Source organism: Salvelinus alpinus, chromosome 24, assembly GCF_045679555.1.
Source record: "Salvelinus alpinus chromosome 24, SLU_Salpinus.1, whole genome shotgun sequence".
Classification (NCBI taxonomy): Eukaryota; Metazoa; Chordata; class Actinopteri; order Salmoniformes; family Salmonidae; genus Salvelinus; species Salvelinus alpinus.
This window is the reverse complement of record NC_092109.1, coordinates 15293938-15582295: the sequence shown is the minus strand read 5'-3', so window position 1 is coordinate 15582295 and position 288358 is coordinate 15293938. Positions and strand designations below refer to the sequence as shown.

Below are 288358 nucleotides of genomic sequence, written 5' to 3'. Positions count from 1 at the left end.
CATTGAAACTTTGATTCGACCAGTGCGTGCCCAGTGGGTAGCTTGATCTCTTTTCTTCTGATAATCTGCTGAACCTATTTTATCATACAACTTGACTCTAAAAATCCTGGCTATAAACGTTTACATGTGAAACTTGTTAAAAGCCCTCTGAGATATCCAAAAAGGCTACTGTATCTGAATACGTTCTCCCCTACTTATAAGTTGTGTTTTAAACGTGCAAATACAGGTACTTCGCTGAGGTTAATCATTATGGACGACGAAATACAGACTCTGCCAACCTCTTTGTCTTCATTATCACTATGGCCAAAGCAGAGTCTGGTAAACATACCATTCGACTGAGAGGACAGAAAATGAGAAGAGAGAGAGAGAGAGCGAGAGAGAGAGAGTGTGAGAGAGAGAGAGCGAAGCGAGAGAGAGAGAGCAAGAGACAGAGAGCAAGAAAGAGTACATAGTGCTGCAGTGCCCACAGACCCCACATCCTGATAGAGTTGTCTTTCAATCATAACCCAGAGCAGCACAGCCTTTTCACCTCTGCTTTTGGTGGATACTCTCTGAGCAGGGTCCTCATCAAGACATCAGCAAAAACAGACAAGACTGGGACTCCACATCCACTGACCCACAGCCCACCTCCCAGGTTAGTGGATAGAGATGGACAGAATGACAGTGCTGTCAACGGCATGTTTCAAAAGGAGTTTTGATGTTTTATTCTCTCTTTCACTCTGTATTGCATATTGTACAATGATTCGATTCCAGTAGTAAAATATGAATCTTAGTTGTGAAGTTGTCTCTCTTTTACTGCCACTATTTCAGTTTCTCTTATATGTGAGGCTTGTGGTTGAAACTACACTGCTTGTCAGAGGTTGCATGTGTTGTACATCGAATGTTTCATCTACTGTGCAACGTTCTGGAAATCCACGTAATGAAAAGATAACGTTTGAGTTACAGCTTTGTTTAGTTTTTGTATACTTAATTTCAAACAGATCTTTCAAATATAGATGTTTTCCCCCCCAAAGTCAGTGGATAGGGCGGGCAAATTGTGTATGGTTCCGTATGGCGGTATTTACACACTAACCGTCAGGCACTTGTACAGATAGGGCTCTACCTGTGCGGAGCATATGCCCCTTTGCCTTTCCAGTTTGCCTTTCCAGTCTCCAAAGTGTCCTTTAGGGTGGTGGAATAATTTCCATCAAAATGATTTTGTCATTGTTGTTCAGAACCCACTGTCCGCAAGTCGTCGTCAAATTCGCCACCTCACCCCGTCCATTGGTTGCGCCAGTTAATCTGCCCTGTATGGAGATCACCAGCGCCCGGTTGCGCCTCTCAGCAAGCGCCCGGTACCCAAATCTGCATGCAGGTCCAGTGCCAGAACTAATCAGTTAGATGGGCATTTGATTTCTTCTTATAGGCGGGACCTTTTTTTTCACAGGACCTGTTATAATAAAGTTTGGGGAAGTTTACAATTTATCCTACCACTTCTACCTATCTGCGTGCTAGTTGTGATCATTTTTTCGTGGAACAATTTCATTTCAATAATAACGTTTAAATTCTAAAAAGTATTGTCATCATACAAATATGAATAAAAACAAAACATCTAAAAGTTACAATTCAACTAATCTAGAGCACAAATACCGCGAGTTAGGAGTTCCAAGATGGTTTAGCAGTCAGACGTCTTTGTCTTCGTCCTGTCGTGTCCCTTGTATATATCTTTTTACATATTTTTCTTCGCATATCTTTTAAAAATATTTTCCTAAACCTCAACTTCTAAATATTCTCCTGCAACCCGCCTCACCCAATGTGGCGTGGATCTGCTTTTCTTCTAAATTATTTCTATTTACTTCGGATCTGGAATCCCTCAACTGAAGCTAGCCAGCTAACTACCTACCAGCTATCAGTTAGCAAACCATTGCTAGCGGTCATCAGCTGACCTTTAGCTCAGAAAGCTCTCGCCAGTTCGAACAACGTGACTCAAACCAGAGCATAACGGACCTATTTCTCTCCATATCCCCGGATTCCTAACGCAAACTCAGAAAATGTTCATCTGGATCTTCGCAACTAGCTAACCGCAATCCCGGGTGACCACTTCTGGCTAGCGTTTCCATCACAGAGCAAGCACCAATTAGCCTGAAACTAGCTCTGCCAGGGCTCCTGTGCTACCACTGAAGCCCACTCCTGGGCTACAATATCCGGACCCCTTCTACTGCCGGTATGGGGCACGGAACCCCGCCGATCCTCTACGACTGGAATACCGACATAATCTGCCCGAGGACTCCAACAGGCCCCTCAGGCACGACGCCAGCTGAACGGCCAATTCTGCTAACCTGCTAGGCCTGCTAGCTACCTAGAGCTACTTGGAACCCTACTAACTCCACGACTGGTCTATCGACGTCACCGCACGAAGAGGCAAAAACAGACTTACCCCCATCGCGACGTTCACCAAAGGCTAACTTGCCTGCCCCGGTCTGCTAACTGCTAGCCCCTGCTAACTGCTTGCTTGCTAACCCGGTCTGCTAACTGCTTGCTTGCCAGCCCCGGTCTGCTAACTGCTAGCTTGTTTAGTCCCGGCCTACTAACTGTTAGCTTGTTAGCATCGGCCTGCTAACTGTCTGAATCGCCGTGTCCCCAGTCAGCCCAACCACTCACTGGACCCATATGTTGACTTGGCTACGCATGCCTCTCTCTAATATCAATATGCCTCATCCATTACTGTCCTGGTTAGTGATTACTGTCTTATTTCACTGTAGAGCCTCTAGCCCTGCTCAATATGCCTTAACCAAGCATGTTGTTCCGCCTCCTACATATGCGATGACATCACCTGGTTTAAACGTCTCTAGAGACTATATCTCTCTCATCATTACTCAATGCCTAGGTTTACCTCCAATGTACTCACATCCTACCTTAGAAACATGCTTCTTTTACTCTCTGTTCCGAACGTGCTAGACGGCCAGTTCGTATAGCATTTAGCCGTACCCTTATCCTACTTCTCCTCTGTTCCTCTGGTGATGTAGAGGTTAATCCAGGTCCTGCAGTGCCTAGTACCACTCCCCAGGTGCTCTCATTTGTTGACTTCTGTAACCGTAAAAGCCTTGGTTTCATGCATGTCAACATTAGAAGCCTACTCCCTAAGTTTGTTTTACTCACTGCTTTAGCACACTCTGCCAACCCGGATGTCTTAGCCGTGTCTGAATTCTGGCTTAGGAAAACCACCAAAACCCTGAAATCTCCATCGTCAACTATAACATTTTCCGCCAAGATAGAACTGCCAAAGGGGGCGGTGTTGCAATATACTGCAAAGATAGCCTGCAGAGTTCTGTATTACTATCCTAGTCTATACCCAAACAATTCGAGCTTCTACTTCTAAAAATTCACCTTTCCAGAAACAAGTCTCTCACTGTTGCCGCTTGCTTTAGACCTCCCTCTGCCCCCAACTGTGGCCTCGATACCATATGTGAATTGATTGCCCCCCATCTATCTTCTGAGCTCGTGCTACTAGGTGACCTAAACTGGGACATGCTTAAAACTTCTCACGAGTCACCATCCCGGATCCGGGAGCACCCTCATCAGTAAAAAAGCTGACTAGCATAGCCTAGCATAGCGCCACAAGTAAATAGTAGCATCTAAATGTCATGAAATCACAAGTCCAAGACACCAGATGAAAGATACACATCTTGTGAATCCAGCCATCATTTCCGATTTTTAAAATGTTTTACAGCGAAAACACAATATGTATTTCTATTAGCTAACCACGATAGCAAAAGACTCAACCGCATATTTTCACAATGTTTTTACCGCATAGGTAGCTATCACAAATTCGACCAAATAAAGATATAAATAGTCACTAACCAAGAAACAACTTCATCAGATGACAGTCTTATAACATATTTATTGTATAGCATATGTTTTGTTCGAAAGATTTGCATATTTCAGGTATAAATCATAGTTTTACATTGCAGCCACCATCACAAATCTCACCAAAGCAGCTAGAATAACTACAGAGACCAACGTGAAATACCTAAATACTCATCATAAAACATTTATGAAAAATACATGGTGTACAGCAAATGAAAGACAAACATCTTGTGAATCCAGCCAATATTTCAGTTTTTTTTTAAGTGTTTTACAGCGAAAACACAATATAGCATTATATTAGCTTACTACAATAGCCTACCACACAACCACATTCATTCAACGCAACGTTAGCGATAGCGAATAAACCAGCAAAAGATATAAATTTTTTCACTAAACTTCACAATCTTCATCAGATGACAGTCCTATAACATCATATTACACAATATATATATATGGTTTGTTTCAAAATGTGCATATTTAGCGGCACAAATCGTGGTTTTACAATGTGAATACGTAGTCAAAATGCAGAAATATTGTCCGGAGAAATCTTGGAGAGGCACCTAATCTAATCAAATAACTAATCATAAACTTTACTAAAAAATACATGTTGGACAGCAAATGAAAGATACACTAGTTCTTAATGCAACCGCTGTGTTAGATTTTTAAAAATAACTTTAGTACGACATACAGCTTACGTTATAGCGAGACAGCGCCCAAAATCAGGGCGGAAAATACGTCTAAACATTTTCGACAGAAATACGAAATAACATCATAAATGGTTCCTACTATTTGATGAGCTTCCATCAGAATCTTGTACAAGGTGTCCTTTGTCCAGAATAATCGTTGTTCGGTTGTAGAATGTCCTCTTCATCTGTCGAATTAGCAAACAAAGCTAGCCATGTGGCGCAGGAGTGTCCAACTCACCATAACGCAAAACAAAGAAAAGGCAGAAAATCGCAATAAACTGATATAAACTGATATAACTCGGTATAAAATAACTACTTTATGATGTTTTTAACACATATATCAAATAAAATCAGAGCCGGATATATCTAACGTCTATAACGAAAGCTTTTCAGAACGCAATCCAGATGTCCTTCTCGCGCCACGCTGAACAATGAAAAGACTGGTCACGTCATTCCAAGTGGTCTTATTCGGCCTCAGATAAAGCTATACACCCCATTCCACCTCTCACTGCCTATTGACATCTAGTGGAAGGCGTATACAGTGCATGTAGACCCATAGATTTCATGCAAATTAATAGGATGGCCCTGGAACAGAGCCCCCGATTTCAGATTTTTCAGTTCCTGACAGGAAGTTTGCTGCAAAATGAGTTCTGTTTTACTCACAGATATAATTCAAACGGTTTTAGAAACTAGAGGGTTTTCTATCCAATAGTAATAATTTTTATTTTTTTATTTTTTTATTTAACCTTTATTTAACCAGGTAGGCAAATTGAGAACACTTTCTCATTTACAATTGCGACCTGGCCAAGATAAAGCAAAGCAGTTCGACACATACAACAACACATAGTTACACATGGAGTAAAACAAACATATAGTCAATAATACAGTGAAAAAAATAAGTCTATATACAATGTGAGCAAGTGAGGTGAGATAAGGGAGGTGAAGGCAAACAAATATATGTATAGATAAATAAAAATATAAAAAGGCCATGGAGGCGAAGTGAATACAACACAGCAAGTAAAATAAAAAATAAAAAACACTGGAATGGTTGGTTTGCAGTGGAAGAAAGCGCAAAGTAGAGACAGAAATAATGGGGTGCAAAGGAGCAAAATAAATAAATAAATAAATAAATACAGTAGGTAAAGAGGTAGTTGTTTGGGCTAAATTATAGATGGGCTATGTACAGGTGCAGTAATCTATGAGCTGCTCTGACAGCTGGTGCTTAAAGCTAGTGAGGGAGATAAGTGTTTCCAGTTTCAGAGATTTTTGTAGTTCGTTCCAGTCATTGGCAGCAGAGAACTAGAAGGAGAGGCGTCCAAAGGAAGAATTGGTTTTGGGGGTGACTAGAGAGATATACCTGCTGGAGCGCGTGCTACAGGTAGGTGCTGCTATGGTGACCAGCGAGCTGAGATAAGGGGGGACTTTACCTAGCAGGGTCTTGTAGATGACCTGGAACCAGTGGGTTTGGCGACGAGTATGAAGCGAGGGCCAGCCAACGAGAGTGTACAGGTCGCAGTGGTGGGTAGTATATGGGGCTTTGGTGACAAAACGGATGGCACTGTGATAGACTGCATCCAATTTATTGAGTAGGGTTTTGGAGGCTATTTTGTAAATGACATCACCGAAGTCGAGGATTGGTAGGATGGTCAGTTTTACAAGGGTATGTTTGGCAGCATGAGTAAAGGATGCTTTGTTGCGGAATAGGAAGCCAATTCTAGATTTGACTTTGGATTGGAGATGTTTGATGTGAGTCTGGAAGGAGAGTTTACAGTCTAACCAGACACCTAGGTATTTGTAGTTGTCCACATATTCTAAGTCAGAGCCGTCCAGAGTAGTGATGTTGGACAGGCGGGCAGGTGCAGGCAGCGATCGGTTGAAGAGCATGCATTTAGTTTTACTTGTATTTAAGAGCAATTGGAGGCCACGGAAGGAGAGTTGTATGGCATTGAAGCTCGCCTGGAGGGTTGTTAACACAGTGTCAAAAGAAGGGCCAGAAGTATACAGAATAGTGTCGTCTGCGTAGAGGTGGATCAGAGAATCACCAGCAGCAAGAGCGACATCATTGATGTATACAGAGAAGAGAGTCGGTCCAAGAATTGAACCCTGTGGCACCCCCATAGAGACTGCCAGAGGCCCGGACAACAGACCCTCCGATTTGACACACTGAACTCGATCAGAGAAGTAGTTGGTGAACCAGGCGAGGCAATCATTAGAGAAACCAAGGCTGTCGAGTCTGCCGATGAGGATGTGGTGATTGACAGAGTCAAAAGCCTTGGCCAGGTCAATGAATACGGCTGCACAGTATTGTTTCCTATCGATGGCGGTTAAGATATCGTTTATGACCTTAAGCGTGGCTGAGGTGCACCCATGACCAGCTCTGAAACCAGATTGCATAGCGGAGAAGGTATGGTGGGATTCGAAATGGTCGGTAATCTGTTTGTTGACTTGGCTTTCGAAGACCTTAGAAAGGCAGGGTAGGATAGATATAGGTCTGTAGCTGTTAGGGTCAAGAGTGTCCCCCCCTTTGAAGAGGGGGATAACCGCAGCTGCTTTCCAATCTTTGGGAATCTCAGACGACACGAAAGAGAGGTTGAAGAGGCTAGTAATAGGGGTGGCCACAATTTCAGCAGATAGTTTTAGAAAGAAAGGGTCCAGATTATCTAGCCCGGCTGATTTGTAAGGGTCCAGATTTTGCAGCTCTTTTAGAACATCAGCTGACTGTATTTGGGAGAAAGAGAAATGGGGAAGGCTTGGGCGAGTAGCAGAGGGGAGGGCAGTGCTGTTGTCCGGGGTAGGGGTAGCCAGGTGGAAAGCATGGCCAGCCGTAGAAAAATGCTTATTGAAATTCTCAATTATAGTGGGTTTGTCGGTGGTGACAGTGTTTCCTATCTTCAGAGCGGTTGGAAGCTGGGAGGAGGTGTTCTTATTCTCCATGGACTTTACGGTGTCCCAGAACTTTTTTGAATTTGTGTTGCAGGAAGCAAATTTCTGCTTGAAAAAGCTAGCCTTGGCTGTTCTAACTGCCTGTGTATATTGGTTTCTGGCTTCCCTGAAAAGTTGCATATCACGGGGGCTGTTCGATGCTAATGCAGAACGCCATAGGATGTTTTTCTGTTGGTTAAGGGCAGTCAGGTCAGGAGAGAACCAAGGGCTATATCTGTTCCTGGTTCTAAATTTCTTGAATGGGGCATGCTTATTCAAGATGGTGAGGAAGGCATTTTTAAAAAATGTCCAGGCATCCTCTACTGACGGGATGAGATCAATATCCTTCCAGGATACCCCGGCCAGGTCGATTAGAAAGGCCTGCTCGCTGAAGTGTTTCAGGGAGCGTTTGACAGTGATGAGTGGAGGTCGTTTGACCGCTGACCCATTACGGATGCAGGCAATGAGGCAGTGATCGCTGAGATCTTGGTTGAAAACAGCAGAGGTGTATTTGGAGGGCAAGTTTGTTAGGATGATATCTATGAGGGTACCCGTGTTTACGGAATTGGGGTGGTACCTGGTAGGTTCATTGATGATTTGTGTGAGATTGAGGGCATCTAGCTTAGATTGTAGGGTGGCTGGGGTGTTGAGCATGTTCAAATTTAGGTCGCCTAGCAGCACGAGCTCTGAAGATAGATGGGGGGCAATCAGTTCACATATAGTGTCCAGAGCACAGCTGGGGGCAGAGGGTGGTCTATAGCAGGCGGCAACGGTGAGAGACTTGTTTTTAGAGAGGTGGATTTTTAAAAGTAGAAGTTCAAATTGTTTGGGAACAGACCTGGATAGTAAAACAGAACTCTGCAGGCAATCTTTGCAGTAGATTGCAACACCGCCCCCTTTGGCCGTTCTATCTTGTCTGAAAATCTTGTAATTGGGGATGAAAATGTCAGAATTTTTGGTGGTCTTTCTAAGCCAGGATTCAGACACGGCTAAAACATCCGGGTTGGCAGAGTGTGCTAAAGCAGTGAACAAAACAAACTTAGGGAGGAGGCTTCTAATGTTAACATACATGAAGCCAAGGCTATTACGGTTACAGAAGTCATCAAAAGAGAGCGCCTGGGGAATAGGAGTGGAGCTAGGTACTGCAGGGCCTGGATTCACCTCTACATCACCAGAGGAACAGAGGAGGAGTAGGATAAGGGTACGGCTAAAAGCTATGAGAATTGGTCGTCTAGAGCTACTAGAGCAGAGAGTAAAAGGAAGTTTCTGGGGGCGATAAAATAGCTTAAAGGAATAATGTACAGACAAAGGTATGGTAGGATGTGAATACAGTGGAGGTAAACCTAGGTATTGAGTGATGATGAGAGAGATATTGTCTCTAGAAACATCATTGAAACCAGGTGATGTCATCGCATATGTGGGTGGTGGAACTGAGAGGTTGGATATGGTATAGTGAGCAGGGCTCGAGTCTCTACAGTGAGATAAGCCAATAAACACTAACCAGAACAACAATGGACAAGGCATATTTACATTAAGGAGAGGCATGCTTAATCGAGTGATCAATAAGGGTCCAGTGAGTAGAGGTTGGTTGGGGTCACGGCGATCCAGACAGTAGGCCGGGTAGAGGCTATCGGTAGCAAGATAGCATAGGATGGAGGTCTAATTGTAGATACCTCGTGCGTTTCCGTCGGTAGGTTAGTGGGGTTCCGTGTGGTAGAGGGGATCAATCCAAATTGGCAAAATAGATATAGTGGCCCAAGAAAAAAAAAATAATAATAATAATTGTCCGATATACTTATTCAGATAGCAGCCGATAAGACAGCTAACGATTAGCGGGCCCCAGATGAGCGTTCAGGTAACGTCGGGACGGGGGTGCCAGTTGGATAACTCCCTCGGGCAGATAACGTCGGCAGTCAGTCGTGAAGGCCCGGTGGGGCTCCGTATCTGCAGCAACAACAAAAAAAACGGGTCCGGATAGGTGACTGTAGCCCAGGAATGGCTGATGGAGCTCCTCAGCTAGCTCCGGAATAAATTACGTTTGCTCCGGGATCGACGTAAGCCAATAGACACACGGTTTGCAGCTAGCTAGCGTGCAAATAAGCTAGCTAGCTAGCTAGCCTGCGGCTGAAATCCGGTGATGAAGTAGAAGGAAAAAAAAAATCCGGTGATGTGGTAGTGAAAAAGCAGTCCTATATGCTCTGGGTTGATATCGCGCTTGCAGACTGGCAGGTATTGGCCCGAGCTGAAGCTGGCTGGTGTCCGAGTTAAGGGTGAAGACCGCAGCAGTGGCTAACTGACTACTAGCTAGTTATCTGGCTAGCTTCTGATTGGGGTTACGGTTCTAAAGTATAAAAGAAATAGCAGATCCGTACCACATTGGGTGAGGCGGAATGTATATTCAGTTCAGAAATTAAAATATATACGAAATGCATACGAAAAAAAAAAGAGGACTATTTACACGGGACAAGACAAACACACGTCCGACTGCTACGCCATCTTGGAAATAATAATATGCATATTGTACGAGCAAGAATTGAGTACGAGGCAGTTTAATTTGGGAACGATTTTTTACAAAGTGAAAACAGCGCCCCCATATTGACAAAAGGTTTTAACACCCCGGCCATCCTACAATCTAAGCTTGATGCCCTCAATCTCACACAAATTATCAATGAACCTACCAGGTACAACTCCAAATCCGTAAACACGGGCACCCTCATAGATGTCATCCTAACTAACTCGCCCTCCAAATACACCTCCAAATACACCTCCTCGCTGTTTTCAATCAAGATCTCAGCGATCACTGCCTCATTGCCTGCCTCCGTAATGGGTCTGCGACCAAACGACCACTGTCAAACGCTCCCTAAAACACTTCTGTGAGCAGGCCTTTATAACCTGGCATGACATTGACCTGGAATGACATTGACCTCATCCCGTCAGTAGAGGATGCCTGGTTATTCTTTAAAAGTGCCTTCCTCACCATCTTAAACAAGCATGCCCCATTCAAGAAATGTAGAACTAGGAACAGATATAGTCCTTGTTTCACTCCAGACCTGTCTGCCCTTGACCAGCACAATAACATCCTGTGGCGTTCTGCATTAGCATCGAATAGCCCCTGTGATACGCAACTTTTCAGGGAAGTTAGGAACAAATATACACAGGCAGTTAGGAAAGCAAAGGCTAGCTTTTTCAAACAGAAATTTGCATCCTGTAGTACTAACTCAAAAAAGGTCTGGGACACTGTAAAGTCCATGGAGGATAAGAGCACCTCCTCCCAGCTGCCCACTGCACTGAGACTAGGTAACACTGTCACCACTGATAAACCCTCCACAACAACCCGCCAAAGCCCCCACCATTTCTCCTTCACCCAAATCCAGATAGCTGATGTTCTGAAAGAGCTGCAAAATCTGGACCGCTACAAATCAGCCGGGCTAGACAATCTGGACCCTCTCTTTCTAAAATTATCTGCCGAAATTGTTGCAACCCCTATTACTAGCCTGTTCAACCTCTCTTTCGTATCGTCTGAGATTCCCAAAGATTGGAAAGCTGCCGCGGTCATCCTCCTCTTCAAAGGGGGTGACACTCTATACCCAAACTGCTACAAACCTATATCTATCCTATCCTGTCTTTCTAAGGTCTTCGAAAGCCAAGTTAACAAACAGATTACCGACCATTTCGAATCCCATCGTACCTTCTCCGCTATGCAATTTGGTTTCAGAGCTGGTCATGGGTGCACCTCAGCCACGCTGAAGGTCCTAAACGACATAATAACCGCCATCGATAAGAGACATTACTGCGCAGCCGTATTCATCTACCTGGCCAAGGCTTTCGACTCTGTCAATCACCACATTCTTATTGGCAGACTCGACAGCCTTGGTTTCTCAAATGATTGCCTCGCCTGGTTCACCAACTACTTCTCTGATAGAGTTCCGTGTGTCAACTCGGAGGGCCTGTTGTCCGGACCTATGGCAGTCTCTATGGGGGTGCCACAGGGTTCAAGCCTCGGGCCGACTCTCTTCTCTGTATACATCAATGATGTTGCTCTTGCTGCTGGTGATTCTCTGATACACCTCTACGCAGACGACACCATTCTGTATACTTCTGGCCCCTCTTTGGACACTGTGTTAACTAACCTCCAGACGAGCTTCAATGCCATACAACTCTCCTTCCGTGGCCTCCAACTGCTCTTAAACGCAAGTAAAACTAAATGCATGCTCTTCAACTGATCACTGCTCGCCCGTCCAGCATCACTACTCTGGACGACTCTGACTTAGAATATGTGGACAACTACAAATACCTAGGTGTCTGGTTAGACCTTCATCCAGACTCACATTAAGCATCTCCAATCCAAAATTAAATCTAGAATCGGCTTCCTATATTGCAACAAAGCATCCTTCACTCATGCTGCCAAACATACCCTCGTAAAACTGACCATCCTACCGATCCTCGACTTTGGTGATGTCATCTATAAAATAGCCTCCAACACTCTACTCAACAAACTGGATGCAGTCTATCACAGTGCCATCCGTTTTGTCACCAACGCCCCATACACTACCCACCATTGCGACCTGTACGCTCTCGTTGGCTGGCCCTCGCTTCATACTCGTCGCCAAACCCACTGGCTGCAGGTTATCTACAAGTCTCTGCTAGGTAAAGCCCCGCCTTATCTCAGCTCACTGGTCACCATAGCAGCACCCACTCATAGCACGCGCTCCAGCAGGTACAGTGGGGAGAACAAGTATTTGATACACTGCCGATTTTGCAGGTTTTCCTACTTACAAAGCATGTAGAGGTCTGTAATTTGTATCATAGGTACACTTCAACTGTGAGAGACGGAATCTAAAACAAAAATCCAGATAATCACATTGTATGATTTTTAAGTAATTCATTTGCATTTTATTGCATGACATAAGTATTTGATACATCAGAGAAGCAGAACTTAATATTTGGTACAGAAACCTTTGTTTGCAATTACAGAGATCATACGTTTCCTGTAGTTCTTGACCAGGTTTGCACACACTGCAGCAGGGATTTTGGCCCACTCCTCCATACAGACCTTCTCCAGATCCTTCAGGTTTCGGGGCTGTCGCTGGGCAATACGGACTTTCAGCTCCCTCCAAAGATTTTCTATTGGGTTCAGGTCTGGAGACTGGCTAGGCCACTCCAGGACCTTGAGATGCTTCTTACGGAGCCACTCCTTAGTTGCCCTGGCTGTGTGTTTTGGGTTGTTGTCATGCTGGAAGACCCAGCCACGACCCATCTTCAATGCTCTTACTGAGGGAAGGAGGTTGTTGGCCAAGATCTCGCGATACATGGCCCCATCCATCCTCCCCTCAATACGGTGCAGTCGTCCTGTCCCCTTTGCAGAAAAGCATCCCCAAAGAATTATGTTTCCACCTCCATGCTTCACGGTTGGGATGGTGTTCTTGGGGTTGTACTCATCCTTCTTCTTCCTCCAAACACGGTGAGTGGAGTTTAGACCAAAAAGCTCAATTTTTGTCTCATCAGACCACATGACCTTCTCCCATTCCTCCTTTGGATCATCCAGATGGTCATTGGCAAACTTCAGACGGGCCTAGACATGCGCTGGCTTGAGCAGGGGGACCTTGCGTGCACTGCAGGATTTTAATCCATGACGGCGTAGTGTGTTACTAATGGTTTTCTTTGAGACTGTGGTCCCAGCTCTCTTCAGGTCATTGACCAGGTCCTGCCGTGTAGTTCTGGGCTGATCCCTCACCTTCCTCATGATCATTGATGCCCCACGAGGTGAGATCTTGCATGGAGCCCCAGACCGAGGGTGATTGACCGTCATCTTGAACTTCTTCCATTTTCTAATAATTGCGCCAACAGTTGTTGACTTCTCACCAAGCTGCTTGCCTATTGTCCTGTAGCCCATCCCAGCCTTGTGCAGGTCTACAATTTTATCCCTGATGTCCTTACACAGCTCTCTGGTCTTGGCCATTGCGGAGATGTTGGAGTCTGTTTGATTGAGTGTGTGGACAGGTGTCTTTTATACAGGTAACGAGTTCAAACAGGTGCAGTTAACACAGGTAATGAGTGGAGAACAGGAGGGCTTCTTAAAGAAAAACTAACAGGTCTGTGAGAGCCGGAATTCTTACTGGTTGGTAGGTGATCAAATACTTATGTCATGCAATAAAATGCAAATTAATTATTATAAAATCATACAATGTTATTTTCTGGATTTTTGTTTTAGATTCCGTCTCTCACAGTTGAAGTGTACCTATGATAAAAATGACAGACCTCTACATGCTTTGTAAGTAGGAAAACCTGCAAAATCGTCAGTGTATCAAATACTTGTTCTCCCCACTGTATGTCTCACTGGTCACCCCCAAAGCCAATTCCTCCTTTGGCTGCCTCTCCTTCCAGTTCTCTGCTGCCAATGACTGGAACGAACTACAAAAATCTCTGAAAGTGGAAACACTTATCTCCCTCACTAGCTTTAAGCACCAGCTGTCAGAGCAGCTCACAGGTTACTGCACCTGTACATAGCCCATCTATAATTTAGCCCAAACAACTACCTCTTCCCCTACTGTATTTATTTATTTATTTTGCTCCTTTGCACCCCGTTATTTCTATTTCTACTTTGCACATTCTTCCACTGCAAATCTACCATTCCAGTGTTTTACTTGCTATATTGTATTTACCTCGCCACCATGGCCTTTTTTGCCTTTACCTCCCTTATCTCACCTCATTTGCTCACATTGTATATAGACTTATTTTTCTACTATATTATTGACTGTATGTTTTGTTTATTCCATGTGTAACTCTGTGTTGTTGTATGTGTCGAATTGCTATGCTTTATCTTGGCCAGGTCGCAGTTGCAAATGAGAACTTGTTCTCAACTAGCCTACCTGGTTAAATAAAGGTGAAATAAAAATAAAAATAAAAACCAGCCTTGCCATATGGACACATTGATAGCCTACACCATGATCCAATGCCAGGTAACCAAATTAGCGCATGGAACTCAGAGATAGCCTATAGACCAATGCAGCAGTAGATCTATAACTTCCATTGTCAACTAAGTAAAATACATAGGCCTCAAGCCTACAAAATAAAAACATTTGAAAATATCCTGATGAAAATTCAGGTTATTTCACTATTGCTAGTGAAGTGCAACATTGCATGAAGTCGGCAGGTTGGCGTGCTCAGGCACGTGCTCACTCAATGTTATTAGTACAGAGAATGCGCACATTCTCATTACTCACATGCAGCACTCCAAACAAAAGACATGGGGGAAAAATTATAAAACTCCTAAATTATGGTTATGAAAAAAAGCAGGTTGTGAACTCTGCAAACATGGGTTGCACTCAGAGAATGAGAATGGTAAATGACTGTAATACATGCATAAACAGAAATGAATGTAACCAAATGAGGGTGATTAATGGTACATTTACTATGCCTACTGGTTACACACTACCAGTCAAAAGTTTTAGAACACCTACTCATTGAAGGGTTTTTCTTTATTTTTACTATTTTCTTCATTACAGAATAATAGTTAAGACAACAAAATACTATGAAATAACACATAGGAATACTTTTCCAACAGTCCACATATGCTGAGAACTTTGGTTGCTTTTCCTTCACTCTGCAGTCCGACTCATCCCAAACCATCTTAATTTGGTTGAGGTTGGGGGATTGTGTAGACCAGGTCATCTGATGCAGCACTGCATCACTCTCCTTCTTGGTCAAATAGTCCTTACACAGCCTGGAGGTGTGTTGGGTCACTGTCCTGTTGAAAACAAATGATAGTACTACTAAGCCCAAACCAGATGGGATGACGTATCGCTGCAGAATGCTGTGGTAGCCATGCTGGTTATGGGTGCCTTGAATTCTAAATAAATCACAGTGTCGCCAGCAAAGTACCCCCAAACCATAACACCTCCACGCTTTACGGTGGGACATACACATGCAGAGATCATCCGTTCACAAAGATATGGCGGTTGGGACCAAAAATGTCAAATTTGGACTCTAGACCAAAGGACACATTTCCACCGGTCTAATGTCCATTGCTCATGTTTCTTGGCCCAGTAATTCGACCATGAAGGCCTGATTCACACAGTCTTGATGTTGAGACGTCTGTTACTTGAACTCTGTGAAGCATTTATTTGGGCTGCAATTTTTGAGGCTGGTATCTCTAATGAACTTATCCTCTGCAGCAGAGGTAACTCTTGGTCTTCCATTCCTGTGGCGGTCCTCATGAGAGCCAGTTTCATCATAGTGCTTTATGTTTTTTGAGACGGCATTTGAATAAACTTTTTAAAGTTCTTGAAATGTTTCATATTGACTGACCTTCATGACTTAAAGTAATGAAGGATTGTAATTTCTATTTTCTTATTTGAGCTGTTCTTGCCATAATATAGACTTGGTCTTTTACCACAAATGAACTTTTAACAAGGAATACCTGTTAATTGAAATGCATTCCAGGTGACTACCTCATGAAGCTGGTTGAGAGAATGCCAAGAGTGTGCAAAGCTGTCATCAAGTCAAAGGGTGGCTATTTGAAGAATCTATTTCTGTAACACTTTTTTGGTTACTACATGAATACATATGTGTTATTTCATAGTTTTGATGTCTTCACTGTTATTCTATAATGTAGAAAATAGTACAAATAAAGAAAAACCCTGACATGAGTAGGTGTTCTAAAATGCTTGACTGGTCGTGTATGTAATAGTTTTAGACAATTTTTTTAAACAATCAAAGGGCAAACAATTCACACAATGAATGTACAAGAATTGCTGGGAGACAGCGAAGCACAGAGAGCTGAGTACATGTATTTTGGAGAGAGATGCCCATATCTTCGCCACACACCCCTCCCCTTCTTTTTGTTTCAACATTTTAAATTATACTCAAGACACATTATCTTCACAGATTTTAGATGCTTTTCACTGGCAGCCTCAACTCAATAATCAGCTAGGCCTATTACGCTGCCCAAATTGCTGGCTTCCCAAATGGGTATAAGAAGCTAATGATCCACTAAGTCAAGCTCTCTGGTAAAGTATTTTGAATGTTTTTATTTAGACAGGAGTAATTAGTTTCATTTGGCAAAACATCAATTTACTTTAGGGTAAGCCAACATCTGAACAGTGCACTCGCCCAACTTTCCTTTCTAATTCGCTAGTGTCTGAAACCAGAGATCTGTATACAATGACCTGATGCACATGTCTCCTCCCTAACAACGCCAGTCATTGTCACAAAGACAGGAATGAAGACGACAAGCCTAGGTCTGCATATTACGCCCACAGAAACCTATTGGACTTATTCGGGACAGATTTTGGCAAGAGTGAACCCTCTCGCGAGCTAAACAGCATCGCTCTGTCTTCTATATGTAGAACATGTATCTGAAGCTGTCTGGCCAGAAACAGTATGACATGACATACTTCTTTTGTCCAGACAGTATCAGATACATGATCAACACATACGGAGACAGAGGGGCGCTGTTTCACTCGCTCAGATTCTTTATCTGAGATTGATGCGTCTCTGTCAGTGCGCATCTCGGTCAAATAAATTATCAATATTTAATTTGGACGGGCAAGGGCTCATGGTTAGGGCCCGCAGGTAGCCTAGTGGTTAGAGCGTTGGGCCAGTAACCGAAAGGTTGCTAGATCAAATCCCTGAGCTGACAAGGTCAAAATCTGTCATTCTGCCCTTGAACAAAGCAGTTAACCCACTATTCCTAGGACATCATTGTGAATAAGAATTTGTTCTTAACTGACTTGCCTAGTTAAATTTGAAATATTGCTGGCCCTGCATGCATGGCTTGAGAGAGTTGGTCGCTGGACGAGTGTGTGTAGCTAGCTACTTAGTTTAAACATCAACAGTATAACACTTGATTTAGCCTACATAATCATCATCAATATTTGGTCTGGTTGCCTGACGCTCAGCAGAGAAAGGCAGAAAGACACAGAGAGGTAAATCACAATCAGTAAAAGAAATCAAGCTAGCTAACTAGCAGATTTACATCAATGACGAGCCGATAGCCTGCCCTCTTTCCCCATTTGTTTTTCATTTTGAGCAACTGCCCCTGAAAGATCTGTGCATGGCCCTGCTAAACCCTAACCTAATCATAACCATAACACTAAATGCAGGGTCATTATTGGTCATTGTCAGAGTCAATACTGTATATTAACAGATGCAGTATATTGACAACTGTGTCATCATGTACAAAACGTGAGTAATGATGATATAATCCATTGTAAATAGCAGGTCTGGTCATACTCATCATCCATTGAGTCATTGACACAAGAAGGCACAAACAAGACAGTTCAGAAGGGGTGTAACCTACATGAGCTAAGTGGATTCTAATGTTTATCAAACGCATCTGTTGAATAACATCCCAGTCCTTGATCTGTGGTCTCGCCAACTCCATTGCTCTCATCAAACCAAACATTGAGCTCAATGTATTATGATAGCAGTGTAATCACTTCCTGTCTCCCTCTGGCCCTGAACACACCCAGTGTCTTTATCACAGGAAGGCAGTGTGACAAAGTGACATTGGGACAACCACAGACTTGGGAGGGATAGACAACCACAATGCAGGAAGCAAAATGTAACACGCAACACAACCAAAAGAAACTCAATCTCCAACTGATCACTCCCATCTTTGACAAAGACTACTCCCAATATGGAAATTGAGACGGTAGAGATGGTGACAAATTAGAAAAAAGTGCATCAAGCTGCTACATGGAGATAGATAGCTAGAGTCATTCAGCCTTTTAGAACCTCCAAATCAACCACTCCCTGTATGTCTAATAATACCATGGGATGGATGGCAGGAGGTGACACAATAAAATGAGAACAAAATGTTTCTTTTGCAAGCAGATAGAGGACCAAGCAATGATGTTCTACTGACAGTATGACTAGAGTGATAAGGCCAGTAAGTGGGCTACTGTGTACAGATTAACTAAATCCTGTGTTCTCTGTTCATTTCCCAACAGTGAAAGAACCCTGATGACCAACAAGGGTTCAGTTCTACTATGGGATCCCCCTCATTCTTCTTCAGGCTCTTCCTCTTCATCATCATCATCTGCCTGGTCCCTCTCCTGTTCTTTCTAAGTGTGTATAGGTGGGGTCTATACTCTGACAGAAGCCACATTGTCACAGGGAACCTCACCATCCTCCTGTGGCATTGGCCCTTCGGCCCATCCTACAGCCTGAAGGGAGACGTGTGCTGGGACAGGTACCGTATCACTGGCTGCCGCCTGGTGGACCAGCGCTCCCTCTACCCCAGCGCTGACCTGGTGGTCTTCCACAACAGAGAGCTGATGACGGGCCAGGAGCGGCTGCCCTTCCACCTCGACCGGACAAGGCACCAGAAGTGGGTCTGGCTCTCCCTGGAGTCCCCTGACAACAATGGAGACCTGAAGCCCTTCAATAACGTGTTCAACTGTACCATGTCCTACCGCCGTGATGCCGATTTCACCATACCATATGGAAAGCTGGTGCCGAGGGACAGAGATACTGGTAATTACAGTAGGACAGAAGACGTCATTCCTAAAAATAAGTCCCCTCTGGCCTGCTGGGCGGTTAGTAACTACAACCCCCGGCAAAAGAGGAGCTTGGTTTACAATAGCCTGAAGGAAAGCGTCGAAGTGAAGGTGTATGGGCAATGGGTTGGGAGAGTACTGGCCCCAAGCAACTTGCTGCCCACCATCTCACGCTGCTACTTCTACCTGGCCTTCGAGAACTCCATCTCCAAGGATTACATTACTGAGAAGCTCTGGCGGAATGCTTACCAGGCAGGGGCGGTGCCTGTGGTTCTGGGGCCGCCTCCAAATGACTACATAGCTGTGGCCCCGCCCAACTCCTTCATCCACATTGAGAACTTTAACTCCACTAAGGAGCTGGGGAACTATCTCAGCCAGCTAGTACTAGACAAGGAGAAATATGCTGGGTACTTTGCGTGGAGGCGTAGCCATCAAGTGAAACTGTACACAGACTGGAGGGAGAGGCTTTGTAGCATCTGCCCCAAGTATCACATCCTGCCTGCTCAGAAGGTGTACCGTGACCTGGAGGCCTGGGCCAAGTGGGGACACCAAGTCCGCTGACAGATCCTTAAAGGCTTTCTGCATCCCAAATGAGCTCCTATTCCAGTGCATTACTTTTGAACAGGTCCCATAAGTACACCACCTTGTAAAAATGTACAGCTTCAGAAGCGTCAGTCATCTATGATCAGTGCTTTTCACATGCATGGACATGTTTCAACGAGTCAGTAAACCACAGAACTTTCCTGTGTGTTATATTCCCACCCTCTGCCAATAACCAGTGTTCCTATTTTCCTTCCCCACTCCCAGCAAAATGACTTGAGAAATGGCTCTTTGACCATTTTAATTGATATCACAGTAAGGTACTTAAACAGCAGAATTGAACCAAAGCAATGTGTTACAGTACCAAAGCATACTCAGTGCAGAAGTTACAGGAAAGGGGAATATACCAATCCAAACATTAACGACACTTGTATAATGCGTGGATATGAGATTGACAATACTTATTGCAAGGCGTTCACTGTAAAGCATAACACCGGCGACGTAAAAACCTTAACTGAGAACCAAAGCACAAAACGTAAATTGTCAACTTGGAGTAATTGTAACTACACAGGAGGTTGGAATGGAAAATAAAGTAAAGTATTTAAATGCATGGTGGAAAATATACAGATAACATCTTTAGGTTTCCCCAGAGAAATAGCCAGTTTCAATAAATTATCAGATAGGCTTTCATTTATAAACATAGGATTGCGTAAAAACATGTCACAAGAGATCGGAGTCAGAAGAGGAAATGACTTTAAATACACATTAAGGCACGAGATTGTGACATGGTCATTTTTAGAAAGATCAAAGCAACTATTATAGGATTGAGGAAGTCAACAGTGACAAACAATTTTAGGTCACTGACGATCACAAGAAACACTGGTTGAGGGGCAGTACTCAGTGCCCCACTCGACAGACATCCTGCCGTTTGTCCACTTGGTGCAACATGAACTACGGTTCCAGTTTTAAAATAATAAAATCACTTAAGTCAGTGTACAACAGATGAAAAAGACATTCATGGGTAACAACACATACCAGAATTCTCAGCAAGACAAGTAAACTGTATTTGTGTCATACTTCCACTATGAAAGTACTCCTTCTGAACAAGACAAAGAATACTTATAGAAACTCTAGATAAGACAACTGTCACCTGAAAATAGCTAGCCACTGGAGGATAAGACGGGACAATGATATTCAAGATAAAGAAATAAAAAATATCAAAAGGTCAGACAACAAAACCACAACTTTGTGCAAAGCCATCTCATACTGGATTCAGAGCCGATGGGCAAACCCTCCCCATCCCTTAAATAGTCATGATGCTGGCTGGGGCGTCGACCGTTGTGCAGATGACTCGCAGCTGAACTGGGTGGGAGGCAAGGCACAACAGATGAAAAGTCAACATGTAGCAGAGACAAGGCAGTGTCAAGATTCCCTGGCCTTAAAGACACCAGGAAGTTCCAGCTTTGAGCCATTTATTTACTGGCCTACAAGCCCCCGCTCACTTGACTTGCTCTCTGTGGTCCAGAGGGACTAGGGTGTGGTAGAACTGCATATGGAGGACAACAGCCTGGGTTGGTGGGGACTGAAGGACTAAAGAGAGGTAGCCATGTTGGGTGGGGAAGGGAAGAGGTGGCCACATGGCCCGGGCTGGTTTGGAGAACTGGAACCTGTTTAGCTTGTCAGGTGACCCACCAGTCCAGGGTGCAGCGCCTGCTTAAAGACATCTGGCCTCTGGAGGGGGGGCATGTAGAAGGTGGGGCCCCCAGGGTGGCTGGAGAGAGAGTACCCCTGCCCAGGCAGGGGGGAGTGAGCCATGTGCGGGGGAGGGGGGCTCTGCTCATAGTACTGTCCTTCACACTCCTCATCGAATGGAAGGGCCAGGCGCTTGCCCTTCTGTCTGCGGTTACAGAACCACACACGCACCACCTGCCAAAATCATAAGTCACATGCTGACCAAAAAGTATTTCCACACCTCTTCTATTAGAAATACAGAACTTAATAGGGTCGGAAGTTAACAGCACTAAGATTCAAACCATGTCAACACAAGCAAGAAGGCATTTCCATAAATGCATGTAAGAGGAACTTAAAAGCCATGCAGGGTTGAGGAAGTAAAAGGCAGTAAGTGATGGCCAGCTGTATGGGACTCACATCTCTCTCCAGACACAGGTCATCAGCAATGTGTGTGATCTCCTGGGTGTTCGGTTTGGGACACTTGACAAAGTAGGACTCCAGAGCCGTGCGCACCGACCCCTCCAGACTGGTCCTCCGCTTCCTCTTCCTGGTGTCCACAAACACCCGCTCGATCTTGTACATCTGGGGACAAACATGAAATTACATTTAGACTGGGACATGGCAGTGTGCTTTGGTCCATTCCAGAGGTGGTAATACTATAGTGCCCCTCAACCTCCCCTATTCAGCTTTTGCATTATTTACATTTAAGTCATTTAGCAGACGCTCTTATCCAGAGCGACTTACAAATTGGAATATTTAATGGTGAACATTGTCTAATAAATATTACCTTGGTTGCTCATGGAAATGTATGCATTTTCTATCCTCAAGATGGCATCCTACACTCCACAAACCTGACGCCTTTCCAGCAGATGGGTTTCTAAACTACAACCAACATATACTCACATCCTGGGGGTTGTCCGAGGTCTCAGCCTCATTCAGCCATCTCCGGAGCAGGGGCTTCAGCTTGCACATGTTCTTGAAACTAAGCTGGAGCGCTTCAAAGCGGCAAATTGTAGTCTGGCTGAACATCTTGCCTAAACAGAGAACAAGTTGTCATCAGTAGTTGAAGTCACTGCGACTACAGTACATTCAGTGAAGGAAATGAATATTGCTTCAACTCATTTGAGGAAACTGTAGTCCAAGTCAATTTAAATGAGACACTCAGCACGTTCAGAGGGCAAAGAATTGCATACACCAACTCAATGGCACAGAAGGGAAATGTTATGTATGGATAGTATTCAACACAGCAGGAAAACTCACCATAAAGGTTGCCTAGGGCCAGGCCTACATCTGCTTGTGTGAAACCCAGAGTAATACGCTTGTGCTTCAGCTCCTTGGCAAACTGTTCCAGCTCCTCAGTTGAAAGGTTCTCCTGTTAGAGGCAAAATTACTAACACATTAGGAAACATTTCACAACGCTCTCTTTGAATGAAAAGACAAGTTGCAGTGTAAACGCATAATAGCACAATGACTATTGGATAACAGTACATAGGCCCGTTTGACTCACCTCCTCTTCCGAGTCACTACACCCGCCGCTGGAGGAACCACTGCTCCGGGTAGAGGTTTGCGCCTGGGGCGCTTGGGCAGTTTGGCTTGCGTTCCCGTTGAAGAACGTGACCCCGGGTAACCCATTACTAGGGGGTGAGGGCGAGAGAGATGGGGACGATGAAGACGATGTTGAGGGTATGGAGTTGAGGTTTTGAGTATTGGTATTCGCAGCCGTGGTGTGGGGAAAACCGGGCCAAAACGACGAGTTCCATGGGGTCGAGTAGTAAACCCCGTGAGCTACAGCAGACGAAGGTGGAGTTGGATAATGTTGAATCTTTTGCCCATACTCGTCATTGACATCCTTCTCGAGCTTTATTTCGGACATCTTGACTTGTTCCCTGGTTTCGGTGTTAGGTTGGCTCAGGTTTGTGGGGTGGTTAGCCGCTGCGACCCCTGCTACTTGGCCGGTGTACTCCGGAGCGGCGATAGGACACCAGTGTTTGGGTTGGCAAAAGTCACCGGCGTGCAAGTCGGGGGCCCTATAGTCACCAGTGCCCGGTGGGAATGGCAAAAAGGTTTGATTGGTTGTTGGAGGCATCCCATTATATGCGGCCTTGTTGTAGAGAAGACTATGATGTTGTAGAACGCCGTGTGGGATCTGGAGCGACGCGCCTCCAAACCCCTCTTGACTCAAGGCCTGGGCGTACATGGCCCGGCTGAAGTCATCAGGCCGGCTGTTGCACTCCGAAGTAGGGCTCTGGGGTCGCTCCGACATTCTCCTTGGTTTGATCTTCTTCGTAAAAGTTCAGGTGATATTCAATGACGCTTGCCGTTTCGAAATAAACCTTTTCAGAAATGCAAGCAGTTTGTTGCCTATGTGCGAGATACCCATCAACTGTAGTCCATTGAATTTCGAGTTTACCACCACATACTTCACCTTCAAACTCTAACGCCCGTCTCACAACAAACACTCCAGCTCCACAGGTTTTTTTTTAATCATCTGGCGCTAGAGGTTGCGATGTTAATTGCCTTGCCTCCCATTGGCCGCGAGAGACAATCACGCACAGCTGATGGTAAATTTGTGAATGAACTTGATTTTTTTTTAAATTCCCCGTGTTAAAATAGTGGGCGTGCTTTCCCATTCGAAACTTTGGAGAAACTTTTTTTTTAAACGACTCAATATAGACTGTTCCTCTTCCTGAGATAAAATGTGAATAATGCAAGCGCCGGTATGCAAAACTCCTGTAAGCAATTAAAGGAAATTATCTTGGAAAAAGTTAGGCTATATGTAGTTCACGGATTCAATGTTGATCCATTTAGTATGTTTACATTACTAATCAGTAGGATATTCAGGAGCTGAAGCTAAAGTATCTGATATGCATGGAGCATTGTGTGGACTTTGTTTAAAAACTTTACCCTAACGAGCTTTCCTTGGTATACTTGCAACCAGATGCATTTAAACAGCAGAATGAAATATTTTGACTATTACTCATTAGAAAGAATGTATAGGTCAAATTGGGATCAAATCAACAATCACATTTCAACAACGTCTTGGGAAACTTGCTGATCATGCTCGATTTTCATGCTTCACTCACATTATATCTATTTTATATTAGAATATCAAGCAATATAGAAAGATTAGTAGGCCTAAATGCATTTTTCTTAGCCTATAACCTAAAAATAAACTGTTATTTGTCACATGCTTCGCAAACAACAGGTGTAGACTAACAGTGAAATGCTTATTTACGGACGTTCCCAACAACGCAGAGAGAAAAACAAAATATAAAAATTATAACAGGAGGAATAAATACACAATGAATAACGATGACAGGATGATAAACAGTAACAGCAGCGTATGTGATGAGTCACAGGAGTTATTGCAAAAACGGTCACTGCAGATAGTCCGGGTAGCTTATTAGCTATTGGTTAACTATTTTACTAGAATCCCATTCGATCAAAATCTCAAAATAGCATAGGCCTATCTATTTTCAATTGTATTTTACATGGTTCTGAAATAAAATGTCAATAAAATCGTTGAAGGAGAATCTATATATATATTTTAATTGGAAATTATAACTGACTCTAAACGCATTTTCTTTGAGCTTTAGGCTTCTACACACAACACACTGGCCTTATGTGACCCTCATGCGTTATATGTCTATCTTTGATATAGACCTAGTGAAGTTAACTGCTAAATCATTCGATTCATGTTTTGTCTAATTGTACAATATCTGGACCATCCTTTTGGCTGAGAGACAAGGCCTATAATGTGATGGCGCAATTACATGGATATCTGAGATAAACTGAGAATGACTTGTGTTTCAGGGGGGGGGGGGGGGGAGTCAGTGAGTCTATAAATTAGAAGCAGTCTTACGACATTTCAAAGTAGACAATTAACTCTAAACGAATGATTCACATAATGGTTGAACTTCGCCCAAGAGTGACAACTTTACGCACAATTTACACACACAAGCCGATTTTTGCCCATAGAAAATCAAGACAACGCAGAGGATATTCATAAAACAACTAAAAGCATCCAGGTGAACTTCTACTATAGCCTTGATTGGTGTATTGAAAATAGTGGAGCGCCATCGCACCGATACAGATGCGCACCCCCAGAGCGAGTCGTTGGTACAGATTGTGGCAGGAAGACGCACCACGGGACCGAGTGGGGGTGTCATTGTGCGACTTGGCCCGGAGGCACCCCGCGGCTTTCAGACCCGGAGTAGCGATGGCGCGACCATTAACTTCTTTACAGACACGAACAATAAGTCGCAGCCCTTTGATTCCGCCCCACACACACCCACCCCCTACCCTGAAACAAACACTCTCCAAGGTTTCGACCAAGCCACAGTCCAGAGAGTGACGTATTTGATGGGGTGGGTGGTTGATGTGACACGAGAGTTATGGCAGTTATGGAATAGCATGTTTTATCATCGTTTTTGTTTCGAATTCTAAGCCACCACCCCACTCAATACTACCGGATGATTGTGTCCCTTCTCTATCCAACCTATCCACCTTCAAACACACTGACCCGGCAGATTGAACCAGGAGAGCGGTGCTCTCTCGTTCTCCCCATCTCGCCCTATTACAAAGCCAGGGAGAGGGGACCTTGGAGGCAACAGGAGCCAGTGAAATGCTTAAAAGACATCAAACCCCAGATACTGGCATTGTCCTGTGCCATGGACTTGGGAGGGAATTGTCATGCTAAACGTTGACACTTAGGGTGAAAGTGGGACGGGGTAAGAGGTACAGTGAGGGGGAGGGAGGGTGATCAGGGATTAGCCAAAAGTCAAAGCTGTAAAGATGGTTAATGGTACTGTACACTTCAACACTCACAGAGACAACTCAGACATATCGAGTCTGCACCATGTCCAAATAAGCTCCCTGTACTACAGTGTATTCTAAATGAAAGTAATGCATTATCAGCCATAAGGAGGTGTAAGGGAGAGTCACACATATCTGTGTGTGTAAACAATGTAGTTCAGACACACAGTCACCACTCACCAATGACCCATCCAGGGTGACTGAGAGTGACAATGGAGTATACCGGTACAGCCTGGTTTCAAATATTTAAACCAATATGCTTTAAGTTCATTGCCATAATACTTTAGTTTGTCTCGAATATTTGTTTATATTGCCATCATCCCCTTCTGACTCCATCAGTGGAGAGATTTCATACATTTTTGTCAGTTAGCAGACAGTCTTTTTTAGAGCAACTAGGGTTAAGTGCCTTGCTCAAGGACACATTGATAGATTTTTCACCTTGGTGATTCAAACCAACGACCTTTCAGTTACTGGCCCAATGTTAACCGCTAGGCTACCTGCCACCCCATACAGATTGGCTTGCCCAGAAACACTTGTTTATTTGTCCTGGGTGTCTGAGAGGTCACTGTGCACCAGGCCATCATAGGGGGATGGTGTATAGGTACTGTATATACACATAACTTCTTATTCAGGCCAGGAGTTTTTCTTGATCAGGAATGACCCTTAGTTTAAGCCTATATACAACAACTAGGCCTTGGAGTTTTCCTGAGCCTTCTGCCTATAGCACCCATAGTAAACCCCCAGTTTTACTCCACAGTCTGCCCACCTCCCCCCTGCCGCCTACCTTCCCCCACAAACAAGACTGATGGCTTTTTGATTTTCTGCCTAACGGCCCTGCCTTTGACACCCACCACCATCCCTCCACCCATCTCAAACTTTCAGCAGTTGACCAATAGCTGTCCCTAACCCAGTCCACGAGGACAATGGGCTTTAACAGCCCTCGGAAGGCAGCTCAATGGGAACAGTTACAAGAGCCCTCATCCCCTCCCCTCCCCACACACAACTGCTTTTACACACACACACACACACACACACACACACACACACACACACACACACACACACACACACACACACACACACACACACACACACACACACACACACACACACACACACACACACACACACACACACACACACACACACACACACACACACACACAGAGAAAAGTTGAGGGGCAGACGGTTGAAGACCAAAGATGACCACAGTCATCCTTGTCCACCAAAGAGAATTGAGAAGTGTCATAGAAAGTGTGATAAAAAATGGTGATGAAAGATGAGAACTAGTGAAACAGTTTTTTATTGGGTGTGGTGTGTGATGTTATACAATACATAAATAGTAAGACAGAGTTGGATGACCGATTCATCCCGCCATGGGGACGCTCAGTTGTCTTATCCCCAGCTCCCAGCCCCTCCCTCTCCAGCCATCCTCCTCTTCATCCTATTTACAATCCTATATACAATCCCACACAGCTTAATTTGGCCTTTTTGTGCGGAGTCCATTTCAGTCCTTTAAAGAGCAACATACTTGAGAGATATAGTAGTATTGTAGATTACTTTATCACTGACCTCAACCCAGAGTCTCTCAGAGCGTTTACACTCACTGACACCCCTATCGGATCACAGCAAACTCAATCTACTTGAACAGAGCAATACTCAATCATGAGGCGTCAAAGCCAAAGGAACTACACAATATTAAGACACGCTATAAATGGAAGGAAAGTATGTGGAAACCTACCAAAAAACAATTAGGCAACAACAAATTCAGTCCCTTTTAGACAACATCCTGGACAAAACATTTCACTGTAATAGTGAAGGTGTAAACTTGGCAGTAGAAAGCCTAAACAGTATATTTTACCTTTCAGCTTCCCTATCAAATCAAAAGATTTCAAGCAGACAACCTAAGAAAATTAAAAACAATGACAAATGGCTTGATGAAGAATGCAAAAACCTAAGAAAGAAATTGAGAAACCTATTCAACCAAAAACATAGAGACCTATGCATTCACTATGGTGAATCACTAAAACAATACAGAAATACACTACGGAAAAAGAAGGAACAGCACGTCAGAAATCAGCTCAATGTAATTACAGATTCCATAGAATCTAACCACTTCTGGGAAATTTGTAACACACTAAACAAACACCACAAAGAGTCATCGCCAGGCTCCCCTGCTACAGCCAGCTCGTCAGGCTTTCATGCCTTCACCGGATCGCCAGGCTCCCCTGCTACAGCCGGCTCGTCAGGCTTTCATGCCTTCACCGGATCGCCAGGCTCCCCTGCTACAGCCGGCTCGTCAGGCTTTCATGCCTTCACCGGATCGCCAGGCTCCCCTGCTACAGCCGGCTCGTCAGGCTTTCATGCCTTCACCGGATCGCCAGGCTCCCCTGCTTCCTCCGGCTCGTCAGGCTCTCATGCCTTCACCGGATCGCCAGGCTCCCCTGCTACAGCAGGCTCGTCAGGCTCTCATGCCTCAGCCGGATCACCAGGCTCCCCTGCCTCAGCCTGTCTGTCAGGTTCCTGCGCACCAGTCGGTGACAGGTTCCCGCACATCAGCAGGGGTGACCGGTCTGCTCCTGATCCCAGCGATCGTCCCTTTGATTGGCGTCCTGCGGCTGGAGTCGAACGCGCCGAGGATACCGTCACGTATGCGCTCTCCGGCGCTCTAGGTCGCCATGCTCCCGCGCCTCAGCCGGACTGACAGGTTTCCCGAGCCTCAGCAGAGGTGACCGGTCCGCTCCTGATCCCCGGGATCGTCATTTCAGTTGGCGTCCTGCGGCAGGAGCCGCACGTCACGGAGGGGGGTACTGTCACGTGTGCTCCCTCTCCGGCCTCTAGGTCACCAGGCTGCTCATTATGCTGCACACCTGTCACCATCATTACGCTCACCTGGACTTTATCACTTCCCTGATTACCTTCCCTATATAAACTCAGCAAAAAAAGAAACGTCCTCTCACTGTCAACTTTGTTTATTTTCAGCAAACCTAGAGACATAAACTGAACAAGTTCCACAGACATGTGATTAACAGAAATTTAATAATGTGTCCCTGAACAAAGGGGGGGGGGGGGTCAAAATCAAAAGTTACAGTCAGTATCTGGTATAGCCACCAGCTGCATTAAGTACTTCAGTGCATCTCCTCCTCATGGACTGCACCAGATTTTCCAGTTCTTGCTGTGAGATGTTACCCCACTCTTCCACCAAGGCACCTGCAAGTTCCCGGACATTTCTGTGGGGAATGGCCCTAGCCCTCACCCTCCGATCCAACAGGTCCCAGACGTGCTCAATGGGATTGAGGTCCGGGCTCTTTGCTGGCCATGGCAGAACACTGACATTCCTGTCTTGCTGGAAATCACGCACACAATGAGCAGTATGGCTGGTGGCATTGTCATGCTGGAGGGTCATGTCAGGATGAGCCTGCAGGATGAGCCTGCAGGAAGGGTACCACATGAGGGAGGAGGACGTCTTCCCTGTAATGACGACAAGTCATGCCTGCAATGACGACAAGCTCAGTCTGATGATGCTGTGACACTCCTCCCCAGACCATGACGGACCCTCCACCTCCAAATCGATCCCGCTCCAGAGTACAGGCCTCGATGTAATGCTCATTCCTTCGACGATAAACGCGAATTGGACCATCACCCTTGGTGAGATAAAACCGTGATTCGTCAGTGAAGAGCACTTTTTTTCCAGTCCTGTCTGGTCCAGTGACAGTAGGTTTGTGCCCGTAGGCGACATTATAACATTATAACATTATAAAATCCATGTACAAAATCCATGTACAAGTGTGTAGTTAAAATTGGCAAAAAACAAACATTTCTTTCCACAGGCAGTGGGGTGAGACACTGATGCAGCTTAAGCCCCACCCTGTTCAACATATATCAACGAATTGGTGAGGGCACTAGAACAGTCTGCAGCTCCCGGCCTCACCCTACTAGAAGTCAAATGTCTACTGTTTGCTGATGAACTGGTGGTTCTGTCTCCAACCAAGGAGGGCCTTCAGCAGAACCTAGATCAGTAAATCTCAGTAAACAAAAATAACGGTGTTACTAAAAAGGTCCAGTTGCCAAATCAAATCAAATTCTATTTGTCGCATACACCATTTCAGGACCATTTCAGTTTGTCTGTGATGTGTACACCGAGGAACTTAAAACTTTCCACCTTCTCCACTACTGTCCCGTCGATGTGGATAGGGGGCTGCTCCCTCTGCTGTTTCCTGAAGTCCACGATCATCTCCTTTGTTTTGTTGACATCGAGTGTGAGGTTATTTTCCTGACACCACACTCCGAGGGCCCTCACCACCTCCCTGTAGGCCGTCTCGTCGTTGTTGGTAATCAAGCCTACCACTGTAGTGTCATCTGCAAACTTGATGATTGAGTTGGAGGCGTGCATGGCCACGCAGTCATGGGTGAACAGGGAGTACACAGGAGAGGGCTGAGAATGCACCCTTGTGGGTGCCCCAGTGTTGAGGATCAGCGGGGTGGAGATGTTGTTACCTACCCTCACCACCTGGGGGCGGCCCGTCAGGAAGTCCAGGACCCAGTTGCACAGGGCTGGGTCGAGACCCAGGGTCTCGAGCTTAATGACGAGTTTGGAGGGTACTATGGTTTTAAATGCTGAGCTGTAGTCGATGAACAGCATTCTCACATAGGTATTCCAGGACCACAAATACAAATTCCATGTAGATACCGTTGCCCTAGAGCACACAAAAAACCATACCTACAGTGGCCTGCGAAAGTATTCACCCCCTTGGCATTTTTCCTATTTTATTGCCTTACAACCTGGAATTAAAATGTATTTTTTGGGGGTTTGTATCATTTGATTTAACAACATGCCTACCACTTTGAAGATGCAAAATATTTTTGTGAAACAAACAAATAAGACAAAAATACAGAAAACTTGAGCGTGCACTTTTCACCCCCCCCAAAGTCAATACTTTGTAGAGCCACCTTTTGCAGCAATTACAGCTACAAGTCTCTTGGGGTATGTCTCTATAAGCTTGGCACATCTAGCCACTGGGATTTTGCCCATTCTTCAAGGCAAAACTGCTCAGGCTCCTTCAAGTTTGAATGGGTTCTGCTGGTGTACAGCAATCTTTAAGTCATACCACAGATTCTCAATTGGATTGAGGTCTGAGCTTTGACTAGGCCATTCCAAAACATTTAAATGTTTCCCCATAAACCACGTGACTGTTGCTTTAAAAGCATGCTTAGGATCATTGTCCTGCTGGAAGGTGAACCTCCGTCTCCGTCTCAAATCTCTGGAAGACTGAAACAGGTTTCCCTCAAGACTTTCCCTGTATTTAGTGTCATCCATCATTCTTTCAATTGTGACCAGTTTCCCAGTCCCTGCAAATGAAAAACATCCCCACAGCATGATGGTGCCACCACCATGCTTCACTATGGGGATGGTGTTCCCGGGGTGATGAGAGGTGTTGGGTTTGCGCCAGACATAGCATTTTCCTTGATGGCCAAAAAGCCCAATTTTAGTCTCATCTGACCAGAGTACCTTCTTCCATATGTTTGGGGAGTCTCCCACATGCCTTTTGGCGAACACCAAACGTGATTGTTATTTTTGTATTTTAAAGTGGCCCTTTGGCCAGATACTCCAATCTCTGCTGTGGAGCTTTGCAGCTCCTTCAGGGTAATCTTTGGTCTCTTTGTTGCCTCTCTGATTAATACCCTCCTTGCCTGATCCGTGAGTTTTGGTGGGCAGCCTTCTTGGCAGGTTTGTTTGTTGTGGTGCCATATTTTAAAAAAAATATATAATAATGGTGCTCCTTGGGACGTTAAACAGTTCAGATATTTTTTTATAACCTAACCCTGATCTGTACTTCTCTACAACTTTGTCCCTGACCTGTTTGAAGAGCTCCTTGGTCTTCATGGTGCCGCTTGCCTGGCGGTGCCCCTTGCTTAGTGGTGTTGCAGACTCGGGGGCCTTTCAGAACAGGTGTTTATGTACTGAGATCATGTGACAAATCATGGGACACTCAGATTGCACACAGGGTGAATACATATGCACGCACCACTTTTCCATTTTTTTATATTTATTTTTTAAACAAGTCATTTTTTTCATTTCCCTTCACCAATTTGGACTATTTTGTGCATGTCCAGTACATGAAATCCAAATAAAAATCAATTTAAATTACAGGTTGTAATGCAACAAAATAGGAAAAACACCAAGGGCGATGAATACTTTTACAAGGCACTGTACCTTGACCTAAACATCAGCACCACAACTTCCACAAAGCTGTGAACGATCTGAGAGACAAGGCAAGAAGGGCTTTCTACGCCATCAAAAGGAACATCAAATTCGACATACCAATTAGGATCTGGCTAAAACGACTTTAATCAGTTATAGAACCCATTGCCCTTTACGGTTGTGAGGTCTGGGGTCCCATGCCAACCAAGAATTCACAAAATGGGACAAACACCAAATTGAGACTCTGCATGCAGAATTCTGCAAAAACATCCTCAGTGTACAACATAAAATGCATGCAGAGCAGAATTAGGACAATACCCGTTAATTATCAAAATCCAGAAAAGAGCTGTTAAATTCATACACAGTGAGTCAGAGAGTTAAATAATAAGACACAGCAGATGAACAAACCATGACTAGCGTACTGAATGTGAAAACAAACCAATACTGCCTGATGACTGAGGCTACTGAGGGCTAAATAAAGGGAAGGTAATCAAGGTGATGATGAAGTCCAGGTGTGTGTAACGATGGGGAGCAGGTGTGCATAATGATGGTTGCCAGGACCGGTGCCATCAAGCGCTGGGGAGGGAAAGGGAGAGGGCGTGACAATTCTACAACCACCTAAAAGGAAGCGATTCCCAGACATTCCATAACAAAGCCATTACATACAGAGAGATTAACCTCGAGGAGAGTCCCCTAAGCTAGCTGGTCCTGGCCGAACACAAACAGACCCCACAGAGCCCCAAGACAGCAACACAATTAGACCCAACCAGATTTTACCAAAAAATAGAGCAAACTGGAATGCTATTTGCCCCTAAACAGAGTACACAGCGGCAGAATACTTGACCTCTATTACTGACTCAAAATGAAGGAAAGCTTTGACTATGTACAGACTCAGTGAGCATGGCCTTGCTATTGAGAGAGGCCACCGTAGGGAGACCTGCCTCTCAAGAGAAGACAGGCTATGTGCACACTGCCCACAAAATGAGGTGGAGCTGCACTTCTTAACCTTCTGCCAAATGTTATTAGAGGCACATTTTTCCCACAGACCCAGAAAGATTTCCAAAACAAATCCAATTCTATTGGGTGAAATACCACAGTGTGCCATAACAGCAGCAAGATGTATGACCTGTTGTCACAAGAAAAGGGCAACCAGTGAAGAACAAACACCATTATCAATACAACCAATATTTATGTTTATGTATGTTCCCTTTTGTACTTGAACTATTTGCACATCGTTACAACACTGTATACAGACATAATATGACATTTGAAATGTCTTTATTCTTTTGGAACTTCTGTGAGTGTAATGTTTACTGTTGTTTATTTCACTTTTGTTTATTATCTATATCACTTGCTTTGGAAATATAAACATATGTTTTCCATGCCAATAAAGCCCCTTGAATTGAAATTGAGAGAGAGAGAGAAGGGAGAGAGAAAGAGATATGAGTGAATGGGTTTAACACTGATATACTTTATGACTTCACACTGTGGAATCTGGTGTGCGTACTCATAACTGCATTACTTTCATCAGAAAGGAAGTTGATCAGCTTACAAGAAACTGGAGAGAAAAAATGTAAATGAATAGAGCTAGATGACTATACGTGTCTGTGTAGTTCATGATGGATATGAACCACAGGTGTAAAAGATTGATGTCATGTCAATCAAAAAAAAAACACTAAAAGCCCCACTATTTCTACTGGGTGAAATACCACAGTTTGTCATAACAGCAGCAAGATTTGTGACCTGTTGTCACAAGAAAAGGGTGAACCAGTGAAGAACAAACACCATTGTACATACAACTCATATTTATGTTTATTTATTTTCCCTTTTGTAATTTACCTATTTGCACATCGTTATAACACGGTACATAGCCATAATATGACCTTTGGAATGCCTCTATTCCTTTGAAACTTTTGTGATTGTAATTTTAATACATTTTTGATTTAGTATCTACAGTATTTCACGTAAACATACGTTTCCCATGCCAATAAAGCCCTTTGAATCGAATTGAGAGAGAAGGGAAATAGAGAGGAGGCAGGGAGGGGGATGACAGAGAGAGGGAGATACAGAAGAGGGAAAGAGAGAGAGTATGGAGGAGAGAGAGAGGTGCACATCATTACAACACTGTATATAGCCATAATGACATTTGAAATGTCTCTATTCCTTTAGAACGTTTGTGAGTGTAAACTTTTTGTTTGTTTCACTTTTGTTTATGATCTATTTCACTTGCTTTGGCAACGTAAATATATGTTCCCATGCCAATAAAGCCCTTTGAATTGAATAGAGAGAGACAGAGAGAGTGAACAAGATAGAGGAGACAGGAGAGGAGTGAGAAAGATAACGAGACAGAGATGCATGCTATGCATGGTCCTTTTGCAAGCTTCACTTGAGGTAAAAACGTTTAATTCAGATGCTAGGCCTGCATGTACAAATATATAAAAGTGAACAGTTTCACTCTTTCTATGCACATTTTGCAACACCAGGGTTGGAACTGACAGGGATAAAAGAGAGAAACAATACTAGATAGTGACATCCACCACCGACCGTCAATCCTATAGACATTCATACAAGTGTGTACATATCAATTTACATGTCTCCTCCAGTTACACATAGGAGGTCGAATCAAAGTTATTATCATATTCATACATGTCGGAATCAAACCACACATGAGAAATCTGGTACTACATTTTCCAATATACTTTCTTAAATCTACAATATTGATTTAACAAGTTAAAATTTGCTCCACCAAATGACAAGAACTTCATCCTAAACCCTGTTTTTGGAAGATACGAATAGACAGACATCACAAATGTGTGACATACATTTTTTTGCATCCATAAAATAGTACTTAAAAGATTATATCACAGTATATCATGACAGTCTCCCCTTGTGTTCCTCTTGCTCCTTAGCCAAATGCCAAGCACATTTCTTGAAAAACCCTTCATGTGTACCAGTGTCTACAGTATAATGCTCTGGGGTTAGCTACTAGCTATGCATGGCTAATAGAGTAAGGGACTGTTATATTATGAATTGATGTGTGTGTGTGTCTGCACATATTTGTGTTCTATGTGCTATATATCTATATATATATGTTAGGTCATTGTACCACAAACAAACAGTGGCTTTGGGAGATAATAACGGACATTACAAAGGCGAGCAATTGAAACACTAATTCTAAGAGAGAGAAACCAAGTGCATTTTCTAACCTCCTACCAAATGTATGACCATATTAGAGAGACATAGTTCCTTCCGATTACACAGACCCAGAAAGAATTTGAAAAGAAATCCAATCTCGATAAAACACCCACATCTATTAGGTGAAATACCAGTGTGCCACCACATCAGTAAGATTTGAGACCTGTTGCCACAAGAAAAGGGCAACAAGTGGAGCACAAACACCATTGTAAATACAACCTATATTTATCTGTTTATTTATTTTCCCTTTCATACTTCAATTACTTGGACATTGTTACAACACTGTGCCAATAATATAACATTTGAAATGTCTATATTCTTTAAAAACTTTTGTGAGTAATGTTTACTGTTCATTTCTGATTGTCTTTTCCTTGTTTATTTCGCTTTTGTTTGTTGTCCATTTCATTTGCTTTGGCAATGTAAACACTTGTTTCCCATAGTAATGTTCTCGTTGTGAGATTAAATTACAAACAAGCTTAAAAGACAAAGGAAAGGTGCAAAGACATTAAACAACAAATTATATTCAAAAGGAACACTGTCTTTTACTGGAAAGTACAGGGGACTAGGACTTTTGTATGATAGAAACACCCTACTAGTGACCAAGTCCTAGGATACAGGAAGGTTGTCTACATCCCAAATAGCACCTGGACCCATAGGGTTCTGGTCAAAAGTAGTGCACTATATAGGGTGCCATTAGAGACATATACAGTGGGGAGAACAAGTATTTGATACACTGCCGATTTTGCAGGTTTTCCTACTTACAAAGCATGTAGAGGTCTGTCATTTTTATCATAGGTACACTTCAACTGTGAGAGACGGAATCTAAAACAAAAATCCAGAAAATCACATTGTATGATTTTTAAGTAATTAATTTGCATTTTATTGCATGACATAAGTATTTGATCACCTACCAACCAGTAAGAATTCCGGCTCTCACAGACCTGTTAGTTTTTCTTTAAGAAGCCCTCCTGTTCTCCACTCATTACCTGTATTAACTGCACCTGTTTGAACTCGTTACCTGTATAAAAGACACCTGTCCACACACTCAATCAAACAGACTCCAACCTCTCCACAATGGCCAAGACCAGAGAGCTGTGTAAGGACATCAGGGATAAATTGTAGACCTGTACAAGGCTGGGATGGGCTACAGGACAATAGCCAAGCAGCTTGGTGAGAAGGCAACAACTGTTGGCACAATTATTAGAAAATGGAAGAAGTTCAAGATGACGGTCAATCACCCTCGGTCTGGGGCTCCATGCAAGATCTCACCTCGTGGGGCATCAATGATCATGAGGAATGTGAGGGATCAGCCCAGAACTACACGGCAGGACCTGGTCAATGGCCTGAAGAGAGCTGGGACCACAGTCTCAAAGAAAACCATTAGTAACACACTACGCCGTCATGGATTAAAATCCTGCAGCGCACGCAAGGTCCCCCTGCTCAAGCCAGCGCATGTCCAGGCCCGTCTGAAGTTTGCCAATGACCATCTGGATGATCCAGAAGAGGAATGGGAGAAGGTCATGTGGTCTGATGAGACAAAAATAGAGCTTTTTGCTCTAAACTCCACTCGCCGTGTTTGGAGGAATAGAAGGATGAGTACAACCCCAAGACCACCATCCCAACCGTGAAGCATGGAGGTGGAAACATCATTCTTTGGGGATGCTTTTCTGCAAAGGGGACAGGACGACTGCACCGTATTGAGGGGAGGATGGATGGGGCCATGTATCGCGAGATCTTGACCAACAACCTCCTTCCCTCAGTAAGAGCATTGAAGATGGGTCGTGGCTGGGTCTTCCAGCATGACAACGACCCGAAACACACAGCCAGGGCAACTAAGGAGTGGCTCCGTAAGAAGCATCTCAAGGTCCTGGAGTGGCCTAGCCAGTCTCCAGACCTGAACCGAATAGAAAATCTTTGGAGGGAGCCGAAAGTCCGTATTGCCCAGCGACAGCCCCGAAACCTGAAGGATCTGGAGAAGGTCTGTATGGAGGAGTGGGCCAAAATCCCTGCTGCAGTGTGTGCAAACCTGGTCAAGAACTACAGGAAACGTATGATCTCTGTAATTGCAAACTAAGGTTTCTGTACCAAATATTCAGTTCTGCTTTTCTGATGTATCAAATACTTATGTCATGCAATAAAATGCAAATGAATTACTTAAAAATCATACAATGTGATTTTCTGGATTTTTGTTTTAGATTCCTTCTCTCACAGTTGAAGTGTACCTATGATAAAAATTACAGACCTCTACATGCTTTGTAAGTAGGAAAACCTGCAAAATTGTCAGTGTATCAAATACTTGTTCTCCCCACTGTATGTTGAGTTTCATACATCTGTCAACCTCCTACCTCTTCATTTCCTCTTATATAAGCCCATCCAGTTCTGAGATCGGAGAGTTCACGTGCTCTTTTTCCAGAGTACAAGAAATGGTGTGTGTGTGTGTGTGTGTGCAGGCATGAAAATCTATGGGGTTCACTTGGGATTCCCTTGGTAGTGTAGGGTAGAGTCGTTAAACAAAGGATTTTTCACTTCCATCTCTCCAGTCTGCAATGAAGCAAATACATTGCTGTTAAAAGCCTAACACAAACAAAGTCATCATCATTGTGAATAGTGTGTATTAAACAAGAATTTGTGTGCATATGTTATGTGTGTGTGTGTGTGTGTCGTAGCAGACCCACCGGTGCCAGTCCAGGGCACTCGTACACAGTGAAGTCTCCGTCCACTTCCTCCTCATCTGATGTGACTTCTGAGTCAGCGACCTTCGGTTCCGATTTATGACTGAGAAACAACAGAATGCACCAGGATGAATGTGTGTTTATTCATATTTGAATGGAACTGAATTGTGGGAGATGTCGAGAGAGAGAGAAAGGGAGAGAGAGACCGAAAGGGACAGGAGGAGGACTAGAGCTCACTTTTCCATGGATAGCATCTGCTGTTTCTGATGCTGGTAGTGGTACATCTGAGCACTCTGGGCCAACTTCTTATCCCCCGACTGAAAAGGGAAGAGGAGAGGCACAAGAAAAAAAGGGTTGAATATTTCCCCAGTATTTTACAAATGTTCCATTCCAAGAATGAATCACTTTTTTTGCACGGGTAAACCGGCAAAACTGGAAGTGTCATTCTCAAGCATATACTGTAAGGCATATACTGTACATATGTCTGGATTTGATTAGAGCTTTGATCGCATGAAAGTTCAAGCCTGACGCAGCCTGATGAGCCCTAATTTAAAGACATTTTATGACCCCAAGCCCAAAAAAGCCCAAATGATTGTGCCATTATCCAATACGATATATAGGCTACCGCACATTACGCACGACAGAAAAACATAAAAGCCCAAAGTAGTAGCTATGCTCTCTTGGATGAATACATTAAACAAGCTCCAGTAGCCTAATCTTTTTCAGTGTGGACTGTAGCCTATTACTGTAATTGTATTGTATTATACTGTATTATATGGACTGGAATTTTGGACCTCCTTCAAACCATGGAATGCAGGTGCAGGATATGCGTCCTACAAAGTTACAATTATAGGCTAGCGAATGAGATTTTAATTTTTAAATAATATAGGGTCTATTTTACAATTTTATAATTAGTAGGCTGACGCATATACAGTAGTCAAAAGTTTGGACACATCTACTCATTCAAGGGTTTTTCTTTATTTTTTACTATTTTCTACATTGTAGAATAATAGTGAAGACATCAAAACTATGAAATAACACATATGGAATCATGTAGTAACCAAAAAAGTATTAAACAAATCAAAATATGTCTTATATTAGAGATTCTTCAAAGAAGCCACCCTTTGCCTTGATGAAAGCTTTGCCCACTCTTGGCATTCTCTCAACCAGCTTCACCTGGAATGATTTTCCAACAGTCTTCCCACATATGCTGAACACTTGTTGGCTGCTTTTCCTTCACTTTGCGGTCCAACTCCTCCCAAACCATCTCAATTTGGTTGAGGTCAGGTGATTGTGGAAGCCAGGTCATCTGATGCAGAACTCCATCACTCTCCTTCTTGGTCAAATAGCCCTTACACAGCCTGGAGGTGTGTTTTGGGTCATTGTCCTGTTGAAAAATAAATGATAGACCCACTAAGCACAAACCAGATGGAATGACGTATCGCTGCAGAATGCTGTGGTAGCCATGCTGGTTAAGTGTCTCTTGAATTCTAAATAAATCACCAGCAACGCACCCCCACACCATCACACCTCCTCCTCCATGCTTCACAGTGGGAACCACACATGCGGAGATCATCCGTTTACTTACTCTGCATCTCACAAAGATACGGTGGTTGGAAACATACATCTCACATTTGGCCTCATCATTTCCACCAGTCTAATGTCCATTGCTCATGTTTCTTGGCCCAAGCAAGTCTCTTCTTATTGGTGTCCTTTAGTAGTGGTTCTTTGCAGCAATTCGACCATGAAGACCTGATTCACGCAGTCTCCTCTGAACGGTTGATGTTGAGATGTGTCTGAACTTGTCCTCTGCAGCAGAGGTAACTCTGGGTCTTCCTTTCCTGTGGCGGTCCTCATGAGAGCCAGTTTTATCATAGCACTTGATGTTTTTTTCGATTGCACTTAAAGAAATTTTCCGGATTGACTGACCTTCATGTCTTAAAGTAATGATGGACTGTCGTTTCTCTTTGCTTATTTGAGCTGTTCTTGCCATAATATGGACTTGGTCTTTTACCAAATAGGGCTATCTTCTGCATACCCACCGCTACCTTGTCACAACACAACTAATTGTCTCAAACACATTAAGAAGGAAATAAAGTCCACAAAATAACTTTTAACAAGGCACACCTATTAATTGAAATGCATTCCAGGTGACTACGTCATGAAGCTGGTTGAGAGAATGCCAAAAAAAAAAGTATTCAGACCCCTTCACCTTTTCCACATTTTGTTACATTACAGCCTTATTCTAAAATGTATTAAATCGTTTTTCCCCCTCATCAATCTAAACACAATACCCCATAATGCAAAGTAAAAACAAGTTTTTAGAAATGTTAGCAAATGTATAAAATAAAATAAACGTAAATATCACATTTACATAAGGACTCAGACCCTTTAATCAGTACTTTGTTGAAGCACCCTTGTCAGCGATTACAGCCTTAAGTCTTCTTGGGTATGACGCTACAAGCTTGGCACACCTGTATTTGGGGAGTTTCTCCCATTTTTCTCTGCAGATCCTCTGAAGCTCTGTCAGGTTGGATGGGGAGTGTTACTGCACAGCTATTTTCAGGTCTCTCCAGAGATGTTCGATTGGGTTTGTCCGGGCTCTGGCTTGGCCACTCAATGACATTCAGAGACTTGTCCCGAAGCCACTCCTGCGTTGTCTTGGCTGTGTGCTTAGGGTCGTTGTCCTGTTGGAAGGTGAACTTTCGCCCCTGAGCGCTCTGGAGCAGGTTTTCATCACAGATCTTTCTGTACTTTGCTCCGTTCATCTTTCCCTCTATCCTGACAAGTCTCCCAGTCCCTGCCGCTGAAAAACATCCCCACAGCATGATGCTGCCACCACTATGCTTCATCGTAGGGATGGTGTCAGGTTTCCTCCAGATGTGACGCTTGGAATTCAGGCCAAAAAGTTCAATCTTGGTTTCATCAGACCAGAGAATCTTGTTTCTCATGGTCTGAGAGTCCTTTAGGTGCCTTTTGGCAAACGCCAAGCCGACTATCATGTGCCTTTTACTTCGCCACTTTACCATAAAATCCTGATTGGTGGAGTGCTGCAGAGATGGTTGTCCTTCTGGAAGGTTCTCCCATCTCCACAAAGGAACTCTGTCAGAGTGACCATCAGGTTCTTGGTCACCTCCCTGACCAAGGCCCTTCTCCCCCGATTGCTCATATTGGCCAGGCAGCCAACTCTAGGAAGAGGCTTGGTGGTTCCATGATGATGATGGAGGCCACTGTGTTCCTGGGGACCTTCAATGCTGCAGAATGTTTTTGGTGCCCTTCCCCAGATCTGTGCCTCGACACAATCCTGTCTCGGAGCTCTACGGACAATTCCTTCGACCTCATGGCTTGGTTTTTGCTCTGACATGCACTGTCAACTGTGGGACCTTATATAGGCAGTTGTGTGACTTTCCAAATCATGTCCAATCAATTGAATGTACCACTGGTGGACTCCAATCAAGTTGTAAAAACATCAAGGATGATCCATGGAAACAGGATGCACCTGAGCTCAATTTTGAGTCTCATAGCAAAGGGTCAATAAAGTATTTCTGTTTTAAATGTTTAATACATTTGCAAAAATGTCTTAAAACCAGTTGTGGAAAATGTGGAAAAGGGGAAGGGGTCTGAAAACTTTCTGAATGCACAGTGTATATATATACTGTATATGTGCGTAAGAGACTAGGCTATTTTAGTAAGATTTCCTTCTATTTCTGTCATCATGTGACTAACACAGGATGTGGCCCATGTGGTTCAGTTAGTAGAGCATGCAATGCCAAGTTTCTGGGTTTAATTGTCGAGGGGGACCAGTACAAACAAAAAAGTATGACACTGTATGCACTCACTACTATCTAAGTCGATCTGGACCCTTACCCTGTAAGGGTAAGGGTCCATGGACACTAAGTCTATGGACAAAGTATGAGAAAATTCCATGCTTTGGTTTAGTTTCCCTGGCACTGTTTCCAAATGCTAACTTTTTAGCATTTGTGGCACAAATCTCATGCAAGCCATGGTAACTATATTAGTATTTTGGATGTATGGTTCCCCATAAAGGACAATGTACTTACTGAAGTCCTGTTGGCTGTTCCATTCCCATGGCTTCCAAATGCAGGGTAATCTATCTTCTGGGCCAGACGGGATTCCTTCTGCAGCCTGTAGGGGGCAACATTATTCTGGGACATTAGAAATGGAGAGACTGGAGAAAGAACAGCATGCAAAATATCCCAAAGCAACTGCATTATGGACTAAGGATTTGTCCCAATGGCAACCTATTCCCTATATAATGCACTTCTTTTGACCAGAGCCTTCTGGGCCCTGGTCAAATGTAGTGCACTATAGGGAATAGGTTGCCCTTTGGGATGCAACCGAACAGTGCTGTGCTTCAATTCATCCTTCATACGTCCCAATGGCACCATATCCCCCATATAGAACAATACTTTTGAGCAAAGCTTTATGGGTCCTGGTCAAATTGAGTACACCATAGGGCTTTGAGATCCACTCGGCATGCAACCTAACAGTGCAGTGCTTCAATTTACTTGAACCTTTATTTAACTAGGAAAGTCTGTTAAGAACAAATTCTTATTTTACAATGAAGGCCTACCCCGGCTAAACCCTCCCCTAACCCGGACGACGCTGGGCCAATTGTGTGCCGTCCTATAGGACCCCCAATCACAGCCGGTTGTGATACAGCCCAGGATCGAACCAGGATCTGTAGTGACGCCTGAGATGCAGTGCCTTAGACTGCAGCGCCGCACGGGAGCCCTTCATCAAATGTTCTGAAAAGGAAATCTAACATGCTCCAACAACAACACAGTAAAACAATGGCGTCTAGCACATCTTAGTTGTCAAATTGAGTAATACCGTTATCATATATATTGTAGTGCATCTGTAACTAGAATGATATTGTCTGATGTCTTACCTGACCCAGAAAAGTGTAGCCAAGATCAGGCCCCCGGCGCCAACAATGACACACACAGAGATCATAACTGCAGAGGTGGACACAAAGAGAGAAAATGATAGAGTGAACGCAAGGTACACAATAAAGGATGAGAAATGATGTGTGAAATTGAATCACTTTCAATCCTTTATAAATAGTTCTGTATATTTGCATCATACTAAGGCGGTTTAGTAGGGCTGGCCTGGGTGCTCCATGCTGCTCTTACATCATAAACGTGTCTCTACTTTCTACTCATGAAGCCACTTACTGACGAGGAGACTGTCCTTGGAGGTGTACGGGACGGCTATGAGGCCATCAGGTCCTCCCGCTCCAACCCTCCCCAGAGCCCCGGTGGCAGGCTGGGGGGTATGAATGGAGGGCTGGGTGGTGTTGGGCTGCCCCGCCGAGGGTTGGACCTGGCTTCTCATTCTGGGAGTCTCTGTCTGAGTCCTAGCTGCCTTGGAGCGGGTGTCTGGGAGAGAAAGAGAGAGATTGAAAGATTAAGAGAAAGAGAGATTAAAGGATTAAGAGCGAGAGAGAGAGAGTGAAAGATACATTAATATTATTGTGGTGTAGATAATGTTTTAGACGTAGCGACACGCATCTATAGAAAAGTGACTGAAACCTCTGAAAGAAAACAATGCATAGAAATGCATAGAGAATGTAAGGCTCACCTGATTGGTTGATCTCAGACACTTCCTGTTTGGCAATGACAGAGTGAAGGAAGTCAATCTCTTCATCTAGATCAGAGAAGGATGTGACTTTACCTGAGGAGAAAGACAGGGGAAGATATAACTGTGAGTCCGTGTGAACATAATACCTTCGTTCAGGATATAAAGAGGTTATATTGTCACATACACTGGATAGGTGCAATGAAATGTGTTGTTTGACACGGTCAGCCATAGTAGTATGGCACCCCTGGAGCAAATTAGGGTTAAGTGCCTTGCTCAAGGGCAGATTTTTCACCTTGCTGGCTCGGGTATTCCAAGCAGCGACCTTTCGGGTACTAGCCCAACACTCTAACCACTAGAATACGTATGCATTGTACTTCTACATTTGGGAGTTGGTAACCATATAAATGAGAACAGAGTGGTGTGTGAAAGAGCATTATTTAGAAGAAACAGGGCACCCTGTGTGTCTGAAGAAATACGCCTGTGTGGTGCTGTGTGACTGCAGGTGTATGAAGCAGACCACGGGAGAGTGAGAGTGTTCGTTTGTTTGTGTGTGCGTGTATGATGGACAGAGAGTGTGCCAGTGTGTGTTTGTTTGGGATGCAGTGAAAAGGAGACAAAGCCAGGGTGTTGTTCCAACAGCTCTGTTGGCCAGACAGTAGGCCACATTCCAGAACTGGGCCACAGTTCTCCCTGGTTACCAGGGTACGTAGTGTGTGTGTGGCCAGGGGATGGAGCACGGCAGGGGGCTTGTGCGATCACCCCGCCCCCCCGACTCGGCCCTGCTCCCTCTCACACACAAGGCCCTAAATCTCACTCAGCTGAGTGCTAATGGTGATGAGAAATGGCTAATCTCACCCACTCCATTGTGGAGCATTTCCATTCAGGATTTACCCCAGTGCTTAGACTTTTCTGTTTCCATCTACGCAGGCCGGCACCCGTGGCTGACTGGGCCATGGCTCCGGCAGACCTGCTCTCACTTGGGGCCAAAGCCAGGCCACTGGTACTTTTCAGCTTCTTTTTACATAACAATGGCTAACTGTGAACTTTAACACCTTCTCAGAAAGCAACTGTTTTGATTATGCAGAGGTTGTTGATTCTGCTCTTCACAAGTCCTCACTGTCAGCCCTAGCTATGGAAAAACAATTTCCCTCGTATAACCTAAGGGTGTAACACTGGTGTTACAGTCAAAACGCAGTAGGTTACTCCAAAAGACCAGGGAATTACGCACTGTTTACATGATGAGCTAAATATGATTGAGATTCAATATTGGAATACTGTAGTGAAACAGCATGAGCCATATCACCGCCTGAGCCACCGTGGTGAATATGCTTAATGTCTGACTGTGTTTGTATTAGCGTGAGCTCTGTCTTATTAATGATGAAGGTGGTGTTGTCCTCTCCAGAAGGGAGGCCATCTGGCGGTGGTAATGTGCGTGATATGACGTGGCAGCACTTTCACTCCGTGCTTTGTTACTTTTTGACCCCCCTCTATCCCTGGACATTTAGTGTGCTCCACAGCAGGTGTCAGTGGGGGCGGATCATGCCATCTGTACTCTGCAGGTGGTGGAGTGCTCCAAGTGTGCCAGTGTACTTGCCAGCAAGAGCGCTATTTCTACCCTTACTTCATTAGCCAACTGCAAAGTTTGACGAAAAGGACAAAATAAGAAAGAAAATGAGAACTTTCCTGAGATATTGTGTTGGTATGAGTACAGGAGTGAGAGGGTACATAATAAGAATCAGTGAGCACGAACCACAGAAAATGGAGCGGATATTTGCACGTTTTTTGTCTGAGTGAGAGTGTCTAGTACATAGAGACAGCAGGAACAAGGAAATGGTGTGTGTGTGTGTCAGTAGATCCTCACACACTGACTAAGCATACACCTCTCCTTGTGTAGGAGAGCAGGTTTTGGCAACAGCTTGATAATTACCCATAACCCCCCAATAGGTGTCCAGTGGGGCAGTAAGTTACTGCAAACAAACATTAAACAAGTAAACAGTGACTCAGACTCACACCCATCTGTGAGGTTCTCTTATTCCACTTACAAGACATTTACAGCACATTTGTAATCTCCCATTCCCCACGCTGGCTACACCAGGACAACACAATCAGTTACCGATAATGTCCCATTACAACATGAAGACACATACTGCCATTTGTATTTCCAGTCAAAGGGGCTGCCCTGCTCTTGTTTGTGAAAGGAAAGGTCTTTAAAGGAACACTGAATGAAAGTATCTACATTGTAGTCATTTAGCAGATGCTCTTATCCAGAGCGACTTACAGGAGCAATTAGGGTTCAAGTGCCTTGCTCAAGGGCACATCAACAGAATTTTCACCTTGTCCCCTCAGGGATTTGAACCAACGACTTTCTTGTTACTGACCCAATACTCTTAACCGGTAGCTTATCTACCGAATAGGTCAATTAAAATGACGGACACTTTTTTCTAATTGTTTACCAGGTTGAATCAGAATAATACCTGGCCTAATAGATGTATTCAGACACACAGGATCAGACAGTATGCAATACTGCATGACTACATTACTGCATGACTACATTACTGCATGACTGCATGACTACATGACTGCATGACTACATGACTGCATGACTGCATGACTGCATGACTGCATGACTACATGACTACATGACTACATTACTGCATGACTACATTACTGCATGACTGCATGACTACATGACTGCATGACTACATTACTATATGACTGCATGACTACATGACTACATGACTGCATGACTACATGACTTCCAATATTACAGTTGATCTCACTGACTTATATTTCTCGGGGGGAGGGGTCATTCTTAGGGTCTACTGCTGCCCTCTTGTGGCAAAGTGAACAATGCACCGGTGAGTATTTTCAACAGGCCCCCCAATATCCTGCACTAGGTAAGACGGTAAAGAACATGCTCTAGACTACATGGCTTCCTCTTGACCACATACGGCAAAGCTTGCTGGCCCAGGTGTGTATTCCGGTCAGAGGTACTTAGTCATCATCCATACTCTTCCATCCTCAACAACACATCTCTCTCTCCATGTTTACACTTGCAGAAGCTACGCAGCACCCTTGACATATGTGTAAAACACAGCATAAAACTACCATTCAAGTGAATTATTCATCCCTCTAACCCGAACACCAAACGGTGAATATTTTGTATTTATTTTTAAGAACACAGACTTAGGTCTGACTATGGAGGGGTCAGTCTGACCACAGCTTTCTGTTGATGACCAAGGTAGAATCACCTACATGGACAAGAAGTGACACAGTCAATAAACATAGTCACACACACACACACACAGTCCCTGGGTACAGCTCTGCTATCAGTACATACTGTGTGTATACATATCTAGTTCCCCTGACTGTTTGTCAGCCTTGTCACCAGACAAAGCCCAGGCTCCAAGGCAAGGAGTGTTTACCTATGGGAGTGTACGCCTTGATGTCAAACACAGGCTTGTCCTACACACAGAGCGCTGTTCACTAACTGTACTCACCTAGCTCCTGGAATTTACCTGCCCTCTCACCTCTGCTCCTCAGGCCATCATGGCGCCCACTGAAAAAACACTGAATAACAGTCCTACTCTTACCTTTCTGATAGTATGCATATTGTGCCTACCCATGACAACTTTACCTACCAACATACAATGCATGGCACCTACACTCACATATCTGTGTGTGTGTGTGTGTGTGTGTGTGTGTGTGTGTGTGTGTGTGTGTGTGTGTGTGTGTGTGTGTGTGTGTGTGTGTGTGTGTGTGTGTGTGTGTGTGTGTGTGTGTGTGTGTGTGTGTGTGTGTGTGTGTGTGGGTGTCTGTGTGCTTGTGAAAAAGAAAACAAGATGAAGTATGCTTACGTATGCGAGTGTGTAAATGTGTAAATGTGTCTGTATTACATGCTGCTGTGGAGTGCCTCTGCTTCCTGTTCTCACCCTGCTGCTCTCTCATGCATAGTCTAAGACATCCGGGCTGCCACATTGAAGCATGTATCAGTTTCTAGTCCTCTAGGTCCCGCATAAGCCCCTCTCTGGTCCCACTGTGTCTGAATGGGTTTCTCTCTCGGTGTACAACACAACGCGCATGGCTACATCTGTACTGGAAGAACCACAAAAGCCTGCCTCAATAGATATGGCCTATGACAGACATAAGAAGATGCCAAAAAATAAGCACAAATATGTTTAGCACGTAGAAGGAGCATAAACGCTAAGGCTTTAAATGGCGATTCAACTGATTTCTGATCTCTCGGATTTGGAGTAAATCTCCATTGAAGTACACCTGATCCTGTACGTGGGCGCTGTGACTGAGGTAGGTTGCCTACACCTACTGGGCCAGTCTGTCCTAGCCGGCACTCACCCTCTCAGGCTCATGTAAGAGGGTTAACCTAGCTCAGTGGTCTGTAGCACTCACCACACACCATACCACAGCACAACCCGACGGCCAAACTGGACCTCACACGACAGACAGAGAGAAAGAGAGAGAGACAGAGAGACAGAGAGAGACATGCAGTACTCTGGGTGATTAAAGGCGGTGGTCATGTGTCTGCCCAGCTAAACATTTGAGGGAGAAAGAACGTTTTTGTAATGTTACCCAATGTTCCTCTAATACCAAGAGTGTACAAGGCAAAGGGTGGCTACCTTGAAGAATCTCAAATATAAAATGTATTTTCATTTGTTTAACACTTGTTTGGTTACTACATGATTCCATATGTGTTATTTCATAGTTTTGATGTCTTCACTATTAAAAAAAAACCTGGAATGAGTGTAGGTGTGTCCAAACGTTTGACTGGTACTGTATATTGTTAAGAATGTGAGAGTAGGCGGACTCCCCTATCGAGTCTAGAACCCAGGCCACCAGCACCAATGATGTATGCCCTAACCACTTTCCCAATAAGGAACATCTCTAGATGAGCTTATTGGACCAGTATAGTTAGGCCCTGTCCAGAATAAACCCAAACCCCTGGTGCCTAGGCACTTGTATAGATCTGAAACAACTTGATAGCTGTAATAGGGTGAACGCACTTTGAAGTCAATCTCAGCTCTGTTAAAAGTACACTCACTACATGTTTTTGTATTGATCACAGTGATTCAAGAGTATCATTTAAAACAGGTTAACATGCCCCACCAACATTAGACAACTAGACAGAAAGACCTTAAATTGCTGAAATAAGTCAATCAAATCAAATGAGGAGAACAGTCCGATTAATCTATACCTGACACAGACATGGTCGTGTGGCAGGAAGATCAGAGTACCGTGAACCAAGAGGTTGTGAGTTCAAATCCCAGGTGAGGAACATGAATAATAACTGCTGTATAAATCAACATGCACAATGTAGTCACCTATATCAAAGTGTGTCAAATACGTAAGTTAAAAGCACTGTGTGAGTGAGTGTCCTTAACCTTGCCAACAGACAAAGAGCTATGAATGGATAAGTGGTTCACCAATCAGGGCCTTTATTGGCTCGGAAACAGTGATGTGTAACAAAACTATTTTTTGGGGGGGGGAACATCAGACAAGGTCCTGACAACTGACACACAGAAATGTTCCTGCTACATTCACATAAAATGTGTCTAGAACGTGAATGTCTTATGTTCTGAGAACATGCCAGCCATGTTCTGTGTAAGTTCTATTTGACATTAAGGGAATGGTCTCTTGGAAACATTCCTTGCGCATCACAGGAACATTCCTGCGAAAACGTTAATGACCTAATGAGACTTAAGGGAACATTCTCTAAAGTTGTGGGAGTGTTTATTGTTAGCTGGGTGTGGACAGCAGGGGGGATTAGAGTAACACAGGATTAGATTATAGCACACAGAGGGAGAAATAAGGACAGATCGATGCAGAGAGTGAAAGAGAGAGGGAGAGAGATCGAGGGAGAGAGGAATAGAGAGCTCGATAGGGAGAAGGAGGGAGAGGGATGATGGGAAGGGCAAAAGAGTAAAGGAAAGAGGGACATCGAATGAGACGAAGATTGAGAGTGAACGCGGTAAGCAAGGAGGGGGCCAGAGAGTGAGGGAGGAGGAGGAGGCAGATTGAGAGTGAACGCGGTAAGCAAGGAGGGGGACAGAGAGTGAGAGAGGAGGAGGAGGCAGATTGAGAGTGAACGCGGTAAGCAAGGAGGGGGACAGAGAGTGAGGGAGGAGGAGGAGGCAGATTGAGAGAACGCGGTAAGCAAGGAGGGTGACAGAGAGCGAGAGAGAAGAAGGAGGAGGAAAAAGAGGAGGAGTGAGGGTTTCCTGTCTTTTTCTCTGCAGCCAATGGTGTACACAGTCTGTGTCACTGTGTGGATCACTATGCCCACTCTTAAAGCACAGGGTTAGTTACTCATGGCTGCAACACGAAGTCACACACACACACACACACTACAGGGCATCCGATTAAACAGCAGCATCTCTGCATCAGCTCATTAACCACTTAGTTTGACTGTGTTTGACCAAAGCCCATAACCCATGTCTGGACGCTCAGAGATCTGTCGCTTGACACAGGCTTGTGCCCCAAATGGCACCCTATTCCCTACATCAAATCAAAGTTTATATGACACGTGCCCCGAATACAACAGGTGTAGACCTTACAGTGAAATGCTTACTTACAGGCGATTACTTAACCAACAGTGCAATTTTTAAAGTAAAAAATTGGTATAACATAGTGCACTACAGAGGGCTGTGGTCAAAAGTAGTGCACTACGTAGGGAAAAGAGTGCAATTTGAAATGTAGACACAACCAGGGCAGGGACGAGTATTGATGTTCACTGCACATAGATAAATACGCTGTGCAGAGCTCTCCTTTAGAAACTTGAATCACTATCTATTGAAGCAGCTTCATCAAATACATTCAATAACTTCTGTCATAAATGAACCACATCCCCTTGAGTATAATGGAGATTGCAGGGCCGTCTGTCTGTGCATAATCTGTGTGTACTGTGTAATGGCCAGACCTACATACCATGGTGACGGCGGCTCTTCCTTGCCACGCACAATCCTTCCTCGTTCTCGTCCAATGGATTGAGACACGGGCCGCAGTAGGATGTGCCAGGTTTGCAGAAGTGCCGCCCCTCGCGGGCACAGTCTATGTGGTCCGGGCACTTCTCCCTAGCTAAATAGAAAGAGAGAGGGGGCATAAAAAGAGACATAGGTTAGACGCCACACTCTATTGCTCACCTCCTCTGACAGCATATACTGAATCCTGGTTCTCATGACTTGTACGGAACGTGTGAGAGACATCATCCCCCAGGTGTCATGACAAAAGAAGCTGCTTGGAGACGACAAGACGACATGTAGTCATGACAACCTACTGAATTAAAGACACACCAGTCAGTGGCAGACTTAATTTGACTATGTACACGGAACAAAAAAAATACAGACCAACATGTCAGGTGTTCCTCCCATGTTCCATGAGCTGAAATAAAAGATCCAAAAAACCTTCTCTCTCTCAAGTTGTGCACAAATTTGTTTACATACCTGTTAGTGAGCATTTCTCCTTTGTCCGGACAATCCATCCACCTGACAGGTGTGGCATATCAAGAAGCTGATTAAACAGCATGATCGTTACACAGGTGCACCTTGTGCTGGGAACATTAAAAGGCCACTCTAAAAGTTCTCACACACAACACAATGCCACAGCTGTCTCAAGTTTTGAGGGAGCGTGCAATTGGCATGCTGACTGCAGGAATGTCCACCAGAGCTGTTGCCAGATAATTTAATGTTAATTTCTTTACCATAAGCCACCTCCAACGTCCTTTTAGAGAATTGGCAGTACGTCCAACCAGCCTGAGAACCCAGAACACGTGTATGGCGTCGTGTGGGCGAGCGGTTTGCTGATGTCAACGTCACAGGAGGCTGCTGAGGGGAGGACGGCTTATAATAATGGCCGGAGCGGAGCAAATGGAATGGCATCAAACACATGGAAACCATGTGTTTGATTTATTTTATACCATTCCACTGATTCCGCTCCAGCCATTACCACGAGCCAGTCCTCCCCAATTAAGGTGCCACCAACCTCCTGTGGTCAACGTTGTGAAAAGAAAGCCGCATGGTGATGGTGGGGTTATGGTATGGGCAAGCATAAGCTACGGACATTGAACACAATTGCATTTTATCGATGGCAATTTGAATGCACAGAGATACTGCGACCAGATCCTGAGACCCATTGTCATGCCATTCATCTGCCGCAATCACCTCGTGTTTCAACATGATACTGCACAGCCGGATGTCGCAAGGATCTGTACCCAATTCCTGGAAGCTGAAAATGTCTCAGTTCTTCCATGGCCTGCGTACTCACCAGACATGTCACCCATTGAGCATGTTTGGGATGCTCTGGATCAACATGTAAGACAGTGTGTTTCAGTTCCCGCCAATATCCAGCAGCTTCGCACAGCCATTGAAGAGGAGTGGGACAACATTCCACAATCAACAGCCTGATCAACCAGATACTGACTGGTTTTCTGATCCACGCCCCAACTTTTCTTTTTTAAAGGTATCTGTGACCAACAGATGCATATCTATATTCCCAGTCATGTGAAATCCATAGATTAGGGCCTGATTCATTTATTTCAATTGACTGATTTCCTTATATAAACTGTAACTTGTTGCATTTATATTTTTGTTCAGTATACAATTTACAGGGATTTCTAATAGCAAAACACTACTTACTGAGCGTGCTGTTGTTTCCATTGCCTCTGCACATTGAAAAAACAGTCTTTCAAACCAGAAGTGTCATCTATGAAAATCAACGGAGGAATATACAACTTCACCTTCAAGGCCTAGATTGTGAAGTTCTGCTGACGTCAGAATTATACAGTATGACAGGTTGAATGACAGCCTGAGTGATTCTCCAATCTGTGACACACACACACACACACACACACACACACACACACACACACACACACACACACACACACACACACACACACACACACACACACACACACACACACACACACACACACACACACACACACACACACACACACACACACACACATACAGAAAGTGGGTCAACAGGTGTTTTTTTTGTTGCAGAGGCACACTAGGCTCTTTTCCGGAGGGATAATGACGATAATAATGATTAACCACACGCCTCTCAGGGTTAAAGAGGCAGAGTTGTACAGAGTGGTACAGTAAGCATGGGCAGGTAGGAGGGCATAGTACAGAAGGAGGGTATTCATAGAAACTCATGCCCCCCTAGGCTGCTGCAGAGCTATAGCATTTGTTGCCATAACGACCTCTATGGCAACCAGAAGCTGTTGCAAAACTACATGGTGGATGGATTATCTTGGTAATGGAGAAATGCTAACTAACAGGGATGTAAATAGCAATGTGCACAACATTTGGGAGAAATAAGCTTTTTGTGAGTATGGAACATTTCTGGGATCTTTTATTTCAGCTCATGAAACCTGTTCAGTATAGGACAGACATAATTACAGGCACTCAACGTGTGGGGGAGACAAGGCTAAAAATGACAAGGAAGTGAATTCAGACAAGTGGAAGAATTTGTTCCTGCATAGTGGTGGAGCCGGGTTAGACTGCAAACAGGTGTGACCAGAGACTGTTTCTCTCTCTGTCGCTCTGCTGCGCATCACTGATAACGTTCCTACTGTACATGCATTTCCTCTCTCTCTCTGTAGGGGATGTGTGTCTGAGTGTCGTCTGAATGGTTGGTGTGTGTGCATGTTGGTGTGTGTGCATGTGCCTGTGTCACAAGACCAATTCAAAACATAGGGCCAGGTACTCATGACAAACAGGTGATAACTTATGGTATCATACAAAAAAGGACCACACACAGATTGTCTATTGTCAATCACACACATTTCCTCACCCTCTTATAGGTTTCTGGCACTCAAAATTATAAAGTCTCTGAAATGTATTCTTTATTGTTTCCATAATGAAAGGTAGACTAGCAATGTTGTCTACCGTGCTCTCACCGATCCTGCCAAATTACTCAGTATCACAATAGCCTTTGGATGCACACGCGCAAGCCTCCTCCATCCTGTCTTTAATTCATATTCTCCTCCTCCCTCCCTCTCTTTGTAATCTGTCGTATTTTGGCCTGTCACGTGCCACTCTCCCTAATGCTCCTCTCCTCTGATCCTTCCACGTCTCATCTACCAAACTCCCTATTGTAGACGATCATGTCTAGGTGGTGTGTATGTGAGATGTCTGTATGTGATAGAATTTGAGTGTACGTAATTGCCCTCGAGGGACAAAGAGAGAGAAAGATAAATATAATCTGTATATCTGCTCATGTGATCGTATTAGTCTGAGTTGGTATGTGATGGTGTGTGTTAGTGTGTGCATGTGAGAGAGTCTGAGTATGTGTTTATGTCAATCTGATTATTAAGTGTGTGTGTGTGTGAAATAATTGGTGTGCCCCAACGCGCCGCCCACTTCCAGCCTGCCTGCCAGCCCTTCTCAGTGTCCTGTCCTGAAGGTGACCATGCTTATGTTACCCAGGACAAGATGGCCTCAAGCACTGCTCCCACATGTGAAGTGGCTTCTGGCTACAGCTCCCCCAGATGTCCTGCCCAATGGAGTCAGCCAGTCTGTCACATTGAAGCCACCTACATGTTGATCCTCATAACTCAATACACTGCAGGAGGCCACGTATCCTGCCCTTTGAAGTCTCTTAATCCCTCCTTCCCTCCATTTAATTCTCTGTTTGTCCACCTCTCTCCATCCATGGTTGATTTCATCAAATTGTGACAGATAATTTGTCTTCTCAGACTATTTGATCAAACAAATCTATAGATCAAGGAAGAGCAAAGAGCCAAGACGACCCAGATAAGGTGTCACACAATAGGACCCAGATCACGGAACAACAATGCAATGAGTCTTCAGACAAGAAACAATTTCCTTAATCAAATGACACACCCATTTCCCTCTACCGCTCCTTATCGCATCTTTCTGTCTGGCTTGATTTGGGTCATTATGGTTAGCAAATCGTAGTTTTACTTAGAATAGATATGGTACCAAATACAGTTGAAGTCGGAAGTTTAGGTTAGGTTGGAGTCATTAAAACTCGTTTTTCAACCACTCCACAAATTTTTTGTTAACAAACTATAGTTTTGGCAAGTCGGTTAGGACATCTACTTTGTGCATGTCACAAAACATTTTTCCAACAATTGTTTACAGACAGATTAATTCACTGTATCACAATTCCAGTGGGTCAGATTCCAGTGACTCTGCCTTTAAAAAGCTTAGAAAATTCCCCAAAATGATGCCATGGCTTTAGAAGCTTCTGATAGGCTAATTGACATCATTTGAGTCAATTGGAGGTGTACCTGTGGATGTATTTCAAGGCCTACCTTCAAACTCAGTGCCTCTTTACTTGACATCATGGGAAAATCAAAAGAAATCAGCCAAGACTGCAGAAAAAAAACAATTTCATCCATGGGAGCAATTTCCAAACACCTGAAGGTACCATGTTCATCTGTACAAACAATAGTACGCAAATATAAACACTATGGGATCACGCATCCTTCATACCGCTCAGGAAGGAGATGCGTTCTGTCTCCTAGAGATGAACGTACTTTGTTGCGAAAAGTGCAAATCAATCCCAGAACAACAGCAAAGGACCTTGTGAAGATGCTGGAGGAAACAGGTACAAAAGTATCTATATCCACAGTAAAATGAGTCCTATATCGACATAATCTGAAAGGCTGCTCAGCAAAACTGCCATAAAACTGCCATAAAAAAGTCAGACTATGGTTTGCAACTGCACATGAAGACAAAGATTGTACTTTTTGGAGAAATGTCCTCTGGTCTGATGAAACAAATATAGAACTGTTTGGCCATAATTACCATCGTTATGTTTGGAGGAAAAAGGGGGAGGCTTGCAAGCCAAAGAACACCATCCCAACTGTGAAGCACGGGGGTGGCAGCATCATGTTGTGGGGGTGCTTTGCTGCAGGAGGGACTATTCACAAAATAGATGGCATCATGAGGAAAGAAAAGTATGTGGATATATTGAAGCAACATCTCAAGACATCAGTCAGGAAGTTAAAGCTTGGTCACAAATGGGTCTTCCAAATGGACAATGACACCAAGCATACTTACAAAGTTGTGGCAAAATGGCTTAAGGACAACAAAGTCAAGGTATTGGAGTGGCCATCACAAAGCCCTGACCTCAATCCCATAGAAAATGTGTGGGAAGAACTGAAAAAGCGTGTGCGAGCAAGGAGGCCTACAAACCTGACTCAGTTACACCAACTTTGTCAGGAGGAATGGGCCAAAATTCACCCAACTTATTGTGGAAAGCTTGTGGAAGGCTACCCAAAACATTTGACTCAAGTTAAACAATTTAAAGGCAATGCTACCAAATATTAATTGAGTGCATGTAAACTTCTGACCCACAGGGAATGTGATGAAAGAAATAAAAGCTGAAATAAATCATTCTCTCTACTATTATTTTGACATTTCACATTCTTAAAATAAAGTGGTGATCCTAACTGACCTAAGACAGGGAATTTTTACTAGGATTAAATACCAGGAATTGTGAAAAACTGAGTTGAAATGTGGCTACGGTGTATGTAAACTTCCGACTTCAACTGTAAATATACAGTGAGCTCCAAAAGTATTGGGACACTGAATTTTTTTTGTTTGTTCTGTCTCTGTACTCCAGAACTTTGGATTGGAAATGATACAATGACTATGGCATTAAAGTGCAGACTAACAGCTTCATTCAATTTGAGGGTATTTGTGCATCTGTAACTTTCTCACTCATCGTTATTCACGATTCATTCAGGAATTCATCCATAATCATGGTAGCATCCATATTAATGTAGAAGTGTTTAGAAACATATTATATTATTATTTTTCAACAAAAGTGACTCCAAAATGACAATACATTATATACCATTCACTTCTATTGGACCCAAAATAACCTGAAACACAACCAAAACAAACAGCAAATGCATCCAACAAGTTTGTAGAGTCACAAGCTTGATGTAGTCATTGCGTGCTAGGAATATGGGACCAAATACTTTACTTTTCACTACTTTAATACACATGTAAATTAATTTGTCCTAAGGCATTTGGTCCCCTAAAATGGGGGACTATGTACAAAAAGTGCTGTAATTACTAAACGGTTCAGCCGATATGGATGAAAATACCCTCAAATTAAAGCTGACAGTCTGCACTTTAACCTCGTTGTCATTGTATAATTTCAAATCCAACGTGCTGGAGTACAGAGCCAAAACAACAACACAGTAGTTATTCAATGTCCCAATTAGAGGTTGACCGATTAATCGGAATGGCCGATTAATTAGGGCCGATTTCAAGTTTTCATAACAATCGGAAAATCGGTAAAAAAAAATATATATATTTTTTTACACCTTTATTTAACTAGGCAAGTCAGTTAAGAACACATTCTTATTTTCAATGATGGCCTAGGAACGAACGGTGGGTTAAGTGCCTTGTTCAGGGGCAGAACAACAGATGTTTACCTTGTCAGCTCAGGGATTCAATCTTGCAACCTTACGGTTAACTAGTCCAACGCTCTAACCACCTGCCTCACGAGGAGCCCGCCTGTTACGCGAATGCAGTAAGAAGCCAAGGTAAGTTGCTAGCTAGCATTAAACTTATCTTATAAAAAACAATCAATCAATCATAATCACTAGTTATAACTACACATGGTTGATGATATTACTAGTTTATCTAGAGTGTCCTGCGTTGCATATAATCGATGCAGTGCGCATTCGCGAAAAAGGACTGTCGTTGCTCCAACATGTACCTAACCATAAACATCAATGCCTTTCTTAAAATCAATACACAGAAGTATATATTTTTAAACCTGCATATTTAGCTAAAAGAAATCCAGGTTAGCAGGCAATATTAACCAGGTGAAATTGTGTCACTTCTCTTGCGTTCATTGCACGCAGAGTCAGGGTATATGCAGGGTAACAGTTTAGGCCGCCTGGCTCATTGCGAACTAATTTGCCAGAATTTTACGTAATTATGACATAACATTGAAGGTTGTGCAATGTAACAGGACTTATTTAGACTTATGGATGCAACCCGTTAGATAAAAAACGGAAAGGTTCCATATTTCACTGAAAGAATAAACGTTTTGTTTTCGAGATGATAGTTTACGGATTCGACCATATTAATGACCTAAGGCTCGTATTTCTGTGTGTTATTATGTTATAATTAAGTCTATGATTTAATAGAGCAGTCTGACTATGCGATGGTGGGCACCAGCAGGCTCGTAAGCATTCATTCAAAACAGCACTTTTGTGCGTTTTGCCAGCAGCTCTCCGCAATGCTTCAAGCATTGCACTGTTTATGACTTCAAGCCTATCAACTCCCGAGATTAGGCTGGTGTAACCGATGTGAAATGGCTAGCTAGTTAGCGGGGTGCGCACTAATAGCGTTTCAAACGTCACTCGCTCTGAGACTTGGAGTAGTTGTTCCCCTTGCTCTGCATGGGTAACGCTGCTTCGAGGGTGGCTGGTTCGAGCCCAGGTAGCGGCGAGGAGAGGGATGGAAGCTATACTGTTACACTGGCAATATTAAAGTGCCTATAAGAACATCCAATAGTCAAAGGTATATGAAATACAAATGGTATAGAGAGAAATAGTCCTATAATTCCTATAATAACTACAACCTAAAACTTCTTACCTGGGAATATTGAAGACTCATGTTAAAAGGAACCACCAGCTTTCATATGTTCTCATGTTCTGAGCAAGGAACTTAAACGTTAGCTTTCTTACATAGCACATATTGCACTTTTACCTTCTTTTCCAACACTGTATTTTTGCATTATTTAAACCAAATTGAACATGTTTCATTATTTATTTGAGGCTAAATTGATTTTATTGATGTATTATATTAAGTTAATTAAAATAAGAGTTCATTCAGTATTGTTGTAATTGTCATTATTACAAATACATTTGTTTATTTATTTAAATCGGCCGATTAATCGGTATCGGCTTTTTTTGGTCCTCCAATAAATCGGTATCGGCGTTGAAAAATCATAATTGGTCGACCTCTAGTCCCAATTCCTATCAGCTCACTGTATCTAAATGAATTGTTGGAATCATATTATCTGTTCTGTCTCTGTACGTTATGTGGTATAAGCATAGTTCACATGCAGCAGTGCAGGCTGTTTTCCCATAATGTAGGAAGTTAATGTTGCACAGACAATTGCAGCCCCAGGGACTGTGATCTTTACACTTAACACATATACACACCCACACACACACCTCCAAGTGCATCTTTCCCAGCTGTGAATTATTCACTGTAATGGAGATAGTGAATTAAGAGATAAGTGCATCATCAGCCCAAGGTACTGCAGCATAAAGCAAATGAAGGAGGATAGTATGAATCACCTAAGGCACTTTATTAAACCTGCGACAGAAGAGCTGGTTGGAAAGAGCACGGTGAGAGCGAGAGAGCGCGAGAGAGAGAGCGAGAACAATTAGGTAATTCGATCAGGTGGGACCAGCGAGGTGTAAATACAGTTATGTAACGCCAGAAACCCGAAAGGTTGCTAGATCGAATCCCCGAGCTGACAAGATAAAAATCTGTCGTTCTGCCCCTGAACAAGGCAGTTAACCCACTGTTCCTAGGCCGTCATTGTGAATAAGAATTTGTTCTTAACTGACTTGCCTAGTTAAATAAAGGTTCAATAAATACAACAGCAACAAAAAAACAATGTACAACATGAAAAATTACTATTCAAGCCATCTGGTGCCTGCCAGGCTGTGCAATCGTAAACAGTTCCAAGAAGGGCAGAGAAGCAAACAGTGCCGTGGCAATCTATTGTACCACAGATGGGGAAAGGCCCTGACGTGGCACTGTTGACTTTTTATTGACTTAATGAGGCACGATCAGAAGTCATGAGAAAAGCTGGAAAATGGCACCTATCCAGAGCGATTTACAAGTAATGCGTTCATCTTAAGGTAGATAGGTGAGACAACATATCATGGTCATTGTAAGCAAATGTTCCATAAAAGCAGCTATCAGCAAAGTCAGAGCTAGTAACAAAAGACAAGTGTGAGTGTTGGTGCAAGAAAAGCAAGGGCGTTAGTTTACATTTTTTGGGCTGTGGGATTATAGCCTGTTTCTAAATTAGGTGGCCTTGAAGTGCCTTGAAAAAGTATTCAGACCCCTTGGATTTCTTCTAATTTTAATTTTGTTACAAAGTGGTTTAAAATGTATTTAGTTGTATAACTAAAATATAGTCTTGCATGAGTATTCAGCTTCCTGAGTCAATACATGTTAGAATCACCTTTGGCAGTGATTACAGCTGTGAGTCTTTCTGGGTAAATCTCTAAGAGCTTTACACACCTGGATTGTGCAACATTGGCCCATTATTCTTTTAAAAAATCTTTAAGATCTGTCAAGATGTTGGGGTTCATGGCTGAACAGCAATTTTCGAAACCTGCCATAGATTTTCAAGCAGATTGTTGTCAAAACTGTAACTTGGCCCCTCAGTCTTCTTGGTAAGCAACTCCAGTGTAGATTTGGCCTTGTGTTTTAGGTGATTGTCCTGCTGAAAGGTGAACTCTTCTTCCAAGGTCTGGTGGAAAGCAGACTGAAGCAGGTTTTCCTGTAGGATTTTGCCTGTGCTTAGCTCAATGAAAAACTCCCCAGTCTTTGCCAATGTCAAGCATACCCACACCATGATGCAGCCACCACCATGCTTGAAAATAAGGAGGCAGTTACTCAGTGTTGTGTCGTTGGATTTGCACCAAACATAAGGCTTTACATTTAGACCAAAAAGTGTATTCCTTCGTTGTGTTTTTTTGCAGTATTACTTTAGTACCTTGTTGAATACAAGATGGATGTTTTGGAAAAATGTTATTCTTTCATTTAGGTCATTATTGTGAGTCACTACAATGTTGTTGATCCATCCTCAGTTCTATCTCAGCCATTCAACTCTGTAGCTGTTATAAAATCACCAATGGCCTCATGGTCACATCCCTGAGCAGTTGAATTCCTGTCCTGCAGCTCAGTTCAGGAGGATTACTATCTTTGATGTGTCTGGGTGGTTTAATACATAATCCACAGCATAATTATTAACTTGACCAGGCTTAAAGAGATATTCAATGTCTGATTTGTTATTGTTACCCATCTACCAATCACTGCCCTTCTTTATGAGGCTTTTGACTGAGGGACCTTACAGATGTTTTATGTATGGGGGACAGAGAAAGGGTTAGTCATTCAAAAATCATGTCAAGCCTTATTATTTCACACAGAGTGAGGCCATGTAACTTATGTGATCTGTTAAGCAAAATGTTACTGCTGAATCATTTAGGCTTGCCTAAACGAAAGGTCCGTCATGATTTTTTTTATTCATCCGTAAAAATATATATGATTTTTCTTCCACATTGACAGAGTATTTTGTGTAGATGGTTGACAAAAAAATGACAATGAAATCAATTTTAATCCCACTTTGTAACACAATAAAATGTGAAGAAATACTTTTGCAAGGCACTGTATATAGTCCAGGACTCTACGGGCCCTGATCAAAAGAAAGTAGTGCACTATACAGGAAACCGGGTCCCATTTCGGATAGATCCCAACTGTAACTGTACTTGTCCGCCCGTGTCCATGGAAACCTTGGAAACCTTGAGCCTTGGGTAAAACACTGGGGTATATCCTGTATGGAAACCTTGGAAACCCTGAGCCTTGGGTAAAACACTGGGGTATATCCTGTATGGAAACCTTGGAAACCTTGAGCCTTGGGTAAAACACTGGGGTATATCCTGTATGGAAACCTTGGAAACCCTGAGCCTTGGGTAAAACACTGGGGTATATCCTGTATGGAAACCTTGGAAACCTTGAGCCTTGGGTAAAACACTGGGGTATATCCTGTATGGAAACCTTGGAAACCTTGAGCCTTGGGTAAAACACTGGGGTATATCCTGTATGGAAACCTTGGAAACCTTGAGCCTTGGGTAAAACACTGGGGTATATCCTGTATGGAAATGCTCCCAAGTCAAGTGGCTGCAGATAGCAGCATCAGTATAGACTGAAGAGACCTTCGCAGTGGATACGACTATGTCTGTCTCAGACAATCTAATGGACGCACATGCACACGTCTGTATAGGAAGTGTCACTGTTAATATTTTATCCAGCAAGGACGGCGCATTTTTGCAGCCCAATTAAAAATTCCCATCTCAAAACAGGAACATACGTAATAGGTGTGAAGCCCATGAGTTATCCAACTACACCAAACAGACAGCAAAGAGTATTATTCATTTAAGCAATAAGGAGGAGGTGTGGTATATGGCCAATATACCATGGCTAAGGGCTGTTCTCTTATGTACGACGCAACGCGGAATGCTTGGACACAGCCCTTAGCCGTAGTATATTAGCCATATACCAAAAATCCACGAGGTGCCTTATTGCTATTATAAACTGGTTACCAACGTAATTAGAGCAATAAAAATAAATGTTTTGCCATACCCATGGTATACGGTCTGATATACCACGGCTGTCAGCCAATCAGCATTAAAGGCTTGAAGCACCCTTATCCCATTCATACCTTGTACTGCAAATAGAACAAAATAGGCCTAACTGTATTAGTTAGAGCTGGCCGTCTACACTCATCATATTAATGGAAGCATGTATCGTGGGATGGGTATCAAACGGCATCAGGGCCCACAGGGTTAAAAGTATAGTGCAACCATAAAGGGAGTGGCTTGCAATTTGAAACGAGTGTGAAAAAGTCCCTATCAAACCAAGCTGTTCCTATTCTCAGGATACAGGTTCAGTCTGGTGATTTAACCATGACCCTGATATAGGTGAACAAATACCTTATCAGCGTTCAACACCATTGCACCCTCCAAGCTCATCACTAAGCTAAAGACCCGGGGACTGAACACCTCCCTCTGCTACTAGATCCTGGACTTCCTGACAGGCCGCCTCCAGGTGGTGAGGGTAGTCAATAACACATCTGCCACGCTGACCCTCAACACGGGGGCCCCTCAGAGGTGCGTGCTTAGTCCCTTCCTGTACTCCCTGTTCACCCACGACTGCGTGGCCGCACACGACTCCAACACCATCATTAAGTTTTGCAGACGACACGGCGGTGGTAGGCCTGATCACCGATGACGATGAGAAAGCCTATAGGGAGGCTATATAGGGGACAACAACCTCTCCCTCAACGTCAGCAAGACAAAGGAGCTGATAGTGGACTTCAGGAAATGGAAGGGCTGTTGTGGAGCAAGTCTGCACCTGTTGTTTACGAAGCATGTGACAGAAAATTTGATTTGATTTATCTTCAGTGAAAAAAGCCTGACAAGAGACTCCGTCGCAATAGCGCTTTCTTGTTAAGTCCTTCAAAAGTGTTGAAGAGGCCCTTGAGGCTCACACTGCACCTTTAGAGTGGAAGCAGTTGCACTCACAGTCACACACAAAACCTCACAACTACACCGAACAAAAATATAAACGCAACATGCAACAATTTCAAAGATTTTACTGAGTTACAGTTCATAAGGAAATAAATAAATTAGGCCCTAATCTATGAATTTCACATGACTGGGAATACAGATATGAATACCTTTTTTTAAAGTAGGGGCGTGGATGAGAAAACCAGTCTGTATCTCGTGTGACCACCATTTGCCTCATGCAGCATGACACATCTCCTTCGCATAGAGTTGATTAGGCTGTTGATTGTGGCCTGTGTATGTTGTTGCTCTCCTCAAAGTTTTTTTTTTTTTTACCCTGTTTTTCCCCAATTTCCTGTGGTATCCAATTGGTAGTTACAGTCTTGTCTCATCGCTGCAACTCCCGTATGGACTTAGGAGAGACAAAAAGGTAGAGAGTCGTGGGTCCTCCGAAACACAACCCAACCAAGCCGCACTACTTCTTGACACAATGCCCACTTACACCAGAAGCCAGCTGCACCAATGTGTCAGAGGAAACACTGTGCATCTGGCGACCGTGTCAGTGTGCACTGTGCCCGGCACGCCACAGGAGTCTCTAGTGCGCGATGGGACAAGGACATCCCTGCCGGCCAAACCCTCCCCTAACCCGGACGACGCTGGGCCAAATTGTGCGCCACCCCATGTGTCTCCCAGTCGTGGCCGGCTGCTACAAATACTGGACTCGAACCCAGAATATCTAGTCGCACAGCTAGCAATGCAGTGCCTTAGACCACTGTGCCACTCGGGAGGCCCGGCTGTGCGAAGTTGCTGGATATTGGCAGGAACTAGAACATGCTTTCATACACGTCGATCCAGAGCACCCCAAACATGCTCAATGAGTGACATGTCTGGTGAGTATGCAGGCCAAAGAACTGGGATATTTTCAGCTTTGAGGAATTGTGTACAGATCCTTGCGTCATGGGGCCGTGCATTATCATGCTGAAACATAAGGTGATGATGGGAGACGAATGGCACGACAATGGGCCTCAGGACTTGTCATGGTATCTCTGTGCATTCAAATTGCCATCGATAAAATTAAATTGTCTTTGTTGTCCGTAGCTTATGCCTGCCCATACCATAACCCCACCGCCACAATGGGACACTCTGTTCACAACATTGAAATCAGAAAACCGATTGTCCATACGACGCCTTACTTGCTGTCTGCCTGGTACAGGGGAAACCCAGATTCATCCATGAAGGGGACACTTCTCCAGCGTGCGAGTGACGATGAGTACGCAGATGAGTTTCTGACTGTTTGAGCAGAAATTCTTCAGTTGTACAAACCCACAGTTTCAGCTGTCCTGGTGACTGGTCTCAGACGATCCCGCAGGTAATGAAGCTGGGTGTGGAGGTCCTGGGCTGGCGTGATTACACGAGGCCTGCGGTTGAGAAGCTGGTTGGACGTACTGCCAAATTCTCGAAAACAACGTTGAAGGTGGCTTATGGTAGAGAAATAAACATTAAATTCTCTGGCAATAGCTCTGTTGGACATTCCTGCAGCCAACATGCCAATTGCACACTCCCTCAAAACTTAAGACATCTGTGGCATTGTGCTGTGTGACAAAACTGCACATTTTAGAGTGGCCTTATATTGTCCCCGGCACAAGGTGCATCTGTGTAATGATACTGGTGTTTGATCATTTTCTTGATATACCACACCTGTCAGGTGGATAGATTGTCTTGGTAATGTAGAAATGCTCACTAACAGGGATGTAAAAAAACATCTGGGATCTTTTATTGAAGCTCATGAAACATGGGACCAACACTTTAAAATGTTGCATTTATATTTTTGTTCAGTATAAGACAGACATAATTACAGTCACTCACTGTGTGGGGGTGACAAGGCAAAAAATGACAAGGAAGTGAATTCAGACAAGTGAAAGAATTTGTTCCTTAATAGTGGATTTGACTGACATGACTTCACAGTTCCACAGTAACGGGTGAAGCCGGGTCAGACTCTTTCTCTGCTGTGCATCACTGATAACTTTCATACTGTACATGTCTTTCCTCCCTATCTCTTGCTCCCCTCTCTCTCTCTCTCTTTTCACACACACAAACAGAAATCCATTTCCATAATGTCTGACACGGCCAGTTATTCCCAATGTCCATTAGGCTAATGACCTGGTTATTAGCTAGGGTGAGAACCAGAACAAATGACAGAAAATGGGACACACAGACACAGCCTGTTCATCTGCACCATGACAGCAGTGACTACCACAAATACAGCTAGCCTTCACTGTCTTTTCATTCTCTCTCTTTATTTACATCTCTCTCTCTCTCAGAGGACAGTGGGATTAGCAGAAACCCTTTCGCACAATATAGACAGCATTGATTCAAGATGCAATGGGTTAAGTCTGGTTAAATATCTCTGGATCAATCGTAGGAATCACATTGCCAGCTACAATTTCACTGAGAGTCTGTGTAAAGATTTCCCTTGGGCTGGCCGGGAGAAACTTGCTTGCCTGGTCTGCTGTGAGGCTTCAGAGTTGCCACGGCAACAAGTCCCTGTGTTGTGTAAAAAAATCTTCCTTTCTTCCTCCTTGCCCCATAGACAGACCAAACAACATTTGTTCAGGAGGAATGCAATAAGGAAAAGGAACCAAGGAAATCAGATCGATAATACCTCCTTTCTGGTTGTTACGTAAGAGATTTCAAAAGTGCAACATTTATTTCAAATGAGAGCAACCCGTCTTCCTCATTTTCTCTTTCTCTGCATCTACGGACATGTAGTACATTTCCTTGTATTATACCTAATCTCGGAAAAAGTAGGACGTTTTTAGCTCACATTTGGCCAGGGTAATAATGAAGAATGAGTTCTAGCTTATAAATGAAACATTACATCATATTAACGCACCCGTAGCTGCAGAATAGTTCTAACCCGCTCTCGGAGGTCTTTATAGGCTTAGTGCCTGCTGCCATGTGGGTTCAAGACCAGGATTTATGTCATTTCACTGCCAGGTTCCTCAATCCAGCTTTATTACTGAATCACACTCTTCTGACCCCTCCTGAGCCTAACTGATCTCAGAGCAGTTAGTAACAGCATTCGGCACTTATGCCGCTTTTCGACTATAACACCAGTGTTAGACTAGAAACAAAAATAGAACTGTTTGGCCATAATGACCATCGTTATATTTGGAGGAAAAAGGGGGAGGCTTGCAAGCCGAAGAACACCATCCCAACCGTGAAGCACAGGAGTGGCAGCATCACGTTGTGGGGATGCTTTGCTGCAGGAGAGACTGGTGCACTTCACAAAATAGATAGCATCATGAGGAGGGATAATTATTTGGATATATTGAAGCAACATCTCAAGACATCAGTCAGGAAGTTAAAGCTTGGTCGCAAAATGGGTCTTCCAAATGGACAATGACCACAAGCATACTTCCAAAGTTGTGGCAAAATGGCTTATGGACAACAAAGTCAAGGTATTGGCCATCACAAAGCCCTGACCTCAAACCTATAGAAAATTTGTGGGCAGAACTGAAAAAGCGGGGCTCTGTGAGGTCTGTTTGTGTTTGTGAACAGAGCCCCAGGACCAGCTTGCTTAAGGGACTCATCTCCAGGTTCATCTCTCTGTATGTTAAGGAAGGTTTGGGAATCGCTTCCTTTAAGGTGGTTGTATAATTTAACGGTTCTTTTCTGTATTTTGATAATTTGCAGGTATCGGCCTAATTCTGCTCTGCATGCATTATTTGGTGTTTTACGATGCACACGGAGGATATTTTTTCCAGAATTCTGCATGCAGAGTCTCAATTTGGTGTTTGTCCCATTTTGTGAATTCTTGGTTGGTGAGCGGACCCCAGACCTCACAACCATAAAAGGGCAATGGGTTCTATAACTGATTCAATTATTTTTAGCCAGATCCTAATTGGTATGTCGAATTTTATGTTCCTTTTGATAGTGTAGAAGGCCCTTCTTGCCTTGTCTCTCAGATCGTTCACAGCTTTGTGGAAGTTCCCTGTGGCGCTGATTTTTAGGCCAAGGAATGTAGTTTTTTTGTGTGCTCAAGGGCAACAGTGTCTAGATGGAATTTGTATTTGTGGTCCTGGTGACTGGACCTTTTTTGGAACACCATTATTTTGGTCTTACTGAGATTTACTGTCAGGGCCCAGGTCTGGCAGAATCTGTGCAGAAGATCTAGGTGCTGCTGTAGGCCCTCCTTGGTTGGTGGCAGAAGCATCAGATCATCAGCAAACAGTAGATATTTGACATCAGATTCTAGTAGGGTGAGGCCGGATGCTGAAGACTGTTCTAGTGCCCGTGCCAATTCGTTGATATATACAGTGGGGAGAACAAGTATTTGATACACTGCCGATTTTGCAGGTTTTCCTACTTACAAAGCATGTAGAGGTCTGTAATTTTTATCATAGGTACACTTCAACTGTGAGAGACGGAATCTAAAACAAAAATCCAGAAAATCACATTGTATGATTTTTAAATAATTAATTTGCATTTTATTGCATGACATAAGTATTTGATCACCTACCAACCAGTAAGAATTCCGGCTCTCACAGACCTGTTAGTTTTTCTTTAAGAAGCCCTCCTGTTCTCCACTCATTACCTGTATTAACTGCACCTGTTTGAACTCGTTACCTGTATAAAAGACACCTGTCCACACACAATCAAACAGATTCCAACCTCTCCACAATGGCCAAGACCAGAGAGCTGTGTAAGGACATCAGGGATAAAATTGTAGACCTGCACAAGGCTGGGATGGGCTACAGGACAATAGGCAAGCAGCTTGGTGAGAAGGAAACAACTGTTGGCGCAATTATTAGAAAATGGAAGAAGTTCAAGATGACGGTTAATCACCCTCGGTCTGGGGCTCCATGCAAGATTTCACCTCGTGGGGCATCAATGATCATGAGGAAGGTGAGGGATCAGCCCAGAACTACACGGCAGGACCTGGTCAATGACCTGAAGAGAGCTGGGACCACAGTCTCAAAGAAAACCATTAGTAACACACTACGCCGTCATGGATTAAAATCCTGCAGCGCACGCAAGGTCCCCCTGCTTAAGCCAGTGCATGTCCAGGCCTGTCTGAAGTTTGCCAATGACCATCTGGATGATCCAGAGGAGGAATGGGAGAAGGTCATGTGGTCTGATGAGACAAAAATAGAGCTTTTTGGTCTAACTCCACTCGCCGTGTTTGGAGGAAGAAGAAGTATGAGTACAACCCCAAGAACACCATCCCAACCGTGAAGCATGGAGGTGGAAACATCATTCTTTGGGGATGCTTTTCTGCAAAGGGGACAGGACGACTGCACCGTATTGAGGGGAGGATGGATGGGGCCATGTATCGCGAGATCTTGGCCAACAACCTCCTTCCCTCAGTAAGAGCATTGAAGATGGGTCGTGGCTGGGTCTTCCAGCATGACAACGACACGAAGCACACAGCCATGGCAACTAAGGAGTGGCTCCGTAAGAAGCATCTCAAGGTCCTGGAGTGGCCTAGCCAGTCTCCAGACCTGAACCCAATAGAAAATCTTTGGAGGGAGCTGAAAGTCCGTATTGCCCAGCGACAGCCCCGAAACCTGAAGGATCTGGAGAAGATCTGTAGGGAGGAGTGGGCCAAAATCCCTGCTGCAGTGTGTGCAAACCTAGTCAAGAACTACAGGAAACGTATGATCTCTGTAATTGCAAACAAAGGTTTCTGTACCAAATATTAAGTTCTGCTTTTCTGATGTATCAAATACTTATGTCATGCAATAAAATGCAAATTAATTACTTAAAAATCATACAATGTGATTTTCTGGATTTTTGTTTTAGATTCCGTCTCTCATAGTTGAAGTGTACCTATGATAATAATTACAGACCTCTACATGCTTTGTAAGTAGGAAAACCTGCAAAATCGGCAGTGTATCAAATACTTGTTCTCCCCACTGTATGTTGAAGAGGGTGGGGCTTAAGCTGCATCCCTGTGGGAAGAAATGTGTGTATTTTGCCTATTTTAACCGCACACTTGTTTGTGTACATGGATTTTATAATGTTGTATGTTTTTCCCCCAACACCACTTTCCATCAATTTGTATAGCAGACCCTCATGCCAAATTGAGTCAAAGGCTTTTTTGAAATCAACAAAGCATGAGAAGACTTTGCTTTGTTTCGGTTTGTTTGTTTGTTTGTCAATTAGGATGTGCAGGGTGAATATGTGGTCTGTCGTACGATAAATTGGTAAAAAGCCAATTTGACATTTGCTCAGTACATTGTTTTCACTGAGGAAATGTACAAGTCTGCTGTTAATGATAATGCAGAGGATTTTCACAAGGTTGCTGTTGACGCATATCCCACGGTAGTTATTGGGGTCAAATATGTCTCCACTTTTGTGGATTGGGATGATCAGTCCTTGGTTCCAAATATTGTGGAAGATGCCAGAGCTAAGGATGATGTTAAAGAGTTTTAGTATTGCCAATTGGAATTTGTTGTCTGTGTATTTTTTCATTTCATTGAGGATACCATCAACACCACAGGCCTTTTTGGGTTGGAGGGTTTTTATTTTATCCTGTAGTTCATTCAAGGTAATTGGAGAATCAAATGGGTTCTGGTAGTCTTTAATAGTTGATTTGTATTTGATCATATATATATTTTTGCTGTTTGTTCTTTGTTATAGAGCCAAAAAGACTGGAGAAGTGGTTAACCCATACATCTCCATTTTGGATAGATAAATCTTTGTGTTGTTGTTTGTTTAGTGTTTTCCAATTTTCCCAGAAGTGGTTAGAGCCTCTCTCTCTCTCCAGTTATTGTAACCTTCCCGGGTCTTACTGATACCTACCATGACACCTACCACCTACTCTTTTTCCATTTACTGTAACAAGCACCAACTGAGTACCGACCAACACCGAACGTCCATTGAGGTTGGAAAGTAGTTGAAATTTCTTCAGTCCACTCTGGCCAAACCAAATCTGAACCAATCATAGACGTCTATATTTCACAAGTTTGGACAGCACACTAAAGAACAGAACAATACAGTAGAGTAAAGAAAAGTACAGTACAGTGCAGAACTGTACAGTAGAGTTCAGTACAGTAGAGCACACTAGAATACAGTACTGTACTCTATGGAACTCCATTCTACTCTACTGTGCTGTACTCTACTGTGCTTTACTGTGCTGTAATGTCCAAACTTGTGAAACATAGACGTCTATGATTTGGTTCAGATTCGGTCTGCTCCGGACCAACCAAATGTGGTCTTGTTTGGAGGTGGATCTCATTAGAATAATAGCCAGTGTGTAGAATACCAGACAAATATGCGAAAGAAGGATATTGCAAATTTCTATATTTGTGTACCTATTCAGGATACATCACCATGAAGAGAATGATATTCATATCCATTATTGTGCATTTATGTATAGTACAGTGCATTTGGAAAGTATTCAGACCCCTTGACTTTTTCCACATTTTGTTACGTTACAGCTTTTTTTTTTTAAATGGATAAATTTAAAAAAATCTCAATCTACACACACTATCCCATAATGACAAAGCAAATACAGGTTTTTAGAATTTATTGCAAATGTATACAAAAAAGATATTTACATAAGTATTCAGACCCTTTACTCAGATCTTTGTTGAAGCACCTTTGGCAGCGATTACAGCCTCGGGTCTTCTAGGGTATGACGCTACAAGCTTGGTACACATGTATTTGGGGTGTTTCTCACATTTTTCTCTGCAGGTTGGATGGGGAGCGTTGCTGCACAGCTATTTTCAACATGATGCTCCCACCACCATGTTTCATTGTAGGGATGGTGGCAGGTTTCCTCCAGAAGTGACGCTTGGCATTCAGGCCAAAGAGTTCAATCTTGGTTTCATCAGACCAGATAATCTTGTTTCTCATGGTCAGAGTCCTTTAGGTGCCTTTTGGAAAACTCCAAGCGGGCTGTCATGTGCCTTTTACTGAGGAGTAGCTTCCGTCTGGCAACTTTACCATAAGGACCTGATTGTGGAGTTTGGAGAACCTTCCAGAAGGACAACCATCTCTGCAGCACTCCACCAGAGGAACTCTGGAGCTCTGACAGAGTGACCATCGGGTTCTTGGTCACCTCCCTGACCAAGGCCTTTCCCCCGATTTTTCAGTTTGGCCAGGTGGCCAGCTCTAGGAAGTCTTGGTGGTTCCAAACTTCTTCCATTTAAGAATGATGGAGGCCACTGTGTTCTTGGGGACCTTCAGTGCTGCAAACATTTTTTGGTACCCTTCCTTGACACAATCCTGTCTCGGAGCTCTACGGCCAATTATTTCGACCTCATGGCATGGCTTTTGCTCTGATATGCACTGTCAACTGTGGGACCTTATATAGACAGGTCTGTGCCTTTACAAATCATGTCCAATCAATTGAATTTACCACAGGTGGACTTCAATCAAGTTGTAGAAACATCAAGGATGATCCATGGAAACAGGATGCACCTGAGCTCAATTTCGAGTCTCATAGCAAAGGGTCTGAATACGAATGTAAATTAGGTATTTCTGTTTTTAATGTTTTATAAATTTGAAAACAAATCTAAAAACATGTTTTCGCTTTGTCTTTATTGGGTATTGTGTGTAGATTAATGAGGAGAATTGTTATATAATTAATTTTCAAATAAATCTAACGTAACAAAAAAGTCAAGGGGTCTGAATACATTCCGAATGCACTGTACATATCAGGAACACATGATGTAATTCCGTTACCGAATGTAAATCAAATCAAAATACAACAGGTGTAGACCTTACAGTGAAATGCTTACTCACAAGTCCTTAACCAACAATGCAGTTCAATAGAGTTAAGAAAATAGTTACTAAATAAATAATGTACTTTTTACTCCATACATTTGACACCCAAAAGTACTCATTACATTTTGAATGCTTAACAGGACAGGAAAATTGTTAAATTCACACACTTATCAAGAGAACATCCTGGTCATCCCTACTGCCTCTGATCTGGCGGACTCACTAAACACAAATTATTAATTTGTAAATTATGTCAGTGTTGGACTGTGCCCCTGTCTATCCTTAATAAACAAAATACAAGAAAATCTAGTTTGCCTAATATGAGCAATTTGAAATGATTTATACTTTTACTTTTGATACTTAATTTACTTTGATACTTATTTTTAAAACCAAATACTTTTAGACTTCTACTCAAGAAGTATTTTACTGAGTGACTTTCACTTGAGTCATTTTCTATGACGGCATCTTTACTTTTACTCAAGTATGACAGTTGGGTACTTTTCCCACCACTGTGTGTATGTGCACTTGCGTGCACATGTTATTTGTGACTTGCAATAACAGTTAAACTGTAATCTCTCCATCTAACACAAGCCAGCCCCCAGGAGAATGATCACTGAATACTATTAGTGACAAGAGTGCCAGAGAGCCACACAAAGGCACTGCCTCTGCAATGACATACCTGACCTTAAAAAACAAAACACGGATGAAAACAGGGAGAATCAGCATAGAAGGAGGAAGTTAAAGAAGGGGCAGAGAGAGGATGGTCCTGACGTACATACCTACACGTACGCTACGGTCACAAGACGCAGGCCTCCTCATTGTTCCTAGAATTTCTAAGTAAACAGCTGAAGGCAGGGCTTTCTCCTATAGAGATCCTTTTTATATGGAAGAGTCTGCCGATCCATGTGAGAGACGCAGACTCGGTCTCAACCTTTAATCCTGACTGAAGGCTCATCTCTTCAGTAGGTCCTATGATTGAGTGTAGTCAGGTCCAGGGGTGCGAAGTTGAACGACAAGGCACTGGAGTGACCACCCTTGCTGTCTCTGCCTGACTCTCCACTCGCCACTGGGCTACACTGTAAAGTCCACAACCTGTTGTATTCGGTGCATGTGACAAATAACATTTGATTTCACTGCCTCTGACCCTATAACAGGGTCGGAGTTACTGGCTTGTAAAAAGAATGGAAGTCATAGGTTAAGTAACCCCATTGTTTCCTGTGTGAAGTCTCAGTTGCACATTTGAAGATCAAGAACTGCTGTTTAAGTGTATCACCATCTTGCTTCTTGGAGGAGTTTTTGGAAACATTTTATGCGCAGTGTGAGCTACTCTAGAAAGTGACGTTGCAGGCTAGCTCAGTGCTGCCCCCTCTCATTGAGTATCTAAGGCACTGCATCTCAGTGTTAGAGGCGTCACTACAGACACCCTGGTTCGAATCCAGGCTGTATCACAACCGGCCGTGATTGGGAGTCCCATAGAGCGGCACACAATTGGCCCAGCGTCGTCCAGGTTTGGCCGGTGTAGGCCTTCATTGCAAATAAGAATTTATTCTTAACCGACTTGCCTAGTTAAACAAAAAAATAAACAATTCTGTGTGTGTTTTGGAAATAATCGGTTCAAGACATACTGGTGAAATAGAAGCAAGTATTGCTACCATGACTGTGTTAATTGACCATGACTGAATATTGACCATGAAGAGCCGCCATACTCCGCTTATGGGGGTTCCTGCTTTCTGAAAACATTGCCTGCAGAACCCTGGTCGGCCTTGAATTTGAAATCCTCAATGAGGGGGAAGTCCTTCTCCCCTGGCCTGAACGTACCGATTCCGCATGTGTTTTTCTACTGCTCATAAAAAAAAGAAGAGATTTTGGTCTTTGCGGTGTTGTACGTTGTGGGTGTGTTATGTTCATTATATTGTACCCTGGCAGTTAATTTAGTTTGTTCCTCGAGTCACCGTAGCAATAACCTAGCCACTCCCACTTTCTCAAAAGTCAGAATTAATCTAAGATAAATCAAGAAATCTGTCATTAATTTGGCCTTTTTTGCAGAGATCTTAGTCACGCGATTTTACATCTAACTAAGATGTTTGGTGCATGAAAAAATGTGCATGAAAATGAGTTGTGTCTCGTGGAATGACGACAAAGACTTTATTGAAGAATCCCTACTGTTGACCAATCACAGACGAAGGCTCATATGCATCGGCTCCGAACTTCGGCTTGCCCCCAAAACATGTTGTGTGTCCGAACTGCCGAAGTCCAAAATGAACAAAAACGTCGTCATAATATATGCACAAACTCTTCCAAACTATTTCGTCTGGGAAGCCTACGGACGCCTTAATGCTCCCGAATCGCTCTCTCTCTCTTAACCTCTGAATGCTCGGCTATGAAAAGCCAACTGACATTAACTCCTGAGGTGTTATAGTGTTCCACCCTCTATAACCACTGTGGTTATTATCTGACCCTGATGGTCATCTATGAATGTTTAAACATCTTGAAGAACAATCTGGCCTAAATGGAACAGCCAGAAGAGGACTGGCCAAACCTCGGAGCCTGGTTCCTCTCTAGGTTTCTTCCTAGGTTCCTGTCTTTCTAGGGAGTTTTTCCTAGCCACTATGGTTCTACATCTGCATTGCTTGCTCTTTGGGTTTTTAGACTGGGTATCTGTATAGCACTTTGTGACAACTGCTGTTGTAAAATGGGCTTTATAAAATACATTTGATTGATTGAGTGGTGTGAGTGGTCAGTGAGATAATGATAATGTGTGTGTGTGTGTGTGTGTGTCCGTCCAGTAAAATGAAGAGATTATGTGTATAAGAGTATCTAGCAGTTGTGTTTCTCATAGGGCCTTAGTGTTGAGAGCTCAGGAGAGATTATCTCTCATAGTCAGTCAGTACCTCTCATTTTTGGCACTAGATATCGTCACGTAGCAGGGGGATAGCCTCGCATACACTACTATTCTAGATGCACTCTGGGATCTTACATATCACACAAATTGCAAAAATTGTATGATATACAAATTGCTATATTTGTAACATTTCACATGAAATGGGTGACATGGTACACAATCGGATGAGGTAGCGCACAAAAAACGAGACCACTTGACTCGTGAGCACCACTTTCAAAACTACTGGTTGAAATTATACGAGAATGAATCTTTAATTCTCTAATTCATCCTTTTCAATCTCATCTCTCTCTTATAAAAGGGTGATTTAAATGAGGTATACATGTTCGAAATGTTCATGGAAATAACATTTGAATTAAAATCACGTAGTGTGTTTGATTAGATTTACCCAATGTGAAGTGTTTTTTCCCAATAACAATCTGCAGTATAGGCTAAAACTCCACATAATGATTTACTTAAATTATAGATTGTTATATGAATGACAACACATGTCAAGCAAAGCTAGACAACGTCCATTTGCTAGGGTATACACTATATTGAGAATGCCCTTTCATGATTCCCTTTCCTTAGTTTGTTGATCACAACTCCTAGTCACGCACTAAGCACAGTGAGCGTTACATAAACACAAGTGACTTAACATATCCAATAAACATATCCATTTCAGTGCCCTTTAGACAATTTTCAACCCAAAATGATCGGCCAAATAATGTTATAGTATATATTATGTTTGCTGTTGTTTTTACATTGAATGCAGGCTGTTTTGAGAATCTGAAGACATTATAATAAGGCATAATTTTATAACTTATATGAGACAGAAAAAAACTATATATTTGTATTTAAAAATAATAATATTTTTAAACAGTTTCACTTGTGCTGTAATAAATCGATATGCTTACCTGGCATACTTGCACTGACAGTGGCGAGAATGACACACAGGAGAACCCCGGGCAGAAGCGAGGCCCGGGGTTGTCGTTCGATTCGCTTCGAAGGCAGCATCCTTGAGAGGACTTCTTTAGGAACCGTGAGCCAGACACCGGGACATAGGGTTGGTCATCATTCACCCTACTCGTTTTCAGTGCGAAGTGTTTTCCGTGACTAATAAATACTACACTTGTGGACAGTCGGGTTCACGGTCTATGAGCCGCTGATTAATCCGTAGCACTGCTAAAGGTCGCGGTGCGCAAATTGAAGCAACGGGAGGCGGGGAATTCTGCAACCGAGAGGAGAGATCAGATGGAGAGGCACGGGTGAACTGCGGCGGTAGGCTACGTAAAATCTTGGTGTCGGCGTCATGACGCGGTTAGAAAACAGGGTTGATGATTTTGCAAAATTGACAGAGCGCAGGCAGGTAGATGAAATCCAGGTGTATTCTGCTGTTGCCTTCAATGTTTGACGAAAAACGGTTTATTACATTGTCTCTGGTTTAACCACTATCAGTCGCACACAAATGGACGTAGGCTTTAACTAATGTTCTACCATCACCGATGTTATCACTGTAGCAAGAGGGGGTGGCAGCAATGTTATCATATTGTTTGCAAGATAAGAAACGCAATGAAAAGTCCATGATTATTATGCAATAGAACGTTTTTATGTAGGTCTAAGCAGCTAGTTTCCACTATCACACTTTTCTGAGAAAATAACATTGTTAACATTTGCCTATTTTCGTGCTATGACAGTGTAAGTACCAGAAAGTGAGCACAGCTTTAGTGCATGTTGGTGTTAGCATCGATGAGGAAGGTGACTTCGTTATCATATGGGTCATAGTTAGAGCACTCCACATCTAGAGTTCCACTGTCAGGGCTGATGCAGCTGAATGGCGTCAGGCCTTCTCCCGTCTGCTGGCAGCAAAAGGGGATAGCTTTATTGCAGCTCGCCATACCGTACATACAGGGCTGGTTTCTAGAACACAGATTTAAAGGTGCTGCGTGGTCAATCTGATTTATGCGTTGGCCGTGCAGTATTTACAGTGATAAGGCCTATGCAGAAGGCAGGGCATTCATACTCCGCAGTTGCGTCACACCATCTACATGGCAACTCCGACCACATTTCGGATCAAGTATAAATTGCCTCTAAACCTAGTCCTGGACTAACAAACAAGCTCAATGGAAATTCTCCATTGATATAGGTTTCCTGTCCATAAATAGTCTTAATCTGTGTCCGGAAAACTGGCCCACATAGTTTCTGTAGCGGTATTGCTCATTGGGTGTGAGAAACATAATCAAAATAACCTCATTCCCATGGCTACATATGACCTCCAAGATGTTACCCCTTTTATCTCAGAGTACTCTTACGATATGGAGTGTGAGTAGTGGTTTACCTCATTACGTGGAGTCCTGTCTGGCTGTTCCTGTGCTCTCTTCTTACCAGAGTTCCTCTAGGAGTGACTGGAACGCTCAGACTGGGCTGAAAACATGTTGGCACTCCAGAGGACCACTGAGAAAACTGAAAAACATGACTGACTGGAGACAATGTGTGCATCTCTCAATAGACTAAAGTGGCTTATTTTCTTCATCGCCTTCCTTCACCTGCACTGATGTGAAAGAGTGGATCGGGAAACTACACTGTGCTTTCAGATCATTGCAGATGAAGGAGAGGAAGTCACTTTAAAATTCACAATTCAGCTGTTTGGACATTGGTCAAATTGAAGGCTCACATCTGATGGGCTGCTTCTTCTTTGAGGTGAGGAGCTTGGAATGACCCAGACTGGGCAGGGAGAATGAGTGGGTCTGGGAGGACATCTTGGATCGTGTGAGAGGGCGCACCCTGCTGATCAGTGTAGGGAGCAGAAGCTGCAATACAGATATTATTACTGATGTATTAGTAAAACCATCACCACTGTGCTAATAGGACAAGCAGTTTACAAGGTTTCAAATATCAGAGGTAAATAAGTGCTTGACTTTGGCAGAAGCTCACCGGAGCGAAGTACCGGCACCTAAAATGTTCTACTGCTTGAGCTCCTGCACCTCTTCTAGAATATTAGCTCTAAAGTATTGTGGAGCTCCTGCACCTAAATATAAACAGTACCGGCACCCAAAATGAGTACTGGCACCTATTTCAGTCCAAGTCAAGCACTGGAGGTAATATAAATATCAAACTTATCCTTTTTGCTCACAGTCATTTGGGTGCGAAATAAAGTTCCATAACAAATCAAGCAATTGTAATATAGGCCTATGTTCCGCCAGGAATGATGAGGATTAAGTAAGTAAGTAATATAGGCCTATTGCTGGTGGTTTGGTAGTAAGGCAAAAATAACACTATTGACATTTTTTTTTAACCTTATGTCCAGTGTCCTTGTGTGAGACCAGGTCAGTATACTGGGCCTGGCTTAAAGCCTGTGCTTTGTCACAACTCTCCCCTGAAAGGAGAGGATTTTTATCAGTCTCCAAACCTCACTATAAAGCAGTGAAACAAGTACTGAAGTAGGGTTGCAAAGGGTCAGAAATTTTCTATGTGAAGTTAAGCCCTGGAATTTGGGGAATTTTGCTTAAATTAAACAAAAAAAAGTTTGCTTATAAACAGTGAACATTTTTTGTGGGATACACATGGCATATTTTGGTTAAACTATCCCCAATTCAATGGAATTGCAACCCTCTGCATGCACAGTGCATTCTTCCATCACATGTACAGCTGATTCTCAAGATCTTGCACACTAATGAGATGCTATTGAGCCCACACTACTACACGCTTTCTGGTAAGTTTTGATTACAATACTGGGTGGGGTGAATATATTTTATGACATACATGATTTTCTGTTAACTAGTAAATAGTAACCTACAGCAAAGTGTGTTTAAATCATTTCTAACTTGTTAACAGTCTCTGCTAGTTAGTTTTTGCTACCATGTGGGGTTTAGCTTGCTTGAGCCTGCTGATTCCATACATGTTTCATTTTAAAACATTTATCTTACAAAGGAGATGTTTAATCTAACTGCTTCACTATTTATCTGTACTTGGAATTGTATTTGGTATTTTTTTACTAATCTTTACAGGAAAATGCCACGGGCACTATCTGTGTGGAGACATTTCACTGCAGCTAATGTAGAAGGAAAAGCTGTGTACATTTGCAAATATGGTACCAAATCATATGTGAAGAATGCAACAAAGATGCAGAATCATCTGGCCAAGTGCATAAAGTTCCCTCAGCGCTCACAACAAGCAACCTCTGACAAAAGTCCCTCTACTTCTATTCGAGGGGAAAATGATGAATCAGACACCTTATTGATAGCAACAGCTCATGGTTTTACTCAATAGAGGAACGTAGTCAAAGAAATGCTGATGAATGTCTTGCTCGAGCTGTGTATGCAACTGGTTCACCTCTGATGCTCACAAGCAATGTGTATTGGAAGAGATTTCTGAATGTTCTTCGCCCAGCATACACCCCTCCAACCAGACATGATTTATCTACTCATTTGCTGGATGCAGAGTTCAACAGAGTTCAAGTGAAGGTCAAGCAAATCATAGAGAAAGCCGAATGTGTTGCAATCATCTCTGATGGGTGGTCGAATGTTTGTGAGCAAGGAATAATTAACTACATCATCATCTCCACCCCTCAACCAGTATTCTACAAGAGCACAGACACAAGGGACAACAGACACACCAGTCTCTACATTGCAGATCAGCTGAAGGCAGTCATCAATGACCTTGGACCACAGCAGTTATTTGCACTGGTGACAGACAATGCTGCAAACATGAAGGCTGCTTGGTCTAAATTGGAGGAGTCCTACCCTCACATCACACCCATTGGCTGTGCTGCTCATGCATTGAATCTGCTCCTCAAGGACATCATGGCACTGAAAACAATGGATACACTCTACAAGAGAGCCAAGGAAATGGTTAGGTATGTGAAGGTTCATCAAGTTATAGCAGCAATCTACCTCACCAAGTTAAATGAGAAGAATAAGAACACCACTTTGAAGCTGCCCAGCAACACCCGTTGGGGTGGTGTTGTCATCATGTTTGACAGTATCCTGGAGGGGAAGGAGTCTCTCCACATGGCCATACCATCAAGAGGATCCTCCTGGATGATGTATTTTGGGAGAGAGTGGTAAGCAGCCTGAAACTCCTGAAACCTATAGCAGTAGCCATTGTACTGATTGAGGGAGACAATGACATCCTGTCTGATGTTCAGACTCTGCTTGCAGATGTAAGAGAAGAAATCCGTACTGCCCTGCCCACTTCACTGTTGCTCCAAGCAAAGGAAACTGCAGTTCTGAAATACATAAAAAAGCGTGAAGACTTCTGCCTGAAGCCAGTACACGCCACAGCGTACATGTTGGACCCCAAGTATGCTGGCAAGAGCATCCTGTCTGGTGCAGAGATCAACAAGGCCTATGTTGTCATCACTATATGGTGTCTCACCACCTTGGCCTGGATGAGGGCAAGGGTCTTGGCAGTCTGGCAAAATACACTTGCAACAAGGGCTTTGGGATGGAGATGCAATATGGCAGTCGTGCCAACATATCTCATCAGCCACCTGGTGGAAGGGACTTTGTGGATCTGATCCCCTGTCGCCTCCATCATCCTCCAAATCCCACCAACATCAGCCGCCTCCGAGCGCAACTGGTCCTTGTTTGGGAGCACACACACCAAAGCACGCAACAGGCTGACCAATACAAGGGTTGAAGAATTGGTGGCCATCCAGGCAAATTTTGAGGCATTTTGAGCCTGACTCAACAAGGTTGGAAAGTGACAGTGAAGATGAGGCCTCAGTCTGATGTTCAAGAGGTGGACATTTAGGAGGTCCAGGGAGATGACATGGAAGCCTGAGAGGAAGACAACCAAAGCTTTAGTTTCTAGACTATAATTTTACAGATGTATGTTGAAAACGTTTTTGGGAGATGCGATGGGAGATTGTTGTTCAGTGAAATCATCCCATGTGAAGGGTCAACTCATTTAATTAAAGTTAGATTTGTAAATAAATCGTTTTTTTTCTTTTTTTCTATTGGAAGGATTTAATCATTTGCAATTGTCTACTTATGATAAGGTAAAATGTTTATGTTTGTTTCCATATGATATGGTAAATATATCCAATGCAAAAAACATCTACAATTAAATGGTATTAATATTCATTTGCATATTTCTATTAATTCCCCCAGATTGTTTCCACCTCTGAATATTCCCCAAAATGTGCAAGCCTATACTGAACTAAATGAAAAATCTACCTGGATCCTGGCTCATTGAGAAGCTACGAAGCACACGGTCTTGTAATTTACTCCTGAAGGCAACATCTATGGTTAGAGTAAACCTTAATCCACACACATGCATCTGTAAAGTCAAAAGTCTGTTTTTGTTCTGTGTAAGGTGAAGTGATACATTGTGTGCATCCCAAATGGCACCCTATATAGTGCACTACGGTTGATGGGCCTTGGTTGAAAGTGGAGCACATAGTGAATAGGGTGTCGGTTGGGGCTCCCAATAGTTCCCTTTGAGCGGATACTGGGCTCCAAATTTGGTCGCTTTCATCCAAAAATCCAAGTCGGAGTATGGTTGAATCCCCACAAACAAAAGGTGGTGGTCGGCATTACCACAAATGACACTTAATGGCCACTGACGTCATCTTGGAATGAATTGTGCGTTGCATCACCAAGACCTCCGTTACAGACATAAAATGATTTAGATTTTATTCTAAAGTTATAGAGCCATTACTAGTTCATAAACCTACCTAGATACCTCTTTATGAAGAAATGTGATCATTGAAAACATCCACATTGTAATATTTTGTTGAGGGAAGTGAGTACACGAATGACTCACAAGAAAAACTAAGATCATTATTCTTAATTTATTGACAAGATCAGGTGCGTCAGCTTTCAAATGATACTTCTCAAAAGACAAAGTACATCATAATCTGGTACTGCTATCAGAAATAATCACTTTGGCACTGAGCTTCAGTTATCCCTATCGGTCAACATTTCCAAAATGTCCATAATAAATACCTAAAAAGACAACTCATTTTTAATGTCCCTTTCCTCTCTGAGTGAACAGTAATGGTCACAGAGGCCATAGATAGAGATGGACTTTGCCTTGAAATAAACTGTTACTGTATATAGGTGGCCGTGGTGGATTAAGACTTCAAGTGAAGTGAGCAGCAACAACGAGATATCTACTACACAAAACATTAACTGTGAAGAAATCATGTACTCTGTCATGACAAAACACTGTTTCTCTATACAAAACATTCCCATGTTTCCACAGGGACAATGGGAATATAACCCACTTTTACACCTTAAAATATATGAAATATAAAACCCATGCAAAAATGATTAAAACACCTGGCAGATCGATATTGAGACTCAGGAATGAATGATACAATAAGCGGATGTGAGTGACTGCATCTGATCATACAAGTAGAAACGTTATGTCTGCTGCTTAACTGTTGTTGGTACACACACACTCATGCCCAGGTAATCTCATAATGCAAAAAGAAAGATGGAGAAAGAGAAAAATACGAACAGTCTGATGTTCTTACCCTCCACACAAAGAATCATACGCACAAAGGCTGTTTGCGATGAGGACACCGAACAGACAAAACACAGACGGTGTGTTTGATGTGCTGTGAGCTGCTTGGGAAGAAGTCCCTGGATGTTTGGTCCCACCATGATGATAGCTCTAGGAGGAAGATGCCGGTGGGCTGAAGTGCATGGCATTATAGGCCGTCTGGTGGCAGTGGTGAAGATAGGCAGAGTACCAACCTAGAGCTGGTAGACTCAGCGTCATGACGTTGCCACGAGCAGCACTACAAAAATGTAGTTAAGTGCAGTGCGAGACTTTCTCCTCACACAGTATCTGCGCATGAGCTGCACTTCATGATGTTACAACGTGGTTTATACGGGACCCAAAACAGCGGAGAAATTGAGCCTCGCGCTTCAATGCTCTTAGTTGTTGCGGAAATCGGACTGATATATTGTGTTAACATAACCGACTGACATTTGAAAAATGCATGACTAAGGTCGATAAAAGGTATTGATTTGGTAGTGTAGTAATGATTGCACACACACACACACGTCTTTTTCACTCTTACATTTCCCTGATGTAGCTACCAGTACAAAATAAATCAAACTGAACTCATCGGTTCACCCAAAATGGCCCCTTATCCTTTTTCTAAAAGCATTCTTGTGAGTGTTAACACATCCTTTTGGTCAGGAGAGCCCATTCCTCACCTATTCATCTTCAAAATAACACTACTAGCCACACTGTAAATTCACTCACACACACACACACCACTGAATTGACAGGACACCAACTTGTTACAGGGAACAGTAAAGCAATCCCCTTGTCAGTGCAGCCGCTCAACACAATCTAGCCTACAATACAGAGACTCAAACACAAGGCCTCAGACAAAGTTGTTCCTATATCACCCCAATATCCCCTCCCACGCTTACCTCAGCTATTTCTCTGAAATGTGCACGTCATCAATTCTCTCTTACAATCATCTGACTAAATCTGTGTCATCTCCACAACACAACTGAGGAGGCTTGAGGCGACAGTAGCACGGTAAGACTAACAAGCTACCTGCCCAATGCCCATCCCTTCCTATACATTAATACATACTGCAGTTCCAATAACTATCAACTGTACGAGACCACCCTCAGGTTTTAGAAAGGGTAGTGAGTGAGTCAGTGGGATTGACTGTCACACTGCTAAGGTCCCCTCTTGAGTCAGTCCCGTCCAGAGCGTGCAGCAGGGCCCTCTCTGGCACAGCAACGTGCCTCTGCACACTGGCCAGGGATCAGTGCTGGGGAGCCCAGGCCCTTGGTCAGTGGGAGGGGGGTTGAGGAACCTAACTGTTCTGAGATCAGGGGTCTGTATTGGGGTCGTTGGGGCTGTGGGAAGGGGGCGATGTAACAGTTTGTCCGTAGGAACATTGCATATGATCGTCTCCAGGTGTTAGGCAGCTGTCTCCTTGCTGTTTGTACTCCTCTTCCTCCAACACTACCTCTCCCTTCTCCAGGACAAACTGCAGGGTGGGGCCTCTGGCCTCTCCCTCCTCCCCGTCTTCCAGCTCCCCCTCTTCCGCCAGGCGGAACTTGATGTTCATCTTCCCCAGGGGCTTCTCTGCTTTGTCTGGAGAGTAGTGATCAGGAGGAAGACGGAGCGAGAACAAGAAATAGAAAGGAAGACAGAGGGAGAGACAGTCAGTGGCAAACATGTCATCTGTTACACCTCAAACATCTAGCACACATTTAAGTTACAAAGTGTTATTTTTCATTGAACCCAAACAACTGATAAGAGTTCAGCATTAAAATGTCAGTTAGGCTTTTGGGCTGTTTCACCTTTCACCTCAATTTAGAACTCTTCCCCCGCATAATTAACCCCTATAGCTTCAGTCCCATAGGCAGGCCACCTCTTTAAAAAAAATATTTTACGCTTGATTTAGACTGCTGGAAACAGAGGGGGAGACAGGCAAGTGGGAGAACAGTATTATAGACGCATTGATTGAACCCTGGTCTTCGGTGGGGAGCAGTATTACTAGACCACGGGCTCTGCACAGGCCCCCTCTCTTACCTGTTGTCTTACCTAGCCGTCTCTCTTTGGGCAGCATCAGTACGTCTACGTTGCTGTGGTCCTCCAGAGCAGAGGTGAGCAGCGCCCCCTCCTGGCTGAATAGAAACACCAGGGGGATGGTGATGTCAGCTGTGGACCCTCCGTCTCCCACCATCTGGAACAGGGGCGTCTCTGCGCTGTTACTCCCCTCCCGGTGGTCTAGGAGGGACGGAGGAGTTATGGAAAATGTTGTTTTTCAGAACACAAGTGGGGAGGGCTTGTGAGTGATATCTACTCAAAGAGGAATGCCATATCGATCAAAGCCCGTTTGTGAACCAACTCTGATCTTAAGAGGTAAAATGCAGAGCTACTGTAAACTCACACTGATAAAGTAGGTGATGGTTCCCCAAAACCAACCATTTGGGATCTTTACTTCAGTAAGTAGTACACTGTAACAATGCAGACCAATATGGCCTTCTAAATCTAGGTTAGGCCCCACTAAGCTATTTTCCTAAGCTCCTATCATAGCAGAGTAACAGGCTGTGTGCTGATATTATGGGCTATGTGTGGGTGTGTTGAGCAATGTTCCCTTTAATTGTTTTCGGCAACGAGAAAATTTCAGGTCTGCTGATTGGGAACTTAAATTCTGTACACACTTTTAAGTTACAGTTTTAAGGGTGTACACACTAAGTTAGTGGCAAAGTAGGCTATTGTGGCTATTTGATCACAATCGAGGCCTACCAGAGTGGTCTACTATCAAAAAACGATTGAAAAAAATGCATCCCATAAAATTGCAATAGCTGTTCTATGATGCAGCCATGTGTGATGTTCTATGTTCAACTTCCGGCGCCGAAAAGAGATGGCCGCCTCGCTTCGCGTTCCTTGGAAAATATGCAGTATTTTGTTTTTTTATGTGTTATTTCTTACATCGGTACCCCAGGTAATCTTAGGTTTCATTACATACAGTCGGGAGGAACTACTGAATATACGATTAACGTCAACTCATCATCGTTCCTACCAGGAATATGACTTTCCCGAAACGGATCCAGTGTTTTGCCTTCCACCCAATACAATGGATCTGATCCCAGCCGGCGACCCTGTGCGACGCCGAAAAAGGGGCAAACGAGGCGGTCTCGTGGTCAGGCTTCGGAGACGGGCACATCGCGCTCCACTCCCTAGCATACTACTCGCCAATGTCCAGTCTCTTGACAATAAGGTTGATGAAATCCGAGCACGGGTAGCATTCCAGAGAGACATCAGGGATTGCAACGTGCTCTGCTTCACGGAAACATGGCTAACTCAAGGGACGCTAACGGAGTCGGTGCAGCCAGCTGGTTTCTTCATGCATCGCGCCGACAGAAACAAACATCTTTCCGGTAAGAAGAGGGGCGGGGGGGTATGCCTTATGATTAACGAGAAGTGGTGTGATCATCATAACAACACACAGGAACTCAAGTCATTCTGTTCACCTGATCTAGAACTCCTCACAATCAAATGTCGACCGCATTATCTACCAAGGGAATTCTCTTCAATCATAATCACAGCCGTATATATTCCCCCCCAAGCAGACACATCGATGGCCCTGAACGAACTTTATCTGACTCTTTGTAAACTGGAAACCACACACCCTGAGGCTGCATTCATCGTAGCTGGGGATTTTAACAAGGCTAATCTAAAAACAAAACTCCCTAAATTCTATCAGCATATCGATTGTGCTACCAGGGCTGGGAAAACCCTAGATCATTGTTATACTAATTTCCGCGACGCATATAAGGCCCTCCCCCGCCCCCCTTTCGGAAAAGCTGACCACGACTCCATTTTGTTGATTCCAGCCTACAAACAGAAACTCAAACAACAAGCTCCCGCGCTCAGGTCTGTTCAACGCTGGTCCGACCAATCTGAATCCACGCTTCAAGACTGCTTCGATCACGCGGATTGGAATATGTTCCGCATCGCGTCCAACAACAATATTGACGAATATGCTGATTCGGTGAGCGAGTTCATTAGGAAGTGCATTGACGATGTCGTACCCACAGCAACGATTAAAACATTCCCAAACCAGAAACCGTGGATTGACGGCAGCATTCGCGTGAAACTGAAAGCGCGAACCACTGCTTTTAACCAGGGCAAGGTGACCGGAAGCATGACCGAATACAAACAGTGTAGCTATTCTCTCCGCAAGGCAATCAAACAGGCTAAGTCCCAGTACAGAGACAAAATCGAGTCGCAATTCAACAGCTCAGACACAAGAGGTATGTGGCAGGGTCTACAGTCAATCACGGATTACAAAAAGAAAACCAGCCCCGTCGCGGACCAGGATGTCTTGCTCCCAGACAGGCTAAACAACTTTTTTGCCCGCTTTGAGGACAATACAGTGCCACTGACACGGCCCCCTACCAAAACCTGCGGGCTCTCCTTCACTGCAGCCGAGGTGAGTAAAACATTTAAACGTGTTAACCCTCGCAAGGCTGCAGGCCCAGACGGCATTCCCAGCCGCGTCCTCAGAGCATGCGCAGACCAGCTGGCTGGTGTGTTTACGGACATATTCAATCAATCCTTATCCCAGTCTGCTGTTCCCACATGCTTCAAGAGGGCCACCATTGTTCCTGTTCCCAAGAAAGCTAAGGTAACTGAGCTAAACGACTACCGCCCCGTAGCACTCACTTCCGTCATCATGAAGTGCTTTGAGAGACTAGTCAAGGACCATATCACCTCCACCCTACCGGACACCCTAGACCCACTCCAATTTGCTTACCGACCCAATAGGTCCACAGACGACGCAATCGCAACCACACTGCACACTGCCCTAACCCATCTGGACAAGAGGAATACCCATGTGAGAATGCTGTTCATCGATTACAGCTCAGCATTTAACACCATAGTACCCTCCAAACTCGTCATCAAGCTCGAGACCCTGGGTCTCGACCCCGCCCTGTGCAACTGGGTCCTGGACTTCCTGACGGGCCGCCCCCAGGTGGTGAGGGTAGGTAACAACATCTCCACCCCGCTGATCCTCAACACTGGGGCCCCACAAGGGTGCGTTCTGAGCCCTCTCCTGTACTCCCTGTTCACCCACGACTGCGTGGCCATGCACGCCTCCAACTCAATCATCAAGTTTGCGGATGACACTACAGTGGTAGGCTTGATTACCAACAACGACGAGACGGCCTACAGGGAGGAGGTGAGGGCCCTCGGAGTGTGGTGTCAGGAAAATAACCTCACACTCAACGTCAACAAAACAAAGGAGATGATTGTGGACTTCAGGAAACAGCAGAGGGAGCACCCCCCTATCCACATCGACGGGTCAGTAGTGGAGAAGGTGGAGAGTTTTAAGTTCCTCGGTGTACACATCACGGACAAACTGAATTGGTCCACCCACACAGACAGCGTCGTGAAGAAGGCGCAGCAGCGCCTCTTCAACCTCAGGAGGCTGAAGAAATTCGGCTTGTCACCAAAAGCACTCACAAACTTCTACAGATGCACAATCGAGAGCATCCTGTCGGGCTGTATCACCGCCTGGTACGGCAACTGCTCCGCCCACAACCGTAAGGCTCTCCAGAGGGTAGTGAGGTCTGCAGAACGCATCACCGGGGGCAAACTACCTGCCCTCCAGGACACCTACACCACCCGATGTCACAGGAAGGCCATAAAGATCATCAAGGACAACAACCACCCAAGCCACTGCCTGTTCACCCCGCTATCATCCAGAAGGCGAGGTCAGTACAGGTGCATCAAAGCAGGGACCGAGAGACTGAAAAACAGCTTCTATCTCAAGGCCATCAGACTGTTAAACAGCCACCACTAACATTTAGCGGCCGCTGCCAACATACTGACTCAACTCCAGCCACTTTAAAAATGGGAATTGATGGAAACTATGTAAAAATGTACCACTAGCCACTTTAAACAATGCCACTTAATATAATGTTTACATACCCTACATTACCCATCTCATATGTATATACTGTACTCTATATCATCTACTGCATCTTGCCATCTTTATGTAATACATGTACCACTAGCCACTTTAAACTATGCCACTTTATGTTTACATACCCTACAGTACTCATCTCATATGTATATACCGTACTCTATACCATCTACTGCATCTGCCATGCCGTTCTGTACCACCACTCATTCATATATCTTTATGTACATATTCTTTATCCCTTTACACTTGTGTGTGTGTGTAAGGTAGTAGTTGTGGAATTGTTAGGTTAGATTACTTGTTGGTTATTACTGCATTGTCGGAACTAGAAGCACAAGCATTTCGCTACACTCGCATTAACATCTGCTAACCATGTGTATGTGACTAATAAAATTTGATTTGATTTGATTTGATGTAGGTCTACATTCCATAAGACTTAAAAAAAAACATTATGCATGGACTTGACATGAATTTTCCTTCAGACAAGTTGTCCACTGAAAATGGTGTATTGTGTGATGCAAGAAACCACTTCAAAGTAAAATGCATTATTATTCCCATACCATTATTATTACAGAGAATCAGATGAAAATGTAGGCTTTGCTACCCTCTGCCTTGTGGCTTATTCAAGCTGGTCTCACTGCACCTTTAAGACATAAAAAAAGCTCTTTAGTCTTTTGCCGAGTTCTTGTCATGTCAGAAACCCGGGACCCCCCCCGAGTTAAAATTAACATAAGTTATTTGCGTAGAGATTCCTATTGGTTGATTCTGATACTTCCCAAGTGGGATACTCGGGTATCATCTTTCTACAATGAGTAAGCAAGTCAGACATTTCAGAGTTAACGACATGACGTGAACACGGCATTTACCGGACTCGCTTTTGAAAGATGGATAGAAAAGTAGGAAGCAACCACTCCCCTATTGCCGACTAGAAACTAGCTATAAATTGGCTAATAACTCACTAACTAGCAAAGAATATCAACAAATGTGCAAACGCGGCTACATGCGGCTCTGTTCTCAAAACAAGCACATCTACTTGTGACAGCTTGTGTCCGTCAATGCAATAGAATCCTCCGACGATGCGCTCTGCCTAAAACCATATTCACAGATTAAGCCTTGCATAGTTAGATTTGTTTTGTTTTGTTGCATCGAAAGGGGCTAATATGTAAATTTGATAACGTAAACTAACGGGTCGAAACTAGTAAAGTTGAGTGAAGTTCAATCTCGTGCTTCTCTGCTGGTGTTTCTTTTACCCGGCAGTCCTGGGGGAGCTGGGTGGTGTTGAGGCGTGAGAGAGAGGGGGACAGGCAGAATGGGGGTGTGTGTGTTCCATTCCCTCACCTATGAAGATGACTCCAATAGCCCCAGCCTCCTGTAGCCTGTGGGCCTTGGCAGCAAACATGCAGTCGCCACGCAGTGCCAGGGCAATGTGCCCGCTCAGCTCCTCAGCATTCTCTATGGGTCCACACGCTGTGTAAGGGGAGGTCTTCACGATGCTGCCCTTCACCTGGGAGAGGAACCGGGTACAGTTGAAGTCAGAAGTTTACATACACATAGGTTGGAGTCATCAACTCATTTTTCAACCACTCCACAAATTTGCAAGTCGGTTAGGACATCTACTTTGTGCATGACACAAGTCATTTTCCCAACAATTATTTACAGACAGATTATTTCACTTATAATTCACTGTATCACAATTCCAGTGGGTCAGAAGTTTACATACAATAAGTTGGCTGTGCCTTTAAAAAGCTTGGAAAATTCCAGAAAATGATGTCATGGCTTTAGAAGCTTCTGATAGGCTAATTGACATAATTTGAGTCAATTGGAGGTGTACCTGTGGATGTATTTCAAGGCCTACCTTCAAACTCAGTGCCTCTTTGCTTGACATGGGAAAATCAAAAGAAATCAGCCAAGACCTCAGAATTTTTTTTTTGACCTCCACAAGTCTGGTTCATGCTTGGGAGCAATTTCCAAACGCCTGAAGGTACCACGTTCATCTGTACAAACAATAGTACGCAAGTATAAACACCATGGGACCACGCAGCCGTCATACTGCTAGGAAGGAGACGTGTTCTGTCTCCTAGAGATGAACGTACTTTGGTGCGAAAAGGAAAATCAATCTCAGAACAACAGCAAAGGACCTTGTGAAGATACTGGAGGAAACAGGTACAAAAGTATCTATATCCACAGTAAAACGAGCCCTATTTCGACATAACCTGAAACCGCTCATCAAGGAAGAAGCCACTGCTCCAAAACCGCCATTAAGAAAGCCAGACTATGGTTTGCAACTGCACATGGGGACAAAGATCATACTTTTTGGAGAAATGTCCTCTGGTCTGATGAAACAAAAATATAACTGTTTGGCCATAATGACCATCGTTATGTTTGGAGGAAAAAGGGGGAGGCTTGCAAGCCGATGAACACCATCCCAACCGTGAAGAACAGGAGTGGCAGCATCACGTTGTGGGGATGCTTTGCTGCAGGAGAGACTGGTGCACTTCACAAAATAGATGGCATCATGAGGCAGGAAAATTATTTGGATATATTGAAGCAACATCTCAAGACATCAGTCAGGAAGTTAAAAGCTTGGTCACAAATGGGTCTTCCAAATGAACAATGACACCAAGCATACTTCCAAAGTTGTGGCAAAATGGCTTAAGGACAACAAAGTCAAGGTATTGGAGTGGCCATCACAAAGCCGTGACCTCAATCCTATAGAAAATTTGTGGGCAGAACTGAAAAAGCGTGTGCGAGCAAGGAGGCCTATAAACCTGACTCAGTTACACCAGCTCTGTCAGGAGGAATGAGCCAAAATTCACCCAACTTATTGTGGGAAACTTGTGGAAGGCTACCCAAAACGTTTGACCCAAGTTAAACAATTTAAAGGCCATGCTACCAAATACTAATTGAGTGTATGTAAACTTCTGACCCACTGGGAATGTGATGAAAGAAATAAAAGCTGAAATAAATAATTCTCTCTACTATTATTCTGACATTTCACATTCTTAAAATAAAGTGGTGATCCTAACTGACCTAGACAGGGAATTTTTACTCGGATTAAATGTCAGGAATGTCGAAAAACTGAGTTTAAAATGTATTTGGCTAAGGTGTATGTATAACTTCCGACTTCAACTGTATGTGAGTGAGTGAGTAAGAGAGGTTCCTGTAAATACTCTGTACAGTATTGAGACAGACATCCAAAGAGCTCCAGAGTCAGTATTTAATTTGGGTCATAAATGTAAGGGGACAAAAAGGTGCATGCTCATCTCTTACAGTATCAATATTTTGAGTGACAAAAAAAATAAAAATAGAAAGCTAACCCCGTGCTCCTGCTTGGTAAGGTCCATTCCAAACTTGGCTGGTCCTGCAGTCAGGACCGTTCTACCCAGAAACGGGGGGGATATGAGCTGAACGAGGAGGGGCTCTACTTCTTCCTCCTCTGTGGTCTGGGTCACCTCTGCCACCAGTTTCACCCTGTAAACACCTTTATGTACCTCCTTAAAATAAGTACATTGGTGTTATTAATTACACAGGGGCATTAATGAGACAGGGCAATGTTTCCCTGCTAAACAATAGCTCGCATCCCAAATGGCACACTATTCCCTACACAGTGCACTACTTTTGATAGGGCTCTGGTCAAAAGTAGTGCACAGGGAATAGGGTGCCATTTGGGACAGAGTCAGACAATAGAGAGCTAGAAATCAAAAAGCTGCCCACGCTTCTTACCCCCCATGTCCCTGTTGCTCCAGCCTCGCTCAGTGGGGTGAGGGAGACGCCCATGCTCCTCAGAAACTCAACAGGCTCCATACTGTGGTCGTGAAGCGGCAGGTCGATGCCCCTGCAAACACACAGACTCATCAGTGACACACAGTGGCTAGGTCAGAGTCACCTAGCAGGGTTAACACAAAGGATGACGGAAGAACAAAATCAGTTTTAATGAATGTGTAGGTCTTCACAGCCACACAACATTTACCACCAGTGCCTTCAGAAAGTATACAGATCCCTTGACTTTTTCCACACTTTGTTACGTTACAGCCTTAATTCTAAAATGTATTTCCCCCCTTAATCTACACACAATACCCCATAAGGACAAAGAAAAAACTATTTTGAAATGTTTGCTAATTTATTAAATAAAAAAACTGAAATATTACTTAAGTATTCAGACCCCAGACCCTTTAGTACTTTGTTGAAGCACATTTGGCAGTGATTACAGCATCAAGTCTTCTTTGGTATGACACTACAAGCTTGGCACACCTGTATTTGGGGAGTTGCTCCCATTTCTCTCTGCAGATCCTCTCAAGCTCTGTCAGGTTGGATGGGGAGCTATTTTCAGGTCTCTCCAGAGATGTTCGTTCGGGTTCAAGTCCGGGCTCTGGCTGGGCCACTCAAGGACATGTCCCGAAGCCACTCCTGCGTTATCTTGGCTGTGTGCTTAGGGTCGTTGTCTGAGGTTCTGAGACAACCTGCTCAGGACCTGACTTTCATCAAGGATCTCTCTGTACTTTGCTCTGTTCATCTTTGCCTTGATCCTGACTAGTTTCCCAGTCCCTGCCGCTGAATCCTCACAGCATGATGCTGCCACCACCATGCTTCACCGTAGGAATGGTGCCAGGTTTCCTCCAGACGTGACGCTTGGCATTCAGGCCAAAGAGTTCAATCTTGGTTTCATCAGACCCGAGAATCTTGTTTCTCATGGTCTGAGAGTCTTTAGGTGCCTTTTGTGCCAGGCTGTCATGTGCCTTTTACTGAGGAGTGGCATCCGTCTGGCCACTCTACCATAAAGGCCTGATTGGTGGAGTGCTGCAGAGATGGTTGTCCTTCTGGAATGTTCTCCCATCTCCACAGAGGAACTCTAGAGCTCTGTCAGAGTGACCATCAGGTTCTTGGTCACCTCCCTGCCCAAGGCCCTTCTCCCCCTGATTGCTCAGTTTGGCCGGGGGGCTCTAGGAAGAGTTTCTTGGTGGTTCCAAACTTCTTCCATTTAAGAATGATGGAGGCCACTGTGTTCTTGGACCTTCAATCTGCAGAAATGTTTTAGTACCTTCCCGCGTTTCTGTGCCTCGACACCATCTTTGGTTTTTGCTCTGATTGCACTGTCAACTGTGGGACTTTATATAGACGGGTGTGTGCCTTTCCAAATCATGTCCAATCAATTGAATTTACCACAGGTGGACTCCAATCAAGTTGTAGAAACATCTCAAGGATGATCAATGGAAACAGGATGCACCTGAGCTCAATTTCGAGTCTCATAGCAAAGGGTCTAAATACTTATGTAAATAAGGAATTTCTGTTTATTTTTAATACATTTGAAACAATTTCTAAAAACCAGTTTTTCCTTGTCATTATGGGATATTGTGTGTAGATTGATGAGGAAATTGTTTTATTTAATCAATTTTAGAATAAGGCTGTAACGTAACAAAAAAGTCAAGGGGTCTGAATACTCTCAATATGAACACTACACGCACACGCACACACAAACCTGACAGGCGAAGCGTGGAAGGCCCGGCCCACCCCAGTCAGGTACTTGTAGCTGTCCCTTATGGTCTTGGCGAAGGAGGGGTTGTTGGGGAAAAGGGTCTGGGTGCTGGGGCAGGTGTAGGTAAACAGGTCTTCCTCCACGGTAGTGGCCGCTTCCTGGAACATATAGACACAAAATGGCCGATAAGTTTCAGCTCTTCTGACCATAACGCAACACAACTGTTGGTAACTGACTCAGCCTCACCGTGTTGTTGCCCCGACAAGGGGGCTGTGAGGTGGACAGGGAGACAGGCAGCAGGTGGGCCTCGGTGGTGAAGATGTAGTCGTCGATGTCGAAGTGAAGCTGGTTCTTCTCAGAGAACAGAAGGTACAGGTACTTAAACATCTCTGCCAGGAAGAACGAGTCCATCCTACGAAGAAAGGGAATGTTTGAAATGACTTGAAATCACACGTATTGCTATGTAATATGAGCTCTCTTGCTCAAAGAGCACCATGGAATCAGTGGATATGACCGGAGGTTTTAACCCATATGATTCGCTGCGATCCCCTACCTGTCCTCGTGGGCCCCTGTGCGGACGTCCTGCACAGCTGCAAACCCACAAGGTACCCTGGCATGGGCGTTGAGTTTTTCCACTATGGACTGGCCCACCCTGAGGTAGTAGGGGTCGCCTGTGGCCTGTGGAAGGGAAAACATGGTCTATCCCATTCTCAACCCCTCTCTCACTATGTTCACTGATGTACACAGAGTATACCATTACTCTACACATTTGGCTTTTCCCAGTGGGAACCCAAACCAAACTGCATTACCTTGTAGAGGTAGTAGGTGCTTTCTGCAAACTCTGGCCTCAGAGGGTGTTGACCCCAGTGAACTCTGAACTCGGTGGTGAAAGCCTGCAACGTTAGGAAAAACACAGTCAAGCAAAGCTAAGAGCAGATATCATCTTGACTCAAATTTCAAATGTCACTTTTCCTTACCTCAGGGAGAAACTTGTGCTGCTTGGTGACTTGGTAGAGCATCTCATGGGTCTCTATGGCTGGCTTTAGGTCTCCTCTCAGAACCTATGGCCAAGGGTTGATAATACAGTCTTTACTATGAACGATTCACTTTCAGAGCGTATACCTGTTCATACAACCCCATTGAAACTGATAGAAAATCAATAAAATAAAATAAATAAACAGTCTTCTGCTGTAGTGGATAGATGTGTGGTCAGGATGATGTCATGATACAAGCAGAGGGTCTCATGAATTCGTGTGTCATTTGCATACAAAAGTAGTGCACTATAATTGGGAATAGGATGCCATTTGGGAGGCGGCCTGCGTCATATTGTTAGAGGCGGAGGGTAACCATGCCAAGTGGTGGCGATGATAGAGGCGGTGTCATGGGACTCACCTGCAGGCCGGGGAAGAAGGCGAGTAGGGAGTCCATCCAGCTGCGGACGCTCACCGTGGGGTTGTGCATGTGAACGTTGAGCAGCAGCGGAGGTTGGCTGATGTACTTCATGATGGCTCTGTAATGCTGTAGGAGACACAGCAGACAGCAGGCGTCGCTAAATACACTCACATTATGTATGATGTGTAGAGTTGATATTGGGGGGGGGGTTAGATCAGTGATGTGACCGAAACCCCATTTACACTTCATGAATCAGTGTTTCCACTAGGAGTTCTCAGCAGCGGTGGTAAAGGGGTGGGAGCGTGGTAGCGTCCGTGGCCAATGACGCGGTTAAGAGTCTCATCTTGGCCGCAGAAACAAAATGTTTCTGTTTAAGCTAATTTCCTGCAATTTTACACATTTCATCATGGGGCTGAGAGAGAAATTGCAGTTTGAAAGCTAATTTCGCCACTGCTAAATGCCTATAGGGGAAACACCGACAATAATATAGACCTTGTGATATCTGATAACTTTCATCTGATCACCATCTGGCCACAGTTCATCTGGACATTTCCATTAGAAATGAACATGCATGCATATGTTATCTGGTTCTGCAATCTGGATGCAGGTAGCATTTAAATGTAAAAATGCTGTCTGACAAATTGGAGTGTTCCCTACAAGCATAGAGCAATACATTGCAATAGATCAGCAGCTAGTGAGAGTAGAGAGATTGGGTCTCACAGTGTTGAACCTCTCCAGGTAAACGTTGTCTCCCAGCAGAACGTAAGCCTTCATCAGGTACTCATAGTATGAGTCAATGCCAGCACCCACACCACTGTCTGGAGATGCAAGGGACACACCGTTAATATAGATTTTGACTGATCTAAATGGGAATAACAACCAGGCGGGGAGACCCATATTCAAAACCAAACCCAGCTAGTAATATTGGAAGTGACTAATGGCTGATATAGAGGAAGTGAGATGATGTGTCATCACATGGTGCGAGGTGATAAAATGTTTGTTCCTCCTGCAACATTTGGACTTTTTAAATGTGAGAGTGGGTGGCCACGTGTGCTGGTGTAGGCGAGTGTGTGTTGTCTGAGCGGCTGAGTGTGTGACAGTGGAGCTCTGGCTCACCCCTGCGGACCCAGTCACCATTGTGGATATTAATGACTGTGCCCACGAGGTCACTTCCTCTCTGTCTCTTCTCCCACAGGACGTCCAGTGCTTTCCTAGCATTCTCCTGTTGGGACACAGAAACACATCTTCATACACACCGGTTCATAAATACAAAACAACACTATTTATTATTACTGGAACTACTAATGTACCTCGAACACGGCCTCCCCAGACAGCCGACTGAGAGCAGCAAACTCTAGAATCATGGTCCCTGCACAGGCTGTACAGGTGTCCGACTCAGTGCCTGTGCGTGACAGAGGATTAAGGACCCCGTACCTCAGGTTTACCTGCAAACAAACAGAAGTAGTAAGTATATTGTATGCATATTATTGTGGCCCCGGCGGCACAGAATAATCAAACGGTGCGACTGCTCAGAGATGCTTGGGAAGATGGGTCACAACGGGGGACCAGTGTGTGTGTGGGTGTTGGAGGGGGGTATCCGAGCTCCATCAGCTAGGACTAGATATTGGCTAATAAAATATTCCCATTCCTGCTCAAGTTGGCAATTTGGCATCCCTTCTTAAACACCCAAACTGTATACGCATTCACACATCAAGTCTTCAGTTGGATTCAGGGATGGAAATTCATACAAACAGCAACAGACACAATCACTGATTTATATTCACTTTGTCTACTTGTCCCATTCTTCAATCTTGTCTGGGATATATTTTAGTTGGCACACCTGTGTGGTGTATCTGGTATACAGTACCGGTCAAAAGTTTGGACACACCTACTCATTCAAGGGTTTTTCTTTATTTTGCTATTTTCTATATTGTAGAATAATAGTGAAGACATCAAAACTATGAAATAACACATATGGAATCATGTAGTAACCAAATAAAGTGTTAAACAAATCAAAATCAATTTTATATTTGAGATTCTTCAAAGTAGCCAACCTTTGCCTTGATGACAGCTTTGTACACTCATGGCATTCTCTCAAACAGCTTTAAAAATATATATTTTATTACTATAAATTAGCACAACAGTTTTCAGCTGTGCTAACATAATTGCAAAAGGGTTTTCTAATGATCAATTAGCCTTTTAAAATGATAAACTTGGATTAGCTAACACAACGTGCCATTGGAACACAGGAGTGATGGTTGCTGATAATGGGCCTCTGTACACCTATATAGATATTCCATTAAAAATCAGCCGTTTCCAGCTACAATAGTCATTTACAACATTAACAATGTCTACACTGTATTTCTGATCAATTTGATGTTATTTTAATGAACCAAAAATGTTTGCTTTTCTTTCAAAAACAAGGACATTTCTATTTGACCCCAAACTTTTGAATGGTAGTGTATATTTTTTCATAACGAGATGCAGTACAACCGAGGCAAAGGCGTTCAAAATGATGTTGGCTCCGGATCTGGTTCTGTACTGTAGGTGGCACCATGCTCTCTTTTTAAAGGAGGACTCCTATCTCTTATATCAGTGGTTCCCAAACTTTTTATATTCCCGTACCCCTTCAAACATTCAACCTCCAGCTGTGTACCCCCTCTAGCACCAGGGTCAGCGCACTCTCAAATGTTGTTTTTTGCCATCATTGTAAGCCTGTCACACACACACACACACACACACACACACACACACACACACACACACACACACACACACACACACACACACACACACACACACACACACACACACACACACACACACACTATACGATACATTTATTAAACATAAAAATGAGTGAGTTTTGTCACAACCCGGCTCGTGGGAAGTGACAAAGAACTCTTATAGGACCAGGGCACAAATAATAATATTATAATAATCAATAATTTTGCTCTTTATTTAACCATCTTACATATAAAACCTTATTTGTTAATTGGAAATTGTGAATAACTCACCACAGGTGAGTTATTTTCCACACACAGTCTGTGCCTGTATTTAGTTTTCATGCTAGTGAGGGCCGAGAATCCACTCTCACATAGGTACGTGGTTGTAAAGGGCATCAGTGTCTTAACGGCAGGATACTCTGGGCTCAGCCCAATCCAGAAATCTGGTAGTGGCTTCTGATTAAATTCAATTTTCACAGAACCACTTGTTGCAATTTCGATGAGGCTTTCTTGTTCCGATATCGGTAAGTGGACTGGAGGCAGAGCATGAAAGGGATAACGAATCCAGTTGTTTGTGTGATCCGTTTCGGGAAAGTACCTGCGTAATTGCGCATCCAACTCACTCAGGTGCTTCGCTATATCACATTTGACATTGTCCGTAAGCTTGAGTTAATTTGCACACAAAAAATATCATACAATGATGGAAAGACCTGTGTGTTGTCCTTGTTAATGCAGACAGAGAAGAGCTCCAACTTCTTAAATCATAGCCTCAATTTTGTCCCGCACATTGAATATAGTTGTGGAGCGTCCCTGTAATCCTAGATTTAGATCATTCAGGCGAGAAAAAATATAACCCAGATAGGACAGCTCGTCATCATGCAAGCGGTCAGACAAGTGAAAATGATGATCAGTAAAGAAAACTAAGCTCGTCTCTCAATTTAAAAAAATGTGTCAATACTTTGCCTCTTGATAACCAGCGCACTTCTGTATGTTGAAAAAGCATTAAATGGTCGCTGCCCATATCATTGCATAGTGCAGAAAATACACGAGAGTTCAGGGGCCTTGCTTTAACAAAGTTAACCATTTTCACTGTAGTGTCCAAAATGTCTTTCAAGCTCCCTTGGCCTCTCTTGTGGATGCTGCAGTGTACTCAAGTGGCGTCGGGAGCAACTGCTTGCACGCGTGTTACTACTCCACTATGTCTCCCTGTCATGGCTTTTGCGCCATCAGTAGATACCAACATGAGCAGCAGCTACATTTGGCTACATACGGACCGTTAAGTGGAATTCCCGCGAGAGAGTAACGGTTAATGTGATTGGATGTTAATTATTTGACTAGGCTACCTGTATTTGACGTTGTATTATTTAGCTGAACACTAGATTGTTTCATTTTATTTTTGGCAGTGAAAACAAGGCTACTCAGTCGACAAAAACTTCACCCAAATGTATAGCCCTGTTGGAAAATATAAATGGACTGTTTGAAAATGTGAAGATTTTTTTTTTTAAAAGAAGAAAAAATAAATAAAAAGTGAATCACATTTTTATTTGGCGTACCCCTGACGGCATTGCCGTACCCTAGTTTGGGAATACCTGTCTTAAAGGACCCATGTGTGACTCCTTGCTGTCCCCAGTCCGCCTGGCCCTGCTGCTATTCCAGTTTCAACTGTTCTGCCTGCGGTTATGGAACCCCTACCTGTCCCAGACCTGCTGTTTTCAATTCTTAATGATCGGCTATGAAAAGCCAACTGACATTTATTCCTGATTATTATTTGACCATGCTTGTCATTTATGAACATTTTGAAAATCTTGGCTCTCTCTAATTCTCTCCTTCTCTCTCTCTTTCTCTCTCTCGGAGGACCTGAGCCCTGGGACCGTGCGTCGGGGCTGCCGGGCGTGATGGCTCCTTGCTGTCCCCAGTCCACCTGGCCTTGCTGCTATTCCAGTTTCAGCTGTTCTGCCTGCGGTTATGGAACCGCCACCTGTCCCGGACCTGCTATTTTCAACTCTTGATGATCGGCTATGAAAAGCCAACTGAAAATTATTCATGATTATTATTTGACCATGCTTGTCACTTATGAACATTTTGAACATCTTGGCATAGTTCTGTTATAATCTCCACCCAGCACAGCCAGAAGAGGACTGGCCACCCCTCATAGCCTGGTTCCTCTCTAGGTTTCTTCCTAGGTTTTGGCCTTTCTAGGGAGTTTTTCCTAGCCACCGTGCTTCTACACCTGCATTGCTTGCTGTTTGGGGTTTTAGGCTGGGTGTCTGTACAGCACTTCGAGATATTAGCTGATGTACGAAGGGCTATATAAAATAAAATAAAATAAACTTGATGTGTACAGGGATGGTCAGCCACCCACTGGGTTGAAAACCCACTTTGGGATGGGGAGAGGTTTTAGCGGGTGGAACATTGGAGGACAATTAGAGGTTTACTTAGTCGCAGCTACAGTATGCTTAACGGTGCAAATATCATGGTACAGCTATATGAACACTCAATTATCAGGGTACTTCTTAAAATGGTAAGTTTATAAACATACACTATATTTACAAAAGTATGTGGATACGCCTTAAAATGTGTGGTTTCGGCTATTTCAGCCACAGCCAGTGTATAAAATCGAGCACACAGCCATGCAATCTCCATAGGTAACATTGCCAGTATAATGGTCTTACTGAAGAGCTCATTGAGTTTTAACGTGGCACCGTCATTGGATGCCACTTTTCCAACAAGCCAGTTCATCAAATTTCTGCCATGCTGGAGCTGCCCCAGTCAACTGTAAGTGCTGTTATTGTGAAGTGGAAACATCTAGGAGCAACAATGGCTCAGCCGCGAAGTGGTAGGCCATACAAACTCACAGAACGTGACCGTTGAGTGCTGAAGCGTGTAAAATTTGTCTGTTCTCGGTTACAACACTCACTACCGAGTTCCGAACTGCCTCTGGAAGCAACGTCAGCACAAGAACTGTTTGTCAGGAGCTTCATGAAATGGGTTTCCATGGCCGGGCAGCCGCACACAAGCCTAAAATCACCATGCGCAATGCCAAGTGTCTTCTGGAGTGGTGTAAAGCGTGGCGCCATTGGACTCTGGAGCAGTGGAAACGCGTTCTCTGGAGTGATGAATCACGCTTCATCATCTGGTAGTCCAATGGACAAATCTGGGTTTGGCGGATGCCAGGAGAAAGCTACCTGCCCCAATGCATAGTGCCAACTATAAAGTTTAGTCGAGGAGGAATAATGGTCCGGGTGTTGTTTTTCATGGTTCGGGCTAGGTCCCTTAGTTCCAGTGAAGGGAAATCTTAACCCTACAGCATACAATGACATTCTAGACGATTCTGTGCTTCCAACTTTGTGGCAAAAGTTTGGGGAAGGCCCTTTTCTGTTTCAGCATGACAATGCCCTCGTGCACAAAGCGAGGTCCATACAGAAATGGATTGTCAAAATCGGTGTGGAAGAACTTGACTGGCCTGCACAGAGCCCTGACCTCACCTCCATCGAACACCTTTGGGATGAATTGGAACGCCGACTGCGAGCCAGACCTAATCGCTCAACATCAGTCCCCGGCCTCACTAATACTCGTGGCTGAATGGAAGCAAGTCGCCGCAGCAATGTTCCAACATCTAGTGGAAAGCCTTCGGGGGCTGTTATGGCAGCAAAGAGGGGACCAACTCCATATTAATGCCCATGATTTTGGAATGAGATGGTCATGTAGTGTATTTGTGGAGAAAAAAAATCACGCTGATTAATTCTTTAGTCATATTCCATATTACCTATTTACTTTATGGGCCTGCCTACACCTATAGACTTGTTTTTTAAATTATATGAGCACTTATGAGCACTTTATTTGGAACGGCAAGCCAGTCAATTAATTGGGCCTATTTCTATAATTAATATGAATTCAGAGGGAAGAAATGATTAAATATTAAAGCATTGGACATCTCACTAAAGGCTTCAGTCATACAAAAACTATACTTGAATACAAACTGGTTCTCTAGCAGATAAGTAAGAATGGCTCACCCCGTGTCCAAGAATGGCCTTTATCCCTTCATTTAGATTAAAATTTTTCATTATCTCCAAAATAGCGCTATTTTTAAAACAAGCAATAGAAAGCTGGTTGCAATTTCAGTTTAATCCACCAGAAAAGACTGAACAAATATTATGGTTAAACTCAAATTTACTAATTGATTTTTATTTTTTAAACGGTATAATCTTTGTAAATTCTATCATAAATAAGACTGGTGGAGTTACGTCACACATGCAGCTAACAAAATTATATGGAAATGTCTGCTCTATCCAAAATTACAACAAATGATTGCAGCATTATGCAAAAATGGAAGAGGTAAGTGGAAATGGGAGAAGGTAAGGAACTTGTCTGTCGGCCCTGCAGACCAAAGTTCATTTAAGGACCAAAACATTTACACCTGCATCATACAGGTTGCAAAATACTTGGGAGATTTTCGATGTACATATTCCATGGCACATGGTCTATGAACTGATACACAAAACGATGCCGGATTCAAAACTTGAGTTTTTTTTATTTAAACTACTATACAAAATTCTTGCAACCATTAAAATGTTATATATATATATATATGGGGGATACAACCATCTCTACCGATTGTGGTTTGAAGAGACAGAATCATTAGATCACTTGTTTTGGTACTGCCCATATGTAGCTTGTTTTTGGTCACAGGTTGGGGAATGGATGATTTACTTGGAGCTAACTCTGCAAATAGCACTGCTGGGTGATTTGAAAAGTCATAGTCAATCAATCAATAATACTCTTAGCAAAGGTGTTTAATCTTTCATTTACTATGAGAAACTATGAGAATAGAAAGGTTCAGAACTTTTGTGAAACATCGCAGCGGAAAAATATATGGCTGCTAGAGACAGATGGGAGGGGTTGAGGTTAGCTGAAGGCTGGGACTAAAAACAAACAAAAGATTACTAAATGTAAAATATACTGTCTGAGAACTGTATGTAGAATGTATAAACTGGAAGTGGAAGGGTAAGTATTGTTGTTTTATTAGCCAATATCTAGTCCTAGGAGGTAGGGTTCGGGGAAAATAATAAAGGACATTATTATTTTTAAACATTTTGTGGCAATGTAATTGTCTGCATCATTTCCAATCCCCAATATATTTTGGGAGGTTAATATATTTATTTAAAATAATATATATTTTGTGGGGTTAATATATTTATTTAAAATAATATCTGCAATATTAAAGCTGATCTACACACAACATTTTTAAAGGGTATATTGTATGCACTACATGAGTATTGTCAGATAATTATACGACTACAACGCTATCTTGAAATCACTTTGAATCTTCTATTCACATTCAGCTGGTCACTCCTTTCAGACCTGAATCGTTTGGTATTTTTCCGACATTGTGGAAAAACAGAGTTCTGATTAACAAGGCTTTGCACCCAGGGGAACGGCGAAAAGCAGACATGTGGAGAGTGAGGTGTGTTACCCTGGGGTAGGGAAGGCCACTGGTGGTGTTAAAGGCAGGGAGCAGTCTGTGGCCCAGCTCCTTGGCCATGTGGAGCAGCTCATCTCTGTACCACTGCATCCTCTCCCCCCGCTGACGGAGCATGTCCGCCATCGTATGCGCCCCCAGCAGGCCCCTGTAGGGACAGCAAGATGATGGTGTGGTGAGCAAGATGATAGTGTGGTAAGCACGTGGCAATGTCCGGACAATTTCCTATTCATCTAAACACTGACAGCACTATATGATAAAGTCGTACAGTTATTAGAACATAATGTCCAATTACACATTTGTACCAGTATCATGCACGATTTTGGAGAACGACGGTGTCGTAGTGAGACAATGCATTGTATAGGTTCGTACCCCAGGACTCGGATGTTGGTCTCAAACACAGACACCACCACATCGTTGTCCAGCCTGACATCCCTCAATGTCCTCCTCACTGCATCCTCAAACTCGTCCAGCTTGTTCAACACCTGGAAACACGGACAAGCAACATTCGTTAATAGGGGAAAAGACTGAAGAAATAGGTGTTTAAATACTTAGACTAAACAAATGATAAACTTGCCTGAAAAAAAACATGAATTATTCCTGTGAATTACTACATTTCAATGATTTTTGCTAGGGTTTCCAGAACCATTAGAAAGGGCTATCCATTTCATCTATACTGCCATTTACTTTGTGTGTGTGGCTCTGAGGGGTTGTCGTGAAAATAGATCCCATTTGCTCATTGATTTCTCTATAGACATTTGTGGTACTACAGCTGACTACAATTATAGCCATACAGACAGGATCAGATACTCACCACCAGAGTATCCAGGGTGTCAATCAGAGTGAGGGAGAACCTAGGAGAAAACAAGGTTATATTTGTTAGGGTACACCACAGCAAAAATGTTTGCAACAAAACCTTGAAAACTGTAGTTTCTTATTGGACAAGTTCAGATAGTCCCGCCCTGTTTCAGCCCGTCTTCTTCCATTTGGTGCTTAATGAATATGACCCAGGTCAGGAGGATGAACTTATGCGCACACACACACACACACACACACACACACACACACACACACACACACACACACACACACACACACACACACACACACACACACACACACACACACACACACACACACACACACTCGATCCTGCTCCATGTCAGCTTCACCATAGTCATCATCTATTGTGTTTCCAGCCTAAGTGTTACACACAAGGTCTTAAGGAAGAACCAGAGGGGCTTCGGATAGGTCACGTCAAACAGAGTATAACAGGCTTTCCCACATCAAGTCCAAATGCATTTCCTTTTCCCATGAGCGTTACATATTGAGAAACGTGCGGCTGTACTCACTTCCCCAGAGAGTCGTCGATGTCTCCCCTGTTGGGCTCCAGACCACGCACCCTCCCCCTGCAGCTCAGGGGCATCAGCTCGTCCGCTGGGTACGCATATTTCTGTGGCAGAATCAGGGAACAGGTGCAGTCAGGGTACGGTACACATACTAATTAGGAAGAACATTTGTTTAAATACTTTTGAACTTAGAAGTATAGGCCCGAGTGGATGGCACACAGTCATGTCAGAGAGCTGTTTGAGCAATAATACAATATCAACAAAACAGTTAACAGAAACATGCCCTGGCCAGCTACATGGTCAGTAACAGAGACAACCATAGCTATGGCCTGAAACATCCAATTTTGCCCAATGTAGTTGAAAGTGACAATAATAATGCAAAATGGCATACATCTGATGTATTATTATAAATGATGTGGTCAGACTTACCATATAGCTACCATAGGCATGATCGAACATCTCAACGATCTGGTCCCTGTAACAGAAAGAAATATACTAGATCAACATAACCAAGTCATTTCTAACAGACAAGATGACGGATAGGTAAAGTGCTGGTGTGTTCAACGATTTAGTCCCTTCGTCTTCACAGCACAGACCTCGCCACTCAGTAAAAGGTGGGCATTGCGCAATGCTGGAGAGTGATCACACACGGTTGTTATCTCACCTGATTTTGCTCTTTTCTTCAGGTAACATGGCCTGACCTTCCTGGCCATTGGCCCAGCTAAGAAGGCCTGTAAGGAGTAGGGCTCTCAGCATCATGGCAATGCCAGGAGAACCCTGTGGCCAGCAAAACAGCTTTGCACCCATTTAATCTTTGACACGTATGTACACAAGTGGGTGTTCCTGTGCTCTCAATGACGTCCCTGAAAAATCATATCATCAATGCATTTCTTCTCCCGGGAACCTGCATGGGGTGGCCTCATGGACAAGCACAAGAGTTCAGACTTGACAACTGGTTGTCTCCACTACAGTTGATGGGCTTAGCTGTCAAACTAGCCAATTGACAACAACAATCAGGTTCCTTGCATGTTACCCCTGGCAGGATCAATAATTAGCGAGCCTAACAAGAGAACCACCGGGTACGTTAGAGATTGTTGAGAACTTTGCCACAATAGACATCTGTAGGTGTAGCTAGCTTGTAAGCTATCTAGCTATGTCCATATACTTTGAATCACACACGAAGCTCCTCTTCTGTTCACTAGCGTGATTTCCCAGTCTATAATCAGGCGTATACTCAAAATGACAGGAAGGAACTCCATCAGCTTAGCTGGCTAGTTAGCTAATTTAGCTAGCTAATTAACAAAGAGGAGCCATTGGTGATGTCTGCTTCGTATTGCAACACAACCCTCCTCTTCCGTGTCAGTCCCAGTTACACGGACAACGTCTGTCTCCCGACCCAAAGGGGGTTTTCAACCAAACCGTCGATGAAACCCCAGGGAGAAACCAAATCAGACGGTGCTCAGCTTCTTTGGTGGCTACTTACTTAGCTAGCAGTCTACTACACACAACAACAAGCTTTGAGGATACCTCTTGATGCTATTGGTCGAGGCGGCAGAGGTAAAAGGAAGACATTGGCCGTGTTCGAGAGGATCAGACCCGTCAAGTATGACTCACTGATCTACAAATAATAATGAGTAGTTATTTATGATACAATGTTCTTTGTGGATCAGTCAGTCGGCAGTCGCCTGCAATGTCGAACAAGCCCAATTTACGTCGTTTGTATCATGATGGAGCGTATCACGATAAGAATATTGACGTCAAATGTTGCTGGTTTTCAAAGTTACATTGTTATCAGTTATGGGCATAATATTGAGTTACAATGTAGGCATACTTTTTTACCTTGAATATTTTTAGTAGCTAGATCAACCGGAGAAGCATGGTAATTTTAAAACAACACTTTGCAATATGCCTATCCTTTCGTATGCATTATTAGACTATGGATTATGCCTAAATGTAGATTTAGCTATCACATTCGAATGTAAGTGGATATACTGAGATTGTATCCTTGTTTTATGGCGGTCCGCAAACAAATGTTATAGGTGCATGCCACCGCCTACTATTCTGTAGTATGAATTCATTAAACTTTGTGAATGCAGTGAAATCTCGTAAACCCAAGTACTTCTCTGCAACCACAACATCTATCCTCTGTCATTTGCGTTCCATTTCTGTGTTAGAATTGCTGGCCATGAACGCCCAAAAAAACTATCTTACAAAAAAGCCCATGTTATTCCTATCACTCTCTACTGGCCTCGACCTACTCACGATCCTTCAACCTGCCCCCTGGACTCATCTTCCTCTATTATCTTCCCTGCCTCAGCATATGACACCTTCTGCACTACTCTGATCCTGGCAACCTCAACCTGCCTTTCTCTCACTGGGCATCTCTGATCTCCAGCACCATGGGGACCCCTACAGTTTACACACACAACTTTTTCCACCGACACTACACATCTAGGAATCTCCCTCCTACCCATTGCTGCGGATTGCGTCTATCTGCGTTGCAAATTAATGATGTGCACAAGACTACATCTACCATCTACCCTTGCGACATTTTATAACGTCATGTGGTGCCGCGGCCTCATTGTCACACTGTGCAGGACAGAAGCATGTTTATGGTAGCCTGCTGCCCTGCGGTCAGAAACGAGAAGAAGTGGAATGCAACTAAATCCCGTCAAAACAACGTCTCTAGTTCGCTCTCGTCGGTGATGGGGAGTGAAAGGGCCTGAGGAGACCCCCCCAAATCTCTTATTTGTCTGCTCAAGTTGATCAATCATGTCTGTAAGTAGTTTCTTCGCATAGTGTTATTGCATTTGTTGTTTTGGTGATACAACACAATCATATGTAGGTAATACTTTTGCAGAGCATTACACCATTTAACTGTTTTGCATGACAGAGAGAGAGAGAGAGAGCGCGAACGAACATGTTGTAGGCTACTGTAATGTGAGTGCTGCTGGCGCTCTTGATACTTTATCATATTTTTTACTTATTTTTTAAACCTTTTTAACTAGGCAAGTCAGTTAAGAACAAATTCTTATTTTCAATGACGGCCTAGGAACAGTGGGTTAACTGCCTTGTTCAGGGGCAGAACGACAGATTTTTACCTTGTCAGCTTGGGGATTCGGTCTTGCAACCTTTCGTTCACTAGTATATGGAAAGTGACCAGCTATGTTATGTAAGAGGTTGAATGCTTTGAGCCATACATAGACCAAATGCCTAATTGGATGTCCACAATTTATCTTGTGTCACTACATTATTCAAATCTGAAAATGGATCATGGGCTATATCTTTCCATAAATCACATTCTTATCGGCAGACTCAATAGCCTTGGTTTCACAAATGACTGCCTCGCCTGCCTCACCAACTACTTCTCAGATAGAGTTCAGTGTGTCAAATCGGAGGGCCTGTTGTCCGGACCTCTGGCAGTCTCTATGGGGGTGCCACAGGGTTCAATTCTCGGGCCGACTCTTTTCTCAGTATATATCAATGATGTCGCTTTTGCTGCTGGTGATTCTCTGATCCACATCTACGCAGATGACACCATTCTGTATACATCTGGCCCTTCCTTGGACACTGTGTTAACAAACCTCCAAATGAGCTTCAATGCCATACAACACTCCATCCGTGGCCTCCAACTGCTCTTAAATGCTAGTAAAACTAAATGCATGCTCTTCATCCGATCGCTCCCCGAACCCGCCCGTCTAGCATCACTACTCTGGACAGTTCTGACTTAGAATATGTGGACAACTACAAATACCTAGGTATTTGGTTAGACTGTAAACTCTCCTTCCAGACTCACATTAAGCATCTCCAATCCCAAAAAATGTATCTAGAATCGGCTTCCTATTTCGCAACAAAGCCTCCTTCACTCTGCTGCCAATGACTGGAACGAATTGCAAAAATCACTGAAGCTGGAGACTTATATCTCCCTCACTAACTTTAAGCGTCCGCTATCAGAGCAGCTTACCGATCACTACAGCTGTACACAGCCCATCTGTAAATAGCCCATCCAACCAACTTCCGACCTCATCCCCATATTTGTTTTTGTTTTTCTGCTCTTTTGCACACCAGTATTTCTACTTGCACATCCTCATCTGCACATCTATTACTCCAGTGTTAATTTTCTAAATTGTAATTACTTCGCCACTATGGCCTATTTATTGCCTTACCTCCTTACTCCCTTTGCACACACTGTATACAGATTTTTCTATTGTGTTATTGACTGTACGTTTGTTTATCCCATGTGTAACTCTGTGTTGTTTTTGTCGCACTGCCTTGCTTTTACTTGGCCAGGTCGCAGTTGTAAATGACAACTTGTTCTCAAACGGTGTACCTGGTTAAATAAAGGTAAAATAAATAAAATAAACAGGCAAAGGCTCCTGCTGAGAATTTCATGAAGAAAAAAGTGTATGTATGCACATATCTCACTGACCTCGTTTTCCTTCACTGGCCTTGAGACACTGCATCCAGTTTAGGAAACAGTAGGCTCTCTTGACAATCAAATTGGCTGATAAGCTCACATGCGACAGCATGGCTGTCTTTCCATAGTACTGCTATTGTATGTCAGTACAAGCAGAATCTGTGCTCTAAAATGGTGGTCATTGTCTTTAATTGCCACAATCTACTTGGTCTATTGGTTTTGGTTTGAAGACCAGAGAGCAATTTGTCTTGGAATGCAAAACCTGTTGTGGTTGTTTCCTCTGGAAAGACTAACTTACAATATGTCCTCCAGGGAAAACTTGACGAGTTTCTGCGAGTTTATAGGAGATGTGCAAATATATTATTGAAGGGGTTAGCCAACCCATAACCTACCGAGTATCTGGTTGTTGCTGCCTCTTATCAGGTGAAATTAAGTATACATTTTTTAAATAATTATGTTATTCTGTAGCCTGTAAGTCCATACTATTGTGCTATTTTGTAACCTTTAAGTGAAAATGAATACTTACAGGAATTTGTGTAGGTGGTAGGGAGAGGAAAAGGATATATATTGAGAACTCATATATACACATTTTCATTCTTATCTTTTTATGGAAGATGTTGGATTATTTGCCAGAAACTATAAAAAACAATTGTCCAAAATAAAATAAAGGAAAACATAAAAATTGAACTGTAAAAAAGAGTAATGAGCTGAGTATAATTGAATTATATAATTTGCTTATCGTAACATGTTAAATCTTTTAGAAGAACTTAACGTCATTGTTGCTTTGTGCTATGTATTTTATATTTGTTGTTGGTGGTGATTGTGTATGTTTTAAGTATATGTGGTTTGTTGGTGGTGGTGATTGTGTATGTTTTAAGTATATGTGGTTTGTTGTTGTTGGTGACTAATATATTGAAAATAACTAACTGAAAGGAATGCAAAACGTGATGTAGGTAGAGGGACAGATAAGGAGACGTTTTGAGATTCTACAGCTTGCTTTAGTGTGTCTGTATATTTGTTTGTTTCTGAAATACATTGACTTTTTAAAAACATTTTAGTAATTTAACAGACGCCCTTATCCAGAGCATTCATCTTAAGATATTTAAGTGACACAACCACATATCACAGTCGTAGTATATCAATCAATTCTAAAGTTATAATCCAAGGAGATTTCCACATAACTTTTGCATTTGGTATACTTCCCCAAGATGCAAGGGGAGAAGGAGTTTGATTTCGTCTTACTACAGATCTACAGCTGACTGCTTACACGTGATATAGTAGAGTACATCCAATTGAATTCAATCACTTCTTTGATTTAAACGAAACCTTTCATTCATATTTGCTTTTTGTAGAAGTGCAAAACATTCAAGAGATAACGGTGCTCAAAGTTGACCTATTTTGCATACCTTGAGACATCCATGACAATATAAACATTTGAGATTGATATAATTTAAAAGCTTACAAACAGGGTTGTCAATTTAAAAAAAATCTTAAACTACAATTATCTAGAAACATGTAATTTCAGATTTTTTTCACCTATGCATATGTTGTAGCTTAGACTTATTTTAGATGATCTGAGGTGTTTGTATCGCGCTCGCCATTGGTTGAGACAACTCTTATACAGGGTGGGTGCCATGTTGTGGCTAATAAATGTACTAAAATGGGATTACAATTTAAATTCCAACTTTTAAATGGTACCACAGAGATTTTTTATTTTAAATGTATTTAACCAGGTAGGCCAGTTGAACAAGTTGTCATTTCCAACTGCGACCTGGCCAAGATAAAGCAAGGCAGTGCGACAAAAACAACACAGAGTTACACATGGGATAAACAAACATACAGTCAATACCACAATAGAAAAATCTGTATATAGTTTGTGCAAATGAAGTAAGGAGGTAAGGCAATAAATAGGCCATAGTGGCGAAGTAATTACAATTTAGCAAATTAACACTGGAGTGATAGATGTGCAGGTGAGGATGTGCAAATAGAAATACTGGTGTGCAAAAGAGCAGAAAAACAAATATGGGGATGAGGTAGGTAGTTGGTTGGATGGGCTATTTACAGATGGGTTGTGTACAGCTGCAGCGATCGGTAAGCTGCTCTGACAGCTGACGGTTAAAGTTAGTGAGGGAGATATGTCTCCAACTTCAGCATTTTTTTGTTTTGCAATTCGTCCCAGTCATTGGCAGCAGAGAACTGGAAGGAAAGGCAGCCAAAGGAAGTGTTGGCTTTGGGGATGACCAATTGGATATACCTGCTGGAGCGTGTGCTACGGGTGGGTGTTGCTATGGTGACCAGTGAGCTGAGATAAGGCAGAGCTTTACCTAGCAGAGACTTATAGATGACCTGGAGCCAGTGTATTTGGCCAGTCCACCCACCGTCGAATGTCTATTCTATTATAAAAATGTCTATGATTTCAATAGGTTTCCTATGGAAGATTGATTGTTTAATTTTAAAACAATGGATATTGCCACTCAAGTGAACATTCTGTGATGTGTGGACCTCTAACCATCTTTATGGTACCATTTTAAAGTTGATGTTTAAATTTTATTGACACCTACTCATTCCAGGGTTTTTCTTTTTGTACTATTTTCTACATTTGTAGATAGTGAAGACATCGTAACTATAAAATAACACATAAGGAATCCAGTAGTAACCAAAAAAGTGTGATTTATTTAGAATTCAAGGCACACTTAACCAGCATGGCTACCACAGCATTCTGCAGCGATACACCATCCCATCTGGTTTGGGCTTAGTCCCACTATCATTTGTTTTTCAACAGGACAGTGACCCAACAGACCTCCAGGCTGTGTAAGAGCTATTTGACCAAGAACGAGAGTGATGGAGTGCTGCATCAGATGACCTGACCTCCACAATCACCCGACCTGAACCCAATTGAGATGGTTTGGGATGAGTTGGACTGCAGAGTGAAGGAAAAGCAGACACGTGCTCAGCATATGTGGGTACTCCTTCAAGACTATTGGAAAAGCCTTCCTCATGAAGCTGGTTGAGAGAATGCCATGAGTGTGCAAAGCTGTCAAAGGCAAAGGGTGGCTACTTTGAATAATCTCAAATACTTTTTTTTGGTTACTACATGATTCCATATGTGTTATTTCATAGTTTTGATGTCTTCACTATTATTCTACAATGTAGAAAATAGTTTAAAAAAAAGAAACCTTGACTGAGTAGGTGTGTTCAAACTTTTGACTGGTACTGTTTATAAACATGAGAGTTTACGTGTTTTGATGTTAAGGTTAAGCTTTTTTTTAAGGAAATGATTAAACATTTTGACAACCCTGTTTGCAAGCTTTCAAATGATATCAAACTCAACCATTAAATGTTTTAAGTGATGAAGACATGCATGTCTCATGGTAGGGTGGGGTATGCAAAATATGTCAACTTTGAGCACCTCTATCCTGAATGTTTTGGCTTTCCAAAAAGTCACTTTCTGACCACTACCACCGTGGGCAAACATTTCTGGAAGGTTTCGTTCAAATCAAAAGGGGTGCAAAGAGGGGGGGGGGGGTTGGCTCATTATCTACCTGACCAAGCTTTATATATTATATTTCACATACGTGGATGTCCATGTAACCAGGATTTCCTGCACAGGTCCCAAATCTGGTCCGCTTCCTTGCAGTATACTGCTGTTTACTTGTGCATATTCTTTGTTGTATTACAATTGCTCTTTTCTCATCCAGATGACCTTTGAGGCAGGGAGCAGCGTGATGCTGCTGTTTCACTTCTGGGATGTGCAAGGACCTGCAGGTAGGCTAACACTGACAGACCTGTGCCCTCAGGAGAATCTAAATGATATATTTTAGAACCCGTTTGTCTGGTTGACTCCATTTATATTTTTTCAAGTACAGTTCAGCCCCACCATTCTGCATAGTGTGTTTCAGGTAACAAATGCACTTGTTGCTTATGTAGACCTGTTTCAATAGGGCCCCTAGTGACGCATGCACTGGTTTCTTACACTCATTAAGTAACTGCTGTTGTCTCTACAGTACTATGAGTATAGCAGACACTGTGGTGTCACCACTGAGTTCCAGACGGACACAGTTGGGGCCACTGTTGATGACCATCATTGCTGTCAACCGCGATAAGCTCTGTGGCCAATGTGTTTGCAGGGATGGTGCTGTCGGTGTTCATGGTCCTCCTGTTGACCGTGTTCTACGAGCTGCTGAAGGTGTGGAGGATCTGGCTGGGGAAGCGCCCCTCCCCCTTCCACTCCTCAGACTGCCGGGGAAGCAGCACTGCATTAGCCAGTAGCCTGTCGGAGTCCTCTCTGGCCCCCATGGAACAGACTGCCCCCACTCGCTCCCCCACGAACAGGTAGGATTCACACAGGAGCAGCCCTGCCCATATCGTTGTCTGTGATTACCACGTTCCAGGGACGCTGGCTTTCATCCACCAGGTCCCCAAATTGGCCAGAGTGCAAGCACCTGGTTTCACAGGCCTACATGATCAATTATAAGAAAGCCGAGTAGGTCATTAGAGACGAGAACATGAACTGGTGCACCTGTATATAATTACTCCAGAGAGACTACTGCAATAACACTGTTCTCTCTGTCTCATTTCACCCAGATGGCTTCTCCGTGGGATCCAGACAGCCCTGCACATCCTGCAGGTAACCCTTGGCTACATGCTGATGTTGTGCGTCATGTCCTACAACATCTGGATCTTCCTGGGGGTCATCTTGGGCTCTGTCCTGGGATACTTCTTAGGGTTCCCTCTACTGGGTCAAATCTGATCAAACAGAATAATCCTTTTCCTGGACTATAGATCTATAGGCACTAGTTATCCTGTTGGACAAAGATGTGCTCTGAAGAACATATCACAGCGTCTTTCATTCTGACCCTGTTGCACACTCAATGTGCGATAGCTCTCCCTGTGACTGTCGCTTTTCAAGTTACCTGAAGTGGTAGGTGGTTCTTCCCTACTTATCTTAAAGCAGAGGTGTGCGAAGTAAAAAGCAAGATGGAGACTTCCATAGAGCACACCCATGGTACATTTAAGATATGTCTCAGGAAGTGAATGCTTTGTGTTACCCTGTATGACCTACTGTACCTAACTATCTTGCATATCCACTGACATATGTTTGAGAATGGCCCTTGAGAAGAGCTCGAGTTCAACCTGTGGCCTCATTCTAGCATCTAACTCCAAGGTCAGGCTACTTGCAGAGGGAACTGAGATTATGCATTTCGTCAGCACTAGTCACAAGACATTTTCTGGAATTGCCACTGACAGCACAGAAGCATGTGATTGAGTGTTGTAACTGTCAGGCTCATTGGGTAACAGTGTTTTAATTACTCTTAGGTACATAGAGAACTGAATGTGGCTCTTGTTAATCATTTGTGAGATAGTATACCCCAACCTTTTAGTGCCTTTGTCCTAAATACATTTCAGAGGCATATTTCCTGTTGAATTATACGGTAACCTAATCATGGATGAACGCAAAGCTTCTTCTTCAAATCCTATTGATCTACAGTAAACTGTGAAAGTAGAACTGTGAAAGTAGATAATGGCCTGCTTTTAATCTGAAACACTTAGAAGGGTGCGTCAATGGACTTTATATGAACATGTGCTTACTACTGTTGTATTTTATTGATAGTAATAAAACAAACACCACTAACCTTTTAACATTTCATTTGATTAAAAAAATACATGATGATTTGATTGGCTTAAACACAGTTTACCATTTTAGTCTAGATAGAGAAATAGAAAAATCAAATCAATATAAGTATAGTCTGTCATGCATAGCAAAATACAATTCAATAAAAAGCTCTTGCGTAGGGCTTTACACAAAATGAAGACTATGGCCGAGGATAGTGCATTGGGCACCATACACACAGTATTTGTCATAAATAGAGGAAGGAAACAGAAGGACTCCATCTTAAAGGAATAGTTCAGAGTGAACTATCCTTTTAAGTCAGAGATACATGGACCTATTTTCCCCAAGACTACAAACTCAGCCTGGTTAAGAACAAATATATACAGTGGCCATAAACATAGCATGGATAGAAAAATCAGCATAAATCAAATTTCCCTAATTTTGACGAGTGGGGAAAATAAACAAATATAGACTTGGTTTATTCCCTTGGTGTGGCCAGAGGAGACTGTGGACAAAGAGTAAGGTGTGATGGGTCTGCACTCAAAAAGATATTGCATATAGCCAACTTCATTTCTCAATGTTTTTAGACTGACAGAGGCCTCTTCATGACAAGATACATAGCGTGCTGTCAACCATCTACACAACACTCCCACAGAGATTCTGATGCGTCGCTGAGCAAGTCCCTTTAGTAATAACTGTAAGCGTGCTCGTGGCACTGTGGCTGACGCAGGACCTCTAGCATCTATAATAAGACTAGTGACTGCTACCAGTTGAGCAGCTCCCCTCACACTAAATAAGGGTTAGACTAACACAGGCAGAAAAGTAGGAAGTAAGAAAGTGCCTCGCAATGCTGATGTCATGCACTGTGAAAAGATACCAGGAGGCTGCTTTTGAAAATGAAAAATAAAACGGTTAAAAACAAGGCTTAACAAACTTATTTCAAGACAAAATCACTCTGGCTGATTTTATACACTAGTGTGCCAAGTCATTGTTAAAACATGTTAAAAAGCAGAGCTCCCAAGCCCTGAATGCAACGATAGCTGAATCTCTATAATGATATGTTTTCGACATTGCCCATTACAGTAAGATGTCATGACAAAGAGGTAAAACAGAGCCGTTTGTGTCAAAAGCCAGCTTACAGTGCCTCCTAGTGCTCAGTAAGAGGTCATGCAGTGACCAGTGAGTGTGTACCCATGCACCATAAAGTGTTACGTCTATCCTGCCATGCATCTCTGTGAACATATCCTGAAGGCCCTTACACATGGGCATCTGTAGTGTAAAGAGTAACTTTTTCAACCTCATATTCATCATCTCCAGAATCATACCAGTGTCTACATGTGAAAACGCTGTGTTCCTATGATCTGTGGGTACACACACATATATATATATTTTTAAATGCTTCTCTGTGGCACCACAGCGTAAGATTCAAAGTCAGAAAAAGGATTTTCAAAACCTGCAATAGGTTTTCTAGCCCAAGGGAGGGTATTTTCTTGCTCCCCACGTCACTGCCAACCTCAGTGGTTTTTTCCTTGAACTTTTTATTTGAAACTTTTGATGATATCATCAGGTAGAAATGCGCCATTTTCACATACGGTATGTTGACACTGGTATTGTGCTGGAGATAATGAAAATGAGGTAAAAAAATAAATGAAATATTCTCCCTTGTTTTCCCATTCAAATCTCATATAAAATGTTGGTTTCAGAGTCCTCCCCGGTCTCAGAGTCGTCGTGAAGTGCAGCGTTTCCCTGCTCCACAATCACCACCACCTCACCTGGGTCGGTTAGAGAGTCCTGTTTTCAGAGCATCCTTCATTGGCTGAGCTTCGCCCTCATCCAAGGCCTCATTGGTCAGTGACTGGAAGCCGCTGTCATCGTGGTGCCGGGGGCTGGAGTCGGCCAATGGTGGGGCCAGCTCAGCGTCAGAGTCTACGGCACACTCCGTTATCCTGTCTTCGTCCTCTTCCTGTACCGCCATCTCTATTTCCTGTATGGCGTTCTCGATAGCCTCATCTTCTCCCTCGATGGATGAATCGCCCTCAATGGCTGCCTCCACCTCGTCCTGCCTCTCCTCCTGTAAGTCTCCGACCTCTTCCTGTATCATTATCGCCATTTCCTGTAAGGCGTTCTCGATGGCCGCCTCGCCCTCCTCTACCTTGCCCTCAATAGCTGCCTCCCCTTTTTCCTGAAGCTCCCCCTCAGCTTTCTGGTCTGGACCTCTTTCTATCAGCTGCTCGCTCACTTCCTGTGGGGCACTTCTCCACTGCAGTGACTTCCTGTGCACCTCCTCCACCACGGTGGTGATTAGCGTCACCTCCTCTTCGCCCTCTAGCGTCAGCATCCCCGGCTCTGTCTCATTGGTGAGAACAGCCAAGTCCTCCTCTGAGGCCGGGACTACCATCTCCACCACCGGGTTGATGAGGTAACGGATCTCCTGCACGTTGTCTGGGGAATTAGGCTCTAGTTCCGTGGGGGTCTTTGGCTGTGGTTCCATGGAGGTCGCTCCCACCTCCTCCATCTCCTCGGGGATGAAATCCACCCCCTCCTCCATCTCCCCCTCCTCGGGGATGAAATCCACCCCCTCCTCCATCTCCCCCTCCTCGGGGATGAAATCCACCCCCGGTACCTCCAAGCACGACTCGTAGGGCAGCGGGCTCATCCCGTCCAGCTTGATCATGGAGACCACTTGCCTGCGCCGCCATTTAGACCGGCCACATCCTTCCGGGGACTCGTCAGGCTCCTCATCCCCGCCACCGAACTGGGCGGCCCAGTCTACCGAGGGGCTCTCCCCCAGCAGGTGGAGGTTGGGGTCGCTGTTGGTCAGGATCATGCTGTCTCTGTACAGGTTGTGTCTCTTCTGGACTGCCGCCTCTTTCACAGCTGTAGGCAAACAGAGATTTACGTCAGCGCCAAATTCACAAATCGCCTCAGATTAGCACTGCTGAATCTGCTGATCTAGGATCAGGTCCTCCCTGTCTATATAATCATAAGTGTGCTCTAAAAAAACAAAACTGAGCCTAGATTAGCAATCCTACCCGGAGATGCTTTACGAATAGTCTAGCCTATGCCGGGCCAGTGTCTCCAATGCCCACCACTCACCCATCTTGATGTCCTTGGTGACAGACTGCAGAACCACCTCCTCAAACATGTTCTCCACCAGGATGAACCGGGAGAAGTCCTCAAAGATCATCTCCTGGAAGGGAGGGAAGTCCTGAGAGGGAGGAGAGGAGATGTTACAGACTAATGCACTAGACATGGGCAACGTCCCAAGTGGCACCCCAGTCCCTATATAGTGCACTACTTTTGACCAGAGCCTAAATAGATTATAGAGTTCCGTATGAGACGGAATCATAGAGTAAAGGGGTGGCTCGAGTCAGAGGTATCTGTGTCTTCGGGAGACTAGGATAGCTGGAATAAGAGACTATAACCAGTGAGCCTCACCGGATGGCAGGAGGGGGCCAGCTGCTTCAGCATGTAGGGGATGATGATCTGTAGCAGGGCCTCTCTGAAGAACTTCTTACGCACCGTGCTACTGTCATAGTCATATTTCTGACAGGGACAGACAGAGGGACGCAGACATTAGACTCTGATGGCAAGGGCTGCCAAAAATTCCCAGGGTTTCCGGCCTACCGATTGGAGTATTCCGGGAATCAGGAGGGAATAAGCAGGAAATCTGGAATCCTCCAACCAGAATTTTGGGAAAACCTTTTGCAACTGTATTAATGGCCAATCTATTCTTAATCCTTCAATCAAATCAGTCATTCTCCTTTATCCTTATCCACCCTCAGTCTAACTAACTAACCTTCAGCACTCTGTCCTGACAGCATTGGATGGTCTTACACAGGTTCTCTCCTCTCTGGTCCTTTTCCTCCAGACTCTGGTGCAGCAGGTGTTCAAACGTGTACACAGCATTGTCCATTTGCTTTTACACAGAGGAGAGAGGACATTAGTGATACATTGGGGGAAAAGACAGATTGTCAACGATCTCATTCGGTGGTTCCATTTTATGCTACAAGAGTTCCTATGGTGTTCAATGAAATACCCTCTCTCGCCACCAGATGGGACCACTACAATCTGTCACAAAGTGCAGTAAGAACAATAACTACAGTGTTGGTAGTCTTGTGTGGCAGATTCATACCCACCAGGTAGTGGGATTTGTGGGTTAAGATCTCACCTCTCTCATGAGGATCTGAGCCCTCTGGACGAACACGGAGGGGCTGGACACATCAAATCTCTGCTGCAGCCCTTCCAGACTCAGCTGCTCCACCTTCTCATAGCAGCTCTGCATCTTCACCGGGTGGAACGCCAGCATAGAGATCTTCTCCATGTGCTGAGAGAGGGGAGATGGGAGAGAGGAGAGAGAGAGGAGGGTGAGAAAAAGGGAGAGATAGGGAGGGCAGAGAGAGCGAGAGAAGAGAGGGGAAAGAGACAGACCGATATGAGGACATGGCAACACCGAGCACTTCAACAGATCCAAGACAGAGCTACAGTACATTTTATGGAACAGTCACAGAGGTCACCAAGGACAGTAAGCGTGAACTTCAAGTCATCCGGTGGTCCACTCACCTCTCCCAGTTTGTCCTTGCCCCCTCCGTTGAGCGTGTTCTTGCTGACCTCCACCAGCTCTCTGAAGAAGACGTCTCGGACCTCGGAGAAGCCTCTGCTGGTGGGCTCCATCAAGGCTTCCAGGATGGAGCTGACGTAGGGCTGGACGCTGCGCCGAAGGAGCTGCTCTGCCCTGGGCAACACCAGAGCTACGGAGGGGGGGGGGGGGTACGGTTAGTCCCCATGGTCAGTAGACACCCACACTTCAAGACCACAGTAATACCAAGCATTACCCAGAGACATCCGACTGAAAAGTCGGGAGAAAAGGAACCAAAATATCATTAGCCGTCAAACCTGTGACTGAAATGGAGAAATAATGCACTACTAACCTGGCTGCTACTGTAGGCCTAACAATGTCCAACTAACAAAGTCATGAACAGTTGTCAGTCATTTCCACACAAAACATGTGAGTATTGTAATCAGGTCCCGATCAACTGTTCTGGCACAGGAGGCAACCATGACAAAGTGAAGGTGGAACAGACAGACTGCTATGCCAAACATAGGTAAGCATTGCCACACCTCTGGTAAGAACTACATCAGTCAATCAATCACATGTATTTATAAAACCCTTTTTTACATCAGCAGATGTCACAATGTGCTTATATACAAACCCAGCCTAAAACTACAAAGAGTAAGCAATGCAGATGTAGAAGCATGGTGGCTAGGAAAAACTCCCTAGAAAGGCAGGAACCTAGAGAGGAACCAGGCTCTGAGGGGTGGCCAGTCCTCTTCTGGCTGTGCCGGGTGGAGATAAGAGAACATGGCCATTAACATCAGATTGATGTTCAAATGTTCATAGATGACCATCAGGGTCAAATAATAATCACAGTGGTTATAGAGGGTGCAACAGGTCAGCACCTCAGGAGTAAATGTCAGTTGGCTTTTCAGAGCCAAGCACTCCGAGGTCGAGACAGCAGGCGCAGTAAAAATGTGCGTAACAAGTCACATAAGTGGCATGGACTCACTCTGCGAGCAATAAAAGTGTTTAACATGATCTGTGAATGACTACCTCATCTCTGTACCCCACACATACCAATTTCTGTAAGGTTCCTCAGTCAAGCAGTGAATTTCAAACACAGATTTAACCGCAAAGACCAGGGAGATTTTCCAATGCCTCTCAAAGGCACCTATTGGTAGATGGGTAAAAAAAAAAGCAGATATTGAATATGTCTTTGAGCATGGCGAAGTTATTAAATACACTTTGGACAGTGTATCAATACACCCAGTCACTACAAAGATACAGGCGTCCTTCCTAACTCAGTTGGTGAATTTAAACCAGTTACAAAGTTGAATGGCTGTAGAAAACTGAGTATGGATTACCAACATAGTAGCTACTCCACAATACTAACCTAAATGACAGAATGAAAAGGAAGTCTGTGCAGAATAAAGATATTCCAAGACATGCATCCTGTTTGTCCAAGGCACTAAAATTGTGGCAAAGCAATTCACTTTGTCCTGAAAACAATGTGTATGTTTGGGGAAAATACAATACATTACTGAGTAACCCTTTCCATATTTTCAAGCATAGTGGTGGCTGCATCATGTTATGGTATTAGGCTAGGCGGTATACCATATATACCGCATACCAGGTTATTTGGAAAAAGCCACGGAATAGTTTCAATACCGTCTAAACAATTTCTTTAATACTTTTGAATATTTGTAGCTACTTTAAGTAAATACCTGCAGTCAACTTGTGCAAAATCTTTGGAAATAAAGAACATTGCATTCTTAATTTCACCTGTCAAATTATTAAAGCTTACTGTAGTCCCCAGTCACGTGGTGTTTGTTTACAAGCACACCCTTTTTTGGTGGAAAATTTGCCTATGCCCTCGTAGGCCCACCCATGGCTGCATCCATAGATTAGGGCCTAATGAATTTATTTCAATTGCCTAAATTTCCTTATATGAATTGTAATCGCCGCATTTATATTTTTGTCCAGTATATACACTACCGGTCTAAAGTCTTAGAAAACCCTTGAATGAGTAGGTGTTTCTTATTTTTTTTTACGATTTTCTACATTGTAGAAATTCCACAAATGAACTTAAGGCACACCTGTTAATTGAAATGCATTCCAGGTGACTACCTCATGAAGCTGGTTGAGAGAATGCCAAGAGTGTGCAAAGCTGTCATCAAGGCAAAGGCTGAGGCTGGCTCCTTTGAAGAATCTAAAATATATTTTGATTTGTTTAACACTTTTTTGGTTACTACATGATTCCATATGTTACTTCATAGTTTTGATGTCTTTACTATTATTATTATACAATGTAGAAAATAGTAAAAAGAAAGAAAAACCCTTGAATGAGTAGGTGTCCAAATTTGACTGGTACTGCATGTATGGGATGTATAGACATTATGGACAGTAAGTGGATAGAATGTAGTATATCTGAATAATATGTAGGATAGAATAGTATATGTACAGCAATAGTTAAATAGGATGGCCTTGACTAGAATACAGTATACATATTAAATGGAAAAACAGTATGTAAACATTATTAAAGTGACCAGTGTGCCATGATTAAAGTGACCAGTGTGCCATGATTAAAGTGACCAGTGTTCCATGATTAAAGTGACCAGTGTGCCATGATTAAAGTGACCAGTGTTCCATGTCTATGTGCATAGGGCAGCAGCCTCTAAGGTGCAGGGTTAAGTAAGCGGGTGGTAGCCGGCTAGTGACAGTGACTAAGTTCAGGACAGGGTACTGGATGGAGGCCGGCTAGTGATGGCTATTTAACAGTCTGATGGCCTTGAGATGAAAGCTGTTTTTCAGTCTCTCTGTCCCAGCTTTGATGCACCTGTACTAACCTCGCCTTCTGGATGATCGCGAGGTGAACAGGCCGTGGCTCGGGTAGTTGATGATCTTCAGACCGCACCACACTCTGGAGAGCCCTGCGGTTGTGGACGATGCAGTTGCCATACCAGGCGGTGATACAGCCCGACAGGATGCTCTCAATGGTGCATGTGTAAAAGTTTGTCTTAGGGGCCAAGCCAAATGTATTCATGTGTACTCCGTGTGTGCGTGCTCCCTTAGCGGTCTCCTGAAGTCCACAATCACTTATTTTTGTTGACGTTGAGGGAAGAGGTTATTTTTCTGGCAGCACTCCGCCAGGGCCCTACCCTGCTCCCTGTAGGCTGTTGTGTCTTCTGCAAACTTGATGATTGAGTTGGAGGTGTGCTTGGCCACGCAGTCATGGGTGAACAGGGATTACGGGAGGGCGCTGAGCATGCACCCTTGTGGGGCCCCTGTGTTGAGGATCAGCATAGTGGAGGTGTTGTTTCTTACCTTCACCACCTGGGGGGGCGGCCCGTCAGGAAGTCCAGGACCCAGTTGCACAGGGCGGGATTCAGACCTAGGGCCCTGAGCTTAATGACGAGCTTGGAGGGTACTTTATTTAACTAGGGAAGTCAGTTAAGAACAAATTCTTATTTACAATGACGGCCTACACCAGCCAAACCCGGACAACGCTGGGCCAATTGTGCGCCGCCCTATGGGACTCACAATCATGGCCGGTTGTGATACAGCCTGGATTCGAACCAGGGTGTCTGCAGTGACGCCTCTAGAGATGCAGTGCCTTAGACCGCTGCTCCACTCGGGAGCCTAATGAACAGCATACATAGGTATTCCTCTTGTCCAGACGGGATAGGGCAGTGTACAGTACGATGGCATCATTATTGGTGCGGTATGCAAATTGAAGTGGGTCTAGGGTGTCAGGTAAGGTGGAGGTGATATGATCCTTAACTAACCTCAGTGGACCTCAGTTCATCTTTCAATCACCCACGTGGGTATATGCTCCTAAAAACCAATGAGGAGATGGGAGAGGCAGGATTTGCAGCGTGTCAAGCGTCACAAATGGAACCAAGTTCTATTTTAGTGCCTGGCTACACAGACGCACGCGAAAAGTGTGGTTGCAATGATTGAATAACATGTGTACATTCATTTTGCGACGTGATCGGTGAGGTCAGCATGAAATGGGTATGTTTGGGAGTTTCAGGATAAAAATAGAAAATGGAATTGAGCTAAGCAGGAACCTGGTTAAATCTGCTTTCCACCAGACACTGGGAGGTGAATTCACCTTTCAGCAGGACAATAACCTAAAACAAGGCAAAATCTACACTACAGTTGCTTACCAAGAAGACAGTGAATGTTCCTGAGTGGCCGAGTTACAGTTTTGACTTAAATCTACTTAATCTATAGCAAGACCTGAAAATTGTTTTCTAGCAATGATCAACAACCAATTTGACAGATCTTGAAGAATATTGAAAATAATAAATGGGCAAATGTTGCACAATCCAGTATGGAAAGCTCTTAGAGACTTACCCAGAAAGACTCAGCTGTAATTGCTGCCAAAGATGCTTCTACAAAGTATTGACTCAGGGGTTGAATACTTATGTAAATGAGATACGTCTATTTCATTTTCAATAAAAATGTGCAACATGTTCTAAAAACATGTTTATACTTTGTCATTATGGGGTACTATAAGTAGATGGGTGAGAAAAACAATCTCCTTAATCAATTTTGAATTCTGTCTACCAACAAAATGTGGAATAAGTCAAGGGACATTAATACTTTTTGAAGGGACTGTATGCTGTATATGACCAGTTACTGTAGTGTAACTAAATACAAAACCTAATAAAAACAGTAAATGGACTAAAATAGTCCTGATCATTCCATACACACACACACTAATAAACAGGACCTGTGAGCCCTGGCCTCCAGTGACATCCAAGGAATGCAGTCCTTCAACACTGTCTCCATGGGAAACAAAACATAAGAGAAAATGTTAGAGCAGGAAGGCAGACGAGGCAGAGAGATGAGCGTAAGGGGTGAGCGAGCGATGAGCGTAAGGGGTGAGCGAGCGATGAGCGTAAGGGGTGAGCGAGCGATGAGCGTAAGGGGTGAGCGAGCGATGAGCGTAAGGGGTGAGCGAGCGATGAGCGTAAGGGGTGAGCGAGCGATGAGCGTAAGGGGTGAGCGAGCGATGAGCGTAAGGGGTGAGCGATGAGCGTAAGGGGTGAGCGATGAGCGTAAGGGGTGAGCGATGAGCGTAAGGGGTGAGCGATGAGCGTAAGGGGTGAGCGATGAGCGTAAGGGGTGAGCGATGAGCGTAAGGGGTGAGCGATGAGCGTAAGGGGTGAGAAGGAGAGAGGGAGAAGACCCTTCTATCCCAAATGGCACTTTATTCCCTACATAGTGCACTGCTTTTGACAATCCCTATGTAGGGAATAGGTGCCATTGGGGACGTATTGAATGACTGGTCTAACTGCTTTACCTGTGCCAATAAATCCTTTAGCTCTGCACTCAACAAACCACAAACACTAGAAATGACAAAACGTTGCTAACAATGGCCCCTCTTGAGGAGCATTACAGCATTGCTAATTTTACAGCGTAAACACTTAGGTAATTCCCTTGACTATACACTTGCTTGGACTGAAAAAGTGCCATCGTTGAGACAACGCACTGTGATTAAGTCGACACACTGCATCAGAACCCATGTGTGTGAAAAGTGTAAGGAGTGTTTCCTGTGGGTGCTGCTGTGTCACAACACGAGGTGAGAGGGTGTCAGGATAAAAAAAGAAATTAAAAGCGTGTGCATGTGTGCGCGCACGGACGCGCCGCTCACCGCGGATCTTGCCGCTGACGTGTTCCTTGGAGGTGATAATCTGGTCCATGTCTGTGCGTAGCGCGGCGTCTAGACGGAGCGTCTCTACCTCACAGGCCTGGACGAGAGCCTGGTATTGGGCCTGGGTCTGAGACAACACCTGCTTATACACCGCCTCAGAGATCTGGAGGGGGACAGGGAGAGCGAGAGAGAGAGAGAATGGGTTGAATACACCGCCTCAGAGATCTGGAGGGGGACAGAGAGAGAAAGGGTTGTCCCAGATGCCACCCTATTCCACTACCTTTGACCAGGGTACATAATGCACGTGTAGGCTGGTCAAAAGTAGTGCACTATGTAGGGAATAGGGTGCCATTTGGGACGCACCCGCAATCAGATCAGGAATGTTGGGCCAGGAGTTTTCCGGACTATGTGACCTGAACAGGAAAAACTGAGTGTGCTCAGGGAAAACTCTGGGGCCTGGGAACGAACACAGTGCAGCACGTCGGTAGAACGACTCACCAGCATCCAGTCCCTCTGTCTCTGTTGCATCTTCCCCTTCAGACGAGGACCAATCAGATTCCTCAGCTCTGGGTAGAGGGTCTCCATCACTAGGTTGGCTAGGATCTAAAACACACACTGCATTAATCACTTACACAATCTTTAAAGTGTGTGTATAGGATGTGCCTGTATGACTAACCAAGAGAAGTAACTAGTGGTTGGCAGAACTTGGCACCTAGTAAAAGCATATGAGACTTTGATGTTGGAGTTCGGTGTTTCCACAACAGAGAAAATGACAAGGTGTTGTGTCAGTCTTAATATTTGTGGCATTTCAAACAGAACGGTAACAAACACACAACTGGCAACCTGTAGAGCGCAGGAACCACTTCAGAGTCATCTACATGAATGTGTTGACTGGTGTGTTTGCACAAGACTATGCAGGTTCAGTACGAGTCCATGGGTGCATCCCAAATGGCACCCTATTCCCTACACAGTGCACTACTTTGACCAGGGCTCACAGTAACATGTGGCTCCTCTACACAACATAATAATCGCTAAATGTATGAGTGAGGAGCTGTTCACAATACAATATTTATTGTGGGTCTCTTACTCTTCCTGGGGTCCAGCAAAATTGAGGCAGTTCTACAATTTTAAAAACATTAGAATACATTTCACAACACATTAAGTGTGTCCTCAGGCCACTATTCTACTACCACACATCTACAGTGCATTCAGAAAGTACTCAAGACCTGGACTTTTTCTACATTTTATTACATTGCAGGCTTATTATTAAAATGTTTTTTTAAAAACCCATCATTCTGGGCTCCCGAGTGGCGCAGAGGTTTAAGGCACTGCATCATAGTGCTAGAGGTGTCACTACAGACCCTGGTTCGATCCCGGGCTGTATCACAACCGGCCGTGATCGGGAGTCCCATAGGGCGGCGCACAATTGGCCCAGCATCGTCCGGGCCAATCATTGTAAATAAGAAATTGTTCTTAACTGACTTGCCTAGTTAAATAAAATACATTTTAAAAATCTACACACAATACCCCATAATGACAAAGTGAAAACAGGTTTTTAGAAATGTTTGCAAATATATTACAAATAAAAAAATAAAATACAAATGTACAAGTATTCAGACCCTTTGCTATGAGACTCGAAATTGAGCTCAGGTGCATCCGGTTTCCAGTGATCATCCTTGAGATGTTTCTACAACTTGATTGGAGTTCACCTGTGGTAAATTCAATTGATTGGACATGATTTGGAAAAGCACAGACCTGTCTATATAAGGTCCCACAGTTGACAGTGCCTGTCAGAGCAAAAACCAAGCCATGAGGTTGAAGGAATTGTCCATAGAGCACCGAGAGAGGATTGTGTCGAGGCACAGATCTGGGGAAGGGTACAAAACATTTCTGCAGCATTGAAGGTCCCCAAGAACACAGTGGCCTCCATCATTCTTAAATGGAAGAAGTTTGGAACCACCAAGACTCTTCCTAGAGCTGGCCGCCCGGTCAAACTGAGCAATCGGGGGAGAAGGGCCTTGGTCAGAGAGGTGACCAAGAACCCGAAGGTTACTCTGACAGAGCTCCAGAGTTCCCCTGTGGAGATGGGAGAACCTTCCAGAAGGACAACCAGCAATCAGCAATCCTGCAGCAATCCACCAATCAGGGCTTTATGGTAGAGTGGCCAGATGGAAGCCCACTTGGAGTTTCCCAAAAGGCACCTAAAGGACTCTGACCATAAGAAACATAATTCTCTGGTCTGATGAAAGGGAGATTGAACTCTTTGGCCTGAATGCCGTCTGGAGGAAACCTGGCACCATCCCTACGGTGAAGCGTGGTGGCAGTATCATGCTGGAGGGAATGTTTTTCAGTGGCAGGGACTGGGGGACTAGTCAGGATAGATGAACGGAGTGCAGTACAGAGAGATCCTTCCAACAGGACAACGACTCTAAGCACACAGCCAAGACAGGTGTGCCTAAGCAAACTTCCCAAATACAGGTGTGCCAAGCTTGTAGTGTCATACCGAAGACAAAGCTGTAATTGCTGCCAAAGGTTCTTCGACGAAGTACTGAGTAAAGGGTCTGAATACTTGTGTAAATGTGATATATTGTTTTATTAGTAATAAATTTGCTCAAAATTCTAAAAACCTGTTTTTGCTTTGTCGTTATGGGGTATTGTGTGTAGATGAGAAATAATACATTTTAGAATAAGGCTGCAATGTAAAAATGTGGCAAAAGTCAATGGTCTGAATACTTTCCAAATGCACTGTATAACAGAAATCTGTGTGTGCATGCTATAGTGCTATGCTATAGGGTTAACCTTACAGAAACCTTAAGGTCAGTGTCTGAGACAGGATGCAGTTTGACCACTATGTAACTAATATGTGTCATTAATTCAATTGATTCATTCTGCATTAAATAATTAAGTCATGTAATATCATATGTATTCATATACAGCAGCATGGTATTTTACACCCTAATCTCTCACCCAGAACATCATGAGACTATTTTCTCCCTAACATGCAGTAAAATACTCACACTGCAAACAGATAAATCTGCTGGGATTGGGTTTGTCAGAGGGCCAGTTCTCCATTTCCCTTTGCTCATTAGTGGTTCTGCGTTTTAAGGTGCTTACAGGCACACACACAGCCTGCTTTTTACCTGCAGCGCATCCACCTCACTAGACTTACAGAAAACATTTAAAAGGCACTCAAACACTGAACACACACCTCAGTCCACCCCTCCAACCCAACCCATCATACAGTCACACACTTGAATAGCTAACTTTTTATTTAACTAGGCAAGTCAGTTAAGAACAAATTCTTATTTACAATGACGGCCTACCGGGAAACAGTGGGTTAGCTGCCTTGTTCAGGGGCAGAACGACAGATTTTTACCTTGTCAGCTTGGCGATTCGATCCAGCCACCTTTCGGTTACCGAAGCTCATTGGCTGAAACTCGAATTGCTAGGGGGCTGGCCCGCGTGGGGGAAAAATGGCGCCACACAGCTACCAGAAAACAGTCGCTGTAAAACTAGGGATTTCGTGGCTAATTGAGGTAAGACACTAATTCTGCTCATACACTATGCATGTATAAACTACACAGACACATCCAGCCCAAAGCAGGAGGTTTACTAGTCGCCAAAGTTCAGGACCATGTCTTTAAAGCCCAATTATACCAGGCCTGGTTGTCCCAGTTGAATTACAGCCACAATTAGAACTGATCGTAGGGTGTGGCGTTACACAATAAGGACAGATGGTTGTTTACTCATGGGCCACAGCTACGGGCAGAGCAGAGGGATGAAGGTCCAGTCCTCAGGGGTAAATCACAGAAAAATGAGTTCCCCTCATTGTGTTTCAGAAAACCCCTGGCTTTGTTACACAATACAAACAAAGACAGTGTACGTCATCTTTTGGATCGTGTTCTTGTTTGATATAAGAAATTATATTAGATACTACTAGACAGTACTGTACTAGTAGTACACCTCACCCATCTAGTTGCTCTCGGTTCTTGGTCAGAATCACATAGAAAGAAAACATATTCCAGCATACATTTCACTGGTAAACAACTATAGTTTATGCGCCAACATGCAGTACCAAGTTTGTACATTGCAGGTTTTATCTTTATTTTGACTATTTTCTACATTGTATAATAATAGTGAAGACATAAAAACTATGAACCAACACATATGGAATCATGTAGTAACCAAATAAAGTGTTAAATCTTATTTTTTGTATTTGAGATTCTTCAAAGTAGCCACCCTTTGCCTTGACTGCTTTGCCCACTCTTGCCATTTTTAATAACATTTTGGGGGGGATTTGTTTAACACTTTTTTTGTTACTACATGATTCCATAGTTGATGTCTTCACTATTATTCTACAATGTAGAAAATAGTCAAAATAAAGAAAAACCCTTGAATGAGTAGGTGTGTCCAAACGTTTGACTGGTACTGTATATGCGGGAGGGGGTTGTCACAGGTGTAGGCCAAATGTATCCTGAACACTAAGAAAAACAAGCAAGCAGCCCCCACCCTGCAGCACAAACACTGGCCCTATGGCCCCTTTATCCTGTGTTGCGTGTTTAGACACACTGGGGGGCGATTGAAACTAGCCGGAGGGAGACAGGAAAAGTGGTTACTGCCCCTACCCAGGACCCAGCCCATGCACACACTCTGGCACACAACACACACTCTGTGCTCAATAACCCTTCATTTACCTCCAATAAGACTCAACTGGGATTCATTCATTAGGAACTGAAATGGAAAAAAGGTTTTACTACCATGTAGCCTAATGAATACAACCCTACACTAAACAGTCAAACATGTCACCAGACAGCTAATAATCATTCGAAACACTGTCGGTTCATTCACATGGGGAAAACCAAATCTATGGATAACACACACACACAAGTCCGACTTCCAGTGAAATCATAAGAGAAACTGAAAACAAACAAGTTTGACATGATAGTTCTGAGGAAGTGGTTTAACGTGTAAATATGCATGCCCCACCCAACCCAGCTCTTAAGAGGGCAACAGGGATACAGCATTACAGTCTTTATCCATCTACATGTGTAGTAGCCCTGGCTTGCCTTGGCTGCAGAATATAAAACCATAACTCAAGTTTTAATACGATTTAATATGCTTGGACCAGGGCTCGACTTGGCCCACTCTGCTTTCGACATACTTGAATAATTGTCTCAATGCAGTCCAGACAACAGATTGGAGCTGAACACAGCGGCTAGCTACATGACATGTAGAATCCCCCCCCCCCGTCTCTAGATGTTCATAGAAGCCTACTGTGTGGTTGGTGAGGTACATGCTTTCGGGTGCCTGTGATGCTCTGGGCAAACCCTACGTAGACAACAAAGGCTAGAAACACACTATTACTCCCATGACAGCTGTTATTAAATAGGGCCATGATATTGACATGGTAATTCTAGGGTGCCCATCTGAAATGGCACACTATACCCTATATAGTGCACTACTTTTGACCAGGGTCCACATAGGGTGCACTATATAGGGAATAGGGTGCCATTTCAGATGCGGGCCTCCTGTCTCATGCCCAACACTGTGATCCCTTCAAAGTTTGTCTCTCATACTAGGCAAGTCCGATCACTTCAGGACTTCAGAGTAACAGTGTGTCCCCCAAAATGGCACCCCATTCCATCTACAGTGCAATACCTTTGACCAGGGCCCATAGGAATTAGGTGCACCCAGAGTGCTGTGATTCAGGGCATGGCACCACTTCGGTTACGTTTACACAGGCAGCTCAACTCTGATCTTTATTCCACTAATTGGTATTTTGACCAAGCACATCAGATACTTTTCAGAACCGGTCTGATTGATCAAAAAAACAATTATTGAAAAATATATCAGAATTGGGCTGCCTGTGTAAACAAAGCCTTAGTCCCTACTGCTACCATTATACCAAGCAGAAACACCATTACCAGTCCCACAAAACAGATCAAGGCCTACAGAGAGAGGAAAGAGAGCTCTGAAAAGCCATCTTTTCCTGTGTTGATGAGAATTGGGAGGACAATGAGTGAAATGGAGCTAGTGAGAAAGAACACAGACTATTTGAAAGGAAGACCACCCAGGCAGGGCCACACCTGAGCCTGAGTAGGGGACTGTTCCTACCCAAGCAGGGGTAAGAAACAGATAGAGGGGGAATTTGAAAGAGTCTCTTTCAGAGGAGACCCCACCCAGAGAAGCAGGGGTCTGTTCAAACTGGTATTACAGTATTACTTATTTCCCCCAGCACAAGGTGCACCTGTGTAGTGATCATGCTATTTAATCAGCTTCTTGATATGCCACACCTGTCAGGTGGATGGATTATCTTGGCAAATGACAAATGCTCACTAACAGGGATGTAAACACATTTGTGCACAACATTTGGGAGAAATAGCTTTTTGTGAATATGGAACATTTCTGGGATCTTTTATTTCAGCTCATAAAACCAACACTTTACATTTTTATTCAGTGTTTAACATTAATGTGTGGAAAATTACTAAATTGCTTACACAGTTAACACACAGCACTGACACACACACACTTACCCCACCAGACATGCCACCAACTTGTTACAGTCCCCAAATCCAGAATGAATTGAAGGAAACACAGTATTATATAGAGCCATGATAGCCATGATTGCATGCAACATCTCGTATTGCTCAGGTAACCAGATTATTTTCTTCAGTATTGAGTCAGTACCGAACCTTTGAGTAGTTCTGTCCTTGAGCTGTTCTAGTTTAATGTTCTGTATGATGTCATGTTTCACGTGGACCCCAAGAAGAGAAGCTGCTGCTTATCGCAACAGCTAATGGGGATCCTAATAAAATACCAAATACCCAAGGGGTGAACCAGATCTGGGAGAGATACCGTCAAGCATCCGTAGATCTCTTCGCACGAAAACACGCACTACCCGCTATTCTTCACGCAAGCTGGAGACAACTCCGGTTGAATTTGCTGGCACACGCTTGGCAGAGGGTGTTGCGTTATACCTTTACTCCCCTCAGCCCCAATCTAGCCAGAGTGAGGGAAGAAGGCTCATCCCTCAACTTGGTAGCCCCTCGATGGCCAGGCAAGCTCTGCATAGCGGAGCTCATTTTCCTGCTGTACGTCGAGCCCTGGCAACTGCCATTACGCAGGGATCTGCTGACCCAAGCAAATTTTACAACCTTACCCAGACACCATGGCCCTCTGGGCCTGGCCCGTGAGAGATTAAATCTGGATGCGACAGGCCTGCCCTCTCAGAGTCATTGAGACTATCCAGAGGGCTCCTTCTACACGCCCTCTGTATGGAATCAAGTGGTGCATTTCTGAGAAGTGGTGTGACCAGAAACACATCATTCCTGACCAATGCTTTGTATTTTTATACTTTTTTGAACGGAGGTAACGCTTTCTCCACTGATAAGGTCTATCTAGCCGCCTTCTCGGCCTGTCACATAGGCTTCGACAATAACACGGTGGGGAAACACCACTTGTTAATGCGTTTCATAAAAAAATTATAAAAAAATAAAATAAAAATTGACCCTTTAACTAGGCAAGTCAGTTAAGAACAAATTTTTATTTACAATGATGGCCTACCCCAGCCAAACCCGGACGACGCTGGGCCAATTGTGTGCCGCCCTATGGGACTCCCAATCACAGCTTGATGTGATATAGCCTGGATTTGAACCAGGGGACTGTAGTGACGTCTCTTGCACTGAGATGCAGTGCCTTAGACCGCTGTACTACTCGAGAGCCATGGAGGGGGCGCGTCGCGTACGGCCAGTTCCCAAGCCTTTAGTCCAGTCATGGGATTTGTCTGTTGTGCTCGAGGCCATTTCACAGCAGCCTTTTGCGCTGCTGGAAAGCGTGGAGATGACATATCCCTGCTTTAAGACTGCTTTATTGGTCGACCTTATGACCGCAAAGTGAGAGATTCATGCCTACAGTTGGCACAGGGCTTTTCCAAGGTTACCTTATTGCCCAACCCTGCCTTTATGCCTAAAGGTCAGCGGCAATTACAATTCTCGCCTTGGACCTTGTGGCTTTCCATCCGCCGCCTTTCCCTTCTACAGAAGAGTGACTCCACCGTTTTTGTCCAGTATGAGCGGATAGAACGAGATCTTTGCACAAGAGCGACCAACTCTGTCATGGGTGCCTCCCTGCAAGGGCATAACCCGACAACGGTTATCACATTGGATGGTAGAAGCTATTATATTGGCCTATAATAGTAAAGCGTTCCAGTCTCCGGAAGGCCTCACTCCACCAGAGAGAGGTATGGCTACTTATTGGGCACTGTTCAATTCTCCTGCAAGGAGATGCCCTTGCGATGCAGCTTGTTGGACATTCCCTCATACTTTTAGGAGGTTCTACCAGCTAGACGTCATTGCACATTCTTTGGTGCATACGGTCCTTAGTGTCGGGGCCTCTGAGGGTTGATATGTTGCAGTTACCGGGCTTCGGAGAGCAAGTTGCAACACGGGAGTTGGCCATATCCCTCATTTGAGATATTGAAACTAATAATGGAAAGATGACTTTAGGTTACTTGTGTAACCCTGATATGAGTGAGATCTCACCGTATTCCCCTACTCACAAGAGTGTGAGGACGTTCGGCATGTTCGAGAATGACCAGAAGGCGGGTGAGTGGCTCTTTAGTTTGAGAGGAGAGGCTCAACTCATTTGCCACTCGACCTGTACGTCTCCGACAGATGTGTGTGATTGGTTCTTTGAGCTTATAAGATTCTTGTGAATCCCTCATGTGAGATACAGTATCTAACTCATATCAGAGAACTGATGTTATGCAAGTAACCTTACGTTTTCTCAGGAGGAGAGTTCAATTCCTCCTTCCATCTGTACTCTCAGAGAAACAGTCAACAAATCCTCAGTAGACAGCCAGACCTCAAATACACACCAGCTGCCTGACTCACATCCATCATGGACACTTACCACTCAAGAGGTTTAGCTAAGGCCGTGACTCAACACACCTGCTGTAAGTACTGTATGGTGTTAGCATCACCTATTCACAATACATTTAGTTAACCTTGTTTAATTTGAATGTAACTAAGTCCTCAAGGAGGTAGAGCCAGCTCCATAGTGTTCCTCTCACCTGTGGTGGCCCTCCACACATCATGTCCCAGGTGCCGTAGTGTCCCTGAGCCTGCCTGTGGAGCCGCACAGCATCCGTGAAGGCAGGGGTCTGCACCCTGCATTCTTCTGACAGACCTGGAGGGAGCAGGCAAGAGCACACAGTTACGATAGGCTGGAGCTTCTGTGGTGGAAGTGATTGTGACGTTTGAAATGTTTCAGTATGAACACTGAGGTCGAGTCTCAAATGGTACCCTATTCCCTATATAGTGCACTGTTTTTGACCAGGTCCCATAAGGCTCTGGTCATAAGTGCACTATATACGGAATATGATGCCATTTGGGAAGGCCCTGAGAGATACAGTTTGTTTGGAAGACACAAAACAGGCGTATCAACTGTACTGAGTGACCAGCTATCAAACTATTCAGGTAATAGAACAATTTGAAAAATCTATTTGCTCAAGGAAATTGCTAGAACATTATCAACGACCTCTTGGCCCTTCATAAACCAGCCATGTTCCACCACAGCGGCTATTCGTTAATAATAGTAACTTGACCGTGGGACAACAGGAATCACAGCCCTCGTCAGGCAGCGGAGTCATGCCCAAAACAGGAAGTGACAGAGGCGGTGTAGTTACTATGGTAACGGCCCCTCCCAGTAGCAGCAGGGACAATGGTAGGCAGCTGAAGAGGAGTCAGCACACACATGTTCATAGGGCTATTTCACTTTCAGGAAGTCAGCACTCATGTGGGTTTGCATATGTGGTGAAAATACACCAGCCTTCAAGGTCAGGGTATTCTGAAATAAGTCTGAAATCTGTTTCTCTCAAGGTCACTGTATTGAAACACTGTCTAGTAGGTAGTGTGTTAAGAGGTATGGACATTAATTGAATAGCAAGCAAGCAGATGTGCCTGCCAGATGGCTGGATAGGACAGAGCTCCACAGCATGCATACAAAGAACACACAATGTGCCAACATGTGCATACAAATCACTATGCCAGGTAAACAGAATGGTGAGGAGCCATTGATTGCGCCAACGTACAGATGCGACCTAACGACTACAACCCTCCACAGAATCAGTAAAGGACAGCACTCAGCTTAGTCGAAGTCAAGCAACCTACTGAGAAAATACTATGTAGGAGACCCCTGCTAAATATAAATGTTTGGGGGAAAATACTCTTACATAACAGAATCGCATGTCACTTCATGACTCCACAAGAGTTAAGCGTACAGGAAAGACCCACTTGAGTGTGTCTGTGATGTAGTCTAGTCATGTGGAAATGTGTGCGCGTGCTCATGTGTCTATCCTGCATGCCTCGGCTGTGGGTTTGACAAAGAGAGGAAATTAAATGGAGAAGGTTGGGGGAGGGTTAGACAGACAGGAAGCCCTCCCTCTACCCCCATGCCAACTCTGGGCTGATGGGTGAGGGTGAAATGGGGCTAGTCTGTCTTGGCATTCATGAGAACACAGACATACAGGTCAGCTGGCCATGGCTGTATCCAAAATGGCACCCTATTCCATATATATATATATATATAGTGTACTTCCCTATATGACGTGATCTTCCTGTCTGGGTTGGCGCCCGCCCTTGGTTTGTGCCGTGGCGGAGATCTTTGTGGGCTATACTCGGCCTTGTCTCAGAATTGTAAGTTGGTGGTTGAAGATATCCCTCTAGTGGTGCGGGGGCTGTGCTTTGGCAAAGTGGGTGGGGTTATATCCTTCCTGTTTGGCCCTGACCGGGGGTATCATCGGATGGGGCCACAGTGTCTCCTGACCCCTCCTGTCTCAGCCTCCAGTATTTATGCTGCAGTAGTTTATGTGTCGGGGGGCTAGGGTCAGTTTGTTATATCTGGAATACTTCTCCTGTCTTATCTGGTGTCCTGTGTGAATTTAAGTATGCTCTCTAATTCTCTCTTTCTCTCGGAGGACCTGAGCCCTAGGACCATGCGTCAGGACTACCGGGCATGATGACTCCTCCCCAGTCCACCTGGCCGTGCTGCTGCTCCAGTTTCAACTGTTCTGCCTGCGGCTATGGAACCCTGACCTGTCCACCGGACGTGCTACCTGTCCCAGACCTGCTGTTTTCAACTCTCTAGAGACCGCAGGAGCGGTAGAGATACTCTTAATGATCGGCTATGAAAAGCCAACTGACATTTACTCCTGAGGTGCTGACTTGCTACACCCTCGATAACTATTGTGATTATTATTATTTGACCATGCTGGTCATTTATGAACATTTGAACATCTTGGCCATGTTCTGTTATAATCTCCACCCGACACAGCCAGAAGAGGACTGGCCACCCCTCATAGCCTGGTTTCTTCCTAGGTTTTGGCCTTTAAGAAGTTTTTCCTAGCCACCGTGCTTCTACACCTGCATTGCTTGCTGTTTGGGGTTTTAGGCTGGGTTTCTGTACAGCACTTCAAGATATTAGCTGATGTACGAAGGGCTATATAAATAAATTTGATTTGAAATTTGATTTTGTGCACTCAAAAGTAGTGTCACCAGGGAAAAATGTGTCACCAGGGACGGACCCCTTTTAAAACAGGATTGCCCTTCATAAAAATAACAATCTCTGTTATTTCGGTGTGAACATTTACTAAACTACATGTAAACTCTAAAACTAAAAGCATTGTAAACTCAGCAAAAAAAGAGACATCTTTTTCAGGACTCTGTCACAAATCTTCATTGTAAAGGGTTTAAACACCGTTTCCCACAATTAATGAACATGCACCTGTGGAACTGTCTTTAAGACACTGACAGCTTACAGACGGTAGGCAATTAAGGTCACAGTTATGAAAATTTAGGACACTAAAAAGAGGCCTTTCTACTGACTCTGAAAAACACCAAAAGAAAGATGCCCAGGGTCCCTGCTCATCTGCGTGAACGTGCCTTATGCATGCTGCAAGGAGGCATGAGGACTGCAGATGTGGCCAGGGCAATAAATTGCAATGTCCATACTGTGAGACGCCTAAGGCAGCACTACAGGGAGACAGGACAGACAGCTGATCGTCCTCATAGTGGCAGACCACGTGTAACACCTGCACAGGATCGGTACATGCAAACATCACACCTGCGGGACAGGTACAGTACGGCAACAACAGCTTCTGAGTTACACCAGGAACGCAGAATCCCTCCATCTGTGCTCAGACTGTCCGCAATAGGCTGAGAGAGAGAGGCTGGACTGGAGGGCTTGTAGGCTTGTTGTAAGGCAGGTCCTCACCAGACATCACCAGCAACAACGTCACCTATGGGCACAACCCCACCGTCGGTGGACCAGACAGGACTGGCAAAAAGTGCTCTTCACTGACGAGTCGCGGTTTTGTCTCACCTTGGTGATGGCCAGATTTGCGTTTATTGTCGAAGGAATGAGCGTTACACTGAGGCCTGTACTTTGGAGCGGGATCGATTTGGAGGGTCCGTCATGGTCTGGGGCAGTGTGTCACAGCATCATCGAACTGAGCTTGTTGTCATTGCAGGCAATCTCAACACTGTGCGTTACAGGGAAGACATCCTCCTCCCTCATGTGGTACCCTTCCTGCAGGTTCATCCTGACATGACCCTCCAGCATGACAATGCCACCAGCCATACTGCTCGTTCTGCATGTGATTTCCTGCAAGACAGGAATGTCAGTGATCTGCCATGGCCAACGAAGAGCCTGGATCTCAATCCCATTGAGCACATCTGGGACCTGTTGGATCGGAGGGTGAGGGCTAGGGCCATATTCCCCAGAAATATCCGGGAACTTGCAGGTGCCTTGGTGGAAGAGTGGGGTAACATCTCACAGCAAGAACTGGCAAATCTGGTGCAGTCGATGAGGAGATGCACTGCAGTACTTAATGCAGCTGGTGGCCACACCAGCTACTGACTAACTTTTGATTTTGACCCCCCGCTTTGTTCAGGGACACATAATTCCATTTGTTAGTCACATGTCTGTGGAACTTGTTCAGTTTGTCTCAGTTGTTGAATCTTATGTTCATACAAATATTTACAGATGTTAAGTTTGCTGAAAATAAACACAGTTGACAGTGAGAGGACATTTATATACCCCCCTTTGCCTCCAGAACAGCCCAAATTCTTCAGGGCGTGGAAACGTTGTTCAATCGGTATAAAAAGGACCTAACTGGACCTCATTTTTCGTGAACAGGGTGGTGTACCTATTAAACTGGCCACTAAGTATATCTCAACACAAATGAACTCCCACACATGGGAAGCATATCTTAGGCAATACCCTGGAAAAGGGAATAATGTTTAATTCACAAAAAGGCTTGTTGGAAACCTTTACTTATACCAAGATAAGGGAACAGATTGCATCCAGAGTAGCAGCAGACATGAGAAAGTGTGTGTTTTGTAAAAATAGAACATGTGGTAGCATTTACCAATGTCTCTTTATTTGAGGCATTTCCGTCTCCCTCTCTGCACTACTGTGGTTGGCGTGACTCCCGAGTCCTACCACAGCCAGATCCCAGTTCCCAGGCCTTCACATCCAGCCTGTCTCTCTCTGTGTGTATGCACAATTGTAAACAGACCCCACCATGGCAGAAATATGGCCCACTCAGTCTGCTCAAGGTTAAAGCTGTGAAGTGGTGGTGTGGTGATCAGGCCAGGAGGGCTATACTACAACACTAGATATTTTCTGGATTTTATCAAGTTAGCCAGTGTCAGCTAGCGTCACATTCCAGCTCAGGCTTTATCCATGATATGAAGGGGGATATTGATCCTGTACCTGTCGCTCAATCAAGCCGGGCTCGTAACTGTGGGCATGTTGCTTGTCGAACACCGAACTCTTCATTGAGACAACGCTGAAACAGCAATTCATGGGGGAGTCAGTGGGGTACTGTGTGTATGTGTTAGTGATGAAAAAAAATAACACATCGATATACACACCGTTCAAAACTTTGGGGTCACTTAGACATTTTGTTTTTTGAAAGAAAAGCACATTTTGTCCATTAAAATAACATCACATTGATCAGAAATACAGTGTAGACATTGTTAATGTTGTAAATGACTATTGTAGCTGGAAACAGCTGATTTTTAATGGAATATCTACATAGGCATCCAGAGGCCCATTATCAGCAACCATCACTCCTGTGTTCCAATGGCACGTTGTGTTAGCTAATCCAAGTTTATCATTTTAAACGGCTAATTGATCATTAGAAAACCCTTTTGCAATTATGTTAGCACAGCTGAAAACTGTTGTTCTGATTAAAGAATCAATAAAACTGGCTTTCTTTAGACTAGTTGAGTATCTGGAGCGTCAGTATTTGTGGGTTTGATTATAGGAGCAAAATGTCCAGAAACAAAGAACTTTCTTCTGAAACTCGTCAGTCTATTCTTGTTCTGAGAAATGAAGGATATTCCTTGCGAGAAATTGCCAAGAAACTGAATCTCGTACAATGCTGTGTACAACTCCCTTCACAGAACAGCTCAAACTGGCTTTAATCAGAATAGAAAAAGGAGTGGGAGGCCCCGGTGCACAACTGAGCAAGAGGACAAGTATATTAGAGTGTCTAGTTTGAGAAACAGACGCCTCACAAGTCCTCAACTGGCAGCTTCATTAAATAGTACCCGCAAAACACCAGTCTCAACGTCAACAGCGAAGAGGCAACAGAAATGCAAAGAAAAGCCATCTCAGACTGGCCAATAAAAATCGAATATTAAGATGGGCAAAACAGACACTGGACAGAGTAGCTGCCTAGAAGTCCAGCATCCCTGAGTCACCTCTTCACTGTTGACGTGGAGACTGGTGTTTTGTGGATACTATTTTATGAAACTGCCAATGGGCCTCTGTTTTAATGGAATATCTGCATAGGTGTACAATCTGCCGTTTCCAGCTACAATAGTCATTTACAACATTAACAATGTCTACACTGTATTTCTGATCTATTTTAAATGGACAACATTTTTTGCTTTTCTTAAAAAAAAACTGACATCTAAGCGACCCCAAACTATTGAACGGTTGTATAAATGTATGTATCAATGCATGTGTATTAGTGCAGTCGGAAAGTATTCAGACCTTCCCTTTTTCCACATTTTATTACGTTACAGGCTTATTTCAACAACAAAAAAATCCCCCTCAATCTACACCCAATACCCTTTAAATGACAATGCGAAAACAGGTTATACATTTTTGCAAATGTATTACAAATAAAAAAACTGATGTCAAAGCTAGCAGTATTCAGACCCTTTGCTATGAGTCTCGAAATTAAGCTCAAGTGCATCCTGTTTCCATTGATCATCCCTGAGATGTTTCTACAACTTGAGTGGAGTCCACCTTCGGTAAATTCAATTGATTGGACATGATTTGGAAAGGCACACACACACCTGTCTATATAATGTCCCACAGCTGACAGTGCAATCAGATCAAAAACCAAGCAGTTAGGTCAAAAGAAATGTCCGTAGAGCTCCTAGACAGGATTGTGTCGAGGCACAGAAACGGGGAAAGGTACCAAAACATTTCTGCAGATTGAAGGTCCAAGAACAGAGGTCTCCATCATTCGTAACCTCTCTGGTACAAGTCCCACCTCGACAACAGGGCACTAAATTCAAAATAAAAATTCCTCAAACAGACAAGAATTATCCACCATTTTAAAGATAAACTTCTTGTAAATCCAACCAGTGTCCGATTTCAAAAAGGCTTTACTGCGAAAGCACACCATGCGATTATGTTAGGTCAGCACCTAGTCACAGAAAACCATACAGCCATTTTTCCAGCCAAAGAGTGTCACAAAAGTCAGAAATAGCATCAAAATGAATCACTTAATTGTATTCAGATGACACTCATAGGACTTCATGTTACACAATACATGTATGTTTTGTTCGATAAAGTTCATACTTATATCCAAACATCTGTTTACATTGGCGCGTTATGGTCAGAAATGCATTGTCTCAAACAAACATCCGGTGAAAGTGCAGAGAGCCACATCAAATTACAGAAATACTCATCATAAACGATACAAGTGTTAAAAATACAACTTCTCCTTAATGCAACCGCTGTGTCCGATTTCAAAAAAGGCTTTACTGCGAAAGCACACCATGCGATTATGTTAGGTCTGCACCTAGCCACAGAAACCCATACAGCCATTTTCCAGCCAAGGAGAGTGTCGCAAAAGTCAGAAATAGCATTAAAATTATTCACTTACCTTTGATGATCTTCATCTGGTGGCACTCCCAGGTCTCCATGTTAGACAATAAATGTTTGTTTTGTTCGATAATGTCCCTCTTTATGACCAAAAACCTCCTTTTTGTTTGCGCGTTTTGTCCAGTAATCCAAATGCTTACACACTACTTTAGTGTTTTCTATCCAAATCTACTAATTATATGCACATCCTATCTTCTGGGCCTGAGTAGCAGGCAGTTTAATTTGGGCACGCTTTTCATCCAAAATTGCAAATGCTGCCCCCTACCCTAGTGACGTTAAATGGAAGAAGTTTGGAACCACCAAGAAACTCTAGCTTGAGCCGGCCGCCCGGTCAAACTGAGCAATCTGGGGGGGGGCTTGTTTAGGGAGGTGACCAGGAACCTGATGGTCACTCTCCAGAGTTCCTCTGTGGAGATGGGAGAACTTTCCAGAAGGACAACCATCTCTGCAGCACTCCACCAAGCAGGCCTTTATGATACAGAGGCCAGACGGAAGCCACTCCATAAAAAGGCACGACAGCTCGCTTGAAGTTCGCCAAAAAGGCACCTAAAAAGTACTCAGACCATGAGAAACAAGATTCTCTGGTCTGATGAAACCAAGATTAAACTCTTTGGCCTGAATGCCAAGCTGCACATCTGGAGGAAACCTGGCACCATCCCTAAGGTAAAGCAGGTTGGTGGCAGCATCATGCTGTTGGGATGTTTTTCAGTGGCAGGTACTGGCAGACTAGTCAGGATCGAGGGAAAGCAAAAGTACAGAGAAATACTTGATGAAAACCTGCTCCAGAATGCTCAGGAACCTTGGAAGGTGAACCACAGCCAAGACAATGCAGGAGAGGCTTCGGGACAAGTCTCTGAATGTCCTTGAGTGTCACAGCCAGAGCCCGGACTGGAACCCGATTGAACATCTCCGGAGAGACCTGAAAATAGCTGTGCAGCAACGCTCTCCATCCATCCTGACAGAGCTTGAGAGGATCTGCAGAGAAGAATGGGAGAAACTCCCAAAATGCAGATGTGCCAAGCTTGTAGCGTCATACCCAAGAAGACTCGAGACTGAAGCACCTTTTGGCAGTGATTTACAGAGTCCTGAATAAATACTTATGAATACTTAAGTAAATGTATTATGTTTATTTTTAATACATTTGCTTTGTTAATAGGGGGTATTGTGTGTAGACGATTAATGCCCATGATCCTCTCAAGCTCAGTCATGGGCATTAATATAGAGTTGGTCCTCTCTTTGCTGCTATAACAGCCTCCACTCTTCAGGGAAGGCTTTTCAACATTGCTGCGTGGACTTGCTTCCATTCAACCACAAGAGCATTAGCGAGGTCGAGCACTGATGTTGGGCGATTAGGCCTGGCTCTCAGTTGGCGTTCCAATTTATCCCAAAGGTGTTTGATGGGGTTCAGGTAAGGGCTGTGTGCAGGCCAGGCAAGTTCTTTCACACCGATCTCGACAAACCATTTCTGTATGGACCTCGCTTTGTACACAGGGGTATTGTCATGCTTAAACAGGAAAGGGTCTTCCCTAAACTGATGCCACAAAGTTGGAAGCACAGATTTGTCATGAATGTATACTGTAGTGTTAAGATTTCCCTTCACTGGAACGAAGGGGCCTAACCCAAACCACAAAAAAAAAATTGGTCCGTCAGATTGCCAGATGGTGAAGTGTGATTCATCACTCCAGAGAAATCGTTTCCACTGCTCCAGTGTCCAATGGCGGTGAGCAGCAAAGGAGCGACCAACTCCATATTAATGCTCATGATTTTGGAATGAGATGTTTGACGAGCAGGTGTCCACATACTTTAGGTCATGTAGTGTACTTCCCTAAACCTTTAGGTGTATGGGTAATGAAGATGTCATCAAGTGATAATACCATCACCTGCCACAGGTGAAACCACAGGAACAAGTGGTTGTCATGGACACCAGGTATAACAGCCAAGAACAGCAACAGTGACAACTGCCTGTGACTACTCTATAACTCTACGAAAGGGAAAAATAGAGAACTCAGCCATTTTCTTCAAATTCACACCATGGCACCCTATTCCCTATATAGTGCACTACTTTTGAAAAAGCAGAGCACTATAAATAAGGGAATAGGGTGCCATTTCAGATGAAGCCTTAGAAGTCAGTCCTACACCAGCAAACAATCCATCCTCTGAATGTGATGCAAATCACTTTTATTGGACTGCACTTTATGATAACCAATTCCCCTGCGAGCCCAGAATATGCAGCAAGCCACACAATGTGTTTGTATCTGTGGTTAGAGACTTATGAGGGAAGACTGAATGGCGTTTCTGTACTGGTCAGACTATATCGCCTTGCAGCATCTTCACTGTGTAAATGCTCTGGTTAGCACTTAACCACTATTCAAAGCAGTTCTTTGAGCGCAGGTATTATGCTCCCTGCAACTTATCTTTAGTGATATTCTAAGTAACAAGAGGCACTATACACTGAACCATACAGTCCTAGAAAGAAAGAGTGAAATACTAAAGGAGAATTCTGACCAACACAATTCCTCTAACGTCTACTTCCAGTTCTGCTAACTACTACTTCTCAAATACAGTTGAGCACACCTGCAGGAAATGACATGCATGACAACATGCACATGACTCATGTTATGTTGCCCTTCTAGTTACGTACATGAGTACTGTCCTAAATGTGTTATATTTACTCACATGCACGGATGCATAGAAACAGACACACCCCATCTAAACACGGAGGGCCTATAAGAGGAGTGAAACCTCACCTAGTACACTACAGACCCAAGAGAAAGGGGCTGAGGACAAACCGAATAGGCCAATAATTTTTATATTTTATTTTTTTAAACACACCATCCCAGCATTTCCCCTTCAATTCAATTACTATCAGTTGTAACTATTTCCAGCTCAGCGTTCTTAACAGCCATGAGCAGAAGAGAAGACAGTTAAACTGCTAATGAGCACTGTCACTGCTCCTTCACTGCAGTGGAAGGAAGCGCACAGCAGGAATGTTGTGTCTTTAGAGGAGTGACTGGAGGGCTAGCAGGCCTGGACAGGTAGGGACTGTACCATGGCTCTGCTTGGCTCCAGAGAGGGGTGAAGATTCTGGAGCTTTTTCATGTTTGTAAAGAAAGTTGAAGACACTAGTCAATGTGCAGCTGGGTGTGTTAAGCCCACCCAATGTGGTGTGTACGTGTTACTCATAAATAGACTATAAATAGGCAAATGATGGGTCTGAGAGAGAAATGTGCTTGTACTTCTGGTAACGATACACTGCATGGCTCTAATACAACCAACTTAGAGAATGCTTTACATCAAATCAGCGGAATAAATATGAGAAGACCTCTTCAAAGGAGTTAGTCTAAAATGGACACAAACATTGTCAGAACCATTGTGTGTGTGTGTGTGTGTGTGTGTGTGTGTGTGCGAGCGTGCTTTGATCCCAAGTAAACACGGGTCAGACCCTCCCAGGAGGTGGGTTGTTAATGGTCCAGACTCAAGAGTGTGTTTATTTAAAAAGGGCATTATGAGAAGGTGCTGAGGTAAAATCTGAGGACCATCAGTTGATGATAACAGTGCAGTGATCACCATGTTATTGTTTAGCTGCTTCGGCCACCTGTGGAACCAAACATGTCTGTTCATGTGATTTCATCGGCGTGCTCTACTTCACTCAATTAATAATCACTGTTATTGTTTCACCTTTCTGTGAAAGTGACTAAACCAGCCCCGTGCGTGCGTCCGCCATCGTGCGCATGTTGAGTTTGTCTATCCTCACCAGACGCAAATCAGGACACACAAGTTGAAATATCAAAACAAACTCAACCAAATATATTAATTTGGAGAAAGGTCAAAACAAGAAAACATTCACGAACATTTAGCTAGCTAGCTGTTGCGAGCTAAATTTGTCCTGGGATAAACATTGCTGTTATTTTACCTGAAATGCACAAGGTCCTCTACTAGAAACTAACTAACTAGCTTTCCCCTTTTTATCTGTGGATTAATTGTCGGAGTAATCTCTCCTTGTTCAGTCTTCTTCGGACTTCATATGGTGGTTGACAACCAACTTTAAAGGTGCATTACTGCCACCAACTGGACTGGAGTCTGGACCTCAGTTCATCATTCAAATCTCCCACGCCCCGAAGCTACCCTTGAGCCAGGCCGATCTCCCGGCCTGCTCAGTGGACCCTATGATCACTCGGCTACACAGCTGATGCCTCCCGGACTCTTCACTAACACGACTAGAAGAAACTACGTCACCGGATTCCTGCCGTAAGCTCTGGACCTTTGCACAGGACACACCGAAGTGGCTATAGTGGCTAACGCCCTTGTCCCGAAGCTAGCACCAGTTAGCCTCGAGCCAGGCGCATCTCCCGGCTAGCAAACAAAATTACTCCAGCTACAATACCGCTTTTGCTAATTTGGCCTGGACCCTTTGTCGACAAGGAGCCCCGCCGATCCATCACGACTGGTCTGCCGATGTAATTCCGTCTGATGTCCGGTTGAGGGCACGTCGGTAACACCCTTGTCCCAGAGCAAGCACCAGTTAGCCTCGAGCCAGGCGCATCTCCCAGCTAGGGTAGTAACAACTACATTACGGCTGCCCCGTTTCATCTATTGCTGTTCACTGAACCCTATGATCACTTGGCTACATAGCTGATGCCTGCTGGACTGTTCATTAATCACGGTACTCCATTTTGTTAATCTGTCGGTCCCCAGCCTCGAACTCAGGCCCTGTGTGTAGTTAACTTACCCTCTCTGCCCATTCATCGCCATTTTACCTGTTGTCTTAGCTGATTAGCTGTGGTCTTAGCTAGCTCTCCCAATCAACACCTGTGATTGCTTTATGCCTCGCTTGGTCTCTCTCTAATGTCAATATGCCTTGTATACTGTTGTTTAGGGTAGTTATCATTGTTTTATTTTACTGCGGCGCCCCTAGTCCCACTCAATATGCCTTAAATAGCTCTTTTGTCCCACCCACACACGCGGTGACCTCACCTAGCATAACTAGTGCCTCTAGATGCAACCTCTTATCGTCAGTCAATGCCTAGGTTTACCTCCACTGTACCTGCACCCTACCAAACCCTGTCTGTACATTATGCACTGAATCTATCCTACCACGCCCAGAAATCTGCTCCTTTTATTCTCTGTTTCCAACGCACTAGACGACCAGTTCTGATAGCCTTTAGCTGTACCCTCATCCTACTCCTCTGTTCCTCGGGTGATGTAGAGGTTAACCCAGGCCCTGTGTGTCCCCAGGTACTCATTTGTTGACTTCTGTAACCGTAAAAGCCTTGGTTTCATGCATGTTAACATCAGAAGCCTCCTCCCTAAGTTTGTTTTACTCACTGCTTTAGCACACTCCCCCAACCCTGATGTCCTTGCTGTGTTTGAATCCTGGCTTAGGAAGGCCATCAACAATTCTGAAACGAATCCCCAAATACAACATTTTCCGTCAAGATAGAACTGCCAAAGGGGGAGGAGTTGCAATCTACTGCAGAGATAGAACTTTGCAGGCTGTCATACATTCCAGGTCTATGCCCAAACAGTTCGAGCTTCTAATTTAAAAAAATTAAACCCTCAGCTCCCAGCTGTGCCCTGGACACCATATGTGAATTGATTGCCCCCCATCTATCGTCAGAGTTCGTTCTATTAGGTGACCTAAACTGGGATATGCTTAACACCCAGGCCGTCCTACAATTTAAGCTAGATGCCCTAAATCTCACCAGGTGGGTTCCTAATCCCTAAATCCGTAAACATGGGCACCCTCATATTATCCTGACCAACTTGCCCTCCAAATACACCTCTGCTGTTTTCAATCAGGATCTCTGATCACTGCCTCATTGCCTGCATCCGTTACGGGTCCGCGGTCAAACAACCACCCCTCATCACTGTCAAACGCTCCCTAAAAAACACTTGAGCAAGCAGGCCTTTCTAATCGACCTGGCCTGAGTATCCTGGAAGGATATTGACCTCATCCCGTCAGTACAGGATGTCTGGTTGTTCTTTAAAAGTAATTTCCTCACCATCTTAAATAAGCATGCCCCTTTCAAAAAAAATTAACACTAAGAACAGATATAGCCCTTGGTTCACTCCAGACCTGACCGCCCTCGACCAGCACAAAAACATCCTCTGCAACTTTTCAGGGAAGTCAGGAACCAATACACACAGTCACTTAGGAAAGCAAAGGCTAGCTTTTTCAAACAAATTTACATCCTGTAGCTCTAACTCCAAAAAGTTTTGGGACACTAAAGTCCATGGAGAATAAAAGCATCTCCTCCCAGCTGCCCACTGCACTGGGGCTAAGAAACACAGTCACCACTGATAAATCCTCGATAAATTTAGAATTTCAATAAGCAATCTCTACGGCTGGCCATGCTTTCCTCCTGGCTACCCCAATCCCGGCCAACAGCTCTGCACTCACAGCAGCTACTTGCCCAAGCCTCCCCAGTTTCTCCTTCACCCAAATGTCTGATGTTCTAAAAGAGCTGCAAAACCTGGACCCATACAAATCAGCTGGGCTAGACAATCTGGACCCTCTCTAAAAGTATCTGCCGCCATTGTTGCAACCCCTATTACTAGTCTGTTCAACCTCTTTCGTATCGTCCGAGATTCCCAAAGATTGGAAAGCCCCCTCTTCAAAAGGGGTGACACTCTAGACCCAAACTGTTACAGACCTATATCCATCCTGCCCTGCCTTTCTAAAAAGTCTTCAAAAGCCAAGTTAAACAGATCACTGACCATTTCGAATTCCACCGTACCTTCTCAGGTGTGCAATCCGGTTTCCGAGCATCACTACTCTGGACGGTTCTGATTTAGGTATTTGTAGTTGTCCACATATTCTAGGTGTCTGGCTAGACTGTAAACTCTCCTTCCAGACTCATTAAGCATCTCCAGTCAAAAATGTTATCTAAAAATCGGCTTCCTATTAAGCAACAAAGCCTCCTTCACTCACGCTGCCAAACATACCCTCGTTAAACTGACTATCCTACCGATCCTCAACTTCGGCGATGTCATTTACAAAACAGCCTCAAACACTCTACTCAGACTGCATCCAGTTTGCTATCACAGTGCCATCCATTTTGTCACCAAAGCCCCATATATCCCCCACCACTGAGACCTGTATGCTCTCGTCGGCTGGCCCTCGCTACATATTCGTCACCAAACCCACTGGCTCCAGGTCATCTATAAGTCTTTGCAAGGTAAAGTTCCGCCTTATCTCAGCTCACTGGTCACCATAGCAACACTCTCCCGTAGCACGCGCTCCAGCAGGTATATCTCACTGGTCATCCCCAAAGCCAATACCTGCTTTGGCCGCCTTTCCTTCCAGTTCTCTGCTGCCAATGACTGGAACAAATCGCTGAAGTTGTAGACATATCTCCCTCACTAACTTTAAGCATCAGCTATCTGAGCAGTTTACCGATCGCTGCAGCTATACACAGCCCATCTGTAAATAGCCCATCCAACGACCTACATCATCCCCATTTTGTTTTTATTTACTTTTTTTGCACACCAGTATTTCTACTTGCACATCATCTGCACATCTATCACTCGTGTTAATTTGCTAAATTGTAATTACTTGCTACTATGGCCTATTTATTGCCTTACCTCCTTACTCTATTTGCACACACTGTATATAGATATTTCGTTTGTGTTATTGACTGTACGTTTGTTTATCCCATGTGTAACTGTTGTTGTTTTTGTTGCACTGCTTTGCTTTATCTTGGCCAGGTCGCAGTTGTAAATGATTATTTAACCAGGTAGGCCAGTTGAAAACAAGTAAAGGTGAAATAATTTATATTTATTTATATTTTAAACGTGGGTATATGCTCATAAAGACCAATGAGGAGATGGGAGACACAGGACTTGTAGCGTGTCAAGTGTTTAAAATAGAACCAAGTTCTATTTTAACACCTGACTACGCAGACACTCATTGACGTTTGTATGAAATGATTGCAAAAAATAAATGTACACTTTATTCAACGCTCACGCTCGCAATGCGGCTGGTGTGGTCAGCATGTAATTCAATTTCTCACGTCTCCATGGTTTTGTCTCAAATGGACCCCTATTGCCTATAGAGAGCACTATGTAGGGAATAGGGTGCCATTTGGTAGGCATCCCATATTGACTACATTCCTGTTCAGGCTCTACGTCTTCATCACGGCAAACTCACTCAGTAATTCTGATGTCACAAAGGACAATCAACCGACTAGAGTTATTTTGACATGGAATGTCAGAATTTTTAAAAACGGAACAATGGTAAGAATACAACTCCTGTCAAAGCAAGACCGATGCACGTCTTTTTGTAGCTTATTTTAGCACTTCATGGAACACACTGCCTTAAAATTGACTTTTTTATTTTAAGCTAGTGCTGCTAGCTGTGGCTTAACATTATCGCTACCGATGGCGATCCAATGGATATCAATGGCCATTGACTGTCCAATGCTACTGCTGTGACATGTTCACTAACCAAAACGGGACAGAGTGGAAGTGCCATTGGTGTGACTGCGTGATATCGGGTGGCTACAGAAGGACGTTTGCCGGCTATCCGATGAGCTGAATAAGAGCCTTATTGATGAGTTCACCAATGTAGCTATAGCCCAGGCTAAAAATAGCTCTGCACTGAACATCTCACCCAGGGTGGTGGAGAGTTGGGCGAAGTTGATTGTTCAAATCCACCACAGAGACTGGGCCGAGATGGTTACACGAAAGGGCACAAGCGAGCCGCGACTTGGAGGATCCATTCCACCTGGCAAACAGATTTGCGCCGCTGGAAGTGGATTATCTGACCCCAGGAGCCCACTCTGGTCCTGGAGACCCCGATGCCAGGCAAGTGCTCGTCAACATCAGTCCCTCTATGTCCACTTTCAGCTGGCAGCCAGAATGTGTCCTCTGTCCCAAACAGGGGACCACCTCACCGCTGGGTTTCCACGACATCGGAGCACCGAATCAACGGAGGCTCTCGTCACCCCCCTTTCTCCCACGGCGCTCCTCGCTGCACCGTGCAGCCCCTCCATTGTTGGGGGAAACCACTGTGGAACAGGATAAATTATACAAACTGATTGTAAAAAGCGCTGGACTACCTTAAATGAAATTCTAGGCTATAAAGCTAACTCGGCTCCATCCTTCATAAGAGCAGATCGCAATGAAAACCCTTTGATATTGCCAACCACTTGAATTGCTTTTTTGTTGACAAGATTAGCGAACTTCGTCTTCATATTCATGCATATCGGACAAAATAATGAAAGGCAAGCACTGTAGTTGAGTTCGGCAATTTGGGTGTGGAAGAGGTGAAAAAATCTGATGGTCAATTCCTGAGGTCGGTACTGGAATACATTGCAACTCCTGTTTCCAACATCTTGAATTTAAGCCTAGAAGACGGTATATGCCCTCAGGCCTGGAGAAAGGCAATGGTCATTCCACTGCCAAAAAATAACAAAGCACCCTTTAAATAGTTCAAACAGCTGACTATAAATCGGCCTGTTACCGATACATAGAAAACTTCAATTAAAAAAGACAAAATACATGTTATTTTACATTAAACAAATTGGCAAAGGACTTTCATCAAGGTTATAGGGAAGGACACAACATTCTCGGTACTTACACAAATGACTGATGATTGGCTGAAATTGATAAGAGGCTTGTGGGAGCTGTTTTGCTAAGACTTCAGTGCAGCTTTTGATACCATTGATCATAACCTATTGCTGAGAAAAAACAACTAGATGTTACGGATTTACATCCTCTGCTTTATCATAGATTGAGAGTTACATACAGTGCCTTTGGAAAGTATTCAGACCCCTTGACTTTAACCACATTTTGTTACGTCACATCCTTATTCTAAAATGTGTTTTTTTTTTTTAAATAGCCCCCCCCCCCTCAATCTACACACAATACCCCATAATGACAAAGTAAAAACCAGTTTAGACATTTTTGCTATTTCATAAAAAATCTACTGAAAACGAATCTACATAAGTATTCAGACCCTTTACTCATTGCTGTTAAATGTGCTTTAAAAAAGTACTTACAGCCTCGAGTCTTCTTGGGAATGACACCACAAGCTTGGCACACCTGTATTTGGGGCGTTTCTCCTTTCTTCTCTGCAGATCTTCTCAAGCTCTGTCAGGTTGGATGGGGAGCATTGCCGCACAGCTATTTTCAGGTCTCTCCAGAGATGCTCGATCAGGTTTCGTCAGACCAGAGAATCTTGTTTCTTATGGTCTGAGAGTCTTTAGGTGCCTTTTGTTAAACTCCAAGCGGGCTTTCGTCTGGCTACTCTACCATAAAGGCCTGATTGGTGGAGTGCTGCAGAGATAGTTGTCCTTCTGGAAGGTTCTCCTACCTCCACAGAGGAATTCTAGAGCTCTGACAGAGTGACCATCAGGTTCCTGGTCACCTCCCTGACCAAGGCCCTACTGGCCCTTGTTGCACCTGGACTTGTGGTCATGTGCAGCAAAGGAGGATGTAGGCAAATTGCAGTTGCTCCAGAACAGAGTAGCACATACTGCACTTAGATGTACACGGAGCACGAATCTCAATGGCATGCATGTCAATCTCTCCTAGCTCAGAAGTTGAGAGATTAACTGCGTCACTATTGGTCTTTGTGTGAGGTGTCGAAGGTACTGGTCAAACAGCTAGCACACAGTTCGGACACTCATGAGTACCACACAAGACATGCAACCAGAGGTCTCTTCACAGTCCCCAGGTCCAAAACAGAGGCTGGGAAACACACAGTATTAAATAGAGCCATGACTACATGGAACTCTGCCACTCAAGCTAGCAATAAAAAAATGATTAAAAAATAAATAATTAAAACAAACACACCTTACAGCAGAACGGGGACGAGAGACCTTTTTATTAGGGCTGTCAAAGTTAAACATTTTTTTGACGCCATTAACACATTGTTAGTTTGATCCTCTGAACCATCCATAGTTCAAATTCAAGCCCATGCAGCTGATGTGCTAGTTTGACAACCACTTTACTGGCTAGCCACTTGTATGACTGAATGATGGGGAATGGTAGTAAGGGGCTTTTAATATGCCAAATTCAATTTGAATCCCTCCCAGGTGGCTCTCTGGATAAAACTCTAATTTGCATATACCGCAAGGCTGAATTTGTTTATCACCGAAATGCATCGAGTCCTCATTATCATTTACAAGCAAAACACACCGTTGATGCTGGCAATACAAGTAACGTTACCAGTAACAATGGAGGACATCTTCAGCAGGCTCAGCTAGAAGAGTGTGAGCGCAGGAGACCGAAGGACAAGTCGACGAGCAGCAAGCTAACACAAGCAATAGCACTGGACTTCGGTGAGTAACCACAACTACCCTGGGGTTACTGCGCACCATAAAAATCAGTGAAAAACAGCATTCACACGCGCACAGAAGAGATGCACTATGCTGAAACGCGCACCGAGCAGGTCATGGATGTAGCAAAGCAGTTGAACATTGAAAACAAAGTTACCACACTTTGCACAGACCGTGCACAGAACATGACCGCAGCTGAGAGACATCTGCCTTTTGAACACCTGCCCTGCGCAGTCTCCAAAGGTCCATCAGTGTCCCTACAGAACAGCAGGTTCGACAATGCCCTTGCTAGCCAAACGCTGAAAAATTGTTGGCCATTTCAAAACACAGCTCACCAAAAAAGGTGCAGAGCTAGGACATTAGCAAGTTGCAAATGGCCAAAAGGAGTCACTCGCACAAGATGTCAAAACAAGATGGATTTCCACTCTGGAAATGGTAAGCTTGTCCACAGAAAACAACCACAGAGATGCTCTGGCCCAACAGAAAACATCATGCCAAACACAGCTCAACTGGAGAAACTGCAGAGGCTGTGGGCACTACTGGGCCCTGCAGGTAATCTGCTCTCACACCATTAGTGTTATAATACAAGTGTGTGAGTGAGAGAGTAGTGTGTAAATTGTGTGTGTGTGTGTCTGAGTATAACAAGTCTCTCATAATTGACTGAAGTGATTTTGAATGATCTTCCACTGCAGGTACTTGACTGAACTTGCTCAGTGGTTTTGCCTGCTTTGTGCCATCTCCTTCAGGTGATGGAAAGCTCTGATGACCTGCCTATGTGGTAAGATTCAAGCTGAAGTTCAAAAAAAATTTATTGGACACATACACATGGTTAGCAGATGTTAATGCGAGTGTAGCGAAATGCTTGTGCTTCTAGTTCCGACAGTGCAGTAATATCTAACAATTCCCCAACACACAAATCTAAAAAAGGGGTGAATGAGAATATGTACATTAAAAAAAAGGAAGTCCTCTCACTGTCAACTCCGTTTATTTTCAGCAAACTTAACATGTGTAAATATTTATATGAACATAACAAGATTTAACAACTGAGACATAATCTGAACAAGTTCCACAGACATGTGACTAACATAAATGGAATAATGTGTCCCTGAACAAAGGGTGGGACAAAATCAAAAGTCAGTCAGTATCTGGTGTGGCCACCAGCTGCATTAAGTACTGCAGTGCATCTCCTCCTCGTGGACTGCACCAGATTTGCCAGTTCTTGCTGTGAAATGTTACCACACTCCTCCACCAAGGCACCTGCAAGTTCCCGGACATTTCTGGGGGGAAATGGTCCTAGCCCTCAGCCTTCGATCCAACAGGTCCCAGATGTGCTCAATGGGATTGAGATCCGGGCTCTTTGCTAGCCATGGAAGAACACTGCATTCCTGCCTTGCAGGAAATCACACCCAGAACGGGCAGTATGGCTGGTGGCATTGTCATGCTGGAGGGTCATGTCAGAATGACCCTGCAGGAATGGTACCACATGAGAGAGGATGTCTTCCCTGTAATGCACAGCGTTGAGATTGTCATTGCAGGCAACAAGCTCAGTCCGATGATGCTGTGACACACCGCCCCAGACCATGACGAACCCTCCACCTCCAAATTGAGTAATGTAAGATATGTAAACATTATTAAATAGACATTGTTTAAAGTGACTAGTGATCCATTTATTAAAGTGGCCAGTGATTGGGTTTCAATGTAGGCAGCAGCCTCAGAGTTAGTGACTGCTGTTTAGGAGTCTGATGGCCTTGAGATTGAAAAACAGCTTGTGTCTCTCCGTCCCTGCTTTGATGCACCTGGACTGACCTCGCCTTCAGGATGGTAGCGGTGTGAACAGGCAGTGGTTTGTGGTTTGTTGTCCTTGATCTTTTGGGCCTTCCTGTGACATCGGGTGCTGTAGGTGTCATGGAGGGCAGGTAGTTTGGTGGTGTGTTGGACAGACCACACCACCCTCTGGAGAGCCTTGCAGTTGAGGGCGGTGCAGTTGCCGTACCAGGCTGTGATACAGCCCGACAGGATGCTCTCGATTGAGCATCTGTAAAAGTTTGTCAGGGTTTTGGGTGACAAGACAAATTGTCAGCCTCCTGAGGTTGAAGAGGCCCTGTTGCGCCTTCTTCACCACACTGTATGTGTGGATGAACCATTTTAGTTTGTCTGGGATGTGTACACCGAGGAAACTATAAACTTTCCACCTTCTCCACTGCGGTCCCACCGATGTGGATAGGGGGGTGCTCCCTCTGCTGTTTCCTGAAGTCCACAATCATCTCCTTTGTTTTGTTGACGTTGAGTGAGAGGTTGTTTTCCTGACACCACACTCCAAGTGCCCTCACCTCCTCCCTGCAGGCTGTCTTGTCATTGTTGGTAATCAAGCCCACTACTTGTCATCTGCAAACTTGATGATTGAGTTGGAGGCGTGCATGGCCACACAGACGTGGGTGAACAGGGAGTACAGCAAGGGGCTGAGCACACACTCTTGTGGGGCCCCAGTGTTGAGGGTCAGCGAAGTAGAGATGTTTCCTACCTTCACCACCTGGGGGTGGCCTGTCAGAAAGTTCAGGACCCAATTGCACAGGGCGGGGTTGAGACCCAGGGCCTCCAGCTTGATGAGCACTATGGTGTTGAATGCTGAGCTGTAGTCAATGAACAGCATTCTTACATAGTTATTCCTCTTGTCCAGATGGGATAAGGCAGTGTGCAATGTGATGGTGATTGCGTCATCTGTGGACCTGTTGAGGCGGTATGCAAACTGAAGTGGGTCTAGGGTGGCCGGTAAGGTGGAGGTGATATGATCCTTGACTAGCCTCTCAAAAGCACTTCATGATGACAGAAGTGAGTGTTACAGGGCGGTAGTCATTTAGTTCAGTTGTCTTTGCCTTCTTGGGTACAGGAACAATGGTAACCATCTTCAAGCATGTGGGGACAACAGACTTGGATAGGGAGCGATTGAATATGTCCGTAAACACACCAGCCAGCTGGTCTGCGCATGCTCTGAGGACGTGGTTTGAGATGCTATCTGGGCCAGCAGCCTTGCGAGGGTTGACACATTTAAATGTTTTACTCCCGTCAGCCACTGATGAGGTGGGGGGGTGCGCAGTCCTTGTTAGCGAGCCGCGACGGTGGCACTGTATTATCCTCAAAGCGGGCAAAGGTGTTTAGTTTGTCTGGAAGAGTGATGTCGGTGTCTGACGTGGCTGGTTCTTTTTGTTGTCCATTATTTCCTGTAGATCCTGCCACATACGCCTTATGTCTGAGCCGTTGAAATGCAACTCCACCTTGTCCCTGTACCGGCATTTTGCTTGTTTGATTGCCTTGGAGGGAATAACTACACTGTTTATATATTCAGCCATATTTCCAGGCCTCTTTTCATGATTAAATGCAGTGGTTCACGCTTTCAGTTTTGCACGAATGCCGCCATCCATCCACGGTTTCTGGTTAGGGTAGGTTTTAGTCACAGTGGGTACAACATCTCCAAAGCACTTCTTTATAAACTTATTCACAGAGTCAGCGTATAGGTCGTTGTTCTGAGGCTGGCCGGAACATATTCCAGTCCTCGTGATCAAAACAATCTTGAAGCGTGGCTTCCGATTGGTCAGACCAGATGCCTATAAGACGGTAGGAGCAAGATGGCGTCGTGGTCGGATTTGCCGAAGGGAAGGCGAGAGGGCTTTGTATGCATCGCGGAAGTTAGAGTAGCAGTGGTCGAGAGTATTACCCCTGCGCATGGTGCAATCAATATGCTGATAGAATGTAGGTAGCCTTGTTCTCAAATTTGCTTTGGTAAAATCCCCAGCTACAATAAATGCAGCCTCAGGATATATGGTTTCCAGTTTACATTGAGTCCAGTAAAGTTCCTTGAGGGCCGTACTGGTGTCTGCTTGAGGAGGATTGTACACAACTGACGAGAATTATCTTGGTAGGTAAAATGGCCGACATTTGATTGTAAGTAATTCTAGGTCAGTTGAGCAGAAGAACTTGAGTTCCTGTACGCTGTTATGATTACACCATGAGTTGTTAGTCAAAGCATACACCCCCACCCTTCCTCTTCCCAGAGAGGGGTTTATCTCGGTCAGCGCGATGCATGGAGAAGCCCGGTGGCTGAACCAATTCTGACAACATATCCCGTTATTAATAAACAAATTAGGCACATTTGGGCAGTCTTGATACAACATAAATGCAATGGTTAATTGGATCAGTCTAACTTTGCACATACACTACTGCCGTCTAGTGGCCAAAATCTAAATTGTACCTTGGCTGGAATGATACATTATGGCCTCTTGCATTTCAAACATAGTACAATTTGTTTTTTCTTTGTATCATCTTTTACCAGATCTAATGTGTTATATTCTCCTACATTCCTTTCACATTTCCACAAACTTCAAAGTGTTTCCTTTCAAATGGTAACAAGAACATGCATATCCGTGCTTCAGGGCCTGAGCTACAGGCAGTTAGATTTGGGTATGTCATTTTAGGCAAAAATTGAAAAAGAAAAAGGGGCCAATCCTTAAGGACCTGAAGTGCTTTCCCAGACCTGAGAGGGGTGAGGTGTGGGCTTTGGTTAGCAACTTGCTGAAGAGAGGCCTGCACAGCAACCTGATAAAGCAACCTGTCAGAGCCACCAAAGAAAGCCGCCCTCTTGTTGAGTTCTTCTGAGTCTGATGAAGAGGAGTCCATTGAGAAAATGTGTGTTACAAAGCAGAGCCCAGCATCAACATGGAGGACTGTCCACTACATTGGTGGTCACAGCATGCAGGGGCACACACACCAGGCTGGCCTGCATTGCACAAATCTACCTGGCAACGCCTGCCTGAGAGGTTGTTTTCACTCTCTGGGCATATCATACAGAAGAAAAGAGCAGCTTCATTATCTGAAAATGACAACAGGCTTGTTTGTCTTAGCAACTGGCTCAGTGAAAAGAAATGAGAATGACTGATGTCTATGGTCATAGGCTTATGTGTGGAATTCATGACATTGTTGGACAGGTTTATGCCCTTTGTTCTTTGTATCCATAGAGACAGTTATTTTTTTTCTTATAGCCAACCCTCCAATTAGTAATTGGTAGAACAATTATTTGGAATGGATGAAACTTTAACTGTGTGTGTGTGTGTGTGTGAACTTCAAGAAAATGTATGAGTAGCCCTACTGTGTGCATTAGTAACTTACAGGACTTTTGTATTGCTTGTTGTTTATGGTGAATATGCCATTAAAAACATGCTTATAACTCAATACATAAAGATTTGTCCATAAAAATAAGTTACTTAGCACCATATTCATCGCAATTATTTTAATTGTTTGACAGCCCTCTTTTATATATTCTGTATAGTATTATGCATTTCATTGTATTCTGTGATGTATATTATGTATTACATTTGTTGTATTTTGTTCCCTGCAGCAGCTAAATTGGGGATCCTAATGAAATACTAAACAAATATAAAAGTCTCTTTATATACTCCGCAAGGTAGGGGAATACACAAACACACTCCACATTTACTACTGTCATTGTGGGGAGGGGAGTTTCACCTCATCCAACACCAATGTTTACTGTGTAGCACCCTGCACTCACCACACCAGGCTGTATTCATCTGGTGTGTGTGTGCCAGTACAGATCAAATGGCTGATTGGTTAATGGAGCCTCCTGTCTGGGCGGTTTACTTGTAGATGCATCGAGCTAGAGAAAAAAAGATAGGTTCCTGCACTATGGCTGGTTCTGGATAAAGAATTAGGCCACACCCTGCCACTCACATGCCCTCCAGGACTCAGAGTAGAGGAACACCACTCCAGACTATCATATCCAAGTCATAACTTTTAAAAAACATTCCTGCCTGGCTGCATTTCACTCTCACTGATAGACCAGCTCATTGAGATGGTATGCAAACACTCACATAGCGACACATACACACCCTGGTCTGTGTTGTGAACAATGGCAGAAGAGCAATAATTGGCCAGGGTGGAGCTGAGGGAGAGTCTCTGTGTTGTTCCCTACCTGTCATCCCCTTCCTGTCATCCAGAACCACCAAATGGCTGTGTGTGTACACACTGTGTGTGTTAACTGTGTCATGTTCACACAGCTCCTCACCATTGTTGCTGTGCCTGACACAGTCCTGGAGCACAGCGTGCCACTTCGTCTGCTCCTTCTCTGTCAGCACACAGAAGTAGTGGTGGCGGGCGTACGGGTGCCACAGGATCAGGGGGAACTGGGTGGCACCCTTGACAAACGGACCGCTGCCCACCTTAGCCTTTACACCTGAAAACACACACATTTATAGTGTTCATAGCTTCTTCATCAGGGTTGTATTCACTAGTCACTAAATGGAAGAAAACAGACTGATTGCTAAACTTTTGCTACAGTGTGCCCTAGGGCTCTATTCAAAAATCGGTATCACGGAAGTTCAGAGTTACAGCACGATTGAAATTCAAAGGCAATGTCCCCGCATTAGCCGAGAACGCATTTAGGGAAACGTAACGCTTTAGCAAACCAGATTGAATAGAGCCCCTAATGAATACGGCCCAGCGAGCCACTGAGGACTTGATCTCACATTGGATGAAGTCCTGGTTCAACGACAATCCAACAGTGTTTCTCATGATCGGCCGTTTATTATACACAATCAGCGGCCGTTACCAAATCGTCTCTCTCACCTGGCAGGCTGGTGTTGACCAGATCCAGGTACTCTTCCATGGAGGTCAGAGCTTTGTATCCGGCACAATTGATGGTTCCTTTAGGGTGCAAGCCCCTCTCGTGAGCCTATCAGAGAGCACGGAGTGAGAAGGGGGAAGTTAAGGAGAGGGTGAAAGAAAAATGAAAAAGTACAAGCCGTTCAGAACCATCAGCCCACAGCTAAAGTTGTGACCCAAATGATTCAGACTAGCTGACATTGAAGTTTGGTTATGAAGGTAAACGTAAAACAAGCAGAAAATATATATAGTTTCAGTTTTTCCGACTGCCCTCACCACTTTGTTCTCGTAGAAGCTAACGTCGTATGTGTCGGCCACGAAGACAAAGCGGTTTCTCCATTTCTTGTTCCCCTCCAAGTACTGGAACAGACTCCCAGAGAAGATAGAGTGGTCTTCTAGAGGATTCTACCACAACACAACAGACACAGTTAGCGATAGGGCTATAGGGCTTTCGGTCAAAAGCAGTGCACTATATAGGGACTAGGGTGCTATTTGAGAGTCATCCATACAGTAATGTCAGGCCTAATTCTATTTTACACGCTGGAGGCGATTGAGACCGGAGGGCTAAAGTGAGAGCACACAAGTTTCGGATAGTGTTTACACAACCACACTTCGTTTTTACATTTCCTGTTGTAGATCAAATACTGGAACTCAAACAGCTTAATGCCAGCAGAGGAAGGCCAGAAATAAGGGGATGGAGAGAAGCTGGAGAAGAGAGGTTGTGTGTGCTTGGAAGGTGCTGACTGGCAGTGCTCTGTAAAATGTGGTGCCTGTGTGTTATTCAGAAATATTTTTTGGAGTGTAAATAAAATGGTGTGTTTCGGTGTGTGTGACTACCCGGGGCATCACTCAGGTAGTGAGGAGAAGAGACGAGGGAAACATTCTTAGCACCATCCCCTTTTGTTCGTGTGAATTCTGCTCCACTTTCCCTCCAGTGACTCGATGGCGGAGACTAACACAGAACTCCCCAAGCACTGAAGTGGAGATGGCTACAGTAAGCGTTTCCTATCTGTGTCCATCGCTTTTGACTGTCGAGTTTAAACACACACGGCCTTGCACTCAGAGATAAAACCTTGAGACTCAGAGGAGGATAGTGAGGAAGAGATAAAAAAAGGGGGGATAAAGAGGTAAGAAGGTTGAGAAGGAGATAGTTGCAGATGGTGTGGGAATACAGTGAGAGAGAGGAACTGAATAAAATGAAGAGAGCTGGAGCGAGAAAAGAGAGAATGGGGGGGGTGGCAACCCCCCCCCGGCAAAACAGAGGGGGGAACGTGTGCAACAGACAGTCGTCCCCAGGCCGGCCTGGCCGCTTGCCTTGCGGTGCAGGAGCTGTGACTGGGGCCCTCCTCCCCCCTCGATCTCAAAGCGGACACTGTTAAAGAGGGCCACAGCATACTGCTCCTTGTACACATGGCCAAACTCCTCCATCACCTGTCTGGCACGAGCTGTGGGAAGAAAGACAGAATATACAGTTGGAGTCTAACACAGTCACAGGATAGACAGCACAATTGAAGAGCACAAACACAACTGGCAACAGACCGTAAACACAGCTGGCAACACCGATAGAATAAATTCATGAGAAGGAAATATCCTGCCTGTTTGGCCCTGTCCGGGGGTATCGTCGGACGGGGCCAGTGTCTCCTTGACCCCTCCTGTCTCAGCCTCCAGTATTTGTGCTGCAGTAGTTTGTATCGGGGGGCTAGGGTCAGTCTGTTGTATCTGGACTATTTCTCCTGTCTTATCCGGTGTCCTGTGTCAATTTAAGTATGCTCTCTAATTCTATTGCTCTCTCTCGGAGGACCTGAGCCCTAGGACCATGCCTCAGGACTACCTGGCCTGATGACTCCTTGCTGTCCCCAGTCCACCTGGCCGTGATGCTGCTACAGTTTCAACTGTTCTGCCTGCGGCTATGGAACCCTGACCTGTTCACCGGACGTGCTACCTGTCCCAGACCTGCTGTTTTCAACTCTCTAGAGACCGCAGGAGCAGTAGAGATACTCTGAATGATCGGCTATGAAAAGGCAACTGACCTGTTGCACCTTCGACAACCATTGACCCTGCTGGTCATCTATGAACATCTTGGCTATGTTCTGTTATAATCTCCACCCGGCACAGCCAGAAGAGGACTGGCCACCCCTCATAGCCTGGTTCCCCTCTAGGTTTATTCATAGGTTCTGGCCTCTAGGGAGTTTTTCCTAGCCACCGTGCTTCTACACCTGCATTGCTTGCTGTTTGGGGTTTTAGGCTGGGTTTCTGTACAGCACTTTGTGACATCAGCTGATGTAAGAAGGGCTTTATAAATACATTTGATTTATAACCCATTATGTAAATCGGAAATGACAACAGGTTACCCAAACGTCACAGTCAAAACATTAACACAGTCAACAGTCACAGAAAAACAGCCACAGAGACAGCGAGAGCACAGCTAGGCCAGTCCCAGAAACAGTCTCAGCTGGCAGCAGAGCCAGAAAAGCGTGACACGTCAGTAATGTGACTCGGTAGATCAGAGGATTTAGCTAAGAGCTTGGTGTAGAAGAGAAGCCGTTAGTATGAGACTACCGAGGCGGGCATTGAGGACAGGCGTGTGGAGGGCTATAAGGTGACTTAACTAGGCTTGGACTCAGACAGGAAAAGCAGAGAGGCTGGAAGAGAGGGCATTAACCCTCCAGTATCTTTACCACCTTTCTATCTGCCTTATATGAAAAGGTCCAAGCAGTAAAATAAAAATTGCTCACCATGTCTTTATAAGGAAAGTTAGCAAGTCAGGAGCTACATCAGATTTCACTGAGAAAACACTACATAATGGTGGTACAATAACTTCATTCTCAATTGGAACAGATATTGAAGATTACTTTTGCATACCTTTTGTTACAGTCAAGGCGCATAAGAGCCTAGAATAGGATTGTGCCAAATGTATTGTATTTGTAGCAGACGACAGACACCCTATCTGGAGTAAGGTTGCAAAACTCCAGTTATTTCCGCCCAAATTCTCATAAAACCTGGACATTTAAAAGCTACCAGAATTTTACAACCCTAATACGGACAATAAGCATCATGATGTTGAATGGTAACATACCATGGTCTAACCAGAGTCATTCTTGAAAGGACTTCCTCAACAACAACAAAATTGCTCACAGTCCATTTAGGCTTGGCTTGTGGTGGTTCAGTGTTCTCAGCCCAACGTGACACCAGTCTATGAGATGTTTATGGCAAAGGCGCCACAGGAAAGAGAAAGGAGCCTTTGCGTAGGAGGGCAGGAAGGAAAGACCTGACAACAAGATAAGAACCAGTGGAATAGCCAAGGAGGGAACAGAGACAAGTAATCAGGGTTTATCCTGTAAACTCAAACACACATTTAGTCACTTTCTGAAATGCACTGTATAAAAAACATGAGGGATCTAAACAGAATAGATACTGAAAAAGTTTAACAGATGTTTCATGCTGGTCTAGGGTTGCAAAATTCAGCGAACTCTCAAAACTCCCAGAAATTCTGGTTGAACGATTCCCAGATTTCTGGCTTATACCCTTCAGATTCCAGGAATCTTCCAACCTGGAAAGTTAGTGAAATTTTGCAAACATAAAATCTAGACAGTTCCATCAACATAATCAATTCTTGCTGGTCTAACAGAGGATTTACATTTCGCGTTTTAGTCATTTAGTAGACGCTCTTATCCAGAGCAACTTATAGGAGCAATTAGGGTTAAGTGAGTTGTTCAGAGGCACAGACCTATTTTTCACCTCGTCGGCTCTGGGAATTCAAACCAGCGACCTTTCGGTTACTGGCCCAACACACTTATCCACTAGGCTACCTGACGCCCCTATGATAGCCTCGGTGCGTCTTCATTCAAGAGAGTCTCCAATCAGGTACTTTGGAAAGCTGCAATATTATATGGCTAGCAGAGACATGGCTGGATGACTATCTAAGTAGGACTCAGTGGTTTCCTCCATGCAACGGCACGATCGGACAAAGGAGGGCTCGGGCAAGTCCAAAGGGGGAGGGGTGTGTCTTCATAAACAACCAGCGCAATGCTTCCAGTGTGAAGGAAATGTCAAACTTTTGCTCGTCTGATATAGAACACCTCATGGTGTGCTGCATACACTTATCTACAAAGAGAGTTCTCATCCGTAATCATCAGGGCTGTATACATCTCTCCACAAGGCTACACCACTTTTGCACTGAACAAACTGTATAAACAAGAAATCACTCACCCAGCGGCAGCGTTTCTGGTGGGTGTTGACTAATGCGGGGAGACTTAAAACCGTTCTACCTCACTTTTACCAAACACGTGTTCTGCGCCACTAGGGGCGCTAAAACTAGACCACATATAAGGCCCTCCCTCATGCTCCCTGTGGGAAATCTGACCATGACCCTTTCTCCTGCTTACAAACAAAAGCTCAAAAGAGTAAGTACCAGTGGCCCGCGCAATACGGAAATGGTCCGATGAAGCAGACTCAATGCTAAAAGACTTTTGCTAGCACAGACTGGGATATGTTCCGGGATTCATCCGATAACATTGAGGAGTTTACCACATCAGTCACGGGCTTCATCATATGTGCATATATGATGTCTCCAGAGTAACTATACGAACGTATCCGAACTAAAAACCAGAGCAACCACTTACAAGAAACAGGACACATACAAGAAAGCCTGCTACGACGAGACATTGCACATGCAAAAGGACAATATAGCAGTAAGGTGGAATCCTATAACACCGGCTCATATGCTCATCGTATGTGGCTGGGCTTGCAGACGACAACTGATTACAAAGGGAAACCCAGACATGAGATACCCAGCGATGCCTTTTATTCTCACTGAGGAATATAGAGTCTTGCATGAAAGCACTTGTTGTTCCGGGTGACTGTGTGAGCTCGGTCTGAACAATGTGAGTACAACTTTTAAAACAGTTTAACACTCACAAGGCCGCCGGGCCAGAGGGAATACCAGGGTGCATTCTCAAAGCTTGTGCTGACCAGCTGGCAAGTGTCTTCATGGACATTTTCAATCTCTGTGTCCCAGTATGTTTCAAGCTGACCACCATTGTCCCTGTTCCCAATTCCAAAATAACCTGCCTAAATTACTAGCGCCATGTAGCACTCACATATGTAATTATGAAGTGCTTGTCCTCTCCCAGCTGGACAAGAGGGGAAATAACTATGTGAGAATGATGTTCAGACTACAGTTCAGCGTTCAACACCATAGTGCCCTCCAAGCTCATCAAGCTGGGGAACCGGCGACTGAACACCTTGCTCTGCAACTAGATCCTGGACTTCCTGACGGGACGGCCCCAGGTGGTGAGGGTAGGCAACAATATTTCCGCCACACTGACCGTCAACATGGGGGCCCCTCACGTAGGCTTGGGTGGTATACTGAAGTTGAATAAAATGTGAATATTTGTAGCTACTTAAGTAAATACCAACTTGTACAATACGCTAGGAGATAAAGCAGATTGCGTTCTTAATTTCACCGGTCACATTATGAAGCTTAACAGTAGTCCCCATTCACGTTGTTTTGTTTACAAGCACACAACGACGAGAGACCGGAAGCCTTGTAAGTCACACTCACTGTTGTGCAGCATGCGCCAGAAGATTTAGTTACACTATGGAATTCCAAACGTTATTTTTTTTTTTTTTTTTACGTTTGCCAGCTAGATAGCTTAACTATTAAGATAACCGTATAAAATGTGCTAAATGCTCTGCAGATGTGCATTTGGTTTGCTAACTTAGTAGCTAGTTACCTAGCTAGCTAAGTGGTTAGCTTCTCTTGGTAACAGCAGAGAATCCCCTACTGGATCAAGCACCTTGCTGTCTAATATTGTATTTGTGGGTGCAGCAAACTGTGCAGCATTTTATAACTTTATGAGCTGGGATGTCTGTCCTGCAAATAGTTTATGTCAAATACTGCACTCGTTAGCATTTACTATAGCAATTTACATGTACTTGTTAGCATTGCTAACCTGATTAGAGAGGTTCTGTGGAGTTTGGGATGGCACAAGGTCAATATCAAGATATGCAAAACGCAGCATCATGATGCATTATGAAAGTTTCTGTATTTTGAAACTTACACATCTTGAAAACTTGAATGATGACATTCAAAACATTTTGGGAATATCTCAACAATGGACTAATGAAACAAATACCAAAAGATAGTTTGTGTGGAGTTTTCCTTTAAGTTTGCTGATGTCATGATGGTGGTAGGCCTAATCACTGATGGCGATGAGACCGCCTACAGGGAGGAGGTCAGAGACTTGGCAGTGTGGTGCCATGACAACAACCTCTCCCTCAACGTCAGTAAGAACAAGGAGCTGATCGTGCAATACAGGAGAAATAGGGGAGAGCACGCCCCCATCCGCAGGGGGGGCTGTAGTGGAGCGGGTCGAGAGCTTCAAGTTCCTTGGAGTCACATCACTAAGGTCTTAACGTGGTCCACACACATCCGCAGTCATGGAAAGGGCACGACAGCGCCTCTTTCCCCTCAAGAGGCTGAAAAGATTTGGCATGGGCCCTCAGATCCTCAAAAAGTTCTACAGCTACACCATTGAGAGCATCACCGCTTGGTATGGCAAATGCACCACCATCGACCACAAAGCGCAACAGAGGGTGTTGCGGACAGCCCAGTACATTACTGGGGCCGAGCTCCCTGCCATCCTGGACCTCTAGATCAGGCGTCAGAGGAAGGCCCAAAAAATTACCAAAGACTCCCATCACCCAAGCCATAGACTGTCCAACCAGCTACCGTCCGGCAAACAATACTGGAGCATCGGCTCTCGGACCATCAGGCTCCAAGACAGCTTCTACCCCCAAGCCATAAAACTGATAAATAGCCATAAGATTTATCCAGGTAACCATTAGTTAACTATCTTGCACTGACTCTATGCATACACACAGTACCAGTCAAAAGTTGACCCACCTACTCATGCAAGTTTTTCCTTTTTTCTACATTGTAGAAGAATAGTTAAGACATTAACACTATGAACACATGGAACCATGTAATCAAAAGTGTAAAACACATTTTTTAATAATTTAGATTCAAAGTAGCCACTTTTGCCTTGATGACAACTTTGCACACTCTTGGCATTCTCTCAAACACCTTCACATGGAATGCTTCTCCAACAGCTGCTTTCCTTCACTCTGCAGTCCAACTCATCCCAAACCATCTCCATTGGGTTGAGGTCAGGTCATGTCATCTGATGCAGCACTGCATCACTCTCCTTCTTGGTCAAATAGCTCTTACACAGCCTGGAGGTGTGTTAGGTCATTGTCCTGTTGAAAAATAAATGATAGTGGGACTAAGCCCACTGGGGCGACAGGTAGCCTAGTGGTTAGAGCGTTGGGCCAGTAACTTAAAAGTTGCTCAATCGAATCACTGAGCTGACAAGGTAAAGATCTGTCGTTCTGCCCCTGAACAAGGCAGTTAACCCACTGTTCCCAGGTAGGCCTTCATTGTAAAGAGTTTGTTCTTAACTGACTTGCCTAGTTAAATAAAAGCTTAAATAAAAAATCTAAATGAATTTTTATTTTATTATGAAAAAGCTCTTATTTGAGCTGTTCTTGCCATAATATGGACTTGGCCTTTTACCAAATAGAGCTATATTCTGCATACCACCCCTACCTTGTCACAACACAACTGAATGGCTCAAATGCATTAAGGAAATAGATTCCACAAATTAACTTAACGCACACCCGTTAATTGAAATGCATTCCATTCCAACACCTCATGAAGCTGGTTGAGAGAATGCCAAGCGTGTGCAAAGTGGGCATCAAGCCAAAGGGCGGCTACTTTGAATACATTTTTATTTGATTAACACTTTTTGGTTACTACATGACTCCATGTGTTATTTAATAGTTTATATGTCTTCACTATTATTTAAAATGTAGAAAATAGTACAAATGAAACAAAACTCTTGAATGAGTAGGTGTTCAAACTTTTGACTGGTACTGTACACACACACACACCACGCATACCGACAAAAAACACGCACATGCTTCTGCTACTCTGTTCTTTATTTTACTCTTATTATCTATCCTGATGCCTAGTCACTTTGCCTTGCCTTCATGTACACATCTACCTCAAACACACACACAATAGTAAGTGAACACCCCTTCAAATTAGTAGATTCGGCTATTTCACCCACAGGATGGCACCGAAGAACCTGGCTGACGTTTTGCATTCTCCCAACCAAAGTGTGCATTTCCTTTTTTTGGTGTGTTTCGTGTAACATTTTATTTAAATTGTTTTACTTATTGTCTACATTCCAACTAGTCAGTAGGTCAAATTTATGCCCTGGTAGAGCTGCCACGATCAAATGCAAGTGCTGTTACTGTAAAGTGGAAACGTCTAGAAGTAACAACGGCTCAGTCGCGAAGTTGTAGGCCCACGTAAGCTCACAGAACGGGACCGCCGAGTGCTGAATGGGCAGCACGTAAAAATCATCTGTCCTTGGTTGCAACACTCACTAACGTTAGCACAAGAATGGATCGTCTGGAATTTCATGAAATGGGTTTCCATGGCCGAGCAGCCGAACACAAGCTAAAGATTACTATGCACAATGCCAAGCGATGGCTGGAGTGGTGTAAAGCTTGCCTCCATTGGACTCCGGAGCAGTGGAAACGCATTCTCTGGAGTGATGAATCACGCTTCCCCATCTGGCAGTCCGACGGACGAATCTGAGTTTGGCGGATGCCAGGGGAATGCTACATGCCCAAATGCATAGTGCCAACTGTAAAGCTTGGTGGAGGCGGAATAATGGTCTAGGGCTATTTTTCATGGTTTGGGCTAGGTGACTTAATTCCTGTTTAAGCGTAATAATGCCCTGTGCACAAAAGCAAGGTCTATACAGAAATGGTTTGTCGAGATCGGTGTGGAAGAACTTGACTGGTCTGCACAGAGCCCTGACCTCAACCCCATCAAACACCATGACAGCATGATCATTACATATGTGCACCTTGTGCTGGTGACAAAAGGCCACTAAAATGTGCAGTTGTCACAACACAATGCCACAGATGTCTCAAGTTGAGGGAGCATGCAATTGGCATGCTGACTGCAGGAATGTCCACAAGAGCTGTTGCCAGAGAAGTTAATGTTAATTTCTCCACCATAAGCCACCACCAATGTTGTTTTAGAGAATGTAGTAAGTAGTACGTCCAACTGGCCTCACAAATGCAGACCACGTATGGTGTTGTGTGGGCAATCGGTTTGCTGATGTCAACGTTGTGAACAGAGTGCCCTATGATGGTGGTAGGGTTATGGTATGGGCAGGCATAAGCTACGGACAACGAACACAATTGCATTTTAAATTGATGGCAATTTGAATGCAATTCATCCGCCGCCGCCACCACCACCTCACATTTCAGCATAATGCCCCAGCTCTTCCTAAAAGTCGAGTCATACGTCCTCCAAAACATGACCCCTTCATGTGAAATCCATTGATTAGGGCCTAATTAATTCATTTAAAATTGACTGATTTCCTCATATGAACTATAACAGTAAAATCTTTTAAATTGTTGCGTTTATATTTTGTTTAGTATATTTCATTCACGTACTGCACTTCCGACAGGCTGGGTTAGTGTGCCAAAGCCACTCTCACAAGGAGTAAGGTCAAATTACACACTTCCCCACTGGAATGAAGGCATGTCTTGACGGACAGTCTGCAGCAGACTAAACTGATGGAGATTTGATTACACTCAAGGCCTAAGTTATGAAACTGTGTGCCCTGTCATCTAGTCCAATTCAAACCTGGCTTTGATTGTATCAGATCAAAGGAGCCGTCTGGGGCTTAGATGGACAGCACCCCCACCTACCTCCAGCATACTGGTCTGCAGAGCCCTGACCTCAACCCCATCAAACACCATGACAGCATGGGGGTAGTGTACTTCTCATATGTATATATATGAGAGCGAGAAGTACAGTAGTCAGAATGCATTGAACAGTAGCCTCCCTGTTTCTGTTGGTTGCAGACTGTTGAACTCTTTACAGATGGAAAACTAGACTGACTGAAACACTCCTGCAGCTTGAATGGTATGTACTGTCACTGGGTAGGTCTACTGTATTGTATGCATTAGGGGATGAGGGAGTGATGGACTAGGGTCAAGCAGTTCACTGACAACTGATTAACACACGTCTAGGAGTAGGAAAGAAAACAGAAGTGTGTGTGTGTGTGTGTTGGTGAGAATATACCTTGACAGCAAATGTGGAGACATCCCCCAGTACAGCTAACTATTCCAAACAGTATACTCCCCATGGACAAGAGCTGACTAACCACTCCTCCCACCCACACAGGACTGTCACCTTTAGCAGTTGGTTGGGTCGTGTTTGTGAAATAGACAAAAGATATAAAATGAAACAGAGATATGAATTAAAAGGCATGTAGAAAGAAAGCCATATAGACAGAATGGGGGGGGGGGGTTACTTCCCATTCTACTGTGTGAGAACCAGACTGACTTTCTGTTCATTAATACCAAGGCATGTTCCTACCTGCTTTTTCTTTTGTACTTACTTTCCTTCTGAAGCTTTGGACATCTTTAGAAGCTACAGCTACTGTCTGGTTTCTGCCCTCGCTCTTTACCAGACTAAAATACAGTCAGGCTTATCAGTGGAGGAAGGGTTCAGTATTATATCAACTGGCTAGGCTTGATTTTGTTAGTATTAGGTAGTGTGTATATTACTATGAACAGTGACGTACTATACTCTTGCAGTAGTAGGGAAATAATTGGCCTACTCTAGCCCGGTTTATACCTGGTGCTAACTAGCATCCTTTGTCCTGATCTTGTCCACGTTGTTAGACGTGGAGATCATTAAAAGATGCATTATAATGTGATTGTGATCCGTTCTTCCAGACCACCTCTGGAGGTAGTCAGAGACCTATTGTATCTGGATATCGATCAAGTGTAAAACGATCTGGATGGTTAAACCATTTAAATTCATCATTATACCCGCCTCTAACATCATTGACAGGAAGCACCAATGACTTATGGCATTAATAATTGTCTTAAAACAAATAAATTCATGTTAGTTTGAAATAATATATCATATGTATATACAGGGAGGTACCTGGAAATCTGGTCACAATGCAGACAAAGTGGACGGATAAGAGACATTTTAATACCATGATCAGATAGTGATTTGATCATATTGATCAGATCAAAAAACCTACATGTTACTGCAAGGTGTAAACGAGGCTCCTTTTGCTTGTGATGACATTCTGATAGCCTCGCTAGAAGTTGCTTGCCGTTGCGACAGATCTGACTGAAGTAGTAGTGTGAACAGCACACTTTCACGTTCTCAAGAAGCAGCAGTGTTAGAGTTGATACCTCATGTTACCGGGAAGTACTCCCCTAGGAGAGGTTCCATCCCACATGGAACACTATTTCCTATATAGGGCACTACTTTTGACCAGAGCCCTATGGGTCCTGGTCAAAAGTAGTGAACTGGAGAATAGGGTGCCAATTGGGATTAATCCATTCCATGTGGAGCGACCACAGATATCTGTAAATCTGCCTATTCTCTGGATGACAAGTCTTATAGAAGGCACAAACACTCATGGTGGAGAGAATCAATTGTAATCAGGAATGAGGGTGAGTCTGGGGGGAAAGTGGCATACATTGTTTCCAGCCACAACCAGACACATCCTGGATTCTGAGGTCAGAACCCCAGACTGAGTGGTTAGCTATGGAAAATACAAGATTGGAGTAGCCTGATCAGACCTCACTTCACCCAAGCAAATGTATATCAACAGGGTTGAATTGTGGACTGGTTCAGTGAATCACAAGTAGCCCAAATAGGCCTACCCTCATTCCAGCTCTCACCCCTGTTTATCTTTCAGAAGGACACATTTCAACATGAGAAGTTAGCAGACCAATGCTCAAGTAATAGTATATAACTTCTACAAGAGGGAGTGCATTCCTCAAACCTAAATAGTTCAGTCCATGTGCCAGTTTAGCCTACTCTGCTCCCTAAATTGACATAAGAATAATCTGTGGGAGTGAGAGGCTGGGCAATACATGCTTTAAATAGACTTCTTTCTGGATGGGCCAAACTAGTGTACTAACATTATGATCAAGCCGCCTGTCATTGGGAAAGCAGTTATTATCTCTGAGAAATTAGGACTTTCACTTTGGGCTTGCTTCAAGCAGGGGGAGGGAGACTGACTGTTCGAAATGTACTTCAGCTGAGGGTTATGCGAGGCAATTTGACATTCTGTAACATTCTGTAATTTATTGAAACAATGTAGCCTAACTTTCGAGGGACGCTGACTGTCGAGTACGTTTCCTGTGAGTGTGGAAGGACGTATCGTTTTTAATCAATTGTCTTGTACCCCTCTTCACATTTTACGCAAATTAGGCAGCAACTCAAGAGGGAAATAAGTGGGAAATTCAATTTTATTTCCACGAGTTCAGTTGTCATGAGAAGGGAGAGCTTACCTGTAATCATCTCTCGCTTCCCCTCGTCCAGGTGAGTGGAAATAACATCCCCCATGGCTACACCCCCTTGGTGAACTAACAACAATCCCCGACGAAAGCGACCCCAAGAGAAGGGGCAAGAGAGCCGCGTTGGCCAATATCAAGGCCAATATCTGAAACTAGGTGATGAAGAAAAACACTAGCCTACTGCGTAACACTTTGCACTTCCCCGAAACGACCCCACATTCAATGTTTAAAAGCAAGTTGGTCGCTTATCCTCCAGAAAACCTGGGTCGACAGAAAGTTGTGGAAGAGCGTTTCGTGTTGTACCTCGTCTGGATTAAATGTAAAATTAGAGTGTGCTCGTTCATTCTGACAAGACACACCCTCTGAAATGTATAATTGTTCAACGTGTTCAGCCTACATTCATGGGTGTGGCTTTCAAATTAATCTTCTGGGCCCAGTTTTGTTTTTATTATCTGGATTTCGTCTATCGGATCAGATTAAATGCATAGAAAAGTAATGAATAGAACGGATGAATCATTGTCTTGATTAATTATATTTCTATGCATTTAATCCGATGAGTTCAGATTTCCTACAATCGGATAGTATTACATTTTAGAATTGGGTTTTTCAAAACTGAAATTAGATTCTGATCCTCCGGATAGGTATTTGGATTTAGTAATCCAATCTGATTTCAAATCAAGATTAAATGCTGTTTTTGCGTTTTTCAAATGTGATAAGTATAGTTTTGGTGCCGAAAATCAGGATTATTTTATTCCACTGGAAAGGTGGATTTAGAAAGGTGAAAGGCTCTACAACCAATAACTGTCAATGTAATTAAGGTGACAAGGCATAGAGAACTTTCTTACATCTGAAAACTAAAGGTTAATTATGTTAAATTGACCGCAGTATAGGCATGTGGTCAGTTGTTATATTGAGAAGTGTTAAATAAATGTGTGTACTTACTTATAAATTATATGCAGGCTCTATTACTTTTAATCTAGGTACCTTTATTCATGTAGTTTCGTAATTTCATTTTCCCTATGACAGTACCCTAACCTGTCCAGTAGATGGCAAGGTGCAGCCCTGTTCAAAGCACTGAAAATCTGGATTCTGTGATATTGATATGATACAATATAATATTGTTTACACAGGCAACCCAATTCTGATATTTTTTCCACTAATTGGTATTTTGACCAATCACATAAGCTCTTTTTAAGACTTAATATGATTGGTCAAAAGAGCAATTAGTGGAAAAATATCAAAATTGTGTAAACACAACCATATTGTGATATCTTTATCAGAATTATCCTCTCCGATTCTTTGCTCAAAAACTGTCTCAAAGGCAGACAGATCGATCTGATCATGAATTGCAAAAAAAAAGGCTGTGTTTCGACAGACAGCCCAATTTGAATATTTTTTTTCACTAAATGGTCTTTTGACCAATCAGATCAGCTCTGAAAACGATCTGATGTGAACAGATCTGATGTGATTGGTCAAAAGACAAATTAGTGGGGAAAATACCAGAATTGGGCTGCTTGTCTAAACACAGCCAAAAAGGATTACAGAATCTGGATCATTCTGATTTTGTGTGGTGTTCATAGAATAACCTTTTCTTATTTACAGAAATTATATCTGGCCCAAATTTCAACTTCATTATTGAAGTAAGGAAATGTTGCTTTTAGCTTTGGAAAAAAATGTAGGCTAATAATCGTTTTTTAACACTAGTCTAGGATAGACTACAGCCATCTATCATGTTTGATGATGACATGTCATTCTGTTAAATTCGTGTCAATTGTTTGACTTCTGTTTTGGTAAGAAAGTCATCTTTGACACTGACAGTTAACAATGCCATTTTTAGGAAGAGGATGATGAGTGAAAGAGATGGGGATGAGACTGGCCAAAAGAGGTGCACTGCGCCCCCGTGTGGAACGTCGACATTGGCAAACGTTAAAAGGACCAGCACGGACGATTTTCATCCAGTTTTGGCTGAAGAATTTTGGCAAATTCTAAAAAAGGTACAGCCAATTAAAACGCGTCAGTGATTCGTATAGGTTACACAACATATTTGCACTAGAAATGTATTCGACTATTCAAAAGTTAATATGGGCCTATCAATAAAACACATACAGGTGCAAATTGCAAATTAAAATAGAGTTGTGTTTTTTTCACATTAAGAGAAAAAACGAAAAAAATATGAACTACTTAATGAATGAAAAAGTAAATATGTAAAACATTATAAACCGTATAATAATGAAATTGGCAAATGTATAAATTAATTGGCTAATGTAGCCACTGATGTGCGGGCGGAGGGATACGGAGTGACGTCTCTATTCGAAGCTCTGCAGTCAGCTGCGATGTGAGGCATGCACATTCGGTCGAGCAGAGAAACGAGAGGAATACTGCAAGGGAGGAAGAGGGAGTCAAAGGGAGAGAATACGGTCAAACACACAATAGCATCATGGCACCCATAGGACTCAAGGCGGTGGTCGGTGAAAGTAAGAATACCTTATTATATTTATACATCCCTTTTGACTATTTGATATGGAATAAACATCAATGGAAACGCATCGATGGGATGCACTGTGCATTTGTCTCGGATGGGGTGGTGAATGTGTGGGTGCGTGTTTTTCCCCAGGATGCGGCAGGTTGTTGTGCGCTGATTTACCATTGTGCAACCGTGGTTATCAGCATGCGTCAGGGACCTATACCTGTGTCATTTGTCCCAGAGCTCCAGCGATGCTGATGCGTATTAATATAAACTGCACATGGTTATTCTTCGCGCGCTGCGGCCAATGAGCAATGATAAAATCGAACTCTGCATGAGAAGGTCGAGAAAGACAGATACACCCATAATATACTTCCAATCGGAAATTAAAATACAAACTGTGCGTCATTGGGGTGACATTAGGACACATCGTCTAAAATCATAGGCTGTTCCAGGCCCATGACTTTTATTTAGGCACAATGTTAACCGCACAATGGAACGTTGTTGGCCTATAACAATTATATAGATGGATTGTAAATGAATATTCTCCATCCAGGAGCGCTGCGTCTACGGGATTCCGCTGTTTCAGCAATGCCTCACCCCTATGATGGATCACCAGTAGCCTACAACACGCTGCGTAGAACGTCATCTTTCAGGTTGAACGGTTCAAACAAGAAAATGTAGGTTGAACAGTCTGATGATAGTCTTGGTCTGCAGTATTAGATGGATAATGGCGGAGGGTGTGTTCTGTCCTCTGTATGGAGCACATAAACCCGGAGATAAATCCGCAGTCGGTATGGTAACACCTTTTAGAAATCGGGTTTTACTGTGCTTTCATCCGCATATACAGGAGGCAATGCGCATAGACCCACTTGGCCCACGATGAAGTCTACAAGCATATTTTATGCAGCATGAGTAGCAGTTGTAAAACAGCATCGGTGTATGGTTTAAAAATAACCATCGGTGGTTGTTTTTAGACGGACCTGCTACTAGGCCTATTGCCCAATCCCCTGAGGTTGAGGTCCGTGGATGTTGTAGGCCATGTAGGGGCTTTTGGACATCTCTCTCTAACTGTTCAAACGAAATAGCAGTAGGCTATTCAGTAGCATCACAAATCACTGGGAAATGGGTGCGCAGCTTAAACATATACCAGATTTATGACGGGGTGAGGCATTTTCCTCGTCCTGAAGGCTCACTAAATATCGGTCATCATATTGTAAGATAAAACATGTTCTTCTCGGATAATGGCAAGTATGCAGCTACCCCCTTGTCGATAACTCCGTTGCTGTTGATTGCACATTTATCTCCAGAGGTTATGGATGTATAGGCCTAGGCATAGCCTAGCCGTCAGACCAGTGATAAACGAAGCTTTGGAATACCCATGTCCAGTGGGGGTTCTAGCTTGTATGGCTCCCTGGGCGAGCCCCCCCCCCCACCCCCAACAAAATAGCACCATTCCGCACTTACTGTTTTTTTTATTCAGACATTTGGAACAACACAAATTATAATCATAACATTTAAAACTATATAAATATATGCAAAAAGAAGTAACAAAGACAAATAGAAACAAATGTGTGTTGATTTGGCACTCGAGCATCAATACGTTACCCATCCCCCAACACTGTCAACCAGGAGTCAAGACTAAACCAATTCACCTTGGAGGTTTGCAGACTGGTTTTATATTATAAACGATTTCGCACAAACCAGAAAAAAATGCCACATTATGTCTGTGAAACTATATATTCACAGTATTATGAATGAATTGTGGATTATTTGGTAGCATTTCGCAGTGTGACTGATTTTACTAATTGCATTAGTTCTGTACAAAGTTAGAGGTGCACTATGTGATAGATTCCCCCAGCTCCCCCTACCTCGGGCTTCCAGTGGGGAGACCTGAGGTCAACTTATCCCCGCCCCATCTCGTACTTCTGTGTGGGAGACCTTCCCAGGCAGTAGCCTGCCTAGCTCACAAACTAGAATCAGGGCACCACCCACTCCGACAAGGTTAATTGACCCATAGTCCCACACGGTGACATGATATCATTGACGTGACGTGCAAATGAGCGATAGAAAACCGATTGCGCAAATGTCACCATTCCCAAAAAATGTGTGCAGACGCCCCGTGCCGTCCACGGCAAGATGACATCCTGGGCGGCTGCCCATGTCACCTATACCTAAATCCACTGCCCATGACACTGATGAACAAGGTATACAAATCGATTACTTCAGTAATGGTAGCGCAATTAGATATGCAAATATTATAAAATAAATTAACCCGACAGCTTGATTCTCAAGAGATCAGGTTAGCCTACGCATTCCAAATATGCAAGTAGGTGTGTATGACCATTACAACCCAAAAGGCCTACCTTGGTTTGGAGTGTGACTATAGTGAGGACAGCTGAGTCATACGTTTTCAATTTATAGTCGTTTTTAAATTGATGTCATAAAGCTGTAATATGTATAGTATGAATGATATCAGCTCAGTAGTAGATCTGGGTAATTTGGCTGCGGATTAGACCTCACCAAAACAAAATCCTTTGTAACATTCCATGAGCTAATGACAGTTATGCAATATGGCTTGTTTAAATACAGTACGTTAAACAATAATACACTGGCACATTATGGCACGCCGTTTGGGTCTTTGCGTGTCAAAAAGATACACGTCAAATAACACTATTTGACGCACTTGGCTTGCAAAAACGTAAAAAGCGGTCTCATGTTTTCAAGGTTCAACATGACTTAGTCGTTTGTTGGTGACGAATGAGAAGTTTTTCATATAGTGATTGGCCAACATTTGCATATACATTTACATTTAAGTCATTTAGCAGACGCTCTTATCCAGAGCGACTTACAAATTACATATTGTTATTTGACGCGTCACATAGTGTTATTTGATGTGTATCTTTTTGATGCAAATATCCCCAAATGAATGTAATTGGTTCAGAGTTTGTTTTGATATTTTAACCTGCGTGTCGTGATCGCGTTTGGTGTGGAGGGACAAAACAAATTTATGCACGATGGCGCACGCGCGCAGCCGGTTTGGGACAAGAGGGATGTCACACATCCTGTACACACATCATTCAGTTCTCACCCCAGTTATGAGGCTGTATTAATAAAGAGACCGATTTCTTATTTACATGTTGGAAATATGTTGCCTAAAACATGCATTTTAATATTATCACAATGGCGCGGAATTATATGAGAGCCTTTCTGTCAGACTGCGTCTACAGGGTAAGATGTGAGTATTGTATAGTGAGCCTGACACAGCAGAGGAGGGAACAGGGAGTAGGCTAGTCTGTGATCATGACTGTTCATCTAGTGACACGTGCCAGGGAGAGGAACAGCAGACAAACTGGGCCAAGAGTCTGCATCTTACCCGATGATTCATGGTGTTTCTCCTGCTTTGTTATTCCTGCTGCTTGATTGTATATTTTTAAATCACACAACGTTTTTTTATTGTTTGAATCGCCATGACAGTTCTTCATTCAACTTATTTGACTGGAATCAGTCTTGATTTACAAGATATTAATTCCAGAAGCCAAGGAAATGATGTGTGTGTGTGTGTCAGCAAACCACTTTCATTCCATTTCATTCAAACATTCCATGAAATTAACATTTGAAAGCAAAGGGGATTCACGACACATGGCCTAGTAAAAGTATCGCTATTAGACCTTTAAAAGGCACTTATATGAGTAATAAAGTATGTACCTGTTGGTAAAGTGTTGTCCTAGTTTCTTTTCATCTATTTCTGACATCTAGTTCATAAGTCCAGTGAATTCTCTAATGTTTTTCGCACACTAGATTGCCCCTTGCCAGACCAATTTTCTTAATTGCACTAATGGCAACCTCTCAGGATTTGGTATCTAATCAAATTAACAGTTTGATGTCATAAGCAGTATTTCACCAGTATAAAATACATTGATGGTTCATAAAAACATTGCTAAATATGTCTAACACTTTACCTAAAGTGACAAGTATAATGACTTACTACTTGTTGTAGTGACTCGTGGTCTACAGTGAGAAATAGCTCAAGAGCACCCCACATCCCCATTGGAACTATGACTCCTGCTAAGATCTTGTTGGGCAATCCTTCCAAATCTCCAACAGAACGTAAAGAAGCCTTGGTTTTCCGAGGCTTGCTAAGCTGTTATTTCAAAGTGAATCAGAAGGACAGATAGGTGACTAGGCAGGGAGAGGAGAGGGATGGAAGGAGGCTGGAAAGGAAGAGAGACACCTCTCCCTGTAGGACTTCAGTGTTGACCAGACTGCAGTATAGTGAGAGAGAGGCAGTTACTGAACATTTCATTAGCCCACCCCCAGCCCAAGCACTCACCAGCTGCACAGCCCAACACCAGGACACACACATGACCGTGCACGCAAACTTCTCCACTGACCTTGGGAGAGATACTCAGCCTACCTCACACACACTCACCTGAGCTCATTGTGTGACGCAGTGTCTGCAGCCTGCCACTGTAAACACACACAGACAGACCCAACATTTAATCTGTATTCTAATGGCTGACTACACAAGGACTAGCCCACTTGAATGCTAGATTAGAATAGTAATGATTATGAGAATTAATGAGCAGTCATAAAATGCCATTCTCCCTGATTAAGAAGCAGTGCTGCACTCTTGGCATTCTCTCAACCAGCTTCACCTGGAATGACTTTTCCAGCAGTCTTGAAGGAGTTCACACATATGCTGAGCACTTGTTGGCTGCTTTCCCTTCACTCTGCGGTCCAACTCATCTTAAATCATAGCGATGGTTTTTGCAACTGCACTTGAAGAAACTTTAAAAGTTTCCGAATTGACTGACCTTCATGTCTTAAAGTAATGATGGACTGTCTTTTCTCATTGCTTATTTGAGCTGTTCTTGCCATAATATGGACTTGGTCTTTTACCAAATAGGGCTATCTTCTGTATACCAACTCTACCTTGTCACAACACAACTGATTGGCTCAAACGCATTAAGAAGGAAAGAAATTACACAAATGATATTTTAGCAAGGCACACCTGTTAATTGAAATGCATTCCAGGTGACTACCTCATGAAGCTGGTTGAGAGAATGTGCAAAGCTGTCATCAAGGCAAAGGGTGGCTACTTTGAAAAATCTCAAATATAAAATATATTTTGATTTGTTTAAAACTTTTTTTGGTTAATACATGATTCCATATGTGTTACTTTATAGTTTTGATGTCTTCACTATTATTCTACAATGTATAAAATTGTATAAAATAAAGAAAAACCCTTGAATGAGTAGGTGTGTCCAAACTTTTGACCGGTACTGAATATATGTATGTTTTTTTACACACATTTTCTCCTCTCCTTTGCTCCTGACTACATGTGTTGCTATATCAATCAATCAAATTAATTTATAAAGCCCTTCTTACATCAGCTGATGTCACAAAGTACTGTACAGAAACCCAGCCTAAAACTCCAAACAAACTGCACCTATGTGTACAGAAATACACATGGGTGCATTCATTCTATAGAAATAGAATGAATAGAACGGCCACCCCCATTCAAGTCAATGATGGCATAATGGGTGGGCTGGCAGCCATTGCAAGTGTACACATAGGTGCAGTATATTTTATATTTTGACCCTAGGAGCAAATCAGGAAGCAAAAGTAGGAAGATTAGGCATACCTACCATCAATATGTTCTGTGATTTGTTGATTCAACTCAACTGACATAACAAAAAATACATTCCATAATCCCAGTCAGTACTGGATAGAACTTCAAGGCACCCTCCGCTTGTGTGGAAAACAACCGGTGTTTATCTAGGTTAACCCATTGTCTCACAGCAAAAACGTCACCTTTTTCAAACGCAATTTTCTTGTTGTCTGCTTGTTTTAGTCAATTACAAAACAACATTTAAGTAAATACAACATGTCTAAACATGACTTTTCAACATTGCCTGCTACCGAGCGTTCTCACTACTTAGAAAAACATCATATTTTAGGGCTTCCCTCATGCCCCTTTTCATGATAGTGCTACTTGAGTGAGTGATTGCTAGCTAGCTACCGACCAGAACTTTAAGCTAGCCACGACCAACAACACAAGCAACCGAACTATACAGCAGAGGTGTGGACTCGAGTCACATGACTTGGACTCGAGTCAGACTCGAGTCACAAATATAATGACTTGCAACTCGACTTTGACTTTAACACCAATGACTCGTGACTTGAGCCTTATGACTCGACCTGACTTGATACCCTCTCCAAGCCCAAATATTAAAAATGATGCTATTTTAAAAAGTGTGCTGCGCATCAACTCTTCATTTAACAGATTACATTTTGAATCGGACCGGAGCCAATCAAATTGTGCCAGCTGAGAAAAAGTTGTGCGTGGCAGTGCAGATGAACATCGGCGGGTGAATTCAGATGGAGCCCTTGGAAAGATGATACCCCCCCAAAAAATGTGGATACAAAGACGACGCTGTATCAACAAAAAACAGATTGCAACGTGCAAAACATGCAGGAAGAAAATTACAGACGGAGGCGCAACAATTTCCAACTTTGTTCGACATTTGAAGCTGCACAAAGAACAGAAAGAGCGGTAAGTCGTGGCTAATATAGCCAACAGCTATATATTTTATTACTTTACTAGTGTAGCATGTAGGCTAACGTAATGTTAAATCAATGAGCCTCCACACAGTCAGTCCGTGTGGGAACGTGATCATTGCAACCAAGATTGAGCTACAACTGGCTAGGCAGTTGGACACCTACACCACCCGATGTCACAGGAAGGCCATAAAGATCATCAAGGACAACAACAACCCGAGCCACTGCCTGTTCACCCCGCTATCATCCAGAAGGCGAGGTCAGTACAGGTGCATCAAAGCTGGGACCAAGAGACTGAAAAACAGATTAAATCTCAGGGCCATCAGACTGTTAAACAGCCACCACTAACATTTAGTGGCTGCTGCCAACATACTGACTCAACTCCAGCCACTTTAATAATGTAAAAATGTATGTAAAAAATGTATCACTAGCCACTTTAAACAATGCCACTTTTATATGTTTACATACCCTACATTACTCATCTCATATGTATATACTGTACTCGATACCATCTACTGCATCTTGCCTATGCCGTTCTGTACCATCACTCATTCATATATTTTTATGTACATATTCTTTAATTCCATTACACTGTGTGTATAAGGTAGTTGTTGTGGAATTGTTAGGTTAGATTACTCGTTGGTTATTACTGCATTGTCAGAACTAGAAGCACAAGCATTTCGCTACACTCGCATTAACATCTGCTAACCATGTGTATGTGACAAATAACATTTGATTTGATTTGGTAGCCTAAATCCTGCCTGATGTTACTGCTGTTCCTAAAACCATTGACATATGTTAGCCTACTGTAACCACACAGTGTGTGTGTGTGTGTTAAGGCTGGGCGATTGTGTACAAGCCTACATCGCCCGATTGCGCTCCATAGCCATCCTCGATAGTCGATCACTATGGGGGGGGGGAGGTGTCTTTCTCATGGCTACCCATGTATTTCCATAGAAATATAAAGTTTATTTGGAAATAAATAGATATTTTTAAAAGCATTCATGATTTGAGTAAATGTAAAATACTATCTATTACTCTTGTTAAAAATATGAAATGGTATTACATTTGGTGAGAGCACATTGTGACTTGTTTAGGACTCGAAACTCAAAGTTTAGAACTTGAGACTTGACTTGGGACTTGAGTGCTAAGACTTGAGACTTACTTGTGACTTGTAAAACAATGACTTGGTCCCACCTCTGGTATACAGCTACAAGTAGTGAGTGGAGTTACAAACGGACTATACTAAACAAGTTAAATGTATTACCTGTGATGAAATTTTTTCCACACATAGCTACGTGTAGCCTCCTTGGACACCGGGTCCCCACATTTCCCACGCCGAATAGCCTGAAGCCACAGGACTCTTCTCGCAGGCTCTATTTTCCTACGTGGGAGCATTGCTAACCATAGGTCAGGATTTTTGACCTGGTTACATGTGCATTGAACAACACAGCAGATTTTCGGCACGTTTTGTTATTTCTGTGACGACAAAGTTGGCTCTTACTCTGGGGGTTAATGGAAAATAATCGTTGTTTTCCCCAATTTGTGGGCGTGGTCGAGGGGAATTCCTTATTATTACATGAATATCGACTCGGAGTATTACATGAGCCACATCAGTTAACATAAATTGAATGAACATTCTACATTACCATGGACATTATTTTATCACAATACCAGACAGCCATTGTGAGTATACCCATGAGTTTACCAGCCAGGGTTAGAAGTTCCAAGCCCGTTCTATTCATTCTATTTCTATTCATTCTATTTCGATGTGTGCTGCTGCTGCATTGTGGGGGGCGTTGCCTAGGCAACCACCGACTTGTTTGCTAGTTTCTTGTTTCAGCAAGGAGGAGCAAAGGTTAATCACATTAAGGGTCCATGTTACCACAGAAACTAACTCAACTGTATGAATGCCTGGCCGTCAGCTGTTTGTAAAAAAAAAAAAAATCTAATAATAATAACACTTATGACAGTTATTTTATTTCCATGATGGTCTACATCCATAACTGTTGGTTACACGGTTATACGGTAATTGTGCCAGCCCCAGTTGCATGCCTTTAAAATAAATGTCTAATGCCAACATTTATATGTTTTTCATGCCAATTGCATAATACATTATACCAGCTATCATTACATAACACTGTGTTGTAGGAAAATGGAAAATAGATGGAATATAACACCCAGACACACCAAGAGATTGTGGCAGAAAAATACTTCTCAGGTTACCTCAACATACTAAGAATAAGATACTTTCGTGAGGGATTATTCAGGGTCTTTATCTTGTCTGCGCTTGTTAGAATTAAACCTCTCTATATATTATTTTTCCTCTCACAGTGCCTTGCCCCTTTCCCACTGGTCGTGGCTACAGCAAAGGGTCACACTCACATCCATCCATTTCCTGCTCTGAGAGTCAGCATGACCTACAGTCAGACTCTGACAACACAACCTTTGACCCCAGCTGAGATGTGGACGGGAGTTGTTTCTGCTTGCTTGTTATTCCTGTTCAGTTCTCCTGAGATGTCTCTTAGCTGATCTGGGATCTGTTTGTGTTGTCAGAGTCTGGCTGCAGGTCATGCCCACTCGCTCAGAGCAGGAAATGGATGGATGTGAGTGTGACCCTTTGCTGTAGCCACGACCAGTGGGAAAGGGGCAAGGCATTGTGCAAGTTTGCGTAACGGCAGACTGGGCTCACAGAGCTGACTGACTCGTGGGTGTCTGTAAACGGCAAAGTCTGTGGAAGGGCACTCTGAGACACTCTACTCCTTCTGTTACTGACGATCACGCCAAGGAGAGCAGTAGTCAATATTTATATCTCTAATCGATTTTCCTCTGTTTTTTAAATATTTGTTTTGTATACATGTTATAACTGTGTTTAGTATGCTTAATGAAATATGACCAGGGCATAATTTAACCAAATAATTTAACCAAATGTGTCTATTCTCTTCTTGTATTTTCAAGAGCCATCCAAAATGTCAGCCAGGACCAAACCAGTCGAGTTGCTAATTGTTTTGACTGAGACAATTATGAGTGAATGTGGCTCCTGCTGTGTGCCCTCCAGGACTAGAAGCATAGGTACTCCATGGTCCAGAAGATGAGAGGGAAAATAATATGAGAGGGGCTGTTTCCTGCTTAAAATGGCCGCCTGACTCTTTAAGAGCAGGGGTGTTACATTCCCTGGGACGGATGCTGAGATCTAGAGAAAATGGATCATGTAATCGTAGTCGCCGACCCCCAAGGCAGAACCGGAAGGTAAAGGGTTAAATTCACAGTCTTGAGTAGCTAGGGCTAGGCATTGTTTGTTGGGGTCAAGGTTGAGGATTCTTCAGGAGTGGAAGACATAATACACAACCATTACATAACCAATACACATCAATGACACAACAAACAGCCAGCCAGCCTCTCAATGAGACTAATTGTTCCGGTGTGGATAAAAGGCTGACAAACCCTGTGCTAAGCATACTCATACTTAATGATAATGTTTGATACCAAAGCATATTGAAGTGGAAAGGATAATGGTCTCTGATATCCTGTTGAATGACTCCTGCTGGAGCCTAGCATTGTGGTATGGGTTGATGTTAATCCTAGCCTAGCATTGTGGTATGGGTTGATGTTAATGCTAGCCTAGCATTGAGGTATGGGTTGATGTTAATGCTAATGTTGATGCTAAAGCTAGGCTGCTAAAGCGACAGCTGTTCATTAGGCTGTGATCTTAGAACACCGCCTCCCTGTGAGGTGAATGGTTGGGGAACATCTGCATATGTCTCAGCCGTTCCAATTCTCTCTGCTGTACTCTGGATGACAAAGTCAGCATCAGGTGAAGGTGACGTGTCCACCTAATTTGAACATATGAGACGTGATGTTTAATATATCTATAAGATTAATTTAGTATTTACAGTGACACATGGCTCAGGACAGCTATGCCTGATTCACCTACAGTTGAAAGAGCTCTGGGTCTAACCCATCCCAGAGCTTACACTGGTCTGGTCAGAGCCACAGACTGACACAAACACTTGACGTGCATACTGTATTACTCTAGTCAACTATTTATGTTTAGTAGCATATGCCAGACTGACCAAATCAAATAACATTTTATTGGTCACATACACATATTTAGCAGATGTTATTGCGGGTGTAGCGAAATGCTTGTGTTCCTAGCTCCAACAGTGCAGTAGTATCTAACAATTCACAACAATACACACACATCTCAAAGTAAAAGAATGGAATTAAGAAATATATAAATATTAGGACGAGCAATGTCGTAGTGGCATTGAATAGACTACAGTATATGCAGTGCATTCGGAAAGTATTCAGACCCTTTGACTTTTCCACATTTTGTTACGTGACAGCCTTATTCTAAGTGCTGTGGGGATGTTTTTCCGCGGCAGGGACTGGGATACTAGTCAGGATCGAGGGAAAGACAAACGGAGCAAAGTACAGAGAGATCCTTGATGAAAACCTGATCCAGAATGCTCAGGACCTCAGACTGGGGCGAAGGTTCACCTTCCAACAGGACAACGACATTAAGAACACAGCCATGACAATACAGGAGTGGCTTCGGGACAAGTCTCTGAATGTCCTTGAGCGGCCCAGCCAGAGCCAGGCCTTGAACCCGATCGAACATCTCTGGAGAGACCTGAAAATAGCTTTGCAGCGACTCTCCCCATCCAACCTGACAGAGCTTGAGAGGATCTGCAGAGAAAAATGGGAGAAACTCCCAAATTACATGTTTGCCAAGCTTGTATCGTCATAGCCAAGAAGACTCGAGGCTGTAATCCCTGCCAAAGGGGCTTCGCAAAGTACTGAGTAAAGGGTCTGAATACATATGTAAATGTTAGATTTCAGTTTTTTAGTTTTTAATACATTTGCAAAGATTTCAAAAAAACAGTTTTTGCTATGTCATTATGGGGTATTGTGTGTAGATTGATGAGGGGGAAAAACTATTTATTCAATTTTAGAATAAGGCTATAACGTACATTTTTTGGGAAAAAGTCAAGGGGTCTGAATACTTTCCGAATGCACTGTACATATGAAATGAGTAAAACAGTATGTAAACATTATTAAAGTGACCACTGTTCCATTATTAAAGTGACCAGTGATTCCATATCTATGTACATAGGGCAGCAGCCTCTAATGTACAGGGTTGAGTAACTGGGTGGTAGCCGGGTAGTGACAGTGACTAAGTTCAGGGCAGGGTACTGGGTAGAGGCCAGTTTAAGTCTAAATGCATTGATATAGAAGCTGTTTTTCAGTCTCTCGGTCCCACCTTTGATGTACCTGTACTGACCTCGCCTTCTGGATGTTAGCGGGGTGAACAGGCCGTGGCTCGGATGGTTGGTGCCCTTGATGATCTTTTTGGCTTTCTTGTGACATCGGGTGCTGTAGGTGTCCTGGAGGGCAGGCAGTGTACCCCCGGCGATGCGTTGGGCAGACCGCACAACCCTCTGAAGAGCCCTGTGGTTGAGGGCGGTGCAGTTACTGTACCAGGTGGTGATACAGCCCGACAGGATGCTCCCAATGGTGCATATGCAAAAGTTTGTGAGGTCTTAGAGGCCAATTTCTTCTGCCTCCTGAGGTTGAAGAGGCGCTGTTGTGCTTTCTTCACACTGTCTGTGTGGGTGGACCATTTCAGATTGTCAGGGATTTGTACCCAGAGGAACTTGAAGCTTTTCACGTTCTCCACTGTGGTCCCATCGATGTGAATGGGGGCGTGCTCCCTCTGATGTCTCCTTAAGTCTACGATCAGCTCCTTTATTTTGTTGACGTTGAGGGAGAAGTTATTTTCCTGGCACCACTCCACCAGGGCCCTCACCTCCTCCCTGTAGGCTGTCTCGTCATTGTTAATAATCAGGCCTACTACTGTTGTGTTGTCTGCAAACTTGATGATTGAGTTGGAGGCGTGCGTGGCCACGCAGTCATGGGTGAACAGGGATTACGGGAGGGCGCTGAGCATGCACCCTTCTGGGGCCCCTGTGTTGAGGATCAGCATAGTGGAGGTGTTGTTTCTTACCTTCACCACCTGGGGGGGGCGGCCCGTCAGGAAGTCCAGGACCCAGTTGCACAGGGCAGGGTTCAGACCCAGGGCCCCGAGCTTAATGATGAGCTTGGAGGGTACTATGTTGTTGAAGGCGGAGCTGTAGTCAATGAACAGCATACTGTACATAGGTATTCCTCTTGTCCAGCTGGGATAGGGCAGTGTGCTGTGCGATGGTGATTGCATCGTCTGTGGATCTATTGGGGCAGAAAGCAAATTTCAGTGGATCTAGGGTGTCAGGTAAGGTAGAGGTGATATGATCCTTAACTAGCCTCTCAAAGCACTTTGTGTTGACAGAAGTGAGTGCTACAGGGCGATAGTCATTTAGTTCAGTTACCTTTGCTTTCTTGGGTACAGGAACAATGGTGGACATCTTGAAGCAAGTAGGGACAGCAGACTGGGATAGGGAGAGATTGAATATGTCCGTAAACACTCCAGCCAGCTGGTCTGCGCATGCTCTGAGGACACAGCTAGGGATGCAGTCTGGGCCGGCAGCCTTGCGAGGGTTAACACGCTTAAATGTCTTACTTACGCTGGCCACGGAGAACGATAGCTCACAGTCCTTGGAGACTCCTGTCTGTGACTGTGTGAGGCTGTTAGCCTCTACTCTGCTGGTTAGCCTCTCTACTCTACTCTGCTCTACTCTGTGTTTGTTAAACTAAAGTGACTGTCCAGTGAAAATCTCACTTTTAAAAGTTAATATTCTGTTAACTCTTAACACCTGACACCTGAAACCCCACCTCTTTAAGGAATACCTAGGATAGGATAAAGTAATCCTTCTAACCCCCCCCCCCCTTAAAAGAGTTAGATGCACTATTGTAAAGTGGTTGTTCCACTGGATATCATAAGGTGAATGCACCAATTTGTAAGTCGCTCTGGATAAGAGCGTCTGCTAAATGACTTAAATGTAAATGTAAACTCATACATCATACCCAAATAATGTTGTTGACTCATCCTATACTAGTATTTGTGGCCAAAGCATAAATTGGAGAAAAAACAGATAAAAAACCCAACTTCAAACTTGTATCTCAAACAGACCGTTTCAAAAATCTGAAGGATGAGCCGGCCAATTAGCTGTTTACTCGCATGAATATTTTGAATGACTGCTGTACGCCCACACCATTCTGTTGTTGGGGTACGCCATCACCATTCCAACACAGAAAACCTGCTTTTATCATACTTAATTAAAACATATTGTAATCAATTACACTCAATTACATATTTCATAGAAATCTGGAAACACTGGACAGTTGCTTTAAGTTTCCTTCCCTCCTCTCAGACTGCCTGCTATGTGACTGTACTGTTATGCCACACAGGGGGGTCAAGGGAGAGCCAGAACAATCCCAGAACAGCATCCTGTCTGCTGAAATGGTTTCCTGTGGCATAGCCTAGAAAGAGCTGGAAATAGACAAGAGCTGAATAAGCGATTCACTCTCAGCTATTCCCCACAAAGACTACAACTAAATGAGCATGTCTATTCCAAGGTTGTCCTCTTTCCCTATGGAGCTCAGATAAGTTTCCTCTTTCTCAGATCATCTACATCATGGTCACATCAGGGCAGCTACGTCTAGAGTGCTGCTTTCCTGTACCTAACCCCCTGGCTTTGAGTGGTCTGTGCTTAAAGGGATAGTCCACCTAAATGGCCCTGTGCATAGACTGCTTACAGGGTAAGAAAACAAATGTCATTTTGTAATTTAACCATGAGGTTAATGTTGTCTACACAAATGACTATTGGCAGCATTTACCTAACAAATCCACTTCATTCTCTGAAAGGCCCTGCAGTCTCCACACAGCCCATTCACACACACATCCTTTTTAATCTGTGATAATCCGTCTGTATCTCTGTGTACACCTAGATGTTGGGCACTGCTGATCCAAAGGGCTTAGCAGTTTAATACCGTTTTATATGGTGATACTGCAAAACATTAAAGAGAGTCATCCTAAATGGATTTCTCCCAATACTGCAGCCAGATGGCCAACAACAGTGATCGGGCTAATAGTGGCATCGCCACACAAACATGGCCGCCTGCCTTGGCCTGATCCACAGACAACCTATGGGATTAGTCCATTCGTACTGCAGCAGAGGAGAACTGGAGCCAATGGCAGTCAACCAAAAATAATTGATTTGTTGTTTTCGTTCAGAGAATCAATTGCATCTGGCAAGAATTCGTCTTCTCTGCGTATTGGATAATACATTTGATTCTTTAGTTCTGTTATGGAAGCCATTCTGGAATGTAACTGCATAAGAAGGCATCATCTGTGTTTCAAGATGCATTTGACTCATGTGTAGCAGCAGCCCTCCATTTTGCTAGCTACAGTGTAAGCACAGGAGCCTGCTGAGGGGCGGACAGCTCATAATAATGGCTGGAACGTAGCAAATTGAATGGCATCTGTGACAGTATTGCGTTTAGAGGTAGGTGAAGGAGTCAGGCGCAGGAGAGCAGAGATGTCCGAGATGCGTAATTTTAAATGGGCAAGTCCACCAAATACAGGTAAGGCACACACAAAAATAAAACGCCCTCAACAACAGAGAAACCCGTTACTCACGAAAGGAGGAACAAACAAAGCTCCTAAATGTATACACACTCAGTATAAACGCGTGAAACAAAAATGGGCACAACCTAACGAGCAACATCACAATAAATAATCCCGCACAACCCTAGGCAGGCAACATAGTAAATTATACACACAGAAATTAAGGCAAATGAAACCAGGTGTGAAAGAACCAAAGACAAAACAAACAGAAAAGGATGGAAGCATATTGGAAGCATATTTTAGAAGCATATTTTTGGAAGCATATTTTAGTGTCCGCGTGCTCTGTGGTTGATAGAGGGGCGGCAGGTAGCCTAGTGGTTAACTGACTTACCTAGTAAAAAAAAAAAAAATAGAAGCATATTTCAGTGTGCTCTGATGTTGATAGAAGCATATTTTAGTGTTAATGTGCTCTGTGGTTGATCTGGAAGTGAATACTTGTGTAGATCCTCCATAGCGGAATAACTCTTCTTCAGCCTTGTTCCCAGAGGCATGATTATAAGTGTGAGAGAGTCCTCATTTGTGTCCTGTGCTCGACTGTCACTCATCACTATATGGAAACAATCGGATTCCTGTCAATGAATCAAATCAGAGAAAATTACTGTATATTATTAACCAGTACTGTACGCTCAAATCTTCATGTGAGTGGTTTTGACATTGAAAATGACTCAAAGAAAAGCATATCAACTGACATTGGAAGGTTGCACACGGTGAAGAAGCATGTGAAGTGAAGAATGTTCTGAGCTGTTCGTCTCCTCTCTTCTCCTTCACAGAGATTATGAACGATGTCATCAAGAAGGTGAAGAAGAAGGGAGAATGGAAGGTGAGAGGCCCATTAGTATTACTACTTGTCTTTGTTATACTGCAGTTTAACCTTTTTTCTATTCTGTTAATCAGTATTTCTCAGGCTTTGTTGACCGAAAACACTTGACAGAGTTCATTCCCACGATGGAAAGATAAAAGTGAAATTGTTCAGTGAAACATAGAGCCTTTGGTCTAATTGTGACCATTTTGTTGTGTATTCTCGTAAATATTACCTGGAGTTATTATTTGGTGTCACCAGGCACCTAGAAAGATATTCACCCAGATAATACATTGAATGGCAAAATGATATTTGTGACGTCCGGCTGTTGTTACATTGTATCGTTATTTGAGCAACATACATCACAAGCAAAGAGGATAGATTGTATGATTTCACCTCACCTGTGAGAGTGAAGAGGAAATTCAGCAACTTTTTGAGGAGAGTGGAAGTTGATAAAATCCCTCTTTATTGTTAAAAGTAAAACCTACAGGTCCATACTTGAGAACATTGAGAAAAAGTTTAACTTTAAACTTTTTCTAGTCTCAAAATCCACACCAGACAATTAAAATTGTCAACGTAGTTGCACATGATAGACCGTTACGTTAGTTTTTCCCATCAGATAACCCAGCACACTCAGGTCTTGCTAACAAGACCAGCTGGACATATTTTGCATCAGCCAATTACAACTGTTGATGTAGTTAGTTTTTGAACACAGTCATGAAAGTGTCCTTAACAGGCACAAAAACAGCATGAATAGCTCACAGTGTAGCAAGCCTGGCTCCTGGTAATTTTCACAGTTTGTGGCAACTTCGAATCCCAGGTGAGATATAGTTTTTTCCTTTGAAGTATAGAATTACATTTATTGTGATTAGTGTGTTGCGAAGGGAAGTGCACCAAGATTACAAATATGTCACCCACCGCCTGGATTTGGTCCTATGTAGAAAAATTTGAAATGGTGTTTTTTACATTGGACAAAAGTAGAGAGCTAGGAAATGGTATATAATACACTGCAGTTGAGGAACAATGGGAAAGTAATTCTGCTTTGAAGTTGATAAACTTGTAACCCCACTTTTGAGAAAATGGCCCGTGAATGTTTTGGTACACTTACCGGAGAGCTCTTCCTTGTCTAAACCATTCAGTATTGTTCACATCCTCTTAAGCCATAGCCCCACCCATCTCTTTAAGGATTCACATGTGAGGCCATGTGCTAAACAGAGTGAATAAGGTAGTGTAGTAAACAACCAAAGCTTTCAGGACTAAAAGTGGTGAAAGTAGTAGAAAAAAGTAGTAGTAAAAATACACTTTATCTAGTCCTTGGCCTATATCCTAATCTGACTTTGTTGCAGGTCATGTTGTTCTTCACATTACTGTCTCTGGTAAACACATACTATAAGTTTATTGGTCACATGCACAGGATACAGGATGTGTAAACGGTACAGTGAAATGGTTACTTGCATAATGGAGTCTTTTGTTTAGACATGTAGCTAGCTAAACAATTAACCATAATCCTAACTCATGATACTATGCATGCACCATGCATGAATCTGCAGGTAGCTAAAACTAACCAACTAGGTTCAATGTTAGCTAGCTAGCTAACATTAGGTTATAACTAGCAATGCAAATGGCTTTCTGAGATATAAAACATTTATATTACTACACAGATCATTCACATAACGTTAGCTAGTGAGCCAGCCAGCTAATGTTAGCTAGCTAACAGTATGCTTTAACTTGCAATGAAAACAACTTTCTGACAAAATTAGAAATGTATAATATCTGAAAATGCTTATCCGTATACATGGATGAACGCTTCTCCCTCTGTCACAGATGCCATGGTTGCCCTTAGTTGATCCGGAGTAATCCGGAGACAGGTGTTTTATACAACAGCCTCCTGTGTTCTCTTTTCAACTCCCTCTGTGTTTCATCTCTCTGCTTCCAATGGGTGTTCCAGGGAATTCAAAACTCAGTCAACTTCTTCCGTGACAACAACACTGTTGATCACCATTTTTTTATGAGGACAGTGATGGGGAAGACTCTAAATCAGGGATTTCTTCATCATCTGATTAGTTTTCAGAGTCAGAGAGAGTCAGCATTAGACCATCGCTATTAACCTCAGCGCTATTAACCTCAGCGCTATTAACCTCAGCGCTATTAACCTCAGCGCTATTAACCTCAGCGCTATTAACTTCAGTGCAGCAATGCAACACTTTTTCACTTCTTCATGATATCTTTCAAAAAAAGCTGCGGTAGAAAGGATTATCCACATATTCTGACCAGCTCATGTTATAGACAGAAACATGCTACATGTTATCATCCATTATCTCAGCCAATCATGGCTAGCGGGAAGGTTCCTGTATTTTTCCATGGCTAAAGCAACTAGACTCCTAATTTAACAATTTTTGTATTTAAAGATTTGTATTTAAAGATGGCATACAAGTTTGTTATTAAGGCACATGAATGTTCACATGTTCCAGAAGTCATTTCTGTCAAAATGTATTTTGATTAAAAACAATATTTATATATTTTTTAAAACGTTCACGTTCCTCTCCCATGAAGTAGTGACATGCGACATACGCCTAGCTTCTTGAAACGGGATACATATATTTAATGAGGAGCTTCTTGGAGTCTCTTGGGTAGTGTAGTGCTGCCGGAGCGCACCAGAGCGACACCACTTTTCAGAATGGTGGTCGTCTAATAAAGTTCAGATCAAAGCTGAATCAATGTCTCGCAATATATTTGAATGATTCATTAGTATTCGACACAGGCCTAGCATACTGACTATAATATCATATTAAAAGGTTGCTGTTAGACCAAAAACACCACTTAATTTCTTATTTAGGCGACACTCACATATACAACATTTGATATGCATTATTATAATAATCCCCTCACGTATGCGTTATTTGAATTCAGCATAGACGACCAGGAGTGAACATTATTTTTTTCCTTAATAAAAAAGCTTGATGCGAAGGTACCTTGAACCCATGATTACTGTACCCTGAACATTCACTGTTAACCACCATAGTGGTATACACCACATGACAGCTATTTGACAAGACCATAGGGCTCTTCGACTTACACTACCATTCAAAGGTTTGGGGTCACTTAGAAATGTCCTTGTTTTTGAAAGAAAAGCACTTTTTTTTTGTCCATTTAAAATAACAAAAAAATATATGACTACTTCTGATCAAATTGATCAGAAATACAGTAGACATTGTTAATGTTGTATAATGACTAGGAAAGGGCTTCTGGATAGCTACATCAAAAGTAGTCATATAGGCTATCTAAATTAATTTAAATCAATCTCTTTTTCTGGTGCTCCTCAATACTGTGTGATGCTGTCACGGTGGACTAGGTTGGCGAAAGAACCAGACGCAGAGAGAGAGAGAGCCGCTTGGGAAAAAATATTCCTTATATTTATTCTTAAGGAAAAACTGAATAAGCCCGAACATCCAGGGCGTAAAGAGCAACACTTGCCAAACACCCAAAATACACACACGTAACAAAAACAATCCCGCACAAAACAAGGGCGGGTCAAACTCCTAATTATAGGGAAGCTCATTACGAAACAAAAAACAGGTGCAACTAATAAGACAAAACAAACAGACAAACGAAAAAGGGATCGGTGGCGGCTAGTAGGACGGTGACGACGACCGCCGAGCACCGCCCGAACAGGCAGGGGAGTCAACTTCGGCGGAAGTCGTGACAGATGCTCCTGACATTTTTAAGTTGGGTGCACTGCACCAGTGCTACCAATGAAACATTTGAATATGATTAGAGTCCTAACCTTGTTTTCCAAAACCTCTGTCTTACTCCTTCCTCTATCTCACTCTCCCTGGTTTCTCATTGTTTTCTCTTCGCGGTCTCAGGCGTTGATTGTGGACCAGCTGAGCATGAGGATGCTATCCTCCTGCTGCAAGATGACAGACATCATGTCAGAGGGCATCACCAGTAAGCACTCTGCTCTATTTAAACCTCATCAGCCTCTATTGTTATACTGTATGTGTGACCGGTGTAGATTGCCTCTGCGTTGTGTTTTGATTGGCTTACATACGACCAAAAGATCAGGGTTGGTGTAGGTCTTTTATTCTCTGGAAAAACGTCCATGAACAAATGCCGTGCTGCCCTAATACGCCAAACTCCTCTCTTACACATGGGTACAGTAAACAGGGCATATAACAATAAGCTCATGAATGACATAACAATGTAAGACAAATGCAATTTACATTATGAAAGAGAAATGTACTGTATAGCCTACAGGCCTAGACTAGCCAACTTTCTCAATAACAGCCAGGCATTTACGTACAGTACAGTACAGTACATGACATGCACTTGCAAACTAACAGTTAAATATCGTCAACATAACTTGACAAACAAAAACACATGACATACCTGATAATGACAGGAAAAACTTCCATGAACAAATACTTAGCTGCCCTAATACACCAAACTTCTCTGCAAAGTACAAATTAACATGAATATCCCAATATATTGGGGGGAGACCATTATAATGTAAGTGACTCATTATAAGTGTTGTAACATATATGATTGATTATGATTTCATGGGGAAATGTTTCAGTAACCCAAGGGGGGGGGGGGGGGGGGGCAGAAGGAGAGTGAAGTGTGCAACATAAAAAAGGGCACTTACAACAACAAAAGGAATGTACACTAGTATCAGGCATGGGAACTATTCAGGTATTGTGTAATTATACATGAAATTTAACACTTGTTACATATGCACTGTAGCTACCATTTGGCTAAAATGACTAAGTCATCAGCTAACATGATATAACCACCTCTCTCTCTCTCTCTACCTCTCTATCTCCCCCCTAGTTGTGGAGGACATAAACAAGCGGCGAGAGCCTCTTCCCACCCTGGAGGCCATTTACCTGATTACCCCCACGGACAAGGTACACACACACACCATCATCTCCCTCTCACAGTCTATATTTAGAACACTGTCTCTGGCAGCTTTCTGTTCTCACTGTACACAGAGACCATATGCCACCATTCTGTATAAGATGTTATCCAAACCTAGGGTTGTTGACTCAGCCTACGCAAACCACACAATACTCACGTGTGTCTGTGGACAGGATCTCTAGCTGACTGCACTCTACCTTCCGTCCTTCTACCACTTTTACTCTCTACCTCTCCCATCCTTATTCAAACACGTACAGTACATGCAGGCACACGCTGACAGGCACACGCTGACAGGCACACGCTGACAGGCACACGCTGACAGACACACGCTGACAGACACACACACACACACACGACAGACGTCTTACTCTCTTGTGTCCTTCTCTCTCCAGTCTGTGCAGACCCTAATTGGAGACTTCAAAGACCCCCATTCAGCCAAATACAAAGCAGCCCACGTCTTCTTCACTGACTGTGAGTAGCTCCCCGGAGGAGCCTTTCCACTACACCTCAAGCGCTCCGCGGATTCACTACACAGCTCAATGGACATGAGTGCAACCTCAGCCATTCATTCTTGGTGGAGAGGGCTGTGACGTTGGTAAAAGGACTTCATGGAAGGAATAATGTGCAATGAAATAACTTTTTTTTCACTGTTCATTTCATTACAAAACCAGAGTTGATCTAGGCACCCAAAATAGAGCTCATCATTTTCAGCATCATCATCCTTTGACACAAGGGTTCTTAATATACCAGCCCATGTTTCAATATGCTTTTATCCAAAGTGTCTTAGTGTGTGCATATATTTTCATACGTGTGGACCCAGCAGGAATCAAACCCACAATCCTGATGTTGTAAGTGCCGTGCTCTACCAACTGAGCCACGCAGAACCACCACTCACACTACCATCAACCTCTCCCTGTTTCAGCCTGCCCAGACCCACTTTTCAACGAGGTAGTGAAGAGCCGTGCCTCCAAATCCATCAAGACCCTGACCGAGATCAACATCGCCTTCCTGCCCTACGAATCGCAGGTACCAAACGGAGGGAGAGAAAGAGAAGGAGAGAGGCAGGGAGATATAGAGATGGAGGGAGATTGAGCGATACATGAAGAGCCAGAGGGAGAGATCCAGAGATAGAGGGATCCTAGAATAGCCAGAGAGTTATGTACATATCAGTTTACTGCCACTATGCATATTGCCTTCTTCTAATGACCTGTTCTTTTAAGCTGCTTATTATTATTGATATTGATTATTGTACTACAATGTTGAGGGAGCTAGCACGTAAATATTTCACTGCACCTTTTATAGCTTTTGTAAACTGAGTATGTAACAAATACAATTTTGTTTGGTTTGATTTGAGATCGATTGAGATGGAGAACGGTAGGATGGAGAGAGAAATGTTCAAGTCCGGTTTCAGGTCCGGGCTCTAGCTGGGCCACTCAAGGACATTCAGAGACTTGTCCCGAAGCCACTCCTGCGTTGTCTTGGCTGTGTGCTTACGGTCGTTGTGCTGTTGGAAGGTGAACCTTCGTACCAGTCTGAGGTCCTGAGCGCTCTGGAGCAGGTCAAGGATCTCTCTGTACTTTGATCCATTCATCTTTCCCTCAAACCTGACTAGTCTCCCAGTCCCTGCCACTGAAAAACAACCCCATTGTATGATGCTACCAACACCATGCTTCACCGTAGGGATGGTGCCAGATGTGACGCTACCTTGGTTTCATCAGACCGGAGAATCTTGTTTCTCATGGTCTGAGAGTCCTTTAGGTGCCTTTTGGCAAACTCCAAGCGGGCTGTCATGTGCCTTTCTTGCTGATGAGTGGCTTCCGTCTAGCCACTCTACCATAAAGGCCTAATTAGTGGAGTGCTGCAGAGATGGTTGTCCTTCTGGAAGGTTCTCCCATCTCCACAGAGGAACTCTGGAGCTCTGTCACAGTGACCATCTGGTTCTTGGTCACCTCCCTGACCAAGGCCCTTCTCCCCTGATTGCTCAGTTTGGCCGGGCGGCCAGCTCTAGGAAGAGTCTTTGTGGTTCCAAACTTCTTCCATTTAAGAATGATGGAGACCACTATGTTCTTGGAGATCTTCAATGCTGCAGAAATGTTTTGTTACCCTTCCCCAGATCTGTGCCTCGACACAATCCTGTCTCGGAGCTCTACAGACAATTCCTTCAACCTCATTGGTTGGACTTTTGCTCTGACATGCACTGTCAACTGTGGGACCTTATATAGACAGGTGTGTGCCTTTCCAAATCATGTCCAATCAATTGAATTTACCACAGATGGACTCCAAGTTGTAGAAACATCTCAAGGATGATCAGAAACAGGATTAGCTAAATTTCGAGTCTCAGCAAAGAATATTTATGCAAATAATTTATTTTATATATATATATACTGTATATATCTATATATATACTGTATATATACATTTGCAAACATTTGTTTTTAAATCGCTTTGTCATTATGGGGTATTGTGTGTAGATTGATGAGAATTTGTATTTATTTAATCAATTTTAGAATAAGGCTGTAACGTTACAAAATATGGGAAAAGTCAAGGGGTCTGCATACTTTCCGAATGCCCTGTACATTACCAATAAATACGCCATAAAAACACAACAAGGACACACAGACACTAAAAGCAGTAGACGAGAGAGGAATGGCAGAGGAGATAGACTGAGAGCGAGAGTGAATGTGAAAAAGGCTGTGGGTAGCAGAGCACTACAGCAAAGACAAAGGCAGGAAGGAAAGGCCACAGTCACGTCACTGTCCCATCATACACACATACAGGAAGGAAAGGCCACAGTCACGTCACTGTCCCATCATACACACATACAGGAAGGAAAGGCCACGGGCACGTCACTGTCCCATCATACACACATACAGGAAGGAAAGGCCACAGTCACGTCACTGTCCCATCATACACACATACAGGAAGGAAAGGCCACAGTCACGTCACTGTCCCATCATACACACATACAGGAAGGAAAGGCCACAGTCACGTCACTGTCCCATCATACACACATACAGGAAGGAAAGGCCACAGTCACGTCACTGTCCCATCATACACACATACAGGAAGGAAAGGCCACGGTCACGTCACTGTCCCATCATACACACATACAGGAAGGAAAGGCCACAGTCACGTCACTGTCCCATCATACACACATACAGGAAGGAAAGGCCACAGTCACGTCACTGTCCCATCATACACACATACAGGAAGGAAAGGAGGCCTGGCTATTGTATGTGCATAACAGGAAACCTAGATAGAACATACTATGCTACTGTGCCCAGCGCTATGCTCTGATACTATTGAATGATAATTTCTAGAATATAGGGTGCAAACTGCCGTGTGTCCTTCAGTTCACTATCACCATCCGGAGAGCATGTGCCTTACCACAAAATAATGAACCAAATATAGCTGTAATGTTATGCTAACATATTTGTTATGTATGCTGTACAATTACAGTTTAACATTTTAGTAGACACTCTTATATAGAGCAACTTACAGTACATTTTCGTACTGGTCCCCTGTGGGAATCGAACCCACAACCCTGGCGATGCAAACGCCATGCACAACCAACTGAACCACACGGGTATGACGTACAGTTAAAGTATTACCGAACATATATACTGTGGGATCTCTCTCATAAAACTGGGTCCTTTCAAGGTTTCTTCCTTCTGTGTAGGGGGGATTTGATTTGCCGCTGTTAGCTCTGCTTACAAATAACATTTGATTGATGAAATGTGTGTGTGTGTGTGTGTGTGTGTGTGTGTGTGTGTGTGTGTGTGTGTGTGTGTGTGTGTGTGTGTGTGTGTGTGTGTGTGTGTGTGTGTGTGTGTGTGTGTGTGTGTGTGTGTGTAGGTGTACTCTCTGGACAACCCGGATGCCTTCCAAAGTTTCTACAGTCCCCATAAGACCCAGCTTAAGAACCCAGTGATGGAGAGGCTGGCAGACCAGCTTGCCACCCTGTGTGCCACCCTGAAGGAGTACCCTGCTGTCAGATACCGAGGGTGAGCCACAGGGGGCGCATCTCAGATAATGGGGACATTAGAAACAGCAATATTACTGTGTCCCAAATGGCAGTCTGTTCCCTATGTAAGAACTACTGGGAACGGGTCAGAAGTAATAAAGGGACTATGTTACCATTTGGGAGGCAACCTCTCATTGACAGGGGGTCAGGGCTAATATGTTCAGTAAATGGGATAGAAACATATTGTTAAATCCCATCCTCTCTCTCGCTCCCTGACTCTCTCTCTCAGGGAGTACAAAGACAATGCCACCCTGGCCCAGCTGTTGCAGGACAAACTGGACGCCTACAAGGCAGATGACCCCACCATGGGAGAGGTGAGGGAGGGATGGAACAAGGGAAGGATGAGGGAGCGAGTGTTTATTAGATTAGAGGTAGAAGGAAATATTTTAGCAGTGAACATATGAGAACATAGAAGATATTACCGTGTGCTACTTTAACAAACAACCAGCAAGCTACAAAAGATCACACCTCACTGTAGCACTTTGCAATTGTCTTTCAATGGAAGGGTGTTATAAATTAAATGTATTACTATGATTTATATTTCTGTATACATATTTTATGTAGGAGCTATCAGGACACAGAGTAAATCTGCACCTCTCTCCTCTACCCCTCTATCTCTCCATCCTTCTATCTCTGCAGGGTCCCGATAAGGCTCGTTCTCAGCTGATCATCCTGGACAGGGCTTTTGACCCCGTCTCCCCCGTCCTGCATGAGCTCACCTTCCAGGCCATGGGCTACGACCTGCTGCCCATCGAAAACGACGTCTACAGGTACGTCTGGGTGCATTTGTGTGTGTGTGTGTGTGTGTGTGTGTGTGTGTGTGCGTGCGTGTGTGTATGTGCGTGTTCCCCTATGTGTGTGTGTGTCTCGGCATTCACATCCCTCCCTTCAGCAGTCTCCAAGGAAAGAGACAGGCTGAGGCCTACTAGCTGCTAAGGTTTAGGTGTAACTACTGTAAATAGAAGAAAATAATCCGTTCAGGGAGGGCAGCTGTTGCGCCCACAGAATCTTTCACTACAAGGTAATCATCTGTGGTGTTTTAGATCGCTAGAGACTTCGATCAGAGTACCTTTCCCAAACACACTTACATTCAGGGCTCAGGCATCTGTGCCAGGTTCGAAGAATGGCTTTGCAGTTTAGCCTGGATTCCGTTTGGTCTTGTGTTTAAATACTTGGCTGTGAATTCTATGTGCTGGAGTTTCTATATAGTGTAGTGTAGAAAAGTAACACAATGTTGTTGCTGGCTGCTGATGTTGATTACAGTAAATATATGAGTGCTTTTGCCTGTTTGGACCCAATTTATCTTTGCCTCTCCCCCTGTCTCCGTCTAGCTTCCTGTCTCCGTCTAGCTTCCTGTCTCCGTCTATCTACCTGTCTAATTATTTCCCCCTGTCTATCTGTCTGACTGTCCATTCACGTGTCTGTCTGTATCAGATATGATTCCCCTGGGATGGGAGACACTTCTCAGAAGGAGGTCCTGCTGCACGAGGACGATGACCTGTGGGTGGGGCTCAGACACAAACATATCGCTGAGGTGTCCACGTAAGTCACACACCCGTTTCTCTCTCTCTCTCTCTCTCTCTCTTTCTCTCTCTCTCTCTCTCGTCCATATCACTGCCACTGTTTGAAAAAATAAAGCCATAACAAAGTCAAGCTCTCCTACTTACTAGTTCTCTTCTGCTAACTCTATCTATCTTCTCTAACTGCCATCAGGGAGGTGACACGCCAACTGAAGGACTTCTCTGCTAGCAAGAGGATGAACACTGCTGGAGAGAAGGTACGGAGGGATGGATGCTTTCAGAAAGCCTCCCTGTCTGGTAATACTCTTTGTCAGTACGTTCCTACGGCTGAGTGGAGAGAGAACGTGACCATGTTGTGTGTTCCAACAGACCACCATGAGGGACCTCTCTCAGATGCTGAAGAAGATGCCCCAGTACCAGAAGGAGCTGAGCAAGGTTAGTGTCTGTGTTAGTGTGCGTGTTAGTGTGTGTCTGTGTGTGCACATGACGTGTGTGTACTGACCCTGTCTCACTGTGTGTCTCAGTACTCCACTCACCTGCAGCTGGCTGAGGACTGCATGAAGCACTACCAGGGCACAGTGGACAAGTTGTGTCGTGTGGAGCAGGTAACAGGAAGGGGGAGGAAGGGATGGAGGGGAGATGAGGGATGGAAGTGATGGCAGGGAAGAGGTGGGAGGGGATGGAGAGAGGAGGCATAGCAAGGAACAGAGAGGATGAAGAAGAGGCTCATTCTAGGGCACTATAGTCCAATGCGTCACTGTTTGGCTCAGCATTAAGGAGATAGATTGGGGGTACGACCCTGCGATAGACTAGCGTCCTGTCCAAGGGATGTACTTGTACATCAAGCTGCCTCACGCTACAGAAACACGCTATTGGGAACGGGAAAGGGGATATCTAGTCAGTCGCACAACTGAATGCATTCAACCGAAATTTGCCTTCCGCGTTTCACCCAACACAATCTACCATTCCGACTCGCAAGCTTACTTACTTACTTGTACAGTATAGTGCACTACACTGCATACTGGAAGTATTCAGACCCCTTTACTTTTTCCACATTTTTGTAACATTACAGCCTTATTCTAAAATGTGTTATCGTTTTTTCCCTCATAAATCTACACACAACACTCTATAATGACGAAGCAAAAACAGGTTTATAGACATTTTTGCTAATGCATTAAAAATAAGAAACTGAAATATCACATTTACATAAGTATTCAGACCCTTTACTCAGTACTTTCTTGAAGCACCTTTGGCAGCGATTACAGCCTCGAGTCTTCTTGGGTATAACACTACAAGCTTGGCACAGCTGTATTTGGGGAGTTTCTCCTATTCTTCTCTGCAGATCCTCTCAAGCTCTGTCAGGTTGGATGGGGAGCGTCGCTGCACAGCTATTTTTAGGTCTCTCCAGAGATGTTCGATCGGGTTCAAGTCCGGGCTCTGGCTGGGCCACTCAAGGATATTCAGAGATTTGTCCCAAAGCCACTACTGCGTTGTCTTGGCTGTGTGCTTAGGGTTGTTGTCCTTTTGGAAGTTGAACCTTCGCCCTAGTTTGAGGTCCTGAGCACTCTGGAGCAGGTTTTCATCAAGGATCTCTCTGTACTTTGCTCCATTCATCTTTCCCTCGATCCTGACTAGTCTCCCAATTCATGCAGCTGAAAAACATCCTCACAGCATGATGCTGCCACCACCATGCTTCACCGTAGGGATGGTGCCAGGTTTCCTCCAGACATGATGCTTGGCATTCAGGCCAAAGAGTTCAATCTTGGTTTCATCAGACCAGAGAATCTTGTTTCTAATGGTCGGAGAGTCTTTAGGTGCCTCTTGGCAAACTCCAAGTGGGCTGTCTTGTGCCTTTTACTGAGGAGTAGCTTCCGTCTGGCCACTCTACCATAAAGGCCTGATTGGTGGAGTGCTGCAGAGATGGTTTTCCTTCTGGAAGGTTCTCCCATCTCCACAGAGGAACTCTGGAGCTCTGTCAGAGTGACCATCAGGTTCTTGGTCATCTCCCTGACCAAGGCCCTTCTCCCCTAATTGCTCAGTTTGGCCAGGCAGCCAGCTCTAGGAAGAGTCTTGGTGGTTCCAATCTTCTTCCATTTAAGAATGATGGAGGAGACTGTTCTTGGGGACCTTCAATGCTGCAGAAATGTTTTGTACCCTTCCCCAGATCTGTGCATCGACACAATCCTGTCTCGGAGCTCTACGGACAATTCTTTCGACCTCATGGCTTGGTTTTTGCTCTGACATGTACTGTCAACTGTGGGACCTTATATAGACAGGTGTGTGCCTTTCCAAATCATGTCCAATCAATCGAATTTACCTCAGGTGGACTCCAATCAAGTTGTAGAAACATCTCAAAGGTGATCAAAGGAAACAGGATGCACCTGAGCTCAATTTTGAGTCTCATAGAAAAAGGTCTGAATACTTATGTAAATAAGGTATTTCAGTTTTTATTTGTAATAAATTTGCAAAAATGTCAAAAAAACTGTTTGCTTTGTCATTATGGGGTATTGTGTGTAGATTGATGAGGGAAAAATGTAACATTTTAGAATAAGGCTGTAACGTAACAAAATGTGGAAAAAGTCAAGGGGTCTGAGTACTTTCCGAATGCATTGTATGTAAGGAATAGGTTGCTATTTGGGATGTATCGCTAATCTCCTGTCTGTGTGGTATGTAGGACTTGGCCATGGGTACAGACGCTGAAGGGGAGAAGATCAAGGACCCCATGAGGGCCATCGTGCCCATCCTGCTGGACGCCAACGTCACCACCCACGACAAGATCCGCATCATCCTCCTCTACATCTTCCTCAAGAACGGTGAAACTGAAAGATGCTCGACTTTTAACCCTAACATTTACCCTAACCCAAGCTTCATATCCACATCCCAGTTCAACCCTAACCTAAACCACAACCATAATCCTAATGCTAGCTTCATGTCCACATCCCAATTCAACCCTAACCTAAACCACAACCTTAATCCTAATGCTAGCTTCATATCCACATCCCAGTTCAACCCTAACCTAAACCACAACCTTAATCCTAATGCTAGCTTCATATCCACATCCCAGTTCAACCCTAACCTAAACCACAACCTTAATCCTAATGCTAGCGTCATATCCACATCCCAGTTCAACCCTAACCTAAACCACAACCTTAATCCTAATGCTAGCTTCATATCCACATCCCAATTCAACCCTAACCTAAACCACAACCATAATCCTAATGCTAGCTTCATATCCACATCCCAGTTCAACCCTAACCTAAACCACAACCATAATCCTAATGCTAGCTTCATGTCCACATCCCAATTCAACCCTAGCCTCAACCATAAACCTAACCCTAACCTTAACGCTAGCTTCATATTCACATCCCAGTTCAACCCTAACCCTAGCCTCAACCACAACCCTAACCCTAGCTTCATGTTCCCGTCCTGCCTTAACCATAACTAACCCTAGCTTCATAACCACATCTTGGTTCAACCCTAACTCTAGCCTCAAACACAACCCTAACTCTAAGAGCTGATCTAGGAACAGTTTTTCCTGTTTATTCCTAAAGCCTATTTTTTTCCCTATTTACAAGCTGTGCAAAATGGAAGTAGTTGCGTAGCAATATGCAAATGTGTGCAGAGACGCAATTTGTAACTCATCCAACTATGCAGTATCACCATTTTATGTAGCTAATTGCTTTCTTGCATTGTGCACGTACGTAGTGTATAAATTAGGCTTAAAGTTAACCTATAAGAGCTTAACAACCTGTGGGGTGCTGTTGGGTAGGCATCACAGAGGAGAACCTGAACAAGCTCATCCAGCATGCCCAGATCCCTCCCGAGGACAGTGAGATCATCACCAACATGGCCCACCTGGGTGTGCCCATCATCACAGACGTGAGTCAGCACTCCTACTTCCTGTTGTTGGCCACTTTGTGTCTGGCCAGCCTCCTCTTCTGTCCCTCCTGCAGCTGCAGTCAAGGACACAGATGTACCGCCACCTTTTCAACACCTGTTACACACTCTCTCTCTCTCTCACTCTCTCTCTCTCTCTCTCTCTCTCTCTCTCTCTCTCTCTCTCTCTCTCTCCACTCTCCTCTCTCCTCTCTCCTCTCTCTCTCTTTCTCTCTCTCTCTCTCTCTCCTCTCTCCTCTCTCCTCTCTCCTCTCTCCTCTCTCCTCTCTCCTCTCTCCTCTCTCTCTCTCTCTCTCTCTCTCTCTCTCTCTCTCTCCTCTCTCCTCTCTCCTCTCTCCTCTCTCTCTCTCTCTCTCTCTCTCTCTCTCTCTCTCTCTCTCTCTCTCCTCTCTCCTCTCTCCTCTCTCTCTCTCTCTCTCTCTCTCTCTCTCTCTCTCTCTCTCTCTCTCTCTCTCTCTCTCTCCTCTCTCCTCTCTCCTCTCTCTCTTCTCTCTCTCTCTCTCTCTCTCTCTCTCTCTCCCCTCTCTCTCTCTCTCTCTGTCCCTCGTTCTCTTCTACGCTCCTACCATATTATTCCTTTCATATGGGTCTCAATTAAACACTTCAATCAGACTGATATTTGCAGTAATTTAACTCTCCCCCTTTGTTATTTTTCACCCCATGTTCCTCCTCCCTCTAGTCCACCCTCCGCAGGGGGAAGAAGCTGGACAGGAAGGAACGTGTGAGTGAGCAGACCTATCAGCTGTCACGCTGGACACCACTGGTCAAGGACATCATGGAGGTCAGTTACTAGACATACACATAGTCTCTGTCTCGTGTGTGTGTGTGTGTGTGTGTGTGTGTGTGTGTGTGTGTGTGTGTGTGTGTGTGTGTGTGTGTGTGTGTGTGTGTGTGTGTGTGTGTGTGTGTGTGTGTGTGTGTGTGTGTGTGTGTGTGTGTGTGTGTGTGTGTTTTTTAGGCCATCCCAGTTGTCTGTGTTTTATATTTGCTGACCATGCTCTTGTTCTGCCTTTCTTCTTGTCATCCCTGCAGGATGTGATTGAAGATAAGCTGGACACCAAGCACTACCCTTACATATCTACCCGCTCCTCTGCCTCCTTCAGCAGCACTGCAGTCAGGTACACACACACACACACACACACACACACACACACACACACACACACACACACACACACACACACACACACACACACACACACACACACACAGGAATGTATTGCAGTGTAGTAGCGCTACTGAGATGACAAAGCAAGGAGGGTCATAGATCAATAGTTATTTGGGCTCTGAGGGAGAGGGGAGATGAATACTCTGATTGGCTGTAAAAGAGTGAAGGGCAGAACTAAGCAGTGACAAACAGGAGAAAAGACAACCAGAGGGCTGTGTATTCAGTCAAACATACAGTACTGCAACAGAGGGCTCTGGTCAAAAGTATTGGACAATATAGGGAATAGGGTGCCATTTGGGACAAAGCCAAGGCATCTAACCCTCATACTACTACCACAGTGGTAGGTGTGCGTGCACTGGGGAATGATGAGAGAGTGCTGACACATTGACCCCTGCATATCCCCCCCCCCCCCACTAGACCTTCATTGTGTGTGTATTGATTTGACATGGGATCTGTGCTGCTGAGAATGGGAGCCACTTCCACCACCAACCACCATTCATTCCCCAGCCCCAATGTTATTGACTCATTGGGAAATAAGCACATTTCACTAGACGCCTTGCACAGCCATGACGCAGCCAAACACACATTCACACACACTGGTCACATTCCAGACCGACTACATTGGAGACATTACATTGGTCAGCCCATGATTGCATGCCACATCATTAACTGCGCAGTGGAGCATCAGATTGCTGTATCATATGATGTGGTTTGCTGATATGTTATATAGCTAGTTGTCTCCACATGGAGAAAGATCCTTTCTCTCTGTCCATTACTCTGCCCAGTACAGCAGTGGTGAAATAGTGAAGAAGAGTAACACTGTGATATGTCACCCTTGTGATTGTGCTTCTCCCTCCCTGGCAGTGCCCGGTATGGCCAATGGCACAAGAATAAGACCCCAGGCGAGTACCGCACCGGGCCGCGCGTCATGGTCTTCATCATCGGAGGCGCGTCCTTCAGCGAGATGCGCTCTGCCTACGAGGTCACGCAGGCCAACGGGAAGTGGGAGGCCATCATTGGTGAGTCTGACACCGGGGGGCGCCACTGAGCGCAGGCCGAGGTGGTAGGGAGGCACTCCCCCATAGGGAGTGTGACAGAACAGTCCTAAGAGAAAATACACTTACATAGACTGATCTTACTGGTACATTAACACACAGTTGCCTTTCATTTATGCAAGAATGCAGACTCATTTCGAATGGACATATAACCCCTCCCTCTGGGCACTTGTTGTAGGTCTGAACAGTCTGAATAGGTAATATGTCCACCATGCCCTCTGATAGGCTAGGTGGAATGGCTTATACCTACCCAATTCTTTTCAGGGTCTACACAAAGTGCCTAGGGATGGGGGACTAGGACATAGATTGGGAAATGGGTGTACTTCTCTAACTGACTGACTCTCGTACACTGGCTAATTCTGTTATTGGTCTCTATTAGGGCTGTTGTGGTGACCTAATTACCACCACACCGGCGGTCACAAGTCATGAAGGCAGTCAAATTCCACGTGATCGTTTAGTCACGGTAATTAGGCTTCTCCATGCTCTGATGCTGCTGCTGGTCATTAGTAGCCTACCAAACGTACTAACTACCTGGTACTCAGCACTCTATTGTCCCTCTAATCACTCTGGTATCAATGCAAATGTAATCGAAAATCTAATCAAACACTTCATGAGAGCCCATGAGCTCATGTTGCGCAACATTTCTATAGGCTATGCAGTTGCATGAGAAAACAGAGTGATGGTCTCTACTAAAAAGAGGAGGATCTCATCAGCTTTCTATAGGTTAGGCCTACTATATTTATTTCTCAACTTTCCTAATGTTAAGCACATTGCTTATATTTACAGCAGGAGTATAGCCTGCCTAGCTGGCTTGAAAATGAACCACGGGAAAAGTGTCCTCCATTCGCTATTTATGTATTTTTCCCCGCTGCCCCTGTTTCGATACATATTTCACACATATACAAAATAATAAAGACAAGATTAAATCAAGAATAGTCTGATGGGGGACAACATTACCCTATCACTTGTGAATTATATATTATCTCTTGTGAATGATGCCCAGCACTTTTTCAAATCATAGTCACACACCTCATGTAGCCTAGCCCATAGGCCTATATGTTTTGATAAGGTTTGTATCACAAATAAAGTGGCCAAATAACTTCTTAAAATTAAGCACATTAATCCTCTTTACAAGGGGAGTAGAACCTAACTGGCATACATAAGCAGCATGTGAGTTTCATGTTTGGGGAAGATAATTTTCACCATTAAACTGCACCTTTATAATAAAAGCATTACATGCATAATCGCATTTGCGGTCATTTTTGATAATGGTGTTTTCCGTTAATGGAACATTTGCACTTTTAGCCTACTAATGTGCGCATTGCTGCGCTTATAATGTGAAGAATTAGACTAATAGTAAAAAATACAAAATATTTATGCTAGTGGTTGTATTAATTTGGGATCTATTGCATCCCACAACTGTCCCAGACTGTTTGGAATATGTATTTCTCGCACAGAATACAATAGGTCAACTTTTGTACTATGGGGGATAGTAGATTGACATAGGCTAGTGTTTTTGCTGTTCGTTAGACCTATTCATCTTGTTGGCTGACAAAGTAAATGTGGACAGTTCTTCCAATATCTTCAATATGCACCTCGGAATTGGATAAGGACCCGCGCAATAGCGTCCCGGATGTGTCTGTCTTCACTTGTAGCCTGTGAGAAAGACCCGATCATGTGATGGAGAGCCATGTGAGTGAGAGGTGATTCGGGGCGTGCAGCACTCAGGGAGAAAGGCATAACGGCTACTGGCCGCAAAAGGCATGTATTTTTTTAGGGTGCATTACGGCCAAACAAAGGGGATGCCGCTGTAAAATTCTAGGCATTATCGAGTGCTTGTCAAATTGTGAATGAGAGACTGATGAAGTGTGTACAGCCTGCTCAAAAAATAAAGCAGAGCTCATGCGTTTCAAGTTACTTTTTTCAAATCATCATTAGAGTCACATCATGCATCCTTACAATGTATTACAAATGTAAACATATAGCCCAACGTTTGTAGAACAACTACAAAGTTACATTAATAACTGTAAATTAAGCATATAGAATACCTATTTCTTTGTTAACCACTCCACACAGAATAGCTGCATATATGCGCACTCCCTCAAATCGTTTGGAGAAAAGATCCTTTCTATTTTATTCAGCTTTGTTCAATTGTATTCTTCATACTATAAAATAATGCCACGGAATTCTAAGCAAATCTTGTCTGCTTAATGAACTAGTGTAGCCCGCATCCAATTGTCATAGCCAGATCAGGACCTAACATAAGGACAACTCGAGTATGATATTCTGTTCTTCTGAAATAAACTACATTTTCTTCATATCATTCTTCTTTAGACCTGTCTATAATAAATAATGGATTTATTGTGAAGGTGTAGGCTATATTACATGGATTTATTAGACTTTTTAAAACGCAGATGTTCCAAAGGTCTGCATCAGTGGCTTGTAGGCTAGATGTGGTAGCCAGGAGATGCTAAATGTGTTTGTTAATTAACGGTCAATTACCGTGAGACCGACAGTTATTTGCTTGACAATCAACGGCTGACGAAATTTCGTGACCGCCACAGCCCTAGTCTCCATTCATTGTGGTCAGCAGGACACAAATGCCAACGTGTCTGCCATCATCAGTGCCAATGCAACTGTATTCTATTCCCACTATGTTGACCACAGGTGAATAAAGAAGGACGAAGGAGAGAATTCATCCAGATAATCTTTCTCTCATTTGAGCGCCGACCGCACTCAACCTCATTAAAACTCTGGCTTATCCACACAACAACATATTTGACCTCAATTAGCTTCCTTACTCCCATATACAGTGGCTTGCGAAAGTATTCACCCCCCTTGGCATTTTTCCTATTTTATTGCCTTACAACCTGGAATTAAAATGGATTTTTGGGGGGTTTGTATCATTTGATTTACACAACATGCCTACCACTTTGAAGATGCAAAAAACGTTGTTGTGAAACAAACAAGAAATAAGACATAAAAACTGAAACTTGAGCATGCGTAACTATTCACCCCCCGAAAGTCAATACTTTGTAGAGACACCTTTTGCAGCAATACAGCTGCAAGTCTCTTGGGGTATGTCTCTATAAGCTTGGCACATCTAGCCACTGGGATTTTTGCCCATTCTTCAAGGCAAAACTTCTCCAGCTCCTTCAAGTTGAATGGGTTCTGCTGGTGTACTGCTAACTTTAAGTCGTACCACAGATTCTCAATTGGATTGAGGTCTGGGCTTTGACTAGGCCAAACCAAGACATTTAAATGTTTCCCCTTAAACCACTCAAGTGTTGCTTTAGCAGTATGCTTAGGGTCATTGTCTTGTTGAAAGGTGAACCTCCGTACCAGTCTCAAATCTCTGGAAGACTGAAACAGGTTTCCCTCAAGAATTTCCCTGTATTTGGCGCCATCCATCATTCCTTCAATTCCGACCAGTTTCCCAGTCCCTGCCGATGAAAATCATCCCCACAGCATGATGCTGCCACCACCATGCTTCACTGTCGGGATGGTGTTCTCGGGGTGATGAGAGGTATTGGGTTTGCGCCAGACATAGCGTTTTCCTTGATGGCCAAAAAGCTCAATTTTTGTCTCATCTGACCAGAGTACTTTCTTCTATATGTTTGGGGAGTCTCCCACATGCCTTTTGGCGAACACCAAATGTGTTTTCTTATTTTTTTTCTTTAAGCAATGGCTCTTTCTGGCCACTCTTCCGTAAAGCCCAGCTCTGTGGAGTGTACGGCTTAAAGTGGTCCTATGGACAGATACTCCAATCTCCGCTGTGGAGCTCTGCAGCTCCTTCACTGTTATCTTTGGTCTCTTTGTTGCCTCTCTGATTAATGCCCTCCTTGCCTGTTCCGTGAGCTTTGGTGAGCGGCCCTCTCTTGGCAGGTTTGTTGTGGTGCCATATTCTTTCCATTTTTTAATAATGGATTTAATGGTGCTCCGTGGGATGTTCAAAGTTTCTGATATTTTTTTTATAACCCAACCCTGATCTGTACTTCTGCACAACTTTGTCCCTGACCTGTTTGGAGAGCTCCTTGGTCTTCATGGTGCCACTTGCTTGGTGGTGCCCCTTGCTTAGTGATGTTGCAGACCCTGGGGCCTTTCAGAACAGGTGTATATATACAGTGGGGAGAACAAGTATTTGATACACTGCCGATTTTGCAGGTTTTCCTACTTACAAAGCATGTAGAGGTCTGTCATTTTTATCATAGGTACACTTCAACTGTTAGAGACGGAATCTAAAGCAAAAATCCAGAAAATCACATTGTATGATATTTAAGTAATTCATTTGCATTTTATTGCATGACATAAGTATTTGATACATCAGAAAAGCAGAACTTAATATTTGGTACAGAAACCTTTGTTTGCAATTACAGAGATCATATGTTTCCTGTAGTTCTTGACCAGGTTTGCACACACTGCAGCAGGGATTTTGGCCCACTCCTCCATACAGAACTTCTCTAGATCCTTCAGGTTTCGGGGCTGTCACTGGGCAATACGGACTTTCAGCTCCCTCCAAAGATTTTCTATTGGGTTCAGGTCTGGAGACTGGCTAGGCCACTCCAGGACCTTGAGATGCTTCTTACGGAGCCACTCCTTAGTTGCCCTGGCTGTGTGTTTCGGGTTGTTGTCATGCTGGAAGACCCAGCCACGACCCATCTTCAATGCTCTTACTGAGCGAAGGAGGTTGTTGGCCAAGATCTCGCGATACATGGCCCCATCCATCCTCCCCTCAATACGGTGCAGTCGTCCTGTCCCCTTTGCAGAAAAGCATCCCCAAAGAATGATGTTTCCACCTCCATGCTTCACGGTTGGGATGGTGTTCTTGGGGTTGTACTCATCCTTCTTCTTCCTCCAAACATGGCGAGTGGAGTTTAGACCAAAAAGCTCTATTTTTGTCTCATCAGACCACATGACCTTCTCCCATTCCTCCTCTGGATCATCCAGATGGTCATTGGAAAACTTCAGACGGGCCTGGACATGCGCTGGCTTGAGCAGGGGGACCTTGCGTGCGCTGCAGGATTTTAATCCATGACGGCGTAGTGTGTTACTAATGGTTTTCTTTGAGACTGTGGTCCCAGCTCTCTTCAGGTCATTGACCAGGTCCTGCCGTGTAGTTCTGGGCTGATCCCTCAACTTCCTCATGATCATCGATGCCCCACGAGGTAAGATCTTGCATGGAGCCCCAGACCGAGGGTGATTGACCGTCATCTTGAACTTCTTCCATTTTCTAATAATTGCGCTAACAGTTGTTGCCTTCTCACCAAGCTGCTTGCCTATTGTCCTGTAGCCCATCCCAGCCTTGTGCAGGTCTACAATTTTATCCCTGATGTCCTTACACAGCTCTATGGTCTTGCCCATTGTGGAGAGGTTGGAGTCTGTTTGATTGAGTGTGTGGACAGGTGTCTTTTATACAGGTAACGAGTTCAAACAGGTGCAGTTAATACAGGTAATGAGTGGAGAACAGGAGGGCTTCTTAAAGAAAAACTAACAGGTCTGTGAGAGCTGGAATTCTTACTGGTTGGTAGATGATCAAATACTTATGTCATGCAATAAAATGCAAATTAATTACTTAAAAATCATACAATGTGATTTTCTGGATTTTTGTTTTAGATTCCGTCTCTCACAGTTGAAGTGTACCTATGATAAAAATGACAGACCTCTACATGCTTTGTAAGTAGGAAAACCTGCAAAATCTGCAGTGTATCAAATACTTGTTCTCCCCACTGTATATATATATACTGAAATCATGTGACACTTAGATTGCACACATGTGGACTTTATTTAACTAATTATGTGACTTCTGAAGGTAATTGGTTGCACCAGATCTTATTTAGGAGCTTCATAGCAAAGGGGGTGAATACATATGCACGCACCACTTTACCACTTTTCTGAATTTGAATTTTTATTATTTTTTTCATTTCACTTCACCAATTTGGACTATTTTGTGTATACCCATTACATGAAATCCAAATAAAAACACATTTAAATTACAGGTTGTAATGCAACAAAATAGGAAAAACGCCAAGGGGGATGAATACTTTAGCAAGGCACTGTACACACACCACGAATCCCTTATGTCATGACCCTAGTTTGCCTGTTGAGGCAATCAACACTCATTCTGTTAGTGCTAGACTTACTTAAGGATCTAGCTACTTAGCTGGAGGAAAACGCTATGTTTCTGATGAACACTTCTCTAAGATACCCCTTGTGATATGTGTAAACCCCTTTTGGGTGACATGTGTTCCCTGTTTATTGAATGTTGTCTCTGGTCAGCCAGTTCTTGTCATAAGGGAGTGTGTCTTCTCTGTTATTTTTTGCTGTGCTATGCTTTTGGATTCAGTCCTGTTCTGTCTAAAACACTGTTGTCTTTGAATTGCAGCTACGCCCTGTCTTTTTCTGTGCGTCTGGGTTTCGTGTCCGTGTGTTTGCGTGTGGGCGCGTGTATGACTATTCACAGTATGTGGGTAGTGCTGTGCAGTGGTGTGTTTAACCCCTTTTTGTCGAGATGGCAGAGAAAGTGGCAGAAAAGAGAACGTGGCATGGGGGGCGTGGCATGTGATGAGAATTGAGCGTGAAGCGCCCTCTGTTCCTCCACAGGTTCCACCCACACCATCACCCCCATCAAATTCTTAACGGACCTGCAGCACCCTGACTTCCGAGAGTCCACTAGGGTGTCCTTTGAGGAGCCAGACGCAGGCTCAGACGAGTGAGACAGACAGAGAGAGGGAGGGAGGGAGAAATCACACTCTGACAAAGTAAAGGCAGCCGCGCAAAGAAGCCCTTTCTGAACGCCCACAGCACAAGGGCTTTCTTTCCCTCCGTACTCCTCTTACTACATTCACTACTGCTTGAACTCCGCCCCACCCTCAGGGATGGCCGTCTGGCCCCTGGCTCACTGCATGGCCCAGTCACCTCAGGCTCCACCTCTTGCAGGCCAACACCCAATCACAGCGTAAGACAGTGTGATTGGTGACCCCCACAGCCAATAGTGATTGGCCTTGTCATGCTGACAGATAGAATGGGCATGTGTTGCAGTATCTATCTGTTGGGCCTTCAGGATGTGCAGCCTATGTGGGCTGGCCATGCTACAGGCGTCCTGACCCCATCCCTGCTGCCCTCCTCCACCCCCACATCATCTCAACTGGGTGGATTAAATCGCCCCTCTCAGACTGTTTCGTAACCTGTTTCCCAGAATTGATCATTTTTTGGCGCAGATTTAATCTACCCCCGAGAATCATCTTTATTCCTTTATTATTACTATTATTACTAATTATTTTTGTAAATAACACCTCCAAGACAATCACCTTGATTTAATGTTTTTTTTTCAGGATAGGTCCTTGAGTTGATGTTGGCTTTCAAGGAAGGATTGTCATTTTTTTTCGTAGATGTATTTTTTGCTCCCAATCTTTCAACTTCCTCCACCTCTCCTCCAACTCACGCTCTCTCGGTCCACCAGACATCACATGCATGCTTACATGGCCCAGGAGTCATCTGCAGAGAACACTAATGTTGGTCTCCACACCATTCGGTCAAAGAATAAACTTCAGCTCCCTACTGCTATTTCTGCTCGCTCGGACACAGTGCTTCACTGCAGACACTGACACTGGGAATGTAGCGATGTTCACTCGATATGCTTTAGCGCCTAGAAAAGATGCGACACATCATAAAAAGCCTTCACGATTTCCCCCTCACTTTGTTCGCCATATAGCTCCATATTTTCCCTTTTGCGACACCATATGTGGCCCATACAGCATGGTCAACCAATAGTAGAGCAATATGGGTTTTGGTACACAGAGACAGGATTCTAAAAGCACATAGTCTAGGAAATTTTTCAAACACCAATATTAGCAATTACCGCATCACTGCCTATTTTGGGGATTTTGCAAGTAAGGTGGCGATATTCTGCACAATTTGTTAAATTGCCACCTGAGTGAGTTTCCCTGAACACAGCATTAAAGGGCATCCATCTCATTCTTGCTTATCTGCTAAAGCCATATCTTTTTCAAACAACTTTTGGTTTTATGGTTTTGGTATTTTTTTTGTAAGTATCAATCACCACGTGCAGTATGGAGGCTTTACCATATACTGCCGTATTCAACCCGTCCTGAACGAAATGTCCATTGTTAATTTACTCAGACTGTTTGTTTCTGTTTTTTGGTGTTTGGATATAATCCTACCCATGTAGTGGGTGTTGGGGAGCAACGTGGCTCACTGTGTTTCTGGCCAGAGCCCTGCAAAGCTGTGTGTTTCAGATGCTGAGAGACAGGAGAGAACCAGGCGCCAGTCCAAAGTTGGTCTGTGACTAGTGCTCACCTACACCCCACTCCACCCTCCCTTACACCCAAGATGCCTGCATCACTATGGTGACCCAACTTAAGATGGACTCGCCTCTTCCTCTCCCGTCTCTGCCTGTACCTATTGATGATGGGATAAACCAGCCCTCCTAATTGGCTGTCAATATCACATCTAGAAAGGCCTAACTGGTATGAGCAATCAGATTTACTGAGCTTTAAATGAATTGTACCTAGCACAGATAAACCTAAGCGTCTTCCTTGGTGAGCCAAAATGATAGAAACATTCAGCTTTGCTTCAGAAACAAACAGATGAAGAATAACAACAATACTAATCCAACTGCTTAGTAGGTGTGGGGAGTAAATCAAAACTTTGGTCCAGCGGTTCGCTTTATGAATGAAAGCCTTGGTTTGTCCAAGATGGCGGGTAAGCCATCAACACATTCAACGACTTGGTGACAAACTATATGGAGAAAGGTTTGGTTTACTCCAATCGAATACCTCCTGAGTTATACTGTGTCCAAAATGTGTCTTCAGCTATGAAAAAGTCAGCTCATTCATATTTTGGTGGTGCTGTTATGTTTAGCTTTTAATTTCACATTTTATTTACAAGCATAGGCACAATAACTTCCCTGATGTCATCCAATCAGAGAATGGCTGGACAGAAATCTGCTTTTGTCTTTACCTGATTTTACATATTGCTATTAGACTGTTTGCATGCACTGCGATAAAAGCTTCTTAGATCACATGCACACGCTTACACCTGATTTGCTGCTCCCTCCTATAGCTGTGGTCACAGGGTTCCTACCACCAGTGCTTTGCAGCTGGCTCAGAAGCCAGCTCTGTGATGTCAGTACATCACTGTCCAATCACAAGCGATCCAATTGCATGTGACATACAATTTTGTGAATTGTTGGCAGGCACTAGATCACAAGTCACCAATCTTCCTTGATTTTAAAAACGCGCGAATAGCCCACACATCGTATTATAACCAATAATGATAACCAATACATTCTTTAAATACTGGCTATTGACTATGATTTCAAGTTTTTTGGTTGTACTTATGTTTATCTTATTTCCCCCCCCCAAAATTCTCAAGAATAGTGCTTCCAGCAAAGCATTCATAGCCAAGAGCTGAAAACACATTTTCCTAGCGAGCTAATGTTTTGGCAACTCTAATACCATGCTCTGTCTGTGTGTGTCCTCTGCTGCGTATCTGTCCACCTCTCTAGGATCGACCCACGTCTTCACCCCCACCGCCCTCCTGGAACAGCTCAAGACCATGAACAAACCAGACGAGGAACCGGCGAGCTAAAATCGCCCAGCCCCATCCATCTCCTTCCAGTCTTCTCACCTTAACCTCCCCCCAGGCACCTTCCCCAGATCCTACCTTCATTCTGTATGTATCTTGCTTGGGCAAAAAAAATTACTACAAACAAAAATAATGACAGCGTTAATGAACAAAATAAATGTTTAAACAGATCTAAATCATGTTACAAGTATTCTCATATTTTACAATGAATGCAAATAACGGAAAGTATTTAAAATAAAATAAAGTTTAAATATCAACTAAGGCCATTTGAAACTGAAAGTACCAAATGTAATATCGTATGCTATGAAACCTGCTAGAAAGTGTAACAGATAGAGGTTTTCTCTGTTTGTTCCCCTCAGTTTATCTTGGTGTGATTTTTATTGATAGTGGGTAGAGGAGGGATGCCTTACTATAGTTGGTTGGCACTAGGTTAAGTTAATGCAGTAAAATCATATCACTCAACATGCAACATAACTCATCCCTGTCCTATCAGGGGGTAGAATCCTAGCTGGTCAAGATGTTTGTATCAGTAGCATGCCTGAACATTGTCCGTACTGTTACTGTATATCCTTTAGTGTGGCAATACCGTAACCAAGCAACTCGAGAAATCATTCAATCACAGTTCTGTCTTGTGAGTAAGACAGTGACAAAACAGCTAGACTGACCCAAGGTCTGAGGATAGAGAGAAACGGGGCTGTGTAAATAGCTACAGAATGCTAGAAGCATCCCTCCTCCAGCCATAAGACTGTATTTACTCGCCACATCCTTTTCCTTTTTCTCTGGAGAGATTTTACGTTTTAGTGTCAAAAAGGCCATTGCTTGCAGATGTTTACAGAATAATCATGAAGGGCCGCTTGTATTTCAGTATTGTATCCTGTCACATTATACACTGAGTGCACAAAACATTAGGAACACCTTCCTAATTTTGAGTTGCACCCCTTTTGCCCTCAGAACCGATTCAATTTGTCAGGGCATGGACTCTACAAGGTATTCGAATGCGTTCCACAGGGATGCTGGTCCATGTTGACTCCAATGCTTCCCACAGTTGTGTCAAGTTGGCTGGATGCTCTTGGACCATTCTTGATACACACAGGAAACAGTTGAGCTGAAAAAATACCTGCAGCGTTGCAGTTCTTGACACTCAAACCGGTGTACCTGGCACCTATTACCATACCCGGTTCAAAAGCACTTAAATCTTCTGTCTTGCCCATTCACCCTCTGAATGGCACACATACACAATCCATGTCTCAAGCATTAAAAATCCTTCTTTAACCTGTCTCCTCCCCTTCATCTACACTGATCTGAAGTGGAAATAACAGGTGACATCAATAAGGGATCATAGCTTTCACCTGGATTCACCGGTCATGGAAAAGTGCAGGTGTTCCTAATGTTTTGTACACTCAGTGTAAGTCATCATTGGTTAGTATCAAAATGTTTAACCGGGTCATGCACTGAGTAGTGTGTTGTGTATATGGCATACGTTGATGTTTTTAGTGTCTCACTGTTGACTGGTGATGTTTCTGACAGTGAAGTAGTAAAAGATTTCCTTTAAAAAAAAATGCGAATGTGAAGCCACGTGTGTCTGTGTTGTTTTATCTGTAGTTGTAGTGGTGAACTGGGAAAATAACTAATACCTATATTTTGTTTGTCTGTCCGTTAGTTTTTCTCTGCTGGTGCAATGTTAACTCTTCCAACGGCGAATGGCTTTGCAAAGAAAATGTAACACCAATATTTCAACGTTTTATATCTATTTTTTATTTCTCTTGCCTGGCCAAACAGGTTGTATATTGCACTATGCGTTTTCTGTGATGCAAACGCTTAATTTAATTTGAATTGTTTCCTATTATCAGTTGCTGTTGTATAGGGTCTCTGTCTATTCAATTCGTGTATATCAAAGTTATTTATCAGAGAAACAAATCTTTAAAAATGTAAGTCTGTCCTAAACCTGTTTAACTCATTGGGATTCTATGTTTGCGAGTGTTGAAGCACAAACAAAACTATACTTCATGTGTACCAATGTACCAAGGCTGTCTAATAAATTGGCTTCCATTACAAGGAGAAAGACTCAGCACGTTCCTACTGTAGCTACATTGTACGGTACTCTGTTGCAATTCTGCTGTTCTTCACTGTAGTGCATCTGCTGTATCTGTGAGTTAACCCTCTCATTTTCAGGCTCACAGTTCACATTGTGCAGTAAGACCCTGAAGACCTCTGGCCCAATACACACCCAGGTTGTACGACTGATCTACAGCACATTTTACATGATGGCTGTGATACAAATGTATACATCCATTGTGTAGTGTCTCTACAATGCTTGTGTTATTATTTTTGTGCAGAGAAACGCTGCGTGGTATCAAAATGGTTGTACAACTTCAGTGTGTACAGACGGGCCTCTGACAGTGACCGTCAGGTGACTTATCCATACTGTACCTGCAGTTCATGGCCAAAAGTAACAATCTGGTTATAACCGACATCAGCCTTACTTAATAACAACTATTAGTTGTTTCACCATCTACATTTATTTGGCTTCAAAGCAAAAATTAAAATATTTTGCTGCAAAATATTAGTTAAAAAAAAATCATTTGATAATAAATCATAGTACAAAAGACGTCAGGATCTGTTTTTGTTTTTTAAAATCTGCATTTAAATCTGCATTTCCTAAAATCCTAGAAATGTGTATTTCTAAAGTTTGTGTTCAACACAAACTCTAAGACATCTATAAAAATACGACCAGCACGACCAATTACTAACATTATTAACTCATTATTACACAAATGATGAAGGATAAAATTGAAACAAACCATTTAGAACAGGGATCATCAACTTGATTCAGCCGTGGGATGATTTCTTTTTTGTTGAGCGAACGGTCAGGGGGCCGGAACATAATTCCAAATCATTTGTAGACTGCAAACTGAAACGGATATGTTTGACTAAAACATAATTTCAAATGAAACCACCTGCAGGCCGCCAGCTGGAGAACCCTGATTTAGAATCAATAAATTAGGGTAAAATGTGTGAATGGTTCATCTCATCTGAAGATCCATAGCAGCAATTTAATTTCTTTGTCTCACATCCATTGTACAAATGTAACAAAACAAATGTCCAAAACTAATTCCAGGTTTCATAGCAAACTAAACATGTGCAGATGTCCGTTATTTCGAAACGTAAATCATTAATATGCAGATTCTAGTGCATTTTTATGAGTAAGAGATGAACTGCTGCTGTTGTCCACTTAAGCTGCCAGATCCCACAACGGTTGTTCTATATGATACCTGAGATTGCAACATAGCCACTCCACCTTGCATCTAAAGCTATAACCTGTACTGTATAAAGTAACCTGTAGTAACCTGTAGTAACCTGTATAAAGTACAGTTCGTAGACCCTACTTTCCTATCAGTGCTGAGCCACTGGGTGATGATCAAATACTGATGTCAAGGGTCTGTAGTTCCTCACTCCCTGCAACCAAGAAACCTGCAGCATAAGGACTGGCTTGAGGCCCTAGTATCTGTACCCAGGCACTTGCTTCATGTTACCCCAAACCCCAAACTGTTATACTAAAGATTAAGTGCACAGTACAATAACTTCACATTTAGAGATGTCCATGTCAGTACAGAGTGGCTGGTCCAAAGACTTGTCAGGGTCAAATTCACTAGACACCAAACCGAAACGGGTAGGGAGTACCAGTACCTGAACTTCTCCAATAAGAAACGCTTGTTCTCCTTTTAAGTTGCAAAACATTTTGCTACGGTGTACACTAATGAATACAACCCCGGTGTGTGTGTCTGGTCTGGTCCATCAGTACATGCAGGACTGTGACAGCGCCTCCTGGTGGTGCAGTCCGGTGGCGATGGTGCGGGCCATGCGTCGGGAGGCCTCCCTCATCCCCCTGGCCGCCTCGATAGCATGGTTCAGAGAGCTGCTCAGAGAGCGCTGGTCAGCAGACAGGGAACGGCCGGCTCCACCTCTGACCTGCTCATGATGACCCCTAACCCCAGTGGCCACACCCCCACCCAGAGACACGTAGATGGGCTGGGGGTGGGATGGAGCTACATTCATCACAGGGCTGGAGTAGTACCTGCAGGGAACAAGCCAGGTAAATATAACAACAACAGGCCTTCTAACTACACTTACTACTCCTCTTAAAGCTGCAATATGTCCCTTTTGGGCGACCTGACCAAAATCACATAGATATGTGCTTTAAAGATCTGTCATCGAAAGCAAGTCGAAGACGTGGTAGATCTGTTCTATGTGCACTATTTCTATGCTTCCCGCTCTTACGTTTTGTTTTTGCGTCTTTTACTTTCGGTTTTGTACACCAGCTTCAAACAGCTGAAGATACAATATTTTGGGTTATGGAAAATATATTCCACAGCGGTTTAGATGGTACAATGATTCTCTACACTATACATAAACTGAAATTAGGCGAACTATTAGAATTTTAGCAGCCAGGAAATGGCGGAGCGATTTCTGCATATTGCACCTTTGTGATTAATTCGAAAATAATTAGATGATTTATGTCAAATGTAACCACCTACATCTTCAAGTCAGGATTTTGGCCAAAAGATGAACTCCTGCACCATGTGTGCTGTGTTTTACATCATATCATACCGGCTGTATTTCTGTATTTTGAAAGTTCTATATCTTGAAAACTTGATTGCTGACATTCAAAACATTTTGGGACGATATCAACAATCGACTAATGAAACAAATACCAAAAGATCGTGTGTCTCAGCACAGAGAAATTTCATTAGGGTTGGCAACAGATGGGGTTGTAGCGAAATGACCTAATGGCCACTTCATGTCCAGACAGAGAGAGAGAGCAGGGCACTCACAGAACTGGCGGGCACACTGGCACACACTGGACCAGTGGCACACTGCCCAGCACAGGAGGGGGTGGCGCTGCAAAGAACACGCCTCTCACATCTCCATGGGGGGAGCTCATTGGCCAGCTGCCTCTGTGGGCGGGACCTGAGTCGCTCTCTGTCCGTCGGTCTGCGAATAAAAAAAATCAGCACACGTTTGTTGTCAATTAAAATGGCAAAGCAATACAGCACAACATAAAACAGGAAGTAGATGGTAACTTGGACGTGTCTGTTGCTCACCGTGTTTCGTGCTCCGGTACGTCTGAGACCTTCCACACGTAGGACAGTGACGAGAATGAAGACCAGTGTGACTGTGGATAGGCTCAGTGTCACCACCACCCCCATCTGGTCCCGTCAGTCAGAAGAAAAGAGAAAGAAGAATAAAGACTTAGCAGAAAGGAGTGGAGACGGCACAGGATTGACTGTCACTGTGACACACAAACCACCATTACACCACAGACTGTGGATGTGTCCCAAATCGCACCCGTTTCCCTATGTAGTGTACTACTTTTGACCAGACCCCAATGCGTAGTACACTATTGTGAATAGGATGCCATTTGGGACATAGCCTGAGAGAGAAGCTCTTACGTGTAGAGTGTCCATGGCTGTGTGTCTGTGGGGAACATTGTGGACACACAGGGGCCTGCCTCCCTCTACAGTCAGGTTTATCACCACCATCTCCACCTACAGACATACTGACATGCTGCCCTGCAATCACAATACAGATAAATCACGATTAATCGCAAAATCAGAAATTGCTGAAATTGAGCTGTAATTCAATATTTTGTATACAGAAAGCATTACAAGGATATTGAAGTCTTGATTTTTTCCAAAGTAGCGGTAAGAAAAAAAGCAGGTAAATGGATAAAGCACACTTTCTTTAAGCTCAACGTCAACACGGTTTTACATGGTATTGTTGTTTTTAGCTGTATAGATGATGTATTTGGGATGTTTTCAGTGTATTTTGAACGCTTTCAGACAATGCGATAAATTACAATTAAAAAATGTGTACTAATATTACCAAAAATGTACAGAGTTAACTGATTAACTCGGACAGCCCTAAAATACTATATTTTACATTTATATCAGAGTTAACTAATCAAATCTGACAGCCCTAAAATACTATATTTTACGTTTATATCAGCGTGTAGCATACTGTATATAAAACAGAAGTCTTTCTTACTTGTGTGGGCTCCGCTGTTCCTGACGGTCTCTGCTCTACCACGGCTGCCTCCCCACGTTGCAGGGGACACTGGGATACGCCTGGAGAACCGAAGTCTGGGTGTGGACTGGAAATGCTCCGACTCTGTCGCTGGAGGATAAAACAAACTAAATCCCCCCAAAATCTGATAGCTTATACTTAGGGTGCCCAGAAAACATAGCATTCTAGTAAATAAAGAATGAAAGCTATTGTATTGTGAAGTGGATTTTGAAGTGTATGTACAGTGGGTTTCATAAGTACTCACCCCCGTTGGATTTCTTCACATTTTATTGTGCTACAAAGTGGGATCAAAATGTATTTTAATTGTCTTTTTTTTGTCAAAGATCTACAAACAAAAAAAAGAACATTTCTTTAAAATGTATGTCAAATGAAACACTAATATATTAGATATATACTACATTGAGTATACCAAAAACTAGGTACACCATCCTAATATGGAATTGGTCTAAGGGCTTTGCACACATGGATTGCGCAATATTTGTCCATAATTCTTTTCAAAATTCAAAGCTCTGTCAAGATGTTGGTGGTCATGGCTAGAAAGCCATTTAAGTCTTGCCATAGATTTTCAAGCACATTTAAGTCAAAACTGTAACAGTTTCTTTTTATCCTGAAAAACTCCCCAGTCTTTGCCGATGGAAAGCATACCCATACCATGATGCAGCCACCACCATGCTTGAAAATGAAGAGGCAGTTACGATGTGTTGTGTTGGATTCGCCCCAAACACAAGGCTTTGCATTTAGGCCAAAACATTTATGCCTTTGCCATGTCTTCTTGCGGTATAATTTTTGTGCCTTGTTGCATACAAGATGCATGTTTTGAAATATGTTTATTTGCATTCTTCTTTTCACTCCCACTGTCATTTAGGTCAATTTTGCAGAGTAACTACAATGTTGTTGATCCATCCTTCGTTTTCTCCCATCACGTCCATTCAACTCTGTAGTTGTTTTAAAATCACCAATGGCCTAATGGTGACATCGCTGAGCAGTTTCCTTCCTGTCCTGCAGCTCAGTTCAAAAGGAGGACTGTATTATTATTAACTTGACCAGGCTTAAAGACATATTCAATGTCTGATTTTTTATTGTTACCCATCTACCAATCACTGCCTTTCTTTATGAGGCCTTCGAAAAGTTCCCCTGGTCTTTGTAGTTTTATCTGTGCTTGAAATTCTATACTTGACTGAGGGACCTTACAGATGTTGTATTTTTATGGAGGTCAGAGGAAGGGGTTGTCATAAAAATAAAAAATCATGTAAATCCCTATTATTTCACACAGACTGAGTCCATGTAACTTCTTATGTGATGTGTTGAGCCAAATTTTACTCCTGAACTAATTTAGGCATACCTGAAAGGGGTGAATACTTAAGCAACAACTATATTTTAGTTATTTCATTGTTTGTAATTTGTAAACATTTACAGTATTTTATTTTCACTTTCACTGAGTATTTTGTGTAGATCAATGGCAAAAGAAAATCTCAATTGAATCAATTTCAATCCCACTTTGTAATGCAACAAAATCCAAGAGGGGGGTGAATAATTATGATACCCACTGTATGTACTGTGTAATGCAGCATACATGAGGCTCAAATCAAATGTTATTTGTCACATGCGCCAAATACAACAGGTGTAGACTTTACTGTGAATTGCGTACTTACGAGCCCTTTCCCAACAATGCAGTTAAAACGTTTAAAAAATGAATAATTGCAAATTAGAAAAAAAAGTAAATAGTAACACAAAATAACGAGGCTATATACTAAGAGTACCGTTACCGAGTCAATGTGCGAGGTAGTTGAGGTAATATGTACATGTAGGTTGGGGTAGAAGTACTACCCAATCAGGATAGATAATAAACAGAGTTGCAGCAGCGTATGTGAAGAGTGTGTTTATGTGTGAGCGTATGTAGTGTGTGTGTGTGTGTGTGTTGGAGTTTCAGTGTGGTATGTGTGAGTGTGTGGGTAGAGTCCAGTGAAAGAAAGTCAGTGAAAAATAAAAAGGGGTCGATGTAAATATTCCTGCCAGCCATTTGATTAACTGTTCAGCAGTCACATGGCTTGGGGGTAGAAGATGTTCATGAGTCTTTTGGTCCCAGACTTGGCACACCGCTTGCTATGCAGTAGCAGAGAGAACAGTCTATGACTTGGGTGGCTGGAGTCTTTGACAATTTTTAGGGCCTTCAAGTTTCAAGTTTTAACATCACACACACAAGTACAGTGAAATGCCTTTCATGCAAACTCAAAACCCTACAACGCAATAATTAATAACAATGTATTACTAAAAAAACAACAAGAGAAATAAGAAGAAATATGAAGAACACAATAAGTAAGTAAGTAAGTTGGTTAGCATACTATATACAGGGTCAGTTCAATACCGTATTTACAATGTGCATGGATACTGGAGTGATGGAGGTAGATATGACTAGGCAACAGAATATAAGATAAACAGAGTAGCAGCAGCTTGTATGTGAGTGTGTGTGTGTGTGTGTGTGTGTGTGTGTGCGTGCGTGCGTGCGTGCGTGTGTGTGAGAGCATAAAAATTTAATAAAAGGCAAATAAAGATACAAGGTTAACTCAGATAGTCTGTGTAGCTATTTTGTTAACTATTTATGAGTCTTATTGCTTGGGGATAGAAGCTGTTCAAGAGCCTGCTGGTGTCAGACTTAATGCACCGGTAACGCTTGCCGTGCGGAAGCAGAGATAATAGTCTATGGCTTGGGTGGTTAGAGTCTAATGATTTTACGGGCCTTCCTTCCACACCGCCTGATATACATGTCCTGGATAGCAGGGAGATCAGCCCCAGTGATGTACTGGCCTACCTAGAGTTACCAGCCTCAGAAAGCAGCCCAAATAAGTGCTTCAGAGTTCAAGTAACAGACACATCTCAACAACAACTGTTCAGAGGAGACTGCGTGAATCAGGCCTTCATGGTCGAATTGCTGCAAAGAAATCGCTACTAAAGGACACCAATAATAAGAAGAGACTTGCCAAGAAACACGAGCAATGGACATAAAGAAAATAAAGAAAACCCCTTGAATGAGTAGGTGTTCAAGAAACACGAGCAATGGACATAAAGAAAATAAAGAAAACCCCTTGAATGAGTAGGTGTTCTAAAACTTTTGACCGGTAGTGTAATTTAGCTCGTCTGGTAGGCTCGTGTCACTGGGCAGCTCACGGCTGTGCTTCCCTTTGTAGTCTGTAATAGTTTGCAAGCCCTGCCACATCCGATGAGCGTCGGAGACGGTGTAGTACGATTCAATTTTAGTCTTGTTGATCAGTCCTGTTGATTCAATCTTAGTTATGGTCAGATTTGCCTAACAGAGGGCGAGGGAGAGCTTTGTATGAGTCCCTGTGTGTGGAGTAAAGGTAACCAAAGTTTTTTCACCTCTAGTTGCACAGGTGACATGCTGGTAGAAATATAGTCAAACGGATTCCAGTTTTCCTGCATTAAAATCACCGGCCACTAGGTGCACCGCCTCTGGGTGGGCATTTTGTTGTTTGCTTATGGCCCTATAGTGCAGTCTTAGTGCCAGCATTGGTTTGTGGTGGTAAATAGACAGCTACGAAAAATATAGATGGAAACTCTCTTGGTAAATGGTATGGTCTACAGCTTATCATGAGGTATTCTAACTCCTGCAAGCAGAACATGGAGACTTCCTTAATATCAGAGATTATGCACCAGCTGTTGTTAACAAAGAGAAACACACCCCCTCCCCTGAGCTTTCCCGACGCTGCCGTTCTGTCCTGCCGATGTAGAGAAAAAACAGCTAGATTCATATTTTCCATGTCCTTGTTCAGCCACGACTAGGTGAAACATAGGGTATTACAGTTCTTCAGATCACGTTGATAGGATAGTCTCGAACGGAGCTCGTCCAGTTTATTCTCCAGTGATTGCGCGATCGACAATTGAACGGAAGGCAGAGGCGGTTTATCCACTCTCCAACGTAGTCTTGTCAGGAATCCCGCACGACGGCCTCTATAGCACCGCCTCCTCCTTCTCTGAGTGTCGGAGATTTGGGCCTGGCCCAGGATAATCAAAATGTCCTTCGGTAACGACTCACTTAAGCAGAAGTCCTCATCACTCGAGAATAGTGATAGCTGTTCTGATGGCCAGAAGCTCATTTTGGTCAAAGGAAACAATGGCGAAAACATTATGTACAACATATTTCCAACTTTTGACCAGGGTCCATAAGGGCTCTGTTCAAAAGTAGTGCATTATTTAGGGAATAGGGTTCCATTTGGGACGCAACGTTTATGTATGCTGCAACAAAAAAACTCTGCATTACAGTCAGCCCATAACTCACTGATGTCCAGTTCAGGTCTCTGTCTGGGTACAGAGGCTGATCTTCTAGCATTCAACCTGGGAGACCTCTCCTCCACCTGCTGCTCCTCACCCCACCTCCTCTCCTCCCTGCTCTCCTCTCTACCACCATCCCTCCTTCGCTGAGCAGACCTGAGAGAGTAGAGAAATCAAAAGGAACATTACAAATCAGAAACGCTGAAAGAAAGACAACGAGACCCTATTCCCTATATAGTGCACTACTTTTGACCAGAGCCCTATGGGCCAGTAAAAATGTCAATAAACCTGTTTCAACAGTAACAAAAGTCTGATGAGATGTCCCTTAAAAAAGGCCAACCTGGTACAAGGTGTTGAGCTGAGAGGGTGTGTGTGGCCATCCTGGGCTGAGGGGGGAGCTCTAACAGGACTGGGAGGGTTGGTCTGTCTCAGACTGCCCTCTAGTCGCTCCTTTAGTCTGCCCACCTCCGCCTGCAGGGACTGGATGGCCTCACTGAGGGACAGACACAGAAACACACAAACATGCACGCACGCACACACACAAACACGCGAGAATGAGTACAGAGAGAAGTGTTGACATTTTCTACCTCAATGTTATAGAGTAGACACTGCCATTTCAACTCCATTGGTAACTGTACTGTTACTTTTTCCAAATATTGTAGTTAGTAATATTGTAGTAATATCACGTCTGTTATAGGTGTTAAAACGTACAATTGACCCAGCCAATCAAATCGATTTGACATTCCAAACCATACACAATCTTTTTCTAAACTCATTCCTATAATGTGAGTCAATAAATAGGGCCCACTCATGCAGTGTCACACCATGCAAAAGTCAACACTGGGTACAGTATGTACCTCCTGAGTCGCCACATTTACCAGCTTCCATGTCTGTAATGAAATCAAATCATACAGACATACAGAATGTAAAAATAACTCAGGTTGACTGGCATTTCAGTTGATGTATCAGACTCTCCCTGACCCAGGGAGACGTACACATTAGACACACACTGACACCTGCCAATAAAACGCTGTAGGATCCAGAGATAGATTTTTACATATTAATATTAATAAAGATATGGCTCTGGAAGGATCCAATACCAGAACATCACTTCCCAGATAAAACATAGACACCAGCCAGTCAACACCCTCAGCATAAAAGGAAATCAAATATCAAACGTCTAATAATCCCCCCTCCTAGATTCTACTGGGAGTTGCCAGAAAAAAATGCCTTTGAGCTGAGCTGGTATTTTTGCTGCAGTGAAGCAGCCCTCTTCTCCTCCCAGCCAATACTTTCCAAAGAGACTCATAAATCTGTGCTTGTTTGTGTTACTATCGCCATGGGAGCAATTGTGTAGAGAGAGACTCACTTGCGGTTGGTCAGCTGACCAGAGCTCAGGGCTCGGAGGGGATCGCCATGGTGATAGGGTGCAGTGGGGGAGGGGCTTGGCTGGTAGCGATGCTGGGTCGTTCGGGTGGAACGGTCACTACGTCCCTCATCCTCCCCTGACGCAGAGTGGACTTAGGATAGAAGGAGAAATTAAAGAGGAGAGAGGGGTTTAAAACAGAAGGCAGGGGAGAGGTGGAGGATTAAATTAACTGACACGGGCAAAGAAACAGCCAAACAGCTAATAGCTGCCTCCCTGCTTCCTCTCAGGAGGGTACATGTTTCTGTCACAGAGTAGACTGTGTACCAGGGTTTTAGGTATGAAAATGTGCCGCTGGACATTTCACCAGCAGCATTGAGAAATTTACCAGACCCATATGCATTGGGTGCATAACCGGATTAGGGCGCCCACCCACGGTGTTCAGAATGACCGAACTCACATTTCGATTATGGTAATTCATCTTCACAGAACATGCAAGTGGAGGATGCAACGCCGTGTGTCCTTACCGCTCACATGGAAGATGTTAGAATACCTGTCCACATTTACTTTTCCTCAGCCAACAAGACGAGTAACGAACAGCTAAATCACTAGCCTTCGCAGGCGGAGCGTGAGTTTAAAGTTTGGGGGAGTACATTTTCACCATAAAAAATATAATAAAGCATTCCATGCGTCATCACATTTGCAGACTCATGTAAAATGGCCTACTATTCGTAATGTGATGAGTAGATTGGATAGTCATAATTCAAGCTAATAATATAACTCAATCACTTCGTAAGAAAAGACTGTTGAAGGCATGGCTGAGGGCGTATAGCGTACAGGCCTGGGCTACAGGCTATATCAGATACGTTTTTCTTTCTTTGAACGGGAAAAATACATTTCATGCCATTCTACTACACTCTATATGACTGAAGACATTAGTATAATATTGTTCATGCTGCAGTGGGCTAAATCAGGGTCCCACAGTGTTTCTTGGTAGTCTTAAACAAATCTACTTTGAAACAAAAGTATACACCTCACACACATGGTTATGGGCTTAAAAAAACAGAAGACTCCTGTACCATGTCAGATATAGAGTTGAAATGTATTACATTTAGAGTTTGAATCCCAATATTAGACTTTATATTCATCACAGAAGACTGAAATATAACAAAACGAATTATGAAATTATGAAAAATATGAATAACATTCCACCCATGAGGCCACTAGTTAATTTGACTGCAGGAAAGGGCTACTAAGATAAATCACAGGGTATCCCACTGTGCTGACACTGACAAACAGATCAATGAAAACGACCTTGTCCATATAATAGGCTAACGAGTCTAATTAGGCTATATACTGTAATTTTGGCAATTTAATTCAATTTACTTAGGGAAAGCTTAGCTTCCCCTAGTCTTATGGACGCGTCGTCTGTGAGCTTATGTCAATCTCTATCCCCCATAGTAGAAAAATGTACCTATTCTGTAGGTCAGCTTGTCGGGAAAGAAATAGCCCAAACAGACTCTGGTACAGATCTCCAAATTCATGCAACCAGTAGGTCTACGCTACATAAAATATATAAAAAAAGTTAAAAAGCACTGAATCTGAGGCAGCAGATCAGAACGTTTAGCTTAAAATGTTGATAAACTATTATTTCAAAACATTAGCGCAGAGATGCGCACAGGGCAGTAGATGACGCGCAAATCTGCGTTTGGCTACCAGACAATGAAAGGAAGTTGAAAACCAATAGAACATGAGAGAAATAGGCTACTGCTTTCAATGGCAAATGGAAGTCTTTATAAAATAGACTACTGGTTTCAATGGCAAATGGAAGTCTTTATAAAATAGACTACTGGTTTCAATGGCAAATGGAAGTCTTTATAAAATAGACTACTGGTTTCAATGGCATATGGAAGTCTTTATAAAACAATAGACTATTTAGACCAGTAGACCAATAGACTATTTTCAAAATGCTAATGAAGCCTACCTTCCGTTGCCTGTGCATTTGAATGGCGAATGGGAAGCGCGCTTCAATTAGCAGTTGAAAAACAAATAGCTATTTTTAATCATGGCCAAAAAACTATTTTTAACACACGATTGCATTTAGAATTGTTGTGCAATGATTGGGCTTATAAAAGCACTGTCTGACAGATTTTCAGCTCAAAGGCTCTGTATCTGTATGCGTGTGATAAATAAGATACATAAGATACATAACGAATATACACACGGGCCAATTTAATTGCACTAAATTATGCAAATTAACCCATAGACCGATAAGTATGACTGGTCAAAATGTATTTCCATCAACTGGTATTTCCATCCATGAATAGACTAAAAAGCATTATTCGCAATGGGATTTTTTTTCTTCTCCCGGAAAATCGGCAGGTGCAAATGTCAATTATTGGCTTTTCTATTTTTTTAACTGCCAAAAACCTAACCTAAATAAGACGGTTATAGACAGAACAGCATGGACTCACTGTGGTCACTGTCTGGTCCAAACTCACTGGTCCCACTGCCAGCCCAGGGCTGGGGGGTCCTGCTGGCCCTGTGCTGGGGGGAACTGGAGGCTGAGGTGCCCCTCCTTTCCTCCCCTCTGGTTCTCCCTGAAGACCCCCGTACCTGCCTTGGGGTGCTCAGACGAGAGCCTCCACTGTGCTCCAGCAAGGTTGGCCTCTGTGGTCTGTGTGAGGGGGTGCAGGGAGAGGGGAGAGGCTGCCCTGACACGGGGGCTGTGTGGTGAGGCTTCCCTGAGCTCTGCTCCTCAGGGACTGACAGGCTAAGGCAAAGGAAAGTAAAACAAAGACAGGAACACACACTGATAAGATTACAAGGGAACCCATGACCTGTCAGTCTTGGGCAAACAGCAATAGGAACAAAACAGGGGAAGGTTAAGATCTGTCGGCAACTAGCCAGGGACACTGTGAGGGCACAGTGACGGAGCTGTGTGTAGGTGTGTCAGTAGTGTGTGTGTGTGTGTGTGTGTGTGTGTGTGTGTGTGTGTGTGTGTGTGTGTGTGTGTGTATGTGTGAGTGTTTGTGTGAGACACTGGGGAATGTGTTGTCATGTTCTGTGAGATTGACAGCCGAGTCACTGAGGGTAGAGGAAGAGGGAAGGAGGGGGAGATGGCACCAGTAGCTCACCTCACTATGGCCCTCTGGTGGAGAGGACTAGGTGCTGCAGGAGTCAGACGACTGCTTTCAGAGCCAACAAAACCACTGTCAGTCTCTGGTGAGATGATCCCATCCTGGTCAACACAGTGGGTTTGACAGACAAATTACTCTTTCAGGCTCAGTAGAAATTGCTGAATTGTGGAGATAAATGTGTAACTTAATTATCATTCATTTATTATAACAAATAAAAAAGATATAACTGACCTGGGACGGCACTCTCCTGGTCCCAGGCTGCAGTTTGGAGCCTCGCCTCTCTGAGGCAGCACTGTCCTCCAGACTGGTCAGACTGCTGCCATGAGACTTCCTGACCTCTGACCTCTTGCTGTCATTGGCCAGCAGATCAGGAAATGCAGTGGACTGGCTGAGGTCCTTTGGGGAAGGAGGAACTGATTTGCTGGTCCTTGGTCTCGCCGTTGGAAAGAATGTAGCGTCCTGCTGACCTTGCATTGGCCGTCTGAAAACACATAATATAATTTAGAGTAATATAAATGTTATCCAGTGTTCGTATTCATTAGTACACAGTGCATACTGTAGCAAAACCTTCTGCAACGAAAACAAGGGCTTCTTATTGGATAAGTTCAGGTAGCCACTCCCCATTTCTGTTTTGCTTCCTAGTGAATACAAGCCTGGTGCAGAGTTCAGGCTCACCTCTGAGCGAGACTTGTGTGGCCCTTCTCCCTCCCTGTCCTTGGGTGTGGTCCCTCTCTTGTCCCCTCACTACCTGAATGTGTGGCTTCTTCTCCTGCATCAGAAGAGTCATGGTCTCCCTCTGTCAGATCCAGGTCTAGCAGTCTGGGCAGCTCCCTGAAACTCTGGTAGCTGGAAGGGGCATTTGTAAGCAAACTGATATTTACATGACTGTTAATTGACCAATACCATGATTATGTTTAGAACAAAAGAACAGCCTGCCTTTCATTGGCTGATTTTGAATACTTCTGTTCTACAACGTCATGTAATACAGACTAGACCTTCTTTAAAAGGATAGTTCATCCAAATTACATAATGACATATTTCCTTACACTGTAAGCAGTCTAAAAATGATCCCTGATATTAGAATGTTTTGTATTTCATGTCCAAATCAAAGTGTTTAAAATCGATTGAGACTTACTGGTCCATCAGCATGCTGAAGTCTCTTTCTACGCATTTGTGTTTGTGACGTAAGGGATGGAGGAGCAGGGACGGCATCCCTCCCTCCTCTCCCTCGCTCTCTCCGCTGGCCGAGCTAACCTCCACCCCCACCCCAGACTCCCCTGGCAGAGGTAACACTGGGCTCTGGAGAGAGAAAGAGCGAGAGAGTGAGAGATGTTAACAATCTTGGAAATGCAGGCCTTTATTCTATGGGATGAATAGTGACTAGTCTACTGTAGTGTCTTCAGCAGCTGTGTTGTCACGGTACCTCAGGGAGTGGCATGGGCTCGCTGCCCCCTGCAGACATGGAGTAGGGGGTGGGGTGAGGAGGTGGAGTGGGAGGGGCTTCTGAGGTGGGCCGGTCCTGTTCAGTCTGCTCCACCTGTTCCTTGAGCTCCTCCACACGCATCCCACACTGGAATATACGGCCCTCCAACTCCCTATCACACACGCACAAACACACACAACCAAACACACACTTGATGTCCACCATATTTGTATTTCCTAATGTCCACTTCATCTAACAGTTTAAACACAGTGTTGTAGATAATCTTGCAGTGTTGTCTTACCTGCCGGGGTCAAAGGGGCCCAGCTCGGCCCCTCTCTGCAGTAGAAGTCTGTGTTCGTCTCGTGCTGCTAGATAACCTCTTTCCAGAGAATCCTGCCCCTGCAGCAGCTGGGACAAACCCTGCAGGGACACAACATCACATCATTACTCAAACAACATGGTGGCCAGTGAGCACTGGGAGACACTCCTCTTTACAATATATGCAAGACTCATATTAGATAAATATCAGAACAATACCTTCATCTGCTCAAACGGTTTAAGTTTCCCTCTCCTCAGGAGCTCTTCAAATGTTTGCACCTGCTGGAGGAACCTCTCAGCCTGCTTTGAGAGAGCCCTGGTCAGCTGCTCTCCAACTCCAGGGCCCAGGCTTCTGGGGGATGAGGAGGCCGCTGAGGAGGGACAGACAGAGGAGACTCCACTATGTCCTGTAGTGCGGAGAGAAAATAGGTTTTTAGTAAAAGACAATAGAAATGTGTAAAGAAATGTTGAATGAGAGGCAGAATCAATGTCAATGGAGTGTAAGAACGTATTGAAACAAAGCAATGGCTGTGTCCCAAATGTTACCCCATTCCCATAAGGCTCTGGTCAAAAGTAATGCACTATAAAGGGATTGGGGTGTCATTTGGGAAGCATATATAAGATAGCTGTTAGTACCTTGGTGGGCAGCCTGTCCATTTAGGTAAACAGAGCCTGAGCTGAGCTCCGCCCTCTGTGCGTGGGGAAAAGTTAGGGTCATGACCTTTGACCCTTCATGGAGTACACCTGATTGGACAGCGTGACTGGGCTTGGGAGGGTCGGAGTAGAGGCTCACCTGGAGATAGAGACAACAGGGAAAAACAGGAGTTAAAATTACAAATTTTATAAATGATAAGAGTTTCAAATCATTTTTTTATTGTTACATGCTTTGTAAACAACAGGTGTAGACTAACAGTGAAATGCTTATTTACGGGCCCTTCCTAACAATGCAGAGAGAAAGAAAGACAAAAAAAGAACACAATGAGTAACAATAACTTGGCTATATACACAGGGTACCAGTACAGAGTCACTGTGAAGGGCTACAAGGTAATTTAGGTATTGGCAGCTTGATTAAATAGTACCTGCAAAACACCAGTCTCAATGTCAACAGTGAAGAGGCGACTCCGGGATGCTGGCAGAGTTGCAAAGAAAAAGCCATATCTCAGACTAGCCAATAAAAAGAAAAGATGGGCAAAAGAACACAAACACTGGACAGAGGAACTCCCGATGTCGCCTCTTCACTGTTGACTTTGAGACTAGTGTTTTGCGTGTACTATTTAATGAATCTGCCAGTTGAGGACTTGTGAGTCGTCTGTTTCTCAAACTAGACACTCTAAGGTACTTGTCCTCTTGCTCAGTTGTGCACCGGGGCCTCCCACTCCTCTTTCTATTCTGGTTAGAGCCAGTTTGCGCTGTTCTGTGAAGGGAATAGTACACAGCGTTGTACGAGATCTGCAGAGATCTGCAGGACCCCCTGAACAAGAATAGACTGATGAGTTTCAGAAGAAAATTCTTTGTTTGTTTCTGGCCATTTTGAGCCTGTAATCGAACACACAAATGGTGATGCTCCAGATACTCAACTAGTCTAAAGAAGGCCAATTTTATTTCTTCTTTAAATCAGCAAAACATTTTTCAGCTGTGCTAACATAATTGCAAAAGGGTTCTAATGATCAATTAGCCTTTTAAAATGATAAACTTGGATTAGCTAACACAACGTGCCATTGGAACACAGGAGTGATGGTTGCTGATAATGGGCCTCTGTACGCCTATGTAGATATTCCATAAAAAATCAGCTGTTTCCAGCTACAATAGTCATTTACAACATTAACAATGTCTACACTGTATTTCTGATCAATTTCACATTATTTTAAATGGTCAAAAAAAAAAAAATCTTTCAAAAACAAGGACATTTCTAAGTGGCCCCAAACGTTTGAACGGTAGTGTACATATAGGTAGGGATAAAGCGACAAGGCAACAGGATAGATAATAAACAGTAACAGCAGTATATGTGATGAGTAATATTCCCTCCAAGCTGCGCACGTTTGCGGGCGTGCAGTACAGGTTAAAACAAGTTCAAATCAAGCCCTGCATGTTTTGTTCAAAAGTCTCATGGAATGTAGGCCTACATTGAACACACCTGCTACTGTAGGCTGAATGATAGAACAGCTATTTCCATGTTAAAAATGTTGTGGGATGCATTTTCTCCATTGTTTTTGATGGTAGGCCACTCTGGTAGGCCCACATGATGATCAAATAGCCACAGTAGTCTACATGGCCACTGTTAAAACTAACTTAAAGCAGGTACAGCCTCAGTGTTCACAGGAAACGCGCGCTGGAAGTTGCACAGAATTTCCACAACGTTCAGGTTATCTTAGAGGAGAGATGCTTCGCAATACAGGAAAGTCTGAGGTATATGGGGTGGCTCTACCGTCTATGTGTGTTTAATGTATACGTATGCATCACATCCTCCATTTTGTGGTGAGGTTTCTATTTCAACCCCTCTCGGCTCTACCTCGGTCTCAGGATGATAGAACTGATATCGGGAAGCATAGAAATAGAGCACATAGAACTGATCTACCGCTTCTTAGACTTGCTTTCAATGACAATGACAGATCTATAACACACATGTATCTGTGCATATCGCAGCTTTAATTGTACAGGCAAACCTAGAAGCAGGTATTGGACTGTGCTTGACAAAGGATTGAATTGGCCCTCCCAGCACATCTACACTGTTATGTCTCCAGAGGGAGGAGGAGAGAGACAGATGGTAGTGTGTGTAAGAAGAGGTGGAGGAGGGAGGGGGGTAAGCTAGATTTTAATTAGTATTAAGAGTAGACTGTGGTGCAGATGGAATAGAAGACAGCAGATAGGAATACCTACCTCTCTGTAAATTGCCTTTTAAAATCAACGACTAGGCTATAACCAACAATTACGAGACAAGGTACCGTGAACGGCCAAGAGTATGACAACAAACTGTCACTACCCTGTCCATCTGGAGATGACACCCCTACAGGGCTCGGACATCAATGATGACATTTCCTGTTTTCCTCCACTGCATCATGAGGGCCAAAAACAATGCACGCGATTGTCCTAATGTGAACCGCAGGGTCATATGACTGTACCCCACATGACAGGATGGGTCTATTAAGTGTGTGTCTAGTATTGGTGGTCAGAGAGCAATTAAGAACTATCAAGCAAATGGCCAAAAGCTAAGTGGGGTAGTTAACCCTCTTACCAAATAGGACACTGGGATACACAAGCAGCACTGAAAGATGTTCTAGTCAGATTGCAGTAACACAAGTTGTGTCTTATTCTTTAGCTGTTTACTACTCTGTCTACAACTCCCTTTCCATAACACACTTTGAGAGTCTAATTCCATCATTTGAATCACAATCTCACTGTGGCTCTTGAGAGGTGATGAGAAAAGTCCGACAGCCACAGAGGCTGGTGTTTTTCCTCAGTAGGTAGTGTATTATACATGCGGGGCGCCCTCTGAAACAAGTAGTGTCCCGGATTGCACCCTATATCCTATATAGTGCACTACTTTTGACCAGAAGCCTATGGGCCCATGTCAAAAGTAGGGCACTACCTAGGGAATAGAGTGCTATTTGGGAGGCAAACACAGGCTATGATCATACAGGTCACCTGAGGGGCCCTCTCCAGCATCTGCTTTGTGTTTGTTGTCTTTCATGTGGCCTGCATGTATTCAGATGCAGAGCAGAGAGGACTAAATAGAACCACACCATCTGCCAGAGACACCAAATACATTTGATATATTGTGATCTCAAAGCCAGAACTGATCCCAAATCAGAGTTTACACTCTTAGACGCTTGATAAATACAGCCCCTGGCCCTTGAAGAGAAGTCTCGGTCTATAGCCAATTACTCAACAGAAGTTGAGTAGCACATACAGCTATCGAGATGACACACTTGTGTGCTGACACAATGTTAAACACACACATACACACACACAGGTACACAAAGCATTAGGAACACCTTCCTAATATTCATTTGCACCCCCTTTTGCCCTCAGAACATCCTCAGTTCGTTGGGGAATGGACTCTACAAGGTGTTGAAAGCGTTCCACAGGGATGTTGGCCCATGTTGACTCCAATGCTTCTCACAGTTGTGTCAAGTTGGCTGGATGTCCATTGGATGGTGGAACATTCTTGATACAGACGGGAAACTGTTGAGCTTGAAAAACCCAGCAGCTTTGCAGTTCTTGAAACAAACCGGTACGCCTGGCACCTAACACCATACCCCATTCAAAGGCACTTACATTTTTTGTCTTGCCCATTCACCCTCTGAATGGCACACATACACAATCCATGTCTCAGTTGTCTCAAGGCATAAAACTCCTTATTTAACCGGTCTCCTCCCCTTCATCTACACTGATTTAACTTTTGTTTATGTGACAAAACAAGCAAGTATGGTCTAGAGAATCATTGTACCATCTACAACCGCTGTGAAATAAATGTTCTATGACCAAAAATATTGTATCTTCAGCTGTTTGAAGCTGGTGTTCAAAACTGAAAGGACGCCCCCATAAAACGGATCTACCACTTCTTAGACTTGCTTTCAATGACAATGACAGATGTATAAGTCACATTTTAGAGTGAATTCGCTCGGGTCGCCCGAAAAGTGACATATTGCAGCTTTAACAGGTGACGTCAACAGGGATCATAGCCTTCACCTGGATTCACCTGGTCAGTCTGCCATGGAAAAGAGCAGGTGTTCCTAATGTTTTGCACACTCAGTGGACAGACCATATAGACTACCTTGGCTTCCAGACGCATCCGATCAATAGTGTTCTCTGCCTCAGCATACTTGGTCAGCAGCCTGTTGTAGTCCTCCTAGAGAAAAGAGGGGGAAGGAGAGGGGGAGGGAGGAGAAGAGTGAACACTGTGAGCTGGACAGGAAGTAGAGAAGCACTACCCAGAGATAGTCAATGAGAGAATCATTCAGTGAATTTGTAAGTGAATTGGTGTCAGTGTGTCAGACACTTGAAAAGTCTGAGTATGCCAGAACGCTAAGGAATCAGAGTTAGTCTGAGTGTGTGCCCGTGGTGTGCTCCTAATCTCTGTGTATGTACCTGCAGCTGCTGTACCAGAGTGCTGGCCTGTTGTGGGCATCTGAAATCCTCTGGCACCATAGAGTTTAGGGGCCTGTGGGGCCCGTTGGGCGGCGAGGGGGATTGGGGCCCGTCTGTACTGCTCAGCAGCACCTCTCTCACTATGTCAGCAGGGGACTTGAACACCAGGGGGGGCTCCACTGACAGAGACCTCTTTCTGGGGGAGCCTTTGCTCTTGGGGGGGGTGTAGCCGCTCTTAGGGAAGTGGACCCTGGGCTCTACCTTGGAGAAGTCTGGGGTGGGGTAGGTCAGTGGGCCTCTTCGGCCCTCGTCCATGTCAGGGTCCTGACTCCTGGGTTGGGGTTTGGGGGGGCTCTCCCTGAGGGTCTGCTGGCTCCAGTCCTTGGTGCTGCTGTGAAGGGGGGACTGTGAGGGTACATGCCAGGATTTCTGAGAGGAACAAACCATGGCTTGTGGGATGTCAGATAAGCTCTGTCTTATCTTTCTCGGATAGGGGTGTTGCCGATGGTTAACGCCTGCCTCATCCTGTGGGCTCTCTGCACCCCTTTCTTTTCTCTCACTGAGTTGGTAAGATATCCCACAGTCAGGAGAGATAGCTGCTGGGTAAGGGGACGTCCTAGGCTTGAGATCCTCCCCCCCTGACTCAAGCGCCCAATGAGGCCTGGGGGCGTTGCTCATCCGGCTGCTGCGGGATTCCGGAAGGCTCTCTGTGAAGGTGGGATCCTCCGGGAACGTCTCAGCTTCAATCCCTGGAGCATAGGCCAACTCCTCAGAGGAGAAGTGGAGGAGGTGAGGAAAGGTAGAACTCCTGGGAGGGGAGGGGAGAGACTGGGGGGATGAACAGAGCAGGTCGGGAGGGAAAATTAGGTTTCCAGACACACTCTCTCCCAACCGTCCCCCCCCTCTGTTGTCACTCTCTGAGAGTTCACTAGTCTCCTCTATTTGTAGGTCGGCCCTATAACTGCCTATGGCACGGACCTCTCTCTCCTCCTTCTCCCACTCTTCTCCTCTGACACTAAGGCCCTGATCCCAGCCAGACCCAGCCTCGGCTATGACAGGATATGCCATCATGTCAGTGTGTGCGTGTGGCTCGCTGTCCACCTCCTCCTCTCCATCCTCCTCTACCTCCTTCTCGTCCTCCGTCATGTCCAGCTGTCTGTCTCTCTCTGGGAGATGCTCCATCCGGTGCCTGTCGACCACGCAGCTCTGCTCCTCTTCAACCTTCTGCTGCTCCTCTTCCTCACTCCAGATCTCCACACTGTCCTTGTCTTCCAGGAGATCGTCATCTATCAGAGAAAGAGAGGGGCATGGGAGAAGAGTCAGTTCAGATGCATCCATCTCAGCGGTAACCGTGTTCATAAACTAGGTTATTTAATTAAATTTCAATACAACATAGCATGGTCACCCCTGCTTGCAGGCCTTAGGCAGCTTAGGCCTTTGATGCTTTTGGCTCGGTTGAAATGTGATATTTTGCTAAAGAAGTTATTACATTGCCAGTCCCAAATGGCACCCTATTCCCTACATGGCGCATTACTTTTGACCAGAGCCTTACTGGTCATTGTTAGCAATAACATTGTTGTGACATTGTTAGTACTGTATGTGTGACTCACAGAGTGACAGCGCGTGCCTGTCCTCTCCAGGTGGCTCAGAGTCCTGCAGCTCACTCAGGTTATAACTCAGCTCCTCCAGAGGGTTTACCAGCCCCAGCCCACCTGCCCTACTGGGGGACAGGGACCCCTCCAAGGCTCCAGAGTACCGGGGTGGATTCTCCTCTCCCTCCTCTTCTCCTCCCAGACCCACATCCTCCAAGGCCTCGTCCAGTCCTATGATCCCGTTCTCATCCATCTGGGTGTGGAAGCCCTCCTCCTCTTCTGCTTTCCTGTCCCAACCTTCCTCATCCTCCTCTTCCTCTTCCCCCCAGTCCACCTCTGAGCCTATGGAGCTGAAGGGAGAGGGGCGTTGAGGAGCGGGGGTCCAGAACAAAATTCCTGCCCTTGTGCGTTGCCCTCTGGTCTCCATCCTCTCTCAGATCTGACCTCTGACCTCTAGCCAGGTCTGGTGTCGCCCAGTATCCTGATTGGCTGCTCCTCTGAAGACCACCTCCAAAGCCATGGCTTAGAATCTAGCCTACTGGCTGAAGGCCTATGTCCGTCTTATGGAAAGCTTTGTCACTTGGGACACTTGATACCCTGAAACCAAACGCAGCAACAATACAGGAATAGTGAGAGAAATAACTTTGCGCAGTTCTGATACAACACAATTCAAATGCAAGCTCACATATTCACGGACACACACATTCACTTCAACATCTGGCGATTGGGAAAAGCCAAATGCAGCTCTCTACCGCATCCCTACCTCTCTGTAAGATGTGACTTCACCACAGCGCAAACTGCACGCCATCTTTCAGGCAGTCTTTCATATGATGCAGAACACAGATCACAGCGCTAATGAACTGTGATTAAAGAGCAAGGAATGAACAGTCTGTCTCCATCCTCATACACAGCTGCTCCCTACTGTTAACATGGAAGCATCTAAACCAATCAGCAGATAACCATGTGTCGCTCCTTCAGTATGCCCATACAATGTGATTTTCTGGATTTTTGTTTTAGATTCCGTCTCTCATAGTTGAAGTGTACCTATGATAAAAATTACAGACCTCTACATGCTTTGTAAGTAGGAAAACCTGCAAAATCGGCAGTGTATCAAATACTTGTTCTCCCCACTGTATATATATATATAAAAAAATTGTTGCTTCATTCATAGACAGATTACAAAAAGGGGGAGACAAATTGCATGAATGAATTCCTAAATGTACAGTACTCTTAGAAGAAACACATATCCTCGTGATGCAGTATCAGTTAGGCTATGCATATTAGATCACGAGGTTCACATTTTGTAGCTCAGTTTTGAAAAATTGCACATAGCTTATTTAGGCTAACAATGGGACAACATATGGGCTTTTATCAAAAACAGGGAACATCAAGATCAACTATTTCTGGATGTCATGGAATATGGGTGTGTAAAGTCTCTTCAGTCCTACTATAGAGCTCTGGGGTTGCTGTTAACTGTCCCCATAGTAACCGACAACACCAACACGAAGAACAACAGGCCTCAATGCTGCACTTCTCACCCCCACCTTCAGCCAAATAACATTCAGAGCATTGGCTCATGGACAAGGCAACAGGCAGGGAGAGAAGACAAATGAGAGACGTTTCTGGGGGTTCGCTGGGGAAGCTGACAAAGCCTTATCTGTACAAGAGACACTTGTTACCTCCTCACCATACTACAGTACTCTTTCATGCACTTCAAAGCACCTCACAAAGGCACACGGAAATTCTACTTGTAAATGTGTTGTAGGAGGAACCATGGAACACAAAAAAAAAAAAAAAACGGGAAAACAAATCAGTTTTACAAGGCACACAGAACCGGAAAGTGAAGCAGCAAGCTTAGACTTGCTCGTTACGAAAAGTGGCCACCGTGCATCTTGGTCCTCAACAATATGCCAGATTACCAAAAGCAGATTATTTGGAGAGTGCTGCTTCTAATCTGACACACGAACCCATCAGCAGTGTGTTCTAACATACACACACCAACTCATCTTTGTTGTGGAGGAAACAAGCAGGACTCTCACTATATGTGGAACAAGCAGCAGGCTCATGGCCCCTCTGTCCTCCTTTCATACGCAAATGTATGGAGAGTCTCTCTCCGCGGAGAGGAGGCAGCTGGCCTGACGCACAACCTATCTAAACTGAGACAACAGGGAGAACACAAGCTCTTCAGGCAGACAAACAATTTAAGGGCATTTTTCACAGCTAATTTCAGCTCCGGGACTTGGTTCATCTGTGAACATCAAACTTATTTTGATGTAGCCTAGATAGAATGCATTCAACATAAACAATTTAGGCAGTCGATCTTAAAATAGGCCGATGAATTGAAAGCGAAGATCGCATCTTTGATACATTCAGATTATGCACATCTTCACCCGTCATTACAGCCATATCACAGCCATATCACAGCCATTCGGTGGATTGTGAAGCATCAAGAATGGACTCACCTGTTGCTTAAATCCAAGCGGCGTGTGCATACAGTCCATGAGGCACTCCGAGGTTGGTTATGTGGTCAGGCTGGGTTATTAAACCCCGAGGGGCTCACCAACAGCTCACAGCCAGTCAGCCAGTCAGACGGACAGACAGACAGCCAGACAGGGCTGATCTGTTGAGCACACCCAGTAGTAGTCCTGCATCTCCAGAGAGCCCCACTGACAGCTAGGCTAATCCCCGGGGTGCCTGTGGAGCTCTCTCTCTCTTGAGTCTGGGATAACGAGAGCTGCTAGGCTAATTAGCGCACCTGCCAGGCTCTCCTCTCGCAGCCTCCCAGCCCTCCCTCCCAGAGCTGTCAGGACAGACGTCAACAGAGCCAAAAGCAACGTGTTTCAGTTTTGTTAAGGCTGAGGACCAGAGCATTCTGCCCATTCAGAGAATCTATTTGAAGCTTCCGGACACCCACGCTGAGAGAGTCCAGTCCTGTGAAGGTTGGCTAAGATGGCCTACTAACTAACTAAGCAACGTAGGCTAATCTTCTTACAAGGCGAGGGGAGAGATAAGGACATGCAGACAGACACAGAGCTAGGAGAATAACAAACCAACCTGGGCCTAGTGCTGTGAATAGCCTTACGCTCACAGTTATAACTGAGCCAAACCAAAGTCAGGGGACCACGGAAGAGTTGCAAAATTCCAAAGTCTCCCAACTGCCTACTTACAAGACTTTCCATCCTGACAACACGCTATACCAGTTAGCCTACATCTAGTGAGTGGAAGACAAGTCCCACAACGGACTGCGAGTATGGGGAAAATGACAGGGTTTCAGGGGTTCCTTGGGTCCATGATGGGGTAAAGCATCAACACAGAGACAGCCCAAAAACCCATCAGACGTTTAACTTGATCTTAAGTTATACCTGTGTAGTAGGCTAGTAGCATTAGTAATACATAGTAATTACAGTATACATTTTTATGAATAGCTTTGTATGTGCATAGCAATGGAGTTGAGTTTTATTTTGTCATTACTTAAGTGTACTAACACACACACGCGCGCGCACACACACACACAGTACTTTAGTACTTTTGAGTACTTTATATCAATGACTGAATCCACTTTGTGACTTTGTTCAAGAATGCTCATTATTTGTGACATGCGAGAACACTACAAATTTACAAATTCTAAACTTACCTTGTGTTTATATCATCCAAGGCAGTTGAAGCAGAAAATCAGAGAGACATCGAGATTGCAGCATTGGCAGACTTCAAAGTAGCAGGCCTTGGTTGCCTTGAGAACCGCGTACAAACTACAAGAAGACCCATCCCAATGTCACCAAGCGATGCATTGCAAACCACGACTTCACTCAATGCCACCCACTTTACCTGAGTAAACAAAACAAACGGAACTATAGCTAGGTTCAGTTTCAATTCAGCCATCGGAGATACTATAGCAAAGAGTATACAGTACATTAAAAAAGTGGGTTATAGTTAGGTAGCTAGCTAGCTTAGCTAGCATCTACTCTGCACTTTCTAGGGATTGAACACACTCTCCAATGTTGTGTTGGCGCGATCCAAGTATTTTGATCTACCTAATCAGTATTCGAATTCCCATCACTTAAACTAAAGGTCATAAATGTGATGAACTGGTTGATAATACCTGTGCAAATGAACTGGTTGATAATACCTGTGATCGTGGGCATTAGCGTCAATCCATCAGGAAAAAGCGAGAGAGTATCGTTGGCTAATAATTCCATTCTCGGAGCGTGGCACTGATTTTGCTGGCGGAAAAGTTATTAAGAAACCAAACTGACACCAAAAGCTAAGTAGCGATTGGTTCGCTGCATCGCTTGGGGGAAGGACTTGGCTTGGACTGACGTTTCCAAAAAATACACTGATATAAACATTGACAGTACATTAATATGAAAATGTAGACAGAATCAAATAAATGCACGTCCAGTGTGTCAGAGATCAACTCTATAGCCTCCCGAATAATTATCAGAATGTAATAAGACTCGACTGATCAAGGGGGAGATAAAACATATTTAGTATAAATTTCATCCACATGAGGGCAGCATTTTCTTAGATTTAAACTCGACTTTAATGCCATCAATTATTGTTCCTCTAGATAGCGCTGTTAGACGATTTACAGCAGAACCTTCATGCATGTATGATTCTACATTTGTGTGAGAACTGTATCTGCAGTTATTTTCCACATGAACGAAAACGCCCATTATTCCCACATATGTTGTAGCGAATTTGGGGGATTTGAACTCCGGTCCAACGACTGTCAAGCTAACACCTTAATATCTGATCCTATATCAGCACTACAACTGAGACGCTTTATGATTATTGGCCCAAGTCTCCCCTATCCATGTGATCTAATATGCAAAACTGATCCTAGATCAGCACTCGGAGTAACAGACAGACAAGCAGACAGATAGAGAATGAATCATAACATAAAGGTTGCAAAAATCCCAGTAACTTTGCCAAAGTTCCCAGCTCTTCCAGAGATCCTGGTTGGAGGATTCCTGATTTCCTGCTTGCTTATTCGCTGATTCTGGGAATTTTCCAACCAGGATTTCTGGAAAACCTGAAAATGTTGGGAAAGCTACGGGAATTTTGCAACCCTAATAAGGTATTCATGAATATGTATGATTCCTGTAACATCACGTGTTTGTGTATTGTCTGACCATATGGAACATTAGTAGCCTTGAATGTGAGTGTGTATGCCAGTATTTCTAATATTTCTATGTCATTGTTGTATTGTCATAAACTCACACAGCACTGCCTAAGCACAAAGGCTTAGCAATAAAAAGACACAAACAGCCAGGCAGTTATTGTGCAGGTATCTTTACTGGAAAATTAAACACACTTTCTGTATAAATAGCATGGCTGTGTACAACACTTCTCCTTAAACTGTACAAGAGGCAGGCAAATAGACAGACTGATAGAGGCAAATAAAGGCGAAAAGGAGGCAATTCAAGAGCTTTACAGGGTAGAAAGCAATACGAACGCTAAAATAAACATTTGCAGTCAATGGGGAGGTACGAGTGAGACAGGGAAAAAACAGTAGTGATTATCAATATATTCCATTGAGTAGTGCAGGTTTATGTGTTTAAGCTATGAGCAGAGGGGGGAGATAAATCAGAATGACCAGTCTACTTTTGCATCCAAAATGGCACCCTATTCCCTATATAGTGCGCTATTTTTGACCAGCACCTTATGGGCCCCAAATGATATGCCTATAATCACATTTCTGCGGTGTAGTTATGTTACTAACAGTGTTTAGGACATTACAGGACAAGGAGGATATCTGTTTCAAGAGTCCCTGTGTGTGGATTCATGCCTGTGTGTGTGTGTGTGTGTGTGTGTGTGTGTGTGTGTGTGTGTGTGTGTGTGTGTGTGTGTGTGTGTGTGTGTGTGTGTGTGTGTGTGTGTGTGTGTATTTGCCTTTTCCTTCCACCTGCATCAGGTCAACCTATCTTTCTCTCTCGCCCTCTCTCTCTCTCTTTGTCTCTCTTCCTTGCGCTGCATCCTCTTCCCATCTCCAGCGCAACAAAGTAGAAACAACTTTAGACACGGCACACCCTCCTCCCTCTGAAGGGTCTGTGTCATGAGCACGTTGTAAAGACTAGGCTCAGGGAACAAAGCCATCATCTCTGAAGCTGTGTGATTCCTCCCAGATAGCAGTGTTTAATAGTGACTGCCTTGTGGACAGAAGTAGGACATACTCCCACACACACGCTGAATGATAAGCATTTGAGGTAGCATTGCCGGGGAAAAAGGAGAGTCTTCTCATGATTGTGTCTGATATCCTGAGTATGAATACAGAATAACATTGCATCCCAAATGGCAGATGCTTTGCAGATGATATAGCCAAATACAGACAGAAGCACGAACTATATTCACAAATAAATGTATTCTCAAATATTTTATTTTCTCCGTTACGCTGTGTGGACAGAACTGACATGCATGATTGTTGATGACACTCCAGTGTTTACATGAAGGGAATTAAATAGTCTATAATGCGCACCACAGCAGCGCCCAACTCAGACAGCGGTGTGTAGTCTACTGTAGCTGCTGGCAAAGTAATTCAAAGCCTCTACTTTATCACTCAGGATGTAACTTTCCAGTGCTAGTATTTTTGCCATGTAATGTTGTTATTCAAACCAAATCAGACAACCCCATTGTAAAACAGTTGACCTATTTACCTAGTCAGCTTCTTGTTGTGTGTTCTGTGTTCTGACAAGCAGTCAATGCACAACAATTCTTCATGCAATAGCCCGAAAACAATTTTGAAAGCAGTCTTGGCAAACTGTATTTTGAAAGCAGTTTTGGCCTTTGTTAAAAAAAATGATACATTGCTACCATGTTTATTTCTCTACTCCTTCAATTGCTCATGTGGCATGTTTTACAAATGCAGTTTCAAGCATGGTTCAGGCACAGCTGCTCAACAAAGCTCTTAAAGGGCCAATGTCTTCTTAAAGGGGCAATAGAAACAAACAAAACATTTACAAATAATAATACAAAATAATAATTAATAATAACATTCAGGATGTTGTGTACAATGGGGTAAATGCAGATGGACAAACCCCATACTTCAGCCTATGTACATGTTACAGTCACTATGCTTCATCAGTAATGATGCTTATTGCTAACAGCACGTCTGACAATATAGGTAGAACATTCATAGGTTATATGCGTGGTCCAATATGTTAAAATAATTTGAACATAATTTTTTACCAATATATTATTGGACCTATTTCTGGAGGTGGAAATTACATTTTAGATGGTGTCAGCATAATTTTATTTTCATTCATTTTAGAGTAGAATGTCCTTTTAAAAAGTCAACAGAACTGAGCTTCTCAGTCCTTCTACATAAACATTCTCCAGGGGAGGACCCCCGGAAACCCTTAGCAAGGAGACTGGATTTTGTCAAACTCGCAGTTTAATACATATAGAAAATGATCCTCTTTCCCTAAAAGCACGATGGTCACTACTTTTTTACATGAAAGGGGAGGTTAATTTGGCCTCAGAAAATCGATCTGAGATCCACTTAAGTTTCAGTCATGAGATATAATTTGGGGGGGCTATAGGAATAGGGTGCCATTTGGGATGCAGAGTTTGGGATACAACGTATGAAATAACGGAAAACCTCTATCATCTGAAGGGGGTCAAAAAAGCACTTGTACGTAAGTAGACATCAAGAGAAGCCTGACTTACACTTGATGGCTATTGTTGGTACAAAGGATCTAGGCCTACAATACCACAAATCAGCCAAATGTCCTTTGTTGCATTTGCTGTTTTAAGGTGATTCTAGTTTTAATGGTGCGTACCAATGTCGCCAAACTGACACTTTGCTGTGAATTCCCCGAGGGCAATTTGCTCCTCGCAACAAATACTGATGTGCTTAGATGACAGATAACTAGAGCACCACTAGAAACAAATAAGAACAGGCTGCACTCAGTGCAGACCTGCTATGAGAAGGAATGGGCTAACCAATGACTAAATTAACTCACTCTCTCTCTCTCTGTTTCTCTGTCTCTCATCCATATTCTTATATCAAACAATATGAAATATCTCTCAAATAAATCTAGATTATATCTGTAAAATATAGTGTATGTCTACGGTGGCGACTAAGGTGATTTATTAGTTGTAAGGGTGAGTCACTAGAAGGTTTGATAACGTGTCATAAATCAGGTTAGTGTGTCAAACTTCAGCAACCAGCAGTCCTCCTCCATCAGTATTTTGTCTCACACTCTCACACAGTCTATCTCACCTCACTCACTCTTCCTTATTAGATGTGACCTCTTTTTCTTCTGTTTGTGCCCCTCTGTCCATTTGCTTCACTTACCCCACCTCTCTCCCCCTCCCTCACTCAACCCCTCTGTCCCACTCCCTTGCACTAGTGATGTGCAGTTCGCGAACGATTCACTTTTTTTGAACAACTCTTTTTACTGACTCGAGACTCATTAATCTTTTTTTCTGAGTGACTCATTCATTTTAGTCATTGATTGAACTGCTAGTCGCAATGAGTCCTACTCCCTACAGTAGGATTAAAGGGGAATTTCACCCTGTATCTGAAACGGCATATAGTCATTACTATATAAACACAATCATGTTTTTATCATAAACATCACAATTAGAACTAGCACATGTATTTTTCCACTTGTAGAATCGGGAAGTTACAGCTCCTTGTCTATTCGTCGGCTCATATTGAAACTCAAAAGTCCGGCATTCATAGCGATTGCTGATACCGCCCACAAACTAGAACAACGGCGTTGTTTACTTCGAACTACCAATAAAAAGTAATCTCACAACTTCTCTACGCAAGATTATTATTATTATTATTTTTTTCTCTGTTTGTCATCATGCCCGTGTGGTGTTCTGTGCCTGGTTGTGCTAATTACAAACAAGCGCAAAAATTTGTTATCGTTCCCCATTCTACCTACCAGAGATTAACACCAATTCTTACAGTGATTTGCGGCTATAGAGTGGTTCAGTAACCAAAGATTATCAAAGGGATATTCACGCAGAACTGATGGGGAATCTATTTCGACAACAGCTGAGAAGTGATGCAATACCATAGATTTTATTATTATTTTTAAACAAAATTTAAGATTCTGAGTTAGAGGTAACCTAACATTAGCTATCCTGCTAGCCTAACTGGGTAAGTTAGCTAGCTAGCTAACATAACAGTCCTGTATTGGACTCTGAAAGCCATCAGCTAAATCATATAGCTATATTTTGGTATACGCACTGTCAATCAATTTCGCCTATGCCATGGTAGTCACTGCTAGACTGGTAGCTACCTTCAGCAGAGTCAACATGTTTGTTTGTTCGTTCTATCTCTGACTGACGTTAGCTAATGTAAGCTAGCTAATGTTACCAAATAAAGAGTATCTCTATTTGGTAGCCATCTATTCCACCCTTGTCTGGAAAATACTCAGTTTCCAAAAATAGAATTGTTGATGTAGCTAACTCACTCTATGTTTGTGTGTTAGTAGCAATGATGAATGTGTATAAATAGTCTATAGTTGGTTAGGTGGTTCTCAGCCAGTCTCAGTTGGCTAGCAATCTTTCTGCCATTTTTTTTTGACGCTAGTTACTTAACAGCAAGCTGACAATATTGGAATGTTAACATAAGGTATGCTTAGCTAGCCAGTCCAATAGAGATCAATACAATTAGTGGGGTGGTTAAATTGTGTATTGTTTTGTATTTTGTTGTAGGTGGTACAGAATCTGATTCCACCAAAATTAGCTTCTAACCCCTAGCTCTGCAAAAGGTGAAGGTAAATTGGCCAAAATATTTACAAGCTGACGGCTAAGATAGCTACATTTACAGTAAGCATGGTATAAACATGAATTGGGTAGTGTTTGTTTTGGTTTGTGTTTGTGCTATGAGATTATAGGTGGTTGAGGTAGCCTGAGTACCACAGAGTACCTTCCAGACCATGTAATCAATTTAGTCTACCCCGCTTCTCTTTTAACCTTTTATTTTTGTAAAACTCAGGTTGTCTGGAGTCATTCCCCTGCTGAAAAATACCCCAAAGCGGGAGCATTTTGGGTACACAAGCATGACGGAGCGAACACACCTTGTGGTTATGAAGCACGAGAAGATTGTGGGACAGAAACTAGCAAGGGACACTGAAAGGTATAAAATCAAGACAACAACAGTGATGACACAACCACCTCATTCTTCTCTCTGCAAACTCTCAAAACACAATACAAGACATGTCTACAAAATTCCCCTGCAAAGGGCTACTATGGACAAGAATGATTTGTCAAAGTCAATGGGCTGGGGGAGGTTTACAAACAGAACTTTGAGAAGAGGACGTTTTTTTTGGGTTGTGCAGGGTTATGCTTAGACAGTAAATGTATCGTTATGTTTGAGAGCTATTGAGGTGCCATTTCTCCTCAATCTCCCATACACAACAATTCATATTGTGTAACAACTGAATTCCAAAGACTTTTCACACCTTCTTTCGCCACCCAGTCCATTGACTTTGTTGACTGATCTTTCCCCTCAAAACCAGCTCCAACGTCCCCTCATTGTTCCTAAACAATGCTCTAGCCAGTCCCATTTGGTTGATACCTTTACCCATAATGGTGTTTTGCCCTACGTCCCTTCCACAAAAAAGTGTAAAATGCTAAGACCACAACCATGTCTTTCCAGGAGACGTGCAGTACCCGCAAATCTTCTGCAAGAGGCCCAAAGAGTTGGTGGTTAAAAAGCCCTATACCACTTTTGGCAGAGTCTTATCCAGCTGGCCATCCACCGCAGACAGGACAAGCCCATTGCCATAAGTACAAAGCTTACTGAACCCGGACAATTTACACAGGCAGCCCAATACTGATATTTTTTTCACAATCAGATCAGTTCTGAAAAAGATCGGATGTGATTAAGACCAATTAGTGGAAAAATAACAGAATTGGGTTGCCTGTGTAAAAGCAGCCAGTGTGGCTCAGCATAAGATAATGTAGAACAGGGATCTCCAGTCCTGTTCCTGGAGAGCTACAGTGCATTCGGAAAGTGTTCAGATCCCTTGACTTTTTCCACATTTTGTTACGTTACAGCCATATTCTAAAACAGATTAAATTGTTTTTTTTCTACACACAATGCCCCATAATGACAAAGCAAAAACAGTAGTAAAAAAAATTCTGCAAATTTCTTAAAAATAAAACACGTTAATATTTAATTTACATAAGTGTTCAGACCCTTTACTCAGTACTTTGTTGAATCACCTTTGGCAGCGATTACAGCCTCGAGTCTTCTTGGGTATGACGCTACAAGCTTGGCACACCTGTATTTGGGGAGTTTCTCCCATTCTTCACTGCAGATCATCTCAAGCTCTGTCAGGTTGGATGGGGAGTGTCGCTGCACAGATATTTTCAGGTCTCTCCAGAGATGTTAGATCAGGGTTCAAGACTGGGTTCTAGTGGTGCCACTCAAGGACATTCAGAATCTTGTCCCGAAGCCACTCCTGCGTTGTCTTGGCTGTGTGCTTAGGATCGTTGTCCTTTTGGAAGGTGAATCTTCACCCCAGTCTTAAGTCCTGAGCGCTCTGGAGCAGGTTTTCATCAAGGATCTCTCTGTACTTTCTCCGTTCATCTTTCCCTTGATCCTGACTAGTCTCCCAGTCCCTGACGCTGAAACACATCCCCACAGCATGATGCCGCCACCACCATGTTTCACCGTAGGGATGGTGCCAGGTTTCCTCCAGACGTGATGCTTGGCATTCAGGCCAAATAATTTAATCTTGGTTTCATCAAACCAGAGAAATTGTTTCTCACTCTGGAGCTCTTTCAGAGTGACAATTGGGTTCTTGGTAACCTCCCTGACCAATGCAATTCTCCCCCGATTGCTTAGTTTGGCCGGGCGTCCAGCTCTAGGAAGAGTCTTGGTGGTTCCAAAATTCTTCCATTTAAGAATGATGAAGGCCACTGTATTCTTGGGGACCCTTAATACTGCAGAAAATGTTTGGTACCCTTGCCTCGACACAATCCTGTCTCGGAGCTCTAGGGACAATTTCTTTGACCATGGTTTTTTCTCTGACATGCGCTGTCAACTGTGGGACCTTATATAGACAGGTGTGTGCCTTTCCAAATCATCTTCAATCAATTGAATTTACCACAGGTGAACTCCAATCAAGTTGTAGAAACATCTCAACGATGATCAATGGAAACAGGATGCACCTGAGCTCAATTTTGAGTCTCATAGCAAAGGGTCTGAATACTTACGGAAATAAAATATTTCTGTTTTTTATTTGTAATACATTTGCAAAAAAATAAGCTTTTGCTTTGTCTTTATGTGGTATTGTGTGTAGATTGATGATGGGAAAAAACAATTAAATTCATTTCAGAATAAACCTGTAACGTAACAAAGTGTGTAAAAAGTCAAGGGGTCTGAATACTTTCCAAATGTACAGTACCCTCCTTTAGGTTTTCACTCCAAACCCAGTTGTCACTAACCTGGTTCAGATTATCAACCAGCTAATTATTAGAATCAGGAATCTATCAATCATCAACATTTGTCTGCCCTTATGGATTCACAGACGATATTAATATAAGCTGTCCAGGGCTCTGTGGTGTCAAACAGATGCTAGACATTCAGATATCCAAAGAATGTTTGTTTATTTGTCAAAATCTAAAATAGAGGAGATTGTACACTATTTAATGCTAACTTAAGAGAACAACAATGTTATATGGTAAAAGTAACATACAAAAAAAATTGTATGAAAAGTGTAGTACAGATCAATGTGTCAGAGTGTTTCTCAGGTGTAGAGACACACAAGTGCCGAGAACTGTAGATACAGATTGTTCCACCAGATAATGTGATTTACCCAAAGATTTTTGCCGACATCTTGTCTATTTCAAGTCTTCTCTCACAGAGCTCTATGTCATGGCGGCGCACATCGTTTGATTACTTGATGGAGCAAAAAAAAGTATTTATTTTAATAACGGAGCATTTTCTAAATTCAAACTGACCCCCTGCAACTGGTCACAAACATTTTGAGAGACTCCTGTTTCCCCGAATCGGGGACAAAGACGGCACCGCTAAGGTTGATTTCTCTGTGCTACACCAAACACTACCTGTCCTGTAAGTCCCAGTAATGGATACCAAACATCTTTGGTTAAATCACTGGTGTTATCTGGTGTAACAATCTGTAGCTAAGAGAACTGGTGAGCAGCAGATGATGGGAGAGGTGGTCATGATAAAATGACCATTCCAAAGAAACACAGTAAGATCTGGGAATGCTTGTAAAACTGTGGGAGGAGTGTTGTCATGATCAAACTGCCATTCAGCTCCTCGTGAGTCATCTTCTTGAAATCCAGCATAATGTCTAATCGCTCGAGAGGGATACAGTTCACAGGATACAGTTCTGCTATAAATGACACACGCAGGCAAATTAATTCTGTTTCTGTATCTAGAATCCACTCCAGGAAGTTGTGCAGGCACCAAACGGTATTGTCTTTAAGACAGAAAAATTATAATTATACTCTATTGAACAGTTTGAGCAACAGTTGAACCGTGCCAGCATAACATCAACATTAGGGTAGACTAGTTGAACATGCATACATGTGCACATGCAGAGAGATTACATTTACATCATGATCTAGCCTAATAGAAAGAAATATGGCATAACCCTCAACCATTTTACAGTGACCAGACTGTACAAATGTGCCTAGGTAGGTAGGCAGACAGTATCTACCTACAGCCATGTCTATCAAGCATGCTGTGGGAAATATTTTTATAGTAAAACCAGCTTCAGTTTGAGAGATTTACAACAGTAAATTGTTGTATTATTGTTTCTCCTCACTGTTTGCTAGTAAACGTATGTAGCTAGCTGGCTGGAAATGCATTACTTGTTATTTATATCTGTTGGGAATCCTATCTTGCGTCATGCCTATAATTCTGTGAGATTGAAATGCATCCAAGGTCATAATCATAACCAATTTCAACCTTCGTCAATTACGGTACGCACTGTAGCTAGCTAGTCAAATTATCTCAAGTTGCTGATGTTACACGTTTGCTAACAAGTTAAAAATGTGAGGCGTGGCGCATAACAAGTTAGCAGGCGCTAACCTTTGCTGGTCAACCTAGCTTTAACATTGTAGCTTGCTGTTTAGTAGCTGGCCACATCTACGACATATCTATCGAGATACAAAAGATCTCTGATTGTAAAACCACTTCTATTTTTAGTCATATACAGTGGGGCAAAAACGTATTTAGTCAGCCACCAATTGTGCAAGTTCTCCCACTTAAAAAGATGAGAGAGGCCTGTAATTTTCATCATAGGTACACTTCAACTATGACAGACAAAAAATCCAGAAAATCACATTGTAGGATTTTTAATTAATTTATTTGCAAATTATGGTGGAAAATAAGTATTTGGTCAATAACAAAAGTTTATCTCAATACTTTGTTATATACCATTTGTTGGCAATGACAGAGGTCAAACGTTTTCTGTAAGTCTTCACAAGGTTTTCACACACTGTTGCTGGTATTTTGGCCCATTCCTCCATGCAGATCTCCTCTAGAGCAGTGATGTTTTGGGGCTGTTGCTGGGCAACATGGACTTTCAACTCCCTCCAAAGATTTTCTATGGGGTTGAGATCTGGAGACTGGCTAGGCCACTCCAGGACCTTGAAATGCTTCTTACGAAGCCACTCCTTCGTTGCCCGGGCGGTGTGTTTGGGATCATTGTCATGCTGAAAAACCCAGCCACGTTTCATCTTCAATGCCCTTGCTGATGGAAGGAGGTTTTCACTCAAAATCTCACGATACATGGCCCCATTCATCCTTTCCTTTACACGGATCAGTCGTCCTGGTCCCTTTGCAGAAAAACAGCCCCAAAGTATGATGTTTCCACCCCCATGCTTCACAGTAGGTATGGTGTTCTTTGGATGCAACTCAGCATTCTTTGTCCTCCAAACACAACGAGTTGAGTTTTTACCAAAAAGTTATATTTTGGTTTCATCTGACATTCTCCCAATCTTCTTCTGGATCATCCAAATGCTCTCTAGCAAACTTCAGACGGGCCTGGACATGAACTGGCTTAAGCAGGGGGACACGTCTGGCACTGCAGGATTTGAGTCCCTGGCGGCGTAGTGTGTTACTGATGGTAGGCTTTGTTACTTTGGTCCCAGCTCTCTGCAGGTCATTCACTAGGTCCCCCCGTGTGGTTCGTGGATTTTTGCTCACCGTTCTTGTGATCATTTTGACCCCACGGGGTGAGATCTTGCGTGGAGCCCCAGATCGAGGGAGATTATCAGTGGTCTTGTATGTCTTCCATTTCCTAATAATTGCTCCCACAGTTGATTTCTTCAACCCAAACTGCTTACCTATTGCAGATTCAGTCTTCCCAGCCTGGTGCAGGTCTACATTTTTGTTTCTGGTGTCCTTTGACAGCTCTTTGGTCTTGGCCATAGTGGAGTTTGGAGTGTGACTGTTTGAGGTTGTGGACAGGTGTCTTTTATACTGATAACAAGTTCAAGCAGGTGCCATTAATACAGGTAACGAGTGGAGGACAGAGGAGCCTCTTAAAGAAGAAGTTACAGGTCTGTGAGAGCCAGAAATCTTGCTTGTTTGTAGGTGACCAAATACTTATTTTCCACCATAATTTGCAAATAAATTCATTAAAAATCCTACAATGTGATTTTCTGGATTTTTTTTCTCATTTTGTCTGTCATAGTTGAAGTGTACCTATGATGAAAATTACAGGCCTCTCTCATCTTTTTAAGTGGGAGAACTTGCACAATTGGTGGCTGACTAAATACTTTATTGCCCCACTGTATATGGCTATCGGTAGTTGTTTAGCTAGCTTACTTAGCTAGTTAGTGAGACAGTTAGCTTACTACATAGCTAGCTAAGTTAGCAAAGAGAAAAATAATTAGATTTCCCCCCACTGTAATACAGTAGTATGTTTGCCAGAAATACACAATATGGGTTTCAGTAGATTAACTAAAGTTAGCTAGCTAGCTAGGTGGCTTTCTGGAAAAATAACTTACTTAGCTAGGCACTATATTTGTCATCTGCCCTCTTGGTGCTGGCATCGGCTGTAGCTGGACTTCTAACATTAGCTAAATCCAACTCTTTATTTAGAATCCTCTTCACTATATTCCGGTTGAAACATGTATGGTTGAATGTCACCATGTAGGTAAAAGATGCTCCATCGTCAAATTCATGTTGAAATGTGACTGCTTGTATATTTAGAAATGAATCTGCCGATAGGAATATCGCTGAAAGACTTCTTGTTTTTTTATTGAAAAAGGACAACCCCCCCCCCCCCCCCCCCCCCCCCAATACACCGGAAGTCTTCATTGGTTGTATCATTCAGCGTGTGAATCCCTGACCTGCCTTCCTCCAGGGCAATTACATCTCACTGTCCTCGAAATGCCGCAGACATAATGAAAACAAGCCCAGATTCCCCCCAGGGTGAAATTCCCCTTTAATACACGCTCCTCCGGCTCAGCGTCTCTGGCTCCAGAGACGTGCTCCGACCCCCAACTCTCTGTCATGTGCGTAGGGAAATAGATCAAGCGTATAGAGAAGAAGAAAAACATATTTAGAACTGATAATTGATTGCAATAATGAATGCAATTAATTGATTATTGAATGTTAGGATGGACACAGATTTGTAGAACCAAAACATACACAGCCTCTGCTCAACAAACTCGGACTCGAGAACAAATCGTTGGGGGGGGGGCTGCAGTTCACGAATGACATTGTGCTTATCACCCTCACGGCAGTCATTTAAGAGTCCTTCACAATCTAGACCGGTTGCGGCCACAACCACACCTCATTTCAAATGTATGAAGAAATAGGCTAATCTTATTTGTATGCCTAATCTACATTGTTTATAGCACACGTTTACATGTCTCAGTCACAAATGACAGCTCCAATAAGCCCGCTATGGTGAACGAGATGTGAACAAGAGACTTGTCGAATTATGACTCTTTCGATTTTTCAGTTAATCGCTCGGTGTTAGAGGGTCCTGTGTGCTCTGGGCATTACTGACTCAAATTAACGAAATGAGTCGAACAATTTGTTCTTTTGACTGAACGAGTTGAAAAAAATCTTAGTCAATAAAAGAGACAAACTTCCCATCACTACCTTGCACACCCCCTTTCCCTATCTCTCTCTCAGAGAGGAAAAAAAATAATCCTATTGTTCCTCCTTCCTCTCTTCTTTCTGATTGGCATGACTCCCTCCTCATTCCCGTATGTATGTATGTGGGTGTGTGTGTTTGTGTGTGTATGTGAGAGAGAGTGTGTGTGCGTGTGAGAGAGTATGTGTGTGCGTGTGAGAGAGTGTGTGTGTGTGTGTGTGGTAAGACGGCATGCCTGCGTGTGTGTGCTGGTCCACGTGTGTGTTCTGGGAGTGTGTCTCAGAGAGAGCTTCTGTAGCAGTTCCTTTTCCCCAATGCCTCATTACCACTTCTTAGGCATAGTAATTACTAGGTGACACAGGTCCCAGCAAGCCCTCTGCGCAAACACAAACACTAGCGTTGCCAGAGAGGGCAATTAAATCACAATCATCTCCATTACTCTTCACTTGAGGACATGTTTGCAGAAAAGCGGAGCGATTAAGGGACTTAACAGTTACACTTTGAAGTATTCTATTTTTTTAAGCATATAAGATTAGGTTTTTATAATTCATAGATTATCTTTATATATATTTTTTTGTTGTATGTACATTTGTTCATTTGTACATATACAAAAACAAAATGGCATTGGAAAATGGTGTTTCCCCCTGCCTCTTCCTCTCTGCTGGAAGGAAAGCGAGCCTGCGTCCCACCCTGTTCCATATTTGGTGCACTACTTTTGACCAGGGCCCATAGGGTTCTGGTCAAAGGTAGCGCACTATATCGGAATAGGGTGCCATTTGGGACACAGCCCGTGCCTCTAACGTGTGCGGTTGTCTCTCAGACCGACATGGATTAGTAGACACCGACCGCAGACTGACCACTGTAGGAGCACATCTTCAGCTAGAGCTCTAGTGCCGATGGCCTCACTGTCCAAGTGTCCAATTGAGATCCACAGAATGTAGCCACTAGCCAACACAGAAAGAGTGACAGCACATGAGATATAGATACACACAGGCAAGAGAAGGGACTGCTACAGGGAGTATCCCACAAACCAAGGTCACAAGGACGGTGGAAGTCCATGATCCATGGGAGAAATCTCGGTAACACTTTACTTGACACCCAGCGCCATAACATGTTATGACACGGTCATTACCATGTCATAATATGTCATAACACTGTCATGACACATATATTTAGACCTGTGTTGACATATATTGCGTTATTCTATGGCTGGTTATGACAGCTACATAAGAGTGTCAAAACTCACATAACCTACCACACAAGGCAAAACATTCCATTACACCATAGCCTACGTGTCAACAGTATGTTTATATTGTAAACTCAGCAAAAGAAGAAACATCCCTTTTTCAGAACAGTGTCTTTCAAAACTAATTCGTAAAAATCCAAATAACTTCACAGATCTTCATTGTAAAGGGTTTAAACACTTTTTCCCATATTTGTTCAATGAACCATAAACAATGAATGAACATGCACCTGGGGAACGGTCGTGAAGACACTAACAGCTTACAGACGGTAGGCAATTAAGGTCACAGTTATGAAAACTTAGGACACTAAAGAGGCCTTTCTACTGACTCTGAAAAACACAAAAATAAAGATGCCCAGGGTCCCTGCTCATCTGTGTGAACGTGCCTTAGGCATGCTGCAAGGAGGCATGAGGACTGCAGATGTGGCCAGGGCAATACATTTCAATGTCCGTACTGTGAGACGCCTAAGACAGCGCTACAGGGAGACAGGACAGCCAGCTGATCATCCTCGCAGTGGCAGACCACGGGTAACAACACCTTCACAGGACCGGTACATCCGAACATCACACCTGCGGGACAGGTACAGGATGGCAACAACAACTGCTGAGTTACACCATGAACGCACACTTCCTCCATCAGTGCTCAGACTGTCCGCAATAGAATGAGAGAGGCTGGACTGAGGGCTTGTAGGCCTGTTGTAAGGCAGGTCCTCACCAGATATCACCGGCAACAACGTCGCCTATGGGCACAAACCCACCGTCACTGGTCCAGACAGGACTGGCAAAAAGTGCTCTTCACTGACGAGTCGCGGTTTTGTCTCACCAGGGGTGATGGTCGGATTTGCGTTTATCATCGAAGGAATGAGTGTTACACTGAGGCCTGTACTCTGGAGTGGGATCGATTTGGAGGTGGAGGGTCCGTCATGGTCTGAGGCGGTGTGTAAAAGCATCATCGGACTGAGCTTGTTGTCATTGCAGGCAATCTCAACGCTGTGTGTTACAGGGAAGATATCTTCCTCCCTCATGTGGTACCCTTCCTGTAGGCTCATCCTGACATGACCCTCCAGCATGGCCACCAGCCATACTGCTCGTTCTGTATGTGATTTTCTGCAAGACAGGAATGTAAGTGTTCTGCCATGGCCAGCGAAGAGCCCGGATCTCAATCCCATTGAGCACGTCTGGGACCTGTTGGATCGGAGGGTGAGGGCTAAGGCCATTCCCCCCCAGAAATGTCTGGGAACTTGCAGGTGCCTTGGTGGAAGAGTGGGGTAACATCTCACAGCAAGAACTGGCAAATCTGGTGCAGTTGATGAGGAGGAGATGCACTGCAGTACTTAATGCAGCTGGTGGCCACACCAGATACTGACTGTTACTTTTGATTTTGACCCCCCCCTTTGTTCAGGGACACATTATTCCATTTCTGTTAGTCACATGTCTGTGGAACTTGTTCAGTTTATGTCTCAGTTGTTGAATCTTGTTATGTTCATACAAATATTTACACATGTTAAGTTTGCTGAAAATAAACGCAGTTGACAGTGAGAGGACGTTTATTTTTTTGCTGAGTTTATATATTTTGTTTTTAAATGATCATTGTTATTGCAAACATGTTGATGTCAGACATGCACCTACCCCAATGCTCTGTTGCTGATGAATGGGATGAATGAAGGAGCAGGACAAGACACCCTCTTTTTGACTGATGACTGATATAAGGGCATGTACGTGATAGGCCTATCTGGCTTATATGATTATGATGGTCGTAATGCTTCTTGACAGTGTCATAAAGTGTATTTTCTTAGTTCAAGTAAAGTGACACAGGATGGTCATAATGCTTCTTGACAGTGCCATAAAGTTACTTTAAAACAAAGGATTTAAGAAACACACTTTCAAACGAAAGGAAACTTATGGGCAGGGAAAAAACTAAATTGAATAAATGTGGGTTTTGGCACTCTTATAACCAGCCATAAAATAACACAATATATATCACAACATGTGTAACTGTATGGGTCATGACAGTGTTATGACCATATTATGACAGGTTATGACACGTTATGTCAGCTGTTATGACATATGACATGGTTATGAATGTGTCATGAAACTGGCTGTCAAGTAAAGTGTTACCGAAATCTCATGGGTGCAACTCAACTTAGAGTGCAACTGTATCCATGTCTAGTTGTGTGGGCTAAAGCTTGAATTAAACTGGAGGATACTAAGGTGGAGGGACCAAGGGTAGTTGGTAGATGAACCCATGTAAAATACAGTATGTAGGCCTATACCACTTTGCCCCAACAGCCCCCCTCTCCTCTCTACCTCTGCCGTGCCTATACCTCATCCCTTCTTTCTCCATGACAAGTCTCTCTCTACCTCCTCTACTTCCTCCTATAGCGCCACGTTGAACTCAGTGACCAGGAAGTCCACGTGGTCCCTCTCGTTGGTCTTGAAGGCCTCTGCGATGAGGCGTGCGGCGTCCCTGTGCTCCCGGCCCCTCAGGGAAATCCCGTTCACCTCCAGGATCACCTGACCCACCCGCAGCTGCCCGCAGTTATGCGCCGAACCGCCCCTCTGAGAGAAAGAAAGAGATTGGGGGAGGAGAGAGAGAGCGAGAGAGAGGAAGACCAACAAAATGAGTGATAAAGAGAGCACAAACAGATGTCAAATGCTCGTTGGCGATTGGTCACCATTACAACTGCTAACGAACCAGGAGGCAAAAGGACCTTTGTGATCTCATCTCTCACCACAGTTCCAGTCCCTTAAATCTCATGCATTATCAGCATGATTATCACTATACGTTCTGTTATTTAGAGCATTATTGGTTCTCTTTTTTTACTGAGCCGGCCACAATTACCCCCGGCCACTGGAGCGACATGGAGATGGCTGTGATAGGGACTGCAGCAGCAGCAGCTCAGGGTGCGTGGTATGGAGTGATAGTGGCCGCAGCGGCGCCTTCACTCTACAGGGCTACTGGCCTGGAACGTTCACCACATCGTGGACTGCGCTGACCTGGGAGACTGAAGCTACAAGAGGAAAACTAACGTTACTACTAAAATACTATTGTAGTGCTGTACAGGGCCCGGGGAGCACCAGACGGACCTAGATATGATTCCCAAATGTATCATCCTGAATGAAACAAACGTCTTCGGTGTTGTGAACGGGGGTGAACACTCTATATGTGTATATGTGTGAGTAAGCAATCGTTCAGGAATGTTGCTAGGGTATGATGTTAGCCCTGTTTACAGTGATTGATAAGGCTTGTAGCTCTGAGTCCGGGACAAAGTGTGTGTCCCAAGGATGTGCTTTGGTCAAAGGTAGTGCACTACATAGGAAACAAGGAGCCATTCGGGACGCATAGTTCTATAGGTGATTTCGAGCCAATTAACGCCCAGTCCCATATTAACCTCGCTGATAATGGCATGGGTTCTTCACTGGAGCTACAGTGGAATGGGAGAGGTTATGATTGGACCATCCGACCCCCCCCCCCCCCCCCCCCAACTAATATCGATGCTGATGAGGCCGTGTCCCCGGTGACTGATTGTGGACACTGTGATGTCATAGTAGGGGAGCGTGGCAGCGCCACGTTGATATGAAAATCAGCCTGGTTGGCGAGCACGCTCGGATACTTTGTGCCGAATCCCAACTCCTAAGATAGTGAAAAGCGGGGAAAAAAGCACATAAATAAAGAGAAAGGAGGATGAGACAAAAGAGAGGAGAGCACGTCCATATATCATGGCTCATGCATTTTGTCTGTGCATTTCCATTACAGCCGTTGATGAGGAGAGCTACGGTCCTGGAATTAAAACCCACTCATGCCTGTCTGTCGCTAGCCCGCCTCTCTCTCTCTCTCTTCCTCCCCTATCTCCTCTTCTCTGCACCCTTTCTCAGTCCGCGTCCCCTTTATTATTAACACAGTATAACATATTCTCTTCTGTCTCTGTATATCTCTCACCCCTCCCTCTCTCCCCCTCCCTCTCTTGCTCTCTTTGATTTTGAATATGCTGATTTCCCAGCAAGAGCCTTTGTCGCTCTCCTCGCAATCAGTGGCTCTTTTATTTTTCATTAGCCTTTCACGCCGGTCTCACCAAAGCATCTTTCGAGCTGGGGCTTTCAGTGGTTCACTGAACTCCAGAGAACAGCACAGCTCCCTCCCCAGCCCTCCTCTCTCCTCAGTCTTTATGCTAATAAATAGAGGCACAGACAAATCAGAGCAGAACAGAGCTACAGCCAGACTCACTGTTATTACCCTCAGCTTCTTATAGCTGTGGCCTTCAGCCAAGGTGGCAACACTTTTATTCCACATAATGGTCAGTGCTCTCAGTGGATGTACTCTTTCAGGTAAAGGGAGAGAACATGCTCAACTTGTATCTTCTTGCGTAAACAAGTGAAAGGGTGCTTGGAACAAGTCAAAAACATTTTTGATGTACTCTTAGAGTAGTCCATTCATGTCAAGCACCTGGCAAGGGTAAAAGGCGAAAGGGTGATTCCAACGCCAGCGTAGCCCGATAACATTTGGGGTATCTCAGATTGTTCTGGCCACTTTCACGTATAAACTTAATTGGGAGGGAGGATGTTTGATCTGCTTTTGATATTCGTACCACTTTTTTATTTATCATGATGAAAGTGGCCATTTTAGTCCCTTACCTCCTGTAAGTCCCTATGATCCGAGAACTGTACATGATACAGATAACATCTTGGTGACATTATACTGTTCTAACATATGTAGTATGTCTAGATTCAGAAATAAAAATGTTCACATTAATTTATTCAACATGAAATATATTAATAGTAACATCTCAAGAGTACAATTTTGGATTTTTGGATTTTTAAGACATTATTAGGAACAATATACGTACTCTACAAGTACATCACATTTCCAGAGAGGCTGGAAAGTTCTGATCCATTTTATGAGCACCACCATATTTGAGAGCACATAAGAAGTATAATGTCACCAAGATGTTGTCTGTTTCATGTACAGTTCACAGATCATAGGGTCAAACAGAAGGTATGCATAGGTCTAAAAAGCGCCTAAAATGGCCACTTTCATCATAAAAAAAAGAATGTGTGAAACAAATGTACAAAGCAGATCAAAACATCCTTCCTCCCAATGAAGTTTCTATGTCAGAATTGCCAGAACAATCCGAGATACCTAAAATATCTTCGGGCCATCTTGAACTAGCCCCCAACAGACATCTTACCTTACCTTATGTTCGACCCTGTTGCTATGGCTACTGCAATATTTGAAGCTAAACCCCTCCCTCTTTGCAGCAGTTTCTCGCTAGCATACCAACACAGAACGTGCCATATGTGGAGCGGAAGGTAGCCTAGTGGTTCGAGAGGTTAGAGCATTGGGTCAGTAACCGAAAGGTGGCTAGTTTGAATCCCAGAGCCGACAAGTTGAAACATCTGTCGATGTGCCCTTGAGCAAGGCACTTAACCCTGATTGCTCCAGGATTGCCATTGAATGGCAGACCCTGGCTGTGACCCCACTCTCTGAGGGTGACACATTTGTGTTCTAAAGGATATAAACCTATAAAAGCTCTCAGTTTGAGTTCTCTACTTCCAGCATGTAAACGCAGACTGATCTCACAGAGGCTGTGCTGCGTAGCCATTTCGAAGAGGAGGCGGCACGGACCAATGAGAGCTCAGAGTCGCAGAACAGTACCATGGTTGGATCATTTCTGACAGGTGCAGGGGATTGCCTGGCAAACTGTCATTTCGGAGATGACTTGAGATGGAGGGATTTTAGGCTGTTTGACACCCACCTGTATGGTGACGATGCGTGGCAGGGGCTGGCGAGTGTTGGCACCCCCTTCGATGGCGATGCCGAGGGTGCTGGCACTCTTTGCCACCCTCACTAGTGTGGAGGTGGGCTCCAAGAGACCCGGCTGCAAAAAGACAGAGAGAGAGGGTGGATAACATAACTCAGCTTTTTTACTCAAATATTCACCTTGGAGAGCCTGGTCTGCCTGGTCTGACCATGTACACTTTTCTTTTGCACCTTTGTTACCTATTGGTCCACCCATTCAGTTTGGAACGAATCAACAATTTCCCTTCCACCTAACCACCAATCAGCAATAAGCATAAAGGGACAGGCAGGGGACACGAGAGACCTCTACTGCAGTATGAGATGTGATTGAATGGATGAGAAATCATTGAAAGGACACAGAAATGAATCAATGAGCAAAGAAAGAAAAACAATGTGCACAAAGAGAGAAGAAATCACAGTTAGGATTGAGAACGAGCTCCAAGACAAAGGGAGCAGTGACAGAAGACAACTCGGCTCTATTTCTCCTCTTGTCATCCCTCACTTTCGGCTCCCCCCCATCCATCATCCATCCATCCATTCATCCACCCATCCATCCATTCAACCCTCCATCCATCTCCCTCTTTTCTCTCTCTGTGTCTTCTCTCTTCCCGCTGGTGTGTCCTCCTCACCGGTTTGGTGGGGGTGTCCCCTCCTGCCCCCTGGGGATGTCGTGGGGGGCGTATGCGGGCGGGACGGGGACTGCTTTCCTTGCTGAAACGCCCTGACTCGCCAATGTCCACGCCGCTGTCCTCGCTCAGCGTCTGTCCACTGTCTGACAGCTGGGACAGGTTGGCACCTGGGGGGTGGGGGGATGGGTGCAGGAGGTTAGAGACTGGCACAGGGACACACTCAGGTAGAAACACATACACCCATGAGTACACATAGACATGCACTTCCTCTTATTTGTGTAACCAATCCTTTGCGTCCAAATCAGCTCTCATGGTTTTCGGAGTCCAACTTCCAACCTCCTCCCTTCAGTAATCCTGGCTGTCCCCCATGCCTCTTACCTCGTGCCTGGGGCAGTGACCGCACCTCGTTGACATCAGACTCTGCATTGGGCCTATGGACCTCCACCATGACAAAGTGCTGTTTGTTGGAGCCAGGGGAGGACTTGTCCTGGCTGTGGGGAAGTGGAGGCGGTGCGGATGGGGCAGTGAGCGGCGGCGGAGGGGGTGGAGATGGAGAGGGGGCGGCAGGCTTGGTGGTCCTAGTAGGGGACTGGACTCGGGGGAAGGGGCCTATAGGGTGCTTGTTGACCATGGAGAGCTGGGCAGTTGTCATCTCCTTCTTAGGGGGGGCAGAGGGGTCCTTCTTCGGGGGGACTGAGGGATCCTTTTTGGGGGGGACCTTGGGTGAGGAGGGGGGTCCTTGCTCCCCCCTCTGGTCAATGTGGGGGTTACGGGAGGGGGCGGTGAAGTAGAGCCCAGAATGGGAGGATTCGGAGGAGGGAAGCTTTTTGACCTGGTCCCGTCTGCTGGGGCGTCTCTGCACCCCTGGAGGGGGTGGAGGTTTGAAGGTGGGGGGAGATTCGGACGTGGAGTGCACCTCATCCTAAGGTAAGAGGAGAACAAATAAATCACATTCCCCTCATCCCACAAAACACTCATATACCATAGCACATCTCATCATTCCACACACACACACACACACACACACACACACACACACACACACACACACACACACACACACACACACACACACACACACACACACACACACACACAACACCAACTGTCACGCCACAACTGAATTAGTCAGGCCAGGACTCAGTTATGGTCTTTGTGTAACCTCAGGCTACACCTTCCCAGTCCGCGGCAACAAGCTCTCCCCTCCAACCAAAACCAACGGTGAAATGAACAACGAAAACAGCAACATGAGTGGCCAGAGAATGAATGAAGTGATTGGTAAAAAAAAATGATAAGAGAAAGCAATCAGAACTAACACAAATATGTTCTGGCTGAATGGAGTTCAAGTGTTTTTAAGACTCTTCAAGTCTCTGCTTTCTGTGTCCCACATTACATCGCCTTGGAACCAACACAACCTCCCATCAACATCGGTTACCGTTGCTCTGGTAACCGTGGTAGGTGATTATAGCTTTTACCTCAGGTGTCAAACAGAGAACTAGTTCCTCCTTAGTAAGGAGGGAGGAGAAAGAGGAGGAAGAAGAGGAGGAACAGGAAGAAGGTGTGAACTAATATCTGTCTGTAAACAGACTCTTCCACAAGAAAGAAAGGGATGAAGGGTATATATATACACATATAATGTTGTTTAATATATATATATACAGTTCTAGTCAAAAGTTTGGACACTACCTACCCATTCCACGGTTTTTCTTTATTTTTACTATTTTCTACATTGGAGAAGAATAGTGAAGAAATCAGAACTATGACATAACACATATGGAATCATGTAGTAACCAAAAAAGTGTTAAACAAATCAAAATGTATTTTATATTTGAGATTCTCCAAAGTAGCCACCCTTTGCCTTGATGACAGCTTTGCACTCTTGGCATTCTCTCTACCAGCTTCATGAGGTAGTCACCTGGATTTAATTTCAATTAACAGGTGTGCCTTGTTAAAAGTTAATTTGTGGAATTTCTTTCCTTCGTAATGCATTTGAGCCAATCGGTTGTGTTGTGACAATGTAGGGGTGGTATACAGAAGATAGCCCTATTTGGTAAAAGACCGAGTCCATCATTACTTTAAGACATGAAGTCAGTCACTCTGGAATAGTTCAACAACTTTGAAAGTTTCTCCAAGTGCAGTTGCAAAAACCATCGAGCGCTATGAGGAAACTGGCTCTCATGAGGACCGCCACAGGAAAGGAAGACCCAGAGTTACCTCTACTGCAGAGGATAAGTTCATTAGAATTACCAGCCTCAGAAATTGCAGCCCAAATAAATGCTTCACAGAGTTCAGGTAACAGACACATCTCAACATCAACTGTTCAGAGGAGGCTGCATGAATCAGGTATTCGTGATCGAATTGCTGCAAAGAAATCACTACTAAAGGACACCAATAATAAGAAGAGACTTGCTTGGGCCAAGAAACATGAGCAATAGACATTAGACAGGTGGAAATCTGTCCTTTGGTCTGATAAATCCAGATTTGAGATTTTTGGTTCCAACCACTGTGTCTTTGTGAGACGCAGAGTAGGTGAACGGATGATCTCCGCATGTGTGGTTCCCACCGTGAAGCATGGAGGAGGAGGTGTAATGGTGTGGGGGTGCTTTGCTGGTGACACTGTCTGTGATTTATTTAGAATTCAAGGCATACTTATCCAGCATGGCTACCACAGCATTCTGCAGAGATACGCCATCACATTTGGTTTGTGCTTAGTGGGACTATCATTTGTTTTTCAACAGGACAATGACCAAACACACCTCCAGCCTGTGTAAGGGCCATTTGACCAAGGGGAGTGATGGAGTGCTGCAACAGATGACCTGACCTTCACAATCACCCGACCTCAACCCAATTCAGATGGTTTGGGATGAGTTGGATCGCAGAGTGAAGGAATAGCCACCAACAAGTGCTCAGCATATGTGGGAACTCCTTCAAGACTGTTGGAAAAGCATTCCAGGTGAATCTGGTTGAGAGAATGCCAAGAGTGTGCAAAACTGACATCAAGGCAAAGGGTGGCTACTTTGAAGAATCTAAAATCTAAAATATATTTTGATTTCTTTAACACCCATATGTGTTATTTCATAGTTCTGATGTCTTCCCTATTATTCTACAATGTAGAAAATAGTCAATATAAAGAAAAACCCTTGAATGAGTAGGTGTGTCCAAACTTTTGACTGGTACTGTATGTATACTGTCACTCCCTGACCTTAGAGATCCTTTTTATGTCTCTATTTTGTTTTGGTCAGGGTGTGATTTGGGTGGGCATTCTATGTTCTGTAATTCTAGGTTTTGTATTTCTTTGTTTCTGGCTGAGTGTGGTTCCCAATCAGAGACAGCTGTCTATCATTGTCTCTGATTGGGGATCATACTTAGGCTGCCCTTTTCCCTCTTTCTGTGTGGGATCTTATTCTTTGTTTGTGTGCAGGGAGTTTGTACATCGAAGCTGTTCGGTCGTTGTATTCTTTATTGTTTTGTCCTGTTTTAGTTTCACTTCGTGATTAAATTATGTGGAACTCTAAGAACGCTGCGCCTTGGTCTCTTCCTTCCGACGGCACCCGTTACATATACTGTATATATATAAAACTGCATATCTGTTGTTTCCTCTCCCTCACTCAGCCTTGTTGTTTTTTGCCCTAACCCTCCATCCCTCCCTCCATCTTCTGCTCTGTCCATCTTAATGAGGTTGTGGGTCTGGGTCTTACTGCAAGGCTCACCAGAGATATGTCAGGCAGCGCATCCAGACTCTCCTGAGTATCCCCCCCATTACTCTCCACCGTACTGTCATTCTGAGAGAGAGAGGGGAAAAGAGAAAGAGGGGGGGGGGCATGAGGGGATAGAGAGAAGAGAGAGCGGAGGGGAGAGAGAGAGAAGAAAGACAGGGAGAGAGCAAGAGAGGAGGGAGAACGAGGGAGAGTACGTGAACAGATGACAAACACAGCTGCTTGTTTATCCCAAAGCAAATGTTGATCCAAATTGCATTTCGTAGGAGTTGTTCCATCTCTCCGTGGGAGGAAAAATAACTCAATATCATTCTAAATCTACCTTCCAATCTCAAAGTTTGGGAGGTAGATATAGAACAAACACACACCTCTTTACCTCTATATCGCACCTTCAAATCTCTAAGCTTGGAACGCAATACCACAGGTGGGTATTCAGCACAGACACACGGCACACAACAAAAAGTGCAAACACACGAATTGAAACCAAAGATATCTGCATGATGTTGTTCACTGTTAGTGAGTTCAGAGCAGCAGTGCCCTTCATTAAACTCTTCCTGTACCAAAACAAAACCCTACCAATTCAGCCTAATTATACACTCACTATTGCCACGGGGAGTACTTACCTCCATCTATCTTGCACATGTGCATGGTGAGAGGAAGCTGTTTATTTATATGTGTTCGTGTGTGACAGAGAGAGAGAGAGAGAGAGTGTGTGTGTGTATGTGAGTGCACACGCATTTGATCAGCTGTCAGTGTGTGTGTGTGTATGTGATTGGGTTTGTGACTGTACACCTCATTTTGTGTCTAGTTGATAAATCCAATGTTTGTGATCCCCCAGACTCACTAATCTCTACAAAACAGTAGCAGCAGCATTCAACTGTGACTCAAGCATAAACAACTATAAGCTGGGCCACAGTCCAGACCACACACATGCACACGCACACACACAAACAAACACATATACACATGCACACACACGAACACACACACATATACACACACAGGTCTGGAGGTCTGGCCTTGTCCATGGTGTACTATGGTAAGACAGCTGCAGCTTATCGCAACTGTCCAGAGTGTATTGAGTCTGTGTGTCTGTGTGTGTGCGCATATGCCTGTGTGTGTGTTTGCACATGCCTTGGTGTGTGTGTGTGTGTGTGTGTGTGTGTGTGTGTGTGTGTGTGTGTGTGTGTGTGTGTGTGTGTGTGTGTGTGTGTGTGTGTGTGTGTGTGTGTGTGTGTGTGTGTGTGTGTGTGTGTGTGTGTGTGTGTACGTGAATGCCTGTGTGTGTGTTTGAGTGTGTGTGTGTTTGAGTGTGACATAGCTAGCTGGTTAATAGTGTTCTCTGGTTTGCGCCCCAGAAGGAGACATCAATAGTGGACAGGCCAGCAGCAGCTTAGTCTGACTGTCTGTAATTACTCCTGCAGAAACAATGTGTGTGTATGCACTGCGAATAGGGAAACACATACACACACATGCATGCAAGCACACACCAGCATGCATGCTCATGTATGCCGAACGCACGCACACTCACATGCGCACATACGCAGACACACACAGTCTTGTTTTACTAACCTTGTGGGGGACACACAATTCAAAATTATATTGTCCCTAACCCCAAAACCTAACCCTACACCTACACCTAACCCTAACTCCTAACCCTAACTCCTAAAACTAATTATAACCTTAACCCTAAACTCCCTAGAAATAGCCTTTTTCATGGTGGGGACCGGCAAAACGTCCCCACAAGTATATGTCCACACACATACAACACACACAGGGATACACAGAAATGTTCAAAGGACAGTCACATCAACAGAAAAAGTTATATCCATTGTCTTTATGCAACCTGACAAATGAATACAGACTAAAGCACTCCAAACTGTATTCACTTCAAAATTAGAGGCAGAGAATCACTGCAAATCGATGTAAAATAAGAGAATTGGCAACAACTCCTACCTCCATCATATCTATCAACCACAGCAGTCTTTCCTGGGGGTTTGAAAAGGGAGGGGGGAGTCGGGGTTAAACGGAGGAAGTTTCTAGATAAATATGTCTCTTTCATCTCTAGTGAAGGGTTTAGGCCAGGGTTTTAAAAATACGTGGAATTTTCATTGTTGGACATAAAAGACTGTAAAAACACCAGAAAACCAGCTCCAAGTGATTTAAATTTAAGAAATCTGTTCCCAAGTATTCCCACGCATAATAGAGAGACGTGATATTATACAAAGGTAAGCAAGGTTTGAAATAATTATATTTCAGTCAATTTGCAGTCTACAAATTATTTGTAATTATGTTCTGGCCCCCTGTCCATCCGTTCCAGAAAGAAATCGTCCCACGGCTGGATCTAGTTAATGATCCCTGGTTTAAGCCCTTTCCAACTCAGCAGGGGTACAGTGCTCTCATCCCTGATTATGTCCCAAATGGCACCCTATTCCATATTTAGTGCATTACTTTTTAAGGGGCCTGGTCAAAAGTAGTGTACTATATAGGGAATAGAGTGACATTTGGGACACAGCACCTCTGTCCTGCAGAAACCCTTGTCCTTGCCCCATGCACTTCAAGTGCGATATGTCATCCTAACAGCTCTATCCTCTACAACCCATCAAACAGGGACACCTTCAAATCGGTCTGCTTCGAGACAAAAGTGACACCTAAAAATGAGGAGTGACTCAGACTCTCACAGACATACAGACAGACGGATGGACAGACGGCCAGACGGACACGGCAGCCTGACAGACAGACAAACATAGCCAGCCAGAGACAGAGCCAGACAGACAGTTTGAGTCCACTGCGGCCCAGCCTTCCTACCCGTGCTGAGCTGAGGGTGGTGGAGGTCATGTAGCTGGCTGACGAGGAGGCCAGGGTATCTGGGTAGGAAACCATGGAGAGGGAGTCAGGGTGGAGGGCGGCCGCACTGGCACCCCCCTGCCGGGCCTTCAAAGCCTGGATCTCGCGGCGCAGCACCATCCCATCGAAACGCTCCAGATCCTGGGGTGTCACCAGGCCACGCACCTCTGATAGCAGGGAGAACTAAAAGGAGGTTTGGGGGGGGGGGGGGGACAGGGTTCTAGAGTTATAGGGAGCTATAACATGCATCAGGAGACCATGAGGAATGCAGACCAACAAAACAACACTGTTTAAAGCACTTTACCAATTGTGAATTCAATACATTTGATAAATCATTGTTTTATATGAGGTGCAGGGCAAGGGCATTGACAGAAAGACAAGTGGCTTTCTAATATACTGAGAAAAACAGATGTCTGAGCAACCACAAAAGCCTTAACATAAATCACGGAAAGTCTCACAAAACTTGCCATTCAAGAGATGGATGTACAGAGAAAAGGCAAGCAATCACCATAAGCACTACGAGTGAGGGAACACAAGAACCCAACACACGATGCACCTCACAACAACGGACACACGCATGCACACACACACGAACACACGCAAAACACACCGGAATTTGTCTTTCTCTGTTACTTGCACACATGTATGCACACACAATTCTAAGTCTCTCTCTCTTGCGCTCTCGCGCTCTTTCTCTCAAACACAAACACGCACACTCACGCACACACACACATACAAACAAAAGATACCCACCCACACACCCACCCACACACACCCACCCCACGCTGTCTCTCCACAATCACTCCTCACCTTGGCGTGTGTGTTGAGCAATTCAAACAGGGCCATGACCAGTTGCTCCACCTCTATGTGTCCGTCTCGGTACTCCTCCACGTAGTAGCCCATGGTCTGCCTCTCTGTCTCCGTCAGCAGGTGGCGGGCCTGTTCCTCCAGCATGGCTCTGCTCTGGTTCACCAGGCTGGACAGGGTCACCTGGGAGCCCGCCACACCCTTATAGAACACCGGCTGGAAGGGCAGGGGGGAGAGGAGGATGGAGTGAGGAGGAGGGTTGGAAAAGGGACAAGGTGAGGGAGAAAGTGTGTGTGTGTGTGTGTATGTGGGTGAGAAGTAGGAAGGTGACACAGGCGAGACCCAGAGGTGAGGGGGGAGGTGTGTGTCAGGCAGGAAATGAGAAATGAGAAACAAAGGGACAGAAAAAGAACAAAGAGAGAGAAACCATGTACATGCATTTGTCATTGCTCATCATCCATCCATCCATCCCACCCACAGCTGGCGTGGAGGGGCCCGAATTCATACATACACACACACTCTCTCTCTCTCTCCTCGCTCTTCCTTGTCCTGTCTTTCTCCCTCTCTTCCTATCTCTCTTTCTCTCGCTCTCTGTATCTCCTCACAAGCAGCTTTTCTTTAATTAACTCCTTAATCAAAGACATCACTTCAAAGTCACCAGCCGCAAGGCTATGTGTAAGAGAGAGAAAGAGAAAAAAAGATGGGGAGAGGGAGAGGAGAGAAGAGAGAGAAGAGAGTGAAAGAGGAAAGAGAGAGAGAGAGATATGGGGAGAGAGAGTGAGAGAGAGAGAGAGGATAGGGAGGGAAGGAAGGAGAGAGGGGAAACTCACCCTCCTCCCCCACCTGCCCCAGACTCCTCATCCCAAACTCTTAACCACTCTCATTCGTCTGTGTTAGCCACCAGGTCTGGAGGAGTGAGGTGTTGCAGCCTTTGCCAAATATAAGTCCCTACCCCAAGGTGAAGCCACACTTAGGCAGTATCCTAATTAACTCTATGCTTACAACAAGCATTTACCTGAAGAATCCTATTGAAAAGTGCACATTGGTTGTGTCCCAAATGGCACCCTGATCCCCATAGAGCCCTGGTCAAAAGTAGTGCACTATGTAGGGAATATGGTGCCATTTGGGACACAGCCTGAGAGTATAGTTCAAACCTACAAGGTGTAAGAACAATAAATCCCTTAATGACAACTTATTTGATGGTTGTTAGGACATGTATGATGCCAACGATAATAATTAAAGAGATTAGCCTCTGAGACCCAGTTCTAACCTGTATCCCATGTTAAACTAAGACTCACAGGCTGACTACACCGTTTGCGTCACGTGCGCGAGCGTTGCAAAATACATTTAAAAATCTATATTATTCAATTATTGCACCCACGCCAACGAGCGTCTGTGTTGCCAAGGGCTAAAATAGAAGTCAGTTCTATTTGTGACGCAGATCGCGCTGCAAGTCCTGCCTCTCCCATCTCCTCATTGGTTTATAAAAGCAGGTACTGTGGCGGAAGAATCAGAATTAGTTGGGTAACATAGATAATTAAGATGTCTTATCTGCATAATATGCTTATGTGATATACTTGTTATTAGAATGTATCCCTTCGGACTCTGGTGTTGGCAGTTGCACTTCTTCCCTCAGCTGGGGCTCAGTCACCTGGGGCCCAGAGAGGGGAGAGGTCAGGCTTGTCTTTCACATGTCCCTGGTGCTATGCAGAATATCAGAAAGGGAAGAGGACAGGAGGGAACATTGTCTTCATATGTGAATGCGTCTACCTATTCTTAAACCATGTGAAGGGATGGCATAATTAATGGGGAACCAATTACTTGTCTCCACAATGTCTGTGCGCCAGTCACTCCCTCCATTGGCATTGGGGGATGTGTGTGGTAGTGTCTGAAACCATTGTATGTCATCTCTGATGGTGCACTTATCCTGGGTTAGTGTATGACCTAGAGGCTCACTCCCCTCAGTGAGCTTGTCAAGGCGTGTGGTTAAGAAGGGGTTTTACATGAGATGGGTGTATCTGGAGTTGACAATTGATTTATGCCATTGGATGAGTTGGTGTTTTTGTGCTATGAAGTACCAGGAACGGGATTGGAACCTCGTCTTAGGGACCAAACTGAACGATAATTTATAGCGAATGCTATCTGGCTACGGGATACTCCTTTCTCATTTAAAAAGTCTCCCCTTGTGACTCGTTCCAAACATCTGTGGTTTGTTATGTAGACTAGTGGGTGGATCTTTGCTATGAAAGATCTCAGTAACCTTTATGTTGCCGCTCTCAACGGATCATCAGAAACGGTGATTCGTCGACAAGCCATTGCTATTGCAAAGCTCTCACTATTAAAGATTTAGTTTAAGTATAACTCTGACTTGTGTGATAAGTTTGTCTCTCCTCATTTGATAGTAAAGAAATTAACCACCACAGTACCCACGTGCCATCTCCTCATTGGTTATACGAACGTGGGTGACTGAAAGACGAACGAGGTCGGTGACGGTAATGCACCTAATTTATGAAAGTTGCCAATCGCAATATAAAGTCCAGAGAAGAAAAAGCCTGGAAGGAGGAGAGATGACTAGAAACGATTCGGTTGACCGTTTTATTATGTGGATTAATTGTCGGAGTAGAGGACCTTGTGCATTTCAGGTAGAATACCAACTCAATGTTTATATCCCAGGACAAATTAGCTAGCAACAGCAAGCTAACTAAATAGGACAAATTAGCTAGCAAGTGCAAGCTAGCTAGCCAAATTGCCATAAATGTAATAAATGTAATTGGTTCAGAGTTTGTTTTGATATTTTAACCTGCGTGTCGTTATCGCGTTTAGTGTGAGGGGACAAAAAAAATGTATGCACGATGGCGCACGATGGTGCACGCGCGCAGCCGGTTTGGGTTCCGTATCAGATCTAACCTGTATCCAATGTTAAACTAAGATTCAGATCTAACCTGTATCCCATGTTAAACTAAGATTCAGATCTAACCTGTATCCCATGTTAAACTAAGACTCAGTTCTAACCTGTATCCCATGTTAAACTAAGATTCAGATCTAACCTGTATCCCATGTTAAACTAAGATTCAGATCTAACCTGTATCCCATGTTAAACTAAGACTCAGTTCTAACCTGTATCCCATGTTAAACTAAGATTCAGATCTAACCTGTATCCCATGTTAAACTAAGACTCAGATCTAACCTGTATCCCATGTTAAACTAAGATTCAGATCTAACCTGTATCCCATGTTAAACTAAGATTCAGATCTAACCTGTATCCCATGTTAAACTAAGACTCAGTTCTAACCTGTATCCCATGTTAAACTAAGATTCAGATCTAACCTGTATCCCATGTTAAACTAAGACTCAGTTCTAACCTGTATCCCATGTTAAACTAAGATTCAGATCTAACCTGTATCCCATGTTAAACTAAGACTCAGATCTAACCTGTATCCCATGTTAAACTAAGATTCAGATCTAACCTGTATCCCATGTTAAACTAAGACTCAGATCTAACCTGTATCCCATGTTAAACTAAGACTCAGATCTAACTGTAGCCCATGTTAAACTAAGACCCATTAATAAATAATTAATCAAATACTACAATGGCCAGTGTGCTGCTGGATTCTGTCTGCATGCCAAATGGCACCCTATTCCCTATGTAGTGCACTACTTTTGACCAGGGCCCACAGAGCTCTGGTCAAATCTTGTGCACTATGTTGGAAATAGGGTGCCATTAGGGACACACACGGGGTCTTTGCCAATTCTCCATTCTGCCAGACAAGATGACTGCTCACTTTACCAAAGGCATCAACTACAAGCACCACTGACACCATTCCAATGACTACCCAGAGAGAGGGATAGGACCAAAACAAGACAAGACGAGATGGAGACCAGACAGGTCCAATTCACACCACTGCACTGTCTAGCACTCTGTTGTAGATCAATGTTGTAGATCAATGTAGATCAATGCACTTTGATAGTAGGATCAAAGTGCTTATATTAAACTTCATGACACTGCTACCAGGGCCGTAAATACATATGAGAACACCCAGGTCCAGACCTCAACTATTTTAAATGTGGGGACTCAGTTGGGGTCTTAACTTCCTCTTGAGGGCTAGAATAGTAGAATACACATGGTTGCAATTTCGAAAGTTAGTTGTGCATCAGCGGTTTTCCTCTTGTTATATGTCACCCACTCAATTAGCCCATGGCAGTAGATTTTTAGATACAGTTGAAGTTTACATACACTCGTTTTTTTAACCAGTCCCCAAATTTCTTGTTAACAAACTATAGTTTTGGCAAGTCGGTTAGGACATCTACTTTGTGCATGACACAAGTCATTTTTCCAACAATTGTTTATAGACAGATTATTTCACTTGTAATTCACTGTATCACAATTCCAGTGGGTCAGAAGTTTAAATACATTAAGTTGACTGGGCCTGTAAACAGCTTGGAAAATTCCAGAAAATGATGTCATGGCTTTAGAAGCTTCTTATAGGCTGATTGACATCATTTGAGTCAATTGGAGGTGTACCTGTGAATGTATTTCAAGGCCTACCTTCAAACTCAGTGCCACTTTGCTTGACATCATGGGAAAATCAAAAGAAATCAGCCAAGACCTCAGAAAAAAGAATTGTAGACCCCCACAAGTCTGCTTCATCCTTGGGAGCAATTTCCAAACACCTGAAGGTACCACGTTCATCTTTACAAACAATAGTACGCAAGTATAAACACCATGGGACCACGCAGCCGTCATACCGCTCAGGAAGGAGACGCGTTCTGTCTCCTAGAGATGAACGTACTTTGGTGCGAAAAGTGCAAATCAATCCCAGAACAACAGCAAAGGACCTTGTGAAGATGCTGGAGGAAACAGGTACAAACGTATCTATATCCACTGTGAAACGAGTCCTATATCGACATAACCTGAAAGGCCGCTCAGCAAGGAAGAATCACTGCTCCAAAACCGCCATAAAAAAGCCAGACTACAGTTTAAACTGCACATGGGGACAAAGATCGTACTTTCTGGAGAAATGTCCTCTGGTCTGATGAAACAAAAATAGAACTGTTTGGCCAAAATGATCATTGTTATGTTTGGAGGAAAAAGGGGGAGGCTTGCAAGCCGAAGAACACAATCCCAACCGTGAAGCACGGGGGTGGCAGCATCATGTTGTGGGGGTGCTTTGCTGCAGGAGGGACTGGTGCACTTCACAAAATAGATGGAATCATGAGGCAGGACAATTATTTGGATATATTGAAGCAACAGCTCAAGACATCAGTGAGGAAGTTAATGCTTGGTCGCAAATGGGTCTTCCAAATAGACAATGACCCCAAGCATACTTACAAAGTTGTGGCAAAATGGCTTAAGGACAACAAAGTCAAGGTATTGGAGTGGCCATCACAAAGCCCTGACCTCAATCCCATAGAACATTTGTGGGCAGAACTGAAAAAGCGTGTGCGAGCAAGGAGGCATACAAACCTGACTCAGTTACACGAGCTCTGTCAGGAGGAATGGGCCAAAATTTACCCAACTTATTGTGGGAAGCTTGTGGAAGGCTACCCGAAACATTTGACCCAAGTTAAACAATTTAAAGGCCATGCTACCAAATACTAATTGAGTGTATGTAAACTTCTGACCCACTGGGAATGTGAAGAAATAAATAAAAGCTGAAATAAATCATTCACTCTACTATTATTCTGACATTTCACATTCTTAATATAAAGTGGTGATCCTAACTGACCTAAGACAGGGTATTTCTCCTCGGATGAAATGTCAGGAATTGTGAAAAACTGAGTTTAAATGTATTTGGCTGAGGTGTATGTAAACTTCCGACTTCAACTGTAGTTAGCTTGCTAGACTAACTAGACTAATTTATCTAAACTTGTAGTAATCATAGTGAATTACCGACCGGGCACGGAGGGTACATGCCCATGGGCCCTGACCTCTAGGGGTGTCCCATAGATTTTTATATCATATTAACACGACATCTCATGGAACAAATTGTAGAATTACAGGAAATTAGCTTAAAAACTGCAACAAATGATCCCCAGCCCATGGCAAAAAGTGTGTTTTTATCGTACTTTTTCTGCAAACAGATCCTACTGTACGTATTAAATTATAGATTTGAATCCCAGTGCTGAGTTAATGTGAGTTAATTTGTAGCGGCTAATTGTATAGCTAATAGGCTAGATGTTTGTTGATCGACTGAGGTGAATGGAGCTACAGCAATCAAATGTGATAATGGTTGGGGTAGTTTTTGCTGTATTCCAAATATAATTTTTTTGTTTTTAAATTGTAAAGAAATGTAGTAAATGAGCTTCAACTTTCTTAAAATGTCTTGGATGGGGGGGTTACGGCCCTGACTGCTACTAAAAGTACTGGATGGGGGAAAGCAACATACTTGGCAGATCAGTGAGAACTAAGAAATGGACATGAACTAGGACGTGGGAAGGGTGTTTAGTCTATTTCCCTGCCTGTCCTAGCCTCCCAGTATGTGTAACGGATGTGAAATGGCTAGCTAGTTAGCGGGTACGCGCTAGTAGCGTTTCAATCAGTTACGTCACTTGCTCTGAAACCTAGATGTAGTGTTGCCCCTTGCTCTGCAAGGGCCGCGGCTTTTGTGGAGCGATGGGTAACGACGCTTCGTGGGTGACTGTTGTTGGTGTGTGCAGAGGGTCCCTGGTTCGCGCCCGTGTCGGGGCGAGGGGACGGTCTAAAGTTATACTGTTACATTGATGCTGTTGACCCGGATGACTGGTTGCTGCGGAAAAGGAGGAGGTTGAAAGGGGAGTGAGTGTAACGGATGTGAAATGGCTAGCTAGTTAGCGGGTACGCGCTAGTAGCGTTTCAATCAGTTACGTCACTTGCTCTGAAACCTAGATGTAGTGGTGCCCCTTGCTCTGCAAGGGCCGCGGCTTTTGTGGAGCGATGGGTAACGACGCTTCGTGGGTGTCAGTTGTTGATGTGTGCAGAGGGTCCCTGGTTCGCGCCCGGGTATGGGCGAGGGGACGGTTTAAAGTTATACTGTTACATATGGACTGTACCAGGACACACCGATGCTGCCTGACACCACTCAGCACAGTCCCTAGTGACAATGACAACTCTCTCTGTTTCCTCACGCTCAGTGTTTTTGGAGAAATTAGAACATTATCTTTCACAGGGGGAGGAACACATCCAAGGCTGCAGCTCAGGGATTTATAACGACAGAGGAAGAGGAGGAGGAAGAGGTGAGGAGAGTTTTCACCGGGGTAAGAACACATCCAAGGCTGCAGCTCAGGGATTTATAATGACAGAGGAAGAGGAGGAGGAAGAGGTGAGGAGAGTTTTCACCGGGGTAAGAACACATCCAAGGCTGCAGCTCAGGGATTTATAATGACAGAGGAAGAGGAGGAGGAAGAGGTGAGGAGAGTTTTCACCGGGGTAAGAACACATCCAAGGCTGCAGCTCAGGGATTTATAACGACAGAGGAAGAGGAGGAGGAAGAGGTGAGGAGAGTTTTCACCGGGGTAAGAAAAATGTCCACGCAAAGGGAGGACAAATCGATTTCACATGATGTGGGACAGATTAGGTGTGACCTTGGAAGGCATACCTCCAGGTATTAAACCCTATCCCTACAGAGAGTGGGACCCAGCAGACACGTATGTAATGGAATGGTATCAGGCCCAGGGACACATTCTCTAGTCTAGAATCCTCAAACCATGCTATACATTTCTACCTCTTCCAATTTCACCACATGTCGAAAACAAGCCCAAACAGTTGATTTACAGTAAAAAAAATAAAAAAAAATGAAATGTTCTTGTGGCTGAGCGTCTAAAGCTAGGCAGTTATCACATTCACACTGGGCATTTTAGATGGTAGGCCATTAGTGTATTGATTGACATCCATCTTTCCCACAGGGGAATGCCTGCTGATTAAATCACTTTACCAGACCACAGCTCTCCTTAATCCAATCCGATAGAGAAATTAAAGGACTATTGTTTCATAGCAATAACCATCAAGCTAGTGTACTGGACTGGAGCATCTTGGACCCCTGCTAAACCATGCAGAATCAAACTCACTCTGTGTCCCAAATGACACCATGCAGAATCAAACTCTCTCTGTGTCCCAAATGGCACCAAAGCTGTGTAGTGCACTACTTTTAATAACCAGGTCAAAATGTGTGATTTGGGACATATTCCCAGTCTCACTCTTCATCCTCCTGCACATATCACTGACCACCACAGAAGTGAAATCAACCTCTGACCTAGCAATTAAAGGTGCACTATGCAGAAATCGTGACGCCATTTTCCTGATTGATCAAATTCGAATAGTTTGCCTAATTTCAGTTTGTATGACAAAACAATCAAGTATTATGCAGAGAACCATTGTACCACCACTGTGAAATATATTTTCCATAATAAAAACATTGTATGTTCAGCTGTTTGAGGCTGGTGTACAAAACCAAAAATAAAATATGCAAAAATTTAACTTAAGAACATGAAGCATAGAAATAGTGCACTTAGAACAGGTCTACCACTTCTTAGACTTGCTTTCGATGAGAATGACAGATCTATAATTCCCATCACTACATATTGCATCTTTAAGCGTTAGAGTCAACTTCATCAGAGGGATGAGCTCTTACCTAGCTATACCGAGGGGCAACTTATCTGTGTGACTGTCACGGAGGAGCAGTGAGCCCCTGGAGCCACACAATGGCTACATCCTGGTACTAAACACACAAACTATTGATCCCCCTGAGGTGGGGGTAAGGGTCAAGGTGGGGGGAGGGTGGTCTGGAGTGTGTGTGTGTGTGTGTGTGTGTGTGTGTGTGTGTGTGTGTGTGTGTGTGTGTGTGTGTGTGTGTGTGTGTGTGTGTGTGTGTGTGTGTGTGTGTGTGTGTGTGTGTGTATGCATATGTGTGTGCGTTCCACTGTTCCATTGTCAGATGTAAACGGAACAATCCAGCATGCTATCTTCTCCACTGATTGTGTGAGCTTCTCCAATCGATGGCTGAAACGGAGAGAATCGTGTGTAAAAGCGTAGCCACCTCTACAATCTAATTGTAAGACCAGACTTTGTCATTCTTTAGACAAGGTTTCTTTGGGGGAAAAGCTATTAGCCAATAATAGCCGTGTCAAAATCAATTAGAGCATAGCCACTGATTGGGCTATCCCATCCATTCACCATGAAATGAAAGGGGTCATATGCCTGATCCTTTGCTATGAGACTTTTGCCGTGCTGAACCCGTGCTCGGTTTGCCGTTCAACCTATTCTTAATTAATTAGCTTATCGGTCCATTCTGGCCTTTGGCTCTAATTAAAAAGAGAGGGATGGAGGAAGGGAAAGAGGGATGTGGAGGGACGAACAACAGTCCCTCTATAACCAGTGTGATGGACTGAATCAAGGTGGAGGACAGAGAAGGGTGTGGAGAGGACAACAGTTCTCGGCTTGTTAAGATGTCATCATCTTGCTGTATCTTCACAGCTGAAATGAGTTGAGAGCTGTCGACGCTGTATACGAGGTTGGGGCGGATGGATATTTAACTTTACTGAGTGTTCCTCCCTGTTCATATTGAACAGCTCTGAAGCTATTACACAGTGCATTAACAGCCTTCTCAGCTAACAGCTCTCAGACTGCAACGCCATGCTGCCCGCTTGCATGTATTACAGCTAGCTCTGGGCATGGTAGCAACTGGCTAGGGTACACTTTGAAAACGTATTGAAACTCCCTCCCTACTTCAGTAGAATTGCCCTCCTTATCTACTCTCTCTCGTTCCCGTTCTCCCTTCCTCTGTTCTCCTCATCATCTCTCTCTCTCTGAAGAGTGCCCTGTGTTTTTGTTTACTTCAAAATCCCTTTAAGAGCGTCAGCCACAGATTGCCAATTACTTGAAAGCAAGGTGTTTAAGTTAGATTGAAGGAGCTCAGAGATGTCTGGAGGGGTGAGCAGAGCTGGAGGTTTCTCTCTGCAACAACAATTACCATCACTACAGTAAACAGTCATCGGGGTCAGGAGAGACCTCACCTATCCGCACGGCACACACACACACACACACACACACACACACACACACACACACACACACACACACACACACACACACACACACACACACACACACACACACACACACACACACACACACACACACACACACACACACACACACACACACACACACACACACACACACACACAAGGCCAGAGGCTACAATGGGGATTAACCCTGCTCTGCCTGGGTGTATTTGATTGATTTGACAGGCAGTCCATAAAACAACACTGACATTGGGTCTGACATCTATCCTCCGTCTGACAGAGTGACAGATAATGGCTTCAGGTCATATCACAGAACCGCTGAATGAACCTTGGATGTCCAACAACATCCCAACAGAGTTCGTTTTTTTTTTTTGTTAATGAAACCAATGTACTGCCTGTCTTTTTTGGGGGGGGTCAGTTCAACCCTAGTCACAACCATAATCATTTGTATTTCTATGACCACAACCCTATGGCTGATGATGACATCACCATGCTTTGACTAACACCAGTCAATTCTCTGCATTTGCCTGAACTAATGACGTGCTGTATATGTGTTAAAACGCTAGCCTGAGGCTCTGCGCTCTGCACAGGCAGACATGACACAAGAGCTTTCTGGGGGTGAGAGGGCTCAGGAAAAGCCTGCTGGCTATTCACTAGTGGGACTCTGAATCTGTGTCCCAGATGACACTGTGTTCCCTACATAGTGCACTACTTTTGATTATGGCCCATAGGAATCTGGAGACAAGTATTTCATGTAGATTGTTTAGGATGGTTTGACCCAGGAAATCAAAGAAAACCAAATACATCCCATTTGAGTGATGCCCTTTTCAGGAGATAGTAGGCTTCACTGGAGCACGGACACTGTGCAGATAACACGCTTTCTCTGTTTACACACGCACATATGCACACACATACGTACGCATGCACACCTACACGGAACAAGTGTTATGCTCCCCTCCCTCTCCTCTCCTCTCCCTGTCACGCCCTGATCTGTTTCACCTGTCCTTGTGCTTGTCTCCACCCATTCCAGGTGGCGCCCATCTTCCCCACTTATCCTCTAGGTATTTATACCTGTGTTTTCGGTCTGTCTGTGCCAGTTCCTCTTGTTTGCCAAGTTTACCAGCATTTTGTCCTGTCAGCTCCTGTCTTTTCCCAGCCTCTCTTTATCTCGTCCCCCTGGTTTTTGACTCTTGCCTGTCCTGTACCTGCCCGCCTGACCACTCTGCCTGTCCCTGAGCCTGCCTGCCGTCCTGTACCTTTGCTCCTACTCTGGATTATCGACCCCTGCCTGCCTTGACCTGTCGTTTGCCTGCCCCTGTTACAATAAACATTGTTACTTCACACAGTCTGCACTTGGGTCTTACCTTGATACCTGATACTCCCCCTCTTCTAAGCCATTATAAAGGACTGTACTGTCATAGTATCTGGGTTGTCATGCAGGGTATCACTTCTATGGAAATATATATATTTTTGCATATGAACCACTATTGTTTTCACTATATATTTTACCTCTTGGTGATGTCATTTGGAAACATAATGTTAACTTTCACTGCTATGCGGATGACACACAGCTGTACATTTCGATGAAACATGGTGAAGCTCCAAAATTGCCCTCCCTGGGAGCCTGTGTTTCAGACATAAGGAAGTGGATGGCGGCAAATTTTCTACTTTTAAACTCGGACAAAACAGAGATGCTTGTTCTAGGTCCCAAGAAACAAAGAGATCTTCTGTTGAATCTGACAATTAATCTTGATGGTTGTACAGTCGTCTCAAATAAAACTGTGAAGGACCTCGGCGTACACTGGACCCTGATCTCTCTTTTGACGAACATATCAAGACTATTTCAAGGACAACTTTTTTCCATCTACGTAACATCGCAAAAATCAAAAACTTTCTGTCCAAAAATGATGCAGAAAAATGTATCCATGCTTTTGTCACTTCTAGGTTAGGCTACTGCAATGCTCTACTTTCTGGCTACCCGGATAAAGCACTAAATAAACTTCAGTTAGTGCTAAATACGGCTGCTAGAATCTTGACTAGAACCAAAATATTTGATCATATTACTCCAGTGCTATCCTCTCTACACTGGCTTCCTGTTAAGGCAAGGGCTAATTTCAAGGTTTTACTGCTAACCTACAAAGCATTACATGGGCTTGCTCCTACCTATCTTTCCGATTTGGTCCTGCCGTACATACCTACACGTACGCTAAGGTCACAAGACGCAGGCCTCCTTATTGTCCCTAGAATTTCTAAGTATACTGCTGGAAGCAGGGCTTTCTCCTATAGACCTAAATTTTTATGGAATGGTCTGCCTATCCATGTGAGAGACGCAGACTTGGTCTCAACCTTTAAGTTTTTATTGAAGATTCATCTCTTCAGTAGGTCCTATGATTGAGTGTAGTCTGGCCCAGGAGTGTGAAGGTGAACGGAAAGGCACTGGAACAACGAACCGCCTTTGCTGTATCTGCCTGGCCGGTTCCCCTCTCTCCACTGGGATTCTCTGCCTCTAACCCTATTACAGGGACTGAGTCACTGGCTTACTGGTGCTCTTCCATGCCATCTCTAGGAGGGGTGCGTCACTTGAGTTGGTTGAGTCACTGACGTGATCTTCCTGTCTGGGTTGGCGCCCCCCTTGGGTTGTGCCGTGGCGGATATCTTCGTGGGCTATACTCGGCCTTGTCTCAGGATAGTAAGTTGGTGGTTGAAGATATCCCTCTAGTGGTGTGGGGGCTGTGCTTTGGCAAAGTGGGTGGGGTTATATCCTGCCTGTTTCAACCCCTCCTGTCTCAGCCTCCAGTATTTATGCTGCAGTAGTTTATGTGTCGGGGGCTAGGGTCAGTCTGTTATATCTGGAGTATTTCTCCTGTCTTATCCGGTGTCCTGTGTGAATTTAAGTATTCTCTCTCTAATTCTCTCTCTCTTTTTCTCTCTTTATTTCACTCTTTCTCCCTTTCTTTCTTTCTTTCTCTCTCTCGGAGGACCTGAGCCTTAGGACCATGCCTCAGGACTACCTGGCCTGATGACTCCTTGCTGTCCCCAGTCCACCTGGCCGTGCTGCTGCTCCAGTTTCAACTGTTCTGCCTGCGGCTATGGAACCCTGACCTGTTCACCGGACGTGCTACCTGTCCCAGACCTGCTGTTTTCAACTCTCTAGAGACAGCAGGAGCAGTAGAGATACTCTGAATGATTGGCTATGAAAAGCCAACTGACATTTACTCCTGAGGTGCTGACCTGTTGCACCCTCGACAACCACTGTGATTATTATTATTTGACCCTGCTGGTCATCTATGAACATTTGAACATCTTGGCCATGTTCTGTTATAATCTCCACCCGTCACAGCCAGAAGAGGACTGGCCACCCCTCATAGCCTGGTTCCTCTCTAGGTTTCTTCCTAGGTTCTGGCCTTTCTAGGGAGCTTTTCCTAGCCACTGTGCTTCTACACCTGCATTGCTTGCTGTTTGGGGTTTTAGGCTGGGTTTCTGTACAGCACTTTGTGACATCAGCTGATGTAAGAAGGGCTTTCTAAATCAATTTGATTGATATGATCCGAGGGGGATTTCACAGCATCTTATGAAGCTCACTCATCCACTAAAAAAGCTCATGACACACACACACACACACACACACACACACACACACACACACACACACACACACACACACACACACACACACACACACACACACACACACACACACACACACACACACACACACACACACACACACACACACACACACACTTAGGGCTAAAGAGACCTTAGAGCTCTCCACAAGGTAAGACGACTGACTTTGTACACACAAGGGTTGTAACACTTTTTGTGGAAGTCTCCCCAATACCCCTCTCCTCTTCAAGTCCCTGTGGACTCGAAGACACTGCCTTGTAATATCAATGGAGAGGAGATGTGTAATCGATGGTGATCTCTTCGCGTCTCTTCCTCTCCTCTTCTTCCCTTGCTGTCCTTCCTTTTGGCAGCTGCTGTCTCTCCCAACTCTCCACCTGTCTCCTTTCCATCTAAATAAATCTTCCCTGTGGCACTGATGGCAAAAGTGAAGCACACCCACTAGACTATACAAACCATATACACCAGGGTTCGTCAACTAGGTTTGGCCTCGGGCCAATTTCTTTCTGTGCTAATAGTCGGCGGGCTAGAACAATATTAGCACAATTTATTAGCCTACACTACAAATTGAGCAACATTTTTAACACATCTGATTAGTACATAATAAATTCAGTGACAACAACAATAATCTTGATCTGATTACGCTCGTAAAATCATGTCTCTATTCAACTATTTTTGTCTATTTCTCTGTGCGTTGATTGGTGGGGGGAAACATTGGTTCAGAACAATTATCTTGATAGCAAGAGAAAATGTCCCTCTCAAAAAGTATCAAAAGAGCAGAGAGATATGCGCTCATCTTACCATATTTTCCCAATGACAAGCCAGTGTGTCTTATTTGTAATGAAAATGTCGCTGTTTGCAAAGAATTCAATCTCAGACATCATTATGAATCTGGAACTTTGAAGCATGGAACTTCCTGTCCCAGACAGAGGCCCGATGCAGAAACATCCAAGCATTAACTGCAAGCAACGCACACAGCTTTTTTGCCTGACATTCTGTAAATGAAACAGGTTAAATCTGCAGTGAAAAGGAAGAGGGAAAACAGTTGTAGACATGGTGGGAAAACTTGAGGTCTTTACTAGGAAGCTTGAGTCGTTCGATTTGGACTTGTCATCTAGAAGGCAACTGCACTTCAGCACACTGAAGAAACAACAGGCAGAGGGACCAGGCCACAGCATTGTCACAGAGGTGATGGAAGATTTCAACAAGCAGCTGAGGGACAACTTCTCCACTAGATTTGAAGATTACAGCATGCCCAAGAATATCATTGCGTTGCGTACGTGCTCTTCTCACAGTCCGCCCAGGTGGAGAATTCTCCTCCCTTACTAAGAAAACGATACCCTCGCTGGATGAGGCCGCAATTCAAACTGAGCTGATTGAATTCCAGACATCGAGACAAATCAGGGATGCGCTCAGGAGAGCCGAGTCCTTGTGTGCGTTTTGGTGGCATGCTTATCCCTCTCCCTGGTCTCCCTACCACCCTCCAGGTCGCTGAGGCTCTGTTTCAGCAGGTCTTCCAGCACTATGGCCTTCTGGAGGATATCGTCTCTGACCGTGGTCCCCAATTCATATCACATGTCTGGAGAGCCTTCATGCAGAAGCTGGGGGTCACGGTCAACCTCACATCCAGGTACTGACCTCAGTCCAACAGGAAGATTCTACTCCGCTAGCCAGCACTTCGCCTAAATAGGTGTGTGTTTCTTTTTCTTCTAGGTGGAGAGGACCAACCAGGAGCTGGGGAGGTTTCTTCCCTATACGGAAAACTCACTTCGTCACTCCTCCACCGGGTTGTCTCCCTTTCAGTGCATCCTGGGGTACCACCTGGCCCTGGCTCCATGGTACCTGAGCCAGACTGAAGCCCCTTTGGTGGATGAGTGGTTCCGACGCGCAGTAGAGGTTTGGGACACTGCCCACGTGAGGCTCCAACGCTGATGCCGTCCCCCACGACACCCCTCCGCCTCCCCTGGACATCGAGGGTAGTCACGTCACATCCACTCCCACTAGACCCCTCTCCAGCGATCAATGTTGCCGGTCTACTAACCACCGGTCCTGGCAACCCATTCTTATGCACACCTGGCAACCTTCATTACGCACACCTGCGCCTCATTAGGCACACCTGGACTTCATCACTACTCTGATTACTTCCCCTTTACATAGCACTCCGTTGTTATCACCCACCAGGAAATATTGTTTATGTTTCTATGTTTAGACGCTATTCTTGTTTTGTATCGTTCCATGTTCGTCGTCATTCAACTCACTAACTGCACTTGCTTCCTGACTTCCTGCATCTACGTTACAGTTGAAATTAATTACTTGACTGGTGTAGTTTTTCTCCATCTGTTGCTGTGTGCCACTTGCATCAGACGTTAGCTATATTTTCAGCACCAGCCGCTGTTCACCTTCTCTTGATTGTACTGAGGTTGCAGCTTTACATTTCAGCACCACAAAATGGTCCGCTGCCTGCTTTATTAGTTGACTGTCTCCTGCATTCTCTCTCCTCATGAATGAAATGAAAATGTAACGTTTGCATTATTTAGGTGGGGTAACTCCCTTCTTGGGATATTGCATTTAGGACTTTTTGCATCTCGGGTTTGAGATTTATTAATTTCTTTATTTTAATGAAAAAAATATTAATAATTAAATTGGGGGGCTTTTGGGGGGGCCAAACAATATTGTTAGCGGGAAAGATATACACACTCACACACATTACATTGACATGCCCACACAAAACCCTCATACATTCACATACACTACATACGCCCACACACACACACACAACACACACACACCCAGACTGACAACACAAACACACACACACTTTTACACACATCATATGGTGCTGCTACTCTGTTCTTTATTTTACTCTTATTATTATGTATCCTGATGCCTAGTCACTTTACCCTGCCTTCATGTACATATCTACCTCAAATACCTTATTATTATCTATCCTGATGCCTAGTCACTTTACCCTGCCTTCATGTACATATCTACCTCAAATACCTTATTATTATCTATCCTGATGCCTAGTCACTTTACCCTGCCTTCATGTACATATCTACCTCAAATACCTTATTATTATCTATCCTGATGCCTAGTCACTTTACCCTGGCTTCATGTACATATCTACCTCAAATACCTCGTACCTCTCACAATGATCTAGTACTGGTACTCCCTGTACATATATAAAACAAAATGTCACCTTTATTTAACTAGGCAAGTCAGTTGAGAACAAATTCTTATTTACAATGACGGCCTACACAGGTCAAACCCAGACGACGCTGGGCCAATTGTGCACCGCCCTATGGGACTCCCAATCATGGCCGGAAGTGATACAGTACATTCTACAGTACATTCTACAGTACATTCTTGTGTATTTTATTTTATTCCTCTTGTGTTACTTTTTTATTTTTAAACTCTGCGTTGTTGGGAAGGGCTCATAAGCAAGCATTTCAAGGTA

At 43.8% G+C, this 288358-nt stretch overlaps 8 protein-coding genes and 1 pseudogene across 18 annotated transcripts; 3 read left to right on the top strand and 6 right to left on the bottom strand.

Moving 5' to 3' along the window:
• The first annotated feature begins 428 nt into the window (after positions 1–428).
• Positions 429–22031, top strand: LOC139552222 (alpha-(1,3)-fucosyltransferase 7-like). Its single transcript, XM_071363735.1, has 2 exons — positions 429–634; positions 18407–22031. The coding sequence occupies exon 2, from the start codon at positions 18446–18448 to the stop codon at positions 19514–19516; it is 1071 nt and encodes a 356-aa protein (XP_071219836.1). The 5' UTR covers positions 429–634; positions 18407–18445; the 3' UTR covers positions 19517–22031.
• On the bottom strand, positions 19780–23802 carry LOC139552221 (POU domain, class 5, transcription factor 1-like). The gene is made up of 5 exons (XM_071363733.1): positions 22734–23802; positions 22487–22598; positions 22130–22260; positions 21644–21808; positions 19780–21421 (listed from the first exon to the last, which is right to left on the bottom strand). The coding sequence occupies exons 1-5, from the start codon at positions 23487–23489 to the stop codon at positions 21167–21169; spliced, it is 1419 nt and encodes a 472-aa protein (XP_071219834.1). The 5' UTR covers positions 23490–23802; the 3' UTR covers positions 19780–21166.
• Positions 23803–34030: 10228 nt separating this feature from the next.
• On the bottom strand, positions 34031–76097 carry LOC139552223 (neural proliferation differentiation and control protein 1-like). 2 transcript variants are annotated; one of them, XM_071363736.1, is made up of 9 exons: positions 75573–76075; positions 50654–50803; positions 43715–43807; positions 43309–43512; positions 43023–43089; positions 42172–42256; positions 38348–38427; positions 38114–38213; positions 34031–37979 (listed from the first exon to the last, which is right to left on the bottom strand). In XM_071363736.1, the coding sequence occupies exons 1-9, from the start codon at positions 75670–75672 to the stop codon at positions 37908–37910; spliced, it is 951 nt and encodes a 316-aa protein (XP_071219837.1). In that variant the 5' UTR covers positions 75673–76075; the 3' UTR covers positions 34031–37907. The 2 variants fall into 2 exon arrangements, 1 of the variants encoding a protein (XP_071219837.1); XR_011670395.1 differs by lacking the exon at positions 34031–37979 and adding an exon at positions 39287–39497 and having other exon boundaries at positions 38172–38213; positions 75573–76097.
• Positions 76098–81432: 5335 nt separating this feature from the next.
• LOC139552218 (ER degradation-enhancing alpha-mannosidase-like protein 3) lies at positions 81433–106908 on the bottom strand. Of its 2 annotated transcripts, none has more exons than XM_071363730.1 (20): positions 105162–106908; positions 104927–104972; positions 104501–104601; positions 103963–104002; positions 103521–103633; positions 103143–103296; positions 96254–96388; positions 96060–96165; positions 95664–95761; positions 94944–95069; positions 94529–94612; positions 94361–94444; positions 94105–94229; positions 93798–93963; positions 93555–93709; positions 91802–91913; positions 91396–91572; positions 89417–89582; positions 84187–84372; positions 81433–83733 (listed from the first exon to the last, which is right to left on the bottom strand). In XM_071363730.1, exons 1-20 carry the CDS (start codon positions 105302–105304, stop codon positions 83465–83467), a joined length of 2586 nt encoding a protein of 861 aa, XP_071219831.1. In that variant the 5' UTR covers positions 105305–106908; the 3' UTR covers positions 81433–83464. The 2 variants fall into 2 exon arrangements, with proteins under 2 accessions (XP_071219831.1, XP_071219830.1); XM_071363729.1 differs by having other exon boundaries at positions 84175–84372; positions 105162–106907.
• A 148-nt stretch (positions 106909–107056) lies between these two features.
• Positions 107057–114546, top strand: LOC139552220 (protein SLC31A2-like). Of its 2 annotated transcripts, XM_071363732.1 has the most exons (5): positions 107057–107275; positions 111697–111873; positions 112613–112679; positions 113042–113246; positions 113499–114546. In XM_071363732.1, the coding sequence occupies exons 3-5, from the start codon at positions 112613–112615 to the stop codon at positions 113662–113664; spliced, it is 438 nt and encodes a 145-aa protein (XP_071219833.1). In that variant the 5' UTR covers positions 107057–107275; positions 111697–111873; the 3' UTR covers positions 113665–114546. The 2 variants fall into 2 exon arrangements, with proteins under 2 accessions (XP_071219833.1, XP_071219832.1); XM_071363731.1 differs by lacking the exon at positions 111697–111873 and having other exon boundaries at positions 107069–107275.
• On the bottom strand, positions 114495–171665 carry LOC139552217 (protein Niban 2-like; annotated as a pseudogene).
• Positions 171666–173630: 1965 nt separating this feature from the next.
• LOC139552216 (syntaxin-binding protein 1) lies at positions 173631–217949 on the top strand. Of its 2 annotated transcripts, XM_071363727.1 has the most exons (20): positions 173631–173781; positions 189672–189721; positions 193567–193648; positions 194531–194607; positions 195010–195088; positions 195540–195643; positions 198473–198621; positions 198871–198955; positions 199281–199411; positions 200076–200183; positions 200355–200418; positions 200531–200596; positions 200686–200766; positions 202836–202974; positions 203931–204040; positions 204738–204839; positions 205091–205176; positions 206091–206245; positions 212882–213039; positions 215808–217949. In XM_071363727.1, the coding sequence occupies exons 1-19, from the start codon at positions 173745–173747 to the stop codon at positions 212992–212994; spliced, it is 1818 nt and encodes a 605-aa protein (XP_071219828.1). In that variant the 5' UTR covers positions 173631–173744; the 3' UTR covers positions 212995–213039; positions 215808–217949. The 2 variants fall into 2 exon arrangements, with proteins under 2 accessions (XP_071219828.1, XP_071219829.1); XM_071363728.1 differs by lacking the exon at positions 212882–213039 and having other exon boundaries at positions 173632–173781.
• A 953-nt stretch (positions 217950–218902) lies between these two features.
• Positions 218903–243438, bottom strand: akna (AT-hook transcription factor). Of its 7 annotated transcripts, none has more exons than XM_071363719.1 (22): positions 243312–243437; positions 242820–243010; positions 239204–239782; positions 237594–238879; positions 237280–237354; positions 233142–233298; positions 232725–232912; positions 232489–232607; positions 232188–232359; positions 231900–232063; positions 231440–231610; positions 230996–231245; positions 230762–230865; positions 230099–230397; positions 227628–227778; positions 226599–226751; positions 226266–226414; positions 221933–222061; positions 221338–221457; positions 220990–221094; positions 220720–220879; positions 218903–219962 (listed from the first exon to the last, which is right to left on the bottom strand). In XM_071363719.1, exons 3-22 carry the CDS (start codon positions 239610–239612, stop codon positions 219683–219685), a joined length of 4641 nt encoding a protein of 1546 aa, XP_071219820.1. In that variant the 5' UTR covers positions 239613–239782; positions 242820–243010; positions 243312–243437; the 3' UTR covers positions 218903–219682. The 7 variants fall into 7 exon arrangements, with proteins under 7 accessions (XP_071219820.1, XP_071219825.1, XP_071219827.1 ...); XM_071363724.1 differs by having other exon boundaries at positions 221933–222055; XM_071363726.1 differs by having other exon boundaries at positions 238719–238879.
• An 11994-nt stretch (positions 243439–255432) lies between these two features.
• LOC139551833 (whirlin-like) lies at positions 255433–272139 on the bottom strand. Its single transcript, XM_071363198.1, has 8 exons — positions 272122–272139; positions 271282–271494; positions 270433–270654; positions 267619–267690; positions 264287–264830; positions 263909–264075; positions 263236–263358; positions 255433–260041 (listed from the first exon to the last, which is right to left on the bottom strand). Exons 1-8 carry the CDS (start codon positions 272137–272139, stop codon positions 259859–259861), a joined length of 1542 nt encoding a protein of 513 aa, XP_071219299.1. The 3' UTR covers positions 255433–259858.
• Between the last annotated feature and the right edge of the window lie 16219 nt (positions 272140–288358).

Excerpts from the sequence above, each read along its gene's own strand:
- LOC139552222 (XM_071363735.1), top strand. The coding sequence starts at position 18,446 with ATGGGATCCCCCTCATTCTTCTTCAGGCTCTTCCTCTTCATCATCATC.
- LOC139552221 (XM_071363733.1), bottom strand. The coding sequence starts at position 23,489 with ATGTCGGAGCGACCCCAGAGCCCTACTTCGGAGTGCAACAGCCGGCCT. Across the intron at positions 22,599-22,733 it reads GTAGTGACTCGGAAGAGGAG|GAGAACCTTTCAACTGAGGA; the intron begins GTGAGTCAAACG and ends TGCCTCTAACAG. Across the intron at positions 22,261-22,486 it reads GGCCCTAGGCAACCTTTATG|GCAAGATGTTCAGCCAGACT; the intron begins GTGAGTTTTCCT and ends TTCTCTGTTTAG.
- LOC139552223 (XM_071363736.1), bottom strand. The coding sequence starts at position 75,672 with ATGCTGCCTTCGAAGCGAATCGAACGACAACCCCGGGCCTCGCTTCTG. Across the intron at positions 38,428-42,171 it reads GAACAGCCAACAGGACTTCA|TCGGGGGATAAGAAGTTGGC; the intron begins GTAAGTACATTG and ends TTCCCTTTTCAG. Across the intron at positions 38,214-38,347 it reads CAGATGCTATCCATGGAAAA|TCATAAATCGGAACCGAAGG; the intron begins GTGAGCTCTAGT and ends GTTGTTTCTCAG.
- LOC139552218 (XM_071363729.1), bottom strand. The coding sequence starts at position 105,304 with ATGGGTGCAAAGCTGTTTTGCTGGCCACAGGGTTCTCCTGGCATTGCC. Across the intron at positions 89,583-91,395 it reads TTACCAAGCAGGAGCACGGG|GTGAAGGGCAGCATCGTGAA; the intron begins GTTAGCTTTCTA and ends TTCCTCTCCCAG. Across the intron at positions 84,373-89,416 it reads TATTGGAGTCATCTTCATAG|ACCACCGGGAGGGGAGTAAC; the intron begins GTGAGGGAATGG and ends CGTCCCTCCTAG.
- LOC139552220 (XM_071363731.1), top strand. Across the intron at positions 112,680-113,041 it reads GGATGTGCAAGGACCTGCAG|GGATGGTGCTGTCGGTGTTC; the intron begins GTAGGCTAACAC and ends ATGTGTTTGCAG. Across the intron at positions 113,247-113,498 it reads ACTCGCTCCCCCACGAACAG|ATGGCTTCTCCGTGGGATCC; the intron begins GTAGGATTCACA and ends CATTTCACCCAG.
- LOC139552216 (XM_071363727.1), top strand. The coding sequence starts at position 173,745 with ATGGCACCCATAGGACTCAAGGCGGTGGTCGGTGAAA. Across the intron at positions 195,089-195,539 it reads CCACGTCTTCTTCACTGACT|CCTGCCCAGACCCACTTTTC; the intron begins GTGAGTAGCTCC and ends TCCCTGTTTCAG. Across the intron at positions 206,246-212,881 it reads GAAGTGGGAGGCCATCATTG|GTTCCACCCACACCATCACC; the intron begins GTGAGTCTGACA and ends GTTCCTCCACAG.
- akna (XM_071363719.1), bottom strand. The coding sequence starts at position 239,612 with ATGGAGACCAGAGGGCAACGCACAAGGGCAGGAATTTTGTTCTGGACC. Across the intron at positions 227,779-230,098 it reads TGGACCAGACAGTGACCACA|TCCACTCTGCGTCAGGGGAG; the intron begins GTGAGTCCATGC and ends TTCTATCCTAAG. Across the intron at positions 219,963-220,719 it reads CCAGTGTGCCCGCCAGTTCT|GTACTACTCCAGCCCTGTGA; the intron begins GTGAGTGCCCTG and ends TGTTCCCTGCAG.
- LOC139551833 (XM_071363198.1), bottom strand. Across the intron at positions 270,655-271,281 it reads TGCTCAACACACACGCCAAG|TTCTCCCTGCTATCAGAGGT; the intron begins GTGAGGAGTGAT and ends ACCTCCTTTTAG. Across the intron at positions 260,042-263,235 it reads CACGCATCGTCACCATACAG|AGGGGCGGTTCGGCGCATAA; the intron begins GTGGGTGTCAAA and ends TCTTTCTCTCAG.